Source organism: Camelus dromedarius, chromosome 16, assembly GCF_036321535.1.
Source record: "Camelus dromedarius isolate mCamDro1 chromosome 16, mCamDro1.pat, whole genome shotgun sequence".
In the NCBI taxonomy this organism is placed as follows: domain Eukaryota; kingdom Metazoa; phylum Chordata; class Mammalia; order Artiodactyla; family Camelidae; genus Camelus; species Camelus dromedarius.
In genome coordinates this window covers 55007070-55236528 of record NC_087451.1, presented here as the reverse complement: position 1 = coordinate 55236528, position 229459 = coordinate 55007070, and the positions used below count along the sequence as shown (strand labels likewise).

General features: G+C 46.9%; 9 protein-coding genes, 8 non-coding genes and 2 pseudogenes across 25 annotated transcripts; 14 read left to right on the top strand and 5 right to left on the bottom strand.

Annotated features, from left to right (window-relative positions):
• Positions 1–1008: 1008 nt before the first annotated feature.
• RPL19 (ribosomal protein L19) lies at positions 1009–4641 on the bottom strand. Its single transcript, XM_010991836.3, has 6 exons — positions 4500–4641; positions 3443–3549; positions 2614–2736; positions 1872–1992; positions 1552–1662; positions 1009–1216 (listed from the first exon to the last, which is right to left on the bottom strand). The coding sequence occupies exons 1-6, from the start codon at positions 4502–4504 to the stop codon at positions 1093–1095; spliced, it is 591 nt and encodes a 196-aa protein (XP_010990138.1). The 5' UTR covers positions 4505–4641; the 3' UTR covers positions 1009–1092.
• A 2331-nt stretch (positions 4642–6972) lies between these two features.
• Positions 6973–24534, top strand: CACNB1 (calcium voltage-gated channel auxiliary subunit beta 1). 4 transcript variants are annotated; one of them, XM_031468211.2, is made up of 14 exons: positions 6973–7255; positions 9679–9765; positions 12742–12861; positions 13640–13762; positions 14328–14464; positions 14696–14772; positions 16141–16160; positions 16424–16504; positions 16950–17008; positions 17194–17303; positions 17453–17604; positions 20096–20191; positions 20712–20897; positions 22676–24534. In XM_031468211.2, the coding sequence occupies exons 1-14, from the start codon at positions 7172–7174 to the stop codon at positions 23138–23140; spliced, it is 1797 nt and encodes a 598-aa protein (XP_031324071.1). In that variant the 5' UTR covers positions 6973–7171; the 3' UTR covers positions 23141–24534. The 4 variants fall into 4 exon arrangements, with proteins under 4 accessions (XP_031324071.1, XP_010990139.2, XP_031324073.1 ...); XM_010991837.3 differs by lacking the exon at positions 16141–16160 and adding an exon at positions 15177–15331; XM_031468213.2 differs by lacking the exons at positions 16141–16160; positions 22676–24534 and adding an exon at positions 15177–15331 and having other exon boundaries at positions 20712–21111.
• Positions 24535–29290: 4756 nt separating this feature from the next.
• Positions 29291–35791, top strand: ARL5C (ADP ribosylation factor like GTPase 5C). 5 transcript variants are annotated; one of them, XM_064496030.1, is made up of 7 exons: positions 29292–29448; positions 30058–30118; positions 30502–30579; positions 31268–31415; positions 32101–32184; positions 32722–32873; positions 34949–35791. In XM_064496030.1, the coding sequence occupies exons 1-7, from the start codon at positions 29403–29405 to the stop codon at positions 34995–34997; spliced, it is 618 nt and encodes a 205-aa protein (XP_064352100.1). In that variant the 5' UTR covers positions 29292–29402; the 3' UTR covers positions 34998–35791. The 5 variants fall into 5 exon arrangements, with proteins under 5 accessions (XP_064352099.1, XP_064352100.1, XP_010990140.2 ...); XM_064496029.1 differs by lacking the exon at positions 34949–35791 and having other exon boundaries at positions 29291–29448; positions 32722–34939; XM_010991839.3 differs by lacking the exon at positions 30502–30579 and having other exon boundaries at positions 29294–29448.
• Positions 35792–36400: 609 nt separating this feature from the next.
• On the top strand, positions 36401–36472 carry TRNAC-GCA (transfer RNA cysteine (anticodon GCA)). The gene has a single exon. It is a non-coding gene; the product is annotated as a tRNA-Cys (tRNA).
• Positions 36473–37087: 615 nt separating this feature from the next.
• Positions 37088–37159, top strand: TRNAC-GCA (transfer RNA cysteine (anticodon GCA)). Its single transcript has one exon. It is a non-coding gene; the product is annotated as a tRNA-Cys (tRNA).
• Positions 37160–39355: 2196 nt separating this feature from the next.
• PLXDC1 (plexin domain containing 1) lies at positions 39356–110576 on the top strand. Of its 2 annotated transcripts, none has more exons than XM_031468216.2 (14): positions 39356–39516; positions 46968–47146; positions 66487–66630; positions 66909–66978; positions 67584–67706; positions 68345–68463; positions 69436–69535; positions 78218–78313; positions 82574–82655; positions 86075–86135; positions 87302–87437; positions 92139–92174; positions 94284–94444; positions 110231–110576. In XM_031468216.2, the coding sequence occupies exons 1-14, from the start codon at positions 39441–39443 to the stop codon at positions 110252–110254; spliced, it is 1407 nt and encodes a 468-aa protein (XP_031324076.2). In that variant the 5' UTR covers positions 39356–39440; the 3' UTR covers positions 110255–110576. The 2 variants fall into 2 exon arrangements, with proteins under 2 accessions (XP_031324076.2, XP_031324075.2); XM_031468215.2 differs by lacking the exon at positions 110231–110576 and adding an exon at positions 97258–98612 and having other exon boundaries at positions 39357–39516.
• TRNAT-AGU (transfer RNA threonine (anticodon AGU)) lies at positions 91679–91750 on the bottom strand. Its single transcript has one exon. It is a non-coding gene; the product is annotated as a tRNA-Thr (tRNA).
• Positions 110577–118000: 7424 nt separating the features above from the next.
• Positions 118001–118368, top strand: LOC135323126 (large ribosomal subunit protein eL36-like; annotated as a pseudogene).
• Positions 118369–120908: 2540 nt separating this feature from the next.
• LOC105099055 (eukaryotic translation initiation factor 4E-like) lies at positions 120909–121614 on the top strand. Its single transcript, XM_064494904.1, has one exon. It carries the CDS (start codon positions 120909–120911, stop codon positions 121557–121559), a length of 651 nt encoding a protein of 216 aa, XP_064350974.1. The 3' UTR covers positions 121560–121614.
• Positions 121615–138593: 16979 nt separating this feature from the next.
• FBXO47 (F-box protein 47) lies at positions 138594–154754 on the top strand. Its single transcript, XM_010991841.3, has 10 exons — positions 138594–138774; positions 139199–139369; positions 142072–142148; positions 143493–143570; positions 145186–145294; positions 148853–149029; positions 150561–150707; positions 151374–151516; positions 153813–153972; positions 154642–154754. Exons 1-10 carry the CDS (start codon positions 138594–138596, stop codon positions 154752–154754), a joined length of 1356 nt encoding a protein of 451 aa, XP_010990143.1.
• Positions 149880–149978, bottom strand: LOC116158054 (U6 spliceosomal RNA; annotated as a pseudogene).
• A 10485-nt stretch (positions 154755–165239) lies between the features above and the next one.
• Positions 165240–204423, bottom strand: LASP1 (LIM and SH3 protein 1). Its single transcript, XM_010991842.3, has 7 exons — positions 204213–204423; positions 196745–196839; positions 187733–187817; positions 180823–180930; positions 171251–171398; positions 170871–170974; positions 165240–168314 (listed from the first exon to the last, which is right to left on the bottom strand). Exons 1-7 carry the CDS (start codon positions 204279–204281, stop codon positions 168141–168143), a joined length of 783 nt encoding a protein of 260 aa, XP_010990144.1. The 5' UTR covers positions 204282–204423; the 3' UTR covers positions 165240–168140.
• A 727-nt stretch (positions 204424–205150) lies between these two features.
• Positions 205151–205222, top strand: TRNAC-GCA (transfer RNA cysteine (anticodon GCA)). The gene has a single exon. It is a non-coding gene; the product is annotated as a tRNA-Cys (tRNA).
• Positions 205223–207025: 1803 nt separating this feature from the next.
• TRNAC-GCA (transfer RNA cysteine (anticodon GCA)) lies at positions 207026–207097 on the bottom strand. The gene has a single exon. It is a non-coding gene; the product is annotated as a tRNA-Cys (tRNA).
• A 4955-nt stretch (positions 207098–212052) lies between these two features.
• TRNAC-GCA (transfer RNA cysteine (anticodon GCA)) lies at positions 212053–212124 on the top strand. The gene has a single exon. It is a non-coding gene; the product is annotated as a tRNA-Cys (tRNA).
• A 4303-nt stretch (positions 212125–216427) lies between these two features.
• Positions 216428–220666, top strand: RPL23 (ribosomal protein L23). The gene is made up of 5 exons (XM_010991843.3): positions 216428–216544; positions 217126–217209; positions 217509–217637; positions 220310–220423; positions 220536–220666. The coding sequence occupies exons 1-5, from the start codon at positions 216532–216534 to the stop codon at positions 220616–220618; spliced, it is 423 nt and encodes a 140-aa protein (XP_010990145.1). The 5' UTR covers positions 216428–216531; the 3' UTR covers positions 220619–220666.
• On the top strand, positions 217241–217376 carry LOC116158001 (small nucleolar RNA SNORA21). Its single transcript, XR_004142231.1, has one exon. It is a non-coding gene; the product is annotated as a small nucleolar RNA SNORA21 (small nucleolar RNA).
• A 2281-nt stretch (positions 220667–222947) lies between the features above and the next one.
• Positions 222948–225697, top strand: SPMAP1 (sperm microtubule associated protein 1). The gene is made up of 3 exons (XM_010991844.3): positions 222948–223154; positions 224527–224626; positions 225540–225697. Exons 1-3 carry the CDS (start codon positions 222948–222950, stop codon positions 225695–225697), a joined length of 465 nt encoding a protein of 154 aa, XP_010990146.1.
• An 802-nt stretch (positions 225698–226499) lies between these two features.
• Positions 226500–226571, top strand: TRNAC-GCA (transfer RNA cysteine (anticodon GCA)). The gene has a single exon. It is a non-coding gene; the product is annotated as a tRNA-Cys (tRNA).
• Positions 226572–229459: the final 2888 nt, after the last annotated feature.

Sequence of the window (229459 nt, the reverse complement as noted above, 5' to 3'; positions counted from 1 at the left end):
CTCCTGATCACCAAAGGGGATCTCCTGCTCAGTCCTCCAAAGCTCGAGGCCTGGGGAGCATGCCAGACTTCTTCCTCAGCCTCCACAGTCAATGTCCATAAAGTAGTATTTTACTTACCCGCCACCCCCAACAATGCACTTGGCTCAGGCAGAACAGGTGACTCCCAACACTTTTTCTCACCTGCAAAATGGAGAAGCTGATACACGACTTTACAATGTGGTGACATTAGAGAATCAATGAGTCAATGTAAGCTGCTTCACACTACTTGGCTCACAGAAGTTTATTGAAAAATTTATTGGCAGTTATTACTACCAGGTAAGTGGCGAAATAAAACCTCATTTGTAAAAGGGGGTATAAATTAAGCAACTCAAAATGGCTGTGACAAGTGTGTACGTTATGTGCCTTTACTCCCATTTCTGAGAAAGCTAAAGGAAAAAACTTTAGGCCATTTGTGACAGCTTTAACCAACAAAAACAAAACAGAAGCCTTGATAGGATAGGGAAGAAAAAAACTTAGAAACAGAAACTGGAGTGCTCAGAAAGACAGCTTGTTGTATCTCAGTAAGGCTGTCTGAATCAGACAGCTTAGGTAGTTAGCAGTCCAGCCATCATAGCCTATGGACTGGTGGTGGTTCAAATTCCCATTGCCCTGGAGTTCCAAGGCAGTAGATTTCAACCTTGGATCTAAGTGCAGTTGAGAAGTCTAAGCATATTATTTTGTTTTTTTTTAAAATATGTGAGAATTCAAGTCACAACTACCACCATTTGAGACCACGTCCAAGGTGCCACTCGTACCCTGCTGTAAAGGGCAGCGTCCAACGTGCCACTCATGCCCTGCTGCAAAGGGCAGTTTTGAAGCACAATATTTGAGGCTTGGATAGAAGCCACTCTTTCCCTCCCCTCAAAATAGACCCCACACCCCTTGCTTGGATGGAGGGGCATGAGCCTATAACCCAGTCCTCAGTTCTTGCCCTGTAAATAGTGAAGATCCACCAAGCAGCCAACAACTTTGGAAACAGATAAAGGCTTGTTTTATTGAATGAGTGATCCATGTAATCGCCAAGGCCACTATGTACAGACAAGAGGAGAAGTTTATTTCTTGGTCTCTTCCTCCTTGGACAGAGTCTTGATGATCTCCTCCTTCTTGGCCTGGAGCCGCTCTTCACGGCGCTTCCGTGCTTCCTTGGTCTTAGACCTGCGGGCCTCGGCCTGGTCACTGGGTGATGGAAGAGAGAAGATGGGTAAGTTGCTGGGGAGACAGAAGCACACGCCCAGAACCCTTTGAACCTAGTTAGCTCGGGAAGTTGCTAGGGACACCAACAGCTCCTGCTTTAATTTACTGCCAGTCCCTACACCACCCAGACATAGATGGTAGGTGGTGTGCAGATCTGTACAGGACAAAGGAGCACATACCTCTAACAGCTGTATTGTGAAGAGACTGCACGTAAGTCAAGATTAGACACTAGCACTTTTTCAGTATCTCAGGAGAACCTTCATAATAAAGGTCAAAGAACCTGCCCGTGACAGAGGCCAATTCCTGAAGAAACTTACGCCAGAAGCTTCTTGCGAGCCTTGTCTGCTTTTAGCTTGTGGATGTGTTCCATGAGGATCCGCTTGTTTTTGAACACGTTACCTTTCACTTTCAGGTACAGGCTGTGATACCTGCAGGGTACAAGGCGTAGAGGTTCTGGTCAGCAGTGGGATCAACAGAGGTTGGCCCCTGGAATCTGTTCCTCTATACAAGGTCCCTAAGCATGTAGGGTTCCTTTCCCCTTTCCCCTTGCTGCAGGGACTACTTTCCTCCCTCCCCAAGGCCAATGAGACAGTTTGTGCAAAGCAGCAACGGGTCTTGGTGGGCCCAAAATACTTACATGTGACGGTCAATCTTCTTAGATTCACGGTACCTTCTGAGCAGCCGGCGCAGAATTCTCATCCTCCTCATCCAGGTTACCTTCTCAGGCATTCGAGCATTGGCAGTACCCTTTCGCTTTCCTGCGAGGAGGATGAGTCAGGCCCGCTGCAGTGCATCTGGATTACTAGAGCCAGGTGGTTGGTCACAACAACAGCTACCAATTTCTCACTTTATAATTCACTGGGTCATATGCCAAGTGTTGTACTTCATTTTAAGTAGCATTATCTCCATTTTATAGATGATGAGCCCAAGTATTTGATTTCTTTCATTTCCTCATTTTTAAGGAAGCACAAACAAGGCAATTACTCCCCATTCACTTCACGCAGAATGCGGATGACAGGGCATGAACCAGAGTAGTAAGCTCTGGAAGGAGTAAGCTGGAAGGGGTTTTTAAAGGTTGTGTGACCTTCATCTCCCTAGATCACTCTGACCCTAGAAAGTGGTTGGAGGATTTACTGAACATTTTCCAAGTATCCACTAGAATCCTTGACAGAGCGTAGGTGCTCAATAAACGTACCAATGCCTTCAACTCCAACACTAGTGCCAATTTTCTGACTGCCACAAAGAGAAAACACACCAAGTACCATGGAATACTTGAAAAAAAAAAGGGCTCAAGATGAGACAGAAGGATCCTGAATGTATCTCAGTCTAGACATAAGCACCTACTCTAAGTCTTAGACAAAGGGGAAGAACACACTTACCTATGCCCATATGCCTGCCCTTCCGGCGGGCTAAGGTATTTTTCCGGCATCGAGCCCGGGAATGGACAGTCACAGGCTTCCGGATGATCAACCCATCTTTGATCAGCTTCCGGATCTGCTGACCTGGGAAAACATAATGCACCTGGTCAGTTAGCTAGGGCTTAGCCCCAAGAACACCAGTCACAGTCAAGTCCAAATAGGACAGGCCAGAGAGACAGTGCTCATATTGCTTTCAAAAATGGTAGAAAGTGGTGTTTTACAGCACATTCTCTCTATATCCACTGACTCTCCTACACCACTCTCCTTGACTATAAATTCCCACTTGCCCAGGCTCTATTCGGATTTGAGCCCAATCTCCCTCCCCAACTGTAAAAATCCCATTGTACTGGTCCCCATTAACTATTACAGTGATCCTGAATGAAGTCTGCCTTATCATCTTTAGCAAATGTCACTGAATACTTTTTCCCCCTGTAACAGTATTATACAGAAGTAACGTAGGCGTATCAATGCTATCTGCAGGACTGACATCTGAATAATTATATGCCAACAGGCATCTACTAAAGCCTGAGGCCCCAGGTCTTCCCACTTCATCATTTCTTTGGCCATTTCAACTCCCAAGTCCCTGAACTACCTTTTCATAAATCCTTCACACAGCTGTAAAAAACATCCACTCTAGTAATAACTATTATGACTCCTCCACTTTATAAGACCCCCCCCCAGACTATGAGCTCTCCTAGGTTCAAGAGCCAACACAATTGTGCCATCTTCCATTTCATAGAGGATGAGAAAGGGATACGGTGAAGAAAGGACAAAGATGCCAAGAACTTACGGGAGTTGGCGTTGGCGATTTCATTGGTCTCATTGGGGTCCAACCAGACTTTTTTCTTGCCACAGCGGAGGACACTGGAGGCAAGTCTCTTCTGAAGCCTGAGCATACTGTGACAAACAGAAAACACTATCAGGACCTGGAAGCCACTCCTGGGAAAGAATGAACACAACAAGCAAGATCTGCCCTCCGAAGTTTCCCAACATTGTAAAACCTGCAGGAAAGTGGACATGTATATGTATATAATACTAGGGACAAACACCACCCCCCACCTTTCTGCCGCCCACAACCTACCGCTAGATTAAGGACTTTTTCCTTTATGAAGATCTTTGTTAAAGCTGTGGCTACGCCTTCCTGTAGTAGCAACTGCCCACCCGAGGATGAAGACAAAGTCTAAACCAAGTCTTAACTCTGGAAAATGAGACTAACGGATAAAACTGGAACAAGAGGAGGCTTACGCACTTTCTGGTATTCAGTTCAAAAAAGAGTTTAAAGAATCCCAAATAGACAATTTTAAAAAAAGTGAAGAAAAAAAGTGGCCAGTGAACCTGATTTGCTAGTCTAGCTATTTGTTTCGTTTTCCTCGTCTTACCACAGTAATAAACTAGCCTTAAATATTTTCTTGTAATAGGTCTACGGGGCAGAAGGCTTCAAAGTTCTAGAGATCACCTCACTCTAGGCAGTCAGAAGCCTGGGGCCTACGCAAGGCCTGTCCTCCGTCTCATGGAAGCAGAGATAGGCTCGGATCCATAAATCAGCCCAGCAAGTAAGGGGACCACAGCCCAGTCCCTGCCGCCGCCTTTCCTCTGCCAGCGTGGGAAGTCCGGGACACGTGTGGGTCCAGGAATCCTACCCTCCCCCGGCGTACACTTCCCGAGACGCTCCCCCACCCCCACCCTCTGAAGCCAGGTACTAGTGTGCTCCGGCCGACCGCTAGCTCCGGGGCCAGTTGCTTCAGGGTCATCTCCACCTCACCTCTCCCACCCCGGGCCGCGGTTCTGAGCCGCACAGTCCCCCAGCAACGGGAATCAAACAATATCGGAGACCCCAGCGGCCTTACCTCATGGCTGCGGCCGCAGCGCCGAAAGGAAAGAATTCGCTCTCGCCAGTCTCCTCCCATTATCTGTGAAGGGGAGAGCCCATCCTCCGCTCCGCTTTCGCCCGTATTCCTCTCCGGTCCTTTCATCTTCTGAGACCCTAAACTTACTTATATCTTCTGTAAAGGCCCAGAATAATAGAAGATAAATGTCAGGAATGGGTTTTAAACTTAAAAACAAAGAAAATATACCCCTTCGGTCGGGGAAAGTGGTATAGTCCGACTTCCTATTGGGCATGCGCAGCAAGGATGCCTGATCACGTGGGTAGTGGAAGCCGGAAGTCAGCTTGTTTGCGCAGGCGGGATGACGGAGTTTTGCTAGAGTGGCCTACTCTTCGCAGGCTCTCTAGATTCGCTGGATTTATTAGCGGGAAAAAAAAAATTAATAATGAAGAAAGAGAGAATAATGAGGGCAGATATCGGACAAAAGCAATCTTTTATTCACTCTCCCAGAAATTGGGAGCTCCTGGAGCGCAGAATAGCTCACGAAACACGTTTGTTTTTGAGCCACTGTGGTCCTTTATTTATGCCTCAGTTTCCTCTTTTGTATAGTGTCCCTAATTCTAGTATATCCGAAGTCAAGTTGTGAAACATCACGAGTTAACCTTTGCAATTTGCAAAGGATGGTATTAAGACAAGCTCTTTGGTGGCAGGAAACTAGTTTTTGTTTTTGCTTCTGTTGTACTACAGTGGCCATGGAGCTTTACACATAGAAAGCACTTAGAGAAATAGTGAATGAATAGTTGTGAAAGTCTGAAAAAAAAAATCGAATGACAGGACCTGTCATAATTCATTCCTCCTGCTCTGGAGTACCCAATACAAAAACCCAAGGAGAATATTCTGGGGTCCAAGAAACCTAGATCTTGAGTTGTGACCCCAAATCTTTGCTTCACTCCAGCTGATAACCCCATATCTATCATCTGACTTTCCTGGCTGCTAAATAGAGCTGAGAAGGCAAAAAAAAAAAAAAAAAAAAAAAGGAAAGGAAGCAAAATTTATACCACTTGCTCACAACGCAATTAGAGTCATTGTCGTTTTACAGCTGAGTGAGGTAGCAGAAATTGAAAATCCAGGTCTTTCTGACTACAGAACCCATGCCTTCTCTGTCAAACCAGGCTCTCTTATGCCCAAGTGGAAGAAGAGAGTCCTTCTCAGGGTTGGGTCTGTTCATGGAACAATACTAATGAGCTTCATCTTCATTCTCAAAGTGATGTGATCAGAGAAATGGCTTAGGCTGGACATCACTTGTTGCAGAACCCAGGGTGAGAAGTATATTCTACAGTCTCCCCTCCAGCAGAACACAGAAGGTTGGCTTATTTTAGGGTCACAGAACCTGGCCAAATTTTCTCCATTCTACTCATCTCTTCTCTTTGTGGAGCAGGGGAAGGGGTAGAGTAAGGAGGTAACTGGTCCTCCCGTACTGACTGACCGCTGTACAGCACCTTACAGCATCTCCAAACACCCCAGCTATCTATCATTTCATCTTCCCAATAATCCCAGGTGACAAAGACACCACAGTACCAACAATCCTATTTTACAGGAAAGTTGTACTGATTTGTCCAGGGCCATACCACCGGAAAGATCCTGAGCTAAACTGGCACTAAGGTCTCTTGCCAGAATCCCCTGCTCTTTTTCTCTCCACAGATCATGGTGGGGTCAAGGTCTTGGATGTCTGTCCCCACATCAGGATGAAGGGGGACAATGCATGTCAAAGTTCATTAGATATGATTTTAGCCAGTCTCCCCTGCCTCAGCTCCACATTTCTTCCTCCTTTTCCCTCTCTTTTCTGAGGAACACAGACCTCAACCGGGCCCACTCCTGGCCTTTTGGAAGGGTCTGGGGTCTGGTGGATATTAGCAAGGGCAACAGGACTCCTGGGTCCCTAGAATTTCTTGTTGTTGTTACTGTTGGGACTCCCTTTGGACACCCTCCCCACCCCTGCTTCAGCCTCCAGGCGGCCAGCGAGGGAGGAGCCTTTCTGTTTGGTTCAAGGCGGCCTGGGCCCACAATGGGAAGAAAAGAGTTAAAGCCGGGTCCCAGGATCACCAGGGCCGGGAAGTTCCGGTGGCCCAAGCTGGGGTGGAATGGGGAGACCGGCTAAGAAGAGCGGTTTGGGACAGAAGAGGGGGGCGGTACCAGCCGTGCTAATCTGCGCTTCAGTTCCATCGGTGTTTGGCATCCACTGGTAAACCGCACCCCCTACCCCTCGCTCTCAGGGCCTTGGCCAGTTTCTAATCCCCCCAAAGTGGGCCATCCTCACACTAGGCCAGTCTGAGGCCAGCTCTCGCCGGGAGGGGTGTGCGTCCTCCCGCCGCCCTCCCATTGTCTGTGCGGAGCTGGCGAAGGGGCTGCGAGGGGCGGGGCCGGGGCGGGCGGAGGGAGGGAAGGAGGGAGGGGCGGGTGGGAGCGGAGGGGGCGGGGGGAGATGCTGAGCCTTCAGGGGCGGAGGAGGCGGCGGCAGCAGAGGAGAGAGCGGGAGGAGGGAGGGAAGGCAGGAAGAGGGCAACCGAAGGCCGGGCCAGGTGGCTGGACCCGGTGCTGGCCGCGCTGCGCTGCTCTCCGTTCCGACGGCCTCTCTCATGCGTTGAGGGTGCCCGGCTGGGCCGGGCCAGCGGCCGGAGGGGACGCTCCTCTCCATGGTCCAGAAGACCAGCATGTCCCGGGGCCCTTACCCATCCTCTCAGGAGATCCCCATGGAGGTCTTCGACCCCAGCCCACAGGTGAGGCATGGTGGCCGGTCTCGAGGGAAGGGGGCCACTTCCGCGGACCTTGTGGGATCGGATCGAGGGGGACCTTGTAGGGTCCGATTGAGGGGGGCCGGGGTTATCTGCCCGGCGCAGAAGGGGAAAGGCTGCGCGCCCCCCATCCCTGCCAGTGAATGATTGATGGGCGCTTGGCTAGGAGTTGTGCTGCGGTTTTGCCGAGCGGGGAGGGGGCGGTCGGGCCTCCTGTCACCCTCGCCTCCCCGTCTCCCTCGCATTAGGGTCCCTGCTGCTCGGGTACCGGCTCCAGTGGGTTGAGAGTGTGGGTGCTGGCAAGGGGTACTGGGGGTTGAGGTAGGATAGAGAGCAAGCTCAGGCAAAGGGGGCGACGCAGAGCACGCTCAGGGGCGCCGGCGGGTGTGGGTGGGGCGGGGGTGGCACTGGGAGATGGCCGAGGCGATGGTCAGAGGGCGGTGCCAGCGGGCCTTCAGAGCCGCAGACACTGGCCGTCAGGGTTGGGGAAGGGGCCATCTCCGGGCCAGGCCACCTTCCTAGTCACTTCAGCGCCACCCCTATATTGGACCAGCTCCCCTCCCCCAACACCCGCGTTCGTTCTCTCTTCCCCACCCCATCCCCCAGGCCTGGAAACCGCCTCCGAAGTTTGGAAAGTTGGATCAATGCCAACTCACTGTCCTGGAGGGGAAGAAGCTGTGTTACCTGGGGGAGGGGGCTGTGTCATCCCTCCCCCACTCACATTTTTCCTGTACCCCTGGGTTACCCCCAGGAAGGAGTAGTCTTGAGTGTGGTGGGTGCCCATGGAGTGACCAGCAGGGTCTGGGGTGGTCTTGCCAGGGAATTTCTCTGAGACATGTCCTTTTATAATGTGGCAACACCCCAAGTCTAGGATAGAATTAACTCTTTTCTCACTGTGGCCTGCCTGAAGCAACTGTAACCACCATGATAATGTGCTTGATGGGCACGTGGGGGGAGTCAGATCAGACCTAAAAATACCTCCCTTCCCCACCCCAGGCCCCTTGGAGCCTGTGAGGCAGCTGACTGGGGCCTTCCTTTCAGCTGTTCCTTGTCCCTCTGGGTGCCACTCCCTTTTCTCAGCCTGGGATGGTGGTGGTGATGTGACAGAGAGTCTGGGGCTCACTGAGGGATCCTCAATCCTAGAGGTTGATATATGTCTATATGTCTAGTTTGAGAGAAGGTGATAGGAGGGAGGATTCTCAAAGGGTTCCCAGGTGCCCTTCTCTCCCGCCTACCCATCCTCCTCCTTGTACTCAGGCCCAAGGAACCTCTAGTCTGGCCGTAGCTTATCTGGCTTCTTTGGCAAAGAAACTCTAGGATGGAGGCTGGGGGCAGGGGCTTGGAGGGCCTGAACCCTCAATCATTCCCCCTCCCCAGACTGGCTGGGGGCCAATGTGTGTATGTGAGTTGGAGAGGGCAAAGAAGCAGCCCCCTTTATAGGAGGCCTGGAAATACCTGAATGTGTGGCTGCTTGAGAGGTCAGGCCGTGTCACTCCTCCCAAGCCAGGAGCCCAGCCAGTGGGACTGAGCCAGGCTTCCCCGAAGACCTGCAGGGACTGTGTCCTGGCTCATGTCAGGGGGCATTTAGATGGATGCAGCCTGGTGGATACTATGGGGAAAGGATGGGGACAGGATTTGGGCAGTGGCAGCTGGGGTATAGAGGGCTTTATCCCTCTTGCCCCCTTGGGGAGAGGTGTGATCACTGTGATGGTGAGGAGGGGGCTGAGAAAAAGTCCTGCCAGGATAGGTGGGGGGCTAAATCTGCCCCTCATGAGTCAGGGTTGGGTTTAGATGTTTACTTTCCCAATGCAGTTCCATGCCCCCTCCTCGCTCCCTGGGAATCTAGTTTTAGGTCTCCAAGAGCTGAGAGCTGCAACTCCCCTCCCTACTCTGCGAAAACAGGGCAAGAGTTGGGCTTGGGGAAGCCAAGCTGGGCCTGGGTTGGCGATTCCTCTTCTCTCTGGGGGCCACAGGCACACTCAGCCCCTCTCTGCTCTAGCTGAGGTAGGGAGGAAGGGGGACTTTCCCGGGCTCTCTTCACCCCCAGCACTGCAGGCAGCCTCTCCCTTCCCCCTGAGGCTGCTGCAGCCTGCCCAGCATCTTAATTAGCTTTGCTGCCTAATGAGCCTCCAGCTTCTCAGCACCTCCCCCCTCCCAACCTCTCTGGCTTGGTTTTGGGGGTTTCTGTGTGTGCTTCCTAGGGCTCTCTTGCACTGTCTCCCACCCCATGGCTGTGGTCTGGGCCCTCCCTCCCTCTCGGGCTGTACCATCTCAGGAAGAAGATGGAGGGGCGGGCTATTCAGATCAGGGAATATTTCTAAGGCTTGGCTGTAGTTCTGGGCCTGATGGGATGAGGATTGGGAATGGGCTTTTCTGATTCTACTCTTGTCCCTTCCTGGCTTCTTTAGGGCAAATACAGCAAGAGGAAAGGGCGGTTCAAAAGGTCAGATGGGAGCACATCCTCGGATACAACATCCAACAGCTTTGTCCGCCAGGTAATGGGGAGGCTGGGCTGAGAGGAGGGAGGTGGCTGGTTGGTGGAGACCAGGAATGGTGAGCTGGGTCTGAGGCTTTCTCCAGGTGCCCTACCCCCTGTCATTTGTCACTTGCCTGGAACCACCCCATCACCCTTACACCCCATGACCTCCTCTGCATCTACTGTCAGCTGCACCCACTCCCTCAGCCCCCGCCCAGCCCCTCCCCCAGCACCAGGCACCAGCCCCTGCTGCCTGGCTGCCTGCGTCATCTCATTCAGGGACAGCCTGGCCTGCCTCCTTCTAGCTTGCTTCAGGCTGTCACCCACTCCCCCTGCCGGCTGTCTCCTTCCATGTCCTCCCCCAGAATCTGTGACAGCATGGGGTAGAGGCAGGTTCTAAGAAATGAGGAGCCAGGACATTTGGGGCCCCGGAGTCCTGATTAGGGGTGGATCAGGGAAATGCCCTCCACATCCAGATGTGAGTATTCCTTAATATGCAGAGAGAAAGATTGTTGAGGGAAGTGGAGGAGAGACAGGAGGAAGTTGACTTTAGAGAGGACTTTAGCCCAGCACCCCTGACCAAAGTGGGTAACTAAGTAGTTTTCTGGGATCTTCAGTTCTCAGGAAGATACCATTCTGTTCTAACTCAACCCCAGGCCATCTCAGGCTCAGGGAGAAGAAGTGAGAGAGCCATGTGGTTGCTATGACTACAGAGCATCTCAACAAAGCCTGGTACCCAAAAAAGGCGAGAGGGGCTTAGGATCAGATGAGGAAAGGAATCCATTGAAGAAAAAATGGGCAAGTGTATGAGGGCAGAGGATAGTAGGGAGGTCAGCCCCCAGGGCCAAGAAAGAGAGGGTGATGCCGGGCAGACCCACTACAGATTGGAGCGAGGCCCTTGTTTATGATTCTTCTGTCTGCACAACACTTGGCACATGTGAGCCCAGGCCTGACTTGAGAGAGTCAGGGAAGAGGCCCTTCATCCCAGTACCTTGTAAGTATACAAAAAGACGGGAAGTCCTTTCTTTGATCTTTCCCTCATCCCTGGTGTTGTAGGGCCAGGGCTGGGGATTAGGAAGAATGACACTGTGCTCAGTGGAGCCCCTTTTCACAGAAAAGGTCTTCGTTCTTTCCGTGTTTGCCAACCCAGGGAAGCAGACCCCAGCCTCCAGTCCTTCCTCCTCTCAGTTCCCAGCTCTGACCCCCAGTTGGTGGCAGGGAGTGGGGGGGCAGACCTTGCCACATCTCTGAGCTAAATATACCCTAGCAGTTTGCACATGTAGCAACTCTGCTTGTAACCTGAGCCCCTGGGGGAACGGGCAATTTGGGCCACCCCCTAGGCCAGCAGGGCCAGGCACTGAGGGCGCTGGGATGGAGGCGCCCAACCGGACCCTCGTAGTGGTGAGCTGGGGGTGGGGCGGGGGTGAGGGGGTGGGAGCAGCCCCTCAGGAAAGCAGGTGGGGGGCCTTCACTCCAGCCTGCCTCCTTGCCTCCTCACTGTTTCCTTGTCTCCCGCCATTTCTGGGGTGTGTGTGTGTGTGTGTTGCGGTCAGTAAGTGCCTCTCTTCCGCTCCATCTCTGGGTCTGTTTTTCTGCTCCTCCCAGTGTCTGTCTTCCTGACTCTGCGTGTTCCTGTCAGGAGGGGTAGAGAATGGTCAATTAACTGGTTTTCACTCTTTGTGTCTTTTTTCCAGCTTTTACTAGTGACCCCACCCCACCCCATCCTCTCTCCTCATAAGTCTCCCATTTTCATGATTTGGCTGGGAAAGGGGTGGGCACCTGCACCAGCTGATGACCAGGGCACTCTGGAGAGGTGGGACTCCATCTGCTCTCTTTCCCAGATCCCCTCCATACCAAGCTAGTGGGCATTCCTGGCCAAGTGACCCTTTCACATCCTCAGGAAAGACCCCCCCCATCTCTGAAGTCCTACTCTTTCTTCACGTCACCTCCTGCCCTTTGTTAATAACACAACCGCTGCACAGTCACACAAATCCACACCTCCTGACTCCTGCCCTCACGTGCTCTCAGGGACACAGACACCGAGGGCACCCTGCTGTATGCACTCACGTGTACCTGTGTGCATTCAGTCATGCACACCAGGACACACCACAGAACATACCTTGCTAAACATACTTGAAGCTGTACATCCAGGCACATCCATGAATAAGCGTGTTCATTCATGCCTTGGGTCTGGACAGGCTGTGTGTGTCTTACACATGTGCTTGCATTGCTGAGGGAGTTCCTTGTGCTCGGGGATGGTCAGTGTGATCGAGAGCAGCTTCCTGGCACACTGAGACTTCTGAACCCGCCTTAACCCTGGCAGCTGGCAGCCCCGGTACTGGGGAAAGGCTTGCCCATGTTCTTCTCTGAACTTGCCTCTCCTGCCTGCACCACCCCAGGGATCGTGGGTTCTTTGTCGTATCTTAGGAGAGCCTGAGGGTTGGGGCTTCCCTGCTTCTGGCGTGGGAGGTAAAAGCCTATCTTCCCTCACCCTTGAGCAGAAGATAGCAAAATTTTGTGTGGCCCTATCATACGAGCAGTCTGCCCGTTGCCAACAGTGCAGAGAGCTCAGGCCTAAGCTGGTGGCTACCGTCCCTGGAAGGACTCACTGGGCCTCTACTGAGTCTGTCTCAGCCGGTGCTGGGGGCAGGGTAGTGAAGGAGGAGCAGGGATTGGAGACTCGTCCCTTGGCACTCCTCCCCTGAGCTGTGCCCCTATCAGGTTCCCACCCCTCCCTGGGCCCCAGGCAGCTGTCCTTGGACCTGCCACAACCCCCTGCTTGCTGCTTGCTTGCTTTACCCTCCCTAGGGCCACACTCTTCCCTGGGGCCTGCAGACTTCGCTCTCTGGCTCTTCCCATTTAATACCACTGTCTCCTAGCCCTTGTGGTATTGTGCCAGGCTGATCAGGGCTTGGGGCATCCGTGATGGGGGACTTCCGAGGTCCAGGAGCTAGAGAGGCACCATTGGCCCTGAGCTGGCCCTGTCTGTTTCCAGGGCTCAGCAGAGTCCTACACCAGCCGTCCGTCAGACTCCGATGTGTCTCTGGAGGAGGACCGGGAAGCCTTAAGGAAGGAGGCAGAGCGCCAGGCATTAGCCCAGCTCGAGAAAGCCAAGGTGAGACAGATGTGCAGGGCGGCACTGGCATTATTTCCCTCACCCCTTGCCTTGGAGGCAGCCTGGGCAGACCCAGGGTCAAGTCGTGGCCTAGCCACTTCCTAGCCGGTGTCCCACTGGGCTTCAACGTGCCTCTATCTTTCACCTGTAAAATGTAGGCTATGATACCTGCTCCTAATAAAGTATAGTGAGTGTCTAATACTGTTTCTGTATATAATAGGAGCTTGAGAAGTGCTAAAAATTTCCACTTATTTCTGGAGTCAGACTTTCTGGACTAACTCTTGTTAGCTATGTGATCTTAGGCAAGTCACTTAACCTTCCTGAACTTTAGTCTCCTCATTCATCAAAATGAAGATAGTGATTGTACTTAACTTCATAGGGTTTTTGTGATGAATAAATGAAATAATGCCTGTAAAACATGTAACAGTACCTGGCACGCTGAACAGTAGCCACTATCAGTAGTGTTACTATTGCTTATTAATATTATTATTATTCCTTCTCGGTGTCATTCTGGGCTCCCCCACCACCAACACTTATCATTTCCTGATGGCCCTCTCCATCCTAAGGGTGGAGGACTGAATTCTATTTTTTGCTTTCTTTTTTTTTTTAATTGTAAAATTTAATATATACATGAAAAGCTGCATGAACTATTGAGTATATGTTTTAATGAACAATTTACAAAACAAACCTCTCCCTAATCACCACCCCAGTCAGGAAGTTGTACATCACATTATGGTTTAACCCTCTGGTTTTCATCCTTCCTGGGCACCTCCCCTAGACCAAGCCAGTGGCATTTGCTGTGAGGACAAATGTCGGCTACAACCCATCTCCAGGGGATGAGGTGCCTGTGCAGGGAGTGGCCATCACCTTCGAGCCCAAGGACTTCCTGCACATCAAAGAGGTGGGGAGAGATCACTTGGCATCTGGAGGGGAGGGCAGGGTAGTGGGTGCCACGAGAGGGGCAACTGGAACCCTAGTGGAGAAATTCTGAGCCAAGCAGAGCTGGGCTAAATCTGCTGTGTGACAAATCTTTGTACCTTTCTGAGCTTCGAATTTCTCATTGGTAAAATGGGATGGTAATGCCTAGGTCACAAGTTGTTGGGAAGGTTGGTGATGAAGCCTGTCAGTGGAGCGGCCGTGCGCCAGGCACATGGAGGTGTCAGCATTTACTCCTCTCCCCGCCTTTCCAGGGTAGAGCTGGCACGTGGTGGGAGGAAGGTCTCTCAGAACAGGGATGTGCTTGGGGACAGGGTGGTCCATGGCATAAGAGGATGCTGGTCCCAGAGAGTCCTGAGAATTGGAGGCTGTACTCAGAGGCAGGAGCCAGGGCCGGGCTCTTTGAGGGTGCCACTGTCTGAACAGGGTAGGCAAGTCCTGGGGTGGTGTCCCCTGGAGCTGGCTGCTGGCTTGTTCTGCTAATCTCCCTCTTGGTCTCTCCCACCTGCAACTGCCGTTGCTGTTTGCAGAAATACAATAATGACTGGTGGATCGGACGGTTGGTGAAGGAGGGCTGTGAGGTTGGCTTCATCCCCAGCCCCGTCAAACTGGACAGCCTGCGCCTCCTGCAGGAACAGAAGCTGCGCCAGAACCGCCTCAGCTCCAGGTGTCTGGCTGGGGGCGGGGCACTCCCACCCCCAGGAGAGGCCATCCAGCCAGGACTAGGCCCCAAGGGTTGACCCATACCCCTGAGGACACAGAGTCTCCTGTGGCATCACTGGTGGGAATAGAGAATCTGGGAGCAGGGGGCGGGCAGCCTGGGAGGGAACACGATCCCCCACTCTCACGCCCACCTCCTTGCTCATGGCTCCATTTGCTTCTCTCTCTGCCCACACAGCAAATCAGGTGACAACTCCAGCTCCAGTCTGGGAGACGTGGTGACTGGCACCCGCCGCCCCACACCCCCTGCCAGTGGTAAGAGCTGCCACCACCCCAGGGGGTGGGGTGGAGCTCCTGGGTGGGATGGTCTTCCTACTGCCTGACCCTTGCCTTCCCCACAATAAGGGGTACCCCAATCCTGAGTCCTCCAAACACATCCAGTGGTACCCCCTCCCTGAAGAGTAGGACACGCCACAAGCTGGGCCTGTCAGCTCCCATTCTCTCATGTCTCTCCTCTCCCATCTCTTTGGTAGCTCCATCTCTCTGCCTGACTCCCCCACCCCTCCCCCCCATTCATTTCTCCCAGCCCTGTTCCATTCACCTCTTCTTCTTTCTTTTTTCCCCATCCCATCCCTGCGTTCTGTACTTGTGTCTCCATGTCCATCACACTCCTCCCCACCTCGCCTCCTTCCTCCCTCAATCCTGACTCTCCGGTCCAGGTAATGAAATGACTAACTTAGCCTTTGAACTAGACCCCCTAGAGTTAGAGGATGAGGAAGCAGAGCTTGGTGAGCAGAGTGGCTCCGCCAAGACTAGTGTTAGCAGTGTCACCACCCCGCCACCCCACGGCAAACGCATCCCCTTCTTCAAGAAGGTAATTCTTGCTGGGTTCTTGCAAGAGGGGAGGTCAGGGCCCAGCTGTTTGGCAGGGGGATGAGGGCTGGGATGGATTGAGATGTGGTACCAGCCTGATTCTGTGCATATCAGGCCTTCCTGCTGAGGAGGAGGGGAGGGTCGAGTGGCACCAAGGTCGGGCACATCTGTCGCCGCACCCTAACCCACTCCCCCAGAAGGGATGGTTCTGCAGTTGAAGCGCCCCTTCTCTTGGAAGGCTGCCCCACCCCCAACTGAAAGCAGAATCTGGTGGAAATGAAACCTGACCTTTCCCCTTACTACCAGTGGGATAGTCCATGTTTGCCCCACGTGTGAAGTGGAAAGTGGAATGGTGACCCTTCTTTGCCATTTTTGGACTCCTTGGGGCTAGGGTGGGCACCTGGGGGTCTCCTGGCTGCAAAGTAGGACAGTTAAGGGAACCTTTAAAATGGGCTGGTTGGTCTGCACTGGGGCCATGAGATGGGCACCAAATTAGGGGCTGTCACTCTTCCCAGCTCTTTTCCAAGACCCAGAAAGGGGGTAGAGGATATCTGAATTTTTCCAAGTTCCCTGACTCACTGTCAGTCCCACTCCCAGCCCTGAGCCAGGGACATCTCTGGCTCACCCTTGGCATGGGGTCCCGTCCCCTCTCTCTGGCTCTGTCTGTCACTAACACGCATGCCTTGTTATCTCTCCTCGTCTGCCCGCTCTTCCTCCCTCTCTTGTCCTGGCTCCTCCCTTGCCCTCTGCCCCTGCCTGGGTACCCTCCCCTTTCTCCTCCCCTCCCCCCTCTTGGCATTCTGGACCCAGCCAAACAGAAGCAGAAATCGGTGAGTATCACAGCTTTCTGTGTCCCTCTCCCCACCCCCTGGGATGAGCTAGGGGACCTTCTAACACCCATTCCCATATCTGCCCCCTATGTCCCCCACCCCTCCTGGTTCTCCTTCGCCGTACCTCCCCATCCCCACTCCAATCCCCACATCCGGGCTTTGGGACCAGGGGTGGAAAGGATGCATGGGGGAGCCTGGAGGTGGGGGAACAGGGGCTAATGCCATCTCCACTCTGGGGTTTCCCCTTCCTGCTTCCCCCCCAGACAGAGCATGTGCCCCCCTATGACGTGGTACCTTCCATGAGGCCCATCATCCTGGTGGGACCGTCGCTCAAGGGATATGAGGTAGGAGCCCCTAGAGGGGAGTGGACCCAGAGGGGCCCAGACCTCCAGAGAGACTCCATAGAAAGGTCTTTAGACCCCAGAGAGATTCCGTAGCAGGGCCCTCCCAGGGTTTCCTCCCCAGAGGGCCACAGACCTTCAGAGAACACCTGCCTCAGGGGGGCCCAACCCACAGGGAGACCCACTCAGAAGGGTCTAGTCCTCTCTACCCCACCTCCTCCCCAGAAAAGTCCTCCCAGAGATACCACCTAAAAGGACTTTAGGAACCAGAAACCCCAGGGGAGGCCCCTCGGACTCAGGAGGACTGCCCCCTCTTCCCAACAGGGACCCATTCCTATCAGGGGTTTTAGAAGAAAATAGAAGGTCAGGGGACAAATACCCAGTAGTCCACCCTTCCTGAGGGGCTTTAAACACCTGACTTCTCCCCCACCCCAACTCCCAACCTCAGGTTACAGACATGATGCAGAAAGCTTTATTTGACTTCTTGAAGCATCGGTTTGATGGCAGGTAAGATCCTGGGAGCTGGCTCTCCACCCCCACCGTGGTCCTCTGCTGCCAGGGACGGGCAGAATGGCTTGAATGACAATCCTGAAACTCTTGGACTGAGGGATAAGAGGCAGGCTAGAGCCTGGGGAGTCGGCAGGGCATTTTAGCCCACACGGACCCCTGACTCCCCTTGCCCCATCCTCCAGGATCTCCATCACTCGTGTGACGGCAGACATTTCCCTGGCTAAGCGCTCAGTCCTCAACAACCCCAGCAAACACATCATCATTGAACGCTCCAACACACGCTCCAGCCTGGGTGAGCCCACCCCTTAACCCCACCCCCTGACCTCTGTGCTGGGGCCAGATGTGTGAGGGACAGGGGCATCTCCAGAAGTGTTATATTTGCCAACCGCCTCCTGGGAGCCCCCCCTTACGTTTCCCTTCCCCATGATTCCACTCCCCCAGCTGAGGTTCAAAGCGAAATCGAGCGAATCTTTGAGCTAGCCCGGACCCTTCAGTTGGTTGCCCTGGACGCCGACACCATCAACCACCCAGCCCAGCTCTCCAAGACCTCACTAGCCCCCATCATTGTTTACATCAAGATCACCTCTCCTAAGGTGAGTGCAAGAGTCTTATCCTAATGGGGACAGGAGTGCTCTGGTTGGGCTGCCTGAGTTTAAACCCCAGGTACTGCTTACTAATTGTGTAACTTAATCTCCCGCCGCCTTGATTCCCCTGTCAAACTCCATTGTATAGATATGGTGAAGCTTCAACCTAATGTGAATCCTTAGCACTTAGCAAAGGGTCTCATATAATGTATCTCATCATGTATTAACTATTATAAATATTATTATTAGGGTCATGCAGGCCTGTCCCCTGTCTCTACTTTGGTTGACCTCCCATCCTTAGTCCAGAAAACAGAAAGAATTCTGTGCTTTTTGTCCCAGTGTCACCCAGCTCGTTAGCAGTTGAGAGGTCCTTCCTGTCTTTTTGCTGCTCTGCCCTCATTTAGGCCTTGATAAAGATGAAATTGGTAAGAAGGCCGTTGTCCTTTGTCATATTGCATCTCCATTAGTTTGCCCTCCTAGACATTATCAGGGGTTTGAGAAACATGGAGGGTGAATTTAGGTGAAGGATTTGAAGTTAGAAGACAGCCTGGGGTTCAAAGCCTAGCCCTGATTGGCTTGTTTTTAATTGATTGATTAAATTTTGTTGTTGGTTTTTTTGGTTGTTGTATTTTATTGAGCTTGAGATCTTCGGGGGGAGATTATTTAGCCTTTGAACCTCAATTTCTTTACCTACAAAATGAGGATTATGGTCCCTCTCTTATGTTATTATTGAGAGGATTGGAGGACGAGAGGATTGGAGGATTGATGTAAAAAGCCTAGAGTTCTGTCTGATTCCTGAAGGCAACCAGAGTGGTGACTGTTGCAGGCTAGCCCTGGCTGAGTGGAGCACCCAGTGACTTAACCTTTCTGAGTCCCAAGTTTCTAATGGACATAAAGTGGGTGATGGGATTTAAGTACTTCCTGGGGACGCTGAAAGGATCAAATGAGATAATGAATGCAAAAACACTTCTGAGCTAGAAATTAACACACACTTTCATTTCCTACCCTGAGCCCTAACTGAGGTTAAGGGTGGGGACTCTGGAGCCAGATGCCTGAGTGTATGTCCCAGTGCTGCCACTTACCGGCTCTGTGCTCCTCTGGCGAGTCACCTGACTTTCTCTGTGCCTCAGTTTCCTCATTTGCAAAATAGGGATCCTCAAATGGTGGGTGTGAAGATTAAGTAAACAGACTACCCATGCAGAGTGCCTGGCACCTACTAAGCTCTGTATCTGTTCTGTTTTTCAAAGATGTTTATTTTGAAATAATTTCAAATTTACAGAGGAGGTACAAGAGTAGCACAGAGGACTCTCACTCTCTGAACACCCTTCACTCAGATTCACCACTGTTTTTTAATAGCTTTATTGAAAAAAAAATCACATACCATTCAATTCAGCCATTTCCAGTGTACAATTTAATTTTTTTCAGACTCACTAATTTTGAACATTTGCCACACTAACTTCACCTCTATGTACGCAAATTTTACGTGTATATGTGTGTTTATGTATGTATACCTGAACCATTGGAGAGTAAGTTGTAGATATTGCATGTCTTTATCCCGAAATATTCCCAAATGTATTTCTTTAGAACAAGGACATTAACTTACATAACCACAGTACAGTTTTGTCAAATTCAAGAAATCTTATCTAAAATACAGTCCATCATCAGTTTCATCAGTTGTCCCAGTAATGCCCCTTACAGCAATTTTCCCTTCAGTCCAGGATCACACGTCTTTTAGTTGTATCTCGTTAGTATTCTTTAAGCTGAATTTGTTCCTCAGCTTTTCTTGGATTTTCATGACACAGACATTTTTGAAGAGTACAGATCACCTATTTTGCAGATTGTTCCTCAGTGTGGCTTTGATGTTTCCCAGTGACTAGATTTAGGTTTTGCATGTCTGGTAGGAACATCATCAGCGCGGTCTGTCCTTGTGAGTGCATTGCATTGGGAAGCACGGGATGTCAGATTGTTGTGTCATTGATGTTGTTAACTTTGATCACTTAGATTAGACTGTGGCTTTATATTTGGCTATCATTATCATTATTGTTATGGTTGAGGTAAGAATAATAATAGTGGCTGCGTAACGGGATGATCATCAGGATGAAATGAATTGATCATGTAAAAAGCACAGAATAGTGCCAGCACATAGAGAGTGTCCCTATAAAGAATGGTTGCTGCTGTTAACGTGGAGGGGAAGTTGGCCCTGAGAATGAAGCCTATAAAGAAGGTTAGAGGAGCTGAGAAGGAGAATCACTGCCCTTCATACAGCCACTGCTAGAACTTTTCAGAAGAGGCTGGCCTGAGACCCAGGAGAGAGCCTGAGCATCGTGTAGGATGGACACAGTGCTGGTGAGGTCATTTCTGAAGCGGCAGCCGGGCTGAGAGTCATGGCACATCCCCCGCCCTGATACTGCCTGTCCACTCTGGCTCCAACCAGCATCTGCCTCTCTGGCTTGGTGCATTGTGAGGTCCCTCTAGCTCCTTCTCTCCCCCTACAAACCAGGTACTTCAGAGGCTCATCAAGTCTCGAGGGAAGTCTCAGTCGAAACACCTCAATGTCCAAATTGCGGCCTCGGAGAAGCTGGCGCAGTGTCCCCCCGTGAGTGCTTAGACCCAGAGGAAGGGAAAGGGGGGCATTTGGGTTCTCCTGGTTTCCTCTGGCCTTCATGAGAGGGTGACCAGGAACACTTGGGCCCCGTCCTTAGGTGCAGAAAAGAGTGTGAGACAGGCAGTCACAGACTGCGTTCAAGCCCCAGAAGTAGGGGGTGGGGGGTATAGCTCAGTGATAGAGCACGTGCTTGGCTTGCAGGAGGTCCAGGGTTCAATCCCCCGTGCCTCCATTAAGGGGAAAAAAAGAAAAAGAACTAGCCCCAGAAGCACCACTTCTCTGTAGGGAGTTAAGCACCCCTCCACACCTTGGTTGCCTTATATGTAGAATGAAGGAGTTGGAGTTCTGTCAAATTAGATATCTGGGAACCCTCCTCTTCCTGGACATACAGAGGTTTCTTTTTAACTTTGTCCTTCAACCCCTCGACTCCACCCACTGCCCCCAGGCCACACCCTCACCCCTTGGTCACGCCCAGCTCATCCCAGCCCCACCCTTAACCCCGCCTCCGCAGGAAATGTTTGACATCATCCTGGATGAGAACCAATTGGAGGATGCCTGCGAGCACTTGGCCGAGTACTTGGAAGCCTATTGGAAGGCCACACACCCGCCCAGCAGCACTCCACCCAATCCGCTGCTGAACCGCACCATGGCTACTGCAGCCCTGGCTGCCAGCCCTGCCCCTGTCTCCAACCTACAGGTACAGGTGCTCACCTCACTCAGGAGAAATCTGAGCTTCTGGGGCGGGCTGGAGGCCTCGCAGAAGGCCAGGGCGGTGCCCCAGCAGCAGGAGCACACCATGTAGGTGCCCCACCCATCTCCCCTCCCGCCCAGGGCTCGGAAGGAACTGGAGTGCAGGGAACATGGGGAAGGAAGGGAAGAGTTTTATTTTGTAAAAAATGTGGTGAGTGGCAGCTTCTGGTGTCTGTGGTTTTTGATGGGATTGGGGCTGGCTGGTGGTGCCTCCCTGGGCCTGGTCCCATAGGACTTCATCTGCTACTTCAGTGGCTTTGGATATGAGGCCTAATTAGGGGCCTTATAAGACAAGTGACTAGAAAGAAAACAGGAAGACCTATATATTCATTTGCTGGAGTGCACACCCATTTTAGACCCAACAGAGGTCATAGCATTTTAGACCCATCAGAGCAAGGGCCCTCAGACTCAGGAAATCCCACAGAGCAGGGTCATTAAAACCAGAGAGACTGCCCCCTCTCGCAGAGCCCTAATCCCTCGAGGTTTCTCAGACGGGCCCCCAAATGAAACATTTTCTATGAGTTGATGCAGAACCTTCCACTCTAAACAGATTCCAGGAAAGACCCTCTGGTGAGTGCCTCACCCTGCCTAGACCTCCTCCCATGGGAGCCACATTGCCTGTCTCTGAGATCAGACCATTAAGTATTGAGTTCTAGATTAGAGCCAGAAGAAACCCATGAAATCATTCTAGACCATTGCTTTTTAAATGTGTTTTCGGCACCAGAGGCCATTTGTTCACTGAATCTTATGTGGAAGCTCAGTATTATTAGATAAGCCTCCTTGCTCTGCTAGGAGGGAGCTAGCTGCTTGGCCTCCACTTCCCCTCCATGGCGACCCCTGAAGACTTCTGTGCCCTGTCCACCCTCCCCAGATCTCTGGGGAATAGTTTGGAAACTGCTGCTCTAGGCTAATCCCCATCACACCACCACAGAGAAACTGGGTCATTGAGAGGGGAGTCAGCTGCTCAAGGTCACACAACTTGAAGTGGCAGGGGATGGGACTAGAACCCAGGCCTCTTTGCGCCCCACCCAGGAGCATGCATGGTGGCTGTGACCATCAGATCACCTTCATGTGGCATTTGGTGCTGAGGACATTGGGCCATCTCATCATTGCTGGTGGGGGATAGAGACCCATCAGCCTTCCCCCGCTGAAGCATTGAGTCTTTGCTGGGGGCAAGCGAGGAATCCCATCAACCTTGGAGAGAGTCACCTGACTAGGGAATGGGTGGGAGGAAGTGTGGGTTTCCCGAAGCCTGTGATTAGAGTCTGGTTGGGCTGAAGGAGCTGGGGTTAATGAGCTGGAGTTGAAATCCCCCCTTCATATATTTGGGAAACTGGGGCAATGACTAACTCAATCAACCACTAACAAGTGGCAATACTAATGAGCTGTTAATGATGATTTTCCCCAAGACAGCGTTAATGACGTGTCTTGAAGCTATGATTAATCGTCCATGGGTTCTGTACCATGGTTACCAGGAGAGTTCACGCCTCCTCACACCTTAAGAAAGTTGGGTTCCCCCTGTCCTAATAGAGAAGCAAATGCCTTGAGTTCTGTCCTCTGGCTGGGCTCTAGAGCCATTTGCTGGCTGCCCATCCCCTGGGGCCAGCACCCTCCTCCTTAAGCCAGGCTGGGTGTCTTGGTGCCGTCACTAACCTGCGTTGCTTTGTTGTGTTTCTCTCACCCCTGCCTGATCTGCATGGTGTGTGCCGTCTGTCTGCTAACCAGGGACCCTACCTTGCTTCCGGGGACCAGTCACTGGAACGGGCCACCGGGGAGCATGCCAGCGTGCACGAGTACCCGGGAGAGCTGGGCCAGCCCCCAGGCCTTTACTCCAGCAGCCACCCGCCAGGCCGGGCGGGCACCCTGCGGGCACTGTCCCGCCAAGACACGTTTGATGCCGACACCTCCGGCAACCGAAACTCTGCCTACACGGAGCTGGGAGACTCGTGTGTGGACATGGAGACTGACCCCTCCGAGGGGCCAGGGCTTGGAGACCCTGCAGGGGGCAGCACTCCACCAGCCCGACAGGGATCCTGGGAGGATGAGGAAGAAGACTATGAAGAGGAGCTGACCGACAACCGGAACCGCGGCCGGAATAAGGCCCGCTACTGCGCGGAGGGCAGGGGTCCAGTTCTCGGGCGCAACAAGAATGAGCTGGAGGGCTGGGGTCGGGGTGTATACATCCGCTGAGAGGCAGGGGCCATACCGAGGGAGGAAGGGCTCTGAGCCCAGGGGAGGGGAGGGGAAGGACGGAGGGGCTCACCACTGGGGATGTATCCTGCCTCCAGGGGGCGCTGTCTCCTTTCAGATGCCTTTGCTCAATGTTTGGGGTTTCTTAAGTGGTAACATCCCACCCGGCTCCTGGGAGTCCCTTAAGCCCCAGCTGTAGGTTTTTATCTACTTATGTGGATGGATAAGGGGATGCCCACCTTTCTTCAGTGTCCCCTTCCCCACCTCAGGGGGCTCTCTCCCCTCACCCAGAGAAAAGGTGCACTTCCTTAACTCCTTCTACTCCGGGCTCTAAATGAGGGTCCTAAATGGGATGGCCCTTTCTTTTTCCAACCTCGAGTATTTGGGAAGGGTAGGGGGGCTTTTCCTGGAGAGGGAGACTACAGACTCTTTCCCATGATGGCTCTCTTCCCCAAACCCTAGATCCAGGGTCCCTCATCATGCCCACCCCTCCCCCCAGGTTTCTGGCAGCATTGTCTGGGAGTGAAAGCTACAGCGTGGAAGCCCCATGGGGAGCTTGTCTTGGGGAGTGGTCTGAGTGGAAACTGGCAGGCATCAGTAGTGCCCTCTGCCCGCCCAGAACCTAGAACCCTGAGGAGGGGGTAACCCGAGATGCTGCTACCTGCCCCACCACCTCCATGCCTCAGCCTTTGCCTACCCCAGGAATGAGCTTTGCCTACAACATCCCTTGCCTGCTGCCATCAGAAGAGGGGGGGCTCCTCTGCATCTGAGCCCCCCTGAATCCCCATGTCACCTGGGTGTGGAGCCCATGGAATACTCTGGTCTGTCTCATTTTGAAACCAAAAAACTGCTCCTTCACTCTCACTCAGGCCCCAGGGGAGAGGCCCTGTGGGTTGGTGCCCCAGAAGTAATCACCACCCCAGGGGTTGCCTTGGGACCTCGGATCTCCCCTGGGGGGCTTGGCTGCTGCTGCTGCTGCTCTATATTTGCCTCTTGTGATCCTGTCCTTCACCCATGTCCACTCCCCCCAGGAGAGGCCTTGATACCTCCTCTGCCCTGAGTGTCCCTCTGCCTAGGATCCCCATAGCTCAGCAGCCCTGCCCCCCTCCCCAGCACCCTGCTGGGTCAGAGAGAGCCGACTGTGCCAACGAGGACGGGGCCCTGCCCGGCTGCCTGCCTCAGGGATGGGCACTTCATGCCTGTCTCGCCACCTCCTGTGCCAATGTTGTCCCACCCGGGAGTGGGGTGCAGCTTCCACTTACTGGTTAGAAGACACCACTGCCCAACCTTTCCCCCTCCCTGTCTGGTGTCGTGCCCCCATCTGTCCGTCTGTTCGTCTGTACTCCCCTAGGAGAAGTATTTTGCCACATATAAAACCGCCGTCCTGTCCTTTGTGGCCGCCTCCTGAGCCTGCTTCTTTGTTCCCACCGTACAGTTGCCAGCTAGACGTGTGGGAGCTGCCCACAGGCAGGGAGGGAGAGCGAGGGATTGGGCACAGGAATAAGCTGTGGCCTGAATTGTTCACTCAGCAGGAGAAATGGTGCTTTGTTTTGCGGCTCTCTGATGCATTACGTTCAAGCCTGACAGGAGCTTCATGGCCCGTCTGAGCTCTCCACTCAGCCCCAAGCCCCTCGTCCGGCCCACCTCCGCATCAGTAGAGGCGGGAAAATGGGAAGCTGAGACGGGGAAGTAGGGTGAGATCCAGACCCGCTGACACGCTGTCTTAGAGGCACGTGCTTGTGTTTCTGTTCCTGTGGCCTCAGCTGCTCCCCAACACCTCAGGAGAGGGAGGCGCTGAGCTGCTCCCTCCAGTGATGCCCCACAGCTACCCCCCCCCCAGCCCCTGCTGACCAGCCTTGTGGGAGGGAAGGAGGTCTCCGTGGTGCGGGGTCGAGAATCTGGAATTCCCCCAGCCCCAGCCTGAGAGACCTAACGATCAAGAGCAAGGGAGAAAATCAGCAGGTGACAGTGCCAGTTACTGCCATCACCAGCTGGCAGGATGTGGACTTCTGATGGTTGTTACTGCTGTCACCTGTAGCCTGCACCCACAAACCATTTCTCCACTCTCCTGATTCTTGTTTTTGGAGTGGTGGACCTGGAGGACTAGAGCTCCTGTCCAGTCCCACATGCTCCTGCCCAAAGCATGTGTTTGTGTGTGTGTGTGTGGGTCGAGGGCCACAGACATCCAGACCCTCCAGATGAGGGGTTAGCAAACCCAAGGAGACAGGAACTGGGCAGGCCCACAGGCCAAGTGGCTGGTCCACCCACAGTCCACAAGGAGGTGATGACAAAGCTGGCACCGCTGGGACTGGAGCCCAATCTGCCTCACATCACAGTGCTCTTCTCACTGTCTTTTGGTGGAATCAGTCCTTCCTTCCCATGTTTATTCATTGAACAAACATTTATTGAGGACCTACTATGTACCAGGCACAAGTCTAAGTGGGAGCCACAGACAATTCAGGACTGCACAGCAAGCTCTCTGATGCAGGAAGCACTGGGTCCTGGGAGAACCTGAAAGAGGGGATCACTGCCTTAACCTGGGGATGTCGGGAGAGGTTTCCTGGAGGAGCGGAGTCTAGAAGACTGGTTAAGAGTTAACCTGAGCAAAGGAGGGGAAGTGTTCAAGGCAAAAGGAATCAGGTGACATGCATGACCCATTCTTGGCACTTTACTAGCAAAGTATGCTCTCAAGGTAGTGGTAAGAGAGGGGCCAGCAGGAGCAGGTCACAGTGGGCCTTGAGTCATGTTAAGGAGTTTTGGCTCTGTCCTGGAGCTGGTGTGCAGAAATTGAAGGATGGTGAGCAGCGATGCAAGATTGCCCTGGCTGTAGTTTGGAGCGTAGACTGGAGGGGGGCCCAGCTTGGAAACAGTTGCAATCCTCTAGGTGAGAAATGAGGAGGGTTCACCGTGGAATGGGGAAGGAGGCGATGGAAACATCTAGCAGATATGATTGAGAACTCTCGGAAAACGATTGGAGGCGGCCAGTGAGAGAAAAGGAGGCGCCTGGGATGACCGTGGGTGATGGTCTTCCCAGACATAGAGGAAGCAGGTGAAAAAAACAGGTTAGAAGCAGAAATGATATTTAGCTTTGGACAAGGTGGGTTTAAGGTCCCTGTGGGAGGACATCCAAGAGGAGAAGAGCAGAAAACAGCTGAGTGCTTGGTCTGGGGCTCTGCAGAGAACTCCATCTGCAGTGGAGCCTGATATTTTGAATCAAAGGCAGGGATTACTAGCTTCAGTTTACAGATAAAGCTCAGTGAGGTTAAGCAACTTGTCCACAGTTACGCAGCCATTGAGCAAAGACTCAAACTGAGATCTTTGGATTTCAAGTTCTGCGGTGTCCGTGACCCCCAAGTCTTGTGCAAATTCTCCTGCCATGGGATGCCCCAGCTTCTGCAAGGAGAGGGATGCGGAGGAGGAGGAAGCCGGTGTCTGAGTATGTTTCTGTCATCTCTCCATGTGCCTTCTGCCTGAACTTACTTTTGCCCAGAACTTGCAGGCAGGGGCATTTCTAGGTGACTTGAAGATACTGAGAAATGAAGAGAGAGAGATTCTCATCTCTCGGTAACCACAAGCCCTCAACCAACACACGGTAAGCACGTTGGTGGTTGTCAACATGTGAGGATCTCAATAACCACGAAGTCGGCTGGGACTAGGCTCAGAGAGGCTGGTTCTGCTACCACAGCCGCCTCAGGGACTAGGAGCTGAGGCACTGGGGACCCATCCTGTTCAGTACCCCACTCTCCCTCCCTGACCAGCTGCTTCTGTCTTTGCAGTAGGTTCTGCCCCAGTGTGAGCTGAGGTCGGAGAGGCTGAAGGTTTTCACTATCCTAAAAAAAGGGAGCTGAGTTGAGGCCACCAGGGCCTGGGAGGGAGGGGCTGTTCCAGCAAAGTACCCTCAAGAAAAGTCTTGTCTTAGCCTCAATAATCATATCTTCAGAGAAGTGTGCCTTGGTTTCCTTCTAAATCAGGCCTTCCCACCTACTGTCTTTCAGGGGTTTTTTGTTGTTGTTGTTGTTGTTTTGTTTTTTGATTTTTGGTTTTTGATTTTTGGTAAGTGTATTTGTCTCCCTAAATAGATAGCAAGCTCCAGAAGACCCAGACAGGGTCTGTTTTATCTACTTAGCATGCTTCCTAATTCCTGGCTCCCATTCATCAAGTGGATGAATAAATGAATGAGTGCCCCCCCACTAAGATCCAGGCTGTGGGCCTCACAGGAGCTCTTGTCTGTTTACCGAATGTGCTCCAGCTAGCTAGGATGTCACTTTCAATTCTGCAATTTCTGGTGGTAGTGGGGGCAGGATGCACTGAGAGGTTTCTTCCCCAACTCCCCGCCCAGGAAACAGATGGTAAAAATGTTTAAAACATGGCTGTTTCCCTCACACCTTTCTGCACCCCTACCCTACCCTACCCAGGCACATCCCCAGCCCTTTTTTGCCTGGGGCTGAAATGGAATCAGCCCAGATGGGCTCTGATAGTCAATTCTCCTTCCTTCGAACTCTGGGCACCAACCTGGGTGGGATGAAGATTCTGTGTTTAGTGAACTCTTCCGTCTTCTCTCCACAAACTTCCCAGCCTTCCTCAGTCCTCTTCACCTCCTGCTCATACTCCTTTTTTTTTTTTAAACACTCGAAACACCATTTCTCGGGCTGTAATTTAACATATGGCCCTTCAATCCAGTAGTACCCACAGGGTGCCAGGCCCGGCCCTGGGCCAGGCAGGGAGCAGGGGGAGCACACTGGTCAACATGACATGACCCGGCCCTCTAGGACTCACAGTTGATTGGCGAAAGCAGACATGCCAGTTACAATCTCAGCATAGAGAGAAGCCCCATTTGGCTGGAGATCCAGGCCAGAGTTTGGGAAGCAGGTGACTTTTATGGCAGACACATTTTCAAGGACTCAGGAACCCACCTTTCTGAGAAGTTGAAAGATATTTGGGTGGAGAACACGCAGAAGCAAAAGCATAGTTGGAAAGAGCTGAGCACGTGTGGGCAGGGACCAGTGGATGCAGAGCCTGTGGGACAACCTGCAAAGGCAGGTGAGGGCTGTTCATGGAAGCTCTTCAATGTCAGGTGAGCAGACTGATCTGAATCCAGTGGGCAATAGGGAACCATTGAAGTTTTATGAGCTGTAGAGTAACAGACTCTGAGCTGTGCTTTAGGAAAGTTAATAGGGCTGTGAGGAGGTTGCCCTGGGTAAAGAGGTGGCAGAAGCAGGGAGAGGAGATACAGGGTCGTTCCCTTGGTGGAGGGGAGCACTGATGGGCTGTAGGAGGGCAGTGGCACTGGGATGGAAGGAGCTGAGTCTCCTGCGTGGTGGCTGGTCTCTCTTAACCGCCCCCTCAGCCTGAGGTTGGTTGCCTTCCCTACTTCTCTTTTTGTCTTCTGTTTTTTCCCAGTTTAAGCAAAGAAGGAAATTCACAAAAAACAAGCGGCTTCCCCTTCCTCTCTCTCCTTCAGCCTGGCTGTCTCTTGGCCCAGGTTCTCCTCTGCTAGGTCTTAGCATCCTGGACTCCTTTGTAAGGTCTCTAGCTGAGAGAGCTCTCTTTTTGCTCCATCTTTGTCTTCAGATGTCCCCTCCCCGGGAATCAGAAAGCTGTGCCCAGGCAGTCGATTTATCAGTGAATCATATAAGCAGAGCTCGTTTACTCCTAGAAGTTGCCTATCACCAAAGGGCCTGGAAAAGGAGGGGACACCCTGCCCTTCCTCAAGGAAGCTCACTCTGAGTAGGCCTACAAGACCCACAGTGGTGAAACAGCTTGAGATCTGTTGACGGTTGGATTGTCTTCCCAGCTCAGAGAGGATCAGTGGGCCCTGCCTGCTTCCCACAGCTAGTACAGAAAGTGGGTGGCCTAGGGTTTTGCTTGTCTAGTGCCCCAGAAATGGCACTTGGAGAAGGGAGAGCTGGCATCCAGTTGTGGGCCCCTGTGCTAGGTCTCCTTGATTTGCGATGGAGACTAGTCCATCCAGAGAACGATGGAGTTTTCTCGGGGCACAGGGAAGCATGTAAAGTCTGGACCCCATTTTCCTTGCACCTCCAGTGCTCTGGACAAGTAGCTTGTTGTCACGGTGATGCCCACAGCGCTCGAGGGGCCAGCGTCCTAGGGGATTCCCACGCCCCTCTGGGGACTTGTGGTGCTTCCGTTACCTCCTAGGCAAAGCTCGCCCGGCCCTCCCCGGGGGGCGGGGCTCCAAGCACCCCGGCTTAACCCGGCCCCCGAAGGCCGTGGAGTCCTGACCCTGTCTGACTCCTGACGCATTATGGGACAACTGATCGCCAAATTGATGGGCATATTTGGGAAACAGGGTAAGGGGCGCACAGGGCATCAAAGCCACCATTTTGATCCGGCTCCCACCTGAGGGTCCCCGATCTGGAGACTCCTGGGCGGATGCGCTGGGGGACCTTGGGCTCGGAGAGTCCTGCATGGTGGCTCCCCGCCTGCTCCGCAGTTTTCCCTGCCCCCTCTCCGCCTACTCCTCGCGGGTCGCAGGCTTCGGTACGCCCTGGGGCGCGGGGCTGGGACAGCCTTCTTCCTTTGGCTAAAAGCCGCCTCCTGTTTCCTGCTATTGTGACTTCACGCTCGGCTCTCCCCAGACCCCTTCTCTTGGCAAGTTCTGAGCCCCCCGACCTTTCGCACAATCGCTTTTCTGGAAATGTGGAGAGAGGAAAGTGGGGCTCAGCTCTCATTTCCACTATCCTAGAGTGGCACAGGTGTCCAGAGCCCGATGGGAAAGAAACCTGTCCTGTTGGCTTTTCTGCGGGGGAAGGGGGCGGGGGAGCAGAAGTAGTACGGTGGGTAGAGGTCCCCCAGCCTGCTGGGAACACTTGTCTCCTTCCTGGGAGGCCTGGTGGGGCACACAGTCCCTTGGGCATCGGATTTAGCCCTAACTCTGTCCTTCTCCCGGATACCTCCAGAGCGCAAGGTTATCATCGTGGGACTAGACAATGCAGGAAAGACCACCATTCTCTACCAGTTGTAAGTGACTCTCGGATGGGGAGAGGGGGCTGGGCCTTTCCAACCAAACTGACAGGCACTTGGACCAATCACCAGAGTCCTTCCTTGGGTTCCAGGTTTCCCCTGTAGCAGGAATGACTGGGGGAGTGCTGGTGTGACCTTCCTGGTGTAGTGCTCCCTCAATTCAGTGGCTTATCGGTCTGGCATTCGAATTCGGCTCGGTATGAGCAATCCCACTGCTCCCCGCCATCTACCCCCCAGCCCCTGCCAGACCCGGTTGCGGGCTTGACGCTGTCGGAACGTGCCCGGTGGTCTCCCTGCTCCTCGCTCCCCCTAGCGGCAGGTCTCTCCTTTCTAACTCCTGCACCCAATCCTTGTGTCTTAATTTTCTCTCCCTTCTCCAGACCCAAAAGGAAGAACTGGCTTTGGATCTGGCTGGGCTCTGTAGCTCCTAGGCTAGCAGAGTCTGGCACATGTGCTGGGTAATTATCCATCGGAGCCTTTCCTGATATTCATTCTTTGGAATGGCATCTCTCCCATTTTGGAGCCTCCAGAGTATTTACTCAGGAAAAATTTCCCCTAAAAAGTAATATATGTAATTTTTTTTTTAATTAGAAGGAAAGAGAAATTCAAGCAATACAGGCATATATAGTGAAAAGTAAGTTTCCCTCTCATCCTTAACTCCCAGTTTTAGTTCCCAGATTTTCCAGAGGCATTCCCCACATATAAAAACGTGTGTTTTTCTAAGTCACTTTCAAAAAAGCCCCTCTCTGATGGCCCTCATTGTGTCTGTCTCATTTTTCTGATCCCTTGCTACTCAAAATGTGGTCCACAGAGCAGCAGCGATGGCATTATCTGGAAGTTTGTTAGAAATACAAAATGCTGGGCCCCAGCCCAGACCCACTGGATCAGAATCTGCATTTTAGCAAGATGCCCAGGTGATTCAACTGCATATTAAAGTTTGGGGTGACTGCTCTAATAAATCTCTCCTCTCTGGGGTCCAAGCCAGGTAAGGTTTGGTCTCACTCCTGTCTGCAGTCCCTCATGCCCAGCAAAGGCTGGGTCAAGCGGGGCTGAGTTGTTCTGAGTTAGATTCAGCCTGACTTTAAGGTGTGGCCAGAGCTGAGTGAGGACTGGGCTGAGCGCTCATACCCTCTTCTTCCTTCCCAGCCTGACGAATGAGGTGGTCCATACATGTCCCACCATTGGTAGCAACGTGGAAGAGATTGTTCTGCAAAAGACCCACTTCCTCATGTGGGACATAGGGGGACAGGAGGCTCTGCGTTCCACCTGGAACACGTACTACTCCAACACTGAGGTAAGGAGGGTGCTTGGGCTGGAGGAGCTGTGTGATAATTAGTCACTTGACCTCTCTGAGCCTTGGTTCTCCTATTGTGAGATGGAGACCATAATAATGACCTCCCTGAGTTGTTATGAAAATTAAGTAATAAAACAATAGCTGGTGCATACGCATTGAATACAGCTCAATGCCTGTTAAAATTTTTGAATACCTCCTGACAGCCTTCTGTTTGATGCATTGGCTAGGGTAGGCCCTTTGTCTTTCTCTCTCTGGCAGCAGCAGAATCTGGTGGTTTCATTCCTGGAGGGAGAGCTGATTTCATACTCCAACACTGCCACTCCTAGGCTGTGTGGCTGAGGGCAAGATACGTCACTCCTCTGACCCTTAGTCTCTTAGTTTGTAAATGGGGATAATAAGCATTCCAGTTCCACAGGGTTGTGGTGAGGCCTGGATGGAGTCATGGTTGCCCAGTACTTGGCATAGCCTCTGGCACACAATCTGAGCTTGTGCTGTGCACACCCTGTGTCTGGATAGAAAAGGGAATTAAAATGGGATGAGGGCAGTGAAGTCTTGAGACTGGACAGTTTGTTTTCTGTGAGGCTCATATCAGAGTGGTGCAGAGGCCAGTGAGGGAGCACAATGGGCAGGAGACACATTCTTTGAAGAGAAAGCCCACCACTCACAGTTCCCCTTTGCTGGCCAGTTCATCATCCTTGTGATTGACAGCACGGACCGGGATTGGCTGCTGACCACTCGGGAAGAGCTGTATAAGATGCTGGCCCATGAGGTAAGCCTTGCAATTGGGAGAGGACTCAGTCATTCGCTGTGTGACCTCAGTCTTCTCACTTAGCCTCTCCGAGCATCATTCCTGATGCCCCAGTCTTGGAGAGCCTCTATTCCAGCAGGCTGAGTAAGGCTAGATTATCCCAGAGGAAGGGCAATAATGCCCTCAGCACAACTGATTACAGAAGCCAGAGTTGCTGGTTTCAGTCCTGACCCCACCTCTCATTCATTGTGGGACCCCAGACAAGTTACTTTGCCTCTCTAATTCACAATTTTCCCAAGTATAAATTGGGGAGGATCATCAAATTTCTACCTCCTGGGACAGTTGTAAAGATTCTATGTGCTGGCTGGGAGGCATTCTATGAGCTGTCAGTGTCATTTGATGTGGTTGCTACTGTTGGGCAGGGCCTCCATCCCCACCGCACCTGGGCATGGGCCTCTCTTGCTGGGAAATTGGGAGAACCAGGAAGGACTCAAGGGGCAGGGGGAAGGGAGGCTAGGTCCCAGCAGGCTGACTGGGGCTGGGCTCCTCTGTCCACAGGCTCTTCGAGATGCTTCCGTCCTGATCTTTGCCAACAAGCAGGACATGAAGGACTCTATGACCACCGTGGAGATCTCCCAATTCCTCACTCTTAGTGCCATCAAAGACCACCCATGGCATATACAGGGCTGCTGTGCCCTCACCGGGGAAGGGTTAGTGACTGTCTCACCTGGCCCAACCAATGGAGCTGACCATCAGAACCTTCTCCTGTCTCTCTCCTGTCAGAATCTGGCTCAGTGTTGGCTGCTGGGTCAAGAGAGCAGAGCACCCACCCCTGGTTAAGATGCTTTGGGGAAGCGGTGAGCAAGACAGGGTCCCTGCCCTCAAGGGGCTTGTTCTAGTTGAGAGAGAGCTAACACCCCCCACCTCAACACAAACATTTTAGGTTCTGATGAGTGCTGTGAAGAAAGTGAAACTGGACCACAGGGACCGGTTTGATTTAGCTCTGGTGGTGGGGGACAGCCAGTACGAGGAGGTGACTTTTGAGCTGAGACCTGAACGAAGAGACAGCCATGGGAAGACCCGGGGCACAAGCCTTCCAAGCAGAAATCACTGACTCTTTCTGACCTCAAGTTTCCTTATCTGTAAAGAGGAGGGTGATGAGTCGGGAGGGTATAGCTCAGCATGCTGGAGGTCCTGGGTTCAATCCCCAGTACCTCCATTATAAATAAATAAATCTAATTGCCTCTCCCTAAAATAAATAAATTATATTAATTGTACTGAAATAAAATTAATGTAATTTAAAAAAAGAGGAGAGTGATTAGAACTGTTCCCTCCCAGAATTTCTGCAGAGAATGAATGGTACCATTTATTTCACTTTCATTGAGCGTATCCTCCCTGTCAGTCCTCCAAGGTCCTCCATATCCGTGGGTTCCACATCCTCAGTTTCAGCAAAAATTCCAGAAAGTTCCAAAAAGCCAAGTTTGAATTTGCCACGTGTCAGCAATGATTTATATAGCATTTACATCGTATTAGGTATTATAAGTAATCTAGATTTAAAGTATATGGAAGGATGTCCCTCAGTTATATGCAAATACACACCATTTTATATAAGGGACTTGAGCATCTGAGAATTTGGGTACCCACGGGGATCCTGGAACTAATCCCCCATGGAGACAGAGAAATGACTATACTTTGTGCCAGGCACTGTTCTAGGCACTTGAGAAACAGCGGTGAACAAAACAGACAAAAGTCTGCCCTCATGGAGCTTGCTTTCCAGTGGGGTGGGCGGAACAGACAATAAAAAATAAAAAATAAGAAAAATATATAGTAAGTTAAAAAGTGGTAAGTGTAAAGGGGAAAAATCAGTCGGAAAGGGAAGTTGGATGTATGTAGGGGGAATATTGCAATTTTAGATGGCATCCAGGGAGGGGCTGCTGAGAAGGTAGCTGCTCATTAAACACCTGCAGGTGTGAAGGAGCTAGGTCACGGGCACAAAGAAAGGACCTTGAATCAGGCCTGGAGAATTCCCTTTCCTCTTACCTTTCAAATGGAATCACAGCACACTGAGGGCCTGGGTGCCCAGTTGAAGAAGAGAGGACTTTAGGCAGGTCGGCCCAAGGAACCACACATTTCTGGCAGTGTCCTGGATCGGGAGGGATCCCCCACTCCACAAATTCCTGGATCAGGAGGGACCCCCCACCCCACCCCACAAACCCACAGTCAGTTCAATTCAATCAGTGTTTCCAAAGTAACCCCCATGTGCCATACAGTCATGACCAAGACCCCGCTCTTGCTTGGGAGTTGCTCACAGTCTAATGGGAGCGCTTGCTTGTGGAGCATCTTCTCAGGCCTTTGAAGCCACCCTGGCACTGACCCAGGGATGGAGTTGGTGGGAAGGGGCACTGGAGCCTTGTCTAGAGACATCGCTAAGGTAGGGCTCCTGGCCTCTTCCTCAAAGAAGCCCTCCCTGACTCCCAGACATCCAGAAATCTCTGTACATCCCCTTTCTAACCTTTATCACAGCATGTAGTTAGAGAATTATTTGTTGATCATTTGTTTAATATCTATTTGCTAGACTGTAAGCCCTGGAGGGCATGTCTGTTTTTTCACCAGCACAGTACCTGATGCATAGTAGGTTCACAGTCGGTTTATATTTGTTAACTGAATCTAAATTTGGATGTAAATTTGGTGGCTCCCTCATCAGCTCTGGGCAGGGGCTGGAGGCTGGGAAGGCCATTATCCTCATGGGATATGCTGATCCTTTCCTGTTCCTCCCTCCCTGCAGGCTGCCTGCTGGGCTCCAGTGGATGCAATCTCGGGCCACTGCCAACTGATTTCCCAGATGGAGGCCAACCAGAAACTCTGAGGGTTTTGCATGGACTATGTGGGTGGAAAACCTATGACTATTATTTTTCTGTGGTTCTCTGGGGGGACCAGTGGCAGCTACGGACAGTGAGATTGCCACCGTCCACCCCCCACCCCCACTGAGGAGCTAGACTGAACACCCTGAATTGCTGCAGACAGGAGAGCAGGGAAAGCTGCCCTTCACTCCATGGAAGCAGGTATCCTTCCTGGAGACCCCAGGGAAACTGTTGTATGTGTTGGGGGATTAGGAAGTGGAGCTCCCTCCCCTCAGTCCTCAATCTCTGTAGGAAAAGTGGAGGACAGAGGAAGAGATCCCTGGAATTGTTGTTTATTTCCTAGAACACTTCCCCTAACCCCCTAACCCCCACCCCAGCTTTCTGGCCCTTCAGCCATCTTTGTCCCATACCCTTTGGGCAAAGGAGATTCCAGAAAGTTGAAGGAATAGACTCAGGGAAAGGAGGGGAGAGCCAAAAGCTGGAAGGGGAGGGGGAGGAGGACAGGACACCCCAGACAGGGACCCTCACACTGCAGGGAGTGCTACTTCTTCCTCATCCTCCCATTCCGTCTGAGATGCTGGCTCTGACCACAGCTTTTGAGTTTTAAGCCACCCCTTCACTCCCAGTGTCCTTCCCAATGTGAATCCCATTCCTCCCAAATGTCCCAGATTCCTGTAGCATTTGCTCATCTTGTCTTTTTGTAATGATTTTTTTCACGTTGCATTAGGATTTTTATGAAGGTGTAATAAATGCCATTGAAAACCTCACTTCTGCCTGCCCCTTCTGCCTGTGCCTCAAACTGGCTTTTGGTTTTCGTGCAAAGCTCTCAGGCAGGGGGAATCCACCTTGAAAAATGGAGGGGGGCTGCCTCAAGGGTCTATGTGGCTAGGGGACTGGCTCTTTGGCCCTTACTTTCCAGGACTTGGAGCTCTGGACTCTGCCTGGGCCTACAGGAAGGAGTGGTTTGATGCTAAGTCACCGAGTAAAGGAGTAGGTGCCCCTAAGAGAGAGAAAAACCCAGGAGTCCCATCTAGGTAAAGCTGGAAACAGGATGGAAACCCAGGCTGCCCATCTGTGTACAGGGAGTAGTGCTTTTACCCCAGAAGACCTGGAATAATCCTGAGGTCACTGAACCTCCCAAGTCAGGTAGTGGACACCTCTGTGAGAGTCTGGACACACATATAAGAAGCCCAGGATTTCTTAAACTTGTGATTTCCATAAGGCATGATTTGGAGGAAGAACTCAGGAATTCTAAACACCCCTACTCGGATTCTACGTTCTTTCCATTAGATTACCTTCCAACCGAAATAATAGATGAAAGGTATTAGTCCCTTATTCCATGGAAACTTACTCTAACCGACCAGCCAGCACGTGGCGGGGGTATAGCTCAGTGGTAGAGCATTTGACTGCAGATCAAGAGGTCCCCGGTTCAAATCCGGGTGCCCCCTCTTTACCGTAGACTTTTCGCGTTTTCTTAGTCAAGCAGTCCACCTACGGAAGGTCTCATAGGAGAAAATGAAACGATCCTTGGGCACTGCGTGACCTCTTTTGCGAGCGGGTGAGAGAGGAGGTCCGGGCCCTGCCAGACCACGCCTCCAGCCTCTTGATGGATTGTACAGTCGGCCCATTCTCGTAACGGTAGGGCGGAGGCGAGAGCACCCCCAGGTCGGCCTGCCCGGGGACTTCGACTGCTGTCCGGAGGAAAGGAGTTTCTAAGGGCTGGGGAAGCAAGGCATGGAGGAGTCCGCGTGAGCGTGTAGGAGGGAGACATAGGCGCCTAGAGAAACGCTACGGGGACTTTTGCAGGACGGAAGGGAACCTGGGCCCTGAAGTGAGAAATCTCGAGGGACTTTCCCTCCCACATTCTCAAACTGCATTTTTCTTAATCATTAGAATTCCTTAGTTACAGAGCTTCAGGAAACAAACCCTGCGTCCAGATGAATAATCACTTGAGATTTATATCCTTTCTATTTCTTGTAAACGTTGAACATCTGTTCCTGAGCACATCAGGGCGCCTGCGCCGGATAGCACTAAGAAGTCACCGGCGCAAGTTCGCCGGTAGAGGGGGTATAGCTCAGTGGTAGAGCATTTGACTGCAGATCAAGAGGTCCCCGGTTCAAATCCGGGTGCCCCCTTGTTTTCCCTTTTAGGGCATGAAATTTCGCGTCTAGAGCAACATCTTTCTTTAAAAGCTTTTTCTTTTTGCTTCCATAATTTTATGTTGACATTTCCTTCGCCACCTCTATTTTGGGCAAATAAGGAGCGGTGAGCGAGTACAAAACACGGGAATTCTAGAGCAATGCCTCTCAACATGTGGTACTGGAAACAGCACCACCACCTGGGAACGTGTTAGAAATGCGGATTCTCGGCCCCATTTAAGAACTACTGAATTAGCACAGGGAACTATGCTCAATATCTTAGAATAATCTTTAATGGAAAAAAATATGAAAACGAATATATGTATGTATATTCAAGACTGGGACATTGTGCTGTACACCAGCAATTGACACATTGTAATTAAATTCAGTTAAAAGAAAACTACTGAATTAGAAACTTGGGGGTGGCCGCCAGAAATTCCCGTTGTAATAAGCCCTCCAGATGATTCTGATACACATTCATGTTCTAGAGGCTTACATATTTAAAAATTTACATGTCATTTGCTTCTAATTATTTCCAAGTTGTTTTTTCAGCCTGAGTCCTTATAAGAGATCTTTTAAAGCAGATCGTGGGGCACAGGTGAATGTACAAAGAAATCGGTGTCGGAGCTAGAATTCCGTCCTGGGACCTCTCGGAAGGTAGGGGCGAAGAGAGGTGAACCCGCCTGACTCTAGCGGGAGGTCGCGGGCAGTGCGAAGGAGGTGGGTCCGGAAAAGTGAGCGAAAACAGAAAAGCGTGAGCGTTGGGTCTCGTCATGTGGCCACTAGAGGGCAGCAAGAAGCCGTAGCTGGAAGAAGCAGTCTTATCCTCAGAGTCGGCAAAATCAGAATTTAAATTAGACAACAAGAAGAACTTACAGAAACGCCTTGCTTTGTTCCATGGTAAGTGAGTGGAGCGCTTAGGTCTGGAGAAGGTCGTTTCTGGGACCCTAGGTCCTGAAGAAGGAGGAACTGGGATTCTGAACGATTAGAGAATCTTCAGGTCTTGTTTCCTTCTCAGGTCACCTCTTTGGCCTCAGTGCCAGGGAACCTGCCTCTCCACACTGTTCCTTCTCCTGTCCCCAGGCATACCGTCTTCTTGAGGGGCGGGGGGATTCCCTCAATGGCGCTTGTCTCTGCGTTTTCCAGCCCCTACACCCCAGCCCCGTATATGTCAGGGTGCCCCTGACCCCTCAGTCTCCCACCATCCAGTGCTCCAGCTCCTCAATATCGCACGAAGTAGGTCGGGGAAGGAAGAGGCACGAAAGTGTCCTGACCTGATTCCCTGCTGTCTATTAACTCGTCTAAATTGCGGGTATTTTTATTCTGTTCCGGTAGGGGAAAAAAAAAGTATTCTATCCCCAGAGCCTTTTAAAAGGTGGTGGCAGGTGGGGTGAGACGTTTTCTTGCTCTGGTGCTGGCTTTGAAGATTGACTGGGTCGGGCCCTGAGGAAGCCTTAAGTCCCCAGAGAGGAGGGTGGCCTCGGTTACCTTCTGTGGGTGGGGAGAGGTCCAGGTTATTTCAAAGTATGGGTGAGCCAGGCCCCCTCCACCCTCCATGTCTGCTGGCGGGGAGGGCAAGACGTTGTTGGCACTGGGGGGATGGGGATGGGATAAAGCGCAGGGGAGCCATGGGAGGGGGTGGAATTCAGGCCTCTGCTGTAAGGGGAGATTCCTGGGGTGGGGGTGGGCATCAGAAATCCACACAACTCTGAAGAACAGCTCAGAAAGTCGGGAAGCCTAGTGGGGCTGGATCGGGGGTGAATGGTAGGGGCCCATGGTCTGAGGAAGGGGCGCTGATCGCTTCCTGGGTTCTGGCCCCTCGAACCGTCTATCCACTGCTTTCCCCCGGGGAGTGGAGTAGGGAAAGGGAGGCAGGAGTTAAGGTGCGCTGTAGGGGCAGCTGATACTCTTCCGGGGTTCTCCCAGCCCAAGGGTACCCCCGAGTGGTCCCCTCCGCCGCCCGCAGGGGCCCCCCCGCCCCCGCCCTGGGAGCGGCCGCAGGAGCTCTCTGGGAGCGCTCGGGCAGGGCGGGGAGGGCTCGGGGAAGACTCGGGGCGAGCTCCGGAGGCGCCGCGCCCCCCCCCCGCCCCGCCCCCTCCCCCGTCCCCGCTCCGGGAGGCCGCTCAGCTCGCTCGCCGCCCGCTGGCGCTCCGCCGCTCTCGCCGCTCGTCCGCCCCGCGCTCCGCCGCCCACCCCTCCGCCCGCCAGCCCCGGGGACCGCGCCGCCCGAGCCCGAGCCGGGGCAGCAGCAGGCCGGGGGCGGGTCCTGGCCCCCGCCATGCGGGCCGAGCTCTGGCTCCTCGTGCTGGTGCTCAGGGAGGCTGCCCGGGCGCTAAGCCCCGAGCCCGGAGCAGGTAGGACTGGCTGGAGTTGGCCGGGGTGGGCCGGGAGCGGGGAGCGGCAGGCAGGCAGGCGTGGGCATGGGCTGGTACCCGCAGGCTGGGGATGTCCGGAATGCGGAGAGGGGGGAAGTCCGCGGGAGGCCAGGAGCCCTGTGGACTGTGGCAGGTGGACAGGGACCCCACTTTCCTAAACATTCAGGGTGTAGGAGTGAGGGTGGAGGCATCAGACACTGATGCCCCATCTTTCCTTCCCTCTTGGAAGGACACTGGAGGGACCTCAATAGAGGGGGATCCATAGGCAGTGGGCTCTGGCCCCAAAGGGAACAGTTGGAGAGTCAGAGGGACCCCTGGTCACACCGGGTGAGGCTGAAATCTGATGAGATGCGGGACTGGGGTGTCTCCTGCCCTAGCTTTGCCTCCTATTTCTCTTTCCTGCCCCTACTCCCAAGCTGAGCCTGGCTGGGGGCTGGGTGGGAAAACCAGGGGCATGGAGAAGACCTAGCATTTCTCCTCCAAGGAAAGTAAGGGCCTAACGCCTTCCTCTCTCTATTTTGTACTTGGAGAGCAGCCCTGGACCCAGAAAGAAGCAACTTGCTGCTCTCTTGACACCCCCAGCCTCCAGGGTCCTCCTGTGACTCCAGATCTGCCCTGGTGGTCCTTGGCCTTCAGTTGCTCTGGCCCTAGATGGGGATGGGAGGGGTGTTTCCTATCCTGCGCACTCCTCCTACAGCAGTTCTCTACAATTGGCTCTCCTACCTGGAAGTCCTTTCTGAGATCTACCCTGAGTCCTTCCTTTATAAAAGGAGAACCATTTTTCAACAAGTAATTTTACATTCTCCTCTTTTCTCCTCATGTACCCAGACCTTTTCAGGGGTTGGAGAGGTGGGTAATTGCAGCCAAGCCCCTTGACGGAGAGAATTGGGAAGACAGAGCTCTAGGCCTCACTGGCATAGCTGTCCCTCGGATGGGATGGAGCAGGTGGAGGGTGCTGGTGAGAGGGGTGCTGTGGTCGGGCTGCTGTGTCTCAGGGGTGTGCTAGCATCAGGCAAAGCATCTTTGACAGCGTTCTTCATTTTAATGGTCCCTGAATGTAGCTGAGACAGGTCTGGGTCCCTGTTGAGGAGGAGGTTGTGGTCAGAGGGCAGTGGAAGCTGATGTGACAAGATGCACACCAGAGAGACCACACAGAGAGTGGCCAGAGACTTGGCCTCTAGTCCCAGCATCTCACTTGCTGTGTGACCTTGAACAAGTTACTTTCCTTCTCTGGGTCTATTTCCTCACTTATAAAGTGAGGCTGTGGGCAAAATCTTTGACTCTTGGTGGTGGGATTATGAGAGATCTTTTTTGTTTTTTAAGATTATCTTTCCTTTTCAGATTTGTTACTATGTGTATGGAGTAATTGAAAATGTAAAAAATATTAGTATAAAAAGGAATAGGTTGGACAGGTCAACTTTGGAGGTCCTTTGCAGCCCCAGCCTGTGGGACCTTCTGACCTCAGAATGTACCTGGGTTGCTGAGGGCGGGCTCTGAACCTGACTGAGTTGGGAGAACCATGGAGAGGGTTGGGAAAGGGGGCATTGGGAGGAGCAAGGATGTGCTGGGGGATGGTGGCCAGACCCAGGCCTGGCTGAGGACTGCCTCTTCAGAGTTGGGTTGGAATAGTAGATTCCTGGGGAAGCCAAAAAGAGGAGGCCGGTAGAGACTTGAATCACATCTCTAAGTAGAGGACATCCTGTCTTCTTGCTTTTGACCGGGAGTCAGCCAGGAGAAATGGACTTTCTCTGCAGCAGGAGAGGTTGGTTAGACCTAAAGAAGCTTCAGGAAGCCAGAGGGGGAAGCTGTTGACTTTCAGTTCAGGGCTTTTTTCTCCAGGCCAGGCCAGATTTGAGGGGGACCCTGTGTGGGGGTATCTTCTGGGGAGAAGAGATGTGAGGGTGGGACATTCTGGGGAGGGCTGCCAAAGAGGAATAGCCTGGCTCCCATCGGTGCTGGAGCCCTGGTGACCAGTGAAAGGGCAGATGGGAGCTGGACCAGAAGGGTGCCACCATCCAGCCCCAGGGCTCCAAGTCCTCTGGGCTGTGGTGGGTGGCAGGGAGGGGCTCAGAAAGGAGCTAAGATCTCCCCTCCCTCTCCATGAATTGGCTTGTTTAGTGGAGACTTGGAACTTCATTTATCATTAGAACAGGAACAGGAGAAAGATGAGTGACCCAAAGACATCGTCAGGTGGTGGAGGAGACCAGCAGAGGCTGACAGACAGACAGATGGACAGACAGGAAGATACTGGAGTGCACAGGGGCAGTGGGGCCAGGGGCACTGAGGGTCTGGTCCAGAAGTGACTAAAGCAGACAGAGAAGGAAAAGGCAGCTCCAGATGACGTCCTGGCCTGAAAGTCAGGAGACCAGGCCCAGCATTAACCCCTGGTGACCCTGAAAACTTCCTCCTTTCTCTGAGCCTTGGTTATCCCATCTATAAAATGGGCTTTGGACCAGATTGCCTCTAGGGCCCCTGGTATCCATGACTCTGCTTCCAGCCTCCTCCTTGCCCACCAGGGAGCTCCAAACAAACCAAGACTAAAATCCAAACTTCTCACGGTGGCCGTAGGACGGCCCATCCCCGCCCCTACTCCTGTTCTCACTCTGCCAAGGTCGGTCCCCCAACACACGGGCTCTGCCACCTCGGATCTTCGGGGAATTAAGTTCTCTTCATCCAGGTCTTAGTCAGCTCAAGGGCCACCTCTCAGAGACGCTCACCCTGATGGTTCTGTCCAGTGTAGCAACCACCCCACCCTTTTCCTCCGTGTGTTTCCTTCATAGCCCGTCTCACTGGTCTGATCTGCCACGTCATTTGTTTAGTGTGTGTCTTTCCCAACTAGACTCTTCATAGACACAGGGGTTGTGTCTGCCTGTTCACTGCTGCTGCCCCAGCACTGTGCCTGGCACACAGCAGGGTCTCAATAAACGTGTATTAAATGAGTGAATGAATCAGAGGGGATCACAGACCCCAGACTGTCCCTTTGAAAGAAACTCAAATTCTTCTTTTCTCCTTTTGGCTCCACTTTTCTTTTGAGCTACCGGCCATCCCTCCCTGTCCCTTCCTCATGCCTCCCTCACTCTCCCCAGATCAGGGTCCTCAGTGGGCTCCTGCCTGCCAGCAGGAGGGGAGAGGGTACAGCTGGGGGGCTTTGTAACTGAGAAGCAGGATTTCAGCTTAGAGTCTGGAGCCCTTCCTGGGCCGCTCAGAAAGTCAGTCCTCTTGTGAAACCCCTGGAAGGCAGGTATACTTTGCTGGGTGTGTTTGTGCAAATTATTTTGTTAAATGCTCAAACTGACTTGCCAAGTGTAGGTTGTATTATTCCCATTTTACAGATGGGGAAACTGAGGTGTAGTGAGACTATGCAATTTATCTAACATTGTAGTCAGTAAGCAGTCAATTCAGGGTTCATTATCGAGCTTGTCTGATTTCAAATCTGCGCTTTTATTGTGTGATACTTCAGTGAGGATTTCTGGTGAGGCTGTGCCCCAAGGGAAGGATCTTCTCAGGCCTGTGGGTCTCAGATACTCAAGACATTTAAAGATGCCTGCCTTCCGTCCTTCTATCTGCTTGATGAGCTCTGCATCAGGCATCTGAGCCTGTGGTTGCACAGGATGCATTGCTGTGTTGGCATCAGGGCTGAGACTGCGCAGGTAGCATTTAGGGGGCAGGGGAGAATGTCAGAGGAGACTCTGGGAAGAAGTGACATCTCATGTGACTTGAAGGATGCGCAGGAGTTCATCAGGAGAGTGATTTATTTATGGTCCTGGAGACAGCTTTAGGGAGACAGGAGGCTGGAGAAGCCAGCAGGGATCTGGTCACAAAAGGCCTCAGATGCTGAATGGAGGAGCTGGGCTTTTAGCCCAGGAGTCATGGTGAGAGGGAAGCATGAGGGAGATAAAATTAAGTTTGTCCTCTGGACAAAATGCTCCGGCAGGCATGTGGGAGACTAGCCCAAGGGCATTAAGGGTGGAAGCTGAAGTAGCCATCAGGAAAGAGGCAGTGGTGGCCGGGACTGAGCCATGGCCATGGGGCTGGACTGGCAAACTCAGGTGATGGGTAGGATGAAAGTGGCTTGGCCCAGGCACGGAGGTGGCATGACCAGGCCTCCTAAGTCAGCCCATTGCTTTTTGCCCTGGATCAGACAGTGGCACGTGAAGAGGGCTGGGGCACTACCACTGGGCCATCCCCTTGCATCCCGGGGGGTACAGTCTGCCAGGGCAGCTCCAAACATCTGGCCCTGGGGATGCCGCTGCACCTCAGGGAACAGCCTGCCTTTGTCCATCTCCTCTGCTTGCACTTTCTGTGGTCTGAGCAGAGTCTGAAGCCAGCCTGCCTGAGTGCACATTCTGTCATGGACTCGTTGTATGACCTGGGGGAGATTCCTTAATGTCCTTGTGCCTCAGCTGCCCTGTTTATAACACATCTAAAAACTACCACCTCTTTCATGGGGTGATTGTGGGAATTAAATGAGTTAATGAGTTTAGGGCACTTGGAATACTGCCAGCACAGAGTCAGCCTTCTCTAAAAGTTAGCTATTATTTTTATTATTATTCTGACTATCCTGACATCCCACCAGACTGCATGCTACTTGGGGCCACGGGCGGTTGAGTGGATGAATATATGAATTGCGTGTATTCTGGAAGCTTCTTGCCATCACTCACAGGCGGGTGCACCCACATGCAGAGGCATGGGAAGAGGGAGCTCTCCAATGCAAGGCAGAGGGTCGAGCAGGGGGTGGCCTCAGGTTGGATAGGTAACATGTGTGTAACGTGTGTGAGCCCGCAGGAGGAGGGCCCAGGCCTCCAGGACAAGCTGTGTGTGTGCACGTGGGCCCCTACACACGCACGTGAGCAACCAGATGTGTTGGCTGCTTCTGCAGGCTGCGGGGGTGATGTCCAGTCCTAGCCAACTGGGAGGGGGCGGGGCATCAGGGAGACAGATGTGGTGTGAGTGGGGAGGGCAAGATTCGGGGTTAGGCTGGGGTAGGGCAGGGTTCTTGGCGACCTCCCTCTCTGTCCCTTGCCCCTCTCTCTTTCCTAAACTCTTTGCCTCTGCTTCTGGCCCAGAGCTTCTCTATTTATAAAACTCTTTTGTGTAGGTTTTTTACCTGATGCTCAGGGTGGCCTGTGCCATTGGCATGATTGTCACCCCCATTTTAGTGATGAGGAAACTGAGGCTTAGTGAGGTAAACTTATGGGTCCAAGGTCACACAGCTTGTGGGTGGCAGGTGTGCCTTCCCTGATCTCATCTCTGGCTGGGACCTGCTCCATCCAGGCACCCTCCTGTCTCCGTTGCAGGACGGTGATGCCTGTAAATCCCCAGCATCCTTTTCCGGGCCAGCTGAGTTCCTCCACTTGCTCTGCATACACTCCTTTCCTGTTCTGGCTTCTGCCCAGGCCTGAGGGCTGCTTGCAGGAGGACCCAGGGAGCTGGGGAGACCAGCCCAGCACAAACAGTTCTGTCTCCAGAGGCAGCTATAGGCCTCACCCGAGATAGGCAAGATAGCCCTGGCTTGGGGTCTGGGCCACGGGCAGGCTGCCTTCCCAGCACCAGGCTCAGGTCCATCTCAGCCAGTGGGCATCTTGGGGAAGGGGTCTGGAGACCACCATCTCCTCATCTTCTCCAGAGCATCTGGTTGCGATTAGGGGCAGAGAAATGAAAGGGGGGACCGGCAAGGGTCCAGCAGCCACCAGCAGCCAAGAATGACTTAATTGGATAAAATGTCTAATGACAAACCAGAGCCCCACAGCAAGGAGTCCTGGCCTCAGCCCCAGGCCTGGTCCTGGCCAAGGCTTGTCTCAGCCTCTATCCTTACTGGCTCCCAAGTTACCTCCAGTATCGTGGTCTCAATTATGCAGTGACTGAGCACCTACTGTTTGCCAGGGCCCGAGGATACATATCTGCAGAAGGTGGGAGAGTCCTGGGGGATCTCAAGTCTACCAGGGAGACAGACATATACTTAGATTGCCAGCAGATGCTCTAGGAGAGAGGGCTACAGCCAGGAGCTCTGGGGAGTGGGTGGGGCAGGCAGAGGTGGAAAAGCGCATCTGACGCAGAGCAGGCCTGAAATGAATGAAGATCACAGGGACTAGCAGATCCATCCATCTGGTGATCTGTGTCCCACGTACCCGTCCATAGCAGGTGTGGCAACTGGAGAGACGGTGTAAGACTTATCTTTGGGGGAATAAATCTTTCTGAAACGGAAAAGCATGGTTTCTGTGTCATTTAGAAAAAACTTTGACAACCTACAGGGAACTGGAGAGGCCATCTAAGTGAGGAACACTCTCCCATCCTATGCTGGGACAGACATTGCTAACTGATCTCCCCCAGGCATTGTTAATTGATCTGACAACCTTTTCTCAGAATTTTTTTTTTAATGGAGGTACTGGGGATTGAACCTAGGACCTCGTGCATGCTATGCATGCACTCTTCCATGGAGCTATTTCCCTCCCCAGTAGAATTCTTAATTAGAGCCCTCTTGGCTGTCACTAATCGATTGGAGATGGTTTTTGAGATGAAACCTACTTGCCACCCTTGATGGTGTCTAAGCTCCTTGTTTTATGGGAAAAGTAACTTGCCCAAGGTGTTTGAAGGTAGTGATAAGACTAAACAGTGGTCCCCACTGTGGAGAGATCTTCAACTGTCACAACCTGGTGAAGGAGGTGCTACTGGCCATCTAGTGGGTAGAGGCCAGATGCTGCTTAAAAATCCTGTGATGCACAGAACAGCCCCCCACAAGATAGAATTATCCAGTCCAAAATGTCAGTAGTACCAAGGTTGAGAAGCCCTGAACTGAAAGAACTCTGCTCTCTGGCTTCTCGTCCCTAGAGTCCCCTGGAAGGTGAGATTATGTGCCATTTCTAGCAGAGAAGTAGGGAGCTGGTTTGGAATGTCCCAGAGCAGTTGTTCTCACCCTTGTCTGCCCTTGTTAGGTCCAGAGTTTCTCAAAAGCTCCCCTGGGGATCATTTAAGAATCCTAACGCACAGGCCACATCACAGGCCAATTATGTCAGAATCTCTGGGTTGGAACCCAGACATCAGGAATTTTTAAAGCTCCCCAGATGATTCCAGGGTGCAGCTGAGGTTGAGAAGAATCACCCCTTAGGGGGCAGATCAGCCTGGGTTTGAAACTTATCTCCATCCCTAACCCACTGTGTGATCTTCTTTAACCTCTATGAGCTGCTGATCCCTGCTTGCAAAACAGAGAGTATCATATCTACTGTGGAGGGCTGGAGTGAGGACTAAAGGTGTGTGTACAAAGCACGTGGAGTGGAGCTCAGTGCATGCTGGGTATCTCCTGCCCTGGGAGCCAATGTCTCCCAAGTCAATGATGGCTTGGGGTCAGGGCTTCTGCAGAGTAAGAGGGCTGGTCCCCCTTCTGGACCTTCACTCTGACTGCCAGGCCTCAGCTTTCTGTCCCCTTCTCCCAGGTCAGGACGCAGGCCGAGGCTCTGGATGGGCCGCCAAGGGGACCACGCAGGGCTGGAATCGGAGAGCCCGAGAGAGCCCTGGGCAGGTGTTGGAGCCGAACAGAACTCAGCTGAGCCAGGACCTGGGTGGGGGCACCCTGGCCATTGACACACTGCCGGATAACGGGACCAGGGTGGTGGTAAGTGCTGGAGGAACGTGAAGGGGGAGGGAAGTGGCGGTGGGGGCTCCCCAGGTGCCCTGGGTACGCTTATCAGAGACACAAGTGCATCCACTGGGGGTTGGCCCTGGAGATCAGCATGAAGAGAGGGATCCCAGGGGAGGGGTGAAAGTGGGGCCCAGCCTGGCTCATAAAATTTCAGCGTCTCAGAGCTTCATAGGCTGCCTACTTCCTTGTGGACCCAGAGAGGTGAAGTGACTTGCTCAAGGGTGCACAGCATGTCCACAGGATTCCTGACACAGGACTCTTGCACTTCTTAGGGCCTCCACTAAAACCTGAATGAAGGTGGTGTTATTAGTCACATCCAGCTGCCAACTCCACCCCTCCCCTACCTCATTTCTGCACCATCTATAGACAATGGGCTATGGCACAGTAGCTCTAGCTGCTCAGGGCAGGGCAGGTCACTCTGAGTAGGGAGGCAATTAGGATGATGCTCTGGGAGAAAACCTCCTCTGCCTGGGGCAGCTCTGGGGGTGGCCACGCAGGGAGGAAGTGGGAGGAAGTGGGAGGAAGTGGTGACCTGGCGGTGCCGGCCCCGCCCTCCAGCCAGCCCCCTGGGAGGCTGATGGGGGCCTCTGTGTGTCTGTGGGAGCACCTGTAATCAGGTGTCTGAGGGTCATTGTATATTAACTACATTGGCCTGTGTGCCTGTCACTGTGGGCTGCTTCTGAGTGTCTGGGGATGAGTGTGTGTGTGTGTGTGTGTGACTGTATGAGTATGAGTGGGCCCGTGGCCGTGTGTGTAGGCACCTGTGTGTGAAGTGGGTGGATTCTCAGGATGCAGAAAAACTGTGAAAAGAGAAGCAACAAGAGGTTGTGCTTCTTGGCGTTTCTTTACTTTATGTTTTAATAACTAATTTTTAAATCAAAGAAGTGCATGCGGAAAGTCAAAAAGGTCAAATAGTGCTAAAATCGGAAAACAAAACACAGCAGTCAGCCCCCCACCACCGGACCTGCCCCCCGCCCCAAGGCGCCACATTGGGCCTTTGTCCTGGCGGTACCTCCACATTCCTAAGTAATTTGCTTACACTGCTGCCTCTTAAAAAAATCTGTTTAGACATTATCTGTTGATTGCCTGTTGTGTAGATGAAAATGTGCCTTTTATATACGCCCATAAGCATCATTTAACATTTTTAATATTATTGTTAAATCCATATGCTCTGCTTTTTATCTTTACAATCATGTAAATATTATTCACCACTAATCCAATGAAAATAGCATCATTGTTTACTTTCTTGCATCATTTTTGTTTTTCTTGCCCCCCACCCCTTGCTTAGTTTTCTGTACTTACCATGGCTGTATATTCTTTTAAAAAAAATTATTTGTTTATTTTATTTTTTTCTTCTTATTTATTTTCAGTTGAAGTGTAGTTGATTTACAATGTTGTGTTAGTTTCTGGTGTACAGCACAGTGAGTCAGTTATACATATATATTCTTTTTCATATTCTTTTCCATTATACGTTATTACAAGCTCTTGAATGTAGTTCCCTGTGCTATAGAGTAGGACCTTGTTGTTTATCTATTTTATATGTAGTAGTTTGTATCTGCTAATTCCAGACTGCTAATTTGTCCCTATATTCTTATATATCCGTTGGCCTCGAATATAATTTTTGGTGTGGTCAAACCTGTCAGTTTTTTAAAAAATTCATTTTATTATTTTAAATTAATTTTTGTTGGAGGGGGTAATTAGGTTTCTTTGTTTTTTAAGTGGAGGTACTGCGGATTGAGCCCAGGACCTCCTGCCTGCTAAGCATGTGCTCTACCACTGAGCTGTACTCACACCCCTGTCAGTTCTTTCCCCCGCCCCCTCCCCCCACCCCCCGAAACCTCTCTCCCATCATCCTGCTCCAACCGGGACCAGATGCTCGCCCACCTGCCCACAGCCATCCTGGGACCTCCTTCTCCACCTGGGAACCCCCTTGTCTCTCCTTGTTGGGCACTCTATTCTCTGACCCTGTGTCTTCTCTTTCCCACTTCACTCTCTTGTTTGTTTAGCTTCCTGAGAAAAGTTACAGAAGAAGAAAAATTCTTTTAAGAACTTGCACTGACAATGCCTTTATGCTATCCTCACACTTGATTGATGGTTTGGCTGAACGGAGAATTCTAGATTAAAAAGTTTTCCTTCACAAGTTTGCAGGCATCTCACATGGTCTCTGGCTTCTGACGTCACCATTGAGAGGTTTGATGTCATGCTTATGCTCGATCTTTGTTGACACCTGCTTTCCCTCTGCCCCCGGAAGCTGTTCAGGGTGTTCCCTTAACCCCAGCATGCTGAGGGTGCCGCAATGTGCCTGTTCTGGCTCCTTCTCGCTGCGCTGGACATTTGATGGACTGTTTCAACCCAGAGACATAGTCACCAGTTCTGGAAAATCTTGTTTTATTGTTTTGATCATCTTCTTTCTACACAGTCTCTTCTTTCTACAAGACCCCTTGATTAAATGTCCACCTCAGGGATTGATCCCCAACGTTCTCCTCTCTTCTGTTGCCCGCCCTTTGCATTTTCTGTCGTCTACTTGTTAATTTGCATGTTGCTGTTGGTCCAGTTTCTGGGAGATGTTCTCAACCTTATTTTCTTAATGTTACTAATTTTTTTCTATCGTTTTTTCATTTCCAAGAGCTATTTATTGTATCCTGATTATGTCTTTTCTTAAAAATTCTCCTATTATTCTTGTGTCATGGATGTAATATCATCTCTCTCTAAGGATATTTTTAGAATTTTTAATATTTTTTTCCTGCATCATTTCTTTTTCTTTCTTCCTTCCTTCCTTCCTTCCTTCCTTCCTTTCTTTCTTTCTTTCTTTCTTTCTTTCTTTCTTTCTTTCTTTCTTTCTTTCTTTCTTTCTTTCTTTCTCTTCCTTCCTTCCTCTTTCTTTCTTTCTCTCCTTCCTCTCTTTTTCTTTCTTTCTCTCCTTCCTCTTTTTCTTTCTTTCTCTCCTTCCTCTTTTTCTTTCTTTCTCTCCTTCCTCTCTTTTTCTTTCTTTCTTTCTCTCCTTCCTCTCTTTTTCTTTCTTTCTTTCTCTCCTTCTCTCTCTTTCTTTCTCTCTTTCTCTCTCTCTCTCTTCCTTCCTTCCTTCCTTTCTCCCTTTCTTCCTTTCTGAGTTTAATGCAGGGACATTGTACATGGGAAGGACAGGAGTAGGCAGGGTGGGGAAGGGGAAGCACTTTAGGAAAAGCTGCAGCATGGAGCAGCTCAGACCTCTACACGTGAGCCTGAGCCGGCAGGGAGGGTGTTACCCAAACCAGCAAGAGCTGTGACTGCTTCTGCAGGAGGGACTTCTGGACAAGAGCTGTAGCAATGTGGGTGGGAGAGGGACCAGGGTCAGCCTGCAGCCTGGCAGGGAGGGAGCAGGGTGATACAGGCTCTGAACTCTCTCTTTCTGCATCATTTCTGTGACTTATTTTTTCTTTTACCTCGGGCCCCTGACATGGCTTGGTACCATTACCGATCCTGTCTTTATTTAAAATTTTGTTCGCCATGGATTTTTGTGCGTGCATTTCGATTTAAAAATCTAGGACATTAAAACATTCTCTTGATGACTGAGTTTATTGGTGCCACTTCAAATGTTATACACTGATCCTGGCGCTGAGGTGGAACCTTAGAGAACGCAGCCCCATTCAATGCCCATTCTGCCCCAGCTTCTCCACCCTGCAGAACCAAGGAGCCCTAGAGGATGATGGAACGGAAGGCCAGAGCAGGAGAGGTACCCCAAGTAAGGGAATACCTGGAGCCTCACCCCTTCCCCAGCCCCCAGCTTTGTTGAGCCATCAGTTAAAGAACTGATATTTGCTTTGGGCCAGACACCCTGGTCAGAGGGCCGTAGCCCCGTTCCTGCAGAGAGGACCTTGCAGAAGACAGCCACAGAGATGTAGACTTCTGGAAGCAATTGCCCGTGGGTGTTCAGAAAGGGCAGTGGGGATCATCGAGAGCCAGTGTAGATTCAGTAACCTCAGAGCTTAAAAAGCAACACACATTCTCAAGCTCCACCCTGGACTGACTGATTCAGAAACACTGGAGGTGGGGCCTGGGGATTTGTTTCTTTACAAGTTCCTCCATGGGATCCTGCTGGTTATCTCCACATGGGAACTTCTGAGCTGTGACATTTTAAGCCAATTTTAAAATCATTTACCTAAAAAAACAGAAAAAAAGGAAACAAAAAAATTGGTCTTTCAAATCTAGCACCAGACAGTGAGGCTTTCTTAGGCTTGACCACACTACTTCTACCATCCCGGGGGCTCTATGCCCGCTCTGCAGCCACACAAGAGGCCATGTGGCGCGGAGGGCATAGCTCAGTGGTAGAGTGTGTGCCTGGCATGCAGGAGGTCCTGGGTTCAATCCCCAGTGCCTCTATTAAAAAAAAAAAGAGTCCACATTGATGGAGTAAGGCCACCCTGGCAGGAGGCCTTCAGACTTCCAGATCAAATTTCTCTCTCAGCTGGAAAAGAGTTCAGGTGTCAGATTAGGAAGGCCTCCTCGGCAGGCTGAACGATAGTCAACCTCATCTGCCAGGTGAAACTACAGAGATCAACATAAATCCTGGCACTTCGGTTTAAAATAGGTGGGAGAAGGGGGGAGGGTATAGCTCCAAGTGGTAGAGTGCATGCTTAGCATGTATGAGGTCCTATGTTCAATCCCCAGTACCTCCTCTTAGAAAAAAAAAAGTAAGAAAATAAAAAAATCTAATTACCTCCCCCTCCCCAAAGTAGCTGGGAGAGACGTGGCTCAGCAGTGGTTGTGGCTCAGCAGTGGTTCATAAGGAAGACTTGGGGCTCCTCGATGCCTGTGGGCTGGGATGAGTCAGGAGTGTGGAGAGGCTGCCAAGGACGGAGGTGGGAAAGCCAGCTGTGTGCATGGAAACCCACAGAAAACCCGGGGACCAGGGTTGGGGCTCTGGGGGGGAGCCTGCCGGTTTTTCTGGTCCTGACCACAGATGAGGGGCCTGTGCCCCTTTTCAGATGGCTGTCTAGAAACCAGAGTAGTCCAGAAGGGTTGAAGAAGTTTAGGATATTTAGCCTGGTATAGAGAAGGTTCTAGATGTGGCTGCTTTCTAATAGCTGCAGGGCTGTGACTGGGGCAGAGAATAGATTATTTTTCTCCAAAGCTCATATCCCTTCCTGCACTGAATTATATATTTATTTGTTTTTGTCGCCTGTCTTCCCCTGGAACCGAGGCACCATGAGACCCAAGACCGTTTTATCACTTTGTCACCAATGTCTGGTGCATGGTGGGAGCTCCCTCTCTGAAGAAATAAAGGGAGCTGGAATTTCCCCATCACCAGAGGCTTTGAAAGACAGGCTTGTTGAAGAGAAGAGGTTGTGCCAGGGCTGAGTCTCTGGACTTAATGGTCCTCTCTTAGAACCCAACACACATAAGAGAACGTCAGCGCTTACACACGCTGGATCGTGTCTGCACACACTGGGGCCTGGTGGGGTGGGTAGGGTGTCCCGTGCCCGAATCCTCAGAGGCGCCTGTGTTCCACTCCCTACCCAGCCTTGAACCCATTAGGCCTTGCACTGAGCAGGAGCCCTTCAGCACAACCAAACCTCAACACCCCCTGGCTGTGAGCTCACCCTAACCTGGGCAGTGGGCTGCCTCGGCCCCTGCAGGTGCCCAGTGAAGGGGCTTCTCTTGTGTCTCTGGTCAGTGTCTCTGAGAGCTGGGGTCTCTTTGGCTAAAGGAAACCCCATCTTGGTGGCAGAGGGCTGAGCGAGAGGAAAGTGACAGGAAGGGGACGCTTCAGCACGATTGATTTGGTCTGTTTCAGCAAGTTTCGTTAGCTCTCAACAGGAAAACATTACCACTGTTTATCCCCATCACAGTCAAATCTGTGCCAACAGGAACCAGGCTCTGGTTCCCTCTACTCTGGGGCCATGTCAAGGGGCTGAGGGCCTGGCAGGTGGGCTGCCATCCCCTTTGCCTCCCCTACACACACCCACTCTGGAGCCCCGTCATCTTCTTCATTGCTCCTCAGTACCACCTCCTGGCCCTGGCTTCCCTTCTGGCTCATTCCCTCTGGCTCAGCTCCCTCAACTCAGCCCTCTGCCCAGCCCCATCCCAGGCCTTCTCTGGCCCTGCCCCCTCTGACTGTCTCCCCTTCTCAGCCCCTCTGGCCCAACCGCTTCTTCCTAGTCCCTTCTACCCAGACCTCTTCCCCACCCTCACTGCCCAGAACCACCTGCCTGGCCACCTCCCCAAAATACTCCTTACAACTCAGACCCTCTTGCTTTGGAGGACTTGAGGCATCTGGCCTGTGCCCCCAGGGTGAGCTGGCAGCTCCAAGGCCCTTGGTCAGAGCCATCTCCTTGGATTTTATTCCCACGCCCAGTCTACCATCACATCCCAGTAGAAATAGGATTCCTGTCTGGACTCAAGCTTTCCACCAAGAGATTTTTCCACCAAGACCAATCCTGAGGCCCTGGGGACACTGGAAATTTTGTAGGGGAGGGAGGGATTGGGGAAAGCCATAGTGCTAAGTCAGAAATCTGGAAAGTACAAAATTTACTCTCCAAGAAGCTGAAGGGGGATGTCTTCAGGCCCGAGGATTTCAAAATACTAGTTAAAGTTTTTCTTGGTTCTGTGGTTCACCTATGGGCCAGCATTTGGGAGGAATCAAATTTAAGAGCATTCTGATTTGGAGGTTTCACTTGTAATAGAACAAATTCACTCCATACTAGAAAATTCTGACTTGCCTCCTCTACTCTGGTCTTCCCCCTGGCCCAGCTTCCTCAAATTCCTCTCCTCTCTGGCCTCGGCAAAACTTCCCAGCTTGTCCAACCTGGTGGCAGGCTCAGGAATGCTGAGGGATCCTGCAGGGGGGCAGGAACCACGTCATCCAAGACAGCTGGGCAGCAAGACAGACAAGGGTGTGCAATACTGCCTGGTTTCTACACCCTCCCAAAGGAGGCAGTTCCCAAAAGGAGAACTGGAGAAGGCCCCCCTTCCCAGACCTAAGGGCCTAGGGGAGACAGGACAGACAGACTCATAGCACGGATGCATGAAGAGATCCAAGCAGGGCTCGTGGAAGCAGCCCGCCATGCCAGTGCACTCAGGGGAAGGGATGAGGTGAGGAGGCTGGTGGGGAAGACTTCTGGGAGTGGAGGGTGAAGCGGGTGGAGAGGAAGTCGTGAGCTGAATTTTGAAGAGATGGAAGATAAGAGATTTTGTGAGTGGAATGAGTGTCCAGGGAGGTGGGAGGTGGAGTCCTGGCGTCCGGTCTTCAGCACTATGGAAAGAGGCTGGCAGTCCTGGCCCCAGATCTGGCATGTACCAGCTGCTGACCTTGGGCTGGACACTTAAACCTTCAGCTGTTGAACTTGGCGTTTCAAGCCCCACTAGCTTCAAATTTCCCAAATAGGGGGATGGGTACTGATCTTCCAGGGTTGAGACTAAAGAGCAAAACGCCAGGCAAGTGACAGCTTCTCAGTCCCCGCTGTCTCCCCTCCCAGGCGCGGTAAGGGCGCCACAGCGCCCTCTGCTGGCTGTTCAGCCCCAGGCTGTCCAGCTCCCACGCAGGTCCCCCTTGTTGACCCTTTTTTCTGTACCTCCCGCAGGCTGATTGGTTGGTTGGGTGCTTTTCTTTCTTTCTTGTTGAGATGAGATTCACATAACAAAAAATTAACCATTTAAAGTGAAGCGCACTTAATATATCCACAATGTTGTGCAACCATCACCTATATCTAGTTCCAAAACATTGTCACCACCCCAAAAGGAAACCCTGGACCCTTTAGGTGGTTGCTCCCCATCCTCTACCCTCCCTCAGTCCCTAGTAACCATCAATCTGTGCTCTACATCTCGAAAATCATTCATTTTATGGCTGAATAATATTTCCTATTGTATGGATATACCACAGTTCATCTATTCATTTGTTGATAGACATTTGGGCTGTTTCCTCCTTTTGGCTATCGTGGACAGTGGTGCTGTGAACATGTATACTTTTATGTGTTTGCGTACATATTTGCAACTCTTTGGGGTATGTACCTAGAAGTGGCATTGCTGAGTCATAGGGTACTTCTATATTTAATTCTTTGAGCAACTGCCAAACTGTTTTCCACAGTGACTGATCCATTTTACATTCCCACCAGCAATGTATGAGGGTTCCTATTTCTCCACATCCTTGCCAACACTTGTTATTTACCCTTTTTTATAAAAAAATTATAGCATCCTAAGTGGGTATGAGCTGGTATCTCATTGTGGTTTCGCTTTGTGTTTCCCTAGTAACTAATGATGTTGAGCATCTCTTCATGTGCTTGTTGGCCATTTGTATTTCTTCTTTGGAGAAATGTCTACTTACGTCCTTTGCCCATTTATTTTTCTTTTGCCCACTTAAAAAATTGGGTTGTTTGTCCTTTTGTCTTGGACAAGTTTCTTAGCCCCTCTGAGCCCATTTCTTCATTGTCAAATGGAGATGCTATGGCCTGAGTGTAATTGCAAAGGTGGTGTAAAGTAATCCACATAAATAGGCTGACAAAGGGTTGGGAATGATAAACATTAGCTGACTCTGAATTAAGCTCTGGTCAAGGTGACCAGTCATCTGGGTTTTCCCAGGATGGTCCTGATTTGGGCACTGAATGTCCAGCATCCTGGAAAACTCTTTAGTTTCAGGCACTTGGGGACAGTCAGTCATCTTACTCTGGTCCCAGTGTGGTAGATAGTGTGTATCTTTGCTATATCATCACTCTGAACCTCAGTTTCTTCATCTGAAAGGTGGGACGGTGAATGCCTCATAGAATTGTTATAAAACTTGGCTGAGCTAATTGGTTGAAAAGTTAATAGAAAGGTCTAGGAGAAAAAGGTAGTGCTTTTCCCCCCAGATCTTAGCTGGAAGTACAAAAATGGGATCCCAGCAACAAAAGATTTCCTGGCCTTGAAGTTTCAGGGGACTATTCTTCATAGCCTCAGGATTCCTCAACATGGGTGAGAGCTTGTTAGAAATGCAGAATCTCAGACCCCTCAGACCTGCAGAATCAATTCCCAGGTGATAGGTACGCACATTAAAGTTTGAGAAGTGCTAATTTGTAGCAGAGGCTTTGAAGCAGGGGCAATAATCCGTATATGGAAAGTGTATCAATACATTCATCACAGTAGTATTTTAAAAAATAAGAGCATAAAAGTCAGAAGCTACCCAAATGCTAACAGTAAGGAGGTGGTTAAGAAAATTGTGAATTTTCTTCTGAGTGGATGGCCATGATGCCATGACAAATGACAGCTAAAAGACCATGTTCAACATCAAAAACTGCTTTAGGTATCATGAAACATGACAGAAGCAGTCCACACAGCTGGATGGTCAGCAGGATTATAACCTGTGAAATTGTATCCATATGAAAAAGACTAGAAGGAAATATACCAGAATGGGGCCAAGTGAGGGATGGGGGAGGTCTGTTTTTCTTTCTGTTGTTCCTTGTTGTCCTAATTCTCTCTGGTTATGTGATATATATTGATGCTGTCAAAATCTCTGGCTAGCTGATACTCCTCCAAAAACCCACATATTGAATCAGTGTCAGAATGAGATGATTATTCCATTTCCATAAAGTGTGGGGGATACAACAAAATGCTTTGTCTAGAAAACCTGTCTACACCCTCTTTCCAAGCTTGGTCCAAACCCCCACTCCCAGGACCTTCTCAGGTCAGCCTCACTCACTCTGACACCTCTTTACCCCAGACCCTCAGCACCACACAAGTGCCACTTTGTCTGGCCTGGGTCCCTTCCTTCCTGGGTTAGCCCAGGAGACCTGCTTTCTGTACTTCTGTGATGACGAGTGAATTATTTCAACCTGAGGCTCAAATACCTCCTGAGGGCAGCTGGAGGTTATTGTGTGGATGCATGAGGTAAGGGAAACTTACAACAACTGGCCACGTTAAAGGAGCCCTCCCTTAGTGCTGGCCTCGCTCTATGGCCTTACATGTCATCCACCCACCTACCCCAGGAGGTAAGTGTTTCTAATGCTGAGAACAGAGAGGTAAAGTGCTTACTCAAGGTTGCACAGCTAGTGAGTGGCAGAGCCAGGACAAGAACCCAGGTCTTTTTGCCCTCGGAGTCTTTGGAGACAAAAACAGGTTGGTCCAGACAGAGGGTGCTTCTTGATCAGCACTTTTCAAACTTTACTGTGCCAAATAATCCCCTGGGAAGCTTATTCAAACGTGGATTTTGGTCCAGCAGGTTTGGGATTGAGCCCAGGATCCTGCATTTCTAGTGAGCTCCCAGTTGATGCTGATGCTCTTGGCCCCTGGACCAGACTTTGAGTAGCAGGGATCTAGAAAACATTCCTGTTGGTCTGGTACTGCCCCCAGGATCAGTGGAGGCAGGGAATGGGATCCCCTCAGCATGTCCTGGGTTGGACCCAGCTGCCTAGAGCGCCATCCTGACCAGCCTGGCTGCCTAGGCCTCTCCAACAGGCCCTGCAGTGTGCCCTTGGTTGCCTGCCCTGGCATTTCTACCTGCCAGTTGGCTGGCAGGTGACGGGCCGATGGTGACAGCTTAGCCAGAGTTCCTGTCTGGAAAGGTCTTGAGCTCAGCCAAGGTAAATGCTGCCCTGCTGTCAGAAATGAAGTGCCTGGTGGGTGCCGGGCATGAATAATTGAGGCAGAAGAGGCACTGTAACAGCAGGCATTTAAAATGGAGCTGGAGGTGTTTTTGAGGAGACAGCCTCCACAATCAAAGACCTTTCCTGGAAGGGTCCAACAGAATCATCATAGATAGCTCTCACTTTTCAAACACCTACTGTGGACCAGGCGCTGGGCTAAGAGCTTTATGTTGATATGTTTTGTCTAAGCCTTTCAAGAACTCTGTGAGAAAGGTTACTGATGGGGCAACTGATGCTCAGAGTTGGGAGGGATGTTTGGCACCAACTTTTAGGAAGTGGAGCTAGTTTTTGAACTTGGGTCTGTCTAACTCCACAGCCCCTGGACTTGATCCTAGAGCAGTAGTTTTCAAATTGCACACTCCGTGGAACCCTGAGGGTTCCCAGAGGTGCTTCAATGGGCCGCTGTGGGATGGAGGGTGGTGGAGAAGGAAGTAACATAGCAGGCAGGGCTCCGGGCCCTTCTCTTTCCTTCCCCCAGAGTGGCCTTACTTTGATGTGATTTATGTATCGAGCTTCCGTGGAAGATTAATTGGAAGAAAGGATTTCATGGCCAAAAATGTTTGAAATTCACATCATGCTGCCTCCCAGAATGAATGTGGATTATTGACCGGGGCTTCTTGCAGGCATTTCAAGAAAACCTAATTCCCTTTGGTGGACTTGCCAGATGGTCTGGCTCATGCTACGCTCCTTGACCCTTTATAATGTCAGGTCACCCTACCATGTCGTCTTTCCTCCAGTCCACAGTGCGGGGAGGGCTTCCCTCTGGGGTAGCAGGAAGCAGGTCAAATGCAGTGACGGGCGGTGAACTGGGTGGGCTCGTCAGGCAAGATCACTGCCAGGCACAACCTCTAAATCCTTCTTAAGAGACGTCTCTATATGGTGTACAGTGAAGAGCACTTTGGATTGACTGGCCTGAGGAGGCCACTTAGGGGACCTTGTATTAATTAGGATACAGATTCACTTGTTTTAAAAAAAATGTCCAACTGACGAAGCACTTGGACACGAAAGAGGTTTATTCTTCTCTCACTTGTAATAGTGTGATCATAAATAAGCAGGGGTTGATGTAGTGCCTCCGTGGTGTTGGGGACCCAAGTTCCTTCCACAGCATGTGCCTTCCGTGTTGTGGTCCAAAATGGCTGTTCCAGCGCCCACCATTACATCTGCATCCCAGCCAATGGGAACTGGACAAGGTGAGAGCCAATTCCTACTGAGGGCAATCATTTTGCTCATCTTCCATCGGCCAGACATAGTTAGGTAACCACACCTGGTTCTAAAGAGGGCTAGGAAATGTAGTCATTGCTGGGTGGCCATGTGCCTAACTAAAGCTGGGAGGTTCTGCTACTAAAGGAGGAAGGGGAGAATGGTTTCTGGGAGACAGTTATCAGTCACTGCCATGGGTGGCCCTCCATCATCAAAACTGCCAGTGCTAGTGGCAGCATGATCAAGGACCTGCAGTGGAAGTACCCAAAAGATTGGTGAGGTCTAAGCCAAGTGACTCTCTTCCCCAGTGGTCAATTAAGAAGCCACTGGTGACTGACTCTGTAGGAAAAAAAAATCATGGCGGCCAATATATTGCCAGGGAAAATTCTCCCAGAAATTTGGCTTCTCACTTCTCTCTTCCCGTTCAGATTCTCACTGTCTGTGCTGGTGACAAACTGTCTGGGGTATCCCTGAAGGGCCTTCCTCTCATCACCCTGTGAGCAAGAGTGTTCTCATTAGGGCCTTATTTGGTTCCAAGGAGCCATTCAAGCTGTCTCAGGGGAAAGGTTTATTGTGAGGGTGCAGAGACCTGTCATGGGATCCAAGGGCTGCAGATAAAGGACAGCCTGACCTCATAGAGACCTGGAAAGCTGTTGGGAACCAGGGCTAGCTTCTCTGTCTTTCAGGCCCTCCTCAGTTCTGTCTCTTTTTTACTTTTCCAGCATGTATTTATTGAAGCCAGATGCATGTGAGGGCTGGCTTCCTTCGCCTTTCTGTGGACCAGCAATCATACTTAGGACAATGCCAGATGTCACCAGAGTCTCCGTGTTCCACCCTAGCTGCCCTGCTGGACTCTCAGTCATGTGAAGACTTCCTCTTCCTGCATGACTGAGCAGGGAGAGCCAGGGTTTCCCTTCCCTGGCCTGAAAGCCCTTCCTTGTTAGCTTCACTTCCTCAGGGAAGAGCTTAAGGAATCAGGAGATGCCTCCTGATTCCTCCTTCCTCCTGCCCTTCCTTCTTCCTTCCTTTCTTCCTCCTTTGACAGAGAACTGTTTTTCTTTTCCTTTCCCCTTTCCTGCATCTCAGACTCCTCCTACTGTGCCCCACCCCAGACGGGATACAGCTCAACTGACGTGCTTCAAGCAGCAACTGTAGCAATTCAGGTCTTTAGACCGGAGGGGCCTCCTAAGCTGATGGTACAAGCCTTTCGGGAAGAGAAGACTAGGGGTTGGAGATGCCATCCTGTGTGCAAGATGTCCCAGCTATGGGAATGCTTTCCATGGACTTGGGCTCCCAGAGGAGGCAGCTGCTTCCTTCACAAGTGGCTTTTGTGTCACCTGCTCTCAGTGATGGGGGAGGATGCTGTCCTTGTTGGAGTCACACTGTACATTATCAGCACAGCCTCCGGCACCATCCGCTATGGGTACTTTGTGGTTGAACTCATTCAGCAAGCACGTCCCTAACACCCACCTTGTTCCAAGTGCCAGCCCTGGGCTTGGTAGGTGCAGGCGTTGGGAGATGAACGGGGCACAGCCCCACAGCTCTGTGCTCCAGAAAGGATCCACTCTGGTTCTTCCGATGGGAGAAATTTTATCTAATGACTAATAAGCAGCCCCAGTTACCTCCCAGTGGGGCAGTTACTTAAAGACCTGAGAAACAGTGGACAGAGAAAGTCGCTGCCTTGGAGCGAGACTGACCTAGTTTCAGAGACTTACATGGGCCTCAGTCTCCCCACTTATAAAATGGGACTAATTTTAGCAGTCACCTCCCAAGGTTGTCTCACACAGCTGTCACAGCTCTGCAAATGCTAGCTTCCCTTCTCTTTCCTCCCATTTTCCCAAGGACCATGCCCTCCAACCTCTGAGGACTTTGTTCTTGGCTCTGCCTTGGAGTGACCCCAGCTCCAAGTTGTCCCCTCATCTCTAGGCTGTGGTTTGGCCTCAGTCACCACCATGGAGCCTCCCTAGGCCAGGGCTCTGAATGGATACAGCTCTGTTTCACTGGCCTGGGGATAATCAGAGTCACCCCGTGCCAGGAGAGGTGTTCTATTGGGGCTTGTTAGAAATGTGCGGCAGCTTCTGGAGGCACTGCCCCCGTGAGGCAGCCCTTTTCCTGGCAGGCCAGCTGCACTCAGCATTCTGAGGCCCTGGAGCAGAGCCTCAGCCTCACCCACTTGGCCTGAACAGGGGATCCACAGGGACTGAGGCCCGTGCTCTCTGGGGGACCTGCTGGCACATTGGGGAGAATCTCTGCCTAGGGGTTAGAGGCAGGAGCTCCTTTAATCTCTCTCTCTCTTTTTTTAAAGTTATCACATCCCTTTTTATTTTTTTAATGAATTAATTTTTTATTGAATTATAGTCAATTTACAATGTTGTGTTAATTTCTGGTATTTGGCATAGTGATTCAGTTATATGTTTACATATGTTTATTCCTTTTTATATTCTTTTTCATTGTAGGCCATTACAAGGTATTGAATATAGTTCCGTGTGCTCTACAGTAAGACCTTGTTGTTTGCTCCTTTAATTTCTGACTCTCCTTGAGTCAGCAGAGATGAAGACTTTCTGTCAGTGAAGAAGTGCCATGGGAGGGCTCCGTGGGAATCCCCAGAATGAGACGATTCCGTCCAAGGATCACCCCTGTAACACACAGCCTGGCTCCTCGGCTGGGGTGATGGGCTGTCCTTCATGGACAGAGGACTTGGAACAATGGCTGGTGAGACGCATCCCCAGTCGCCCCACTCTTCGCCTCTAGGTGAGGCAGCAAGAGACATAGCGTCTGGGCTTCACAACGGCAGAGCATGGCTTCTGTCCAGGGACCTCATTTCCAGCGCTTGGAGGTTTGGTGAACGCTCTCACCAAGCGAGTCCTGGGAATCAGGTGATGGAAACTGGACCCTTTTCCAAGCCTCCAAGAAATGGCTTTAAACATAGGCCTCTGAGGGGGAGGGTATAACTCAGGGTAGAGGGGCACTTAGCATGCATAAGGTCCTGGGTTCAATCCCCAGTGCCTCCATTAAAATAAATAAGTAAATAAATAAACCTAATTACCTCCCCCACAAATTTTTTTTTTTTAGATAAATAAACATAGGCTTCTCATGTTCCTACGTGGGAGCTGGATTGACTCCCACTGTACCTGACAGTGCCTGTTCCCCATTACCTGCCATCCTGCTTTGTTTGGTAACACCATCCCATCCTGGTCACCAGAATGCATGGTGATATACAGACCTTCTGCAAACTATGAGGAACAGTTATGCTTTGAAGTCATTCATTTATTAACATATCCTCCTATTGAGCACATACTCTCTGCTTAAACACCATAGGTAAATGCTGACCTTACCTGTGGGGAACTTATGATCTCACAGGAAAGGCAGGTGTGGCAATAACAAGTCTAAAAGTCAAGTAAATCATCACAAAGGTGCGGCACATTGAGAGGGAGAAGCCCAGGATGTGATGAGGGTATAACGGGGGCATCGGGAAGGCTCTCTTGAAGAAGTGACCACTGAGCTGAGACCTGAGGGATCAGGAGCAGTCAGCTTCTAAACTGAATGAGAAAGAAGTTTTTGAGGCACAGGAAGTACCAGGGTCCTGAGGCAGACAAGCAGTTGGTGATTTCAGGAGCTGAGAGCACAGAGGGCAGGGGGAGAGGCAGAGGTGGTGGGTGGGGGCAAGACTATCATGCATCAGGAAGAATTCATGTTTGCATATAACAGAGGGCTGAATCTGAGGACTTAACAAGCATCCCTCCAGAGACCCGGTTCTGTCCAGCTTTTTACTCCACCATCCTAAGGGCATGGCTCTTGTCCTTATGCTTACAAGATGGCTGTTGAAGCTCCAGTCATCACATATGCATTCCAGGTAGGAATAAGGAGAAGGGCAAAGGCAAGAGGAACAAGCAGTCATATTTGACCTTTTTCAAAAGGCTCCACTAGAACCTTCAGTTTATTCCATTAGCCAACCTGTGTCACATGGTAACCTTAAGACATCCAGGAAATGAGGTTTTTTAGCTGGGTACATTGCTATCTGCTACAAAATCAATGTTCTATTAATAAAGAAGAGGAGCAAATGAATATTGGATAGGCATTGTCTAGAGTTTGCTCCACAGGGCCCTGTAGATCATGGTAAAGAATGTGGCCTTCATTCTGAGTGCAGCTGGGAAGCCACAGAATATTCTAAGCCAGAGGTGACATGGAAGGGGGAGACAACTCAGGGTTGCCCCACTTGAGCCACAGCAGCACATATCTATGTCCATGTGTCTCCCAGGGCTGCCATAACAGAATATCACAAACTCGGTGGTGTAAAATAGCAGAAACTTATTCTCTTGCAGTTTTGGAGGCCAGATGTCTGAATCAAGGTGTCAGCAAGGCCACACTCCACTTGAAGGCTAGGAAAGAATCCTCCCCTGCTTATTCCTAGTTTCTGGTGGCCCCTGGCAATCCTTCGTGTTTTTTGGTTTGTAAATTGCATCACTCTAGTCTCTGCCCCTGTTGTCCCATGGCCTTCTTCCCTGAGTCCCTTCTGTGTCTCTGTACCTAAATTTCCCTCTCTTTTACAAGGATTCCTGTCATTGGATTTAGGGCCCATCCTAATCCAGTATGACTTCATCTTAACTTGAATACATCTGCAAAGACTCTATTTCGATATAAGGTCACATTCATAGGTACTGGGGGGTCAGGACTTGAACATAGCTTTATGTGGGACACGATTAAACCTTCTGTGCTATCAAAAGGACCAGAGTGCCACCTGGATGCTGCTTTGGTTCTGCTAGTCATTCACATTCCCCTCCCCCACAGATCATAAAAAGAGAGTCCAGAAATTAAGGAAGCAAGTTTACTTCCAAAATTTTGACCATACCAGGCACTAGTCCCTCTTTCTTCCCTTGTAAAATGGCAAAAAGGAAGGATCTGGGCTCCCTGCACAGGCCCCAGCTCATCTCGGCAAACACTTCTCAAGCAGCAAGGATTCAGGGACTTTGAACCATGGATACAGCGGTGACCTCGCCCATCCCTGTGTGTCAGGGACTCAGAGTTTGGTTGGGGGTGGGAAGCAGACATTTCAATGATGGGCTGAATTGTATCTATGCTTGGTATTCTTTCTTCGAGCAAAAGTTTAGGCTAACTGATGCCTTTTAATAAATCACTTCTTTTTTGGAGCTAATGGGGAGAAAAGGTGAGCTGTCTCCGTGGCTGTGGCCAGTGGTCGCCACTGAACCTAAACTGGCTTCGGGCTTGGGGTCCCACAGACTGTCAGGTGTGCAGTGTTGGTCGGGGCCCCCTGTTGCTTTTGCTTTGAGGTGGAATAAAACCCACTCATCCTGTGAATCCCAGGAAGCAGGCAGGCAGCCATCAGACTCCTTTCCTGGGCACCTTTGTGCACATCTCTTTGCATGAGTTGGTGTGCAAGGGGCATTGTTTCTTGGCACATGATTTTTTTGGGTTGTTATTTGGGTTTGTTTTTTTTTGTTTTGTTTTGTTTTGTTTTGTTTTGGTGGAAACTCCAGCAGAGATGGGTGGAGATAGGAGAGATGGAGACCCAGGGGGAAAAGACATGGCACCTGGTCTCCTGGGGAGTGGGGGAGAAGCAGAAGCTGAAGGGGCTGCTTTCTTGTGGGAGGCTGTGAGCTCAGGCATGAGCCCAGCTGCTCTGGTGCCCGTGGGCAAACTAGGGAGCAGTGCTTCCTCCTCTGGTCATCTTCTGGGACCCCAGGCTAGACAACTGAGGCAGCAATGGGAGGAAGCATCCTTGGCATGGGTACCCCAGGGCTGGTGGCATCAGGGTGGCCCCTTCTGGTGGCTTCATAAGTAAAACCAGAAATCCACCAAGCGGGGGCCCATGGGACTCTCACAAATTGTACCCCTGAGTACAGGATGGTGGAGGTCCTCAGTGGGCAAGTCAGGGAAAAGATCACTAAGAAGGTGATGTTTAAGCTGGGCATTGAAGAAGTAGGAATCTGCCCGGGGAGAAGCAAGAAGGTCATCCCAGGAAGGAGGGTCAGTGGGCAAAGTCATGAGTGACCATTGGTGGCCCGAAACTGTCAGGGAGTCCAGGCCGGTGAGTGAGTACACAGGATGCACAGGCTCAGGACAGGAGGAGAGAGAAGGTGGGGCTTGCCTCCTGTGCGACCTCATATGTCAGGCTGAGGTTTGAGTTTTGTCTTGAGGGCAGTGGGAGCCCCAGATGGCTTGTGAGTAGAGGGCTGTGGCCTCATCTGTGTTTTAGATTTGTTTAGATTTGTTTGTCCCTGCTAAGGATGGGCAGAGGGGCGGGCAGTCTAAGGCTGGAGGGGAGGAACCAGGCAGTGGCAGTGGGAAATGCTTCCGCCCTCAATGTTCCTTCTGCTCGTCTTCCTCCAGCCCTGCCCTGACCCCAGGGCCCCAGAGTGTGTTACTTGTCAGAAGAGCAGAGTCTGCCTCCCAGCAGGTGGAGAGAGCAGACATCTCTTGGCCCTACTCATGCTGAGCCCAGGGCAAAGGCTGGTTGGACAGCTGGCAGGTTGGCAGGGAGAACACGGTCTGCTGTGCTGTGTCTGCAGCCACTGCCACTGGACAGGCTGATTAATGACCCACGACGCCCGGGGCTCTGCACAGGTCAGTGGCCCCATTTCTGTGACAGTGGCCAAGTGGACCTGCCCCCTCTGCCTCCTTTCCTCCTACACTGGCGCTCCCGGATGGGCTGAAGTGCTAAGACAGTGCCTCCTCACCTGGCTCTTCCACTCTGCCTGCTGACCATTTCCTAGCCTCCTGTAAATCCTGGCCCTAAATACTCATGTGCAGGAGAGGTTTTACAGAATTAACTCTCAGCCTGCTGGGTCTGGCTTGTTCTTTATTTTGTCCCCACCTGACACATAGTAGAATTTATAAATATGTCTTAAAGGAATCATTGCTGTTTCTCTCCCCTTTCTTAACCCTCTAGTGACTAGTATACCCTGTCCTATCTGTCTGCTTGAGAGTCTGTGTCTGTGTATTCAATCTGCATAAGTCCCACCCCCTCCATCAGACTAGCAATGTCTGAAGGTCAAGGATCTGTCTCCATCTTTAGACTGGTGGCTTCTGAGATCCAGTTTTTTTCTTCTCCCCTAAACTGGGTACTCCCCAGGTAAGGGGCTATGTCTCCACCTCAGTCTGGGAGCTCCCTGAAGACAAGGGCTCTGTCTGGGGCTGCCCTGTCTGTTTCTCCCTCATGACCGGATTGAGCTCTGCCTTGGGTGTGTTCTGGGAGGACTCAGGGGCTGTAGGAAAAGCCTCCTGGCCTGCCTGGGAATGGCAGGGCCAAGCATGGGTACAACACGTGTGGATTTAGCTGGGGCTAGAGCTGTTGGGGACATGGTGAGGGGCCAGGTGCTGAGTTATCTGAGGCCAAGGGGAGCCAAGGGGCTCCCAGGCCTAAGCCAGCTCTCTGGGCCACAGTCCAGCACCCTGGGAGGGCCATGATTCTTGTATCCAGAAGTCTGCGTTGGGGAGGTGCAGAGGCTGGCTCCTGGCACCCCGATCCCTCATGCCTCCTGTGGGCTCTGTCTTGGTTGATGACAGGAGGACAACCACAGCTACTATGTGTCCCGTCTGTATGGTCCCAGCGAGCCCCGCAACCGGGAGCTGTGGGTGGATGTTGCCAAAGCCAACCAGAGCCAAGTGAAGGTGCACAGAATCCTCTCCAACACCCACCGGCAGGCTTCGGTGAGTGTCCTAGTCCCTGGGAGCGCCGCCCTGCACTGAGGGGCTAGAGGCCAGCCCACCCCACCTGGTCAGTGGGCATGGCTGTGGCCTGAGGTCTGTTGTCTGGGAAGGTCGGGGTGTCCTGAGATGCTTGACCAGAGTTGGGGTGCCCACCTGTGGTCGTGGGGGCCTGCCCTGGACATGCTTGGTCCCCTGTCCAGACAAGCATGGGGCAGTGTGGGTACCCAGCTCCCTGGCCTGCAGGTTGGCCCGTGCTGACTCTCTCCCATCCCCTGCAGAGAGTGGTCTTGTCCTTTGATTTCCCTTTCTATGGACACCCTCTGCGGCAGATCACCATAGCAACTGGAGGTAAGGCCTTATCCGTGGGGCTGGGAGAGGGTTTGGGGATTTCAAGCAGAACTTGGGTCCTACCTGGGGAGGTTCCCTGGACACAGGGTTTTATAGATAGACTGGGGAGGGTCCCACATTTGACTCTCTTGGGACCCCACTCTCAGTGGGGAAGTAAGTGAGTGTTTCAGACCACATCCTTTACATCGACTGACTTGCTTGTCTGTGTGTGTGTGTGTGTGTGTGTGTGTGTGTGTCTCCCTCTGGGTCAGCTCAGGCCAGTGTGAGCAGTCCCTGTGATCCCTGTGTTTCTGAGTCTGTGAGTGGGAGAGAGGAGCCTGTGCTGAGAACCTGCATCTTGGAACCAGGCTTCCTGTTGATATGAGGAGCCCATCTTTGATTTCTGTACACTTTCCAAGGGACAGAGAGATGTGGGAGGGGCAGGAAGAATCTTCTCTGGTCTGAGGCCCTTTTGCTTCATACATGCCAGACCCAGAGTCCACCATGTGAGAATGGGGACAGAGGTCCAAGACTCGCTTCCAGCCCCGTCTACACTGCTCCTTCCTGTATGGGGAAGCAACCCCTCTGGGCCATCTCTGATTCATCTACACTTTTTCCCACCTCAGGTTTCATCTTCATGGGCGATGTGATCCATCGGATGCTCACAGCTACTCAGTATGTGGCCCCTTTGATGGCCAACTTCAACCCTGGCTACTCTGACAACTCCACAGTTGCTTACTTTGACAATGGTAAGATCAGATCTCAACATGTGAGTCACCCAACTCCAGGACTTCCTTGGTCCAGCCCCTTTAGAGGAGCCCAAGGCCCAGAGAGGGCAAGGGCTTGCCCACAGTCACACAGCAAGGCAGCCACCCCCCACTTTTCTGTATTCATTTCCCTCAGCTGTAAGATGGAGACAAAATGCCTGCTACCTTACAGGATCTGATGATAATGAAATGAAAGCTCTTGGCTCTTAGTAGAGGTGAAATAAATGTTAGAGACCTTTATTGTTTGTTACTCTCACCAAGTTGTCCCTTAAGCACCTACCTCCCACCCCAGGAGGACAGACGTTTCTCCTATTTCTCCTTTTCATCTCAAGGGGTGAGGATAGGCCAGAAGGAAGCAGTGTGCCTGGGGCTGGAGATGATCAATCATAGCACCTGGGCTGGGGGGAGGCTGAAGCAGGGTCTTCTGGTTCCTCTTCAGCTTGGAAGCCAGACTGATGTTTGTGGGCTGCCCAGCTCCTGCCTCCTGTCAAATTTGCAAACTGGCCCCATCATCCCTAAAGAAGCCCACCTGTGGCCCACTCACCTTGGCCACCACTTCTGCAGGGCCCTGCTCCCTGCACTTCCTTTCTGCCCAGCCTGGTCTCTGCTCTCCTTACCAGGGACAGTCTTTGTTGTTCAGTGGGACCATGTCTATCTCCAAGGCCGGGAGGACAGGGGCAGTTTCACCTTCCAGGCAGCTCTGCACCAAGACGGGCGCATTGTGTTCGGCTACAAAGAGGTGAGTGGGCCCAGCTGAAGAGATGGCTGGGTCTTGGGCACTTGCTTTCATTCAGCAAACATCTGCAGAGACCCTCCAATGCGCCAGACATAGGATGTGATGCTGGGGAACAGCAGGTAATAAGATGCTTGCCAGCCCTACCCCTGTGGTGGAGAGAATCTGGTGGGAGAGGATGCATCGTAATTGTGGGGACAGATGTAGAATTGCCATTGTGACAAGTGCTCCTAAACAGAAATGCCAGGAAAGCCTTTCATGGGGCTCTTTACCTGAACGGGGCCAGGAGAGGATCTCCCGAGGAAAAGAGCTGAAATCTGCAGAATGTGTGAGAGTTAAGGAAGCAAAGAGGAGAGTGAGGTGTGTTCCAGGAGCGAAAAAAGCACATGCAAAGGCTCTGTGGCACGACAGAGCATGGTTGGACAAAGCCCTGAAAGAAGGCAGCCTGGCTGGAGTGGGGGGAGTGGGGGCGAGATGGGCCAGGGGAACAACTGGATTTGCCTTTTAAAAATCACTCTGGCTTCAGAGTGGAGGACAGAGAGTTGGGGCTCAGAGGGAATGCTGGGAGATGATGTAGGTGAGAGGTGATGCCAGCTTGGGGGATGGGGGGGCAATGGAGAGAACTGGATGGATTTGGGAGCCAGCTAGCAGGCTAATTAACAGGATTGGGGGTGTATTAGATGGAGAAGGAGGGAAATGAAGGAAGGGGTTGGGGGAGGGGCGAGGGTGACTCCCAGTCCTCTTGCCTACATGAAGGTGCCACACACAGAGATGGAGAAAAGAAAAAAGGAAATGTGTTTGGAGATGGTGTGGGAAGACTGGAAATTTGGATGGGGCCCTATGGAGTTTGAGATGTCTTTGAATTCTCCAAGAGGCAACACCAAGTGGGCAGATGGGTCTGGAGCTCAGAGGGGAAGTCTAGGCTAGCCCAAGATTATCGGGGCGGTGGGGTAGATGGAGCCTCTTCTCCCGCTGCAGATCCCTATGTCCGTCCTGGAAATCAGCTCATCCCAGCACCCTGTCAAAGCAGGACTGTCAGACGCCTTCATGATTCTCAATCCATCCCCGGACGTGCCAGGTGAGTCTCCAGGGATCCAGCAGAGATCCCTGGATGGGGTTGGACTCAGCTCGGATTGAGCCAGGCTGGTGGGGGTGATGGTGGTGGCAGGGAGTGGACAGATGACGGAAGAGCTGAGTGGGAACTGAGGGAAGAAAGGGGGCAGAGCGAGTTCCAACTTTTCTTCATTAAAGCAGAGGAACCACTTTTTTGCAATAAAATCTCCAGTAGGAGGCACTGCTCTAGTGACTGAGAGGCAGGGGAGCCAGGGCCCTTCCACTCAGCACACCTTCCATTTAGAAAATCTCCAAAGATACCAAATGAGGGTTTATGAGTCCTTCCAGGACACAACCATAATTGCCTCCCCTCCCCAGATGATAGAAGGGGCATCACAGGAGACAGGAAAATTAGGTTTCTCTCCTGTCCCTGATCCCTGTGCCATCCCACCCCTCTACCACCTATTCCCCTCCCTGGAGGCAACCAGGGCTACCAGGTTATTTCTAGAGCTACAAGCCTTCGGGTAAGTATATGTACGTATATTTAACACAAATGATGGTGTATCATGCCCTCTGTTCTGCTCCTGAACAAAGTATATCCTGCCCATCATTCTACATCAGCACAAATCTCATTCTTTTCAATGGCTGTGTGATAGCCCATTGCACGGATAGACCTTAATTCAATGAGTCCCCTGGGGAATAGAATTTTCAGTTGTTTTAATCTTTCACTACAACAAATAATACTGCAGTGAATATTCTTGCAAATAGGTACCTTTATGTCCCTGTGTGAGTATTTCCATAAGATTAATTTCCACCACTTCACTTACCCCTTCACTGTCCCCCTCTGCACTCCCAGTGCTCTAGCGAATGGCTCAGACCCTGCTCCATTGCTCCAGTCAGCGTCTGCTCTGACTGGTTGGTTAATGCCCATACAGAGCTGGTTGCTAAAGAGTTTCACTATCACCCTGATTGTATTAGTTAGCTACTGCTGTGTAACAAATTATGCCAAGACTAGCGGCTTAAAACAACAAACATATTATCTCAGGATTTCTGTCAATCAGGAAGCAAAGCATGACTTAGCTGGGTCCTCTCTGGCTCAGAGTCTTTCACAGGCTGCCCTCAAGGTGTTTGCTAGGGTTACAGTCACCTCAATGATTGATGAGGGGGAAATCCATTTCCAAGAGTTTTCACGTGATTGTGGCAAGACTCCATTTCCCCCTCAGTTCCTGCCATGTGAATCCTCACAACATAGTAAATGAAATCTGTACATTTGTCCCTTTTCAAATAAGGACACAGAGGCTCAGAGAGGTGGACTGAATTTATTGTGGTCACACAGTAGAACTGAAACCCAAATCTCCTGTTTTTTTAAACCCTGGGGTCCACTATTGAGACTTTCTAAATCTGACCTACTCCCATTCCACCCAGAGGGGTGAATCCTTTCCTTTTCAGTTCCCCAGAAATCCACAGCCCTGTGTGCACACACCCCAGGCTATTTTGCAGGAAGGACAGTTCTTGGCATCCGTGGCCCTTTCCCCTCCCTGAGCATTACTGCACCATGGGGGCAGAGTCTATGCCTCCCTCAAGGGCTCTGTGGCCAGCGGAGTCTCAGGAAATGTGTGTTGGATCCAGCTGTTGAATGAGGGTGAATTAGAGGAAGTCAGATCCCCCGAGAGTGTCTGCATCTGAGGCTCCTCTGTGATTCTGGAATGAAAGGTTGTTTTAGAACAAGCCAGGGAGATTTGAGGAGGTGGGGTAAAGGAAGGGGGCAGGAAGCACAGCCCACCTGAAATAACAGGAGGGCAGCTGCGCCTGATCTGTGAGACTGGGAGGAGATGCAAGGGCTCTGTTGTGGGACGTGCTAGATTCAGTGACGTCAGATGCTGTTTGCAGAGATGCTGGGTCCACCAGCCGAGCGAAACCCAAGCCTGACCCCCAGATACTGCCCCGTGTCCAGTCTCCCTTCCCTCTGCTGCTCCTTCCTTCTTGTCACTCCCAGACAGATATGATCATGTCATTCTCTGGCTCCTTACTGCCTACAGCCTCAATTCAAAGTCCGTAATTTGGCTTTTAAGGACAATAGCCCACCTTTCCTTTTTTTTCCTTCCAGTTTTATTGAGAGATAATTGACATACAGCACTGTATAAGTTTAAGCTTAAGGTGTACAGATACTGATTTGACTTACATATATCATGAAATGATTACAAAGTTTAGTGAACATCCATCATCCCAGATACAAAATTAAAGAAATTTTAAAAAGATTTTTGCCTTGTGATGAGAACCCTTAGAACTTACTCGCTTAACAACCTTCATATATAACACACAGCAGTGTTAGTTATATTTACCAGCCTAGCTTTGTAGCCGCATCTCCAAACCCTCTTGTCACATACCACTGTCTGTCCCGACAGCACTGGTCCACTGGGGGCTGCCCTGTGTTCCCCAAACACTCCAAGGGCTGTCTGCATCTTTGTGACACAGTCCATAGTGTAAAAAGCCCCCCACCCCAATCCTGTTATCGCTTGGCAGAATCCTACTCATCCATTTGTCCAGCTCATATATTGCCTCCTCCACGTGGCAAAATTCCTGGCTTCCTCCTCCATCCCCCTGGCTCTTTGTTAAGAGCTTTAACATAGAACTTATGACACTGGCCTGCTCATCTGCCCTCTCCCCAGCTAGCTGCAAGCTCCTTGGGGGCTCTTTGTGGCCCCAGCACTTAGCCCAGTGCCTGTAGCAGGGCAGGTGCTGAAAAAATGAGTAAGAATTCAAGCGTGAGGGCTGAACGGAATGGGTGTAGCAGAGCCCCTGTCCTGTGCCCTCTGGTGACCCTAAGTGAGAACAGGAGCTGATCCTTGAGTTCAGGGGTGAGTGCTTTGATAATTGCATCTCTCTTTATCCGAGGTTTTTAGCTTGGGGATCCAGGCATAGACACTGGAAGGAATATTGAGGTGCGAGTGGAGCATATTCACGTATGTGCATTTTTCTGGGACAGTATCCGTGGCCTTTAGTGGGTTTTAAAATGGGCTACATCCTCTGCTTTGGGGAATGATAGCTTTTATGTGCTTAAGAGATCAGAATCCTCTGGTCTGACATTCAACCCAGCAAGTAGGGAATTAGTTTGAATTAGATTGAGCTGCAAATAACAGAAAATTCCAAATAACCATGATAGAAGTTCAGGGAGAGCCCTCTGGTCCACAGACCCTATCGTCACTGTGGATCTTCACATTATCCCAACCCACCTGTCCTACAGAATGGGTGGTGTCACTGTCCTGGCACCCAAGCTTGGCTCCCTGCCTGGGGTGCTGTGAGGAGCTGAGTTTATTCCTCACTCTTAAAGAATCCCTCAGCCACTGAACTGTCTGGGGGACCAGCTCCTCCCCCAGGCTCCAGACAGGTTCCTCCCAGCCCTGCCTGAGGGCAGAGGGAATTCTGCACAGTCTCATTCCTGGGTTTGAGGGAAGAAAATGCCCAAAACAGCCAGAGTTTCTCCTACCATTACTTCCTTATAGAAGCCACTCCACAGGCTTTGGAGCAGGGAGTCTGCAGAGTAGGCTTCGATGCAGAGAGAAGCTTCATGTGTGATTCGCGGCGTCTGTCTGCAGGGGCATGCCAAACGTGCAGGGTCGCTGGTACAGGCTTTATTTGACTGGAAGGGCCCTCAGGAATCAATATAACTTCCTCTGTTCATTTGTTGAAGACACCTTTTCTCTCGTAGACAGTATAAAAGCAACTTTAATGTAGCCAACATCAAAACTGATAGTGATTCTGATTTAATGGAATCGATTAATAAGGGATTTTCATTCCAAATGGTAGCCGCGCCCATTGACTGGTCCCAGAATGGCCTTGGATGACACTAACACTTGGGTCTTCTCCTTTACCAGAACTTCCCTTTCCTTTCAAAGGCAGACTTGAGAACAGAAATGTGGCAGAGGCCTGCGCTGTGCCTTAGTGCTGGGCTGCAAGGCAGGGGTTGGGGGGAGGCCCCGGAACTGACTGCAGAGGAGTGAGGACCAGCCAAGGGAGGGCGTGGCGGGTGGGGGAGGGGGAGGGAGGCACGGGTGTCGTCACCAGATCTGCCCCTTTATGTCTTCTCCTTGCTCCCGATAAAGGATCTTTTATGGTGCTGCTCTTCATTGCAGGTTTTTTATCCATCCCGGGGCCCCTCCTCTCCCCAGCACAACCCCACCCCCACCCACCCCTTTTTCACTTTTCTATTTTTCTCTCTACTCTGCTCGCTGAGTACTACTTGACTCCCTCCTCTTCTCTCTCTGCCTTTTTCTACTTTCTGTGCTGAGGAGGACCCTCCTGCCTCCCCTCCTGGGCCGAAAGCTCCTTGGAGTACAGGACTGTGTTCATCTCTCTCGGGTCCCCTGCTGGGGCTCAGTTCATGATTATGAAAAGAAGAACCAAATGAGCAAAGAAAGACTTGAATGAGTAAAGGAAAACTTTTTCCTGAACCACCATCTTTTATTTTTTTATATTGTAGCCACCATTTTGGAGGGAAGTTTGTGGCTGGACCCATCAGTCTGATTTCTTCTGACCAAAGCGACCCTGTCCCCCTGGTATCTAGTATTGAAACAAAGTGGGACATGCAAATCTCTCTTTTAAGCTGTGAACATCTCTTGGTGGCAAGGCAGGGCTTCCCGTGCCTGGACCGTAGTATTTCCGAATCTTTGGTGAGTCGAAGCAGAGATAAAACAGAACGTCTCAAACTGCCAGAAATGTGGCTCTGGGGCCGCCCTCTCGGTTCCAGAAGGGATCTGTTGGTCATGCAGACGGACGTCATTGTCCTTGGGTGAGCCCCAGATGTTGGCAAGATAATCTCAAGGCAAATAACACAGGCGGGGATGTTAAGGGTTCTGTTTATAGAGGAATAAAAATATTACCAAACCATACACTTAAACAAGTACAAGCTGGCAGTTAAAGTGAGCGAATCTTTTTAACCAGAAATTTGTTTCTACCCACCCACGCTCTTTCCTCTTCTGCCCTGCTGACAGGGCTGTGTTGGTTTTTAGAGGACATCTGACCATCTCTGACTGCACCCTCACTTAAGGCACATCCCCAGCTCTGCTCCCAGCTAGCTGGTGGGAAACCCATGCCTAAAGTCTGGTGTGGAATTTGCTGGGAGCCCCACCTTCCCCAGTATCTGTGCATCTCTAACCCTGAAATCAGCTCTCTTGACAAGTCTGTGTCTTTCTTCCTGCCCCAACCCTGACTCCCTTTTTCCTCCCATTTCACCTTCCTTCTCATCCTTGCAGATGGAGAAATTCTGGAAGTTTTGAACTCTAACTTCAGAAAGGGCAGGTCTGGCTTTCTGTGGTCCATCCGGGGCTGCCCTTTTTAGAAAGGCCATAATCTGTGGTGGGCTGGGGAGGAAGGGTCTTCCTTTGTGCTGCAGCCTGAGGTTGAAATGTTGCAGAAAAATGTGTTACACCTGGGTGTTACAGCTCAGTTGTGACAGCAACCTGCATCTGGGCAAGAGACCAAGCAGCATTCAGAGAGTTGGAGAACTCAGGTTTATTACGCCAGTGAGCCCAGATGAGCTAACACTCCAAGCTCTGAACCCTGTCTGTCGGTTTGCACAGGCCTTTATAGGCTGCCGGTTTTACACTTTGTAACGTCATATGCAAATAAAGTATAACAGAACTTGACCAATCAGGAACAAGCTTTGAAGAAATAGGCCAATCAGGGGTGAGAGAAATAACCAATCAGGAGTGAGGGGAATGGACCAATCAGGAGTGAGAGAAATAACCAATCAGGAGTGAGGGGAATGGACCAATCAGGAGTGAGAGAAATAACCAATCAGGAGTGAGCTCCATGCAAATGAAGTACTACAAATGGACCAATCAGAAGTTAGGGAAGTGGACCAATCAGAAGTGAAACTAATAACCAATCAGGAGTGAAGGAAATAACCAATCAGAAGTGACTCAGGGAACCAATAGAATTTTAGGGGTAAGCCATTTCAGAGGCAAAAAGTGAGATAGAGCCTCTGGGCCAGGGAACCGAATGGTGCGCCACGAGAGTAGTGACCCTGTTTGGGGGTCTTGCCTGTCTTTTTATGGGGCTTCCCGCCTCAATACTAAGTTGCTGAGGTTTTCCTGACTATTTGTAAGCTATTCATTCATTCACAGTCTTTTCTTGAGACCCTGTTCTGAGACCCTGTTTTGGGGTGAGGGGCTCGGGGACAGAGACGAATAACTAGCTGGCTCTGCCCTTGGGGGAAGCTCACACCCTGCAGAGGAGGGACCACTAACAGCTCCCAAAGGTGGGGGATGTCCTCAAGGAGGGCTTGCCGTTTGAGCTGAGCCTTGAAAGATGAGGCAGATTAAGGAAGAAATGTTTACTCAGAGTCTAGACCCTATGGCCTCAGGCATCTTGGAAGTCCTGGAGTTTCACATTTGTTTTATCCTATTACATTGTGGTGCTCAAAGAGGTGATTCTGTAAGAGAGATGACACCTGGGGGTTGTGGGTGGGATGCAGCCGCAACTTCCCCATCCTACACCTGATGTCTCACATCCCCCAGGCTCACTCAGAGCCCAGGCCACCTTCACAGAGCAGCTGGTGTCACATGGGGCAAGCCCTGCAACATATATGGTTCTGTGGGTGAATTGAAAATTAGTGCTTCTGGGCAGATGAATTACAGAAAGGTGCCCTTCCTCACCCCAATCTCTTTCAGACCCATTCCTGCTTGGCAAGGGGCCCTTCTTGTATTTAAAACAAAACAAAACAAACAAACCTACAAACCTGTGTGTTTATCTATGTGAGTGCTCGCGCGCGCATGCGCACATGCGAGTGGGTAGTGCTCCCGTTTCAAGTGCAGGACTCTGAGACTCCTGTTTGGTTTCGGGGGAGCTTTGCTGCCACCAGCACCAGAGCAGTTTCCTGTTCACTGAATAGAAGGTTTCAAGGACATTCTGCAGCCCTTGCGAAGTTTCTGGGGCTGAGGTGTCCCCAGGCTCTGCAGCAGGACAGTGGGGTGTGGTGGGAAGAGAGTGTGCTTTGGGGTCAGACCACCTGAAGATAAATTCTGGGTTCAGTAGGAGGGAACAGTTCCAGGATTGAAGCTAAAATAATGATAGGAACATAGCTGGGATATTCTTTTGAGCAGCGGGTGCTCCCCTAGATTCTTTGCTCAGGATGGGGAGCAGGGGGATGGGGTGCCCAGTGGCTGCACAGGGACACCCTCCCTTTCATGGATGCCCCTATTGAGTTCTGCTGCCACCTTGGGAGACTTTACTCCAAACACCTTCAGCTGAGTGAGAAACTTATATCCTCAACTACTCTGGGCTTCTAGTGAAAAAAAAACAAACAAACAAAAAAAAAAACTGAAACGAGCGTAAGTGAACAGGGGTGCACTGGAAATACTGAAGTAGCCCAAAGAACCAAAGAACCAAAGAGCTAACAGCTGGGAAGACGGGCATCAGGGCAGGTCCCAGGACTCCAGAGCCTAGAACGCCATCAGTACTCCGTGCCACTCTCCACAAGGTGGCTTCATTCTCTGGCTTTCCCCATGAGGCTGGAGCAGAATCTGAGCATGCTTCTTCTCAGCATCATTACTGGAGTGCAAAGGGCCCCCTTGTTACAGTAAAAAAAAGTCTCAGGGAAGGTTTCTGATTGGTCACAGAAGAAGATGCAGTACAGACCACATGGAGGAAGAGACTGGGGGCACTTCCTTCTGTTTCCAGAAGGCAGAAGGGGTGCTGGGCAGACCAAATACTAAGTGGCCTTTTCTTCTTATGGGGAAACTCATTCACGAAGCTCAGCAGCTGGCTTCCTGCCTTTTGGAAATGAAGGATGCCTAAGTCATGGTTCTTAGATGGGCGTGGGGATGTGGTGGGAAATATCAGAGCATCTCAGACTGCCATGTTAGGAAAAGTCTTTTCATCTACAATCCCAGCTTTTTCCTCCCAAGGATGTTGTATCCAGTATTTCTGTCTTTCCACTTTTCAGACAGGAAACTGAGGCCCGAAGTTTATCCAGCTTGTTAGGAGCAGAACTCGACTCAAAACTCAGGTCTCTTGACTCTGAGGTCCTGTAGGAAGCTTCTGCAGGGACTGAGGCAGGACATAGGCCTGGTTCCAGGCCCTGAATCTTGCTCTGCCCTTCATACAGGAAAGGAGAGGTTCTCCAAGGTCAGCCTGTGCATCTCTAGACATTTATAGAGGGCTCACTGTGGGTCAGGTTCAGGACCAGATGATCACAGTCGAATGGCCCCCACCCTCCAAATTGACCCTAATGACCACACAACGTGGTGAGTGCAGTGGGAAGAGGGCATGAATAGGAGGGGACTGGTCAAGGGAGGCTTCTAAGAGGAAGTGGCCCTGAGCTGGATCTGGAAGGGTGAACTAGACAAGGAGAGAAAGGATGGAAGAACATTATGGGTCACGGGAACAGCAGCTGTGAAGGTGCAGAGGCATGCGGAAATGTGGGATCCCTTGTGTCCTGACCCCGGGAACAGCTGGGCCTCTGCATTTGTAACCTGCTTATAACACAACACTCTCCTCTCAAGGTCAGCCCCTGTCCTCCTATCTCCCCGAGGTTTCAACATCATTATCCCAGGTTGATAGGTTTACTTCCTGACCTCAGTGGCTGTATACTAACGCATGGTTCCACTCACTACGATCTCTTCCCCAGCTGTCAGGCTCCAGGTACAGGCCTCGAAGCCCTCTGGCCATGAGATGCTCCCCATGACAGGCTCTGTCTCTGTTTCAGAATCTCGACGAAGGACCATCTTCGAATACCACCGGGTGGAGCTGGACCCCAGCAAGATCACCAGCACATCTGCCGTGGAGTTCACCCCATTGCCAAGTAAGTAGGGGTTGTTCTTCTGATGGGAGGAGGCATTCCGCTGTCCTGGAAAGGGCTTTGGCGTCACACTGAGTTCCATTCATAGGCCCTCCGCTGACCCCTGTCTAGGAATGGCCACCTAACTTCTCTGGGGCCCCATTTCTCATTTGTAACATAGGCCCAACACCACCTCCCTCCTAGGGCTACAGTAAGGGTTAGAGCCTCAGGCAGTAGAGCTGAGGATGTAAATGGCAGCTCTGACATCAGTTGGCCCATCACAGGTCTGAGGCGTGGTTTGTGCTTGATACGTGACAGCTGTTGTTATTAATACATAATTGAAACCCATGAAAGAGGTACCTCTGGGAACTTAGCCTGAGCTCCCAGAAAAGATAATCCAGGAACTGAACTGATCCATAAGTTCATCATTGTGTTTTCCTTAGGGGAGAGGTGGTGCTGGTGTCCCTAGGCAGAAGGCAGTAAAGGGATTTAGCCAGCAGCCCTCCCAGAACCAGGGGGCTGGGTCCCTTCCCTCTTCTGCACCCCACTCATCTGCAGTTGAAGACATACCGTTTCCGAGGCCCCAGCTGGGGCTGCGGACCCCACAGGATCGGGGTGGGATGCTCTTCAGGATGTGGTCAGGGCAGCTGGGGAGGATGAGGGGAAGGACAGCACTCCCATTTCTGTATTTTTAAAGAGAGTTTCAATTTCAATTTTCTCTCCTGTTTCATGGCACCTCCCAGCTTCCTCGTCCCTGGAGGTTCTGGGAACTGGAGGTGGAGAAAAAAGAAGAGGAAGGAAGGAAGGGTCTTCTCAAAGGCTAGGCCGTGTCCCAGCAGGTGTCCTCCCCTGGAAAAGAGGACCGTCCCAGACACGTAGTCATAGGTCCGGGACCTCTGCAGTCACAGCCCCAGCCCCGCCGCAGCTGCTCTCTCTCTAGGAAGGGCTTCCTCAAGGACTGGTGAGAGCAACCTTCAGTCCCAGGAATGAATAACTGCATTTAGGAACAAGGACATCCAAGGGCAGGGCTAACTGCCCGGGTGGAAGAAGTGAAACATCCTGGGAGCGCATTTCTGGGACACTGTCTGTACATTTAAGCCACTTCCCACTCCTCCAGTGAATTTTGTGAGCATTTAATAGCACTCAGGACATCTGAAATGCAGATGAGAAATAAAGGTTAGTGGGTTTTATGAATACCCCACGAGGCTCCCAGGGTTTTTTTTTTTTTCAGCTTAACTGGAGTCATTTAAGGGACCTCCAGAGTCACTGGGAATGACCAGGTCAGGGGCTCCCATGTGGGGAAGGGGGCAGTGCTGCCAAGGCTGTGATCTCAGCTCCTGGGAGGCTGGTGAGCTTTGTCCTCAGAAAACTCTGCATCTTACAGCCTCAGGCTTTCTCCCTTACCTTTGGGTAGGGGTATACTTAGCCGAAATTCTTCCAGAGATGTGGATGCACTATCTTTAAGCCATCACACTTCTTGGCTGGTCCTTCTTCTCAAAGAGACTCGTGAAAAGGTGGCCTGGGGTGGAGGTGGAACCCACAGTGGGATCTTGAGGCTAAGAACTCAGGCTCTTGGCTTAGACAGATTAGTCCAAACCCAGACCTGCCACTCTTAGCTCAGGGACTCTCTCCAAGCCTCAGTTTCCTCCTCTGTCAAATAAGGATGACAAAAGCAACTATACATCGATTCTGTTAACTGCCTGCCACTTGCTGGGCGCTACTCTAGACTCTCTGGATCGACCAGAGAACAAAACAGCCAGAACTCTTCATTCTCCAGCCAGGCCAGTCCCTGCTTATTTCTTGCAGATGGCTTTCCATCCACCCTTCCAAAGCCTGCAAAGCCCTGGTAGACAAAAGGACACAGTGCCACCTACAGCCAGTTCCTCCCACAAGGCAACTGAAGGTGACCACGCTGTGCCCACAGCAGCTTTCCTTCCACTCACTGATGGCTGGTTCCCAGCTGCCATCTTGTTGGGGGGTCCATGGAATGCAAACCGATTCCCTAATGAATGGGGCTGTGGTAGAGTCCCATGGCAACTCACAGGGTGAAGAAATGCGAGCGATGTCTATTAAATGAGTGGTCATTCTCTATAGTGAGGGGTCACTTCTTGCTGCTACCGATGTGTTCTGTTCAGCTGCTCATCAGATGAGCCCTTATATTGCACAGTTATTCCAGGTCAGCGCCTGTCTGTCCTTATGATAAAATGCATGGGCTGAGTGGCAGCTGCTTGCCACTCCGAGGTCATTCAGGTTCACTTAAGTGGGTAGCATTTAACTGCAAAAGAACAGCACTGGAACTCCAGCCCCCATACTCCTGCCCCACTGGCCCTCTCTGCTAGGGGTCCACACACCCTCCAGCAACCGCTCCCACTAACTTTTCTGCTCTCTGACTCAGCCCTCCCTGCTAGACCCCAGCTGCCGCTCCTCCCCATGCCTACTACCTTCCACTTCTCCATCGTGCACTGCCCATTAGCATTCTGGCTGCTGTTGGGAGCATCCCTGGGTCGTGCCCTTCCCGGGCCTCTGCACGCAGGGGTCCTTCTGCTTGGACTTCTCCTGCAGGAGAGCTGCCTGGCTGGCTTCCTCCCTTCTCTTAGTCCCTGCCTTCCCAACCTCCCTGAATAAGACACCCCCCTCAACGTCAGCCACTTTCCTGTTCTTCTCTACTTTTCTCCCAGCCCTTCTCACCACTGGGAACCCTCGTGTAGATTAATTTGTCTGTGTACTTGTTGGCCATCTCCTCCACTCGCGTGTGGGCCCCAGGCGGGCAGTGCTTCTGTCTTTCCCTGTTCACGCTGCATCTCCAGCATCAGGGGAGACGCTCAAAAAATGTTTGTTGGAAGAATGAATGAGTGAATGAACACCTGCTAGGTATATTGAGGGGAACAAATGGACAATAGTTGATAACAGGTAGCATCCAGTAGGCTCACCGTGTGGCCGGCTCTGTTATAAACCCTCTCTAGCTATCTCTTCACAGCAGGTCCACCGCAGAGCATCCTGATCCCTCTTTTACAAGTGAGGTACTGAGGCACCAAGAGGTCAGGTCACTTCCCAGGGAGGATTTAAGCCTGGATGAGCAGAGAGGTCAGCACACCCCCTGGGAAGAGCTCACTTCCAAGAGAAGAGAGAGAAGAAAGGAATAGAATCACATATGCCTGGTTTACCCTCGAAGACTCAGCACCCAGACTTCCCTAGGAGGAGGCGAGAGGAGCTGGAGAGGCCAGGAGCAGGCAGTCCTGCCACATGGACTGTCCTCAGGAGGGGGACTGAGCACTCCTGGCCAGCACTCAGTGGAGGTCAAATCAGGACATCTTAAAAAGTCCTTTTCAGTGATTGGAGACAATGCAACTGTATACAAACATTCAACTTGCTGTGAAACTCAGTCTTAATTGTTCCCCAACACTGGAAGAAGTGATAATGATGTGAAGTGATGGAGGCATTAACTAGCGATGATGTGGCGATCATACATACAGCAATATAAATGTATCAGAATCAACATGTGGTACATCTTAAATTCACATGATGTTATATGTCAAATGTATCTCAATTTTAAAAGATCCTTTCCAACAGCCCGCACTCTGCCTATGGAGTGTGTATCTACTTTTACTTTAAACTAAACACCCCACATGTCTCAGTCTCTCTCCCTCTCACCTTTCCGAGATGGCCCACATTCTGCCTATGGAGTGTGTATCTCCTAAGCCATTTTCCCTTCTAGTAAGACAGACCGCACTCTGTCTGTGGAGTGTGTATCTCTCTAAATAAACCTGCATTCACCTTAAAAAAAAAAAAAAGGTCCTTTCCAACGCTGCAATTGTAGGCAATGGCCCAGGAGTATAACTTCCCAGACTAGGTGAGATCCTTTTGGATGTGCTTACGGCGCCCTGTAATTTTCCTTCAGATGCCTCATCACCATGCTAATGATGTAGTTATTTTTGTTTGATTATCTGTTTAGTGTCTGTCTTCCCATATGACTGTGAGGCCCAAGAAGGCAGGTACCAGGTGTTCCTGCTGAATCCCCAGCACCAGCTCAGGGCCTCACCTCCTGGTGACAAAAGGAAGGGAGGTAGGGAAGGACAGGGGTAGAAAGGGAGGGTGGAGAGGGAGAGTTGGAGAAATCAGGGCCAGACTCAAGTGAGGGTGGCACTGATGACCGCTAGGGTCCCGTCCCTGCTGGTTGGGGCCTCCCGAGTTCTGTAAGGGCCCAGCGTTCAGGAAAGTAGCACCTTTTTGGAGGCCTGTGGAGGGGCTGACGCCGAGAGGCTGCTGCCTTCTTCTCTCTTGCAGCCTGCCTGCAGCATCGGAGCTGTGACGCCTGCATGTCCTCAGACCTGACCTTCAACTGCAGCTGGTGCCACGTCCTCCAGAGGTTTGTACCCAGGCTGCCCTCTGGGTCCCGCAGGCAGACTGTGCGAGGGGCCGAGGGGTGGGGCAGAGGTGGCACGGCCTCGCTCCCTGTCTCGGGCCTCACTGTCTACATGAAGGTATCTCTGGCCAGGACTACTCTGATGCTCAGGACAAGAATATCACAGAAGTGAGTTTCTCCCTGAGGCTTGTGACTGATCGAGGTGACTTTGTTTCACCTTGTGGTGACACTAGACTTCTGGAAGACAGTTTGGAGATTCCAGCTACTGCAGCTCCCTCCTCACACCTGGAAGGGTTGGCTCATCCTTGGGCCAGCCTTCCCAAAGAGTGGTCCACAGTTGGGAGCATCCCAGCATCAGCTCGGGCTCACATTAAACATGCAGATTCCTGGGGCCCAGCCCCCTGCATCAGGATCTCTGGGAGAGAAACCCACGAGCCTGCATTTTAACATGGTGTCTCATCCACAAACAAGCGTGAGATCTGCCGGCTCAGAGACAGGGGATGATCCAAAGACCCACTGCCACTGGGCCAGAGCCCCACTACCCCAGAACACCACCTCAAGATCTTTCTCAGTCAGGCTGCAGCAGGGTTTCCTAAAAACCCAAGGTTGTGGAAATTGCAGGCGTCTGTGGAAAGTTGGGGCAAACTACAAAGCTGTGTTTGCTTGGTTTTGGAAGCAGGGAAAATTCTGGATGAGATTCAGATTCAGGGATAAATTTCTTAAATTCAGCTCCTCTTCCATTCCCTGTTCTGAAATCATGTCCTCATAGATTAGACTCAGAATTGGAGCCCTGTTCTCCTGTCCAAGATAAATAAATGACAGAAAGAAAAAAAGAGAATTTCTTTGGGGACTAGGGCTCCCATGACAGTGGAAAGACTTATAAACTCCAAGAGCCTTTAAGATAATCTTGACACTTGCAAATTACAGAGGCTCGAATTCTATGCAGCTGTCAGTGTTCCTTTTGCGCCTTTCCAATATTCTGACTTAGGAATAGAAACTATTGCCTTTACAGGAGGCCTGCCCAGTACACAAGACAGAGCTGTGGGCCGGGAGGAGAAAGGGCCCCTCATCAGGCTTCCTTGGGGCCTCAGTTTGCTTTCTCTGTAAAATGGGCTGGGGTTATGTGATTCGAGGAGATGGGGTTGAGGAACGTGCCTGTTTTTTGTTTTTTATTTTTTGAAACGTGCCTGTTATTTTATTTTTAATTTGTTTTTTACTTTGGGGAGAGGTAATTAGGTTTATTTATTTATTTTTAATGGAGGTCCTGGGGATTGAACCCAGGACCTCATGCATGCTAAGTAGAAGCTCTACCACTGAACTCTACCCTCTCCACCCCCCTTCCCCGACCCTTGCCTGTTATTTTAACTCCTCAAATACCAAATGGTATTTTTGCGAAGTGTTTAGGGCCCTTCACATGAAAGGTGCTGAGCCTCAGAGAGTACACGGGGTAGACCCCAGCTTGGTTGTTCCTGGCGTGGGGCTTTGTGGTGTGATCCATCTTGGGCACTTTCAAGTTTGAGAGCCACTGTCTGAGGGTGGGGAGATAATCCAGAAGACCTCAGATGAGCCCTGGAATGCTGGGCTGGCTGCCACCACGTGACTCAGCGTCCAACAACAGCTGAGCCATGAGAACTGCAAAGTGGGTCAGATGAAAGCAGAACCCTGGCTTGATACACCCCCCACTTAATGCATACACCCAAACCCAGAAAACCCTGACAGTTTAATGAGGGTTGGTCATGGGGAGGGCAGGGCCTTGGGTGTGGACACTGCCTTTGCTGGGTTATGTCAGGTCCGGAACAGAGAAGCTCCACTGGGGAGCGTGCAAGGCTGACTCAGTGCTGAGTATCCTGTCCCCGGATGTCTGAGGGCCTGGGCTCACCCAACACAGGCCCCTTCCAGGCAGATCTCCTCAGCTCCAACGGAGAGCAGACTCCAGCCTCCTAAAAAGCCAGAGGTCAGGGCTGCTGCAGTGGGCCGGCCACTGTGGTCTCTCCCACCAGCAGCTGCTGGCAACCACCGCGTGTGTCCTCGGCTTCCCCGTGATGGGGCCAGAGCTGATTTAGATTACTTCATTTATCATGCAGGAGTCTTCCTCTCATCCCACGTTGCCCCCCAGTGGCCCACTCCGGAGACTGCAAGTGACCTTGACTCCAGGATTTGGCTCAGAAAATGAGGGTCCTAACCCTTTGCCTTACAGTGTCTTTGGGAGTCCCATGAGATAGTTCAGGAGCAGCATGTGACTGGGGCCACACCTGGCATCCAGAGGTGCTCAGACAATGGCCATTTCTCATGCCCTTCTCCTTCGCATCTGGGTTGGTTGGCCTGGGGCTTGGAATGTAATGCTCTTAGACCACGTTGAAGGTTCAGTCCTTAAAAGAACCAGTTCTGTTTGGCCTAAAAGAAATTTTAGTTCCCAGCCCCCAACAGTGCCCCTAACCCTCCATCCCTTGAAGCAGTGGGCACAGAGGACCTGAGAGGAAGAGCTCAGTTCCTTTCAGTTGTCCCCACTGCAGGAGGAGCAGCTCAGGGACATCTTCGGAAGCAAAGACTGACAGTGCCTCGAAGCCTCGGCCTCACCAGATCTTGGGAAGATGAGCTGGCAGTTCCTGGTGCAGAGTTAACTAGCCACGACTACCTTTTCAGCACTGGTGGCTCATGAAACTATCTTCCCATGCAGATGCCCTGCACTTGAGTAGGGCTTGATAGCATCTCCTGGCACCAGAGTGAAGAACAGAGCTTTGAGCATGATGCCGTGGAGAACATTCTCTGGTTCATCCTTACACCTGCACCTCTTCCTAGGGAAGCACTTGACGTCTTCCAGCCCAGCTGACCTTGCAATATCCTCTCGGGGGACCCTTGTCAGCCAGTCTTTAATCTCTTCCAGTTTATGGCAAGACCCTCACTGCCCTTTAATGGTCACACAGCAGGTGCTGGCCAGATCAGCTGGTGTCCACCTTCCACATTGCTTCTCCTTGTGCCAAGTTTAGGCTCCTCCACCAAGAAGCGGGGCTCGGCAAATGAGCAAGACTTTCCCTAGATGAGAACATGGTGTGAATTCCCTGGATTTTCAGCAATTTCAGGCTGCCCAGAGTCAGGGGGCGTCTTAAAGGTCATTAGAGGTCAGGCAGTCCGTCAGCTCCCTACACACACACACACCTGGGCAGATGTGGCCTTGGTCCTGGGGAGCTGGCTCAGGAAGAAGGTGAGGATGCCACAAATCGCTTCCCCTCCTTTGGGGCAGGAGGGTCTGACTCCTGATCCCACAGCCCCTTGGTGCCGGAGCACCTGCCTAGTGGTCTTGGGGAGGTTCGCCCCTTCTTTGCTATCACCAGAGAACTGTTACTGCGTGGGGGGGGGGGAATGGAGGGGATGGCTTCTCTGTCAATCCCATCACACCTCTGGCCTTTTGGTTCCCCTTGCAGATGCTCCAGTGGCTTTGACCGCTACCGCCAGGAGTGGCTGGCCTACAGCTGTGCCCAGGAGGTGAGAGGGTTCAGTGCGCCAGGAGTGGGGAAGGGCCAGGCTGCTGGTAGCCCCTCACTTGGTAGCTTTTCTCAAGGCGTCTTTGGCTCTTGGTGAAATTCTCCCCTCTGCCTGGGGCTGGCCCCACCATCTGCTCCGAGTTGGCCAACGTGGGAGGTTTTCGAGGGCTTGGTGGGTCCCTAGGACAAGTACTTCTCTTGGTGACTTGGTCTTGCTCCCCAGGGACTCTTTTGGTCCTTGCAGAGGGGACCTCGGATGTGGCCTTGGCCATAGCAGGATCTCCTTGGAGGCTGTACACCTGGTGATGTTCAAAAAGCAACTGACCTAGCTCCAACCCACCAGCATTGAGGAAGGCAGTCGTTCTGGGAGTGAGGAGGGTGGTTCCCCACATCCTCCACTTAGAATCCCATACAGGTTCCTTCTCACTTCTGGAATTTTCCAGAATGCTCAATACTTTGGGTGGAGAGCATCGTATTCTCACACCTTATACTGACACAGACAGACCCAGTCATCCATCTGTCCTTTTTCCCTCCCTTCCTCTCTCCATCCCTTCTTGCAGTGCAAGCACATGGCATGCTGCCCTGCACTTGCTCTGATTTAATCCTAACATGGGCCCAGGAGCTGGGGGTCGGTGCCTCAGCTGATCAGAACAGGAATCTGAGGCTCGGAGACATTTAGTGAGTTGGCCAGCATCTCACAGCTGGGGAGGTAATGAAGGTGTTGGGCCCAACATTTAAATGTGAACCCCCGGAATTACTGCTGTGTGTTCACCATCTCCTGTTTTTATCAGTAAGTCTGGGTAAACTGTCTGTTTCAAAAAAACAAAACCAAAAAACTTGTCCAGGAGCCCGCTTCTGACGTTGGCTGTTAGCGAATGTACAAATTTGCTTTAAATATTTAAGATTGGCATCTCAGCTGCTTCCTTTGGGAAGGATTCCAAGCAGCTGACAGATAAATTGCCCTGGAAGATAAGACGCTTTCAGGATAAAGTGGGAAGCTTAAATGCATTCAGGGCCCACTTTGGTTAGATTACCACCCTCGGACCACGCACCAGAATCTTAAATCTTTTGGCCACTGAGGGATGAAAGTGCCCCCACCGTCCTCCTGTGTGTGGTGTGGCCGTGGGCGAGGCCTCCGTCCAGGGCAGCGCCGGGTCTCTCTTGCAGGCAGAGGGCAGGACGTGTGCAGACTTCCAGGACGAGGACTCCTTCTCGTCCTCCCCTGACAGCTCCTCCAGCCCCTTTGAAGGAGACCTCATCACCACCTCCTCCTCCCTCTTCATCGACAGCCTCACCACAGAAGGTAAGGGGGAGGGGGAGAAGGGGAGAAGCCATGGGAAAAGCCCCTGCCTTGGAGCATCCCTGTCCCTGAAAGGGATTACCTCAGGGAATAGGACTGCTCTGTCCTTTCACACCTGAGTCGCCAAGAAGAGGGGTCACTTGCTGATGAGAGGCAGAGCCGGGTTTAGACTGAATGGACTCCATGCCCTCATCAGTGCTTGGGGACAGAACTTACTGTGGCAAAGAAAAAAATTGATGTCTCAGCACAGTGCCAGGCATTTTACATAGCATCTCAGTTCATCTTCACAGCAATTCTCAGAGAACCCGTGAGGTGTTACTATCCCTGTAGCTACACTCAGATGTGAGAGTGAAAGAAATTGCCTCATTTTCTGTGACTTCCCTTCAGGCTCCCATCCCCCACCAGGCTGGCATGGTGGGGAGTTCCACCCCGATGGGGGCTTGGCTCCCTGCTGCAGTGACATCGAGCGGGCAGAGGGTGGGGGTGGGGGCAGCTCTGGCCACCTTGGGTTGCTGCTGATCCATCTCTGCTTCTTCAAGCCTGGCTGTCCCCTGCCTTCTCTGCCATCCCCAGGCCTAGGGTCTTGTCAAAGCTGCCAGAGATCCAGCCACCCTGTGGGAAGCCTGTGCAGGCCCCTTGGATTCTTTGTCTATCTCTGAGAAATTCCTCTCTCATCCTTCTTCAATACACGGATGGCATCTAGGTTTTGGCCCCCTTGCCCTAAGTCTGAGACTGAAAGACCTGTGGGCTCTTACCACCCTCCCTGGGCTACATACCTGCTTGAAAGGGGCAAATTAAAAAGCGGAAAGGAGAGAAGAAAGTTAATATTTTAAAACATTATTCAGCCACAATCCCATTTTGGAGAAAAGGAAATGGGCTCATAAGGGGCAAAATAGGTTACTCAGTGGTGGAATGTTCTTTCCATGGTGCCCCCAGCCTTTCTAAAAGCAGCCTGGAGATCTGGAGACCCAGAGCAGGAACCCTGAATCTGGCTGGAGGGAAGTGAACAGTTCAAAGAAAGAGCAAAATACTCACTGGTCTTCCTAAAGATCCTACCTGTTGACCCTGCTGGATCCACACCTTATGGAGGAGATGCTAAGGCTCAGAGAAGTTAATGGCTTGCCCAGGGTCACACAGCCATAAAAAGGTGGAGTGAGGTCTCCTCTGGCTCCAAAAGCAGCAGTCTTGCCCCTCGACCCCACTGCCTTTCTCAGTGCTGAAAGAAATAGAAAAGGGTCTTTGTGGATTCAGCAGATGGAAAAAATAGCGAAGGGTGAACAAATGAGGCAGATTCAGACAGCTCCCATCACTCTGGAGTTATCCAGGAATCACAAGGAGCTGGTTAAGGTGCTGGTTGACAGCAGAGTCTGTGCCAGTGCTGTGGGGGACTAAATAAATTACATGAAAAAGAGCAGGAGGAGACCTTACCCTCAGGGAGTTAATAGTGGGGACCAGGGCTGACCTTCCGGTTAAAGGAAACTCCACTTAAAAGGAAGAAACCCCTGGCAATGGCCCCTGAGTTAACCCTAAGTGCTACTAAGGGCACATTCTTCCTTCTTGGTGGTTGTTTTTGGTATTTTTTGGTGGAGATACTGGGGATTGAACCCCGGACCTCATGCATGCTAAGCACATGCTCTACCACTGAGCTATATGCCCCCCTACCCAGGGAACATTCTGAGCCCAGTGCTGGGCTGGGGGCTGCAGACACCCCTCCCCTAAGTCAGAACCCAGCCTTTCCTTTGGAGTTTATGTCTGGGTGAGCCACAGGGTTATAGACCAGAAGGGTGGCTGTGGTGGGCGTGGAAAGCATGGCATATGGGGGCCAGATTCAAAACCTAACTTGGAATTATTCTCCATTTTCTCCCCGTTACTGCCATGGTGGGCCATCCATACACAGAGGCAGCATATTCTGTTCATCAGTTTTATCGTGTGTGTGTCTCCTGTCAGCCCAGGAATGTGTCACTTCTGTTTGCTGTGTAATAGTCCCCATCAGAACACATTAATTAGAGTGAGGACAATTATGGCTCCATGCCCTTCCAGTCCTGGAGGAAGTGGCAAAGATGGTCAAATTACCTGCATAAGAAAAAAAGTTTTGGTGAGAACCTTCCCCAACCCCCAGCTCTTGAAGTGTCTAGCAGGACAGGTTTGAGTCACCCCCTGCCTGTATGATTATAGCTCACACAGGGAGACTTGCTGGAGGCAGAGTCTATCTCGCGGTACAGGAAGATGTTGTGGATGAAGGGGATACAGCCAGAGGGACCTGCCTGGGCAGGGCAGGGTTGGAGAGCTGAGAAGTTAGTGGGAGCAGCTGCTGGAGGGTGCATGGACCCCTAGCAGAAAGGGCCAGTGGGGCAGGAGGTATGGGGGCTGGAGTTTCAGAGCTGTTCACTTGCAATTAAATGCTACCCACTTAAGTGAACCCGAATGACCTCGGAGTGGCAAGCAGCTGCCACACAGCCTATGCATTTTATCATGAGGACAGACAGGCGCTGACCTGGAATAACTGAGCAATATAAGGGCTCATCTGATGAGCAGCTGAACAGAACACATCAGTAGCAGCAAGAAGTGACCCCTCACTATAGAAAATGATGACTCATTCAAAAGACATCATACACATTTCTTCACCCTGTGAGTTGCCATGGGACTCTACCACAGCCCCATTCATAAGGGAATGGTTTGTATTCTGTGGACTCCTAACAAGATGGCAGCTGGGAACCAGCTGTCGATGAGTGGGAGGAAAGCTGCTGTGGGCACAGCGTGGTCACCTTCAGTTGCCTTGTGGGAGGGACTGTCTGTAGGTGTCCTGTTGTCTGCCAAGGGTAGATGGAGACTGGGCTACAATGGATTTCCAATGGTCTAGATTCAGAACAATTTGATTCCAATAAAGTTAATTTGTCTAATGATGTTTAGGGTTACTTTAGTCAGTTTTGATGAACCAGTTCATCATTTTGAAGTTGTAGTAATGAAACAGACTCAGAGGCATATATAAATACCTTGTGTATTGAAATTCCTGAAGAAAACAGATCTTTCTGTTATATGCCTACAAGTCTATTTGTTTTGTTTCACTTTGAATTTTTAGGGGTGCTTTTTAAATTTAACTTTTTTATAATTATGTAACAGTTAAATGATAATTAACATGGTTCAAAAGTCAAATCTACAAAAGCAGGAATATTAAAAGAAGTTTAGTTTCTAGTTTTCTCCCCTCCATCCTATTCCCTCCTTCCTCTGTGGGGAACCATTTTTACATTTTCTTATGGCTTATTCTTCTCCCTTATTTAATGTAATTTTCTGATATTTGAAGATTTACTGGCAATGTATAACAGAGCAGGGTGCCATGTCCAGGCACTGGGATGTGAAGAGGTTAGGTGTTGAGAGGCTCACAGTCTATGGGAACAATGAGACCCAAGATGTTGCAGAAACAGATACCAAACGCAATGGAAGGACCCACCCATCTGCCCTCCCAGAAGCGACAGAACCAGGGCCAGGACTAGGGTGAGGCAAGTGAGGCACTCAATGCAGGTAAAATTTAAGGAGACACCAAAAAAAAAAAAAAAAGCAAAAATCAAGATAAATAGTATTTTAATGCAATATTTATAAAAATGAAAATTAATGCCAAAAACCCCATGATGAACAAAATATCAAAAATTTTAATAAAAGACAGGATCAGACCCTGTTTCACCTGTGTCTTCCTAACCTCATCCCTGCAGAGGGCATTTCAGAGGTGGGACTTCTGAAAGAGGAACAGTGAGGGAAAGGAAGGGCATCCCCTGCAGGAGGAACAGTATATGCAGCAGCTCAGAGGTCTGCGAGGTCTCCAAGGTCTGCAGAGCCTTCAGTGGCTTGTCACAGTGCTGAGTCATGGCGAGTGACAGGAGAAAAGAAGATTGGGACAAGCTGCGAAGGGCCTTGAACATCTGTGAACAAAGAGGAGCCAGAAAAAGCCTTGAAAACAACGAGATCAGCAGAGGTCCCGGAGGAGAAGTGCATGCTGCTAGACAGAAACTGTGGAAGGTTCCATTTGTTTAAAGTTTTGCTGCTTGAAGCAGTCACCTCCAGTCATCCTGGAGAGCACTCTCTTGACATGGAACTCTTGCCTGCCTTTAACTCTGGGCCTTTGTCTGGCTCCTTCTTCTGTCAGGGTTCCCAGTCCCACATCTCACTTCTCCTTTTTTTAAATCATTGTTTTCTTCCACTTTTATTGGGATATAATTGATATACATCACTGTATACTTTTTTCTTTTTAATGGAGGTACTGGGGATTGAACCCAGGACCTCTGCTTACTAGGCAGGCGCTCTACCACTGAGCTATATCCTCCACCCTTATCCCTTCTTCTTGACTCCCTTTATCTGGGTGACACCTGTTGGAGCTTCATTATTCTGGATTATTATTACCCCTCTGTCCCCGCCACGACCAGTTAACTCCTTGAGTCCCCAGCATCTACTCCCAGTGCTCAACTCATAGTAAACACTCAGTACATATTTGTTGAATGAATGAACACTAGGGAAGGTTGGCTTGTCCGTGACCTTCTCCCTTTACACTGCTGTGTGACTTTGACTAAGTCCCTTCCCCTCTCTGTGCTTCAGTTTCCTAACCTTCAAAATGAAGGGTTGGACTGAACGTCCCTAAAGCTTCATCCAAACCTAAAGTGACCAAGGCCATCATGATTCCACTAATCTTGTGCCTTCTGTCCTTTCTCTTTGAAGATGACACCAAGCTGAATCCCTACGCAGGAGGAGACGGTGAGTACACAACTGCCCGCCTCTCCTCCTCAGACCACCGCCCCTTGGGCCCACTCTGGAAGATGCTGCAGTGGTCCCTCAGCCTCTTTGCTTTTATTCCAAGTGGAGGAGGGAGAGACAATAGCGGCTAGAGCTTCCCAGACTTCCTGCTGGTGGGAAGGCAGGGGGCTTCTGGGCATAGACCCCCTAGACAAGGGGAAAAATCTACACCTAGACGTTTCTCGTCTCAACTGGGAACCTCCTGCAGCTCGCCTGGCCTCTCTGCTCTGGAATATCCACCACCCTGAAAGGAGCGAGAGGAGGAGGGGGCACTGAGCTGGGGCAGGCGTGGCAGTGTGGGCCTGTGCCCATGGCCTCTGTCCCCAGGGCCTCCCCGTCAATAAGTGGTGGAAAGCAGCTTCTCTCACTCAACTTGCCTTTGATTCCCAACCTGAGTTGGCAGAAAGTACACAGAAGTTGTCCACCACAATTTTCACAGGGCGCCAGAAGGTGGGGCCCCCTTCCCCCAGGACTGCTTGAGGGGTTATCTCTTCTCTGGTGATGTGGGCGCCCTACCTCCCCTGCCCTTTGCCTGGAGCCTGTGCAGCCATCACAAGGGGGAGATGGAAAAGCTTTTCAACTCTGGGAGAGGAGAGGCTTTTAATACAGCGCAGTTTGATTGGGTCTCTCACCTCACTCCTCTGTGGGCAGCAGGCGTGAGTGTGCACGTGTGTCTGTTGGGCTGAGGGGAAGCCGGGGAAGCTGGGCCACGTTCCCCTCACTCCACACCATGTGCTCCTCAGGCTGAGTCCCGACCATCAGATCATTGGGGTCACTGAAGGCTGTGAGCTGACTGCAGGTCAGGAGAGGCCAGCTTGGGGCATGTCATCTCAACTCTCCCAACTGTTGGCAGATAGAGGCACCAACCATGCCCAAGAGCGCCCCAGGATGGTTTCTCTCCTAGGCTTTTTCTGCTTGCAGAGGAAAGGAGATGGGGAACACAGTGATTTGGGAGGCATGCAACATCTTATTAAAAATCCCCACCCACGGTTGACTCCCATCCCACCCACCCGTGAAGTAAAAAGGATTCAGTATTTCTGTTACTTACACGCACATCTGTCTTCTCTACGGCAGTATCTCCACATCCTTTTAAAGTAGAGAGAAGAAGCAAATAGCCACCCCAGGCAATTCAAGGAACAAGGCTTCTTCGTGGCTGGCACTGACTGTGTCTTGGACAAATCACTTCTCTTCTCTGCATTTCCATTACTTCAGCCATACAAGGAAGGGATTGGACGGGATGAGCTTCCAGCTAGACAGTCTATGGAAAATACCCAGTCTTCTCCTTCAGATGTATTTCAAATGCTTGGGATGTTCTCAGAGCGTGTTTGCTGGTTTATTAGCCTTCAGAGGACCAAGTTCATTTGTTTAATTGAGTGCCTCTGATGGATCTGCCTTTTTTTCCTAAGAGTTGAGGACACAGAGATGAATAAGACGCTGTCCTGGCCCTCCAGAAGGTCACAATCTGGTAGTGGACAGTGACAGGTAAAAATGTGGTCATTTTGCTATCACAGTAGCTAACACTTACTGAAGTTGTCTGAGGTACCAGCCATGACCCTCAGAGGCTGACATGAATCATCTCATTTTAACCCTCAAAATAACCCTATTGTATATTAATAACAATGTTATTATTATCCTTGTTCTACAGAAATGATAACTGAGACACACAGGGGTTAAATAATTTGCCCAAGGTCACACAGCTAGTAAGTAACAGAGCCTGGATTTGAACCCAGGCAGCCAGACTTTAGATCCCAAACTTTTAACTATCACATGCCCTTTGTGAATTCCTTAAAATTCCTTAAAATTATTGGAGAGAAATTTTATGATCCTCATTAGACATTTGGGCAACTTTTAAGTGATTTTGGAAAACCATCTGACATGCGCTAAGAACAGTGTTACTGTCACACTCATAATGGTTCCACCCACTCCCACCCCACCTTTTCATGGATTTGATAAGTAGACCTGGTTGTTCTGTCGGCTTTCATCTCTGGGACTTTGTCAGACCCAGGACCCCATGGCCCCACCCTCCCTGCTCCCCTGCAGCTGCACCCTGACCTAATGGTCTCCCCACAGGCCTTCAGAACAACCTGTCCCCCAAGACAAAGGGCCCCCCCGTGCATCTGGGCACCATCGTGGGCATCGTGTTGGCCGTCTTCCTCGTGGCGGCCATCATCCTGGCGGGGATCTACATCAACGGCCACCCCACCTCCAACGCTGCGCTCTTCTTCCTCGAGGTCAGTGCACAACTGGGCTGCAGCTCCACCGTTTGCGTCTGTGTCAGCGTTTTTCCAGCCACTCAGTACCTGCCTCTCCCCATCTCATCCCTCACCTGCCACATGCCAGGCTCCTGTTTCCACCTGAGGGACTTCATCAACTCCATCCGGGCACATCTAGCACTGGTTGGTGCCCGTGGAGTCCCTAACCCCCAGGGCCTGGCACCTCAGAACTCCCCTGGCCTCTTGTCCTGCTGAACGGTCTCTACTCTTGATCCCCAATTTGTAAAATCAGAAGAGTCCCTAGAGGAAAGGAAGAAGGCCAGAAGTGTCACACATGCCCCTTTAGTGGCTGTGCAGCCATCTCCTGTGATTTATGGTCTCTCACACCCAATCCAGGCCTAGAGCCTGTTCAAACCCATAATGGAACTGAGGTCTCTGCTGTTTGTCTGCTGTGTGGGTTTTTAGATTAGAATTGACAAGCCATATGAATCGTAATTGTTGCTCTGTTGGGGAGCTTTCGCTGAGGATGCTGTCGGTTTTTTTTTTTTTTTCAGTGGAGGTACTGGGGATTGAACCCAGGACCTCGTACATGCCAAGCATGTGTTCTACCACTGAGCTATACCCTCCCTTCTGAGGGTGCTACAGTTTTAAACATTTGAGAATTCAGAAGAGCCAGCCTGAGGTGCAGCATGGGAAGTTAGGCCCGGGCCCCTTCACTCGGGGCCACAGAGCTCAGTAGCCCCCGCCCCAGCCCCCAACTCTCGACATCTGACTGGCTCTCCACATTGCACAGTGTGGGGCCTCTGTGACCACAGTCCTCCACGAGCCCTCAACCTCATCACCCAGAGGCCTAGGTGGTTCCCTCCCCTCTGTTTAGATACCCTCTGTTTCTTGTGAGTTCTAACTAGTCATTCTTTTTTTTTTTTAATTTTACTGAGTTGTAGTCAGTTTACAATGTTGTGTCAATTTCCTGTGTAGAGCACAATTTTTCAGTCACACATGAACATACATATATTCATTGTCACATTCTTTTTCACCATGAGCTACCACAAGATCTTGTATATATTTCCCTGTGCTATACAGTATAATCTTGTTTATCTATTCTATATATACCTGTCAGTATCTACAAATTTCGAACTCCCAGTCTGTCCCTTCCCACCCCTCTACCCCCTGGCAACCACAAGTTTGTATTCTATGTCTGAGTCTGTTTCTGTTTTATATTTATGTTCATTTGTCTTTTTCTTTTCTTCTTCTTCTTTTTTTTTTAAGATTCCACATATGAGTGATCTCATATGATATTTTTCTTTCTCTTTCTGGCTTACTTCACTTAGAATGACATTGTCCAGGGACATCCATGTTGCTGCAAATGGCATTATGTTGTCATTTTTTATTGCTGAATAGTATACCATTGTATAAATAATACCACATCTTCTTTATCCAGTCATCTGTCGATGAACATTGAGGCTGTCTCCATGTCTTGGCTATTGTAAATAGTGCTGCTATAAACACTGGGGTGCAGGTGTCTTTTTGAAGTAGGATTCCTTCTGGATATATGCCCAGGAGTGGGATTACTGGGTCCTGTGGTAAGTCTATTCCTAGTCTTCTGAGGAATCTCCATACTGTTTTCCACAGTGGCTGCACCAAACTGCATTCCCACCAGCAGTGTAGAAGGGTTCCCTTTTCTCTACAGCATCTCCAACATTTATCACTTGTGGACTTTTGAATGATGGCCATTCTGACTGGTGTGAGGTGATACCTCCTTGTAGTTTTGATTTGCATTTCTCTGATAATTAGTGATATTGAGCATTTTTTCATGTGTCTATTGATCATTCGTATGTCTTCTTTGGAGAGTTGCTTGTTTAGGTCTCCTGCCCATTTTTGGGTTGGGTTGTTTGTTTTTTCCTTATTAAGTCATGTGAGCAGCTTATATATTCTGGAGATCAAGCCTTTGTCAATTTCACCTTTTGCAAAATTTTCTCCCATTCGATAGGTTGTAATTTTGTTTTGCTTACGGTTTACTTTGCTGTGCAAAAGCTTGTAAGTTTAATTAGGTCCCATTTGCTTATTTTTGCCTTTATTTCTATTGTTTGGGTAGACTGCCCTAGGAGAACACTGCTGAGATGTATGTGAGATAATGTTTTGCCTATGTTTTCTTCTAGGAGGTTTATTGTATCTTGTCTTATGTTTAACTCTTTGATCCATTTAGAGTTTATTTTTGTGTATGGTGTAAGGGAGTGTTCTAGCTTCATTGATTTACATGCTGCTGTCCAGTTTTCCCAACACCATTTGCTGAAGAGACTAACCAGTCATTCTAAAGACTGAGACTTACTAAGGCAAAGGCCTACCTGGTTTCACCCAGGGAACCTGCAGATCCCCGGTGACAAGGATGCTGACAGGGCAGTCTAAAGCGGGCCTGGGAATCTGCAGTTGCATCAGCTCCCCAGAGCTGATGCAGGAACTGTACTGTCTGGAGAGTTATCTTGGCATTTCCAGAGCCTCCCAGATCATTCCATGTCTTACCCACATCCTCGCTCTCCACAGTCTCAGGGCTCCACTAAGTGTGTGAGCTTTTCACCTTGTGTTGTGCGGTCCACATGACACGGGATAAAGTGGCCTCCTTCCTGACTCCTGGGCTCTCAGCAGGTCTCCCAGTGGGCGAGGGATCACAGTGGGGAACCTTGGGGGTAGAGGGCCCTAAACGTCACCTGACACGCAGTAGGCACCCAGAGCCCTTGAAAAGAGAGTCTCAGAGCTACCCCCCTGGGGAGGGGGCAGGAGGGTCCCCAGCGGGTGGACTGGTGCCCGCTGATTCTGCATCTGTGCCCCCACAGCGGAGACCTCACCACTGGCCGGCCATGAAGTTCCGCAACCACCCCAACCACTCCACCTACACAGAAGTCGAGCCCTCGGGCCATGAGAAGGAGGGCTTTGTGGAGGCCGAACAGTGCTGAGAGCGCCAGGTCTCCCTTGAAAGGGTAGGAAGGAAGACCGGGGGGCCTCAAAGAACACGGATGGGTCAAAGCAAAGCAGAGAAGTGACTTTCCTTGGCCTTCTCCAAACTACCCTGGCTGGGAAGATGAGACTGTGGTCTGTGGTGCCAGAGCTACGGTTTGGCCATCACACCCCAGATATTGAAGTAGGGGACAGAAAAGCAACTACACAGAGTTTTGAAGAACAGTAACCTAACTTCCTCCTGTGCTGTTGCAAGGGGTCTCCCCTTCTGAGTCTCTCAATGGTCTACTCTGGAGCTGCCCCAGAGGTCCTCTCCCACCTGGAGACGGCCAGATGCCCTGCTCCCATCACCTAAAGCCCAGGCATACTACACAAGAGGGGCATACTACCTCTCTGGATGGGGGCCGTCGCATTCCAGGGTCCGTAGACTCAAGAGCTGGTCCTCATGGCTATGGATTTGGCGTATTTTGCCCCAGCTTCTGTGCTCTGGAAGTCTGAAGAAGGTGTTCTCTCATCTGTTAAACATAGGGACCACGCTCCCAGCCCTTTCGGCCAGCCACAGCTTGGCATCCTAGCATCAGAAGAAAAGCCAAATGGGAGGAGAAGAAAGAACTTGTGGGGAAATTGCATTCTTAGGCTTTGCTCCCTCAACTTGCCCTTTCTGCTGAGAACCAGTACTTATGCGTTAAACACGTGTGCGCCCACGTCATGGGCTTTATCCGACTGCAGCCCAGCCTGGGCCCAGCGAGCCGTGCTGTGCGCAGCCACGTCTGCCATGCGGGCTCTTCCATCCAGTGGCACATTTGGTGTCCACTGTATTTGCTGGCCTGGTCTATCAGTGCCAGTCAGTACCTCCAAGGCGGGGCCTGCCTGATTAATATTTTTCCTCCCCTGAGCTGGATTTTTATATCCGTTAAAGAGAAACAAGATGGAGAGAGGGCTTCTTGAAACATACCCAGCAGGGAACTTCAGTTGGATTTTGTCAAAAAGAAAGTGGTGCGGGAAGGACAGACTTTATATGGAAGGCCTTGACCTGGAAAGTTGCTTCCATCTCCCTAGCTCTGCCAGAAGTTCTTGGGGCCAAGAGTGTAGGCTCCCAAACTTAATCTGATTTTAAGGGAGTTCTGTCCCACGGATGAGCTGGGGTTGTTTCTGAAGAGAATGTCAAATGAAAACCTATAGTTCACCCTCATTCAAAGTTAAAAAATCAGCAGCAAATAAATATTAAATCACAGCCTCCACTGAGTCATGTCCTTTCATGCATGTCACCAGGACTGAGGTGGGGGTAGGGAGTCTGCAAATAACCAGTTACATCCAAACGCTTGAATGAGGGTTCCCCAAGTACTCCATGGTTTATCCTTGGTGAGGATGCTAATAACAATCAGAGCAGGAAGCATATGTTCACTTCATAATCCAGACAAGGAAGAGCGAAGATTTTGAGAAATCATATCAGAATTTGAGAAAGAAAAAAAGATAATGCAGCAGAGAGAATAGATTTCTTTGCAAGCTTCTGAAGGACAGAGAGGTCTGAAACAGAGCTCTCATAATGAGGAAATTGCAGCCAGCCACTGCAATACCCTGGGCTCCCAGCACTGCTGGCTGGCAGGAGGGTGATTTTTGCATTTGCCCTACCAGCAAAGCATCCCTGACCTTTGTGTGTCTAAAGTGGCCAGTGGGGCGGTTCTCAGTGTGGCCAAATACAGTCCACAGCACCACATGTCCCACTCCCCAACTCCAGCATGCTTCTTCTCAGTGGGAGCTCTTCCAACTCTTCTGATCCCCGGAGGGAAAGAAGACTGAAATTGAAGGAATGGGTGGTGACGCACTGAGGCCTCTGCCGGTAACACTGCAAGTGGAGGAAGAAAGCACAGAATACTTGCTGATCAGAGCAAGCCTGGCTGGCCCCTGGGATGACATGGGTGAAGGCAGTGGAGCTACATGGTAGCAGGTAGCCTGGTTTGTTAACAGCAAAAAAAGATGTGTCACTAAGAGAGGCCCCTGGACATTAAGAGCCCCTCAAGGGGGAGGGTATAGCTCAAGTGGTAGAGTGCATGGTTAGTATACACAAGATCCTGAGTTCAATCCCCAGTACATCCTCCAAAAATAAACAAATAAGTAAACCTAATTACCTCCCCCCACCAAAAAAAAAAAAGTTAAAAGCCCCTCAGGCCCCAAACAGGTAGCCTAGTGCTCCCAAGAAACAACGCCAGCATCTCCCAAAGGCAATGCTGATTCCCAGCTAGCCTTGGGGTCTCTCTTAGACCCAGGAGTTTTACTTCAAGATTCAGAGAAGGTTTACTGTCTAACTGGAGAGAATGACTCACTTGTATGTGGAGTGAGTGACCAGGAGATATAGGAGTTTTCAGCCGGCAAGGTAGCACTTGCCACGCTGTGTCCGATCAACCACAGAAAGCTCGCAGACTTCCTGGTCCCTCTGCCCCACGGGCAGCTACAACCTCTGAGGAGACTGTTGCTGAATCTCTAAGGTTCTTGGTCTCCTTAATCAAAAGAAATTGATGAGGCCAGATGAGAAATTCAGGCAAGACTTTAAGCAAAAACAAGTAACAAGTTCCCTTGCTCACTTCCTGAGGAGGGTCAAGCTGGTCCCTTAAGTGGGGTGAAGGTAAGGGCGGGTCCAGGAGTTGGGCTGGAGCGGGTGGCTTAGGTGGCCTGCCCGCCACCTTGGTGATGCCGTGTGTGGGGAGGGATCATGGGCGGTACCCTGCTTTTGCTCCTGACACCTCGGTAGTTGGGTTTTTGGTCTTTTTACATCTTGTTGTTCATAACTCACCCCAATTGTACATGCACACAGTTATTTTTAGTCCCTTATAGTTTCTTTGAATTCTGTTGTTCTGTCTGGTGCAAGCACTGCAGCCCAGGGTCCCAGGTCCCAGGTCCTAGGTCCCAGCCTGTCTCAAGAGCAGGTGGTCAGCAGGTCCTTCTTTCCCCATGTTGTGTCTTTGGGCATCCTCACGGTGATCTCACCATGAAAACTCATCACTGTGACAGGAAGCTTCAACCCTGGAAAACAGGGCCCTGGGAGCTGTTTGTGTTGTACCCAGAAGTCAGAAGCTCTCAGGGAGGCCCTGTTTTACACCAGAACTCTTAGAGAGCCAACAAGAAAATGAGAAGAAGAGCACGGAGGCCAAATGTGAGAGGGGACCCCTGGATCAGGCTGTGAGCACAACTTTGTTCCCCTTTAATGAGCCGCCCATGTCCAGTAAGGTCCCTGGGGTTTCTGATTCTAGAACATGAGCGCATATAACGTGGCCACCAACCCCAGCACTTATGAATGCCCCACATAGAGCAGATGGGGTTTCCAAGCTTGGCTGAGCAGCCATCTCCCTCCTGCCATAGTCAGGTATCACTGCCCACTCACCCCAGCTGGGGGCCGCTCCTTCAGGTCTCAGCCTGGAGCCTGAGGTTGAAAATCTCCTGTGTCACTATGAGAGGTTCTCCATGGGCCTATGGAAACAATTTTTAAAATTTTTATGTTTTGCCAGGGTTCCCCTGTGTAATGTATCCCTGTATGTATATATATTTAGGCACACACACACAGGCACACTCACACACACATACATATATATATCTACAGAAATTTTGTTGCAAAAAATATTGACGTTTTAGCTGTGCTCAGCCTGTAGCTTGGTTTGTTGTATTAAGACAGTGGCAAAAGCTGCCAGCTGACCACACTATGTGAAAAACAGAGTGTTCACCACTTGGGCTGATCACTCATCTCTTTGTGGGCAGAGCTAAGACTCTGTTCTCTGGGTACTGGAACAGATCACGGATTTGCACGGAGCACTGATCAGGGGCTGCACCCAGACTCCCTACACCAGGTAGAGTCACAGATAAAATGAAGCCCCTTTCTTCCTCCCTCCCTCTCTCCTCTCCGTCTCTCTTTCTCACCATCTCCCATTCTTCCTCCACCCCCCAAACAAAAAGCCACCCGAACTTACTGCACAACTAGAAGGATCTGGGGTCTGAGAGCAGCCTAGCTGTCCTAAATGCAATGTATTCACGTAGTGAGTGTGAGAATTCTCTGCATGGATTCTCAGTGTTCACAATAAAAGGCACACATTCTTTTACGGCTTCTGCTGTGTGCAAAATAAAGTGCAAAGGATTCTGAGCTACGTTCTGCAACTCATCACACAGACCTTAGCCCTGATGACGGCCACCTTCTCTAAGGACTCGTGCTAAGGAGCAGAGGAACAGCCTCCAGCGATCTGCCCATCAGGGGTACTCGTCCCAAACTCCTGTCTCCACCTCTAAGAGAAGCAGCCTCTAGGCTATTTCAGAGACTCGGCTATTTATTTATTCTGAGTTTGTAAGTCCCTGGAAGGAAACCTCATAGGAGTCTAATCTACTATCTAGAGATAGGAAATAAATCTGCCAAGTCCATGCTGCCACATTTCTGGAGGCTTTGCATTCGAACCACTTTAGCAGCCTCGTCGTGTTTTTATTACTTGGGGTTTTTTGCTCACAACACATGGTTAAGCAAATCAAAACAGAGGAAAAATCTGAGCTCCTCACAGCCAAAATCAGCCATGCCAAATTTCAGGCTCCAAACAAGCCAACTTATAAATAAACATGCTGTGTTTGCCAAATCAAGAGGAATATGTTGGAGAGGGCCACGTGGACTGGTGAGGAAGGCCGGCCTGCCCGCAGTGCGTCAGAAGGCAGGAGCTGCAGCCCCAGCCCCGTTCCTGAGCAGCTGTGTGATGTAGGCTAAGTCACCTAACTTCTCTGGGCCTCTGTGAAATAAAGGAATGGGAGGACTAATTGATCTAAGGTGAGGATGTTCTCCTCTCCTTAGCAGATATGCTCATCTGTTTTTGTTTTGTTTTGTTTTTTTCCAGTTCACAAGCAGCTCAGACCAAAGCGCCCCTTTCTCTGCCATTATCCTGAGGGACTAACTTGTTCTAGTTTGCTTGGGACTTCCCGGGTTCTAACTCTCAGGTCCTGTGTCCCAGGAACCTCTCACCCCTCTACCAATTGAGGGGCCACCGGGTCAACTGGTTAGTCTATCCTTGGAATCTATCCTGACCCCATTGGCTGAAGAGATCACGTTAATAATCTCAAGAACTTGTAGAGCATTTCAGAGTGTTGGACCTACCTATTCAAAATGTGGTCCATACCGGCATCCCCTGGCGGTTAGCCAGAGATGCAGAACTCAGGCCCACCCACCCCAGACCTACTGAGTCAGAATCTGCATTTGAGCAGATGACCAGGTGACTCAGGGGAAATGCATGAACGTTTGAGAAGCATTTCTAGGAAGCAGTTTTACCGACATGATCACAGCCTGTTGGGGCGGTATCACTCCCCCATTTCCCAGATGAAGAAACTGAGGTTTCCTTCTTTATTGATTCATTTGATCCATACTCATGAAGCACCTACTGTGTACCAGACATCATTAAGTGACTTGCCCAAGGTCACACAGCTAGTGTGTAGCTGAGACCATCCCCAAACCCAGGACTCTGGATTCCCATCTGAGGTGTTCCCTGTGTACCGCGGGGCGGCGTCAGACCTTGTGGCCACAGTTTCAATAGAAAAGCTGATTGTAGATTAAACAGAGACCTCAGAGCCCTCCCAGACTTGTAGAGAGCCTGAAAAAAGATGCGTAACAAAGACTTCAGATACACACTCTTGGCTCCTGAAACTGTGAGCTTATCAGCTGTTTATTTAAACGGCCCCAAGAGCTTAAAAATGTCCTCTTTGTCACTGCCTCCTTCTCCAGAACCCCCACTCCACTGACCCTCCTACGTGAAATTTGGAAACACTCTCCTAGGGCTTTACAGAACACCAAGGCCATGCCTCTGCGCTATTTATTTTCTTGAATGGAGGACAACTGATTACTTCATTTGCCATGATGGGGCTGGAGAGCAGGCGGATGGGGAGGGGAGGGAGAATCCTTACTTGAACTACTGATACCAAAGAGAAATTCTTTGGGGGACGATTTTTCTGACGTTCATAAAACATTTTTACATTTGGTCCCGAGAGATAGCTAAATCATACCCACAGTTTTCCACAAAGCTAAAAGCATGGAAAAAGAAACATCTGAATATAGGCCAATAAAATCTCATCATACTTTCCCAGTCTTGGGTGAGAAGCTTCCCTTCCAGCCTTAGTCTTTCCTCTTCAGATTTTTTTTTGAAAAAAAAAAGATTGTCACCACCACGGGATCAGATGCAGTAGCCAACATGTATAATGTAAGACTCACCGTGTCCAGCTGAGAAAAGTGAAAAGCCTCAAAAAATAAGAGATCCCATCTGTCCTCCATTGATCTGCAATACAGTCCCCTCAGTTTAGACCCCATTTTGAATTCATAGTTTTGCTGCTGTCAATAAACTCAGATAAGGTGGGTTAAGTGCCTAATGGTGATCCTTTGGCTTTTACTCCCCTCTTCCAAGGAACAGTAAGTCATTCCAAGAGCCCCCCTCAAGGTCAAAGGGCAGCCTGCCCCAGGGCCCGCCTGCTCCCCTCTCCAGACCTGTGACAACCCTCTCTGGTCCTTAGGGCTCTTCTCCCCCAAGCCTCTGGGCTTGCTCTCCCTTCTGCCCCAAGAGACAAGCACTCAGCCTGAGACAGGGGGAAGGGGGCAGGGCATAGCCATTCAAGGAATGACACAGCAGTTAACACCAAAATGGCGGAAGATTCGACTCCCAGTAGGCCTTGAAGCTCAAGATAGCGGGAGATTTGACTTCTAGTAGACCTTGAGCTTCATTGTACGCTCATTGTAGTATTAACATGGTAAATGACACTCCCACAGGCGCCATGACAGCTTCGAGGCTGACCATAAAAGGTCAAAGAAGGGGTGGTGGTCCAATTCCGGGGAATCCCAGCCCCTTCCCCAGGGTAGTTGGAATGGTCCTCTCACTTGTCGGCATGTGAGCTACCCAGGCATAAAAACTAGCAACACTGCACTGCAAGGCCTCTCTCACGCCCTTGTCTTTGGAGACAAGGGAGCCTGTGCTCTGTCTATGGAGCATGTATCTACTTTTACTTTAACCTGAGCACCCAACCCCCACACCTGGTGGCCTTTCTTTCACCTTCTGAAACAGCCTACACTCTATGTAGTATGTATCTCTCTAAATAAATCTATCTTTTGTCAACTGTGGCTCACTCTTAAATTCTTTCCTGCGCAAAACCAAGGACTTGGTAAGGTAAGTCCCAGGGACTCAACCAAGACCTGGGACACGGCCCTCCTCTCGCCCCACATTTGTTTTTCCTGTATCAAGCCCTCTCTCATTGTGAAAGAAGGACCAAAACTAACAAAACTGGGCCTTAGCCAATCTTCCTTACAAAGTCCCTGATCTATTTACTTTTGTCCTCTGAGATGATGATGGTGGTGGTGGTGGCTCATTTTACTAAGTGCTGGCTATGTTCCAGGTACTGTTTTATGAGAGTTACCATCACCTGTGGGGCAGGCACTCTTGTTATCTCTACCTTAAGAAAGAGGCCACTGAGGTCCAGAGTGCAAGAATTTGTTTAAGGTCACCAGCTATGTCACCCTGGCAAGATAGCTAGAACTGGAAAAAGGCAATTAGAAGTCAGTTGGCCTTTGGCCCTCAGCTTTGGTTCCTAAGGCCAAGGTGTGCCCACTCTCCCACCCTCAACACCTTGACCAGCCGTCTGTCAAAAACCCTGTGAACCCTCCATGGAAGACTCACTTCCCAGCCAGGAAGTGAAATTGGGTGGGAAGAGGCACCACTGTCTTAGTTTCAAGTGGAAGTTTTAAATCTCTGAGGCCCCACATGTTGCAGGAAAATGGGATGCCAGAGGATAGTCATGTCCCAGGTCTCGAGTGAGTCCCTGGGACATGCCCTGTCATGTGAGGGTCCTTGGCTTCGCGCAGGGAAGAATTCAAGAGTGAGCTATAGTAAAGTGAAAGCAAGTCTATTCAGGGAGATACACACTCCATAGACAGATTGTGGGCCATCTCAGAAGGCAAGAGAGGCAGCTCTAGGGTGCACTTAACCCACTGCATCTGAGTTTATTGAGAGCAGTTTCATTTTTATAGGCTCAGTAATTTCACGTGCTAACAAGTGGGAGGATTATTCCAACTACTTTGGGGAAGAGGCAGGGATTTCTAGGAATTGGGCCACAGCCCACTTTCTGGCCTTTTATGGCCATCCTCAGAACTGTCATGGTGCCTATGGGTGTGCATTTAGCATGTTAATGCATTACAGTGAGAGAATAATGAAGCTCAACGTCCACTGGAAGGCATATCCTCCACCATCTTGGGCCTGGTTGGTTCTAACCAGTTTATGTCCTATCCTCAATTGCTGTGTCATTCTTTTAATGGTTATTTCCTGCCTCCCTCCCTCCTGTCTCACACAGATGGGGTGACCTTCAGTTCAGCAGGCCTTAGCCTTGTAGAAATAAACTCTCTTAGGGTGCTCCTCCCATCCTTTGGGCCACATATCTTAGAGACTCTTACCTGATGTTTTCTGATCTGTAAGAACCCAGTTTATAAGAATGGCTTTCTTGTCCAGTCCTGCAATCCCTTACTTTTACAGATGGAAAACAAAGCCCCATGAAAGCCAAGAACCTTGCCCAAGACCACACAGGAAGTGAAAGAGCCAAGGCTGCTGGTTCTGCAGCACATATGGTGGGTAGTGCGTGGGCTCTGATGCCACCAGGCGTGAGTTGAATCCTGGTGATGCCACCTACACACTCTGTGACCTTACAAAGTTACTCAATGTCCCTGCTCACTTCCTGGCTTAGTTAAGTGGAAGGGATAAGAAGAATAGCACCTGCCTCATCAGGCTTTGTGAGGATTAAACAGTCCAGGGTTTGGAGCCAAGCACAGCACTCAGTAAGTGCTCCAAAAGTCTTGGCTCCTTTTTCACTTGTTAGTAACTGAATGCAACATGACCTATTACCCAGTGAATGGATTTTTACGGTGCTTCCTGCTGTCTTTAGGGCTGGACACCACTTCTACCAGAAGGAGGCACTCTGCTGGGTGACCTGCTCAGAAAGCATTCTTCTCGGAATGCTTCCCACTGTTCCCAGGATGGGGACTGAAACGGATCAACAGACATCCCTCCAATGGGGCGGCTCTCATTACTCTGAAGGAAACAGGCTCTGAAACACTTCATTCTTAGCTTTCCATATTTATCTTCAAAACACTGTCTCTTTTTCCTGTCCTTCAAGGAAAAAAGGATTATGAGAAAGGGATGTTGCAGAAATCAAACCCTGGAAACTTCCTTTAGTGATTAATTTTGAAGGAAGGTCTCAGAACCCAAGACTGACTGTTTTATAGGTAGACCAGATGAGGCACTGGATTTACTTTCCTATTTCCTTTTAAACTTATATTAGATTAATTGTTGCAATTCCTCTTTAAAAATAGATTAAACTAATAAATCACTTACAATGAGGCCTGGCACAGAACAGGTACTTGGCACCTTTGTAGAAAAGACGAAGTAGAATAAGAGACGTGCCTCTTAACCCAACCAGAAGCTCTTCTGTTCCTCACCTGAGAAAGCCCTCTCAGTTTGATGGAAAACTCTTATATTTTGAAGGAAAGGGAAAAGGTGAAAAGCCTTTAATATTCTTTCAAAGTCCCGTGAGGCCCAGATGGTCAAAGTCCCGGCAGCGAGACCATGAGTCATTGGACCCGGAAGTATTTCCCACTCACACAGGCCCCAGGGCGGGGCCTGCCAGTTTCTGGTTATTTGGAGGAGGGAAAAAAAAGCACAAATTAATTCTCAGTTTTCAGCACCCAAATATATGACTCATAGGCAGCCTGCTGCAGAAAGAAAGGACACAAAATGAGGAAATACAGAACCAAGTGCCGGAGGCGTTTCTGGAACAGACTCCTTCCTGGCTGGGTCTTCACAATGGAGATTCTCTGGGGAAAATCGGTTTCTACAATAGAAACACCCTAGTAGAGTGGGATGGCTTCCATGGCCTCGGGCGGATTAGAGTCAAGCACCAAAGGGCTACAAAGGAATCTCTTTGTTTATGAAGATTTACCAAAGTGTCAGCGTCCCTCTGCAGAAGTCACTCTGACTCAGAGGCCCTAGAGAAGCAGAAAAGCTCCCACGGGCCTTTTCTAAGGTTTCTCCTTTTTTTCCCCCCTGGGGGACTAGGGGTGGAGATAATTACGTTTATCTAGTTATCTTTTTTTTTTGAGGGGGAGGTAATTAGACTTATTTATTTTAGTGGAGGTCCTGGGTTCAATCCCCAGGACCTCCTGCATGCTAAGCAGGCGCTCTACCACTGAGCTATAGCCTCTCCCATATTCTACTTCTTCACTTGGAACTTATGGTTAAAGAAATATCCACCATGGTGATTTCTGTTATTTCCATCTGAGTTCCTTCTTTTCAAGCAACTATGTATATTTGACAACTGGCAATTACGAGAACCTGAATGAGTACAGCTCTCACACAGCACTTGTATTTCCCTTCGCTCCAGTAAAGCAAAGCTCCTCACCAGTTTGGCATCAACGGGGCCCCCTCTTCTGCCTCCGCTCTCATTCATAATCAAAGGATCCCTCCTTTAGGGCTTTACCGCTTTCAAAACACTTCTTCAGGTCTCTTGCCTTTGGGGCCATCAGGACCCCCTACACAGCCCAAGGCCAAGTATGATACTGAGTTCAGTATAAGTACAACTACACTTGATATCGATAAATCTTCTTAGTTTTCAAAACACTTTCTCTATATAGTATCTCATCTGATCATCGTAGTTCTTTGAGGTTGGCAGGGTGGAAACTTGCATCTCACACTGAGGATAAAAGAAGCTTAGAGCACTGAATGGCTTTCCCAGGCCCCACTGCCTCTGACCAGATGATCACATAAGATCTTCAACTCCACTCACCACCAATAATATACCAATGACAGCAACACTTCGGGAGCATCTTTCGTGGACCAGGAAGTACTAAGCCTCTCATAAACATTTCAATCAGAAGGTAGAAAGGAAGCCAATAACCTTGTTGGATTCCCAAGGACATCAATCAAAATGCACTATTGGGGGCAGCTATCCTGGGCCCAGGAAAGCAGGTGCTTTAGAAATACAGAAAATAGGAACTAGTTGCATTTATGGTATTTACGGTAGAGTCAGTGAGCCAGGATGGTATCCTTCAAGACAGAGAGCAATACAATCTAATCCATATTTATGGTAAGCAGACTAAACTCTCAGAGTTACGGTGGCTCAAAGGAGAGCTAAGATGAAAGATTTAGAGCTGCACTCTTCAGTATGGTAGCCACTAGCTACATGTGACCTTCGAGCACTTAAAATGTAGCTGGTCCACATTGAGATGGGCTATAAATTCATCATATGCTCTGGATTTTAAAAACTTATTGGGGGTGGGGTTATATCTCAGTGGTAGATTGCATGCTTAGCATGCATAAGGTCCTGGGTTCAATCCCCAGTACCTCGACTTAGAAACCAAAAAATGATTGTAAACTTCTCTCATTAATAATTTTATATTGATTATATGTTAACATCATATTTTGTGTATGCTGGGTTAAATAAATTTTTTAAATTAATTTCACTTTTTTAATGTGCCTACTAAAAAAATTTGAATTACCTATGAGACTCACATTATCTTCTATTGGACAGTGCTGGTTTCAAATAATGATCTGTCATCAACATGTTTTAGATGACTAACTAAAAGCTAAGCACTTTCTATACCTTCCCTTGTTTAATCTCTACATCATCTCCCCAATTTCATTGTTACTCGGTTTTACAGATGAGGAAGCCATGGTTTAAAGGAGCTCAGGATGTAGCTATTAACAAGAATAAGCTAAAACTAAATGTATTGCAATGGAAAGTGTCCACAATAAATTGTTTTTTTAACAATGATCATCCATTACCAGAAAAATAAAATACACCTCTATCATTTATTTTATTTTTGGTCTTTTTTGTGTGTGTTGGCAGGTGGGTAATTAGGTTTATTTATTAATGGAGGTACTGGGGATTAAACCCAGGACTTTGTGCATGTCAAGCAGGCCTCTACTACTGACCTATAATCTGCCCCCATCATTTATTTTAAATAAAAACATTAAGTGACTTGCCCATGGCCATCCAACTAACTGCAGGGCCAGGACTTGAACTATGGGCTTATGATGACTCCAAGTTCATGCTCTTAACCCCATGGGAACCCATAGAAGTAAAAAGGCTTTGGAGGGCATTGGAGCTAAACTCCCACCCATGACAGGTCTTCTCTCTGCAATATTCTTGAATACCAAAGTCATGGGGCGTTCATTACCTTCCTAGGCAGTGTGCCCCATTGTTGGCCACATGGTTATTAGGATTTTTCTCCATTAAATGAGAAGAAATCTGTTCATCCTAAATTCTGTCCTTGAGTTCGGGGTCCTCATGGAGGAGGTGGCCCCCATGAGCTAGGCTGAAAGGATGGGCTGGCTTGCATGGGTCTCTAAGAAGAGACCACAGGTACGGGTCCAGCAGGTTCCTCACTGCTTCATGGGGAAGGGAGCCCTAATCTACCTACACCCCTCCTCCCACCTCCACGGCCTAGCACTTCCTGCAGTCTGACCCAGGTAAAACTTGCCTGCTTGGTGTGCACTGCCTCGCTGATGTGGCTGCAGGGCCTCGGCTGCAGCAAACGCCTGCATTTCCATTCACCATAAAGCCTCCCTCGGCTGAAAGGCTAATCATCTGCCTGCTGCGCTGACAGGTTCTCATCCAAGGAGGGCTGAACGCTAGGTCTTTAGAAAAGACACCAGAAAAAGCACACTTCTGGCCTGGCTTTGACAGCCACTCTAAAGGGAAAGAAGAAATTGCTGGGGTAGGGGTGGGAGTGGTGGGGGGAGGCAAAGAGAGGAAAGAAGAAGAAGAATCTGGGATGCTAATGAATTCCTTGTGATCTCACTCTCCTTCCTCCAGCACAGGATCCTCTGCAAAAATTGACGGGGCTGCCTTGCCAGCCAGAGCCTGAAAATGTGCCCAGGTAGACAGAACTCCGAGTCCCAGGATAGCCTGTGAAATGCTGGCTGCCTGCTAACAGATGGAAGGGCAGGACAGAAAACAAGAAGAGGGATCTGCAGATGGGACCCCCCCACCTACCACCACCCTGACATTGGACTTTAGGGGTCTGCTTTCCTGGTCTGACCCCTCACACTGACAACAGAGCTGTGAACCTAGAAACAGTGACAACCAAAAGAAGTAGCATGAGCAAAACCTGCCACTGCCTCTTCCCTCCTCTCACTGCCATTTTCAACATCAAAAAATAATAAAATACTATGTTGTACACCTGAAACTAATATAACATTGTAAGTCAACTATGCTTCAACAACACACACACACAAAAACAGTATAAAAAGTAGTAACAGAAGAAATGCACTCCAGGAGTTTTAGTAAAGGATTTGAAGCCTATAATTTGATCCCCAGTTCCATTTCATCTGCTGAAGCTGTGTCAAGCCCCGCAGTCAAGACGGCACGCCAGCCCTCTGCTAGCAATCATGCACAAGTTGTTCCTAAGAGTTGGAATAATTACCACAGTTAGGCTCAAGTAAACTCATAGTAGCATTATTGATTTCCAACCATCTCCAGGCTTTGCCCCCAGTGCTTTGTATACTTGCAACCATTTTTCAAGCCAGGAGTTATTCTAACATTTTAAGAGTGAGGAAATGGAGCTCAGAAGAAATAGATGAAAAGATCACCCAGCCAAAAAAATAGCAGGAAGGGATTTGAACCTAGATCTGTCCTGCTCTAAAATCAGTGCTTTAAAAAAACAAAATGAAATGTTTATTACGGAAAATCTCTAACATACACCAAATCACCACAAACTAGTAGCATGAACTGCCATATACCCATCACCAAATTATAATGACCATCCACACAAGGCTACCTTGTTGCAGCTCTATGCCCACTGGTTTTCCTTTATGGGATTATTTTGGAACAAATTTGGACATCATGTCATTTCATCCATAAATAGTTCAGCATGTATCTCTAAAGAAGGATGCTCAAAACCTGTGCTCTTGACTCCCTCAAAATAATGACCCTAGGAGAGAGATTATCGAGAAAATACCCAGGAAAATTGCAAAATTTACATCACTGTCAAAGGGGAATGAAGCATTCCCTCGCTGCCTTTGGCCTTTCCACATAATGTGGGGAGAGTACTGTCATTATCTGCTAAATCCAGGAATGCCCCTCTGGCAGTCCAACATCACAAGGACCTGGCTACCTGGCCACGTGGACACTCCATTCCTGCCCCTTACTCCTGAAAAAATTTTTATCTGCTGGAAAACATTACCTAACCCATTCTTCCCAGATGTGCTATCTCAGAACTTGTCACCTTGTTGGCTGTTGTCTGTGCATGGAATAACATTAACTCAACACAGCTACTATATGTCAGATACTGAGCTAGGGGTTTTCATACATGTCCGGAACCAAATGCTTGATTTTTAAAAAAATGTGATCTGATTTTTGTTGTGCAACTTTCTATTAGGTTCAGAAATTCATCCTGCACTGGGATATTATGGAAAAGACTGTATAATCCCTTCAGGGGCTGAATCCATCCATCAGCAGCATTTCTTGAGAACATGCACTTGCACATGTAAAGTCGCCCTGTGAGTCACCACGGAGGGTACCAAGGATAGAATACAGTCCCTGTCATATTACAGTGGAAGACATTTCTCTGTATTCAAGCCTGCAAATACTTAGTAATCTCCTTCTCCCATGCCGCAGGGCTTGAAAGCTCCCTCCTAAGGAGCCTGAAAATCTAGTAGAGCGGATAGAACAAAGTACACAAATAAGTAGATCTGCAAGGCAGAACATACCAACTGGCACAGCAGATGTAAAAAGAACACGTCCTGGGAGTTGAAAGGCAATAGCAGTTATGCGTGACTGGGGGACAGCAGGAAAGCGTTGATGGGGGAGGTGGCACGTGAGGTATAAACAGACTGTTTCCCAGAACTTGGGGCAGTTTGCTCTACCTGATGCTTGCAATAGGTTTTAGAGGCCATACCCTGGGTCCTGCTCTCCAGTTCCTCCTCACTGTGACACTGGTCATGGCCCTTTATGAGTGTAGCTGACCTTGGTCCTGTCTGCATTCTTCTTCCATGAGTCCAAGGTGCCCCTGACTGCTCTGGGCTGTCTGCCTCTTCCTGTGAGCCCTGGTTACTGCTGCTGGCGGCTCTCAGGGTTTGCTTGTTAACCCCAGAAGCCTGGGTGATGCTGCAGCTCTCTGCGTCTCCAGCAGATGGGTTTGCTCATCGAATCATCTGTCTTCTGGGCACCATGAAGATGACAAGGGGGTTTGAAGTACTGTGGAAAGAGTTCTACCTTCTAGAATCAGGCCTGAAAATAGACCCATGGTTAGGGTTTTTTACAGGCTGAGGTGATGGGAGAGGGGACTATAAGAAGAAAGGCAGAGACAGGAATAGAGCAGTTTCAGAGAACTCCAAGTGGAAGATGGGCTGTGGTGGACGGCAAGAAGGAGAGAACCATGGAGGTGCACCTGCCGAAGCTGGCTGGGGCGTTTTGTGAAGCGTCATAAGAACACACAATGTTCTTGTGTGTTTCTTGAGAAAATTTTTAGTACGCTTTATCTCATTTCATCCAATGGAGAGCTGATAAAGGAACCTGGAAGAATTGTTACTGTACCTTAGGAATGTTAATGGGGCATAGCAAGTGGCATGGATTGGAATGGAGGGAAAAAATAGAGGCCAGGAGACCAGCTGGAAGGCCCAGGGTGTATGCTCTTTAAAAATGTCTGCTTATTATCTGTGACCCCCACCGGAACCTGAGCCTCTTGGAATAAGCCTTCTGCTTGCTCCAAACAACTTGGGAAATGAGCCTGCACTGCATTAATTTTCTGTTTCCCTATTGCCTGACATATAGTAAGTGTTCAATAAATAGTGCCTGGCACATAGTAGGTACTCAATAACTATCTGTTTAAAAAAGAGAGATGATGGGGAGAGAAAAACCACTCCTGTGATAAGCTACGGACATGGTTTAGAGGTGAGCTAATGAGTCCTTTCTGTAGGGATGGAGATGGTAGAAACTTCAGTAAAAGCATCTCTAGAGCTTGGCAAGTGACTGGATGTGGGAGGAACGGAAGAGCAAGGAATCTAGGATGCCTGGGAGAGTGGTAGGGCCACTAACCGAAATAAGACAAACAAGGGAGAAGCAGGTCAGTGGGAAAAGGCAGGATTGTTACCCCAAAAGTGGGCTCAGCTCTTGGGAGATATCGAGCCCAAAGACACAACCTAGCCCAAGATCGTGAGAAGGAAGGGTTTATTACTTGCAGCAAGTAAGGAGGACATCAGGGATCTCTCCCAAAGCAGTGTCTTCCCAAACAGCAAAATTGGGTAAGTTTAAGCCAAGGGTACATGCATACTCACACAGGGGCTTGAGCGGTAGGCAGTCCAAGCTTTAGACAATTAAAGATAGGAGGTTCAGAAAAGGTCAACGTCATCATCCCCTAGGTTCCAGTTGATCTGGGGGTTGAGCGCTTCAGGCTAATCTTTACTTTTGAGACAGAACTCAGAGTCTTTACAGCTGATATGTTATCTTTGCTATCCTTACTTCTCTTGTTCTCAATGTTTTTGCATTCTCTTGTTCCCTGGAGATCATCAATTACTGAGACCTGGTCAAGGGCCAGCCTGCGGCCAGGCTTAGACCATAAAATAGCTTAGGTCAAAAATGTCTTCTCTTACATCAAGAAAGCCATGCCTGGTTCTCTTTTTCCGGGGACCCCCCCTACTTTATCTGCTTACAGAATAATTTTCATTTTAGACATTATGAGTTTCAGATCCCAACAGGACCACTCAAAGTAGTGTCCAGTATACATGCAGCCAAAGTTCAGGAAGCAGCTTGGCACTAAAAGTACAGACTGGGAGGCAACTGCAAAGAGATTCTGGTGGTGATCATGGGAGTTGGTGAGATCACCAAGCAGAGAAGAGAGGAAACAAGAGGCCCGAGGGCAGAGCCTTGAGGAGTGCCAACACTTACGGGAAGAGAACAAGCAACTATTGGAGAGAAAAATTTTAGTATGTCTTATCTCATTTAATCCTTGTGATGGGCATATTATGATTATTTCTACTAAAACACAAGGAGGTTAAATGACTCACCTACAATCACACATCTAATAAACAGAACTTGGGATCAAAAAGTCAATCAAGAAACACTAATCGATTAAAATGCTGGCCATGCCCAGCACCGGTACCACATCAGGTGCTAAAGATCCCAAAAAGAGGAGGAAATGGTTCCTTCTCTCAAAGAGCTCGTAAGTGAGTAGACTGAACCCGTCTACTGACAGATAAAGCACTAAAATATAAAAGTGCTCAAGGGAGGGGACTAATTCAGACCAAGGAAGGGAGAGGAGTAGCTTTCAAGGGAGGCTTTCAAGAGGAGGTGATGTTGAGTTGAGTCTGGAAGAATAAACAGGAATGAGCTGACTGAGAAGTGGGCAAAAAGAGGAAAGTGTTCCCAGCAAAGCAGACTGGTGTGCAAAGGCCTGGGGCCTTTGGGAACTGGGAGCTGTTCACTCTGCTGGCACACAAGGGCCGGTGCGGCGAGGTACAGGAGAGCCACGTGCCAAGATGGGCTGGGGGAACATCCGTGCTACCCCGAGGGATTCTAATCCTGTCTTTAAGGTGAGGGCACCAGTGAAGGATTTTAAGCAAGGGAGAGATATTATCGGATTTGCATGTTAGAACAATCACTCTGGAGGACTCCTGGAGGCAGTGTGGAGGATGGCTTAGAGGAGGATGTTATGGGAATCGGGAAGATAAATTAAGATGCAAATATAGTGGCCTAAGCAAGAAAGGATAAGGGCCAGGTTGGATGTAAGTTGTAATGGAATAGAGAATGGATATATAATAATATAATATGATGTAATGTAACATATAATATAATGTAATGTGATATAAATATATACATAATTATATATATGAAGAAAGAACTATTCAGCCTTAGAGGAAGAAGGGGATAAGGAAATAAGGAAACAGAATGGTCTAGAAGGATTGCCAGTTTCTGGCCAAAACAAGCAGGAAGAGAAGCAGATATTAGTGGAGGTGGAGAGCCAGGTAAAGTGAGTTCGGGACATATTGGGTTGAGAAGCCCAGAGGCCATCCAGGTGGAGATGTCCAGCAGGTAGCTGGATACAGGGATCTGGAGCTCACTAGGAGGCTGACCTGGAGATGTATCTTTGTGAATCACCACTATAAGGCAGCGGTTGAAGCCACGAATCGGGGTGTTTGGATGGAGAAGAGAAAGGCCTTGAGGCATTAAGGAGCATCGAAATTTAAAGAGCTCTGAGAAGGAGGAGGCAAGGAGAATCCAGAGAGATTGAAGAGGAAAAAAAAGGAGAAAATGATGTCTCAGAAAGCATCGTGATCGAAGCAGGTCACCTGGGAGGATGCCACTGAAAGTAGGAAAAGAAGAGTACCATCTTTGTTCGCTTTCAGGAGGAGGGGAGATGGCTTCCTCCAGGCTAGTCTTAGGAAATAGAAGGAAAGTGAGAAAAAAGAAAGGCCCTTTCAAGTTGAGAAATAGAAGAAGAGAGGGTTGAGTCCATCTCCTCTCCTCTTTGCCATGTTTTCTTGACTGTTGCTGCAATAATCAGTGCATTCATAGAAAATGAAATATGTTATTTGATAAAATGTGGAGAATCAGATGCTCAAAATGCTTCTATTATGTGCTTCAAAACTAGACACGCTGAAAATGGAGACCATCCAGTGTGCTCATGCAGTCCTTAAAAATGTTCCTTTAATAAACATTAAACTGCTGTTTATCAGAAATGTTAATGAGGAAAATAAACAGGGCTCTTTAGACATACTTAAAAATTGAAGTTTAAACCGTAAGAGAAAACAAGAGGCAAAAATAATTCCAAACTGCATGAACATTGCAGACCTCAGCTGCCCTTGAAATCTCTTCATAGGCCTAACATTACATGATTCTTCATCAGCCAAAGATATGCATTTCATATGCTAAAATTCAATGAGTATGTGTCATACTTAAAGGATAGGGTATTGAGAGAAAAGAATAAGACTTGGCACATTAAAGCAATGCACATAAAAGCCTGATTATTTTCTAGAGAAACTTTACAATATTATTGAAAAATTAGTGATACAGGGGGTGGGTATAGCTCAGTGGTAGAGTGTGTGCTTAGCATGTATAAGGTCCCAGGTTCAATCCCCAGTACCACCATGAAGAAAGAAAAAGAAGTCATACAGATTTCCATTTCAGATGGTGTAATAAACCCAGGCACACTACCTAACTCTCCTGCCGAAAACTAAAAATTCTGGATAAAATACTAAAAATGTCTTCTCCTGAATAAGCAATATTCAGCCAAAACCAAGTTCCAGTAGGAACCCAGAGAGATACGTGGAGAAATTATCAAGCCAGTTAGCTCTCAGTTTTCAAGACCTCAAGGAGCTCCAGGGACTTGAAACAGAGTCTGCCTAAGTCTGCCTCTCTAATTGGATACCTTCTCATATAGGTAAGGCTGTGAAAGGCTATACTTTCCCTGTTAGACTAATCTAGAAATAAATCAAATCCTTCCACCTAGAGAGTCTGCAACCAAAATGGGCTGTCTTGATTCTTGATACCACAGGAAAGTGAAATAAACTTCTGGAAATGTGAAACAAAACAAAACAAAGCTAGACTTAATACAACTTTGCAGCGCAGATTAACATTAGTTGGATGGTCTGAAAAGTCTCTAGTGGAGAATGTAGTATAAAATGGTCCTAAGAGTTCAAAGTGCTGGAAGAAGCTAATGCAAATCCTCTTACATGAACCCACCTTTATCTCAGGCCCCTCTAAAATTCCCAGAGATAAAATTTTAAGAAATATAAACCCACAGTCAAAAATAAAATTACAAAACCCAAGGAAACTAAGCACCAGGGGCAAGAGAAGCAAGAATACAGATAGCAGAATCTGATTTACAGAAACTTTAGATATAGGAATTATCAGAAACATGATATAAAATAACCATCTTAGAGTTTTTAAGAAATAAAAAATAATGAGTAAATAATGAGAATTACAAAAATGATCAAGCAGTTTAAAACAATAAATAAAATTCTGGAAATGAAAAATATAATAATTAAAATTTAAAACTCAGCAGATAGATTTAATAGCCAATGAGACACACTGAAGAGAGAATTAGTGAACTAGAAGATACCTGAAGAAATGACTCAGGGTGTAGGCACACTGAAACAAAGAAATGGAAAGTAAAAGAAAACTCAGATTCAAGAATCCCAATGAATTCCTAACAGAAATAAAAGAAACACATCATAATAAAACTGCAGAACACCAAAGACAGAAACTAGATCATAAAAACAGAGAGAAAAGTCAGATAACTTCAAAGCTACAACAATTAGACTGATAGCTGACTTCTCAAGAGCAACAATAAAGGTAAGAAGATCATGGAAAGATACCTTCAATGTGATGAGAGGAAATTATCAATCTAGAATTCCATACCCACTGAAAATCTATAAAGAACAAAGGTAAAAAAGAAGGAATTTCAAACAAATAAAAAGGAGGGTAGAGTGATAAGGGGTAAAATAATTAATCAAATATAGACTGTCTATTTAATCTCATCTGCTATTGACTACATACAACTATAGTAGCATTCTACGGCATTAAAAAAAACTAACAAGAGGGTATCTGCTGCTATATGGCCCCAGGGACTGCAGTACAGGTCCAGCCATGATTCTGTGCTACCCCGTGGCCTTGGGCTCAACGAGGGCCAGAAACTGAGCAAGATCATGACAAGCCAAGACACAGCTGTGGCTGCCGGCATCTCATCAAGCACACCAAGTTTCCTCAGAACATGATCCAAGAGGTGTGCAGTTTTGCCCTAAATGAGCAGCGTGCCACGGAGTTATTCAAGATCTCCAAGGACAAGCCCTCAAGTTCATCCAGAAGATATTGGGAACACATATCTGCGCCAAGAGGAAGCAAGAGAACTGAGCAATGTCCTGGCCACCATGATGAAAGCAGTTGCCAAGAGACTGATTCCCCTCCCTTCTCTGTGCATAATAAAAACCTTACAGAAAAAAAACAAAACTCAGTAAGATAGAGCTAAAATACACAATCCAGTAACATATGAGTCAGAAGGTGGGTGATCGGAACTGAAGTGTTTTAAAGTCCTGACAGTATTTGGAAAAGGCAAAAGGATAATGATTTACTCTGAACTTTGAGAAGTTAAATATGCATGATAAATTTTTAGATCAACCACTAAAAGTCCAGGGGAAAATATTTAGCTTCCAAACTAATAGAGGGGGGGAAATGTAGTGATAAAAAAGTAAGCAATCAAAACGAAGTTAAGAGAGATGAGAAAAAATAATCATAAAAAGAAAGACCCAAGTAGACAATTTAACAAAGAAAGAATATATCAGTAATTGCAATAATTCTAATGCATAGATGCCACAGTTAAGACTGTCAGAGTACAAAAGCTTACTTTCCAAAATATACAACTTCTACAACTCAATAACAACAGAAAACAACCCAATCAAAAAATGGGCCGAAGTCCTAAATAGACATTTCTCTAAAGAAGACATGCAGATGGCCAATAGGCACATGAAAAGATACTCAACATCACTAATTATTAGAGAAATGCAAATCAAAACTACAATGAGGTATCACCTTACACTAGTCAGAATGGTCATCATTAAAACATCTACAAATAACAAACGCTGGAGAGGGTGTGGGAAAGGGAACCTTACACTGTTGGTGGGAACGTAAATTGGTGCAGCCACTATGTAAATAGTATGGAAGTCCCTTAAAAAAATAAAAATAGAGTTGCCATATGACCCAGCAATCCCATTAGTGGGCATACATCTGGAGAAAACTCTAATTTGAAAAGATACATGCACCCCCAATATTCAAGCACTATTTACAATAGCTGAGATATGAAAGCAACCTAAGATGAATGGATAAAGATGTGGTATATATATACGATGGTATATTACTCAGCCATAAAAAAGAATGAAATAAGAACGAAATAATGCCATTTGCAGGAACACAGATCTATCTAGAGATTATCATACTAAGTGAAATAAGTCAGAGAAAGACAAATATTATATGATATCACTTATATATGGAATCTAAAATATAAAAATGAACTTACTTACAAAACAAAAACAGATTCAGACAGAAAATAAACTTATGGTTACCAAGGGGAAAGGGGGTCGAGGAGGGATAAATTAGGAGTTTGGAATTAGCAGATACAAACTACTATATATAAAACAGATAAAGAACAAGGTCTCATACACAGGGAACTATATTCAATATCCTATAATTAACTATAATGGAAAAGAATATGAAAAAGGATATATATATATGTATAACTGAATTACTTTGTTGTACATCAGAAACAAGCACAACATTGTAAATCAACTATACTTCAATTAAAAAAAAAGATTGTCAGAGCAGTGAAAAATCCAGCTTTATACAGTTTATTAAAAATCCATCTAGAATATAAGAAATGAATCAAAGGTTGAAATCAAGAGAGGAAAAAACACACTAAGTAAATACTAAGTAAAAGAAAGCTGATATACTATGTAAGTAACAGACAAAATGTACTTGAAAGCAAAAGGTATTATTAGATATGAAGAATTTACTATATAATGATGAAAAATAGACTGCAAAAACTGACAGACTAAAAGATCAGACTGAAAATCCATCGTCATAACGGGAGACAGTAATATCCTCAAGTGATCGATAAACCAAGCAAGGGAAAAAAACAAAACAAAATCAGTAAGGATTTATGAAATTTGAATAGCACGGTTACCAAGCTTCATTTAATGGACACATTAAATTAATTTAAATTGAAATGGAATTAAATAAAAAACAATACCAAAGCGACATTCCAAAACGTTACAAGGACAGCACGGAAAAGAAAATTATATACCAGGTGCACTCACGAACATAAATACGAGTATCACAAGTAAACTATTAGCAAACTGAATTCAGCAATGTTTAAAAGGATAATACATTATTATCAAGTTGGATTTACCCCCAGGAATGCCTCGCAGATTTAATATTAAGAAATAAATTACTTCTTCATTTTCTTTGGTGTGATAATTTGCTATGCTTTTGTACGAAACTGTCCTTATGGGGAGGATACAGCTCAGCGGTAGAAAATGTGCTTAGCATGCATGAGGTCCTGGGTTCAATTCCCAGCACTGCCGTTAAAAATAATAAGTAAAAGTTCCCAATCTTCCAGGGAAGATGGGAGGACAAGTAACAAAGAGCACAGGGGTCATGCCTGCTAGTAAGTGTTAAAGCAGTTATCCAGGCGTAAGAGCAAAGGACTGAAAACCACCCTCCAGCACGCGAGCGTCCGCCGCTCGGAGAACCGTTCAACGTACCCCTCCACCACGTGACCAGTCCTTTTTTTTTTTTTTTCAAACATCTCTACCTTTAAAAAAAGAGAGAGAGAGACTCCCCAGAAGCCTCCTGTTACACACGCAGCCTGCAGCCTTGCGCAGGCGCCGCCAGGGCCAAACGGACACGTCGGACGCGTGAACAGTAGCCGGCCAATCCAGTTTGAATCTCATTTCCCCCCCTCCCCCCACTTCAGGAGCGGTTGTGGGATCAGATCAATCTTAAAATGGAGACTGTGGAACTGGAAACCACCCCTACTCCTAATCTTCCGCCTACAGAAGAAGAGAAAACAGCTAATCAGGAGGTTGCTAACCCAAAACACTATATTAAACATCCTTTACAGAACAGATGGGCACTCTGGTTTTTCAAAAATGATAAAAGCAAAACTTGGCAAGCAAACCTTCAGCTGATCTCTAAGGTCGATACTGTTGAAGACTTTTGGGCTCTGTACAACCATATCCAGTTGTCTAGTAATTTAATGCCTGGCTGTGACTACTCACTTTTTAAGGATGGTATTGAGCCCATGTGGGAAGATGAGAAAAACCACCGAGGAGGACAATGGCTAATTACATTGAACAAAAGGCAGAGACGAAGTTACTTGGATCGCTTTTGGCTAGAGACACTGCTGTGCCTTATTGGAGAATCTTTTGATGACTACAGTGATGATGTATGTGGAGCTGTTGCTAGTGTTAGAGCTAAAGGTGATAAGATAGCAATATGGACTACTGACTGTGAAAACAGAGACGCTGTTACATACATAGGGAGGGTATACAAGAAAAGGTTAGGACTTCCTCCAAAGATAGTGATTGGTTATCGGTCCCATGCAGACACAGCTAGTAAGAGGGGCTCTACCACTAAAAATAGGTTTGTTGTATAAGAAGACACCTTCTGAGTATTCCTATAGGAGACTGCGCCAAGCAATCGAGATTTGGGAGCTGAACCAAGCAGAGTGGACTGCATTTAAATTTGATTTCCATCTAAATGTTGCTAAGATATAAAATAAAATAAAATAAAATAAACCTAATTACTTCCCCGCCAAAAAACAAAAAGCTCAGGAAAATGTCCTTATGTTTAGAAGCTACATGCTGAAGTATTTCATGGGAGGTGTGTGGTGATACTTATAAGTTATCTTCAAATAGTTAAGAAAAAATATATACATATATATAAATGATACATAAAGCAAAAATAGTAAAATATTAACAGTTTTTGTTCCTAAGTCATAGGCATATGTGTGTTCATTGTACTATTCTTTCAGCTTTTATGTACATTGGAAATTTTTCGTAATGCAAAGTTATGAAAAAGGAAAACCAAGTAGTGAAATTTACCACATTAACTGAGTAAGGGAAAAAGGTCTTTGACAAAATTGAACATACATTCACGATTTTAAAAAAGAAAAAGTATTAGCAAACATAATGATACATAAAAATCACTTCCTTTAAGACTGGAAACAAGACAAGAATGGCTGATTTTCAATATGGTACTGGAGACCATCAGAGTACAAGCAAGTACAAAAAAATGTACTGAGAGAAACAAAACTGTCATTCATAGATGATATGATTATTTGCAATGAAAATCTTCAATGATATACAGATCTATTCATAGAATTAATAAGAGAATTTAGCAAGCATGTGTATTAGAAAATCAATAAATGAAAATCAAGTACATTTCTATACACCAACTACTAGTAGAAAATGTACTTTAAAGAGATATTATTTATAATACAATTAAAAATATAAAGTACCTAGAAATAAATCTAACAAAAGACGTGCCAGATCTCTGTGGGGGGAAATTATAAAGTCTTATTAGATATTAGAGAATACTAAAATCAACAGAGGGCTTTACTATGTTCATAGACTGCAAGACTCACATGAATAAAAATGTCAGGCCAGAAATTGACACAACATTGTAAACTGACTGTACTTCAATAATTTTTTAAAAATTAATTAAAAAAAAACCCAAAACCAAAACAAACAAACAAAAAGTCAAATTGATCTATAGAGTCAAATGCAATCCCATTCCACAGATTAACTTAAGCCTTTTTTTTTTAAAGGAAGGAAATTCTGACACATGTTACAACATGGATGAAGCTCAAAAACTTTAGGCTAAATTAAATAAGCCAATAGGGGGATAGGGAGAGGGATAAATGGGGAGTTTGGAGTTTTGAATTTATATATACTATTATATATAAAAGAGATAAACAACAAATTTCTACTGTATAGCACCAGGAACTATATTCAGTATCTCGTAGTAACTAAATGAAAAAGTATAAGAAAAAGAATATATATATATAACACAAATAAATAAGCCAGTCAGAAAAGGACAAATATTGTGTGCTTATTCCACTTATATGAGGTACTAGAATAGTCAAACTCCTAGAGAAAGAAAGTGGAGTTGTGGCTGCCAGGATCTGGGGGGAGGAGGGAATGGTGAATTAGTGTTAATGGGCACAGAGTTTCAGTTGGGAATATAAAAAAGTTGTGGAGTTGGATGGTGGTGATGGTTGCACAACAATGTGAATATACTTAATACCACTGAATTGCACATTTTAAAATGGTTAAAGTGGTAAGAGTTATGTATATTTTATCACAACAAAAAATGGTTAATATAAAATTCTAGATAATATTCACCTCCAGGATGAAGAAAGAGGATGTAACTGGAAGGCAGTAGACATGGAGCCTGATAGTGTTTTATCTTAGCCTGGTAACAGAGTCACAGGTATTCATTTTATTGTTTTTTAAACAAAACATATGATTTCATGTGTGATTTTGTATGCATGCCATATTTCTCTTAAAATTTTAAGCAATATTACATATAAATATTAGGAATATAACCTATGTGGTTAAAACTATAATGAAAAGCAAGGGAATGTGTAAACACAAATTCAAGATAATGTTTACCTCTGAGGGGGAGGAGGAGGGAGGGGGAACTGGGAGAGGACCCTAGGGGACTTCAGAAGTCGTGATGATGGTTATTGGGTGTTTTTTTTTTCTCCTACAATTGAGTGGTGGGGTATACACAGGAGTCCATGATACCATGATTCTTTCTTTATTCCTTACACATATTTTACAAATATTCTTTTAAAGTTATCCAATATTTAATAAATGTAATTTAAAAAGAGAACCCTAACAATATGTGTTTTTTGGCTTTATTTGTATATCAGCCACAGTGTCAAACACTGAGGCCAGCTACTTAATTAGACTTGTCTAGGCTACTTCTTTCCTCATATCTTTGTGGTGTCATGGGATGACCACAGTGGTCTGAAAAAAGTGCTTGTGATGTGATGAACAGACACCTTTAGTACATAAGAAACTATAAATCTCCTTTATGCAAGTAGTTAAAAGGAGAGCGTGCCCTCCTTTGGGGTATATTAAAGTTTTGCTGTGGCTCCTCCAGTTCCTTACAGGGTAGAAATTGGGCCACTGTGCCCTTTGGTTGCATTCAGCCCATCAGCTTTTTTTGTCTTTTTCCTAACATCAACAAAGGAATAATACATAAAATACAACCACATAAAAGATCCTATCATATTCGACAAAGGAAACCTTCTTCTAGGATAAAGTACCAAGTATCTCTACTATTATATTAGAAAGTGAGTAGGGCTTATCATGGGGAGCGATGCGGCAGAGGGCCATTTAGTTGAGCCCTCACAAAGGACCTCAAATTTAGATTTTGACTTCATCTTACCAAGTGAGATTACAATACAGTCACAAAGGCACACAAACAAGATTTTAAAAAGACATTTGTTGTGCAGTTTGAAGTGTGTGTCCCAATACCAGACCATGCTTCCCACCGTTAGCTTCCGACCAACACAGGTATATTGCAATATATTTCTTGGTTTGCCATTCTAACTTATTAAATGTAAATATTTAAAAATTTACCACTAATTGTATAACACTGCTTTGGTGTTTCTTCATTTTATAATAAATCAGCAGCCTTTAAAAAGACAGAAGGCATGAGATGGATGAGTTGATGGATGGATTTGTTTCCCAAATCTGTACTTTTCCCCTGTCAGTGCACCTCCCATCAGAAAGCTTTCAGATGGCCTTTTTTTTTTAAGTTCTAATCAAAAAATGAAAGAGTTCTGGGAATATTCCAAAGGCTTTCTATCATCTTAATATTTCATGTGAAGTATTGTATTTTTCATATCAAATTTGTCTGCTTTGGGGGAGGGTATAGCTCAAATGGTAAAGCACATGCTTAGCATGCACAAGGTCCTGGGCTCAATCCCCAGTACCGCTATTAAAAAAAAAAAATCTAATAATACAATAAATAAATAAATAGACTAATGACCTCCCCCCCAAAAAACATTTTTTAAAATTTGTCTGCTTTGAGTCTAATGTAACTACAAGTGAAATTTGCATAGCCAGATACGTTTCAAAGAATTCATTTTAATGAAGAGTTTTGCCTTAAGAAGTTCAGGTAATCTCTTTGGAAATCAGTTTCTTCATCTGTAAACTGAGGGTGTTCAGTGACAGATAAAGTGATTTCTAATTCCCTACCTTTAAGACTTCCACTCTCTTGAGAAAACATATTAAATTGTATATAGCTCTCTGCTGCCACCTGCTGGAAAAATTAAGGCACCCATTTCTGCTTGAGAGGCCCTCTATTCAGTAACCATTCCGACCTTCAGATCTTGTGGCTTGTAATTTTAATTGATGAGAATTATAGATTTCTGAGTTTTCCCAGTTTCAGTATTTTTAGTTTGTAAAACATTCCAAATAAGTCAAGCCATCTGAGTTGACCATCTGGAAACTAATCTTTTAGCAGTTTTTCCCATAGGGGAGTATTTTCCATACTTGTCCAGTGTTTTCAATGGCTGTCCTGCCAAATCTACTCACACGGAATTTGCTTTAAAATAATTGCTGCTCATGTTACATTCATGAGGTCTGATAAGAAGTACTCAATAGAACGGAAAATAAATATTTTTCTTAAAGAATCTTTTAAAGATTTTTGAAACATTTAATTTTTGTCTTCTAAAAGACAAAGGTACTTACACTCACACGCAACTTGGAATACAGGTACTTTTTTTTTTAATCTGACTCCTTCATATCTGGAAAGTCTAGGTTTCTTTCTTTCTTCCTTCTTCTTCTTTTTTTTTTTTTTTTTTTTTTTTGTCTTCAGCAACAGAATTTATTTCTCACAATTCTGGAGGCTGGAAGTCCAAGATAAAAGTACTGACACTGTTAATCTCTGGGTCCTTTCTCTCCTTGACTTGCCAGGAAAATCTAGGTTTGTTTTTTTTTTAACTGGAAAAATATTCCTAAATTAAAGACTAAGTGCTGGCCTTAACTTTTGTTTTTACATACAGAATTTATTTTTTTAGGGCAGTTTTAGGTTCACAGTAAAATTGAGTGGAAAGTACAGAGATTTTCTGTGTATCTCCTGCCCTCTCCCACACACACAACATTCCCCCAGTATCAACATCCCCCACCAGAATGTGACATTTGTTAAACCTGATAGGAACATCATTGTGACCCAAAGTCCATAGTTTACACTGGGTTTCACTTTTGGTGTTGTACATTCTATGGGTTTTGACAAATGGATAATGACATGTATCCAGTAATATGGTATCATAACAGCATAGCTTCCCTGCCCTGAAAATCCTCTGTGCTCTGCCTGTTCATTCCTCCCTTCTCTGTAGCCCCTGGCAACCACTGATATTTGTACTGTCTTCATAGTTTTGCTTTTTTCCACATGTCATATAGTTGAAATGATATAGTATGTAGCCTTTTCAGATTGGCTTCTTTCACTTAGCAACATGTGTTTAAGGTTCTTCCATGTTTTTTGTGGCTTGATAGCTCATTTCTTTTTAGCACTGAATATTCCATTGTCTGGATATACTACAGTTTATTTATCTATCACCTACTGAAGGACATGATTGCGTCCAAGTTTTGGCAGTTATGAATAAAGCTGCTATAAACATCCATGTGCGGGTTTTTGTGTGGACGTAAGTTTTCAGCTCCTCTGGGTAAATACTAAAGAGCATGATTGTTGGATCATATGGTAAGAATATGTTCAGTTTTGTATAAAATTGCCAAACTGTCTCCCAAAGTGGCTGTACCATTGCATTCCCACCAGCAATAAGTGACAGTTTCTATTGCTCCACACCATCACCAGCATTTGGTGTTGTCAGTATTTTGGAATTTGGCCATTCTAACAGGTATGTAATGGGATCTCATTGTGGCTTAAATTTGCACTTCCCTAAAGACATATGATGTGTGGCATTTTTCATAGCTTATTTGCCATCTGTATATTTTCTTTGGTGAGGTGTCTGTTCAAGTCTTTGGCTCATTGTTTAATTGGGTTGTTCATTTTCTTACAGTTGAGTTTTAAGAGCTCTTAGTATATTTTGGATAACAATCCTTTATCAGACATGTCCTTTGCAAATATTTGCTCCCAGTTTGTGGCTTAATTTTTAAAACAATTAGAACCATTTTCCAGGATTCCCAACATACTGCTAAAAGTGTAGTCCAAAATAATTCAATCATAAAATATAAAATATGGAATTAAATTTATTGCCAGTAGGACATGAAAAGATGCTCAACATCACTAATTATTAGAGAAATGCAAATCAAAACCACAAAGAGGTATCACCTCACACCAGTCAGAATGGCTATCATTAAAAAGTCTATAAATAATAAATGCTGGAGGGGGTGTGGAGAAAAGAGAGCCCTCCTACACTATTGGTGGGAATGTAAATTGGTGCAGTCACTACAGAAAACAGTATGGAGGTTCCTTTAATAACTAAAAATAGAGTTGCTATATGATCCAGCAACCCCATTAGCAGGCATATATCTGGAGAAAACTGTAATTTGAAAAGATACATGCACGTCAATGTTCAAAGCAGCACTATTTACAATAGCCATGACATGGAAACAACTTAAGTGTCCATCGACAGATGAATGGATAAAGAAGATGTGGTCTATACTGTTGACAAAAAAAATTAATCAATCTAAGAAAGATAAAAAATTTTATTCGAGCCAAATTTGCTGATTATAATCTGGGAAGAGCATCTCAGAAAGCACTCAGAACTGTTCTACCAGTTAGAAATCAAGGGACAGTTATATAAATTTTTTGAGACAGAGGGCCATACATCAAATGAGGTATTATTTACAGTTTACTTAATCCAGATCTAAGCCTCATCCTGGTGGGTCATGTGATCCCTTACAATATCAAGAAGGAATGTTATCTTTAAAGGATTAGTCTTTCTGATGCTAGAAGAATGTTGCTCTTTATGGTTAAGCAAGTATTACTGCCAATGGGGGAGGTTTGGTCGATGCCTTTTGCAGATACACAATGCACAGTGCAGGGAGAGAGGAGGCCAAAGAGCAGAGAAGAATTTTTTGCCTTTAAATTTTCCTGTTGGGGGAGGGTATAGCTCAAGTAGTAGGGTGTCATGCTTAGCATGCACAGGGTCTTGGGTTCAGTCCCCAGTACGACCTCTAAAAGTAAGTAAATAAATAAACCTGATTATCCTCCCAACAAAAAACCCTAAATTGTTCTTGTCTTGCCATAAAATATAAATTTGATTTCACAAAATATACAATGGAATATTACTCAGCCATAAAAGGAGTGAAATATTGCCTTTTGCAGCAACATGGACGGGCCTAGAGATTATCATACTAAGTGAAGTAGGTCAGGGTAAGATATATTGTATTTGATATTACTTATATGTGGACTCTAAAAAATAATGTGAATGAATCTATATAAAAAACCAGAAAGGCTTATAGACATAGAAAACAAATTCACAGTTACCAAAGGTGAAAGGTGGGGAGCCATATGGGATTAACAGATACACACTACTATACATAAAATAGATAAGCAACAAGGATTGACTGTCTAGCACAGGGAACTATAATCAATATCTTGTATTCCATATCTTTGTTTTGTTTTGTGATTTTTTTTGAGGGAAGTAATTAGGTTATTTATTTTTTTTAAGAGGTAGTAGGAATTGAACCCAGGACCTTGGGCATGCTAAGCATGTGCTCTGCCACTCTCCCATTATCTTGTATAACCTATAAAGGGACAAATATCCAAAATATATATATGTGTATATATAACTGAATCACTTACTGTACACCTGAAGCTAACACAATATTGTAAATCAACTGTACTTTAATTTTTAAAAAAATTATTGCCAGTCAGAGTTGAGTTGACTTCAGAGGGTGGGAGTCATAGCCAGTCCTTCATATCTGAGTCCTCACTATCTCAGGGTTTTGTTATATAGCTGCCTGGAGCCTGAGGCAATCTAAGGGGTAGTAAAACCAGAATCCTACACCTTTCTAAAAACTAATCTTGGAGGAGGGCTTCTTTTGAAAGAAGATCAGGAAAAGATTTTGGGAAAAGGCGGTAGTGCCCACTAACGGCTGAGCTGTTTGTTCCTTCTACCTCATCAACTGGCTTAACCACTTGAGTATATTTATTTATTGCTATCTTTCAGTTTATGACACTCATTAAAAAATATCCAAACCTACTTTCCAACCCTTCTCCCTCTCTTCCATTTGTGGTACAGTAATATACAACAAGGTGTATATTAAATATTTTTGCTAATAATGCAAACAATGTGGACTTGATACAGAGCTTGAAAAACCCAGAAATGCACTAAAGGAAAAAAAACTTACTTAAATCTCCCTTAATATTGCCTTGCAAAAATAACTGCTGCTGACATATTATTAGTGCTGTTCCTTCTGTCACTGGTTCTGCCTCCTTGGTGAGCGTGGAGTCAAGACACAACTAAGCCAAAGAAGGAAGAATTTATTGCTTTAGTTGATTGAAGCCATGTGGGTTAGAAAAGGACAGCATCATCCCTTAGGTTCCAGTTGATCTGGTGGTGAGTGCTTTCTGGAGGGGTTTGAATTCTGCAGAACAGCTCCAGAAAGTGCTTCAGGCTAATTGTTACCATTGAAATAGAACTGGCAGTCTTTACAACTGATTTATTATCTTTGTTATTGTTTCTTCTCTTGTCTGATAAAAGTTTGTTCTTTTGATCATTATTACCGAGACCTGTTCAAGGGCAAGCATTGTGACCAGGCTTAGATTACAAAATGGTTTAGGACTAAAAGGCTTTTCTTATGTCAATAAGTTATATCTGGTTCTCTTTCTCAGAGCGCCCTTACCCTATCTGCTCATACTTTCAGTGTTTTATACACTTATCTATACATTTTTTCCTTTTAAAATGGTAAAATACTATACACAATATTTTATAGTGGGCTTTTTAACATAGCACTTTTTCAGGCAAAATTTGACATGACCCAAATGTAATTACTCAAACTGGCTTCAAGCCAGGATGCAGGGCTTGAAAACCTTGGGAAAGACACTTAACTCCTTGGACCTTTGTGTCCTTGATTGAAAAGTGAAGAATTTCTCGCCATTCACCTGCCAAAGCCTATTTCTGGATGAAATCTTGTCACCATGTTAAAGTCTAAGGACCCTATGTAACAGTCCCTGGTCCCACATAATCTTAGTTTATACCTTTTTTTTTTTACTTCTGTTAGTATATTTTTTCCTGACTGCCCTATACAAATCACTTGAATCTGTCTTATTGTTTTTGCTAGCAATTTTTGCAATTCAGTTGACTAGTCTTTAAAAAATAAAGAGCAAAAAGAAAATATCCATCTTTTCAGTAAAAAAGGACAAAAGAGAAGATTAAAAAATCATCAATCATTAGGCTTTACTCTTAGTATTTAAGGAAATAAATGCATAAAAGGAAAGGACCAAAATCACTATATTTCAATTCAACTCAACCAATTATAATTTAGTCATAAGTAAAGTTAACAGATTTAGGGACCAAAATAAAGCAACATTGTGGAAGGGTATAGTTCAGCAGTAGAGTGCATGCTTAGCATGTAAAAGGTCCTGGGTTCAATCCCCAGTACCTCCAGTAAAAAATAAAATTAAAAATTAATTTTAAAATACATTTAAAAACCTAATTACATCCCCCCGAGAAAAACAAACAAATCAACCAAAAATAAAGCAACATCAAGAGAAGAAATATCTCAGAAGGATGGAATAGGATTTGGAAACACTAAAGAAATCATATTAGGAAGGAAATTACTTTGTCTAAAGAAGGAAATTTAGAACTAGTTTTAATTACATTCAATTACATAAAAGATATAAGCCAATTGTGTGTTGTCTCCATCAAGAACCAACAGAAAATTGATTTAGGCTGTTAGATTAATTTAGATATTAAAAAACTGTTCACTAAGAGTTGGGAAACCAGAAAGGTAAGATGCACCAAAAATGGAAAATGTGCTTATTTTTTGTGCAGGGACTGCTGTTGTATCCTGATATCTGCTCTTACCTTCTTATATAGTAATAGAATCCCCTATTTTTAAGCTGGGCCCAGAGACCTCCAATATATTTCCCAGTTAGGACTGACCATGTTACTAAATTCTGGCCAAATCCATGTCAAAGGGAAGACTCTTTGAAGTGTCAAGGAGAAATCCCTTCTTCCCCCTTTCCTCCTTCCTGTTGGCTGGAATATGAATATGATAGCTTGAGCTCAAGCAGCCAACTTGGGCCATGAGGAGGAAGCCACAGTTGAGGATACAGATCAACAAGACAGAAGGAGCCTGGGTTCCAGATGGTTTTGGAGCTGTCACACCAGTCCTGATTACTGATCTCTGGACTTCGTTTATATGAAAAAAGTAAACTTCCATCTTGTTTAAGCTACTGTAGTTTGAAGATTTCTATCACTTGAAGCCTATCCTAATTTAAGTGATATACTCTTAAAACGAGAATTTTAAAAAGTTTATCCTAAGATAAACATACAAAGTTCTCGCAGCACTAAGTAGCAAAAAATTGGAAACAATGCATGTCAACAATCAGTTGATCTAACAAAGAAATGGAAAATTTTTTTCGAGCCAAATTGAGGATTATAGCTGTTCTGCCCATTAAAAGTCCAAGCACAGTTATAAACATTTTTTTGAGACAGAGAGCTGTACATTAAATGACATATTATTGATAGTTTATGCAATCCAGATCTAAGCATCATAATGGCCTCTTACAAGATCAAGACGGAATGTCATCTTTTAAGGTTTTGTTTTATTAACACTAGAGAATATTGCTCTTTACAGCAGAGCAGGTATTTCTGCCAATGAGGGCGGTGTGGTCGATGCATATTACAGACACACAATGCACAGCAGAAAGGAGAGAGGAGGCCAAAGGGCAGAGAAAATTTATATGTTTAAATTTTTCTTGTCTTGCCATAAAATATGAATTTTATTTCACACTAGTGATGCAGGACCAATTAAACAAATGTGTGATATATCTTTAGAGTGAAATACTATGTAACTACTAAAAAGGATGATATAGATCTATATTTATTGGCCAGGAAAGATTCCATCAGGAAGGAAATGTACCTAAGTGTTATCAGTGGTTACCTCCAGATGGAAAATTAGGTTGATCTGGGGGGGGGGGGGGGATGGAAGGGGACATATGTATATTTTTGCATTTTTCTGCAGTAAACATTGATTTCTTGTAGGAATTTTGAATTAATCTTTTAAAGAAAAAAACCTATTTTTGTTTTAACCAAAGAAATTTGTGGTATTTTCTTACCTAAAATTTTTGTGTAATGTTACCAGCTATTTTTGAATAATTTAGGCCAGCTCTCCTCCTACTCAGGAATTCAGGGATGAAAATATAATTTGATCACTCAGCAGGGAATGATAGTCTAGACTTTCATGACATAAAATAATAGTAGGATGCTTATTTTATTAAGTAAAATAATTGCAACAGATTTTCCCTCCCACAGGTGGCACATCTGAGAGTCAATTTACATATGGATCCTGGCAAAGTTCTGAGTATCACCTAGGTCAGGGTTGGTTTACATGTGTATATAGGGATTCAGGAGGGGCCCTGGGAGAAATACAAAGTCGACTAACTCCTCTCTAAGTTGATACTCCACTGTTACTGCCTTCAAAGAGCTCACAATCTAACAGAATAACTAATACTTGTACATAACTAACCATGATTCAAGGCCCAGCAAAGTAACCATAGAGAAGTACCAGCAAAGAATGAAGAAGGTTCAGAAGAGGAAAAATATTTCTCATTACAGTGATTTTAAAGGGTTGAAGATTCTTAGAGGAGGTGACCTGTCAAATGGCCTAAGCTGGTATGTCTCAAACTTGACTCCGGATTTTGTTAAAATGCAGATTCTCATTCAGTAGGTCTGGGGCAGCCGTGTGAGTTTCTGCATTTCTAACAGTCTCATGGGTCACGTTGTTCGTCCAGGGATGTCCCTTCCAGAAGTGAGGGCCTAAAAGCTATCTTAGGATGTCAAAAAGGTGGACTTGGAAGAGAGCTTTCTGAGCAGAGAAATCAATGTGAACAAGACCAGGGTGACAGCACGGGGTAGAATGTTGGGGAAATAACACTGGAGAATAGAATTTGGCCACACTGAAGCAGTCCTTGGAGGCCATGTGGGGAAGCTTTTATTTAATTAGAGGCAATAAGGAGCCATTGAAAGCTTTTGGGCAAGGGAATAATATAAACAGTAAAATTCGCATACAGATCTCTAAAAATAAAACAAGCTTAATAAATCAACGAATATTTGGAGTTAGTAAATTCATTTGTGTATTCAATTTTTACCTGCTGTTTATGAAGACAAAATTAAGTACAGGGCCTTGGAAGGGGCCTATGAAAACAGGAGGCTCTGAAGCTGAAGTCTTGGTAGCCTCATGATAGATCCTCCTCTGTATCTGTTGTCCTTCCCTCTGTGAAGGGTACAAAAGAGCTGTAAGGCATCTCAAGTTTACAGTGTGGTTTAGAAGAAAAAGCATACTTATGGAAGAAACAAGCTTTACACAGGGTGTGACTCTCAAAGTGTGTCCTGGAAGAAGATTGAGAAAGGAAGTAAATCATTTTTGATGGAAGGTTCTGCACTAAGAGATGGGGGTGAATCTGCTAAAGAGGAAATACCTTCTCCCACCCCCTCTCTATCTCTCCTCTCATCCTGATTAGAGTAGCAGGTTTGTTTCCTGCTATCTGTACATAGTCTAGGATGAGTGCTTGAGACCATGAACCACTAGAAACAGAATTTGTATTTACCGTGCAATTAACACTAGGCTTGGCAGAAAATGGGCATGAGTCAAATGTAACAAATGAACAAACAAGCAGGGGAAGAACAGAGTATACAGAGGACACTGAAGGAATGGCAGAGGGATTTGAGTTTGATGTGGCTGGCAAGGCAAAGTCGCCATAGGTTCCTGAGATGGGGAACGACAAGGTGGACACACAGTACTTCTGCCTAAACTGGGACTGTCAATCTAACAGACACCTGCAGTGCGCATCTAATGGGCACGTGGCTGAACTCAGCAGCACTGGGCACAGCGAGCCACTCTCATTCTTGAAGCACTCCCTTTCGGTCTTCAGCAACTCCATTCTCCCCTGGTTTTCTCCAGTTTACTTCACTCCTTTTCCATCTCCTTGGAGAACGTCTCTTCCTTTTCTCACTCTCTGAAGGTCGCTATTCTTCTAATGCAGAAAACTTTTACATTTATTTAACCAGCCCAGAGTTTTTCCTCCAATCTCCAGACGTAATTCAGCTGCCTCCTTGACAACTATCTCCCCTTAGATGTCTCGTAGACATATCAGACTTACCATTTGCAAAATTAAACTCTTAATTTTCTGCTAGGAAAATTCCTCCCCACTTGCATATCTCAGTAAATGGGATTAAAATCCACCCACTATAAAGTCAGAAGCCTGGGAATCATCCTTATCTATCTCCTTCTTTTCCCTCCCTCCCATATCCAATCCATCAGCAAATTCAGTTACTTTTATCCCCCAAATATATCTCAAACCTGTCTCTCCAAGGCCATCATTCCAGTCCTGCACAACCTCCTAACAGATCTTCTGTCTTCGACCCCTACTTGCCTCATTCTCTCCCCGCACAAAAGCCAGAGCAATCTTTTAAGTGATGTAAATCAGATTATATCACTCTCTGTTTAAAACTCCTCCACAACTTTCCAGGACACTTTGAATTAAATCTAAACTTCTCATCATTCTGTATCTTTTTATCCATTAGGCAGTCTGGGCCCACGGCCTAGGGGCTGAGACCTTGTCATGGACCAAATAACAAATGAGACAGCAGAGGGAAAAAAGGACTGGCTCCAAAAAACTCTGTAAATCAGAATTAATGAATGTTTGTGATGGCATAATATAACAATATATCAACTAATCCTAAATTTCATCTCAACCTTTATGAAGTTATTTATATATTTTATTTTAATGAGGGATGTGGGTACATATTCATTTCTTGGATGTAATGTGGAGAGGGTCCCCGAAAGCAAGGGTATAGAGGGCCTACAGCTGTTCTAAAATGACCCTCTTTTAGGGCCTTAATATAAAGTCCTGCACATCCCCACCTGTGCAGCCTCTCCATGGTCTCTCTGATGCCTGCTCACTCCTGCTTGCTCACTAAACTCAGACAGGCAGCCTTGCAAATGCTTAGAACACACCAAACTCTTTCTCTCTGTTCCCTTTTCTCCTAGCCCTTCTCCTGACTGGCTCTGTCTCCTCCATTAGTTCTCAAATAAAATGTTAACATCGTCAAAGGCAACGTCCTGACCAGTCCACCTAAAGTAGTGACCGGCTTTCCACTCCCAACCTTCTTACTTTCTGTTGCCTTATTTCCTCCATACCACTCCTTTCCGTCTGTAGTTTACTTTGTTTATTCTACCTTTCCCATTAGACTAATAAGCTCCATTAAGGCGGGAAACTTGTATATATATTGTTCTCTGTTGTATCTTTAGGGCCTACTCCAGAGACTGGCCCAGAGCAGGTTTCAATAAATAGCTATGGAGTAAATGAATAAACGAATGAGAACTTAATCTTCAAGGGAGGAGGGCCAACCTAGTAAGATTTGTCCTGGACTCCATCTTGAGACAATGGAGGCATTTATCTTCCTTCGATTCTAGGCACCCAGAGAAGTTTAAAAAAGAATGTCTGGAGGATTTTCCCAACAGAAGTTCTGATGAAAGCTCTTGTAACTTACCCTCTTGGGGTAGGGGTAGGAGGAATAAAAAAACGGCTTAACACTAGGTTAAAAGGAAAGGAAGTGGTTTGGAGCTGATGTGTGGCGCGCCACGTTGGGGCTCTTCGTTTTACATCCTCCCCTCCCCGACTGCAACGGCTCCACCCCTTCCTGTAACCAGCTGGAAGTAAAGCGTGGCTTTGGCCTAGGTTCGGGCTCCTGAGACCTCGCTCTCGTTAATTATTCATGACGTGAGAGGGCACTGTGGGTGCTGTGACTTTTACTATTTATGAGGGGGCGGAGTCTCCTTCCTGAGGGACCTCAGGGAGGTTCTAAAATATTCATGAGGGAGGAGGGCACTATGGGAGCGGATGTTCTTGGTATTCATGAGGAGGCGGGGTCTCCCTCCCGCTGGGGCTCCTGGGAGGATTCTGAAATACTCTCGAGGCCAAGGGGGCGCCTGGGAGGCGGGAACGCAGCTCCGGAGTCGACTGTAGCTGGGCCCTCCCTCTTCCCGGCGTCAAAACCTTGAGGAAATATTTTCTTTTTAAAACTTGAAGAAATTTGAGGATGGTGGGGCACAACGACTAAATCCCATTTTCCTGTGATCTTTTAGTCAGGAAACTGTCAAAATCTGTGGTAAAAAGAGTTTTTCCCCCCAATACTTTCTTGAGATAATTTCATCTTTTCAGGGACTGAAAGGGGTTAAAAATTCATCACAATGTGGTTTGAGTCTTGTATTAGTCAGTTTATCTTTTATGGCCTCGCCAGTTTACCTCTTTGGAGATGTTCTAGGCTAATTCCCGAGCAGATGGGTGTGGATCTCTTCAAAAGATTTTCTTTAGTTTAAAACAAAATAGAAATCCTAGTGAGTAGCTATTGACGGTTTTCTCTGAAAAGGGGGGGAAAAGTTTGTCTAAGAGGGCCCACAAAGCCTTTTACACATGGGCAGAAATGAATGGGATGGAACAGGGAATTGAAACATCATTTTATTAGAACTGTTCTGGTTTGTGATTCTTATTCTCCAGAGGGCTGAGAGGAAACTAGAAATAATTTGGGATTATGGTTTTAGGATTTTCAGAAAAACTTGCTATCTCCCCCAAAACGTTCAGGTCAGAGTGAGGAAAATAAGGAATTGTAAGAGACCAGTTTCAAAAGAATTTGGGTCACTGTGTTTTAATCCTCTCAGAGGTTTAAAAATATATGTAGTGTGTGGTTTACACACTAAAGTCTCCTGGGTATTAGGTGTCAGTGAGTCTCTGAAGAGCCCACAGACTCCACCCAAGTCCCAGATTATACATTCCTCAGAGAAACAGAACAAGTCCTAGGCCAGATTTTACTATAATGAAAATTCTTTGACATGCCTACTGTAAAAAGTTTTTAAAAAATCTTATGGATTAAATAAATCAAGATTCTTCCATTTGGTGGAATCACATGAAGTCTTTATATATACTTGGAGAAGTTTGTCTATTGGCATGGAAAGAAATTACAATTTTAATTACAATTGAAAAAGCAGATTACAAAATAATATGAACAGCGATTCCCTTTTCTGTAAAAAGGAATATAGATGTAAAATTCTGGAGTGATATAAACCACACTGCTTAATTTTAAATGTTAAAAACCAAATGAATTTAATTTTCCTCTTTTTATTTTGCTGTATTTTGTAAACTTCTTGACAATGCACGTAGGTTACTTGTATAATTTTAATGATTATTTAAAAAGATACACTAATTTAAATGCTCATTGAATGCTGAAGCAAAGTGCTATGTATGGTATGGTTATAAAGGAGATTCATAGTATGCTTTCCACTAAGCACTAAATTTCTTGGCCACATTTTCAAATATATAACTGATTTTAAGTTAATATAAGTTGATTTGTAACCTTTTAGATGAATAAGTAACAATATGATTTTTAGCAATTTTGCTACAAAATGAGAAAATGCATTTTGGTCGGATGTATTTGTAACTCAGCTGAAACATCTTAGTTGTTACTTTAGAAACAAAGAGATTTGGATTGGAGTTATAGTTATGCATATGTACATATACATTTATATATACAAAAGACAATGTTTTCTGAGTTGGAAGAGGATTGACACAAAGTCAGTGTGTGTGATGAATAATTTTTTTTTAAAGAATTATTGTTCAGTGTGAGTAAATTATCAGTGATTTTAATAAAGTTCCTTCTAGGAAATGTTCATTTTAAAATAAGTTGTGTAGGCCCTTCCTGTGACTTATCAGTAACTATTATTAACCAAAAGTGGAATTGAGGGGGAAAGTTATTATTTATTTATTTTAGTCTTATTAATTTTACAAAACTTTGATTTCACATAATTGGTAATTGTAATGAAACCATCTTAATCTGTTAGAGATAGTAAAATTTTAAAAGCTGTAAACTAAAATCTTTATTTTTTAATCTCTCTAACCAAAGAACATGTCAGTACTCAGTTTTAAAGAAACAGAAAAACATTACTACAAATTTTTAATTCTACATTAATACTGTGATTTTTTAAAATAATGTAAAGATTGTAAAAGCAATGTACTAATTGACAAATATTGAACGTATTGAATTTGTTATTTTTTTGTGTTGAATCTTTTACTTTTTAAAAAGGTCACATACTTCTTTTCTTAGAATATATCTCATCCAAATACATCTCATTTTCTACTAAAACTCCATCTAGAATATTTGGCTAAGAGGGAAAATATTTTTAAGTATTTCATATCACGCTGAGATGAGTAAATAGTCTCTACAGGTGGAAATTACGTAAGTTGGACAGCATATTAAAAGTTTTATAAGTATAGAGAGACAGCTGTTGTCCATCAAAGTATGAAAACCTCCATTTAAAAATACAACAGCTCTTTATCAATATAATTTTATTTCTCCTTTGTCTCTTGTACTTTGTCTCTTGTTTTCTAACCAGGACAAATTCATGAGATAAGAAAAAGAATGGCATCCAGAGTAAATTCCAGTTTCACTTTGATTCCCAACCAGAAACATCGACGTAGTAATCGTCGATCCAGCTATTTTTCCAACACTGTTATCACAGATTCTCAACTCTTATCAACGCTTGGAAATTTTAAAGCCTTGCCATTGGAAATATTCCATATGATCTTAAGATATTTGTCAGGTGAGATTTGGAGACTATGAGTAGGCTACATGGACACACTCGAATATTTTATTTTCTTCAAGATGTAGCTTGTCATCTTAGGCCCTGCTAGAATGTTAATTGTGTTCACATTAAGTTTATTTTCTAAAGTTTCATCATTGTTAGGTAAGGGATATGAAGAGAAAATATGATACTCAAACTCTTTAAAACATGCTTCTGATTTTAATGACATGATACATCCCCAAATATTTCTAATTCACTGAGAACTGGATTTAAAATAATTTTAAGATTTTCCTCTTTTTTCCCCAATATTATTATTTATTTTTAGTATTCTTTAGTGTTATTATTAATGAGCTAACTTATAAGTTAATAGATTGTGGTAATAGTAATGTTCTTGTAGTTAAACTGTTTATATGTGTGTGTGTATATGTACTTCTTTTGCTAGTGAAGGATGTCAGCATGTTAAGCATGGTGTCCAAAACAGTCAGCCAGCACATTATTGATTATATCTCAACCTCATCAGGAAGCAAAAGACTTTTACTACAGGACTTTCATAACCTTGAGCTGCCTGACGGGAGACAAGACTCCACTATATTGGAACACTACAGGTCTCTAGGTAATTTATGTAATGTAATGAGAATTGTTAACATGTAAAGAACTATGCTTAATTAGAGGGATTTTATTATACAATTCTGTAAGGCCCTTGGGAAGTGAAATATTTCCTGTTTCTATGATGCTTTTACGCTTCAATATGAGGACTTTCCCTAAACAACAGTCCCTTACTTATCTTTAAAGATCAGAGGATACACTTTAATGTAATGTGTCAGTCCTTGTGATTTCATGTAGCTACAGTGTCACCTATGCTTACTGTCTAGGTGGCTTACCAGTTTAAGAAATTGATGTATTTTCTATGCTTTACTTCCTGTGGATCTAATGTGTTTTATCTTTATACTTCTTTTCCCTTTCAATCATAATCTAGTTCTTAAAATAGAAAAAAAAATTTTAAACATATTATTGTGGAAAATCACTTATTCTCTTATCAGAAACAACTTTTTTTAAAGCATGCTACACATTTTCTAATAAACCATTATACTGTCATTAAATTAATCTTATCAAAAGAAATTCTGTACAAGTTCTTCCCTTTGATTTGTAATCTTTTATGCCTTTCACCCCATTCATTGATTTCATTCTCCCTAAGAGTGCTGAAATAAATTCTCATTTTGACTTGACTAATGACATCAATTTAATTATGAAGCTACCTTATAATTAACCAAAACATGGCAGTAGAACTAAATATCAGAGTGATGGTGAGATGTAAATAAAAGCATCAGAGTAAGTGAATATTACCTTTTAGTAGCTCAAGGATGCCTAGCTTTAAGATAGTAAAATAAGACTATATAGATGTGTAAATATATCAAAGTATATTTGACAAGTATGCTTAATAAGACTAAATGGAAGGTATGTAACTGGTTACAGTGTTGCTGATTTCAGTTTTTATGATTAGGCTTAGTAAAGCCTGTAACAGAGTACAGCGATTATTTTTTTGCTACTGTTCATTGGAAATATCTTTTTTCAAACATCATCTATTGTGGAGAAAGTGGTATTTGGAAAAAGCTTATTCTTTGGTTTTAGTTTGAAAAAATGTTTTCTCCCTGACCAGGCTCAATTGCATAAACAAACAAAAAAGCATTTAGACAATTATATGGGTAATTCAGTTAAAAATACAGGTATGTACTGATTTTAAAAGCTAGCTTTAAAAATGGTGTTACTCATGTAATAATTTCAACCTTCCATTTAAATTTTGTGCAGACACCTAGCTTATGACTTATTCTTTAGATAAATGTTTGATGTACTTACCATTTTCTCATGTTGCCATTCCTGTCTGATCTGTTCTTGTTTTTAGACATTAAAATAACATTTTCAGAATTCTGCATTCTGAGGATTATACATTTTAATTTGCTTCTTCACGCAAAACAGAGCAGATGGCCAGTGTGGAAAGAACATTACATCTGACTCTATTTTAGTGGGAAGAAATTAAAGAAGTTGGTTTCTAAAGGATATATAGGAGAGCACCTGTGTTAAAAAAATAAAGTCAGCCAGTATTGGTTTTTATGGTAAATTGCAACCGTTAAAAATAGAAATTTTTCCTGTACTCGAGAACTAACACAACATTGTAAATTAACAAAACTTCAATTTTTAAAAAATTGGAGTTTTTCATTAGAAAATTAACCAACATACAATTATAGCTTACAATGCCCCAGCTATGATATGCCTCAGGACTGGATGCCAAAACATGAAAGGAAAAGAACTCAGCCTAAAAACCAAACACTGAAAATGTCTTTTTATGTTCAAAAATAAGGACGGTTTCTGTTTAAAAAGCAATTTTAGTCATGTGTTACCCAAACATAGCAACTTCTAAAAATAAATTCAATTCCCATTGAGTCTACAGAATTATATAAATTAGTTATTACATTATGTTAAGAAGTAAATGCAGAGAAGGTGAAAACTAAGGGAAGTTATGATATTCAGGTATATATTTTCCTACCATGTATCTTATTTTTAGTTTGAGGACATTTGCCCTAATAGGAATGTTAACAGTGTATTGCCATTTTAGGAAAACAGAATGCTTAAAGTTAGAGGAAGCAAATCATATACTTCCTGCCACGGGAAATTACAGGGTTTTTTTCTTCTTTTTAAAATATCTAAACACAAAATTCTATACATTCTTAACATGCAAGCCCCATAAAAGGATATCTTTGAAGGAAGAGAGATATTTCATCCAAGCTGGATACTTTCTGTGAGAAAAAAACATGACTTCCAATCTCTGAAATTTTAAGTACTTAGGACGTTAAATTTTTGTATTTGGAAAAGGGAAAACAAATTCTCTTTTCTCATTCTTTCCATTAGCAACTCTTAAAACATTTTCCTTTGTGAACATGGGGCTAGTTTTAAGAGAGACTGGAATATGCTTTCTATGGAATAAAGACAATAGTTTCCCTATTTTATTTTGTGTCTGATCGTTGTATCTTTTTAAATCTAAATACTTTCACATATCTATTTTATAGTATCAATTTCACAATTTTTTGTAAGACTTTATGCCTTTGCCTCTTAGGTGGACACCAGAGCCACTTGGTAAGTATCGTGTATTATAAATGTTTTGCACCCTTTCTCCCAAACTTCCTCTTAAAAACCCTATCAGCTCATGGTCACTGTGATATACCATACTTGACTTTCAGGAAACATTATGCTGCGTTATAGATACTTTTAAGTTAATATTCATTGATGTCATTTTTTTCACCTCTCTCTCTATTTACTCAGGTCTACTATTTAAAAGATGTACGTTGCTGCTACCCACAAAGGAAAGACTAAAGTATATTCACAAGACACTTGCAGAAGTAAGATCATACTTCTGAATTAGTTCACAATCCTGATTTCCAGTAAAAATATTTTATTACTAATGTCTTATACTCATTTTAAATCTGTCTTTAATTAGTGGAATTTCATGAATTAGTACTAAAGAGTTGGTTGATGATCATCTGATACTTTACCAAGTACTCAGAGATTATAAACACCAAAATGTAGTATAGGAGTATTTTACTTATTATAAAATAATTTTATATATAACATCATTCAAGTTTATTAGGTTTATCAGCCTTATAAAAGTATTTTTACCTCATATGGGAATCCTAAGGATGTTTTAAAGTGGTGATTTAGATATTTTATTAAAATGAAAATAACTTCCAAATGTTAAAGTCTTACTGTTTAAATGTTTGTATCATTAAACAGTTTGTACTGTTTAAAAGTTTGTATATACTTTTAATATATAAAATGACAAACTTTTTGTGATAATTTATGACTTGAAAGTGTGTATCAGTGTGTCTGGGCATAATCTATGTTAGACATTGAGTTTTACTATAGAAACGCAAACATACATCTAATGCTGCTGATTCAGTTCTGCACTCAGTAGTATGCAAACTGTTTCTGATTCATTGGCTTTTTTTCATGCCAGTATTTGCACTGAGTTCAGATCTATATTATTGCAGCAGCTTCTCAGATAACCTTCCTGCCATTCATTCTTCACTCCTCAAGACATTCTGTATACTGAATTATCTTCATCAAGTTAATTTTCTTGCTTAAAAATATTTAATTGGCTGCTGAATTTCAGCAAGATAAGGCCCAAAGTCCATAACTGGTATTTAGGGTTCCCCCTGACAGTGCAGCCTTACTTCCTACTGCTTTGAGCCTAATTAAGCTGCTCATATCTTTCTTCCCAAATGGACCTTTTAAATTCTTACTTCTATACAATTTTGCCCTAATTGTGTGCCTCACCAATCCTATGTGTTCATTATCTCTGAATCCTACTTAAAGACATTGCTTGTTTCACATCCTTCATAAGCTTTTAAAATCATTCCCAAAGTTATCTTTTCCCTGCCTTTATCGTGTCTGATATGTTTATTCGGTCATTTTAGCATTATATTCTAACCTGAAACATCAAATTAATTTCATGTGTGTATATCTTATTGCCCTAAATAAATTGTGAGCTCCTTAGGCAGAGACTTTGTTTCATACTTCTTTCATAATCCCCACCTATATAACGTGATGCTTATCTGTTATTTAATGTTTTAGTTATTTTCAGTTAAGATTGAAAAAAAATACTTGCATGTTTCCATTAACTTTGAATGTTAAATCGTTGCACAGTTCCACTGAAAAGAAGGAATTAATAGTTGTTCTCTTTACAGGTTTCCTGTTTTAAATTCAGTGGCTGTGCAGCTCCATTGCAATGTTTAGGATTATCATGTTATGGCATGTTTTTACAGGTACATTTTTTTTAATGAAAGAAGAAAAAGAATTCTTTTTGAACTGTTAACAAGTAGAGCACGTAATCTGTCTTTCCATAGGATAATAAAAGTAATAATAATCTAAAAAGAAAACAAAATAGCATTGTAAAGATTCGAGAATGTGTTAATCTAATAATGTTGTTTGCCGCCTCAGATTTTCTTCTTGGGTTTCTCACTGGTAAGAAATATTTCACACTTACTCACTCCATACTAGTGTCCTTGAAGTTTCCAGCCAATTGTAATGACTAGAAATATTGTAGGGTAGGATGTGTGTGTGTGTAATGAGTTTTAAGTTTTAGGCTAGTTCTTTAAGATGTGAACTTAGAAATCAACTGTATGAAAAAAAATTGTAACTATAAGAAGTAATAGATGTAACTAACCTTATTGTGGCAATCATTTTGCAATATATGCATATAAAAATTAACTGCATTTTACACCTTTAACTTATACAATGTTATATGTCAATTATATCTAAATAAAGCTTGGGGGGTGAAGAAATCAACTATATGATTTTAAGAACATTTTTTACTCATCTTTTATTCTAAACAAAGAAGATAATAACATTATTTAATGCTATTCTATATTAATAATATATTATTAATATATTACACTATTCTAAGCAGTTTACATGTATTAACTTTCTAAAAAATACCTTATGAGGTTTACAACAATCTTACTTATATCCCATCCTGCCAGCCACCATCTGCATGCCCAGATTCCAGGGGCATAGGCTCTCCTATTAGCCTTCTTCCAAAATAGATTTTTTTTCTTTTTTTTTTCCTTTCAGACAAATAATATGAGCACATGTAATCATGTAAAATTCAAAAAGTATGAAGTGGTATAAAGTGAAATGTTAAGTCTCCTCCCAGGCCTGTTCCTTGTTCACAGAGTTTTCTTCAACAGAAGTAACAGCTGTTAGGAGTTTCTAGTATGTCTTCTGGAGAGAAAAGATTAATTTTTAAACTACTGAAGTCCAGCTCAACTATTTCAAGAAAAATTGTTATGATTAGTCAACCTTTTCAAAATCTATGTATAGTAGAGTATCATCTGAGTTTTCTTTTTATATATGTCTAACTGTACATTCTGGTTTGCTCAAAGATGATTATTAAATTCTGTCCTAATAAAAGATTTTTTTTTGCTTGTTCACATCCAAATGCCCTAAGTCAATGCTCATAATTGTCACATTAAAATGAGATTATTATCGTTTATAAGCAATATCATAAGTGATAGGTAGAGGGGATCAAAGTGGTTTGACTATAGTCTAAAAGTAACTCACAGGAGGGTTGTGAGTCAGATGTCTAGAGCTGTGTTCCAGAGTTTGGACCTTCATTTGTTATTTTCCTCATACTGTCTGAGTTCAGGATTCAGTACCATTTAGTTCTCTGAAAAGATACTACCTATACAACCAGAAAGAAACTGGATTTTGGAGCATTTTTAGGTTTTGTTTATAGATTGAACAGTTCAATAGTGGATAAAAATTGCACATCACCTCCATCTTGTGCTACAACAGTTATAGTCATAAGGCAGTAGTGACTTATGTTCTGATTTGATGGTTTGAACATCTGCAATGTTTCCTTTATTTTATCATCCTCAGACCTTAACAGCAGGTTGGGATGAACTGGAGTGCCATCGTGTTTATAACTTCTTATGTGAGCTGACTAATCTTCCCCGCAAGATGCAGGCAGTTGTCTGCAGCAAACCAGGTAAAGAACTACAATTCAGGGATAACATTGTACAGAGATTAAAACAGATACAAAAAAAAAGCATAGTTCAAAAGTATATTTAAAAATAAATTGTGGCATTCATTTGTAGTAAAAGGACAAAGAGATATAAGGGAATGATGAACACTGAATCACACAGTGAGGCCAAAATATCCCATGATTAGAGAAAGAAGTACTCAGAGGGCTTCAGATATATACATAATATTTTATTCCTTAAGCTGGTGGAGGATACAAAGGTGTTCATTATAGTATTCTATAAACCTTTATATACACCTGGAATATTTCATATTTTAAAAATTATGGAATCCTACAATTTAGCAGTTTCACTCTGAGAAACTCCCACAGTGTGCTCAGGGAGACATGTATAAGTGTGAACATTGCAGCATGTAAGCAGGGAAAGCTGCAAACAACCTAATGCCTGTTGTTAGGAAAATGGATAAATGAATGGTGGCATATTCATACAATTAAAACCATTAGTAGTTAAAGTGGATTAACTAGAGCCATGTGTATTAATATGGATAAATCTCAAAATATAATTTGAGAAGAAAGGATAGTAAACAATGCTTTCAATATGATACTATTTATATGCAAATTAAAAGCATGCAGTTGGGGAGGATATAGCTCAGTGGTAGAGTTCCTGCCTAGCATGCAGAAGGTCCTGGGTTCAGTCCCCAGTACCTCCACTAAAAAAATAAATAAACTTAATTACCTCTCCCTACCCCAAAAAAGGGAAAATAAAGTTTAAAAAAAAAACATGCAAAGTAATTCTATTTATTCTTTATGGTTATAACCAGATGTAAAAAAGTATAAGAATATAGTTAGGAGATACGATAGTTAATTTTGTGTGTTAACTTGGGTAAGCCATGGTACCTAGATACTTAGTCAAACATTATTGTAGATGTTTCTTTGAAATTATTTTTTAGATGAGATTAACATTTAAATCAGTAGACTCTGAGTAAAGCAGATTACAATCCATAATGTGGGTGGGCCTCATCTAATCACTTAAAGGCCTTGAGAAAAAGACTTTCCTCCCCACCCAAGAAAGAATTCTACCAGCAGACTGCTTTTGAACTTGAACTACAACTCTTCCCTTGTCTGCAGCCTGCCAGTCTACCCTGCATATTATGGACTTGCCAAGTTTCCACAATCACATGAGCAAATTCTCATGTGTGTACACATCCTATTAGTTTTGTTTGGTGACTTATACAGGAGGGACAAAATCCAATTCAAGATGGTGATTACCTCTGGGGAAGAAGGAGATTGGGAGTGATACAAAAGAAGCTTTAACTGTATCAGTAATGTTTTTATTTATTTTTAAAAATCTGAATCAAATATAGCAAAAAAGTAAAGTCTTGACAAAGGTAGGTGATTGGTACACAGTATTTGTTATAGTATCTCTATTTTGCTGTCAGCTTGAAAATTTTCTTTATAAAACAAATTATGGCAGATTTGTTTTAAAATGGAAGATAGAGAAGCCTAAAACAAAATTACTATCATGTCCCTCTCTTGATCAAAAAGTTGTATTACCTCCCTGATATCTTCAAAATAAAATCCAAACCATTCATACTGACCTTCACATTCTAATGCTAACCTACTTTTTTAAACTTATTGCCCACTACTCCGTATATCAGTTTGATATAGTCATATAACTCCACCCACTGTGTCTCAGATACCTCTTACACATTTCTACCTTATACATTTTATTCCTTCTCCCTTTTCCTGAAATACCATCTCTCCTTTTCATCCTTTAAGACCAAATTTACCTGTCCTCTTCTGTAAAGTCTTTCCTGATCTCTCCAGAGCTGCAATAATCTCTTTCCTCTAAACTTCTGTGTTGCTTGGCTTAACACATCAGGGGTACTTACTTTCATATGGCCTTAGCGCATTGGTAGACTTTATTTGCACTTGTCTTATCTGCGAGTAAGTAGAACATAAATGGTATAAAAATATAAAATGTATAATGATGCCACCACCGTGGAAAACAGGTTGGCCAGTCGTCAAAAAACTAAACATAGAATTATCACGTGACCTAGCAATTCCACTCCTGGGACTATAACTAAGGAATTGAGAGCAAGACCTTGGACAAATACTTATACATCAGTGTTAACTGAAACATTATTTTCAATAGCCCCAAACTGGAAGCAACACAAGTGTTCATCAAGAGATGAATGGATAGAATGTGGCATATATATTACAATGGAATATTATTCAGTCATAAAAAGAAGTGAAGTTTTGATTCAGGCTACAACATGGATGAATTCTGAAAACATTATAATAAGTGAAATAAGTCAGACATAAAGGACAAATATTGTATGCTTCCACGTATGTGAGGTACCTAGAACAAGAAAATTCATAAAAACAGAAAGTAGATTAGAGGTTACCAGAAACTGGGTGAAGGGGAAATGGAGAGTTATTGCTTAAAGGTTATAGAGTTTCTGTTTGAGGTAATAAAAAGTTTTGGAGTAAGACAGTGGTGATGGTTGAACAACATTGTGAATGTAATTGATGCCACTGAATTGTGCACGTTAAAATAGCAAATTTTATATATATTTTACCACAACTTTAAAAATTATGTAGTATATCAAAACTATTGAATTACACACTTCAAATGGGTAAATTGTATGGTACATAAATTATGTATATTTCAATAAAACTATTTTTTAAAAAAACATAAGATACCACTTCATAGCCCCTAGGATGGCTAGAACCTAAATGTCAGATAACAACAAGTGTTGGTGACAATGTGGGAAAATTGGAACCCTTATACTTCACTGGTGAGAATGTAAAATGGTGCAGCCACTTTGGAAAACATTCTGGCAGTTCTCCAAATGATTAAATATAGAGCTACCATATGACCCAGCAATTCCACTCATAGATATATCCCCAAGAGAAACTAAAATATATGTCCATACAGAAACTTGGACATGATTGTTAATAGCAACGTTACTCATAATAGCCAAAAGGTGGAGGCAACCCAAATATCCCTCAGTGGGTGAATGGATAAACAAAATGTGGTATATCTATGCAATGGAATAGCATTTGTTCATTAAAAGAAATCGATACATGCCATAATATAGTTGAACCTTGAAAACATGCTAAGTGAAAGAAGTCTGTTTCAAAGACCACCTAACTGTGTGACTTCATATGAAAGTCTAGAATAGGAAAATCTATAGAGACAAAAAGTAGTGCTTAGTGCTGAGGGTGAAAAAGGACAGAGGGATAGGACAGTGACAATTAAAAGAACAGGGTTTCTTTCTGAGGTAATGAAAATATTCTAAAATAGATTCAGTGATGGCTGCATAGCTCTCTGAATATACTAAAAAAGATTTGACTGTACACTTTAAATTGGTAAATTGTGATATGTAAATTATATCCTAATAAAGTTATTTAAAAAATAGTTCCTTGATCTAAAATTTTTACAGAGGAAATTGAAATAACACTCTTAGTACAAAGCATATTAAGGATGTATGTCTTTAGCCTATCCAATATACATATCAATCTTTCTAGGAAGAATGGTTTACAATTCTTTTGTCTTCATAGGAAGTGCCCGAAAACTGGAGTTAAGGATTAGACTGTTCTGTAGAAATGCTCTGCTTGATCACTGGACACATCGAAGTGATTCTGCATTTTGGTTGACACGTATATTAAAACCATGGCCAATGGTGAATCAGGCAAGATTATTGTATATCATCTTTGGACCAATATCTCCTCAAGATGGTGAGCATCCATTTTTTAGGGATGTATGTTACAAAACTGGTTAATTACATTTACTTTAGGAGATATATCTTTTTGTACCTGCTTAGTTTCATCATTCTGAATAATTAAACTGTATTTCATGATTTCATAGATGCAGACTACATTAACTTGTGCATCACTTAAATGTCAAGACAAATTGTTCTATTGCAGGTCATTTCCAAATATAGTCTCATTGTCCCTAATTTACCTAAAATAGCTGCATTTCATTTTTAACCATTATTTAACTCAAGATTATATTTATATGCTGCTGGAGGGGACTAACAGTGCAAGTGAAGCAAAGTGGTAGTCAGAATTGATGTTTTACTTAATTTGGGGTACATAAAATGATTTGAGGGGGCAATTTTTGGTATTTCTAATTAAGTTTTGCTTGGATGAATGTTAAAATTAACATGCATTTTTTTTTCATTTTGTGGGGGGAGGTAATTAGGTATTTATTTATTTAATGGCAGTACTGGGGCTTGAACCCAGGACCTCGTGCATGCTAAGTACATGCTCTACCACTGAGCTATACCCTCCCTGCTTAGCATGCATTTCTTTTTTTTTTTTTTTAACAAATAGTTATGTTTAATTTTTAATTTTTTAAACATTTTTATTGAGTTATAGTCAGTTTACAATGTTGTGTCAATTTCCAGTGTACAGCACAATTTTTCAGTTATACATGAACATACATATATTCATTGTCACATTCTTTTTCGCTGTGAGCTACCACAAGATCTTGTATATATTTCCCTGTGCTATACAGTATAATCTTGTTTATCTGTTCTACATATGCCTGTCAGTATCTACAAATTTCGAACTCCCAGTCTGTCCCAAAAATATGGAACGCTTCACGAATTTGTCATCTTTGTGCAGGGGCCATGCTAATCTTCTCTGTATTGTTCCAATTTTAGTATATGTGCTGCTGAAGCAAGCCCTAGCATGCATTTCTTTAGTTCACACTGTCTTGTGTCAGTAGTTAACCAGTTTAAAGTGTGTTGAGTAGCAGTAGGAAGTTAATCTGGGATCAAATTTTGTTGTGTGTAATCCACAAAGAGAATTGGTCATAGATAAATATTTTAAATGACCAGATTACTCTGTTTTGATATAAAGGTCAGGAAGATTCTCAAGTACAGCATGCTCTTTTCTTGGAAGGATATCAATAGGTGTTATTTCATTTTGGTAAAATTACATCAATTGTTTATTCCAATTTCTGTTGCGGAGTAGCATTGTCTTTGAACCAGAAACACTGTTTTGCTTGGCGAATCTACCTTTTCTTTACTTCATTTAGCTATTGTTGCTGTGCTTCATCACATCAGTCAGAGACATTAAAATTTATACTGTTATCAGAATTGACCTTTCATTATGAAATTTAGAATGAAAGTGGCATATATAAGTAATGGATCCCATTATGCAATCCAATTTCCTTTTTAAACAATCCGTGAGGTCTTTATCATGAAGCCAGCTATTCTGTCACAGCCTAGTTTTTTGTTTTTTTTTTTCAATTATCATTCAGGACAGGTGGTTTGGCAGAAAATGATAGAAGGACCTACAGATGAACCCAGTCTGAAAGGTTTGGCTGATGCCATTAAATTACTATATGACACAGGCACCAAAGAATGGACAGTAGATGATGTTATCAGTCTTGTAGATGAACTATCAGGTAAAAAAAATTATTTACCACATTAATAGAAATGTATTGTTAGAATATAGTTATAAAATTGTAAGGCTAACTCTAAAGGTAACAAATGAATTGCCTAATAGAAATCACTAAATGCTCTAAAAGACTTAAAGTTTGGCATTATGTTTGAAGAGAATGCATATAATCAGCTTACTTTCCTTCAATTTTCCTTGCCAATTTTATAAATATGTATTTATTGCTATTTTTATTTGAACGCTTCATAATTTAATTAGCTCAGTTATTCCCATTTTGCAGGTTCTCAGAAACACCTTCTTAAAGTTGGGTAAGAAGAAAGTCCTCTCCTGTTGGTACAGGAGAGGTGAAACAATGCTTCCCATTCCTGCATAATCCTTTAGATTCTAAAGTTTATAAGGTTTCTATCCGTACAAAGGATTAGACCACTTTGTTGATCCATGTGTACGAGAAATGCTTTGATTATATTAATAGTACATTGTGAGAGCCGCTGTGACTTGGCAATAATCTCTGTACCCAGTAGAATCTTGTAATTGGAAAACTAAAGTGTTTTTTCTGAGCTTCTCGCTTGGCACTAATTGTATAAAGTGATATAATATTGCAGGTATTTAATGATGTTTATTCTTTGTTACTGTATAATTTCTCATTAAATAACTGTTCTTCCTCTAATAAAAGTGGTTCCCCGGGAGTGGCTTCTAGAGAATAATGCACGTCTCCTAATCCTGAGTGGGAACAACATCTGCTTTACTTTCATGGCTAGTAAAGCTGTGAATGGACGGGCCATTGAATTGGCAAGGTTGATAGTCTTTTTGGCGTTGGTAAGTAAAAAATAAGTTTTTTCTAGCAAATTGTTTAACATTATAGTTGACATCCCAGGGAGCTGCCCTGAAGGAACTGAGATATGTACATACAGAACATTTTGAAAGAATAAGTATTTAAGTATGTATTTTTATATATACTTTATACATACTTAACAATTTTAAAATACATGATAAACTATCATGTTTGGAATCATTCCTTGTATTAACCTCTCCCCACCTCGTATCTAGATTGTCATTCTATGGCTCTGCCAAGTTATATTCTTTTTTTTTTTCCTAAGTTCCATTAAAAGAATAAAGCACACATATGATTTGCTCCAGGATAATCAATGGGCAGCAAAGAGAGAATGTGGAAATTAATGGTGATAGAAGTGAAACAAGATTGGTAATTGTTGAAGCTGGGGAATGGATACTAGGTGTTCATAATACTATTCTCTTTACTTTTTTATAGTTAAAATGTTTTCTTTTTCAAAATAAAACATTATAATATATTTAATATTCATTCATTTAACACAAACTGAGTGTTTACTATGGGTCATACACTGTGTGAGATTTTAGGACTATGAAAAGTAATAGAACAAATCCCTGACCAAAAGATGCTTACAGTCTTTTAAGAGATATCAGAGGGTATATAAATAAATTCAGTGTGATAAGTGCAAAAATATGTACAGAAGGGTACAAACAAAAGTAGCAGAAAGGAGCTAATATTGGATGAGTGTAGAATACAGAGGGGGCTTCACCAATTCCAGCAGATATACATTTTTTTTTTAATGAATAAAAGAGTTCAGCAGTCAGATAGAGAGGTCAGATTACTCAAGCATGTACCTGCATGTGTTACACAGAACTCTCATTTATTTGGCTTCCATCACAGATGTCAGCCCAACCACTGCTTCAAAAGCAATGGAATAATCTTCAATTGGCCATTGTGAGAAATAATTGAACATAATCCATTTCCTACAAAATGGAGATAGGATATTTATCAACTCAACTGTTTGAAACATGAGTGAAACCTCAGTGGCTCTTTTAAACATGTGGAAATGTGAAGAAAGCTACTAAGTTAACTGTATTCTCAATGTAAATATTTATTTTAATAAACGGATGCCCTCAAAAATAAATGGAGAGAGAATTAGAACTGTGGGCTGTATTCAGGGAACTATAAGCAGTTCAGTATTTTTTCTGAAAGGGAAAATGTGCAGAAGAGGAAGAGGTGGTGACTTTAGTTAGGAAGAGGGAGGCTCGGTAAGGACGGGCCTTGTTGACCATTCTGTGAGGCTTGAACCACAGGAGCTGCCCTGCTGAAAGGTTTTAGGAAGCAGGGAGACATGATCAGTTCTACATTTTTGGAAAGTCACTTTGGCTGCACTGTAGCAAAAAGAATGGAGAGGAAGCCACTAGGGGTGGAAAAGAAGCCTTCTCTAGAAAGCCTTCTCTGATTGACATCTCAACTCTGATCATTAATTTTCTCTAAATTGCCTCAGATTTGTCTTTATCAACCAATGGTGTATGTGTGGGTAAATCAGCTCCCAAAATAGATTGCAAGTGCTTTGAAATCCAGGACTCTGCTATGTACTTCCTTTGTAGTTCCTGGTACAGTGCTTTACATGTAATAAGTAATCAATAAATCTTTCCTGTCAGATTAACACTATTTAGTTACACTATTATATAGCTTATTCTCATGCTGTATATTATTGGGCTATATGAGTTAAATCGGCCATTTAGAATGTTAATAAGTAAACCTTTTTCCTTTCAGTCAGTTTTAGCTATAAACAGGTACTCTTCGTTTGTTTTTTAAACAATAGAGAGAGAAATATTCCCTACAGCTCTCAAGATGGAAAGCTGATATTATCATAGAGTTCTCTTCCCTGTCGAAATTGCCTGTTTGTCACACTCATTGGACCCCTTGAAAATAGAGGCCCTGTCTTTATGGCTTACTATTGTATCTCCAGCTGTTAGCATGTGCTCAATAAATATTTATTAAATGAATGAATGAACAGGAGTCTTATTTTTCATAAGTTTAATAATTACTTTCAATATTATTTCTTATATTAGTAAATAATATTCCATGATAATCTTGAACCAGGCTTTTAGTTACTTCACAGTTTTTCCTGCTAAATTTGTACCATTTTGAAAGCAAAGGAATATTAGATATAAGAGCATTTCCCATTTATAGAATCAACATCATGTTGTATGTAATAAATTACGTAAAATTATAAACTGTCATTGTTAATACCATTTTCAAATTCTACAGCTTTCTTTGCATAAAGATTTACCAAAATGCTTTCTATGTCTAAATCAGGTGTGCGAGAAAGAACTATACTGCATGGATTGGGCAGTTAAAATGATGCAAAAAGTCTGTACAGTCTTTAGCACTCCAGTGGAAAGAAATAACTTCCTGCAGAGTGTGGCAAATGCATTTGCATGTGTTATAATGGAAATGATGCAATTGATTATGTCTGGTGAGTATGCATGTAGGTGGATGGTGCACAGGTGTGAGTACAATGCATTCTGGTCTCCCCTTAAGACAGGGAAAATTCTGTGTAGACTTATTTCTAAGCCAAGAATAGAAGAAAAAGATATCATTTGTTTTTCCATGAGATATATTTAGTTCCTGGTATTGTCACTTTTTAAATTTGGTATTGGTTTTAGTGGAAAACATAAAATTGAAGAGTCTGCATTGAAAGGAACCAATTTCAATTCTGCACAGCAAAAAATTTTGACTTGCTTACTTACCAACTGTCGTAATCACCATAATAAGATCCTTTATTTGTATAGCTTATACATCTATGATATTACAGTTTTGTTAGGTAACCAACTTGATAATTAGCCCTATTTTATAGATGGGAAAACTAAGGCTTAGAGAAATTACCTGACTTGCCCAAGTTCATGAAGTTAGAAGCAATAAGGCATAGACTAGCATCTTTTTCTTCTGATTTCTAATTCAGGGCTCTTAATATAGTTCCATGATTTCAGTGGTTAACATCTGACTTAGTAAAAATCACTAACTAGTCTTCTGTTACATATTATTAGGGAAATTGGAACATCTTATGTTTCAAATAAATCATACATTTAAAAACTTAACTGTCATTTTCTTTTCCCTACTGTCTATTTCTGTGTGTGGCATATAGAAGACCGTGATGAAGAAAATAGAAGCTTTTTGAATTTGTTCTATCTTGTGCATGCTCAGGCTAACTTCCATAAGGAGGTCCTATATTTGACCATGAATACTCTCTCTACGTAAATACTCAGAAAGCCTTGCATTTAGAGAATACCTCACTGAACTGACAATTAGAAGAGTGCTACTTCTCCACACTCAAAGAGTAGCATCCATGGGACTTTTTATCACCTAAGTAACCTAAGAATTCAAAAGCTGCATAGAATTTTAGAAGTAACTGCTTACACCTTTATTAATATAAAAATTGTAGGCAAACCCAAGAATATATTGAGATTTCTCTAGAAAACAAGTTGTGTCTCTCCCGATTGTGGTAAACCTAACACCAAACTAAAGGAACATTAGTGTTAAAGAATCTGGGGCTGGCCAACCTGTGTGGATCTTTGAAGAGAAAATTCTGTTACATAGTTAGAGTGGAAATCCACTTGATAGTGTGTATTGGTTCACTGTGCTTAGACACTTTGTGTAGACATAGCCTAAAATGTTTTGTGGAGATTTGTAGTATGATGTTTTGGAACGTGCAGATAAATCACATTTTTCAACACCTTCTTGGCATATGATTACAATGAACATTACATTTGGTTCACATTTTGCAGATCAAAAACCAAAGGAATTAAGTGTGTGTGTGTATACATATCCATATATACATATGTATTTCTGTGTATATACACACGTGCACACATACATGTATTTCCATCTTTAAGACATATCATATGAAAAGTCTATAAATAAAGGAAGGTATATATTGTCTTAATACAATCAAATCATCTTTTATTCTTTCCCAGGGATTGGAGTAAAATGTTGCAAGTAAGGGAAAATATAAAATGAAAGAAAGTAGCTATTCTGCTGCCAGAACACACAAATAATTTGTACTTCCTCCTAAAGCTTTTTCCCCCGTCTTAAAGAGTGGGACTTGAAGGAAACTGGAAGCAAGGATAGTTCGAGCAGCCCATGAGAGAGTGGGGTTTATCTTCACTCAGGTAAATCAATTCCAAGACGCTCCAGGACTATTTCAGTTTGACTAGCATCTGCCACCACCACTCTTACTATTAAAATAGAAAATGATAGTACCTAATGAGCTGAAATAATCCTGGAGCCCTCCTGGATCCATTTTCTTCTCCTTGAGTTTAATCATTTCTCCCTTCCCACTGGACTTCTCAGAGGCTGACTTTCTTTTCCTAAGCCCTTGACTTAACTCGCCTCTGGAGCTGATGAAGGAAAGGAACACTAGAAGATATGGAAATTACCTGCAGAAGTAGGGTGTAAATTGTGGGAAATTCTCAAGTTTGGCAAGAGGGGCTCAGTAAGAGATGTAATAGGATTGAGAAAGAGTGAAAACTGTGGAGAAAATATAAATCGTGATAAGAAGGTTTTATTACATTTTACTAGCAAAAAGACTTACCCTCATTTTTGGAGGGTCAGAAATTAAATGCCTTTAATGGATTGTCCAAATGTAATTTCATCAGTAGTGGGACTTTTTTTCTCCAGAGTTTAGTACTTGCATATTTATGTACAAAATTCTTGCTTGTATCATGGATTCATTTTCTTCCTTTCAATTTAAGAATTCACCCATAACTAACTTATAAAGATTTAAAGTTGTCAGATATCAGAGTACAAAGTTACACTTTAATTAGCTTTTTCTTTTCCTTCTTGCACTCTTTCACATACATGCTTTGGAAAGCTTAATCCATTTATTTAGCAAAAAAAACTGGTGATTCCAAGTTGAGACTATTAGATTATACAGGGGAAAAGAAAAACAAAGGGAAAAATAAAAATTTTAATATAAATAATGAACATCTTAAATATTTTACTAAATAGATTTAAGTTTCATTCCCTTAGAGAAAGAAATTTGGCATTGTTAAGTTTCTTTGAATTCCTTGAACTATCTAAGTCTCCACAGCAGTTATTTTTAGAAACTTTACAGAAGAAAATTTAAAACTTTTTAATTTGGATTTTGAATCTCATTACACACATGCACTGACATCACTGCGGCTGTAAATTTTTAAAGACTCATGTTATTTCATTATTCTTGACAATTGTGAGATTATCTCATCCTTCTCAGAAATTTGGAACATAAAAACCTGATTCATTCTTTAGGTGCAGTAGATAAATTATATCATCTTGGGACCAATAAAAAGCAAACTGACGAATTCTTCATTCAATTATTAATAGATAAAAATAACATTTGAAACCAAATTGGCAGGGGTGTTTTTTGCTAAATACATTTGTCATCAGGAATAAAGTATGATATCAAATTTTAAAGTGGGATATTAACTTGAAAAAGCATATACTATTATTATTGGTGTTAATGTTTAAGTGATGGTATAGACAGTCATCTTGCCCCACAAAAAAAGAGCATTCGCAAAATGAATAGGCTAAAAAACACTGAGACTGGCCACTTCTAATTCTCTCTAGAACAGGCATGATAAAATAAGTATGTCAGATAATTTGCTCTGTACCTCTTTCTAAACTAGAAGATTGACCAGGGCTTCTAGCTTTTTTTTTCTTAAATCTTTTGATAGTAGTGATTTCCTCAGTCTCTTTTGACTTTGATTTATAGGATGCTTTTTATTTCCACTAGAAGTCAAGCGCAACAACACCCCATTATAGTTATCTTCACTGTTGTTTCTAAACACACACCCCACACCACAATAGCGCTAATAAACGAATGATGTTACAAGTTTATGCCTTGTGATAAATATTCTGTACCTTATGAAACTATAGAACATCTATTGTTAATACTTTTTTGGATAATTCCTTCTCATGCCCTTCTGACCCCTCAACTTTATCGTCTTCACGGTGCAGGCAGTATGGTACCGTACTTGGGAAGCCGGTCAAGCATTCGGGAAGCTCAAGGGGTTGCTTATCTGGCTGCCCTCCATAGCATGAACCACAGGCAGCTTATTTCACTCTTTACCCATCCCTTGATGGCTTAGTTGGTGCTTCCAGTTCTTCTGTTAATAACAAAGATTTTATTCCGGGATAATTATTCACCTTCGGAGATTAGAGCAAATATGAGGTGCCCAGCAGAAGGTGCAACTGGAACCATCTTATGTCAATAAAAAGCAAACATGAGCCTCTTCGTGTGGTAATTACTCAAGAGTTAACCCCTTTAAGTGAGTGGTACTCAATTACATGATCACAGATTTTTATGTCAATGGATATTGTGAAGGGTAAAAACACAATGCTACTACAGAAGTCTCTTTGGTTTTTGGACTCCTTACTAGCAATGTGACTTCTTTACCAATTCCATTAGCAGGTAGCTCTGAAACCTGTAAGAAATCAGGCTTTGGACAAATGCTCTTTGGTTTATTGTGGCATCATTAAGATAGGAAAGATGACCTGCAAGATAGCTATAGTGGACAGTCTTCTCTAAGTTAAATAAAAAAGTGCCAAGGGACTAAGAACATATTTTTTTTTTCATTAAGAAAGCAAATATAACTCCAGAAAATTCCTCAAGTAACTAGAGGCTTAAAAAAACCAAAAACAAAAACTTGGTTTAGCTCTTGAAAGGCTTTTAAATTAACAGTCATAATAATAGTAATAATAATAGATATTCTGATATCACTGCTTTCTTGAAGGTGCACAAAACTGAAAAATATGCATTGCTACTTCTAAAGTATTGTATTTATGGTGAACTGTTTTTGATACCTAAATATTTAATATTTGCTAAATTTTATTTGTTATTTATTCATATTAATAAAATTAAAATTAGAAACATTTCTAAGTTGTTCAGTTTGTCATTATGCAAATCATCGAGTGTGTAATTCCTTTAAATGATTTCTTGTGGAGGAACTTATTTTTATTTAAGCTGTTAATTATAGCTCTACCATGATCAGAAAACTAAATGTCTTAATATTAATTAATGTTGCAATTAGCTATATATTTATATATATTTATGCTTAATATTATAGTGTATAAATAATTTCATTTACTAGCAACAACTCTTAAATTGAACAATAATCTCTAAGCAGAACAGTATTCTATAATATTCTGCTATTCGATTCAGAGACAAAACTCCCAAGCAATTAATATTCCAATTGCTGCTAAAATGTAAATGCTACAATTATCATAGTTTAACACCAGTTTCAAAAAACAAAATATGTAATTAAGTATTATGGATTACCTGCAATTTCCCATGACTGCAAGATCTTACAGTGTTTTTCTAAGAATGAAGAAGCTCTTGAATAGTTCTAAAATGTATCTGCCTTAGCATGTTTGAGTTTATAATGGAAGTTGTGTCAAGGATTTTTTTGTTTCCCCCTTTATATATGACTTTGATTTTATTCTTGTTTAAAACAGATAGGAGCAAAAACTAATTTAGAAGAGGCCATCCTAGGGTTGGCAAACATTTGAACTGTGATTGAGCCAAAGCATGTAATTTACAAAGACAATTTTCCACTTCAACTATGCTTAAGTACTTTATTAAGGGAAATTCCCACTATTTTTTAGTACTCTAAAATCAAAATGATGCTTTTAAGGGATTTTTGAAGTTTGAACAATGCTAATTTTAAGTCTTTTAAATGAAAACAAATTTTCTGAAATTTAATAAATCATGTCACGCCAAGTTTCAAACTCAGATAGTATGGATTTAACTCCATATAAAGCACCCAGAATAGTGAATTTTAGGTGGTTCCAACTTAGTGACATTTATCTTTCCATTATTTAAAATGTTCCCTAAAGATACTCTCTTTCTCCTGAAATAAAATATATCATTTTCTCACACAAACCTCTTGTTTTCTTTTATCAAGAAAGCAGGTATTAATATAGTGATTCTTAGCATTATGCTACATTAAATTTTTCCTAAGTAATCTATAATTTTTAACTGATGTTTTTACTACATTGATGTGGGCAAAGTATAACCCCCATTTTATAGGACATGCTTGCCCTAAGACACAGATTTGTAAAGTTTACACAAAACTCTATATTACAGAGGTAACTTTTTCAGCATTTTAGGATGGGAATATACAAATAGTCTAAATGAGAAAATTAGAAAAATTTTATTGACATGAACAAAGTGAAACTCTTATAAAGTGGCATATGTATACCATGGATGTAGGCAAAAAGCCACAAAATTTCTTCCAAAATGCAATTATTTATTTTTTAAAACCATAATATTTCACAAGTAACTGAAAATATGGGTAATCTTTCTGTCTTTATATTGTGCCCAATACCAGTGGCATATATCACTGGTGTGTAGCTGAAATTAGCCGATTGTTTTCACTGAATTGATTAGTCGTTTCAACTGTGTATGGATACAGTCATAAGAGCCTTGACCTGGTTAAAGACTTCAGAGCGAGCTCGGCTGGAGACCGTACCATGAAGATCTATAGCCCCATAATTAACTGTATTAACTCGAACCCTCCAGTATACTGACACTTGCCCTAATTACCTAGGTAAGGACATAAGAGCCGCTATCTTGACTGAAAGTGCAAAGTTTTAATTTGAAGCACAAGTTATACCAAAGAGTCAGAGGAATGTTTTAGTGGGAAATGTAACGTCAAGGACTCCACAGACAACTGAAGACCATCCCTGAATATATTAATGATCAGAGCCATGCTTCTTGCATTAGCGTATCTGTCCGATGACCTCTTTTTGTTACGTACCACCGTGTAGTATTGTGCTTGTTAATATTCCCTAAACAGCTTAGGCAAATTATCACTGATATATGTTTGGGGTAAATAAATATTTTCATTTTCTCCTCACAATGTGGCTGTGGGAGCCAAAAAAGAATTTTGCTGCTGAGTTGATATAAAATGTCATTTGGAGAGAGCAAAAATCAGACTATTAGTAAGATATGAAGTGTTTGTTCCATGGGAATTTTGTTCTCAAAGATGTAGTTTCCAAAGATAATACATCCCAGAATTGTAGAATTTTAAAATGGGAAGGGACATTAACAGTTTTCTCATCCAGTGACTTCATTTGTCAGAATAAACTGAAGCACTGAAGGTTAAACGGATTATTGAAGGTCACATAATTTGTTGCCAAGACAAGCTTCTAGAACTTTGTTTTTTCTTGGCTAGAATTTTAAAAGAAAAGTTTTCCATTTCAATTGTGACATATACTGCCTCCATTTTCTTTTTAAAGCATGGAAATTGAACACAATGTTATGAATAAAAACTCTTAAATTAATCCTTCTCCTTGTTTATTTTTAAGTAGAAAGAAAAATCGAATGTAGAACTATCACAATGGACTACTCAAAGGAATAGATACCACAGATTCAACACCCTAGTCTATTCTGGCCCGCCAAATTAATGGTTTCTTCAACATCTAACAGAAATATGTTGAAATTTTTTGTTTAAGAAAAGGAACATTTGACAATATAAAAACCCATTTATTTGAGTGTAAGAGAGAGATTTTTCCCAAATAACAAGTAAGATAAATAAAGACATCTTGTTTCAGTAATTTATAATTCAGCTAGGCAAAAAGAATGAGGACTGTGTAACTGTTTCTCTCTTTAAATGAGAAGCTGGAGCACAAGAGATATGGAGTGGGGAAGATATGAAAAATCTAAAAACTCAAATGACAAGTTCCTTCCAGAGAGTGAGACACGGGAAACCACACAACCCCAGATTGTGCAATCTTTAAAGACAGTGATAAAGTGATTGCTTCATAGATGAAGAGACAACAGACTTTTGAACTTACAAGGGAACCCCTGTGAGGGAGAAAGGAAAGAATGTATTCTAGCATAATATGCAGGTGCATTTAGACCTAAGGAATGGCTATCAAAATGAATTTTTAAGCAGTTCTCCACAGTAACTTTAACAAGCCTACACTGGAGCTCTCTGTGTTCTCGACAACCCTCTACTTCCAACTTAAACGCACGCAGCATCTGCCAGCCATGCTGCTTTCCTGATGTCCCAGCTGAGTGGCTCTGCCTCTGAGTTCAAAAAACCCCTTGCTTGACAGGGGTTAACCATATCCGGAAGGCTCTGGGAGAGGTCTGCTGGGCAGCAGGACTGCTGCTGTTGATAAGAGGCCTCTTGTTGGACTGGAGTCCAGGAGCTGTAGGAAACCCAGAAACAAGAAGTCTCAGATGGGAACAGCAGCAAAAGTATCAGCTCCCGATACTGCCCGAGAACTAAGGCAAGAGTTAGGAATCCCTCCCTCCTCTCTGCCAAGCCCACAGTTGGAGAAGAATTGACATCTCCCCCAAAAGCCCATTCCCAAGTAAATTTCATTTGCTATCTCATCCTGAAGTCAGAATGAGTCATTAGTTAATTAATTAATGCAATTATCCTGGCATAATTATAAACCACTCTGCTGCCATATAAAGAGGGGTTTTACCTTTAATTACCAGGAGAAAATGGACAACTTGGAGTTTGAGCACCTAACTTGAAGAAAAAACTAGGAACTAATAGTCCCTCCCGTCATGCACACCACTCCCAACCCATTCGGCCTAAAAATCCTTCACATTGTGGGTTTTATTTTTCGCTTAAAAAATTGTTTCTTTAAATTAGGTTTCAAAGCAAGAAGTTGGCATTTCCTAATCTTTTCAGAGTGGTCTGGGAAATGCTACATCAATGCATCTGAGGGAAAAATTAGGAAAGCAAGATCTCTTTTAATTTTGGATTTGAATCAATACCCGAAATGACCAGAAGCAAAAATCCACCGGTGCGTCAGCAGGCAGGATGCTCGGCCAGTCAGCTTCATCCTTCCGCCCTGAGCTGTTCTCCTGCAGGCTCCATGCCGTAGCTGCAGGCCCCTAGAGCAGATAGATAATGTAGGACAGAATGACCAGGCCTATAATGGCAAAGAACATCAGGATGAAAATATCCAGCATTGTGGAGCCCTTGGCCACGGAGGCCTCTGGATTCCAGTAAAATGTGAGTGGTGAGCACGGAGGTTGCAGTCAATGGAGAGAAATGGCTCCCTCTTCCCTCCACTGCTCAGCCCTCCTCTTCCCCTCCCCCTCCCACGGCCTGAGACTCAGGGATGCTGCAGCTCCATCAGCAGTTTACTTCCCTCCTCCCACTCCCTCCACAGCTAGCCAATCACAAAACCCTGGAGCCTGTTACCAAGGAACTGCTCGATTTAGACCAGGCAGAAGTGAAGAGGCTCAATTTCTCCCCAGGAACCCAATCCTACCCCTTTGTATCTAAATGGAGTCTGCATGTTATGGAAGTAGGAGGAGATCTGATCTGTATCCAGATGCCCTGGGAATGAATCCTCCTGAGCGCCTTTCTTCCTCCTTTTCCCTCTCACACATCCCTGGCAAATGAACTCAGAAACTGATGGTTGGGGGTTGGGTGGGTCATTGGTATGTGGTAAAGTCACATTGTGGAGGGACAGGGATGAAAATCTCAAGTGAGTCTCAGATGCGTCTCTGGGGATGGAGCTAACACTTATGGGATTCCTATACTGTGTCACACATGGCACACATGGTGTCATTTCAACTTCTCCACAAGTCTTTTATAGATGAGGCTCAGAGATGGTCATGAACTTACCTAACGCTTCCTTGGAAAGAGCAGAGACCAAGAGTCAAAACTAGGCTTGCCCACCCCGGAGTCCACATTCTTCTCTTGCCCCAGACTGGCCCACCATGTTAGTCTGAAATGCGCCCCCCACCCAGCCCCACCTGCACTTCTCAGTTTGTGATGCATTTTGCTCAGATTGCTCCATTTACAGTGGGAACACCACAGGTCTCTCCTCCAATGATTCCTTATCTCTTTGTGGTCGTCTCCCACATCCTTGTCCTCTTTTGTATCCTCTTCGGAGCTCAGCGCAGTGTTATACCCAGAGAGGGCACTAAAAGAACTCTCGGTTACGCCCATCCCTGTGCGGTAAGTAGAAATGCAAACTTAAGTGGCTTCTTCTGAGGGGAAAGGAGAATTGACGTTTTATAGTTTAAGCTGGGTGGCGGGTACTCACTTACGTCTTCTGTTGTTTTTATGCCTTTTTCTAAGTCTTATTTCCTATTACATTTAAAAAACAGCAACTCCCTGCAACACCTCTGAGACCTGGTATCCTTGGCTCCAGCCTGACTAGTTCCTTGGAAGGATGGGGGCTGCTTTCTCATGCTAAGCCTCAGGAACTTAGGCCACTTCTAGAAGGGGGTCTAGAAACTCTTGGCATTGGCTGGTGCCGGGAGGCAGGGCACAGAGCTTGCTTGTGAGCAGGGAGTGGGGACTAGCTGGTTCCCTCCCAAGCAGACCGCCCCTGAAATCACTCTGGAGGTAAATGAAGCCTCCTGGGGAGAGGGGGCTGCAGCTCCGCAGACAAAGGAGACAGGCCTCCAGGAGGCAAGATTTGGCTCATCCCCTTCAATTGGATAAATATTAGGCAGCCTGTGCCTTCGCCTTCGGTGGGGGAGCAGGTGTCAGTACTGTTTAATTATCCCACCCAGCGCTGCCTCAGACACTCCTTAGCCTGCTCCAGCCCCACTGAGGCAGCCGTGTCATTCCCTGACTACAAAGGCTCAGTTTGGGGAAAGCCCTCTTCTTCTCCACTCTGCTGCCATCCTGAAGCCAGAATTAAGACCATACTGAACCCCAAGCAGGAAATGCCCCTCCCTCCAAAGCCACGGCACCTGAGGCTGATTGCTGATCCCAAGTTGGGGCCAAAAAGGTCTGGATTCCCTCTCTACCATTGTCCTCTTCCCAACCCCACAGAAAAGGGGAGGCTGCCTGGCCTTCTGGTCAGAGGTCAGACCCAGGGCACCTGCAGCAAAGAACAGAGCATGGGAGATACCAGTGGGAGGGGGGCAAAGGGCATGGGTGCACTGTTGCTGTGGCAAGGTCATGGGGGGCTGGGAGCATCACACCGGGCTGCTCAGACCCTGCCACTGGCTGTGCAACTTCCACAAAACCACTGCCTTTCTGGGCTTCAATGAACCCCATCTGTGTGATGGACAACACACAGATGCTACTCCTCTCCCAAGGCTGTTAATAAGGTCAAAGGGGAAAAAATGTGTTGAAGATCACATTCATAAGGCATTGTTGAGTGCTGCTTTGGGTTGCCAGACCACCTTGTAGATGGCGTCATCCACGTCTTACCCCACTGTCGACTATCCCAGGCCCTGTCATTTTATTCCTCAAACATGCGCCAAGCTCCGCCTACGGGGCAGGCAGAGCACAAACTGTCCTCTCAGCTGAGCTTTCATTAATTCAACAAATATTGGTTGAGCAGTTCTGTGCCTGGCCCTGGGAAGGCAGTGGGGTTGGAAAAATGAATTAGCTCCATTACCTGCCCCATGAGTGCACTGGCTACTGAGGGGGACAGGTATCCAGCAAAGTAGGACAATAAGAGGAGAATATGGGGGCTCAAGGAAGCTTCTGAGCGTGTCACCAAGCTGGGCAGAGGGATGTAGCCAGGAGCAAGTTGGTGAGTTCTCCAGAAGGAAGTAGGTGCCAAGGCCCCCATCAGAGAGCAGGTACACCACCGTTTCCTTTCTCCCAGAATGATGGCTTCCAGAGTGGTCCTTCTCCCGCTGAAGGGCGGAGGGGCTCCCAGGAGGGTGATGGGCCAATGCCCCCAAGCAGACAGGCCACACACACACACACACACACACACACACACACAGCAGTGCCTCAGAGACAGAGAGATAACCAAGTCTGCAGGTAAAAATTATACTTTTATTTGAGTCACCAGGAGAAAGATTCACTTGTGGTCCAAGTCAAATGTTCAAAATCATAACAGGCCAGAAAGATTTGATCCCAAGCAAAGCCCACGAGGGAGGGGACCAAAACAGACCAAGAAAAGACAACCACCCCATAGAAAAACATGAACGGACGGCTTCACACACACGGATGAAATGTTCGGACAGAGGCAAATTTCACATGGTCATTTCTGTTTAAATACAGGTTTGTGGGGTGGTATTTTTTTCCAGCTATTAAAAAAAAAAAAGGCCCAAAAGTGCATATGTGAGGGGAAAAAGGCAGAAATTAAGCAATAAGTAGTTTTCCCTGGAGGGACATGAGGAAGAAAACCAGAAGCAATATTGAGAGAATTCACTTTTCTCCCCATTGGGCTCCTTGTACTTTATTATTGGTCCACTAAAGTTATATTCACATTCTGGCTTTGATGCATCTTCTTTCCTGGGATTAGACTGGCTAAAAACCCTCTGTGAACTGTAAGAAAAGACTGAGACTTGGCCCAGTCCTTGAGATTCTGTGCTCTTCTAGGGATAGATGGTTCTGGAAAGGAATAAGGACTCCTAGCAGCTCCTGGGTCCCTCAGCACCAGTGTGACAGTCCCTCCTCTCTCTGGGGGTGTGTAAGAAAAGTTCCCCTATTTTTAGGGTGGGAGGAGCAGAGGGCTGGCAGCAAGATTCCAGTGGCTGTTTTGCCTTGTTTTGGAAGGAAAATTAAGCTGAGTGAAAACAGGCTGCTGCTTGCTCCTCCAGGCCCCGCCTCTGGCCCTCTCACCACCCTCCCAACCGCAGGTTCTCCAACAGGATGTGTCTCTGACCTTTGGTCCCAGAATCCACATTGTGCTTTGAGGTCAAGAGGAAACAGAATGGACCAGTCTCTGCCCTAAGGCTCCCCAAATTGTTCCCTCTTTGCCTCCCTCATCCCCCTAATTGCTCAATATAAGACACTCCACCTGCCCTCACCTCGGCTGCAGCCAAGGAGGAAAAAGGATTGGTCAGGCAGGGGTTTCAACCCTCTGATTTGGGGTAAATATTCCCAAGTCAACTCACAAGCAGTGAGGACTTGATTATTTAATATGCCCATGGGCCCCTCCCTCTCCTGCAGGACACAAGGATGCAAAGATGTCAACTGTGGGGCCCGAGTGGACCCATGGTGAAGATGGGAGGGGGACACCCAGGAGGGTGACAAGCAAGCCCAGAGATGACTAAAGCCAGGCAAGGTCATCATACCCACCAACGAGCGAGAAGAGGGACTAGGAGATAGCACCATCTTTCCCTCTCTCATCCCGGCTCTGTGCTTCCAGTTTTGTAGCCCTGGGACCCTCTCCCTCTGCTTCAGCGAGGCTTTAGGTAAATGAGGGGGAGGCCTGGGGGCAGAGAACACAGTGTAAGGGACACAGGGTCCTCTGGTCCCCTACTCTGCAGCCCAGGACACAGAGATGGGGGAAGAGAGTATGCCTGGAGCCACAAACTTTTGCCCTAATCCCCTCCCCAGCAAGCTACAGGCCCCAACATCAGCCCCCAAATACGCAATCACCTCTCACTTCTGCCCTGCCCATTGGAAAGGGGGATGGTGGGCTTCCCCATTTGGGGCCACAAGCAAAAGGTGGGATTTTTCACTCCCAAGAAAACATAAGGAATTCTCTCCCCCAGGGCCACCCATCTCATTGTGGGTTTGAGGAAAACAGAGAAGGCAGTTCCGTGCACCCTCACATGGGCTGCACCCCACCCGCTTCTCTCGTGCTTACACTCACTCCAGCCTGTCACAGACACCTGCAGACATGCACTCCTCCCCCACCCCCATGAGGTCCTGGAGATACAGAGGGGCCTGTGGCTTCGCACAGTCCAGTCCACCTGGTGTCAGGCCGGAGTTGGGGGGTTGGGGGGCCATGGAAGGCCAGAGACATCTTCCCAGGAGGAGGGGGGAGGTGAGGCGGGTAACCAGATCTCAGGGGCTGGGCTGTGCAGGCTGGGAGGCCCAAGCCTTCCTCTTTTTTTAAGTATATGTGCTGCGAAACAAGCACCAAGCGTTCCTCATTCTACCTTTCAGAACCATGACTTCCAGCCGAGGAGGCAAGCCAGGGACCCTGGAGACTGGGGTGGGAGTGAGGGAAAAGGGCTGCAGAGAGAACACCTCGTTTTCCTCGTCCCCACAGCTGTCCCTGAAGAAAGGCGAGAACCGGACGCAAGCCGTGCTTCCTGGGGAGCTCCTGGCCCACACCAGGCCCGCGTGGGCGGGAGAGCAAAATCACAGTGTGACAAGGAACTGTGAGGGGAGGGGGTGAATGAATCCCCAAGCAGGAACTTTACCCTCTCCTGTTGCCCTTGAGAGGGGGAGAGGGTGGTGAGGGGAACCTTGGAGGGCCAGCAGCCCTGCACAATGGCAGCACCCTCTCCACACCCCCATCCCCGTTCCAGGAGCAAGGGCGGTGGGGTCCACTTCTGGGAATGTGTGGAGCCCCTCCCCTGGGAGTCCTGGGGCCCTGGAATGTCTGGGTGGGTGGACAGGAGGGACTGAGGGGGCAGAAAAGAGAGAAGGCAGAGGACTTAGAGCCGACTGGTCTCCCACCCAGACCAGCTCCATGGGCCTCGCCCCCTCCCCTCCCAAGAGCGGCCCACACCTGATCCATCCAGAGAGAAAATCACAAAGTTGGTCAATGGGAAAACCTGCCGGAGGAAGGAGCCATGAAAGTGGCAGAACAAGGCTTCAGTTGGCAAAAGAAGCTGGAAGAGGGGGAGAATAGACAAGCTGTCGCAGATTTTAAAAAACAGAGACACTGAAGGGTGGACAGGTCACGCCCAGGACAGATGCAATGCGGTGGAATGCACTGAAGATGGATGGGGCAGGGCGGTGCCCAGTGGGCTCAGATGGCCTCCACGTAGTTGGCGGGCAGCATCCCCGTGTCGCCGGTGCGCTCCACGGTCCCGTACATCCAGCCGTCATCGATCTGCTGCACATTGACGATGGTGTCCCCATCCTGGAAGGAGACCTCATCCTCGTCGGCGGCACTGTAGTCGTACACAGCACGGTACCGCTTCTGCAGGGGTGGGGGCACGGTCAGTCAGGGGGGACCCCAGGCAGAGTCCGGGTGAGCAATGGACCAGGACTGGGAGACGACCAAAGGCTGGACCCTGCCATAAATTTTCTCACCCCTGTGCCTCACTTTCTGAGAGCATCCCCTCTTTAACAATGTATCTACTAAGGGCCACACACAAGACAGGGACTGAGGTTACAATAGCCCTGTTCCGTGAGGTCTGATGGCCACCATGGCAGGTAGAGTTTAAAAATCTGACATGCCTGTATTAAGCATCAGTCATTTTTTTTTTTTTTTTTTTTTGAAGCTGTTGATGATCTGGTTCCCAAGTTCAGGACAAAGACCAATTCCTGGGAGAAAAACCTCCAGGTGACACAAGAGGTTAACTATCAGGCTCCACCTTCTTACCTCGGCCAAGGTCTCATGCTTCAGCTCCGGCTCTGGGAAATGTCCAGTAAAAGCACTTGAAATCCAACTGTGATCTTGGAGGTGGGCAAGATTCTAACATCCTCTGACCCTGACTGCCCTTGACATCGACTTGTCTTTGGGGGGCAGCTCAGCCTCTGTGGCCCCCCAGGCCAGGCCCTGGGATCTATGTGGGTCCATCAGAAACCTCCAGGATCTGCCCCCACAGCCCCACCCCACCACCAGGACCCCTGTTCAAACCTTCTGTTTCCAGCCTCTGGCCTGCCTCCTCCAACTGTTCATCCATTGTGATCTTAGGGGGAAGTTTCCAAAAAGCAAACCTGATGATGTTACTCCCTGGCTTTAAATCCTTCAGAGGCCCCCTATCCTCTTTAGCACAGAATTTCAAGCTCTCTTTTTTTTTTCAAGCAGCAGAAACCAGCTGCATCAGCCCCAAAGGCTATGGGATTAAGAAATAACACCCCTCTCTGAGTGACTGAAGGGATCTCTCACTTTTATCACCAACTCCTCTTGGGCCAAGTCACCAACATCTATGCCTGCATCTTGCAACAGCCGCTTAACTCATCTCACTGGTTTCACCCTCAACCCTCTCCTGCCACTTCTCAGCACAGAAGCCATCTTTTAAAAGCACAAGTCAAACCCCTTACTCAGCACAGCTTACCAGTCCCAAAGGCCTTCCTGTGGCCTATAAATCCCTGCATGATAGGATCTTAATCCCTACCCTCTTGCCCTCTAGTCACTTGAGCCTGCCTGCTGATCCTTGAACTTTCCTAGACTATTATTGCCTCAGGACCTTTGCACTTGCTGTTCTTGCATCACTTACTCTTTTCCTGAAAACTCTGCTGCTCTCTTCTCTCCTCACTCTGCTGTCATTTTCTACACAGCCTGTGCCACTCTCTGACCTTTGGTTATATATCTACTTATTTATTGCTTGTGTTTGTCTCTCTGACTGGAATGTAAGCTCCAAGAGGGCAGGAAGGTAGACTTTTATTCAGAGCCAAATCCTTCATGTTCAGGAGAGGCTTAGTGAGAATCTGAAAGACTGGCTGGTCTATCTGGAACCTTATCCTTCAGGTGACCTCTCGGGCCCACCTGAGACCCCAGATAGCACTGACAGTCCCTCGTTTGTGTGTCCAGAGCTTGAGGCTCTGGCAGGCCACTTATGTGAGGCTATTTTATTTCTCTGAGTCTTGTCCATCCTACATGAGCTACTCTGAAATCCAAGGTACCCAGCAGAGGAGCTGAGCTTGGCTCCACCTGTCAGCAGAGTAAAGCAGCAGGACTTACAGACCGAACTTCAACCCCACCTCCTAGTTTGCTAGTTCGTTTCATCACCAAAGTTGATGAGTGCCTGCTCTGTGCCTGGCTCAAGAGTAGGTGAACCAAAGGGACGCTGCCCTATCCACAGAGAGTGTCAAGTCTGGGGGCGAGGTGGGGGGGACAACACACACAGACAGAGATGACAAATCCAGAGAACTGTTTTCAGTTGGAAAACATGTTCTGACGGAAACCAGTGGGGTGGAGTGACAGAAATGCCAGAGGAGACCCACTTGACATGGGGTGGTTTGGGAGGCCCCTCAGAGGCAGGAGGAAGCTGAGATCTGAAGGACACGGAGGGTCATCCTCACGGAGAGTGGGGTCGCAGGGCCCAGTCTGGAAGGCCCCAAGCAGAAAAGTGCTTCGCATGCTCCCCATTCACTGAAGTAAGGAAACTTGGGCCGGGGGTGGGGAGATGTGACTCGCCCAAGGTATAGTTTCAGGCGGACCACAGGGCCCCAGTTCCAGCCCAGGGCTCTGCCCACTCACCACACTTCCCCTCTGCTCAAGAGGCTGAGACTTGGAAGGAGGGTATAGCTCAGTGGTAGAGCACATGCTTAGGATGCCCGAGGTTCTGGGTTCAGTTCCCCTGGACCTCCATTAAAAAACAAAACTTTTTTTTTTTAAAAGAGGCTGAGACCCCTGTCACCTGCACATGGAAACCAAGCTGGAGTCAAAGGTCAGAGGAAGCCAGGCCTCCTGTGTGGGTTTTCTAAAGAGAGTCCAAGAACTATGTCCTAGAGAAGGCCCACCCACCCCTGGCCTCCTCAGGCCGCCCGCCTGCCTCCCTGTCCCACCTCCACCAGGGCTGCTCACCCCGCCCCCGCCCGGGGCGCTGCGCTGTACGGAGACCGGGGCTGCAGGCTCCTTGTAGCCGCCGTAGGACTGGGCTGCCTGCTGCTGCTGGGGCTGCTGGTAAACTGGAAGACGGCAGGAGATGGACTCAGAAACTGTCTTGCCAAACCCAGCCCTTCCCAGAGCCCCTCCCTTCCTCCACGAAGCCCAATTCATGTATTTCCACCCCGCCACAAGCTTGTTCAGTTCCCACTTCCCCAAGGCTCCTGTCTCGGTGTGCACACCGGCTGGTGTTGGGAATTTGGCAGCAGAGGCTGAGTGTCCCCATCGCACCGGGAGCCCAGCTTAGGCCCTAACCCTGGTGCTCACACCCTCGGTGGGGATGGGACCCTCACACTCACCTGGGGTGCTGGTCGGGATGTGGTGAGGCTGCTGCTGCTCCTGGGGTCGCCGGTAGCTGCTGTCCTGGGGATCTCGGCGCTCGGGCTCCATGCCCTCACCCCCGCTGGGACCCATGCGGCTCTTCTCAAACTCCTCATGGTATTTTATCTGTAGGAGCAGAAAGCGCTGAGTGAAGGACCCAGAGCAAACCAACCAAAGCTCTCCTTCCGTTGCCACTCAAGATTCTGGGATGGGAGAGACTCCTGGAGGTCTCCATGCAGAGACAGCTGGGTTCTCATCGGGGGTCCACCAGTCATGTGCCCTTGGACGAGCACTTAACTTTTGCTAAGCCTCAGTTTCCACTTCTGTAAAATGAGACATCAGTGTCTCCCTCAGGGGTTGCTAGAGGATGCAATGGGATGATGGGTGTAAAAGGGCCATGTAAACTAAAGCACCAGACAAACGTAAGCAATCATTTTTATGTGCTTGTGGTTGGGGCTGGGGCTGCCCTGCTTCCCCCCTAATCCACAGCAGCACTAGCAGCTGATAAATTTCCCGCTGATAAAATAGCAGCAGTCAATTTCCTGTTTACTGAGCACCTACTACGTGCCAGGCACCATGCTAGGTGTCCTGCATCTCGGGCTCATTTTACCTTGGCAGTATGTACAAAGGGGTCCAGTACAGTCACCATTTAACAGACTAGAAGGAAACTAAGGCACTGACAAGCAGAGTGAGTTACTCAAGATCAAGGAGATTCTAGAGTCTGTGTTGAGGACCCCAGCCTATGGGGATAAGAAATGCCCTGAGGGTAAGTCCTTATCCGCAAGATGGGTTCCTTCTCTTCTCAGGTGCCAAAAATGAGCAAAAAGAGGTCTGGAGAAATCACATGTCCCACTGAGCACCTAGCAAGGGCTAGCTGAACTGAACACACCAGGACCCTGGAGATCCTCCAGAGCTATGTTCTTAAAATCTGGTTTCCAGACTAGATTCTAACAGGCCTGAGCTGCTTGTTAGAATGCAGGTTCCAGGGCCATCCAGAGACTCCACAAAATCAGAACTGGGGTTTAGGAATATGCACTTTTAAAAGCTAGCCAGCTGAGTCTGAAGCAGGCTCGAGTTTGAGAACCCTCTAGAGTAGAGGCTGGCAAATTCTGATGCATGGGCCCACAGCCCGTTTGCTCACGACCCATGAGCTAAGAATGGTTTCCACATTTTTTAATGTTTGGGGTGGGCAGAATTAAGAGGAATAAGACTGGTGACACATGAAATTCCTATGAAATTCAGATTTTGGTATCCAGAATAAAAGTTTACTGGTGCAGTCACACCATTCATTTACCTGTTTATTATCTCTGGCTGCTTTCATTCCATCACTGCAGAGCTGTGATGCAGAGTAGCTGCGACAGGGGCCCTGGGACCCCCAAAACCTAAAATATTTACTATCTGGCTCTTTACAGAAAAAGCTCGCTGACCCCTGCTTGCCCAAATACACTGACTGCATATTCCTGTGGGTAAAATCTGTTTTAGCACAATCCTCCCAAATTGCATCTATTTTATTAAGTACACACAAATGTCACTTTACAAATACGAAATGTCTACTGTAAAACTCACACACAAGAATATGAATAAAACAAAGTATGAGATGAAGAAGAACCAGAGCCAGGAGTTCTAGGGCTTTCTCTCTGCACTCTCAGTGGCACGTGGCCCACACCCCACCTTGGGGGTCTATTTAGCTTTTGGAGAGGAAACTGGTAAGGAGGAAGCAACCAAGGAGAGGCCTACGGACCACGGTTTGAATGTTCCAGGAGCACTGGGCTGGACGGAGGCTGGGGGAGGAATTGGGGCAGAGAATGACAATAGTTCCCCCTCACCCCTCAGAGGAGCCTCGGAAAGCAGGACACCAAGAGAAAACTGGTCCTGTCCCGAGCAGACCCGGGCCTGAATTCTCTCCAGGCCTCGGACCACGTGACTGGAAGTGGGTTCTCACTTCCTGTTCACCAGGATCCTGCCCTGTGCTTCTCCCAGTGGAAAATGGGGTCAGGGAGAGGGGACAGGGAAAGGAGCCAGGGCAAAGCCTGCCCTGTTTCCAGGAGCAGAGGAAGGAGTGACCCTGTGCCCAGAAACCCCAATCAAGCTGCCCCAGGCCAGGCAGCCCCCACTGGCCATCCCCTCCCACTTTTTCTGCTGTCTCCCCTCCCCTCCTTTGCATCCGCTTTTCAAGGAGGGCAAGAGCTAACACCTGGCCAGGGAGGGCTTATACAGGAGTTGTTGGGCTAAAGGTCTGCAAGTGTGGTCAACTGGGAACACCTGCAACGCTCTCTTCTCTGCTGTGGTTGGACGGTTTCCCACTGCAGCCTGGGTTGGAGGAACAGGCAGGGCCACAGCAAAGCCCAGGATGGGCCCCATCTGGAGGCAGAGTGTCTCACTTAGGGCCCCCTCCCCTCCCGCCCAAGCAGGGACTCACACCCACACGGTGAAATAAACTGAAGGGGAGGAGGCAGCCCCGGTCAGACTGCAACCCATCAGGTCCCCGAACTCCCACACAGAAGAGCACCCAGGGGTGAAGTTCAAAGACACAGGGCCAGTGTCCTGATCTCAGACTCCTAAGACAAGGGCAAAAAGTGAGTCTCCCCCAGCCCCACTCTCTGTGAGCCCCATCCACTGGCGAGGGGTGGGGTTGGGGACAAGGAGAGGCCTCTAGGCTCCCAAGGCAACTGGCCTTCCGACTTTTGTCCAGGGGTGGGAAAAGGTCAGCTTCCCGTGTTTACTTTCTGTTAATGAAAAGAGGCCTGACCCCAGGAGCTGCTGACCAGGGGAGGGCAAGCACACACATGGAGGCGGATGAGGCCTGCGCCAGGCCCTGAGGGAGCCAGGAGGTGGGCTGAGGGGCAGAGGGCTCTGATGCTGGGGCTCAGCTATACTGGCTGATAGCCCACTCCTCTGGGTGTGGCTCTGTCTGCACCGGTGAAGGGGTGACTCTGAGGAAGAAGACATGTCTGGGTTCCAGCTCCTTCCTGTGCCAAGGAGCCAAGTCTCCATCCTTCATCATGGGCGGTGGCATCCCTCCCAAACCTCGTCCCAGAAGCCACGAACCCTTCACTTGCTCATGTAAACCTGGAAGAGTCCCTTCCCCTCTGGGCCTCCGTTTCCTCATCTGCTCCCAGGTGGCCCTGAGGCTCCCAGCCACCTCTAGGAACCCAGTAAACTCCAGCGCTAAAAGCAAATACGGACATGTGTGTGTTTCTGCAAGTGGCTGATGGAATCCATCTTGCTCCTTGAAAAGCCACTATATGTGGGTAAAATTAGGGCCAGCTGACCCAGGAGGACAATGCAGTGGCAGCCTGAATGGAAAAGAACATTCCTCACCACTGATTCAGGTACCACCTGTTACTATTAATAGTAAGAACCTTGACATTCGCTCAGCTCTTCACACTGAGCTCATATAGGTCGTCTATACTAGCCCTCAGCCCTGACAATAACCACTCGAAAAAGTAAGTTGGATAGGTACACTTTAATTCCCATTTTACCAAAGTTAAATGAGGCTCTGAAGTTAAATGACCTTCATTATTCAGTAAGGGCTGAGGCTGGTGACACAAGGACAAAGCCATGGCTGGACAGGCCCTTTCCTGGGGCAGAGTGACCACATGCCCAAGTCTGCCCTGAGTCCTAGCTCATGTCTTCTGTTCTGGAAAAATATGAATAGCACCTCCTTTCCCTCTCAAAAGCGATGACAATCCTAAGGTCACCCTAACTTTGAGACAAGGCACAACAGGCACTGAACTCAGGAGAGGCAGCACAGAGGGGATCATGGACTAAGATGAGTGAGGCTGCAGCTCCCGTCTGCCTGCGCCCACCTGATAAAATTTCAGTCCTCTCCACTTCCTCTCCCTCCTCTGCTCAGCAAATGAGGAAATGGTGTTATTACTTGGCTCATCGACCTAATGGCTTGAGAAGAAAATAGGCACCTTAAAAGGCGTTAGTATATCCAGAAGGGAAAGAAACATTTTCTAGAGGCCAAGGCCCTGGCTGATCTCTCTTCTAAGCCCAGCAAAGTTCTAATCGTCTCAGTGCCCTGAAAAGGGGTCACCATAAGCTCAGAAAGGTCCACAGAGCCCCAGCCAAAAAACTGTCTTGGGCCCCATAGAAGGACGCCACACTCTGCCCAAGGTCCAAGGGCACGTGGGTGGAGGGGCCCAGGCCCAAGAACCCTCCCTACTCATCCAGGGCCCTGTCAGCCAAGACTCCAGGATGATAGGTTGAGGGTCCATTTCAAAACTAAAGAAAACACATTTTCTCTGATGTTCTGTTTTCTGAACTCCTGCTCTCCCAATTGTGGTGGAAAACAAAGGTATGACTCCACACTTGTTCCCCTGTGATTCCACATCACAGCCAAAAATGGAACATCAGGCTTTGAACGGAATAATCAACTCACCAGCCAGGGTCTGTTTTTTACAACAATGTTTCCGTTTGTTGAGGGCTGCTGTTGTGCCCTGACTTGCACTACTCACTTCTTTTTCTCAGCCAGCCCAAGAACAGGTTATCATTATCATCCCCATTTTACAGATGGGGACACCAAGGCTCAGGAGAGTAGGTAAGGGGTGGGAACGTGAGTCCCAACATCAGATTCTGGGTTCTCAACCACCATGTAATGCTGTGCTCCCTATTAGAGAATAATACTATTTTGTTTTTAAAACAGATACAAATCTATAATCAGAGAAATGCCAGTTAAAACCATGGGATACCACTGCACAGAATCAAAATGGCTAAAATAAACAGGTCTAAGGATGTAGAGCAATGGGAACTCTCATCACTGCTGGCGAGAGGGTAAATCAGTACAGCTGCTTGAAAAGTAGTTCAGCATCATCTGGTGAGGTTGAAGAAACACACACTCTAAGATCCAGCAATTCCACTCCACATTAACACTAGGAGATATGTATGAAGCTGTCCACAGCCATGGAAGCAATCGAGATGCCCGTCAACACCAGAATCAATAAAATATGGTATAAGCATTACATGGAATGCTATATGACAACAAAAAAGAATAAACTACAGCTGCATGCAAACATGTAGATAAATCTTTAAACCCAATGTTATATGTAAAAATAAATTTAAAAAAATTTTCTTCTGTAGAGCACAGAGAACTATAGTCAACATCTTGTAATAACCTTTAATGAAAAAGAATATGGAAATGAATATATGTATATATATGCATGGCTGGGACATTATGCTGTACACCAGAAATTGACACATTGTAACTGACTATACTTCAATTAAAAAAAAAAGTTTCCCAAAGGAGTCATGATACAAAAGAATAGATACTGTATGTTCAAAATCAGGAAAAACTATAGTGTTCAGAAATGCATAGTTACATATTATTAAAATTATAAAGAAAGAAATAGCACACACTTTCAAATATTAAACTACAGAGTTGTCTAACAAGCCCAACTCCGTGCCATCTGACTCTGGGGGTGGAATTTTCTCTGACTTTACTATTTACTACTAAGGAGTTCCAGACTAAAGGACTGACGCTAACTTAAGAAATATAAGCTGCTAATTATTTCTGACTGAAAGAAATGCAAAGGATTTCTGCCTGTAGCAAGGGTATCTTGAAAGTTTATGGTTTTATGGTCCTGTAGGACATTAACTAGTTCTGAGGCTAAGGGCAGCACACTAAGCAGTTCTGTAGCTAATTGTATCTAGTTCTTTCCTTCACAGACTAAGCATCACCTCTGCCTATCACATTCTCCAGCTGGTTCCTCATAATTAAGTTAATTATAGGATAGATGCTCATGACATTGAGTTATGTTTTTTTTTTTAACACTTTGAAAACTACTTTGCCAGGGGTGCAGTCATGCTGTTTCTTGATTTGCATGGTGAATACACACACAGGTGTTTACTGCAGGCTACTGGCAGAAAATGGAAAAGTTAAAAGACTTAAAACTGTATACAAAAAAAAAAAAAATCAATATATAAGTAGATACGTAGGTAAATGAAAGCTTCCCTAGTTGAAGGCAGTGGCTCCCATAAAGGGACCTTAGCAATTAGAGGCTTCCATCCATTACCGCCAACAGACCTCAATCCAAAGGTCAGGATAAATGTAGGCTCACAGCACATGGCCCTGGCCTCTCACCCCTTCAGATGCCTTTCACAAAGACACAATTACTCACCACAGATGTCTAACTTACTAGCACCTTGCCCCCAAATTTTCCACACATTCTCAATGGCAGATAGCAGCCCAACTTTTCAGCCAAACTATTCAGTTCTTAGCTACAAAGTAGCAAGCAGACAAGTCTGCCTTTAAATGAATAATAATTGACAACACGTCATACCCTATTCTTGACATTTTCCTCACAATCTCACAATCGCCTTTTAAGGTAGGAACCAGGGTCCTCGTTTTTACAGATGAGGAAACAGAGGCTCAGGGGGCCCTGCCCAGTCATTCTATGACAGAAGCTGGGACTCCCACTCTCACTTTCTCTTCCCACCTCACCATCTCACCTCTCAGCTGGACTGACGACAGACGGCACACATCCAAAACCTTTAAGTACCACCTGGGGAGACCAGACATTTGTTTTGAAAATGCTGTGGCTGGTAAATGCTCCAGCACATTCTCCAGGGAGGCATCTTCATAGCTCTTTGGGGGGGGGGGGGGGGAGCGTGGTAGTTAGGTTGTTTGTTTAACGGACCTACTGGAGACTGGACCCAGGACCTCGTGCATGCTAAGCACCCAGTCCACCACTGAGCTATACCCTCTCTGCCAAATTTGCATAGCTCTTTGCAAAATGACTTGACCTCTGGAAACAGCTAAAAGTCATTTGGTGCTAATCTGCAAAGTGAAAATGGAAAAGTTAAATACAGGAACACTATTTTGGATACAAAACAAAAGGCGTGGCTCTTAACGCCATCTTCCCCAGAACTCTTCTGGAGGAGGGACCAGTTAACAGTGGCTCCAAGCGGGGTTTAAAGTTCCCTGGGGGATCTGGGATGCAGCTAGGCCTGGCATCCTTGAGGAAGCCTTTTTAGACTTTGGGTGATGGTTCTCAAACTTCAGGTAACTCAGGGTATGTATTTAAAATGGTGGTTCCTGAGGGGGAAAAAAAATTCTTTTGTATTTCTTTAATTTTGTAATTTTTAAATTTTATTTCTTCAATTTTTAAAATGAGATGATAGGGGTTCACTAACTTACTGCGGTCATCATTTCATGACGTATGTAAAGCATTGTGCTGGACACCTTCAACTTACAAGTGCCATGTCAATTATATCTCAGTGAAACAGAGAGAAAAGCAACAGAAACAACTTTAGAAATAAAGTGCTGCTTCCTGGGCACCACTCTCAGAGATGCTGATTCAGGCAACCTGAGGAGGAGGCCTGTGAACCTACATTTTCTTTTTTTTTTTAATTTTTATTTATTATATGTATTTTTAATGGAGGTACTGGGGGTTGAACCTGGGATCTTGCGCATGCTAAGCACGCGCTCTACCACTGAGCTATGCCCACCCCACCCCACAGTTTCAATCAACCTTTTTGAGTGATTCTAATACAGCTGTTTGGAGGCCCACAGTTGACAGGCTCTAACTGCATTCACTAAAACCAAGAGTCTTCCAGCTCTGCGGTCACAACTCACAGGTCCCAGCTAACGCTGCAAAAGCAGAAGCAGGTCAGGCTCAAGTCACCTCCCCCACCTCAGAGCAGAGGACAATCAGCTAATTGCAGCCCTGTGGTTACTGATAAGATCGTTATCGCCTCAGGTGTGGATATCTTGGCCAGAGTGAGTTCTGCTACCAAGGCTCCTGAGACATTAACACCTCCAATAACTAGCTGAGGGGAGCGGGGCAGGGAGACATGCAGGTACAACAGGCCGGGCGTGGAGTATTCTGGAAGCCTTCCAGAAAGGGAGGTAGGGATGACTGGGCTTGCTGTCTCTCCTCTTCTAAAATCGACAGGCTGGAAATAATGAGTGAATGTGCTGGGGGGTTGAGTTGGAGGCAGGGAGCGCGTGTCCACGACAGATAGTCTTTCTGAAGCCACAGAAGCTGAAAACTCAAGATTCCAGCTTTGTGAGCCATCCAAGCCTCCCTGCCCTGTTACCCAAGGCTTCCCCTTCTTCCCACTTTCTGTGTGGAGGGCTGAGACCCACACCTCCTGCTTTAGCCTTTGGAGGTCTCAGGGATGCTCTCTGGTATGAGGCCAGGCCCTGGTTTATAAAGAAGCAACTGAGACAGGATTACAGCCCTCGTAGGCATCCTAGCCCTAGGGAAGCACTCCGTTTCCTCAAGCCATGAATTTTAAGCTGCAGGTCAACAACTTAGTTGCAAAACCCATTCAGTTAAGTCTGCAACCAGCATCTTCAACAAACTAAAATAGAACAGACAATATCCGCATGCCCTTTAAGTAGTAAGCCCCCTTTCCGGAAAGTTTTGATTCTGTTTCTCTCTAAAGAAATCAGCATGCCTATTCGGTGGGTCACAGAATGTATTTCAGACTGTAGGTTGCTGTCAAAGTTTCAAAGCCAGAGTCTTGGGCGTGGCTGGGGTCCTGGCTTCTGACAGCCTCCCTAAGCAAGGCCCAGCCAACTTCTAGAATGAGTGCCGCACGCCGAGGAGGTCCGGGGGAGGGCTGGGGAGGGATGTGGAGCCCAGGGGGTAGTTGCTGGCTGGACCACCTATAACCGAGGCCCCTGCAGCCTCTATCCCCAGTTCCTCGGCCCAGAGTGCCACTGGGCAACTTGCCAGCCCCTTCCTGTTCTAGACAGCTTGCCCAGGTCTTCCTTTGTAGGACCTTGTGCAGCATGGGTCTGTGGCCCATGCTCTGTGCTTGTGGCTCACAATAGCGCACCACCCCTACATTGCCCAAACACCCCTCGGCAGCCTTCCCACAAGCCCAGAGCCATACAAACTGCAGGTCTTTGGTTCCACCAAACAGGAAACTGAGGCCTGTTTCCCAGCCACAGGTGCCATGCGGCCCTGCTGCCCACTTAACCACACACAGCCCTACCACAGCCAGACACAGCTGTCCGCTCCAGGCCCAGGAGGGCCAGGCCAGGGGGTGCAGAGCCAGCGGGGCAAAACTGGCTGGGGTTTTTACACAGGAAGGAAGAGCAAGCTGAGGAGGGGGAGGAGGCGGAAATGACTGCAATGTCAGCACCCAGAGGCAGACAAGGGGGAGGCCGGCCCCTCCCCACCTCTGCCACCCAGCTCTGACCTTTGAGCTCAGACAAAACAGCCTGTCTAGACCCCAACACCCACCATAGCCAGGAATAAAAATTAAAAAGCTCCAGAGAGAGTTGGGGGAGTCAGGGATGATTTAGCACATAGGCCCCTCACTGCACATCCCCTCAAAGTACAGTCCTTTCAAGGCAGAAATACTATGTGGGCAGAGGGTATCAAAAGGGGAATCTGGGGGCGCACAGAGAAAAGGTAACTGGGAATCCCAAACCCTTCCCTTCCTTCTGCTGCAGGAGCCACCATAGCCAGGCCCGCCCAGGACAGCAGGGGCAGCAGAGAACTGGCCTCATTCGTGTCTGCCAGACGGGCAGGGAGAGGGCGAGAAGGGAGGGCAGGGGTCAGGGTGGTACCACGGGAAGCAGGGCGCTTACATTACTGATCTGGTCCTGGGTCTTCTTGATTCTCTGGAGTTCGGGTGTGTCTGCCACCACGCTGAAGCCTTTGCCCTTGTTCTTCTCAAACTCTTCCTTGTAGCGCACCTGGAGGACCGAGGGGTGGAGAGGGATTGGAGTCGAGGCAGAAGGAGCACAGAGGGCCCCAGGCTGCAGCCACCTGAGGCAGCAGCCAGCCAAGAGAACAATCCTGACCAGAAATCCTCTTGCAGTGACATCCACCTCACCCCCCAACTCATAGCAGAAGCCTTGGCTAGAAAGTGTTAGACTAATGATAATAATTCATTAATGTGTATTCAATGTATCCTGAGTGCCAAGTCCTTTACATGAACTATCTCACTTAAGTCTTAACTATTAGCTCCATTTTACAGACAAGGAAACTGAGCCACAGAGAGGCAAAGACCCAGGCCCAAGGTCACACAGCTACATGTCCAGAGGCAGCAGGATGAAACCCTCATCTGCCTGACTCCTGACCCTTTACCACTGGCCCGTCCTGCCTGAAGGCTAGAGGAAGAAGGTTCTTTGCAGAGTTCCAAAGACTGCCCCAGCCCTCACCCTTGCCAGGATGTGGCCCTACCCGCCGAGAGTCCGGGGGAGTTTCTGAGTGACTAGCTGAGTGAGGGCTGTGTCAAGGGACAAAGTTGGTGCCCAGAAAGGAGGGCGGTAAGACAGCCACTCTGAAGACTCAATCAATGAGCCTTTGACAGGCCCCAGCGGCTTCCCAGAGCCTGCCAGGCTGGCTTCTGAGGTCAGCACCACAGGAGGGGATGAAATTAGTGGGGGACAGACAGCACTTCAGAATGCATTTCCAAGCTCTGGGATAGACCCCTACCACTCTACCGCTGCCCCACCCCCCACCTCGCCCCGCTTCTTCTGAGAATTCCATGGAAACCTGAGTACTAGAGGGACTCAAGTCAGACAGCAGAAAGGACTTCCTGAGCAGTAAAGGAACTAAAATATGAAAACTATCTTGTCCTCCCCTGGGGGTTCTGTAGAACAGTATGGAGGCTGGAAATGCCCATGGGACAGAGAACTGTTCTTGGCTTTCAGAGTTTTCACTGTCTACCTCGGTAGCCAGCTGTTTCAAGCCCTGACAGCTGCCTGGATTCCCTCCACGGGGGCTACACTGTCCTGGAGGAAGGTCAGCCCAGGACATGAGGCCCAGGACCTTGGGAATTTCCAGGCAGCTCCCAGGCATAGAATCATCTGGCCACAGGGCTGAGCTGCACTGTGACCCAATAGGCAATGCATACCTGTGGGTTCCCCTGCACATCCCCCAGGGGCCCTTTTTTGTCAGCTGGACCCCCAGCTCACCTATCCATGGGGTTCTTGTTCCTAAAAAGTTCTGGAACCTCCTTTTTTCTTATCCAGACTAAAAACAACGATTTGGATGTGCTAGTTCCTATCAGACAGAAAGTTAACACAGAGGGTACAGGTACCGACACACCCCCAGGGCCCAGAACTGCCCAGCATCAGCTTTTCCAGGAAGGCCTGGGCCAGCAGAGCAACTCTTAGTGTTGGGGGTGAGGGGGTGGGGAGAACCCTCTGGGAAGGGGGCATCAGGGAAGGGAAGGCACTTAGAGTTAAAAAAAATGTAGCTCCAGATGCAGAAGCCCGAGGCCTTGGTTTCCTCACCTGTAAAAGGGTTGTCATGGGAATCAGTTAAAATATGGGGAGGGGGCTTCCTATCACCAAACATGGGCAAAGAGCCAGCTGGAATTGATATGAACCCAGGGTCAGTCTCCCACCGGCTAAGTGACCTTGGACAACTGACGTAACCTCAGACCTCAGTTTCCACATCTAAAAAGTGCGGATCATGATACACCCATTCTTATCAACGGTACAGATTACAGACAGTGGCTCTAAGCAGCAAACACATGGCACGGCTCAATGCATACTGATAAGGGTAAGTGTGGAAATGCTTCGTCAACATTAAAGTGCTGAACAAACGCCAGTCCCTCACTCCTTCCTCCACTTCCTGGCCTCTCGAGGGTCAGGCCCCTAGTACAGGGGAATAATTGCCATGGCGACACTACAATGACATCAGCTGGTTCCCAGGCTTAGGAACTGCCTCTCCCTCCCTGCTTGGGAAGGATAATTCACTTCACTCCTGGCACAGGCGGCCCAGAGAGGGTGGGGCTGGGAGGAGTGGGGGCCAAGAAAGGATGGAGGCCTGGGCTCAGCACTACTTTGCTGTGTGTTCCTGGGCAAGTCAGTCCCCCTCTCTGGGTCCCCTGACAGGGGCTGGCCAGCTGATCTCTAAAATCCCTCCCAGCTCTGGAGTTTGTGACCATTTTTAAGCACCTGCAGGTCCTGACTAAGGAGAATCAAGGTGAAGATTCTCCGAGAGGCTGTTTGGAGCTGGAGTGGGTTGCAGAGTTAAAAGGTGGGGAACCAGGAGTGTGAGGAGGTTTCTGCCTGGAGCCCATTAGGGCTACATCACCAGGACCAACGGGGTTCTCTGAGGAGGGACATTACCTGCCCAAGGTTACTCAACCTGCTTTGTAGGTAGGGTTGGCATTTAGCACTACTGCTTGATGACTGTTGCCTGGGAGCTGCCAGAGCCTCCCATTCTGGAAACTCCCCAGGCAGGGCCAGGATGATGCCTGAGGCTCCACAGGCCTGAACAACCACCGCCCACAAAACTCTACCTTTTCTACACAGATTTATTAATTATTCTCCCAGGATCTATCTTGTTCATCACTCACGCCAGCAAACAGTAGGTACAAGTAAGTGTTTGTTGGGTGAATGATGAATAAACTGAATGTAGACACAGAATCTGCAAACAGGCTGTATAATTTGGAAAATAACTGCCTTGCTGACCCAACATAATAGGAAACATCATGACTTTAAAAAAAAATTATTGAAAAAAAATGATACCAACAATTTCCACTTCTTATGTGCCTACTATGTACTGGACCCACGTACTCTGTTACCCACCCCCTTCTAACAAAAAAGAAATCAGTTTTAAAATTAGGCACACACAAGTGGGAGGAGAGCTAATGAAAAAGATCAGTTCTGGAAGCAATCATCAAAAGGTCTAGTATTTCTCAGCTTTATTACACCCGAGTTCCATTTCTTCTTGTTTCTGGGAGAAGAGTAACAGTGAACATTTATTGAGTGTTGACTGTATGTCAGGAACTGTTCTAAATGCCTAATATATACTAACATCCTCACAAAAACCTTTGGACAGGGGTTCTCCGCACTTTATAAATGAAGGCACTAAGGCTCAGAGAGGTTAAATAACTTGCCCAAGGTCACATAGCTAGTGATGGCAGATCCAGGATTTGACCTTCAGCTGGCCCAGGTAAGAGTGACAAGGTATGCTGCCTGCCTTGTTGGTCACAAGATTCAAGATAAGAGTGGGAACCCTGCCGAAAGCAGGGCAGGGTATGGGGCTCTGCTACACTCTCCTGTCTCCTGTGGCATTTCGAATGCACGGCACCATGGAGGCATGATGATGAGGGAAAAATGAGAGACCTTTTCCTCGCACTTCTGCCAGGGCCGCACACACCCCCAGGTCAGTCCTACCCAAGCTGCTGCCTCTACTCAGCCCCAGGGCTGGGGGTGGGAGAGCTGCCCCGCAGGGGAGGGGTGGGGTCAGGGGTGGCTCAGCCCCAGCCACCGGCACCCTGCCTCAGGCAGGCCTGGGCAGGACCACCCAGAGGGTCATTTCTGGTCAGCTTTGTGGTTACCGCCCCCACAGGGAAGGCTCCAGGTGTCTCAGACACCCAAAGTACCACTTTGGGAACCAATCTAGAGACAGGAAAACAAACAAAGTTGAAATAGCACAGGCAACTTCCCAGAGACTGAGAAGAGACACACCAGTTCAGGCCCAGGAAAGAGCCTGGAAAGAGACCAGCTGACACCCGGGTGGGGTGGGGCAGGGTAGGCAGAGGAGGCTCCCACTTCCCTTCTCGCCAGCCACAGGCCTTGCCAGCCAGCCCTGGGGCCCACAGGAACCAGAACATCACCACCCCTAGCCAGGCCCACTCAGCCCTTCCAAGCCTCAGAGCATTGGGCCCAGCACCCCCCAACCTCTAGGCTACTGGGCTTGCTGTCCCTACTTATCAGGCAGGGAAAAAAAGCTCTGAGAGGCAAGGGGCCAGACTCAGAGAATGTAGCTGGGGGGAAAGGGGAGACAGAACCCGGCTTATAAAGAGAGCAGGAGTCCAAGTCTCTACCCTCTGCCTATCCCAGCCTCCAGCCCCAGCCTCCAGGAGCCCAACTGCAGAGGATGAGAGCTGTGGCCTCAATGCAGAGCCCTAACTCACACCCCTCCCAGCAGTTCCCTCCCTACCCCAGAGCCTGGCTCCAAGCCTCTCAAAGCATGGCTGGGGGACTGAAATCTCTCACCAGAATCACCAGGGCAGCCAAAATGCAGATTCCAGGGCCCTGCGCAGAACTGCCAACCACAAGCCCCTTGGGTGGGGCCTAGGATTCTGCATTCTACAACCTGAACCCCACCCCTACCTCCGTAACTGGTGCATATTGTGGGTGAAAGCACCAGGCTGAGAGCCACAGCAGGCTGCAGAAGAGCTAAGAGCAAAGGGCTTCACTTCTGCCTCCTGTCATGGGGCTCTGGCAAAGGGCATTGCCTCTCTATCCAGTGTCCCCTTCTGCACCATGGGGACAAGAGTCCCTCCTTCATCAGGTGGTTGTGAGGATTAAATGAGGTCTGGCCTGACTCCCCACCACCCCGCCCCCGAGGACCTACTTAAGAGTGACAGCCATTCTCAGGATTCTACCCCGACCCCACCGCCCCAACACACACTAGAGAGACAGGAACCCAGGACCCAGGAGGTGAGCAGCGGGCCAGGGCCCAGGGGGACCAGGGGCACAGGTGGGGCGGAGGGGCCTTCAGACCCTGGCAGGGGTGCTTCCTCCTACAGACCCAGACCCCGCCCCTCAGGGATCAGGTTCCAGGGGCCAAAAGAGCTGCAGCCCAGCTTTTGTAGGAACAACAAAGGCTGAGGGAATTAGCAGGGTTTGAATTTCTCCTGAGAGTAGGGGTGTGTGTGTGTGTGCGTGTGTCCACCTTGCCTCTGCCTGAGTGTATGCACACACTCCCACACTCCTCTCAAGCTGTGTGGTAAGTACAGTTACCCCACGATGCTCTGGTCTGCCTGCCCCTTGAAGCCCCCTCCACCTCTGGCCCCAGTGGGCTCCCTACAGGATGGGGAGGCCAGGGCGGCATCAGGGCCTGGTGAGAGTCTGGCCAGAATCTTCCCTGTGCAGACCAGGCCCCGGCCCCAGAACTGTCTCAAAACTTCCTGCCAGCTAGGCCACCAGTCCTCCTCAGTTGGCAGGGGTCTGGTACCCACGCGGGCTCCCCGAGTGACTGTGGCTTTCATACCACAGCGGGGTGGGGTCTGGGCTGGCAGATGGGAGCTGCTGCTTCCCCAGCTCACTCCCCATCACCATGGGACACATGGGAGAGGTCAAGGTCACTGTACTCAGGAATGAAAAATACAGCAGATCCTGAAACCTCACTCCGGGTGTGTGTCAACAGGCAAAGTAGGGTGCCTCTAGCACCTTGGTTCCCTCGTCTGACCACTGGAATCAGGTCAAGGATAAATGAGACGAAATAACTAAAAAGTAACTGAAGTGCTTGCTAAGCTACAAAAGTTCTCACCAGCGTAAGGAAGTCTGGTGTTTATTGTTACGCTACAGATAGTTCTCCTGAGGGAGCTGGGTGGAAAACTGGAAAGAACACAAGTCTCAGAGTTAGACAAACCGGCACTCAGCCATCAGCATTTATTTCCTCTTCCGTAAAGTGAGACCGATCCTGCCCAGGGCTGCACAGAGCTGCCGGGAGGACTGGAGGCGCCAGGGCATTGAGCACTCCATATGTCAGCTATTACTATGATGATTACCTCTGCTGCTACCTGTGTGATCTTAGCAAGTCCCTTACCATCCCTGAGCCTCAGTTTCCTCATCCATACAGTGGGAAAATCAGCACCTTCCTCACAGGGTTGCTGGGAGGATTAAGTGAGAGAATACATGGAAAGCCCTAGATGACCCAGGGCTGCTCCTCCCTCATGTGACCCCCTGGGAGACAGGGACCCAGAGAAGTCACAACAAGATCAGGCAGCAGACGCCCACTCTGGAGGGATCAGGAGAGATCCCCCTCTGAGGCCCAGGTGTATCCTCCAAGACGTTTTCCCGGCCCTGGGCACCCTGGCTACCTAGTTAAGTTCCCCAAGGAGTCTTTGCTAAACCCCTACCTACCCCGCCACCAACAGTCCAGGCCAGGCTTGTCCCAGAAGCCCTCTCAGAGCCCCAGGCAGGATCAGTCGTTCTAGTCTAAAAACTCCAGACCTTTTGCTTACCCCCCAGTGTCCCCAGAGTTCTCCCTGGGGCAGGAATCCTGTCTCCTCCCCTGCGGCAGTGGTGTGCACTGCTCCCCACCTGGCAGGCGCTCAGGAAAATCAGGCCCAAGGAGACACAGGCAGGACAAGACCCCCGGAGCCAGGCCCTCTTCTCAGCCTGCCCTCGGAGTAGAGGGTAGACCATATAAACTCGGACTAGCTTGAGCCTGGAGAGGCGAGTGCCCTCCTTTAAGGGTGGGTGTGAGTAGAGAGGAGGGAGAGGAGACCAGCTTCCTGGAGGAGGTGGGCTTTAGGGGCCCTATTTTAGGTAGGAAGCGGGGCAGGGGGGTGATGGTGGAATACCTGCCTACCTCACCCATACCTCTGATGAAGTCAGGAAATCTGAAGTCACACGGGGTGGGAGCTGGGTTGGGGAGACTAGGCAGGTGCTAGGATTTCAGCACCTTGACCTTGCTGAGTAACCAGAGGGAAGGAGCCCTTGCCAAATCCAGGGGTTACCAAATCCAGGGTACCCCTCCCACACAGGCCAGGCCCCAGTGCCAGCCCTGCCCCCTCACCTGACTCTGGAGCTCACTCTGTTGCTTGAGGCGGAGGTTTTCCGGGGTGTCAGCCACCATGGTGAAAGACTGCTTGGGGTAGTGTCTGCAGCACAGAAAAAAAGAGTAGGGGGTCACTGTGGGTGAAAGGGTGGGAACCCCTGGGCTTTTTATCCTCTTATCCTTGGATGGTCTCTGCCCCAGCATTAGGACCAGAGTGCCCACCGCCTATAGACAAGGGGAAGCAAGCGTTTCTCAGACTCAGCCTGGACTAAACTGGGAAGACACATCAGGCCTGAGTGGCGGGCTAGCCACCAGGAACTCCAAAGGGAGGCCAGGAGGACACTCTCTAAGGGGGTCAGATCACTCTTGTTTGGGGATAATCCATGTCTACTGCACAGGGTCAAGGAGGTCAGGTACCCAGGAGGGCCTAGCCAGACTGGGGAGAAGATGCCCACGGGGTCAGGACAAAGCTTTCAGCTGATACCAGAGATGGAGACCAACATTCAGTATCTTGTAATATCCTATAATGGGAAAAAAATCTGAAAAAAATATATGTGTAACTGAATCATTTTGCTGGCTACCTGAAACTAACACAACATTATAAATCAACTACACTTCAAATTAAAAAAAAGAGAGACCAATCAAGCAGAGGAAGGGCAGGAGGAATACAGAGACAGAAGTCAAGAGGAAAGTGACATGCATATCCAGGGAGGCTTCCTGGAAAAGGCAGTGAGAGAAAAAAATGCACACATCCAGAGTGGTGTTTCAAAGGGCTAACATGGTCCAGCTTAACTGGAAGGTAGGTGGGAGGTCAGCTTGAGGCCAGAAAAGAGGTCACCTACGGGTGACAGATAACAATACTGTAACCACTGTCGCCGTTTGCCCTGGGTGCCCATGCCTTAGTTCATCAAATTCTCACAACCGCCCTATTGTTCCCCTTTGACAGATGGGAGAACAGCGGCTTGGAAAGGTTAAAAAATGTGGCCAAGGCACAGGGCCAATAAAGGGTAACATCCAGATTTGTACCCAAACAATCTCCCAGGACCCAGCACCCTGCATCAAACCTTCCAGTCTCAGACACAGGACAGACCATAGTCTGTCCCCCAAAAAGAGGGCTGGCTTGGCGGTAGCAGGAGCCAGGGCAACTGTCAGAGCCAAGCCTGCGGGGACCTCCAGGACCATCCGGTCCAACCCCCTCATTTCCCAGAGGAGGAAGCGGTGTGCTGGCGCCAGGCACTTAGCACTTAGCTGACTTCATAATTATTTATTGCATCGGTTTATTGTTTTCTCTCTCCGTTTCTCTATGAGGTGAGGGGGTTCTTGGTCTCTTGCTCATTGATTGATCCTAAGCTCCCAAAATAGTACCTGGTGTTTAATTCAATAAATTTGTTGAATGAGAGGGAAGGGTATAGCTCAGTGGTAGAGTGCATGCTTAGCATGTGCGAGGTCCGGGTTCAATCTCCAGTACCTCCACCACAAAAAAAAATTTTGTTGAATAAACAAATGTCCTACTAGTTGGGCCAGGACTAGAACTCGGGTCTCCTACATCCCACTGGGTCAACACAAAGTCTCCCAGCAAACCAGCTAAAGGAGAGTCAGCCCTGAGGCACTGTGGTTTGTGTGTAGGTGATGGTACAAAAAATGGCCGGGGGCCCACATGGGCCCCAACAATTTCAGGGACTGGTGGGTGGCTTCTCTGGGCAGCGGCCAAGGTCTGGCCATTTTTAGCGCTGGGTGACCACACCTCACCACAGCTGTGACTGCTGGCAGATGCCTGACTCACAGGCTGTCCCCAGGTAAGAGACAGATTGCCTACTTCCAGCCACCCTCCCCCCTCTGTGTGCTTCACCAAGCCTGGCATGTTTTCCAGCTGCCTGCCCTGCCCTGAGCCAGAACTGTCAATAATCCCACAAAACTTCCCGCTGTCAAGGGTAGGACTTGAGGTCTGGAAAAGTCAACCAAGGGGGATGTGACTATAAAGAGCACAGTGCAGGACGCTGGCTCTGCCACTATCTCACAGGGTGACTCTGGCAAATCTTTTTACCCTCTGGGCTGGTGCCACTATCTTGGAACTAGAATCACAGCAAGGGGATTCCAGCTGTGCTCCAAGCCTCCACTGCCCCAACTGCGTCCTACCTCCCAGAGCAGCCAGGCCCACGGCTCCCCGAGCAGAGGAGGGGGAAGAGCAGAGACGCAAAAGCAAACACAGGTGCCTGCAGCTGGCAATAGAAATGGCCCATGGATGAATGTGGGGCCTAGGCTGTGGGTCCAGTCCCCAGGCTTGGTCCAGCTCCACCCACTGCTGAGGAGCTGCATTCAAAAGTCCTGAGCAGTTCCAGGGAAACGGAGGACCAACCGGGAGTCTGTTCCTGGAGACTAGAAAGAGAACAGCAGGAGGGATCTAAGTAAGATCTCTAGCAGAACTGGCTGGCCCTGAGGTCCTAGGAGGCAGGGCTTGGGGGGTGACTCTCACCAAATCAGAGACATTATGAAGGCAACAAGGGTTGGGGGGTAGGGGAGTGTGGTGAGCATCTGTAAATAGAGATTCATGTGGCACAAAAGGGAGGTTAGGTCCTGAAGCAGAGCGACAGAGGAGACCTTCAGGGAAGCTCTGGCCCAGAACCTGAAGGGTCAGTTCTGAGAAGATTGCACTGGTTAGCATTTGGTGGGGAAGTGTGCCTGCCAGGCTCAGCAAACACATGCACACGGGAGCCAGCCTGCACACGCAGGGTTTCCTATTTGCCTGAACGTACAGGGTTAAAACGGAGTGCCAGCTCCAGCAGCCCAAGGTCAGCCAGACATGCGCACCTGACGCGCCCCCACACCACAATTCCAAGGCTCCCGCACACTCAGTGTGATTCCTCACACACGAATATATACACAGGTCTTCTACAGCGACGCATGTCTCCCAGACACCGCGGCCAGCAGGTCCACATTCACACAGCTCCTACACTCCACCAGGAGGGTCTCAGGAGGGTCTCAGGAGCACGCCCAACGGGCAGCGGGTGCCTCTGGATGGGGTTGGCAGGTATTTCATCCTCTCTTTGGAGCCATCATGACCCCCAGATCTCAGCCCCCCACCGCCAGAACACTAATTCCATCAGAAGGGAAAGGGGGCCCAGCCTAGATGTTGACTCAGCTTAATCTGGTGGGAGGAGGAGGGGGATTTTAAGCCTGTATCAGATTAAAACAGATTAAAGAGGGGCTCCAGAGCCTCCAGTCTCTTACCTCTGCCCCCTAAACCCCGACCCCAGGCCAGAGGAAGGCAGGCAGACATGAGCACCAGCTATATTCCTCCTGCTGGGTCAACCCTGTCCCCTCCCCACTGCCCCCAGCCCTGGCAAGACAACTCTGCCTTTCCCTTCCCCTGCTCACTGCGCTTTGGGTTCCCATGGCAACCTCATCCTCAGCTCCAGGCAGGAGAGCAGCAGGGCGAGAGCGGGCAGACAGAGACTGTGGGGGTGGGGGAAGAGACAGACAGCACGGGTGTCCTCAACTGCAGAGGAGCCCATGAGGGCAAAACCAGAAGACTGTGTCTGCAGGATCCTTGTAGACAATTTCGGGGAGGAAGACGGGTGCCCCAGGTTTGCTTATAGAAGGCAGGACACAAGAAGACCGGTGCTGTGTCCCTCTCCCACCAACATGACTGCCTTCCAAGAGGGCTCCAGGATTTGACCTCCTTCCAGAAACAACTGCTGGGAATTCTACCTTTCCCCCTCTTCTCTATCCTCAGGTTGAAGCTCCCCCACCCATTACCCTCAGATCCCAGTCAAGATGAATGGATGCCTGTGTATCCCAATGTAGGCGCTAAGACAGAAGAGGGGGACCCTCTGTCCCAGCCAGCCCCACCAACAGACTGGGCCATGGTGAAGGAACGAGGGGCCAGGGTGGGGAGAACTGGGCGTCCCAGCTCTGGCCTGAAGCTGGGTCCAGAGCACAGCTGTTCTTTGTCCCTTCTGTGGGCCAGTCTGCACCCGGCCCCTTGTTAGTCATTCCAAGCGGTGGGCCCTCTGCGGATGCCCCTCCCCGCCCTCCACAGCAGCATCAGCTGCTCTGAGGAAGAGACAGGCATGGAGAGCCCACGAGGACAGGAAGCCTGGGGGGGCAGGGGACGGGAACCAGCATCCATTAGGGCAAGCACAGGGACGGACAGGGCCATCAGGCAGCTGTCTGCAGTAGCCTAGGCTTCTAGGAGAACTTAGAGGCACACAAAGCAACTTCTTGATATATTGTATCCTGCGCACATTCTCTCTTGAAACCTGCCGCAAGGCTGTGGGCTAGAAAAGGCAGGCAATGTCACTGTGCCCGTTTTACAGATAAAGAAACTGAGGCTGAGTGTCAAGGACAGAGAGACCTGACCCAATGCACTCTCCCCCACACCACAAATGCCCGTAAGGGCAGGCTGACATCCCTCTCTCAAGTGGACCCCAGCTCACTCCCTACTCAAGACAAAGATTTGCTTGCTTGGGTGTATGGAGAACAAAGTACTTCCCCTTTCAAACACAACCGGTTTCCAAGCTTGGCTATTATGAGAGACTCCTCTGGGGTCTGTCAGCCACTCCCAGTCAGCAGCCGCCTACTCCTTAAAACATGTCTAAAGCAGGATCTCAAGAGTCCAGACAATGACCAATGGGGGTGCAGGAGAAGGGGTGCCTCTGCCCCTCAGGATTATCCCTGAGGACCTCTGCATCACCTTCCTGCTTGGAGGGACGATGAGGACAGGAAGGATGCTGAGAAGCTGCAAGGCTCCTGCTGGGGCTTCCTGGTGACAGGGACAGCTTGCAGGGCAAAGCCCCACTCCCAGCCCTACCACTTGCTGCATTTCAGAAGCAGAACAAGAACAGACCAGATATCCAGGAAGCCTAGCTCCCCCTTCTACAGGCAACCTTGCTGCTTCCAGCCTTAGACCCCTTCAAAAACCACAGCTTTTTGTTCAAGGAGGAACAAAAATACATCAACAAAAGCAACAAGGAGCCTTTGGTTTTACCAAAAGGGGGAAAAAAACCCCACAGCCCCTACATCCTGCCTCTGGAAGGAGCTACTGATTCCCCTGCTGGGAGCACTGCCCATGGGCAAGCGGTGGGGGGGGATCCATTCTAACCCAGTTTCTCACCAGTTCCCCAGGCCTAAAGGGCTGAAATGATGGAAACAGGAAGCAACAAAGAGGCATTGTTTGACCAGAGGAAAAAAATGAGCAGCCCAAAAGATCAAAGCTAGACATGAAGAAGGACCTACCAGCCCTCAGGGATCATAGACAAAATGAAAAATCAAAGCCAATGGCACTACATAAAGAGAAATGATCCTGCCAAGTTTGTAAGGCATGGGAACACTGGGCCTCAGTTTCCTCATCTATGAAATGGGGTGTTAGGAAGCAAAGTGATCCTTGAGGTTCCTTGAGGCCCTGACATTTGAGTGTAAGGATTAGGGGGGTGAGAGTGAGGTAGGGGCTTCCTAGAGGCCACACTGGTCACTGTGGATGCCCCTTTGAACTCCTCCATCCCAAACACACCACACACACCCCTCCCACTCTCTCTCCTGGTGCTACCTCCAGCTCCCCAAGAGATCTGATCCCGTTTTTCCCAGTCAGGGGCAGAGAACTCTGAAGAGGCAGAAAAGCCCCAGACCCCAGTCCTGGATCTGCCCACCACCGCCCCACCCCCAAAGAGCAGCTGGATTCAAGACAGTTTGCTAGGATAGAGACACTCCGAGCACCCAGCCCCACCAGTGCAGGCCCCACCCCACTCTTTGAGGCTTAGGGGAAGGAGCAGAACCAGGGACACCTCCACCCTCCTCAGCTCCTCAGCCCACAGTTCAAGACAAGCGAAGGACAGAACTCAAATATCTGCAGCCAGTAGAGAGGGGCGAGGTACAACTGAGTCTCCCCTCTTTCTTTTCCAGCCCATGTCTGTTCCTCACTTGACACCCCAAAAGCTGGGTCCCCTGGCTGCAACTCTGTCTCGGGCCTGCAGCCTCCATTGCTTCATGGCCCCCAAGGGGGAAGGAACATTCCTCCTCACCCTCAACCCTGCTGTGACCTCCAGGCTCCTCAACTATTTGCATGGAGACAAAGGAGACAGTTTGTATGTGTGGACAGGTCGGCCCCACTTTTGGAAAATGTAATTTACAAAACAAATCACAAAGAGCATACATATTCCTCTAACCAAGGGAACTGGCTCACCCCACCTACCTAGAAGCTTCAAGAAAAAAATTTGATTAACAGTGGTTAATCCATCATTGGCTACTGTGCAAAAGCAGGCATATTCACCTCTACCTTGTTGTAGCAATGCTCAGTGGCCATGGTCTGAGAAGCATGGACACAAACACTGTCTATTCAGTTCAACCCCTAGGCATTCTTCCCTGGTCCCACAGCCTGCGGCATGTGTGTGTCTGGATACGCACAGGCACGTGCACAAATGCATGTCCTTGGGGGCCCACTACCACCCAGGAGGCCGGCTGTGGGCTCTGGCCTGTGTTCTCTCCCCCACCTCACCCCAAACAAGTCTGGTGCAAGGAGAGAAATAGAAGAGGCCTTTTTGCTGCTTACAGTCACTTTTCAGAACTTAAATCGCAGTCCTGAGAAGCCACCAGGGAGAGACAGACAGCTTCCTTCTCTCGTGCCTGCCCCACTGCGAGATCCCAGCTCAGGGACAAGCCAGAAATAGACAGAGTGTAGAAGCCTCCTGCACACCAAACTCGTGCACTCACTCACTGGGTGGGCTCAACTCCTGGGCAAAGGGCCAGAAGCGATCACCTGCCCCTGTGGGTCTTGAGCGGCAGGTGTTGAAAAGCCAGGCCTGAGCTTCACAAAGCAAGACCAGGCTGGGAATTGGGGCAAAGCTCTACCCTGGAAACCCCAGGATTCAAAAACCTGAATGTTACTGGGGGATGGAGCCAAAGGCAGGAAGAAAACAGGAAGAGATGAGCGTGAACACTCAGCACAGCGCCTGGCACACAGCAGGGATTCAAAACTTTTTGGTCCAGGGTCCAACATCCCTGAGTAGGGACTTTTAACCACAGGAAAGTCAAGGCTCAGAGGGCGCCCCTTGCAAGCCGGGCCCACATCTGGGTTATCCCGGAATCCCCATATCTGGCCCACTGGCACAGACTAACCACTCAGCAGACACTGGCTGAGGGAGTGTGGCTGCCTTGGGCAAGGTGCTACCGCAGCTGGAATGAAACACAGCTGGGCCACAAATCCCCCAAGTCTTCAGCCCCTTATCCAGGGTCCTTCCCAGCTGGGTCAAAGGTCAACTCAGCATGGCAGAGGCTAGGGCTGGAAAGTCCGAGGGAATGGTGAGGGGTCAACCTGCTTCTCTGGCTGGAAGCCAGAAGAGAGACTGGGTGGGTTGGAAACAGCATCTTCCACCTTCCCTGGAAGCCCCCCAACCCCTGCTGGAGTTCCCCACCCCCACCTGCTGCAGTCTCCCCAGAAGAGGGCAAGAAAAGTAAGCTGGGACTTTGGCACTAGGCTGAGAAAACATCAAGAAAACAAGGACAAACCTCAGATTTCTTTCTCCAACTCCCAGTGCTCGCTGCTTTCTAGGCTACTGGTGTCTTAGGAAGAGCCGTGAAGAAGCCTCAGTCCCTACTACCCCCTGGGTTCCAGGCTCAGCCAGACTCCTGCCTGGATGGGTGGAGTCTCCAAAATGGCCCCCAAAGGAGCCTGGATGCCCAGAATCTAGCGTGAAGTGGTCCAGCAGTCAAGAGGTTAACTGCCCCGGCCTCTGGCTTTGCTGAACCCCACCCCACTCCCCAACAGAGGGAGGAAGTGGCAGAGAATCAAGGCTTGTCTGAGCTCTTAAGAATTTGAAGAATGTCCCATTTCCCTTGGGGGGGTGGGAGGGGTTGGTAGGGGAAAGAGGATGAGTGGAAGTTAAGAGAGAAGGGGCAGCTGAGGGAGGAGCCAGGAGAGAGCTATGACCCTCCCTCCACCCCAGGCAAACTTCCCAGAAGAGACGACATTCAGGGACATTCAGGGAGCTTCTCCAGCTTAAGATTTTCTCGGCAATGTGGAAATCTGTTTTCGAAGCACCTGGCACAGGTGGGCATCGAGCAGCCCCTAGGCAATCAGTGCCTGATGAATCCTCCAACCTCCAAGGAGATGAGGCTGTGGTATTAGCAGGGGAGGGGAGTACAGCGAGGGAGATTTACGGTCCCATCCCCTTCTAGACAAATCCCAGAGTTCCTCTTCTAGGTGAACTTCAGCTGCAGAAAGCCTCCTGACTGAGAATATATATTAAAAAAAAAAAAAAAGGACTCAAAGTCAGATCCTGAAGTTTCTCAAATACGGATCTTGCCACCTACTTCAAGTGACTTGACCTTCTGAAGCTCCCACCTAGTAGGGTGGCTGAGGTCCTGTGTATGTCGTGACCCACATGTGGTCAACCTGAATTCAGAAGGTGTTGCATTTTCTATAAATGCATGGGATGGGATGGAGGGATCCTTCTGGGATGGGGGACCCCCACCTCTATCTACCTCCCCGCAGCGGACCAGGCTGCAGGTCCCAGTAGGGAAGGAACAGATCCCAAACCAGTTCCACTGGAAAAGACACCGGGTCTTGGCAGTCCCCTCACCAGACAGGGAAGAAAGCTATCATGCCTTCACGTTGCCCCCACTTGTCAAGAAATGATGAGAAAGGGCTGCAGCCAGGAGCCCCCAGGCCTAGTGCCCAGAGCCTCTGCAACTGGGCAGGTGAGAGGAGGCAGCTGCTGTTATGGAGAGAGAAATGCGGGAGGCCAAGCAGAGAACACAACTGAGCGGAAACAGGGGAGGCCACTTTTTCCTGAAAGACCTTGCTGGAACCCTCCTTCACAGCAGGGAGCAGTGGAAAGAACAAGCTTGCTCTCCTGGGTTTGAAGTAGCCTCCCACTAGCCTCTTGGGAAAGTCCCTTCCCCTCCTCAAGCCTCAGTTGCCTTCTCTGTAAAATGGGAATCAAATGGGGCCAGGTCACCTGGAGGGGGTATCAGAATGGAGGGAAGGACGGGGAGGCAGCCCAGGCGCCCCCAGCCCCCGCCTGAGGCAGGACTCACGCGTTGCAGTAGGGCTTCTTCTCATAGCCCTTGTAGTTCTTCATGTTGAGTGTCATCTTGCAGGTTTCGCAATGGAAGCATGCTTTATGCCAGAACTGGGGACAGAGGCAGAGAACACCCATCAGACTCTAGGAGTCAGGAGCGGGGCTCAGGCCCTAGGAAGGAGCGCTCCACCCTTGAGACTGGAGCACAGACATGCCCCCGGGGACATCTCAGGTCACAGGCTCTGGCAGCTGGGGACACTGCCCTCCCTGGTCCCACCCCTCACCAGTCAGCCAGTGGAGCTGTCAGGAGGGGGAGAAGGCAGAGAAGGGTCAGCTCCACCCTACCCTAGACCACTCCACTGCCTGAGCAGGAGAAGCCTCATTGCTTATGCAAAGCTGCGCCAGGGTTGCTAAGAAGCCGCTGCTGAACGTGCTGGGTAGCTCCTTGGCCTTGACAAGGCCTAGAGAAGAGGACAGCCCAGCCTCTACACACCCAGGCCCTCATACCCTACACCAGGGCCTTGAGACACGCCTCGGCCTGAGCAACACACAGGCCCTGATGCCTCCCCAACCTGAGGGACCCTCACCCACAGTAGGGGTGGGTACCCAGGCTCTAGTCACCACACCCACACTCTTCCTACCCTTCCCTCCCTCTTCTCCCACCCTTGGGCTGGTCTCCCTCTGATGCACTAAAGAGCTCTGCTTGGGGGTGGACCCCCATCCCCGTAGTGGACATCAAAGCCCCACCCTGACTAGCTGGGTGGCTTTGGTCAGGATCCACACCTTGGAGCCATTTCAGTGTCTATAGAATGCAAATCATAGTACACATCCCTCTTGGGATCGTTGAGGATTAAATAAGAAATGACCTACCAAGCCCTCAGCACAGCACCTGGCACCTCTAAGTAGTGAATGTCAGGTGCTGGGCGCAGCAAGGACGAACCTCAGCAGCTTGCACGGGAGGGTGTGTGTGTGTGTGCGCACGTGCGTGTGCTGGGGTGCAGATGGGGCTCTACTGTGCCCAACCACAGCTACAATGTGTGTGACTGAGCATGAGTGACAGGGAAGACTCCAGCAAAGCCCAGGGACCCAGAACCAAGCAAGGACCAGTCCAGGGCAGCTGAGGGATAGGAACAGGGTGGAAGACCATGAGGGCAGGGGAACTGCAGGATGCAGCAGAGGTGACCCCATCCTAAGAAACACTGATGCTCAGGCAAATCCATGCAAATGAGAGAAATCCGCCCCCAGCAGCCCAGGATGAGGCCCTGGGATCAGCACCCACCAGGAGTCCAACTTCCAGGACCTGGAAATCGAGAGCTGCTGGGGTGACCCAGCCAGCTTGTCCCTGCCCCATCTCCCAGCAGTCAAGAGAGACACTCCTGATCTCTCAAAGAAAGAGGCCAGAAGCCAGGGAAGGGCCCAGGGAGACTTCCGAAGTGCCTGGCACACTCCTGATTCTTGGCCACCTGTCAAAAAATTCCCCCAAGGTGGTGCTTTTCAAAACGTGTTTCCCAGCCAAGGGGTGCTTCTATGATGCTTCGGAGAAGGGGACAGAAACAGGGAAGCTGAGAGGTTGGGATTTCACCTCCCTCACTCTGACCCACTCCAACCAGAGACCGTGAGATAATTTGGGGGGTAATCACCGTCTAACAGGGTATTTTCCCTATCAAGGAGACCCAAAGGACACTCCAGTGGTGGAACAGTAAATGAAGCGACAGGAGAACCACTCTTTGGGAAGCAGGCCAGCGGGAAGTCTGGCAGCAAAGGGATGGCTGGTGTAAGCCTGGCCCCCACCCCAATCTGGGCCTATCCCAGAGCCCAGCCCAGACTCCTCCCGATGCAAACGCCCATGCATACAACCCACCTTTGGAAAACTAGAACAGGGTCGTCCCTGCCCCCATCAGCCCCCTAAGTGAAAGCCCCTCTCCCTCCCTCCCCCAGTGCCTGGGAGGTGCTGGCAGAGCGCCCCGGCCCTGTCACCACCCAGTCTGCTGGCCTCTGCCTGCTCAGCTGCACATGCCCCTGCCTGGGCCCCCGCCTCCCCCTACCCCCGCAGGGCCCTGCCAGGAAAAACATTCTCTGGAATCCAGACCATGACCCACTTTCACACACACACATAGGCAGGAATACACACTGTCCTAGGACTGGGGACCTCCAGAGCTGCCCCGGCTGACTTGGAGGAGACAAAGGGAGAGACATTGACACCTCTACCCGAGCAAAGGGCCAGGTCCCCACCCTGGAGTCAAGTCCCTTGGGAAGGAGGGCAGAACACACTGACCAGACTAGGGTACAGGGCCAACAGCCCATCCTGGGGTTCCACAAGACCCCTCCCAGCTGCCATTTGGAGGAGGGGGGACCCCATACATGGGGGTGGTGTCCATTTCCATCAGGAGCTCTTTCCCACCTCACCCCCAGACACCCCTTGCTCTCAGTTAGACAGGTTAGCGGCTGGGGCAGTGGTCAGCTATTCTCTTACAAAGGATTCAGGAGCAGAATAATGAAAAAGAGGGTGGACTGAGTGTCCTCAAGGTAACTATGGAACTCGGTCTCTGTATTTGTCAAGTGGGGCTAAAACCATGATCGCACAGAGATGCTGGGAGGAGTAACGAGATGATACAGGCTCCAAGCCTGGCACCACTAGCTGCTCCCCGTCATTTCCTTCCCTCCCCTCTGTGGAGGAGGGCTCCAAGGTTGAGGAGAATCCAGCAGCTACTGCCACTGTGTCCTCTTTGGGGTAGGAAAGTGTGGGGCAGGGGGGGTGGAGCCAGGGTAGAAGATGGCAAGTCACTCAACAGCCCCTGTGGGCCAAGCCTGGGCCAGGCACCCCAAAGGGACCCCAAATGAAAAAGAAAAAAAAAAAAAAAAACCATCCCTGTCTCAAGTCGAGTCTGGTGAAGGACACAGTCAGGGAAATAAGTCAATACAAGCCCACAATGACCCTCTGTCTGCCTCTTTCCCCTGTCCCATGAGCCCTGTCCCAGGGCAAGAGTCCTCCCTTTCTTGGAGGACACAGGTAAGATTTCAGAGAAGCATTCCTGGGACTCAGGACTCAGGGAGCAAAGGACACCTTGAGGCATGCAACTGGAATCCTTCCTGTTGCCGTTGAAGTCCACTGTTTCCCTATTCACAAAAATCCAGACCCTAGGCTCCAGCCTCACCCTCAGGTCTCCCTTGCCTGCAGCTCCAAAGCTACAACCCACTCCACAGAAAGGTAAACAGAGGCTGATGGGGACAGAAGCAAGATCCCTGGCACTTGGGCAAGGCTTGGGCCAGCCCACCTCTATAGAATCACTATGGAGGTAGGGGAAGCGGCCTGCTCACAGCTCTGGGTGAGGGGAATGTGGTGGAACTTCGGGTCAATGTGCCTACAGCCTAGTATCTTGCCCTCCACACCCAGGCTGCCTATGACTCAGGGCTGGAGCATGAGACCTCTCCCTCCCTTCCTGTCACCCAGGGTTACAGTTTCTCGCTCCTCCAGGGGCAACACCAGCCCTACCCTGGCCTAGTCAGTCGGCCACCTTGGAGGCTGGCTTAAAGGCATAGACAGTGGCTGCACCTCCACAAATTCCCAGGGGGAGCGTATTATTCCTGCTGCCTCAGCATTCCTCAGGCCAGGGTCAGGAAGAGGAGGGACCACGATGGATATCAGTGAGATAGTGTAAATAAAAGTAATTTTTGCAAACACAACAGGCAGAAGAGCTGAGCACAAAGAACTTTAGATTTGAATTCGAGCTCTGGCTGAGAAAGGAAGGAGCCACAGGACTTGTCTGAGCCTCTGATGATGGGGTTCGTAATTTCCAGGGGCAATCACATCTGCTTTGTGAGGCTCCTGTGAAGACTGAGCCTGGCACATCCCAATCAGTCATAGCTACTATGAACGGATGGTCACGGGATGATCGTGGGGTGCTCTCAGCTTCAGTTGGGAAATGCAGCATCAGGGCTGCAAGGACTTTTCTCCTTTTTTGTATCCAGCCCAGCTTCCGTCTACCTTGCTGCCCCCTGGCGGGGGCTGGGGGGCGGTGAGGGGAGGGTGGCTCACACAACCAGAGGCAGAGAGCCCTCCTGAGGGGGGATTTCAGGAGATCGAGCAGCCCCTCAATTATTTACCCTTCCCAAATGCCTCCACCTCTGTTCAAGAGCCCGGCAGAGAGGGACATGGCAATACCCTTGACAACGCAGGTCCCCAGATACAAATGTTTCCCAGTGGGGTCTGGGACAAAATTCCCCCTCTCTCAGACTATAACGGACATTTTGAGACACAGCCTCTCTCCCTCCCCAAAGGCCCTGCAGCAGGCCCACAGAGTGCCTGGCACAAAGTAGGTGCTCAATAAATATTTCATTGAATGAGCAAGTGAGGTCACTGTTGTGGGCACAACAGGGCCGCCTGTGACATGGTGACACACAGGTTCAGTAAAAGAATTTACCAGAGCTTAAGTATAAGAATAGAAAGGAGTTTATTAGGGTACACTGCCATAGACAACAGCGGGCCACACAGAGGAGAGACGCCTGTGGGAGCACTGAGGGCCAGTTGTTGGGGTCTTTTTTAAGGTCGGGTCACAAAGTGCCTGATCGGCTTGGGTGCGCGAGTCTGATTGGTTGTAGGTGAGGAAAGAGGTTTAGGGTCTGTGAAGGGCGGTGGGGTCTGTGACTCTGATAAGGGGGGCTGAAACAAGCCAGCCTGAGCTATTGTGAGATTAGCCATTACCTAGGGCTATTAGTTTCTTAGAGGAAACACGCCCAGTGAAGAATGTCAGACATCTGAGAGCCCAGGAATGGGGGTCGTTGGACTTTGAAGAACGTCTATTGGCCCGAGTCACCCTGTTTCTCCCTCAATTCTTGTCCCCTAAGTCCTCTGGAGAAGCAAATCTCGACCTCCTTCCTCAAACACCATCACCAGCAGTAGGTATTTATTCAGCACGTGGAGCACAACGGGTCCTGCAGGTCGAGGACAGGTGGCCATCAGAGGTGGCATGGCCATCACCCACCTAAGCCTTCGGGAGATAAGGCTCAGGGAGGAGAAAAGGTTCACACCAAGGACACAGCTCGTGCTCTGGGTCACATCGTGTCAGACGGATATTGTAGTGAAACAGGTGAGTCTAATTTGACTCTCCTGTTATAAATGGGAAGTCTTGGGAAGTTGGTTAGCAACTGTGCCTACAGGACCAATGTTCCCCCTACCAAGTCTCAGTCCTCCACGCATCAGGTCCCCATTCCAAGTGCCTGTCCTTATTGCCTGAATCGGGGGTGGGGGGGTATTGGGAGGAATAAGTCTAATATCTGGATATTCCAGGCCTCCTGCTCAGTGCAAGGGGTGAGGTCTTGGGGCCACCCCCTATACGGAGAGCTCTAAAAAGAGCTCCCATTTCCCAGGGCAACCACCTGAATGTCCTTTTCCTGTGAGAGCAAGAGAACTGCTGGGGAGGGCACCTTGAAAGATCCCTGCCCCCTCACCCTGACACCAAAGATCTTTACAGGGGGAGCCAGGTGTGGGGCTGGACAGAGCACCTCAGAAAGGTAGGGAGGGCACAGTCTATACCACATCCCCTTCCGGGCACTTTGACAAGCATTTCAGTGTACTGCCCCACCTTCAAGGAAATGACCTTATCATACCCAACCGACAGATGGCGAATACTGAGGCCTAGAGCCATTCATAAAGCTCGTGGGAGCAGACTTGGAAATGGGATCAAGTCTCCCAACTCCCGGGCTAGCAATCCCTCCATCATATGTTGCTTCTACCTCACATGGGTGAAAGTGCCCACAGCCTCTTCTCAACTCATGACTGTGGAGGAGAGGGGCACAGGGCACTCAAGATGCAGAGGCCAAACTCTCTACCACCAGGGAAAGGGAAAAATCCCAGTGTGTAAGAACAGATGGCCAGCTTCAGCTAGTGCCTCAGGCTCAAGTCCTGCGCTCCAGAGGCAGCCATGGTCATTGGGAAGGTCAGCACCCACATCCTTTATACCCACAATATTGGCCCTCCTCTCCTTCTGCCCAGCCCAGGAAGAGAGTAAAACAGAAGTAGCCCTATATGCCCCCTTCCTCCAAGAGCAATTTCAAATGTATTCCAGAACCTTGGAACCCCACCCCCTCACCCTGACTCAGAGGCGAAAGGTCACAGGGGAAGCTCCAACCCCAAGGGGGAGGGGAAAGACCAAAGGAGCCAACGAACTATCCTTCCCCAAACAAAACCTGACTCCAGGTAGATTCTGTACCCCTCTTCCACCTCATGCCCCCCAACTCCTGCCAGTCCAGATGTGAAGGAGGACATCTTTTGGCCTGGAGCCAGCTTTAGGAGCTGGGTGAAATGCACGATGAGGGGTACAAAACCACCGAGGCCTCTCCTCCAGTCTGGGAAGGGGATGGAGAACGGAGGTGGGTTTTGCCGTGCGATCTTAGGGAGCTTGAAAGAGGCCCGGATCCTACCCCAAACTGCTGGAAATACCCAGTTCTACTCTCCGCCCCTCTCTAAAAGTATAATGGCAACCAGATGAACGAGTCCAGCATGATGGCGGGGGTTGGGGGGCACGACGTGTAAGGGCCCCCAGGGGACAGTGAATTTCCAGAAGGCCACCGTCCCTTCCCCCTAACACCTCCCTCATTTCTTGGCTTCCCCTGAACTCAGCCAACCCCACCCTCCATCAGGGAAACCTGCTTTGAAAACTTCGCTCTTTGTTCTACAAGCCGGACTCTGCCTCTGAGCACAATTTCAGGAGATCTCCGTGAAGCACCCCCCCACCCGCCGACTCCAGCACCCGACCCCGCCCGGGCCTGGCTGGGCGGCCCAGCACTGAGAGTTGGCTTCTAATTTGAGGTGGGGGCTGGGAAGCTATGGAGGACGTCTGCTAGTCCATTAACCGCTGAACCACCAACGGGGCTGCTGGTCGTCCAAAACAAGGGCTCTTGCAGTGAGGTTCGGGAGCTTATCCGAAGCCCAGTTCACCAGATGCAACATTCACCAGCTGATAGCCCCCGCCCCCCAATCTCCAGGCCAGGAAGCCGGGCCATTCGCGGCCAGAGTGGACGGTTTCGCTGGGCCCCCCAACCTCTGCCCCGCCCCCCCGCCGCCCCCTCCCCCAGCGCCCCGCGCTTCCGCCTACTTGGCGCTCGGCGCGGCGGGGAGAGGGAGCGGCCGTCTCCTCTCACTCTCCCGGCCCTAGAGGGCGGGACTGCACCCCTAACCTTCCCCCACTCCCCCCCACCCCCACCCTGGGGCCTGGCTTCCCTACCCCTCTTGCATCCTCCCAACCCCGGGGCACAGAGCCCACTCTTCTCCAGTAGTGGCTGCCCGCCACGCGTGGACTCCTTGCCTCGCCTCGGATCTCTGGGTTTCCAGACTGGGGTCTGTCCCCACACCCCATGACACCGCCCTCCCTCCCTCATCCCGGGATTGCGGGGTGAAGCAGCATAGACCTGGCCCCTCTCTCCTCCCCCGATCTGGAGCACTGCTTGGGGATTGAAAAGACGTGTCTCCCGGTCCCGCGGCTCACCTTATCCAGACAGTTCACCTTCTCTGTGGGGTACACGATCTTGCTACACCGGGCGCAGTTGGGATTCATGGCTCTGGAAAGGTGGGGCGGGGACGCCCGAGCTAGCGCGCGTTCTCTTTCCCCGGAGCGAGCTGGCAGGAGACGGCTGAGGCTGCAACTGCACAGGCAACGGCTGCGGCGGCTGGAGCTAGGGAACTGGCCTCCGCCTCCGCCCTCCTTCCCCTAATAAACACAGCGGGGAGGAGGGGCTGTATCGGGGCGGGGACGCGCCGCGGGCGCGGGCAGGGGTGCGCGCGGCGAGGCGCGCTCCCCGGGAGACGTGGGGCTGCGCGGGGGCGGGTTCCGGGGAGGACTGTCAGGCCGGAGGTGAGCGCCAAGGTGCGCTCCTAAGCAGAAGGTGCCCGGGAGAGATGCACCTGGAAATCAGGCGCGGACAGACGACTTTGCCCAGGGTCCTTCCAACGCTAGAGGCGGCGCAGGGCCGGTCTAGCCGCACATCTGGGCGCCCGGGCTGCGGGAAGCGGGCAAACCCCTCGCACCCGTCGACTGTGGGGTTCGAACCTTCCTGAACGCCAAACCAGATTCGCCAGATTTGGGGACTTCCTTTGTACCTGTCGGTACCTGGCATGAACCTGCGGACCGAACGGGAACCCTTGCCCCGCCCCTGTTAGCCCAAAGTCCTTTCCCACGTTGGTAGGGCGGAACCCGTCCCTCCCGCCTGGACTCAGAGCCTCGCAGCCCGGGCTAGTTCTTCCCTCCCCGCGCCTCTGCCGTGCAGCTCGCCTGGTTTTCGAGATCCGAGGACTTTCTGCTTTCCGCCTAGCCCCCTTTCCTCCTTCGTTCCATTCTCTTTACCCTTAACATCGCACCTTCGATGTAGCAAATCGCTTAACATTCCAAACACTCGAAATCGCTGTCTCCAAACGGTTGAGCGGCACGGGGGTATAGCTCAGTGGTAGAGCATTTGACTGCAGATCAAGAGGTCCCTGGTTCAAATCCGGGTGCCCCCTCGGTGGCTTTTCCTATTCTTTCTGTAACTAATGTAACTTCTTTCTTGACCGCTTTTTTTTTTTTTTTTAAATATCGGATCGTAGGATAAAGAAAACAGAAAAACGATATTCAAAAATCCCTTCTTCTTCCCCCCAAACAAAAACAAATAAAAAACAAAAAAAAATTTTTAAATACTAAAAAAAAAAAAAGCTTAAAAAAATCCCTTCCTCATTTTCCAACTGTAGCGGAAAGCTTTCGGTTTTACTTCGTACCCCGCAGAAGGAAGGGGTGAGTAGCGGTACAAATCAGGTACAAAAGCTCATGACCCACATCATCCGCACCAGAGGTGTCAGGATTTCTGCGGCCACGGCTGGCAGCCCCAGATATCAGGCGGCTGGCAGCCCCAGATATCAGGCAGCTGGAGGCGCTGGTTCAGAAGGCAAGATGACCCCCAACTTGGCGCTCCACTTCGGGTGAGGGTGGGTCAAGAGAAGGAAACTCATAGACAAAGACTTTCTCCAACTTCAGCTTTCTTTATTACCGGTGACATGCACATGCCACGTTCACCTTTCCCTATTGCTCGTGACACCGGCAGAATGAAAGCACTTTGAGAACGTTAAAAATGACCAATGCCGACCCAAAAGCTCATTTTAATTCACAAAAATAAAGTTCCAGCCTGATGCAAACTGATATAAACTAATACAGTGGATTTCAAACTTGAGCGTGCGTCAGAATTACCTGGAGAGCTTGTTAAAACACCCTCAGTTTCTGATTCTGTAGGCCTGGAGTAGGACCTCGAGAATTTGCATTTTTAGCAAGTTCCCAGGGGATGCTGATGCTGTTAGACCACACTTTGAGAACCACTAAACTAGTAATACAAGGCCCTTGAATTTCATAACCTAAAGATGGGGACAGATTGGCTGCGTGGCTGACAGTATCACTGTTGGGCCAGAGGAAAACGCCAAGTGTTAAGGGAGCAAAGGCGTCCCCCTCCACTAGGTTTTGCCCCAAAAAAGGAAAAATAAAAGCTACAGGGAGAGGCATGTTTCTTGAGTCAGGGGGCAGTTGCGATATTTTAAACTCGGAATTTGGTTCTGTCATCCTTCGGGCCCCAGGGGAATACTCCTCGAACGCATTTTTCCCCATGGCTCTCATGACTGTGAGATGCTTCGCGAAGCTGGACATGGAGATTAAGCAGAGCTGCTCTCTGGTACAAAGTCCAGACCCGAGAAATAACAAGTTTCTCACCCCTTTCCTGGACACCAGGCCTCAAACTTAGATTTGTAGGTTTATCAGGCAAAAGCCCTGCCTTTTAGATAATATAAAGGAGAAAGCCGTCCACTTTTCACCTTCTATCTTATATCTATGCTGGGTCCTGTTAAACTTAGCCACTATATAAAACTTCTAAACTTGGATTCTGGTCTAGTCTTTCTGGTCAGAGTATGAACTAGGCAAATAATATTGCCCTGCCCCGGCACTCCATTTTTCCCGAAAAAAAGGATCTATAGTTAACAGTAAAGCAATTGGTCTCAGACGGTCTCGGAGATGGAAATAGTTTGGCGCCTTCTTCCTGCCTGCCAAGAGTGCAAGTGGGCTTCTCGCCACTGAGCCCGGTATCCAGCTTAGATGTGGTAGAGTCACCCCTGTGCAGCCTCTGGGGTGTTGCTCTTAACTACTCAGGAGTCGGAGAATATCTGAAGACAGAAAATTAAGCAGGTGCAAGAGACAAGAGGATCTTTCAGGGAGCTTTGGAGTCAGAAACCTCGGATTCTCGAGTTGTTCCGGGTTAAGAAGAGTGACTATGAAAAATGCAAAAGCAGGTAAGGGGGCACCCGGATTTGAACCGGGGACCTCTTGATCTGCAGTCAAATGCTCTACCACTGAGCTATACCCCCTCTACTGGACAACATTTGGTAAATCCTTTTTACATTCATTCCAAAATTTTCGTTTTGAGACTTACTTCTTCAAAATTAGATTCTTCTTGCTATATGATATTGAATTTACTAATAATAAGGAACAAAATTAAAAGACCAAGTATGAACATCAAGGTCCTACTGTATAGCACAGGGAACTACATTCAATATCCCATAATAAGCTATAATGGAAAAGAATTTTAGAAAGTATACACACACATGCACACATATATAATATTATATATATATATATATCTCTGAATCACTTTGCTGTACACCAGAAACTAACACAACATTGTAAATCAATTATTCTTCAATTTAAAAAAAATGTTTAAACTCCAAATAAGACATAGAATTTTGAAAACATGGGAACTGAAGTACGAATCTGTCTTTTCTAGGTCCAGTTCTTTATCCACAATCCCACTCATCTCTTTACCCTAAGAGGTCAGACAACAGCTTCTTGCAAAACTCAACAGGGAATTCTTTCCCTTAATTTCTCTTAAAAAAGTACAAGGCCGGAGGGTATAGCTCAGTGGTAGAGTGCATGCCTAGCATGCATGGGGTCCTGGGTTAATTCCCAGAATCTCCATTAAATAAATAAATAAACCTAATTACCTTCCCCCATAAGAAAAAAATAAGAAGAATACAAACACTAGCTGAATAGGTATCTCCACTGAGAGACTCTTCCTGGCTGTACTCTCTAATGGTTCCTCTCTCTTTTTATGGAGCAAGTACTATGTGCCCCACTCTAGGTACAGAACATACTTTCAGTAGAAAGACACAGTGGTTCTCAGCGTCACTGAGTTTAAAATCTCATAGAAACAGAAGAGAAACAAATGCACAAATGAATAAACAAGGACATACCCATTAGTGATAAGGGAAATGATTAAAATAACAAATAAGGCAGTGTGTTAGGGAGGTATGAGGGGGCCATTTCAAGGTGGATCTTGAAATCTTTCTTTGCAGGTGATTTTGAAGTTAAGACATGAATGACACCAAAGAGACAGCTATTTGCCCGTATGTCAGGAGCGGGCATCCCAGCTAAAGGAAATGGACTCTGTAAAGGCCTAGAGCTGGAGGAAGGTGGACAAGGGGAGAACGATTCAACAGAGCTGGAGAAGTAGCCCTAAGAGCTTTATAGGCCAAGGTAAGAAGTTTGGATTTTATTCTGAATGGATGAAAAGCCAGCCATCGGAAAGTTTTGACCAGAGGGATTGGAAATCATCATTCACACTGTTGTGGGGGAGATTTATAGAGAGTTAAGAATAGACATAGAGCATACATACCATGGAATGTTATTCAGCCTTTAAAAACAAGTAAATTTTACAATATGTGACAACAGAGGACATTACGCTAAGTGAAATAAGCCAATCATAGAAGGACAAATACTGTGTGATTCTACTTGTATAAGGTATCTAAAACAGTCAGACTCATAGAAGCAGAGAGTAGAATGGCCGTGGCCGGGGATGAGGAGCGACAAACTGGGAGTTGCTAATCAATAGGCATAAAGTTTCAGTTATACATGATGAACATGTTTTAGAGCTCTGCTGTACAACATTGTGCTGATAGTTAACAATATTGTATTGTACACTTAAAAATCTGTCAAGGGGGTAGATCTTGTGTTAGGTGTTCTTGCCACAATAAAAGAAAAGAAAAGGAGTGGACACAAAATAAAATAAAAAGAGAGTTTAGGTAGGATTCTATTGCAATGGTGCAGATGAGAGATGGTGGTGATGTCTGAGGCTACAGTGGTGTATTAGTTTCCTGTTGCTGCTGTAACAAATTATCACAGACTTATTTGCTTAAAACAACATAAATGTATTATCAAATGTATTATCTTACAGTTCTGGAGATCAGAATTTCAAAATCAATTTTACTGAACTAAAATCAAGGTGCTGGCATGCCTGCACGCTTTCTGGAGATTTTAGGAGGGAATCAGTTTCCTTGACTTTTGCAGTTTCTACAGGCTGCCTGCATTTCTTGGCTCATGGTCCCTTCCTCTATCTTCAAAGCCAAGGTAGCATCTCCTTCACGTTCTGATCTCTGCTTCCATCTTCCCATCTTCTGTCTCTGACTCTGACCCTCCTGCTTCCCTCTTATGAGGACTCTTCTGATTATCCAGATAATCCAGGATAGTTTCCCCAACTCAAGACCCCTAACTTAATCACAACTGGAAAGTCCCTCTTATGTAAGATGACATATTTACAAGGGCATTGGGACATGGACATATTTGGAGGGCCATTATTTAGCTCACCATAGTGGGAATAGCAGAGCTGGAGGAGGGTGCAGGCATCCAGAATGGCAGGGGAGCCACATACTTACTGTACATTGGATGACTTGAGGAAGATGAGGGAAAGAGTAAAATCAAGAATGACTCTTTTTACGCAAATTAAAACGACAAGTTTTGGCCTTACACCGGTCAGAATGGCCATGAATAAAAAGTCCACAAATGATAAATGCTGGAGAGGGCATGAAGAAAAGGGAGCCCTTCTATGCTGTAGGTGGGAATATAATTTGGTGCAGTCACTATGGAAAACAGTATGAGTATTCCTTGAAAAACTAAAAATAGACTTAACATATGACCCAGAAATCCCACTCCTGGACATATATCCAGAGGAAACTGTAATTCAAAAAGATACATGCACCCAAATGTTCTTAGCAGCACTATTTACAATAGCCAAGACAAGGAAGCAACTTAAATGTCCATCGACAGATGATTGGAAAAAGATGTGGTATATATATACAACAAAATACTACTCAGCCATAAAGAAGAATGAAATAATGCCATTTGGAGCAACGTGGATGGGCCTAGAGATTATCATACCAAGTGATTAAGTCAGACAAAGGCAGATATTATAGACAAATATATGTGGAATCTAAAAAAATGACATAAATGAACTTATTTACAAAACAGAAACAGACTCACAGATATGGAAAACAAACTTACGGTTACCATAGGGGGAAGGCAGGGGTGGAGGGGGATAAATTAGGAGTTTGGGATTTGCAGACACTAACTACTATACATAAAATAGATAAACAAGGTTCTACTATAAAGCACAGGGAACTATAATCAATATCCTGTAATAATCTATTATGAAAAACAATTATATAACTGAATTACTATGCTGTACACCAGAAATTAACATAATATTGTAAATCAACTATACTTCCACTAAAAAAAAAAGACTCTTTTTTTTTTGTCTTCACTATCTGGGTGAATGTGGTTTCCTGAGATAAATAACACTGAAAAAGGAGTAAGTTTAGAGAAAAAAAAGTCAAGAGTTTCTTTTTGAAATTCTTACACAGAAGGTATCCTCACAGACTTCACATTTTAGTATGAGGTCAATATGTTAAGTTTGAGGTGCCCTACAGACATTTAAGAGGAGATGTTAAGGAAATGGTTGGAGATCCAGTTAATTCTGAAGTTCAGGGAAATGTCTGGGTTGGAAATATAATTTGGGAAGTTGTCAGTGTAGAGTTGGTAGTTGGTGAAAGAGGTAGTTGATCTCAGTAGTGTGCTAGATTCAGCTCATACCAGCTTGTGATTACGGTGGTTAAGTTTTCAGGACTTTTTTTCAGTTGGTTGACTTCCATAGCTTTAAATTAGCAGGCGGGCGTATGTGCACTGTGGGAATTGGCAAATGCTACAAATCAGGTCCCTGGAGCCAGTGGTTAGCCATTTATCAGCACAACCCTCCTTCTGACTGATTCTGATTTTCTCCAAAGGAAGAGGCCAGCTAGCTCTTCCACACTCTGAGGAGGTAAGATAAGGTCTAGAAGGTTTGAGACTGGAGAAAGTGTGTGAAACAGTCATTTTGGAGAGTGGGAAACTGAAACCAGTCAGCCAGTGGTGGAGGAATACTAGCCAAAGAGCCTGTTTGAGATTGGTGGAGTGACACAGACTTGTGAGCTCTTCTCTAACAACATTCTGTTGCTTGGATGCAGGTTTGGTGGAATACTATAGTTGAGTTTAATTAGGATTGTGGTTTAGCTGGTAGGTACCACCTAGGGCTTACAGTGAACCAGGCACTGTGCCAACTACCCTGGAGAATACAAAAAAGAATGCATCATCATCCCTGCCCTCAAGGAACTTACAGTTTAGTTGGAGAAACAAGATACATACTCCAAGGGAAAAAATGCTTGAAAGCCCAGAAAGCAAAACCAAAGAGTAAGTAGCAGAACTGCAGAGACAGGTAGTTGATAATAATGAGAGAAATGAAGCCACAGACTTTTTTTAAAAATTGGTAGTGAGAAGCACCTACTGTCTAGCACAGGGAACTATATTCAAGTTCTTATAATAACATATAATGGAAAAGAAGCTGAAAAAAAATATATATGTATGTATATGTATAACTGAATCGCTTTGCTGTACACCTGAAAAGAACATTGTACACATCAATAAAAAACAAAATTTTTAAAAATTGGTAGTAAGAAAGAAGAAATGGACAGGCGATCACAGCTGAAGGGAAGATTTTACAATCTACTGGAAATCTGTTGATGTTTGAAGGAGCCAAGAGAATGGAAGTGACTGAAGATGTTGGAGACAATGGAGACAATGGGGGCACGTTTAGTACAGGAGCAGAGACGGTCTTGGGAAGGACTAGGAACGCACTTCCTTTCATTTGGAAAACACAGGTTGGGGATCCAGTGCAGCTCAGGTTGCAGGCAGAGAGGACGGAAGGTAAAAGAGGCTGTAGTTGATGGAGGAGAGAAATCCCATTGCACGCTTTGACAGGACCTTCAAACCTGGGTCAGAGGGAACTTCGTCCTCTCCTCCTACCACCTGGGTTCAGAATGCCTCTTCTCTTCGTTCTTTAGTAGCATCTCGGGGAACCTGAAACAGTTGATGATAGATATCAAACTACTGTTAATCACCAGAGGCAATGTCTGGTCAATGAGCACTACAAATAAGTTGTAATCTCCGTCCTTTCAGCGACGGGGGTATAGCTCAGGGGCAGAGCATTTGACTGCAGATCAAGAGGTCCCCGGTTCAAATCCGGGTGCCCCCTAAAGCGTCACTTTTAAAAGTCAACACTCTAAACATGGTAAGAGTGAATGCTAATGTTAATCAAACAAGTACCCTGCCATCGCTTCAGTGTTTTCTGGGAATACAAAAAGTATTATAAATTTCACATTCTGATATCAAGGTCAACGTGCAAACTAAAGGAATTTCGGGTGTTCTCCAAGCCAGTGGTTCGGAAATTGGGTTCTCGGATGTGTCTGGGAGACTGTTAAGTAGGAAAAACAAAAATACACTTCGTAATAAATACTAAGTTGCTTCCCTGTTTCATTATTGTTCTTTCATTAGTATACAGTGGAGCTTTCCAGAGGCTGCATGATGTCCAGCTGTCTTTCATTAAGCCAGATATTAAAGGGATTTCCAAAATAATGTAAAATAAACCCACTTCTTGCTTTTTTAAAAATTTAAATATAGTTCTATTTCATTTTAAAATGTTATATTTTAACAGGTAATGGACTTATTATCTTAAACATTTCTCAATTTAAATTTCTAATCTGGTAAATGTCAATGGATAAAACTATATAAACAAAACCTCTTTGGGTTTCTCAATAATTTAAAAATGTAAAGGAGTCTTCAGATGAAAATATTCGGAAACCACTGCTCTAAAAGTTAAAGAGGTGGTTCGGGGGAGAGCATGCTGGGGTTGTGAAATGGCACAGGGAAGAGATGACTTGCAACAAAAAGAGTTTTGAAGAACATATGGTGGATAAAGCAAGGAAGATTCCTGAAATCCTAAGCAGTTTGGTGTTGCTGAAGTGTGAGTGTAAGAGGCAAGGTGGTGGGAGATAAGTCCATGGAGAAGGTAAGCCATTTCAGGAAGCGACTCCAATGCTGTGCTTCGGAGCTTGGACTTAATTCCATAAGCACTAGAGAGCCAGCAGAGGCTTTTAAGCAACAAGAGGTTATGGGCAGACCATTTGGATGCTGTTACAATAGCCTTGAACCAAGGGCAGACCTTTGGATGCATGGACAAAAATTTAGGAAGCGGAGTCAAGTCAGTAGACCTTGATGATTAGATCTGAGAGATTAGAGGAACAGGAAAATCAATTGTGGCCCTGCTTTCTAGTTGAGACACTGGTAGTAGCACCAACGAAGAAAACTGACATAGGAGGGAAGGCAGATTTTCTGGGGAAATGATGGTTTCTGTTTTGGACACATCAGGTTTGAAGTGCCAGAGGGGTGGAGGTGTCCCAATCACCTTATTGGCTAGAGCTAAGCAGAAATGTCTGGGCTGGAGATACAGACTTGGGAGTTATCAGCATTTTGACTGTAATGGAAGCTACTGGGTGGTGTAATCACTCAGGAAAATACAATGAGAAGGGACAATGAGGAAGGAGAGAGCAATACAGCACAGTGGCTTAGAGCCTGTACTTTGGAATCAGCCAGCCTTGGGGAGGCATTCCAGCTCTGCCTTTCATGATCTGTGTGATCTTGGACACATAGCTTAACCTTTCTATTTCTCAGTTTTCTCATCTGTAAAATGAGAATAATAATACGAATATTATTATGGGTTGTGGGGAGGATCCAAGAAGTCACATTCCTGTAAAATGCTTAACTCAATGACTGGTACTTCGTAACACTCCATAATAGTAACTTCTATTATTATTAGCATCATGGAAATCATGGCTGAAGAGTGTTAAGAAGGTGGGAATGGTCCCAATGTGAAATGTTGTGAGGTCAAGTAAGATAAAGACTGAGAAATATCCTTGGATTTTGAAAAGAGTATGTCATGGTGACCTTTCTAGTACAATTTTTCAGTATATGTAATTTTTAGTATAATTTGTCATATAATGAGGACATAAACTAGATTACAGGGGTTCAAGGAATGTGGGTATGCAGGAAGTATGAACGTAGAGATTTTTTCCGAGAACTTTGGTTTCCATGGACCACTGAAATTACCAAAAAAAAAAAAAAAAAAGGCACTGTTAGGATGGTGGAAAGCTGACACAGTGTTAAAAGCAACATTTTTTTAAAATTGAAGTATAGTTGACTTACAATGTGTTAGTTTTTGGTGTATAGCATAGTGATTCAGTTATACACGTATATTCTTTTTAATATTCTTTTCATTATAGGTTATTACAAGAAAGAAACATTTTTAATAACAAAAAAGATGAAAGAAGATAATCCCAGAATGATAGGCAATCCTTTATTTTTCTTTTTTTTTAATGGAGATACTGGGGATTGAACCCAGGAGCTCCGGCGTCCTAAGCATGCGGTCTTCCACTGAGCTATACCCACCCCCTACGCAGTACTTTAAATTGAACAAATGTAGCTTTGTAAGAAACACCACATTTTCCAAATATCTCTTATTTTACCATAGATGAAAATTTCTTCACACAAGGATGCTGACACATGGAGACTATTGTAATATTTCTATTTCTGAAAAATTATTTCTGGCCATTGTGTAAAGAGTGAGTGGATGGAGTGGGGAGAAATAGGGGCCAGGAGATATGTTAGGAGGCTTCAGAAGTCATTTACGCTTGATGGAGGTGGCTTGGATCAGAGTGTTAGGAGCAGAGATGGAGAGAAGTGGATAGATTTGAGAGACACTGAGAAGGTAGACTGAGGAGAACTTGGACAGGAATCTCAGAAGGACGCCTGGATGGATGGTGGTTTCATTAATCAAGAGAGACAAATATGATAAGGAAATCATACACTCAGAAATGCGTGGAGTTTGCCTGAGAAGTGAAGGAGGGAGAAAAACTGGTAGCTAGAGAAACTGGCAGGATCAAGTGAAGGATTTAAGAGTGATAAGAGATTTCTAAATGTATAGGTTTACAGACCTCTTACTGTTGATGTGCCCCAGTGCTTAGTCCAGGGTCTTTTTTTATTTACCCTTACTTCTTTGTGATCCTATCCATGACCATGGCTTTAAATATACTTACATGCTGACAACTCTGAAATTTTTATCTCCCTATCTCTGGAACTCCAGGCTATTATGTCCAAGTTGCTATTTAAATCTCTTTTGGTTGTCTAATAGACATCTAACTCAGCATGTCCAAAACTGAACTCTATTTTTACCCCAAAACCTGTTGCTCCCATAGCATTCCCCATCTCAGCTGATGGTAATTCCATCTTCCACTTGCTCAGAACTAAAGCTGAAACATTTTTAGTCTTCTCTTTCTTTCACAACCCATATTTTGTTGGCTCTACCTCCAAAACACATCCAGAATTTGATCACATCACTTAATTTTACTGCCACCACTCTAGTCCAGACTCCCATTATTTCTCCTAGGTTACTGCAAGAGCGAAAGAACAGACCTCCTTACTTGTATCTTTGTGTTCCCTCCCACAGTCTAGTCTCAACTAGAATGATCCTTCTGACATATTACTCAGATCATGCCCCTCTCCTGCTTAAAATGAGTTTAAAAACAGCTTCCCGTTTCAGTCTGTAAATGTCAAAGTCCATACTGGTGTACAAAACCCTACACGACCCAGTTCCATTACTTCTTACCTTCTCTCTTACTACTCTTCCCTTCACTCACTCTGTCCAGTCACTCCTGGTTTCCTTGCTGGTCCTCATACTGTTCAGGTACATTCTCGCCTTGGGGCTCTCATTGGCTGATTACTCTATCTGGAATGCTCTTCCCTAGACAATCATATTGCAAATCCTTTCACTTTAAAATCTTTGCGCGAACGTCAACTTCTTCCATGAAGCCCACACTGGGCATTCTATTTTAAATTGCAATCTACCCCTCCTCCCACTTCCAGATCCCCATTTTTCTCCTTTTATTTTCATAATACTTACCACCATCTAACATAGTACATATAGCAATCATTACGTCAGTGGTTTAGTATCTAATATCCACTTTCACCGCTACCCTGTCAGAATGTAAGCTCCATAAGGGTGAGAATGTTATATTTTTTTCTCCTGATGTAGGACAGTATCAAGCATAAAGCAGTAGTTCAATAAATATTTTAACAAATATATCAACAGAAGGAAGTCAGAAGAATGGGAGAGTCTGAAGCAGTGAAAAGGGTAATGAATACCACAAGATATCTAAAACACAGATGATGATATGGGACTAAGCACACATATATATGGAATTATCTGTGGCGCTACAAAGGCCCTTCTCAATTATATCACAGCCTACTGAAACCTTTAGTGATCTTTTCCCCTCGCTCCCGATGCAGTGCGTTCTTTGGGGGCCTGCTATACATCACAAACCTTTTCATCATTTCTGAACCTTCTGCAGCCCTCAACCCCTCCACTGCCCACTCCGCTGCAAGAATTCAAGGCGACGTCTAGGATTTATGACGTAATAAGACAGCGCCCTGGGGCAAGAGGCGGATTGAACAGGTTCCGGGCCACGTGACGAGAGTGGGCGGGGCGTCAAAGTTCATATCCCAGTGTCCCTTGTACTTACTTCCTTTTCGTCCTTTTCCGGCGTTCAAGATGTCGAAGCGAGGTGAGGTTTCTGGCTCTGGAAGATCTTTCGCCATCTGCCGCGAGGAGACTGCTGGCCTCGCCCGGAGTGGCGGCCATGGGCAGCTGGGGCGCTTTGCTCTCCTCTGGGCCGGAGAGGGAGAGGAGGGACACTGCGAGAGCATCGGGAGGGCCCCCGAAAGTGGCGGGTGGAGGCCTGGGGGGTCGAGTTGGCAGGATCTATTCATGATTCTAGACCAAATCCTGCGGGGTGGCTCCGCACTTTAGCGCTGCAGTAATGGGGTTGGAGTTGCACTGGCTTAAGTGCCAGAGTGAGCGACTTGTGCGGCCTTGGCGGGAAAAACTAGCTGGTGCAAAAGTTGGATCGAGCATTGAGTCGTCCAGACCCTTTAATCTCAATGTAAGGGTGAGCCTAGTGAGGAATTGGCAATTTGCCAGGAGAACTGGTTGGCACATGGGGAGGGGGTAAAGTGGAATTTTAGAGAGTGGATCTACAGCGTACGTTCCCTAAAGCATACGTGGATGAGTTTATAGCTTGAGTGTGCGAAGGGAATCCCGAACCATAAGTGGATAGTGACCTCCTGTTTCCCTTCCTACCCACAGGACGTGGTGGGTCCTCCGGTGCGAAATTCCGGATTTCCCTGGGGCTTCCGGTTGGAGCAGTCATCAACTGTGCTGACAACACAGGTGAGAACTTCGGCTGCACTCTGCCGAACTCCCCTTTTTAAAAGCACTCAGTGGGCCTTTTGCTAATGACCCACTGAGCCGTCAAGAAAGGGCAGAATAAAAACACTGCTTTTGGGTGAAGCGGCAGCATGTTGTGTTGTTTTGCTTCAATCGGTGGTGTGACAGGGTGTTCCACCTGGGGGAGGATTAACTGCTTGGGAGTGGGAGTGTAAGGGGAGGGGGCTTTGGAAGTGTTGGGGAAATGCAGAACTGCCTGATAGGCCCTGAGAAAAGTCCTTTTTTTGTTTACATCTTTATAGGAGCCAAAAATCTGTATATTATCTCTGTGAAGGGGATCAAGGGACGACTGAATAGACTGCCTGCTGCTGGTGTGGGTGACATGGTGATGGCCACAGTCAAGAAAGGCAAACCAGAGCTCAGAAAGAAGGGTGAGTAGAGACAGAATCCTTGTGGTCTGTGGACAGTTGAAGGACCTCTCTCCTTACTGGAAAATGGAACAAGAGTTTTTTACCATCCTCGGGGCCTCTTAAAACTTCATTCCTTTGGGAAGCAGAGTAAGATACGTATCTGCAATTGAAGTTCTGCTCTTGCTGTCTTAGACACCATTCTGTTTTTGCCCCTATTCCCTAAGTGTATTGGTGACACTGAAGTCAGGGACCATCTTTTAAAATGTAAATCTTAACGCTTTCCTGCTTCTTAATTGGTTTTCAGTGTGTAAGCTGGGGGCATATTTATCCTGCCATTTCCCCAGCAAGTTCTGGAGGTAGTTACAGACCACCTCAGTCCTACACCTGTAGGACAAAAGCCCTGTCCTTACAGAATTTATAGTCCACCCACAGTGTGCCTTCCCCAGCTCTCTTTACTCCTTTTAGTTCTTGGATCCCCCCTCCCCCCAATTTATATCCCTTTGTGCCTCAGATCATTTCTACTTGGCTTTGCCTCCTACCTAAAATATTCTAATTCCAATCATCTTCAGTTCACTTCCTTGTTGACACCTCCCAAGTAACCCTTAACCCAGGTAGTAATTTTTTGTGTGACACTTAGGGTAGTTCCTTGTCCTTAAGTTGCATAAGAGCAGGTAATTGACCTTAGTTAATTGCCAATGCCTTGGCTACAAATGAACATGGTGGTATTTGGTGAATACATTTTTTGATAGGTGTGTTTTGAGCCCATCCAGGTGAGATCACAGTTGTAAGACCGATGTCACCTCAGGCAAGTTTCCTTTCCTGGAACTAATTTGAAAGGGAATAATGATATGTAGAAGAGATTAACTAAAGATTGACTTGTGACTCCAAAGGTTTGGCAAGGTTGCTTCTAAATCTAATAGAAAAACAGCTGCTCATTGCTTCATCACAGGCTACCCCCAAAAGTTTTCCCACTAGGTGTACAGATTAGAAGGGGGTGCCTCAGACACTTCTGACTTACAATGTGTTGTCTGACCTTAGAGCTTCAGATACCCAGTGCATTTTTCAGCTCCTGAACTTTTCTTGTGTGTTTGTTAAGTCTCTGCCCTGGGGTAGCTTGCTCTTCCAGAGAAGTCGTGGCCATCTCAGTACACAGTACAAATGTGTCAGGTCTCAGCTCTGTGTCACAGTTACTCTTTGTAGGCCTGCATACCACCCCCCAGGTTTTTAGCATTTTGGTTAGAATTCTTAACTTGTTCATCTCCGATATTCACTTGAGGGCTTGATGATACACAAGAAGCAGCATTGTGGTTAAGCATTGATGAGTTGATGTGTAGATTGGGATCAGCATGCAACTGGACGGGCTTTCCTCTTGAGAACACTTGCTGGGTCTGATCTGTGGCCTGGGGATCTGTCAGGGAAGGGCAAAGCAGTTGGCCATTGCTGTGGGTGAGATGGCAGCAGGATGTGCTGTCTGTCTCAGTCAGTTGTGGGACAGACCAGAGAACATGCTGTGATTTAAAAAATAGTTCTGACTTTCCAACTCTTAATGTCTTCTATGGTACTTCTTTCTTCTAAATGAATACAGTTGACCTTTGAATGATTTGGGTTTGAACTCTGCGGGTCCACTTATACACAGTTTTTTGTTTTTTCCACTGAATATATATTACTGTACTGCACTCTGAGGTTGGTTGAATCAGCATATGTGAAGGGCTGGCGCTCCTAACCCTTCATTGTTGAAGGGTTGACTGTACATCTCACTTACAATGCACAGAAATGTGGAAAGGGTCAGGACTGGAAATCCAGGGTCCTGGATTTGTGTGGCCTTACTTGCTATATTCATTTGTGAGAATGTCAATCGTTTAAAAAAAAAAGTAGGTAAGGAGGTTCTCTGTGTATTGCCTGTCACTCAGTGTGTATCCCATTGTCAAGGGTAGCTAGGACCCTGTCCTTAAAGAAAATCTTGTGTTTCCAGTGTCTAATCAAGGTCTCCAAGCTACCAGATGTGTCTGACCCTAGTTCTTTCAAGTGCAGTAGATGTTTTGCTTTGAATGCCTGAAAAAGTTCGCTTTAGAGCAGTTAGGTTTTAAAAAGTTACTTACGACCCTGGAAAACAGTTCCTCAAAAAGTTAAACATAAAGTTAATTAAATAAGAAATTCAAGTTGAATTTCAGTTACCCATTTCTTAGACTCCAAGAGATGATCATTTAATTTGTTACACGTTCTACTTTCCAATGTAAGTGGGACCATTACTATCCCATAACTTATTCTTGCAGATGATTATCTTGTGTAATGAGCTTGGCCTCTCTTCGTTCAGTGTGAGGAGGGTTCCATTCTCAGTTCTGTGACATTAGGATCTTAATAGTACCCACCTATTGGGTGAAGTGGGGGAAAGAATATAAAGTGCTTAGCAAGTTTCCTGCTGGTATGTTGCTAATTGTCTTCCCAGAGTACAGATTTACACTTGCAAGGAAATGTAGGCAGTTTGGATTTGGAATAAGTAAGGTCTTTCTTTAAGAGATGATTGGTGTTTACATTGTCTCTCACGCTTGATTTTAGGAAATGAAAAGCTAATCATGAGTATGCATTCTGTCCAAATGGGAAATGTTGGGGAGCTAGACAAGGTATCGATTGCTTTCTCCTGGTGGCAGTGGGACTTGACAGGTTAATGACAGCTATTCTTTTTCCCCTCTTAGTACATCCAGCAGTGGTAATTCGACAACGAAAGTCATACCGGAGAAAAGATGGTGTGTTTCTTTATTTTGAAGATAACGCAGGAGTCATAGTAAACAATAAAGGCGAGATGAAAGGTGAGAAAGAATCCACATCATTCCCTAGGTCTTTGAGATTGGATGATTTAACTCTTGGGGCACAAGGAAAGGACCCTATGAGTTTACCTGTCACTTCATTCTTTTATGCCAGGTTCTGCCATCACAGGACCAGTTGCAAAGGAATGCGCAGACTTGTGGCCCAGGATTGCCTCCAATGCTGGCAGCATTGCATGATTTGTCACTGTATTTGTAAAAAATAAAAATAAAAATTATTTGCTCCCAGTGCTTGCCTTCTAGTTCTTTTCTACATTTCACTCTTCTTGACACCACCTGACCCCTTGTCTCCTTTGTAAAATAAACTACTTGGTGCAGACTTGCTCTGTGCATGTGTTTAAATAAAGAACAGTCCTTCACTTCTGTCAGTGTGCAGACTTTTGGAGTTCTCACAATTTCTGTTGTAAAAACTAATTATTTGGGTTTGGAGTCCTTAAATTGCATAGATAGTGTATGGTCAGATTCTGGACACACAAGTGGAGTTCAAGGAGTGATGTGAGTAGGAACCAGGTACATGGTATATATACACTTTTGCAGTTACAGGTTTTCTTTGGATAAATTGGCATGTAAATGAGCTTATATTTGTAAAACTTAACACATGGTAATTACTCATGGAAGATGACCAAGTTGTTAATATCTGCAAGTTTTTTGCTATCAGTGTTTTGGCAGGGTGGTCATAAAATGTATCTGCCAGACTCTAGCTTGAGAATAAAAGATGTAATGCCAGCACAGGCTTGAACCTTGGCAAATTCTGCCTAAAAGATTGAACATTGTAGATTTTTTCCCCAAACCATGGGAGTTGAATCAGGTGACATTCAGGGTCTGGGGAAAATGAGCACTCAGCGGGTTTGGATCAATGGTCTGGCCTTAAAAATGTTGGAAGAGGATTTTTACACTCAAGTTTGTGTTCACATATCTAGTACCTGTGTTTTTTATCTGTGAATTTGGGTATAATGAAAGGCTGAAGACCATAGCATTCACTTGATGGCTACCCTTTTGTACTTCAGATTTATTATAAGAGTGGTTCTCAAACTGAGGAGTTGGGAAATGTGTCCTAGTCAAATCTCAGACCAGTTAAGTCAGACTATAGAGGTAGGACCCAGGCATCAGTACTGTTTAAAGCTCCCCAGGATGTTGCAAAGTGCAGCCAAGATCAAAAACCAGTTCTCCATCTAGACTGATTAAATCTTGGTTTTAGGAATTTATAGGTCTGTAGAATAAACCTGTCTTCCTCCCCTGCCCCATCCTCCAGACTGGTGAATTTCAAGTCTTTAACATGAAGCCCCCAGATACTCCATTTAAAATAAATCCTTTTTATCCCCTTGTGTGATGGGAGATATCTCACCTTCCTGCCTCAAATGTGAGGTGGTAGAGCTGGGCCTATCATTTTTACTTCTGTCCTCTTAAGTCCTCCAGTGTTCTTTCCAGGTTCTTTGTAAGTTTTTAATAGAATGGACTCGAACTATAGACTTACTGTAATTTCAGATTTGATTTATAGAAGCTTTCCTGTCAGTGTAGTAAAGATTAAATATGCTGAGTCTTGAGTTGCCAGGGTTAGTGATTTTCCTGTATAGGTATAATGCCACCTTCTTCTAATACATGTGCCTCTGTATAATAGGGAACATAAAGGAATCCCTCCCAGAGCCTATTGCTTCACCTGTAAAATGATAATTACATCTCAAGAGTTGGTGTGAGGAGCAGAGGAGTTTGTACAAATCACCTTGATTTGTAAATCATATATATAAGGGTTTATTATTCAAGGGGAAACTGGGGGGAGTAAAAAGTATAAAGAAGGAAATAACAAAAATAACTAGAGGAAATCATTGTTCATGTTTTGCAGTATTCTATCATATAAATAAAATTAGCCAGAGGGGAAAGTAGGGTAATGTGTCAACCTACTGTTTTGTTGGTTTTCAAAAATTTAACAGGAGGAAGAATCTTTGCTGAGGAAAAGAATTGGGTAAGGAGGGAGGAAATACTTTTAAGTGGATTTACTGGAAGTCAGGAGACCTGAATTCCGATTCTAGTTCTGGATCTGCCCCTATATGGATTTAAGGAATATTCCAATATTTCTGAGCTTCAACTTCTAGTTCTGTAAAAAGAGTTGGAAATAGATGCTTTCTGAACTCTTTGTGATTTATTCTGGGTACAAGCGTTTCAAGGGAACTGAGTTTGGTAAATGTATATAATAAAGTGGGAGCAGACACTGGTTTTAAAAGGAAAACAGCGGGATAGGGTGGGCCCGATTGCGCTCACACTGCCCACATACAGTAACCTCCCTTCTCCCCTTCAATCTCCGATTCCTCTTGTATAGTTTCCTCCTAGACATTGCTCACCTCAGGACCACGCAAGCAACTACCTCCACAACCCTGAGAGGCTACCCTGTAGGATGGGGACAATAGGGTTGTGTCACAGAAGTCTTTGACACCACGTAACAATGCGCAGGGGGTGTTGCACCTAAGACCCTCCGCTCCCGCCAGAAAAGCCCTCGGAGGCTGAGGTGGTTAGGATGGTGCATTTGTGCGAGTGTCCTCTGCGGCTGGAGAAGAGCTTCATTTTGGATGGGGTGGCTGTGAGCACCATGGCCCGCAGCTATGAGCATGTGAGGCCCAAGCTCTGGTCGGCGATTCCACCATACAACGCGCAGCAGGACTGCCACGCCCGCCGGTACTTCCGGAGCCGCGTTGTCCCACCCATCTTGCGGAAAACTGACCAGGTACCGAAGGACTGCGGCGGACCCCGCAGTCTGTGTCTGCGGAGGTTGGCCCAGGTGGCGGGGCCGGCTTCCCAAACCCGAGCGTCTCACTCCGCGCCCTCAACCAGCAGGGAGGCTCCCCCACCCACACCCCCTCAGTATCCTTAATGAAACCCTGGACCTGGTGGAGGCGGGAAACCGGTGTTGAGCGCGAGATCCCTGAGCTCACGGAAACACCTTCCACTCCAGAACTTGAGAACGATCTCATTTGGTTTTCTGCAAGCTTAGGGAACCGGGCTCAAAGCCTGCCTCTGCCAAGCAAATCGGCTTCACTGGCCTTTTTGACGTCACGGGCCTTCCCTTTGGGGTGACCTCCCGCCGCCAAATCTGTAAAAGCCCGACAGCCAGTGAACAAGACAAAGAGAACTGCGGAGAACCGCCAGGCGAGGTGCCCTCGATCCGCTGACGTCATAGTTCAAGGGGGCTTGCTCTCGCAGTCCCCTTCTGTGAGCTAAGGGAAGGAACTTCCCGAACTTTTACAGGCCTCACTTCTACCTGGCCTTTTCCCTCATGGGCGTTGCCCCAACCCCGCAGAGTATCCCGGCAGCAAAGATTCTGAGGCTATTTGATGATGGCTACAATTTTTTTCTCAACACTTTTTGCCTTCAATATTTGTGTCTCAAAATATAAACCAGTGGTATGGGGAGAAGAGGACTTAATGCGGGTTATTCCGTGAACAAATACTGGGTGTTTGCAAGCATGCGTGTTCAGTGCATGCATCTGGACACACATCTGTGTGGGCCATATTTGTGTGTGTACTGTCTACTTATGTAATTTTTATAGCAGAAGGAGCCAGAATCTGGGGGGAAACTCCACTGTTTAAAAGCTTGGGAGTAATATGGTGTACACCATTTTGAAACTTTCTATGTTCCATTTTATAAGTATTCTTTAATCGTCACAACCACCATGCTGTGGTAGGCATTATTTTCATTTATATGAAGATAATGTCTATTGGAACTTTACTTTGCCAGGCCCCTTATTTGAACTACATATTTCACTTAAATCTCACAGCAACCTTCCTTTTACTGGTGAGGAAATTGATGTCCAAAAAAGCTATGTCATTGGCCTGAGGTCACACAGCTTGTTAGGGGCAGAGCTGGAATTAGAACCAGTCTCTCTGACAGCAGACAGTGAGCCTTTAACTGCCAACCTACCCTGCCTCTGAGGCAACAGGTTACTAAGTATATTTAATCTGTCTGGCCCTGTGACCCCTGACTGTGACCTCTTCTCCCTCCCCTCAACAAGCCAGGGTTGGGGGAAGGAGAGCAGTTTGGACTGCGCACCTTTTAGCGACCTGACTGACAGTTTTCTGTATTTTCTCCCTCACTCTCAGGATCACGGCGGTACAGGAAGGGATGGCTGGATAGTGGATTATTTCCACATCTTTGGTCAAGGACAGAGATACCTCAACAGGAGAAACTGGGCGGGGGCAGGCAAGTTGCCACCTCACTTTCCAGCCTCACTAGGATCCCACCTAAGAAGAGTAGTGGGCATTCACAGTTCAGAGAGAGAAACTGGGCCATAAAATGATTTGGTGAGGAGGGTGGGGGATGGAGAGACCCAAGGACTCACTGCATCCTCCAGCTTTTCTTCTCATATGTGAGCAGATGGTGTCACAGTCCTTCCTAATGCTTAGTTATTGAGCACCCACTGAGTGTCAGGTCCTTCTTACTCTCATACTATCCTCATGTTATGACCAGGGAAATTGAGATTTAGGGAGATAAATTGACTTGCTAAGAAAGGCTGAGCTGGGATTGGAATTCCATTCTTTCCAATTAAAAAGCCCATGTTCCTCTCACTAATCCCTCAGCAGGCTGTGTCCTGCTCACTCTCCAGGACCAATTTAGCAGCAACAGGAAAGGGAGAGTGGAGAGATGTTTTTCTGGTGGGGTGACCCCTCCTACGACCCCTCCTCCTGTCCCATCTCCACGGCTCTTTGGCCACATTCCAGTCACATGATCCCTTTGCACCAGTGAACTCATTCATTTTCTCCAGATGGGCCAGACTCAAGAGTGAAATTTCTCAGTTCTCCTGGGAGCGAGGCAAGTTCAGCCAAGCCCAGAAGTTTCTGGCCTTTCCTGTCCCAGCACAAATCAATCATTCATGCTTCTTTTGCATGCTATGTCTAGTATGAGGTTTGGTTTCTAGGATGCCATCTGTCTCCTCCACCTCACCAACCCTTGGCTTTTCAGCCAAGAGGCTCGAGACATTTGAGGATTGAGGGTTCGGCTGGGACGAGGAGCACAGTGACTATAGCTGGGTTGGCATCTTATCCCAGCCTTGCGGGAATGGGGAAAGCAAGAGGGGGCTGAATGCAGACTCAGGCCTCTCTCTCTGTCCCCCAAGGGCATTCCCTCCAGCAGGTGACCGGGCATGATCACTATAATGCCGATCTGAAAGCGATCCAGGGGTTCAATGGCAGGTTTGGCTATCGCCGAAACACCCCAGCTCTCCGCCAGCGCCCATCTGTCTTTGGAGAGGTCACCCAATTCCCTCTCTTCTAACTTCAGCTCTTCCCTTCACATCCCTTGACCTGAATTTTTAAGACAGATGAGTACATGAACTCTCAATGTTATCTGATATTAAAAAAATTTTGTGTGTGTGCCTCCAAGTGTGCTGTGTCTTCCCTGAGGCTGGGGGAGGGGGCAAACTAGTTTCTCTACCCTCAGCATCTCTACTCTGTGGAGAAAGTAGAAGGAAAGAGGGTTCCCAGGCTGTGCCCTTAAACTCCATGTGAATGGTGCCAGGCTTGAAAGGAGAGGCCTCAGCTCTCCCCTGCCACTGTGATAATGAGGAACCACACTACTTAAGCCCTAATCCAACCTCTTCCCCAGGCATCAGCCCCAGGCAGAAGCTTGCTACTGTTTTCCATCAAGAATAGAGCAGGCAGTGTGGCCACAGGGATTGGCGTTGGTTGCTCTGAGAAGGATTTCCTGATTTTTCTGAGTCATCCCATCCAAAAGAATTGGTGTCTCCCTTCTCCTTTCCACCCTCAACTCATCAAGAGGCAGGGGATGATATCTGGGACTGCTTTTAAGACTAAAGATTCTGCCATAGTAATACCGTGTTTGTGGAAGTTTCTCTACCATCACTATGTCAGTTTCTTTTTCAGCTAGTTTCCAGGATGTCATTTTTCAAGTGCCCCCACCCAGTTTATTGGTGGCCAAGAGAAAAACCAAAGCAGATGACAGATACGAAAGGAGGTGGAGCTTTAGAATACAAAGTTTGCCAGAGCTCTAGAGTGGGTGGAACCTGATTGTATTGAGTCACCATAAGTGGACAAGGAAGAGAGACATAGTAGGTCACGGGGGTATAGCTCAGGGGTAGAGCATTTGACTGCAGATCAAGAGGTCCCCGGTTCAAATCCGGGTGCCCCCTGAAGTTTCCAGCTCTTTTACTGAGTAAATAATTCTTCACTCCCAGCCCCAGGGTCACTATAGGAGTAAGACAAGAACTCTTAACTCATTCTTGTCCTGAAATACTAGTTACTCCCACATTCCAAACTACCGCTTAGGACAGACCCCTGGAGGACCCCGCTGGGTGTCAATTAAGACAAAACTTGTGAGGAAATTCTTAATCTAAAATTAGGTCTAAGAATTGTGAACACAATTTAGCAATCTGACATATGATAGGGTAAAGATAAAGACATTCCTACAGTATATATTATTGAGAACTTGGTACATGCAAGGATGCAATGAATTAAAAGATGAAAGAGGGCAGCTGTCCTCAGGGAGCTTTCAGTCTGGTGGAAGTTGACACATTCAGACACTGCCGTCAGAGAAAGAGCACTTGCTTGCAGCTCAAGAAAGAGAGAACTTTAGAAAAGACCCACCCACTTTTTCTAGTTGTAATTTTTAATAATTGTTCAGCAGAGGTACTGGGGATTGAACCCAGAATCTCATGCATGCTAAGCACGTGCTCTACCACTGAGCTATACCCTACCCCTCCTAGATTTAATTTCTAACCTCAGCTTCCCTACAATTTGAAGAGCTATTTCTGCCTGATCTGAAGAGTTAATAATATTAACCTGTTGCTTACAGCACTGTGCAATCCCCTCCCTAGAGGGTTACGGGCACTTGCTTCTTAATTGTTTATTGTGCCCATCAAGTCTTCTTGGAGCCAAACAGTGAGCCAGCCTTTTCATTTGGGAACTTCCAAATGTCTATATCTGCAGATCACCATCCTCCATTTGTTGGGTCATTTTTCCACAGAAAAATTCAGATCTCCTGCCTGGGATATTTGCCTTGAGCTAGCATTTTGGGAGTAGGACAAGGAAGAGGAAAGGAATTAATGACTCCATTTTTTTAATAAGCAGATTTTCACTTAATCCCAACTGCCATTCTGAAAGCCCTTGGCCATCCAATTGGAAGTGGAGGGGTCTCACAGATTCAGTCTCTCCAACAAATCTTTCACCTATGGAATTGGGGATCTTAACTGCTCCTTATACAGACTTTCAGCAAAATTCTCTATTTGCAGCCTACTTGGTGGTGCCAAGTTCCTAGATTTCCCAGGGTTCTTCAAGCATCAGTCACTTCTCTTCTTGGTTCCTCTCCACAGTTCTCGTTCTTGGAAACCACCATTTTACTTTCTGTCTGTATGAATTTGACTACTCTAGGACCTCATATAAGTGGAATCATACAATATTTGCCTTTTGTGTCTGGCTTACTTCTCTTAGCATAAGTCTTCAAGGTACCTCCATGTTGTAGCAGGTGTCAGAATTTCATTCCTTTCTAAGGCTGTATATATCTATATCTATATATCTATATCTATATAAACACTTTGTTTATCCATCCATCAGTGGATATTTGCATCACTTCCACATTTTGACTACTGTAATTAATGCTACTATAAACAGTATGATCAGAGTATATAAATATCTGTTCTAGTTCCCAAATCAAATTCTTTAGGGTATATACTCAGAAGTTGAATTACTGGATCATATGGTTACTCTATGTTTAATTTTGTGCGGAACTGCTGTATACCTAGAGATATTTTTGAACTATTGATGCCTAGTGGGACATAGATCTCCAGATATATTTCTTTATCTCTCAGGGCATTTAAATTGTGCGCTCAAGATGGAGAACCACTGCCAGAGCCAACAGGTTTCAGCTTCCACTTCTCTGCTAAATCACACATCCCACCCCACCCACACTGCTTTCCATCTTCAAAAACCATTTGACACAGTCCTTCTGTTCCCTCTCCAGTTCTCTTTGTCCTTGTCAGGTTATACCTGCTGTCATTTTGGTGGAGTTTGGGGAGGGAGTGGAGCTAAATGCACATGTTCCACAGCCCTTGTTTCTCTGTGATAGTTATTCTTTTATGGATTTTTCAATGTACACACATGTGGACTATCTCTTGAGTTGGAATTCCTTATGAATTCCTTGTGCCTGCTCTCTTTACAGTGGCCAGGAAAGAGTTTTCTTGCATTCTTTTTTCCCCCACATCTTTTAGAATTGAAGTATAGTTGATTTACAATGTTGTGTTAACTTCTAGTGTACAGCAAAGTGATTCAGTTATACATATATTTGTTTCCATTATGGTTTATTACAGGATATTGAATACAGTTCCCTGTGCTTTACAGTAGGACCTTGTTGTTTATTTTATATATAAAAGTTTGTATCTATTAATCCCAAACTCCTAATTTATCCCTCCTCTACCCCTTTTCCCCTTTGGTAACCATAGGTTTGTTTTTCATGTCTGTGAGTCTGTTTCTGTTCTGTAAATAAGTTCATTTGTATCGTATTTTAGATTCCACATGAGTGATGTATGGTATTTGTCTTTCTCTTTCTGACTTACATCATTTAATATGATAATCCCTAGGTTCATCCATGTTGCTGCAAATGGCATTATTTCATTCTTTTTTATGGCCGAGTAGTATTCCATTGTATTTTCTCTATATCCATAGTAACTTCCTTACCCATTCATTGGTCGAAGGACATTTAGGTTTGCATTCTTGAATTCATTCATTTACTCATTTGTTCAGAGTAGCCACAATACAGAACACCTATTCTATGCTAGGCACACACTGGATACTTCTTACAGGATGGCAGCTGTTGGCCAAACAATAGATGTAACTTTATCAAAATGATACACATTCAGTTAAATGAAAACTGTCTTCCATTTCCTGCCCTTTTTGCTGTATTGCTATTTTGATAGACACATGCCAGCACAATATTGGAAGTTGCTTTCAACATGCCTAGCCACCTCCACCTTTTTACCCTAGTAATTAAAAGACAATAGGGGGGAGGTTATAGGTCATGTGGCAC

Coding starts and splice junctions, on each gene's coding strand:
- ARL5C (XM_064496029.1), top strand. CDS start 29,403: ATGGGACAACTGATCGCCAAATTGATGGGCATATTTGGGAAACAGG. Junction 30,580..31,267: donor GAGTCTGGCACATGTGCTGG/GTAATTATCCAT, acceptor CTTCCTTCCCAG/CCTGACGAATGAGGTGGTCC. Junction 31,416..32,100: donor CGTACTACTCCAACACTGAG/GTAAGGAGGGTG, acceptor TTTGCTGGCCAG/TTCATCATCCTTGTGATTGA.
- PLXDC1 (XM_031468215.2), top strand. CDS start 39,441: ATGCGGGCCGAGCTCTGGCTCCTCGTGCTGGTGCTCAGGGAGGCTGCC. Junction 68,464..69,435: donor TTGTGTTCGGCTACAAAGAG/GTGAGTGGGCCC, acceptor CTCCCGCTGCAG/ATCCCTATGTCCGTCCTGGA. Junction 69,536..78,217: donor TCCATCCCCGGACGTGCCAG/GTGAGTCTCCAG, acceptor TCTCTGTTTCAG/AATCTCGACGAAGGACCATC.
- SPMAP1 (XM_010991844.3), top strand. CDS start 222,948: ATGGTGCATTTGTGCGAGTGTCCTCTGCGGCTGGAGAAGAGCTTCATT. Junction 223,155..224,526: donor TCTTGCGGAAAACTGACCAG/GTACCGAAGGAC, acceptor CCTCACTCTCAG/GATCACGGCGGTACAGGAAG. Junction 224,627..225,539: donor GAGAAACTGGGCGGGGGCAG/GCAAGTTGCCAC, acceptor CTGTCCCCCAAG/GGCATTCCCTCCAGCAGGTG.
- CACNB1 (XM_010991837.3), top strand. CDS start 7,172: ATGGTCCAGAAGACCAGCATGTCCCGGGGCCCTTACCCATCCTCTCAG. Junction 16,505..16,949: donor CGTCGCTCAAGGGATATGAG/GTAGGAGCCCCT, acceptor TCCCAACCTCAG/GTTACAGACATGATGCAGAA. Junction 20,192..20,711: donor AGCTGGCGCAGTGTCCCCCC/GTGAGTGCTTAG, acceptor CCGCCTCCGCAG/GAAATGTTTGACATCATCCT.
- RPL19 (XM_010991836.3), bottom strand. Junction 1,993..2,613: donor GGGCAGGCATATGGGCATAG/GTAAGTGTGTTC, acceptor TCCTCCTCGCAG/GAAAGCGAAAGGGTACTGCC. Junction 1,663..1,871: donor AAGAAGATTGACCGTCACAT/GTAAGTATTTTG, acceptor TGTACCCTGCAG/GTATCACAGCCTGTACCTGA.
- FBXO47 (XM_010991841.3), top strand. CDS start 138,594: ATGGCATCCAGAGTAAATTCCAGTTTCACTTTGATTCCCAACCAGAAA. Junction 150,708..151,373: donor TCTTGTAGATGAACTATCAG/GTAAAAAAAATT, acceptor CTCTAATAAAAG/TGGTTCCCCGGGAGTGGCTT. Junction 151,517..153,812: donor TGATAGTCTTTTTGGCGTTG/GTAAGTAAAAAA, acceptor TGTCTAAATCAG/GTGTGCGAGAAAGAACTATA.
- LOC105099055 (XM_064494904.1), top strand. CDS start 120,909: ATGGAGACTGTGGAACTGGAAACCACCCCTACTCCTAATCTTCCGCCT.
- LASP1 (XM_010991842.3), bottom strand. CDS start 204,281: ATGAATCCCAACTGCGCCCGGTGTAGCAAGATCGTGTACCCCACAGAG. Junction 196,840..204,212: donor AGGTGAACTGTCTGGATAAG/GTGAGCCGCGGG, acceptor CTCTGTCCCCAG/TTCTGGCATAAAGCATGCTT. Junction 187,818..196,744: donor AAGAAGCCCTACTGCAACGC/GTGAGTCCTGCC, acceptor TCTGTGCTGCAG/ACACTACCCCAAGCAGTCTT.
- RPL23 (XM_010991843.3), top strand. Junction 217,210..217,508: donor CAACTGTGCTGACAACACAG/GTGAGAACTTCG, acceptor ACATCTTTATAG/GAGCCAAAAATCTGTATATT. Junction 220,424..220,535: donor CAATAAAGGCGAGATGAAAG/GTGAGAAAGAAT, acceptor CTTTTATGCCAG/GTTCTGCCATCACAGGACCA.